At 36.4% G+C, this 288,358-nt stretch overlaps 10 protein-coding genes across 12 annotated transcripts; 5 read left to right on the top strand and 5 right to left on the bottom strand.

Annotated features, from left to right (window-relative positions):
- Positions 1-2,743: 2,743 nt before the first annotated feature.
- exoc5 (exocyst complex component 5) lies at positions 2,744-23,181 on the bottom strand. Its single transcript, XM_051132722.1, has 18 exons — positions 22,989-23,181; positions 22,528-22,622; positions 19,311-19,458; positions 18,991-19,185; positions 15,898-15,962; positions 13,108-13,136; positions 12,910-13,019; positions 12,739-12,783; positions 12,474-12,614; positions 11,939-12,021; positions 11,277-11,486; positions 11,001-11,148; positions 10,775-10,883; positions 8,952-9,072; positions 8,762-8,848; positions 8,534-8,642; positions 8,117-8,332; positions 2,744-4,358 (listed from the first exon to the last, which is right to left on the bottom strand). Exons 1-18 carry the CDS (start codon positions 23,013-23,015, stop codon positions 4,170-4,172), a joined length of 2,127 nt encoding a protein of 708 aa, XP_050988679.1. The 5' UTR covers positions 23,016-23,181; the 3' UTR covers positions 2,744-4,169.
- Positions 23,182-23,363: 182 nt separating this feature from the next.
- On the top strand, positions 23,364-30,620 carry ap5m1 (adaptor related protein complex 5 subunit mu 1). Its single transcript, XM_051132728.1, has 8 exons — positions 23,364-23,668; positions 25,050-25,713; positions 25,797-26,024; positions 26,531-26,670; positions 27,645-27,730; positions 27,826-27,938; positions 28,849-28,945; positions 29,893-30,620. Exons 1-8 carry the CDS (start codon positions 23,601-23,603, stop codon positions 29,973-29,975), a joined length of 1,479 nt encoding a protein of 492 aa, XP_050988685.1. The 5' UTR covers positions 23,364-23,600; the 3' UTR covers positions 29,976-30,620.
- Positions 30,621-33,356: 2,736 nt separating this feature from the next.
- On the top strand, positions 33,357-41,043 carry naa30 (N-alpha-acetyltransferase 30, NatC catalytic subunit). The gene is made up of 4 exons (XM_051132734.1): positions 33,357-34,375; positions 35,866-35,989; positions 36,247-36,302; positions 39,074-41,043. Exons 1-4 carry the CDS (start codon positions 33,584-33,586, stop codon positions 39,209-39,211), a joined length of 1,110 nt encoding a protein of 369 aa, XP_050988691.1. The 5' UTR covers positions 33,357-33,583; the 3' UTR covers positions 39,212-41,043.
- Positions 41,044-43,996: 2,953 nt separating this feature from the next.
- Positions 43,997-50,830, bottom strand: LOC127179373 (uncharacterized). Its single transcript, XM_051132740.1, has 6 exons — positions 50,065-50,830; positions 48,341-48,408; positions 48,178-48,264; positions 47,975-48,058; positions 44,379-44,505; positions 43,997-44,271 (listed from the first exon to the last, which is right to left on the bottom strand). Exons 1-6 carry the CDS (start codon positions 50,285-50,287, stop codon positions 44,138-44,140), a joined length of 723 nt encoding a protein of 240 aa, XP_050988697.1. The 5' UTR covers positions 50,288-50,830; the 3' UTR covers positions 43,997-44,137.
- A 5,559-nt stretch (positions 50,831-56,389) lies between these two features.
- Positions 56,390-98,534, bottom strand: slc35f4 (solute carrier family 35 member F4). 2 transcript variants are annotated; one of them, XM_051132730.1, is made up of 7 exons: positions 98,171-98,534; positions 70,320-70,620; positions 69,825-70,044; positions 65,367-65,492; positions 65,070-65,262; positions 62,088-62,177; positions 56,390-57,584 (listed from the first exon to the last, which is right to left on the bottom strand). In XM_051132730.1, the coding sequence occupies exons 1-7, from the start codon at positions 98,388-98,390 to the stop codon at positions 57,343-57,345; spliced, it is 1,392 nt and encodes a 463-aa protein (XP_050988687.1). In that variant the 5' UTR covers positions 98,391-98,534; the 3' UTR covers positions 56,390-57,342. The 2 variants fall into 2 exon arrangements, with proteins under 2 accessions (XP_050988687.1, XP_050988688.1); XM_051132731.1 differs by lacking the exon at positions 98,171-98,534 and adding an exon at positions 81,822-82,327.
- Positions 98,535-155,995: 57,461 nt separating this feature from the next.
- On the top strand, positions 155,996-185,227 carry pgfb (placental growth factor b). Its single transcript, XM_051132751.1, has 7 exons — positions 155,996-156,504; positions 178,077-178,113; positions 179,644-179,840; positions 180,069-180,148; positions 180,353-180,382; positions 180,464-180,526; positions 184,013-185,227. The coding sequence occupies exons 1-7, from the start codon at positions 156,388-156,390 to the stop codon at positions 184,032-184,034; spliced, it is 546 nt and encodes a 181-aa protein (XP_050988708.1). The 5' UTR covers positions 155,996-156,387; the 3' UTR covers positions 184,035-185,227.
- Positions 185,228-186,294: 1,067 nt separating this feature from the next.
- Positions 186,295-191,336, top strand: cipca (CLOCK-interacting pacemaker a). The gene is made up of 4 exons (XM_051132735.1): positions 186,295-186,436; positions 186,944-187,059; positions 187,337-187,506; positions 188,687-191,336. The coding sequence occupies exons 2-4, from the start codon at positions 187,014-187,016 to the stop codon at positions 189,539-189,541; spliced, it is 1,071 nt and encodes a 356-aa protein (XP_050988692.1). The 5' UTR covers positions 186,295-186,436; positions 186,944-187,013; the 3' UTR covers positions 189,542-191,336.
- A 3,966-nt stretch (positions 191,337-195,302) lies between these two features.
- zdhhc22 (zinc finger DHHC-type palmitoyltransferase 22) lies at positions 195,303-200,227 on the bottom strand. The gene is made up of 3 exons (XM_051132738.1): positions 200,085-200,227; positions 196,871-197,428; positions 195,303-196,792 (listed from the first exon to the last, which is right to left on the bottom strand). Exons 2-3 carry the CDS (start codon positions 197,424-197,426, stop codon positions 196,506-196,508), a joined length of 843 nt encoding a protein of 280 aa, XP_050988695.1. The 5' UTR covers positions 197,427-197,428; positions 200,085-200,227; the 3' UTR covers positions 195,303-196,505.
- A 374-nt stretch (positions 200,228-200,601) lies between these two features.
- On the top strand, positions 200,602-265,920 carry tmem63c (transmembrane protein 63C). 2 transcript variants are annotated; one of them, XM_051132721.1, is made up of 25 exons: positions 200,602-200,771; positions 225,824-225,983; positions 226,390-226,450; positions 226,618-226,898; positions 230,362-230,441; positions 235,604-235,691; positions 236,325-236,362; positions 238,851-238,993; positions 243,604-243,655; positions 243,772-243,880; positions 245,214-245,287; positions 245,415-245,495; positions 245,587-245,707; positions 245,909-246,042; positions 248,159-248,281; positions 251,524-251,677; positions 251,823-251,929; positions 254,645-254,731; positions 255,821-255,886; positions 255,993-256,155; positions 258,165-258,270; positions 258,971-259,138; positions 261,913-262,028; positions 263,202-263,276; positions 263,499-265,920. In XM_051132721.1, the coding sequence occupies exons 4-25, from the start codon at positions 226,665-226,667 to the stop codon at positions 263,721-263,723; spliced, it is 2,544 nt and encodes an 847-aa protein (XP_050988678.1). In that variant the 5' UTR covers positions 200,602-200,771; positions 225,824-225,983; positions 226,390-226,450; positions 226,618-226,664; the 3' UTR covers positions 263,724-265,920. The 2 variants fall into 2 exon arrangements, with proteins under 2 accessions (XP_050988678.1, XP_050988677.1); XM_051132720.1 differs by lacking the exons at positions 225,824-225,983; positions 226,390-226,450.
- A 13,288-nt stretch (positions 265,921-279,208) lies between these two features.
- ngb (neuroglobin) lies at positions 279,209-285,750 on the bottom strand. The gene is made up of 5 exons (XM_051132752.1): positions 285,529-285,750; positions 285,063-285,296; positions 284,226-284,334; positions 281,449-281,568; positions 279,209-281,291 (listed from the first exon to the last, which is right to left on the bottom strand). Exons 2-5 carry the CDS (start codon positions 285,158-285,160, stop codon positions 281,139-281,141), a joined length of 480 nt encoding a protein of 159 aa, XP_050988709.1. The 5' UTR covers positions 285,161-285,296; positions 285,529-285,750; the 3' UTR covers positions 279,209-281,138.
- Positions 285,751-288,358: the final 2,608 nt, after the last annotated feature.

The raw sequence follows: 288,358 nt of genomic DNA, 5'->3' as shown, positions 1-288,358 counted from the left end.
TCATATATATACTAAAAACTACAGTATGTACAAAATACATGCTATTTTTTTTCCAGTGAGTATTTCTCAGGGTAGTTTTACTTCTGAATGTCAATTTCTGTTAAAAATTCAGAGGGTAACATTCAACAATACCAAACCACTGCTTTTGGACATTTAAAAATAAAAACAACAAACAAATTGCACAACTAACATTTAAGCCATATGTGACAACTTGTCCCAAACTGACATTCAAGGATAATACTCCTGTCCTCTGAAAACAATACTTAGGTGACATTTGCCTTAATTCCTTGCCACTGTTTTTAAAACCCAATAAAACTGTAACGTAACAAGTGTACGAGGAAACCAAAATGCCGAAACATGTTGTTTGGGACTCTGGGGATTAAAACACTAAGTCTACTTTTAAAATCGCTTAACATGTAATGCTAATGCAGAACTGTCCTGCAAAGTTTGCTAATTGAACTACATTAAGGCAAATTGTGAAAAAAAGTAAAGTTGGGCTTTTTAACAACTTTTGGATGCTGATCCACAACTGGAGAAAGATCACTGTTCCACATGAGGATACGTCTGTGAACGTTTTCCTTTCCCCCGAACGAACCTTACCTCTTCAGATATGTGTGTGAGAGTGAAATGGTAAAATGATGAGCTCTAATGAGCAGACTGAGGAAAGGGTGAGCAGAGGCTTTATCCAGCGTTCAGTGTTGACAGCGCCGCTAATCCCCGCCACCTGCTCAAACACACAGGCCTCCATAAACAACAGCAGCGGTCCGCGTTCACTCTCACCCTGAGTCAGCCGTTCCCGCGGGAGCCGGTGCGTTCCCGCCTCTCAACGGTTATCGCTGCTCCGGCGCTTCCCGCGCTCGCTCGCTAGCAGCAAACGCTAATCGCCATGCAAAACAAATAGTTCTCAAATGTTTGGAAAAGGCCGCGATGTTTGCACCGGGGCCTAACAAAATAATTTTTACAAGCTATCCAGTTGTGATTAGGGCTGAGAGAATTGAATTTCCCTGGCAGTGTTCATATTCATATTAGCCTAATTAATAGTGCTGTTTAACTTTGCCTGTTTGCCATCGTAGAAGCGGCACACTGCGGTGAAAACACAAGCTCAGTTCAGCTCTGAAGCGTTTCTATCTCTCTCGGCCTTTCCTGGCCGTGACGACCGCACACATCTTAAACACTGCTGGGCGGTTAAGCTTAGCAGTTTTCTCCCATTTTGTCTTTTAAGTCGCGGGAATAATTTTCCTCCTTTGGGAAGACATTACCCTAAACCTTCATGGTTAAGAATACACGATGAGTCCTTGAGAAGAGTCTGTTTTTTCAAAGACTTATCAAGTCTGTTGCAAGAAGAACATATATTCTATATATTCTATATTCTGAAAAGTTTACACATATCTTGCAGAATCTGCAATTATTTTACCAAAATAAGAGGGATCGTACAAAATGCATGTTATTTTTTATTTAGTACCGACCTGAATAAATATTTCACATGAAATATGTTTACATATAGTCCACAAGAGAAAATAATAGTTACATTTATAAAAAAAATTACCCTGTTCAAAAGTTTACATACACTTGATTTTTTGGTTTAGTGATAGTTGTTCATGAGTCCCTTGTTTGTCCTGAACAGTTAAACTGCCTGCTGTTCTTCAGAAAAATCCTTTAGGTTCAACAAATCCTTTGGTTTTTCAGCATTTTTGTGTATTTTAACCCTTTCCAACAATGACTATACAATTTTGAAATCCATCTTTTTACACTGAGGACAACTGAGTGACTCATATGCAACTATTACAGAAGGTTCAAAGGCTCACTGATGCTTCATAAGGAAACACAATGTAGTAAGAGCTGAGGGGTTAAAACTTCTTGAATTTGAAGAACGGGTTAAATTTAATTTATTTTGTCTTCTGAGAAATATAAGTACCTTCTGTAGCTTCTGCAGGGAAGTACTAAATGTAAAAAATATGATATTCAGGCAAAATAAGAAAAATGTACACATCTTTATTCTGTTCAAAAGTTTTCATCCCCCAGCTCTTAATGCATTGTGTTTCCTTCTGGAGCATTAGTGAACATTTGAACCTTCTGTAATAGTTGCAACTGAGTCCCTCAGTTGTTCTCAGTGTGAAAAGATGGATCTCAAACTTATACAGTCATTGCTGGAAAGGGTTCAAATACACAAAGATGCTGGAAAACCAAAGAATTTGTGGCACCTGAAGGATTTTTCTGAAGAAAGAAAAATCATACAAATGCATGTTCCCTCTTATTTTGGTAAAACAATTAACATTTGGCAGATTCTGCAATGTGTATGTAAACTTTTGACCTCAACTGTAAACTTCATGTAGGTCTACTTTATTAATAATACTTAATGTGCATTTTTCACTAAACAATACAGGTGAATAGATTGGAAAATGAATAACATTCATATGAAATCTCTGGTTTAATATCAGGTTTAATCATGTTGTTATTAAAAGAGTTAAAGATTTATATAAAAATTTAACTGATTACCAATTAAAACAATATTACCAGAAAACATGCCAGGAATAAAAACTAAAACAAACTGCAAAATGGCAACATCTGCTTAAACCAAAGTAGTGAAATTATTTGAAATTCACCCATATGTTCGCTTGATTATTTATTTTAATAAAAGTTATTATATTTTGGATAATTTTTATCTAAGTTATTAAGACATGAAAATGTACTGAATAATAGCAATCACCCACTGGCTCTGGAACCACACTCAATAAAACATGTCTCATTGTTTCACACATTTTATTTTTGGAAATAATTGATTATAATGAGCAGCTTGTACACACGAATCAGCTCATACGTAGCATTGCTTTGACATAAATTCATGTTTGAAATCAGTACAGTATAACGGAATCAAAAATCAGCCCATCTAATCCGTCTAACACACCTAGGTAATTCCTAGAGGTCAAAGATCTTGACCCCTGCCTCTTCAGAGCTTAAGAGTTAGAGTTCAACTAGTCATGACATTACTGCATTCAACACAACCCTGTCAGATGAAAGTGTCTTGGATTTAATGATTTGTGACTGGGTAACTGGTAACACCCACATTTTTGATCACTGAGCTTTAGAATATCTATACAGATGTCAGAATTAAAAAAGCAATGTACTAATTAAGAGCATCAATCCTTAAGAAAAAAACAAAAACTAAAAGAAAACAAACAAAAAAAAAAAAACAGTATGTGACCTGAGCCCTTTGAAACCTCATACAACTCTCAAAGCTGCTCACCTCATAGTGAGTTAATTTTTGTTATTATGTGAATGCTTTATGAGTGTATGCACATTTTACTTCAGTTTTAGTAAGCAGCAGGATGTTAGCACAGATGCAATAATGATCATTTACATCTCAGAAATGTTATATATTTTAGCTTTGTAAAGGTCAGCGTTGCTGGTTACAGGGCAGCATGGAAATAAACCATTCTAATGTTTATTTTTTGACAGAATTCAGCATTAAACATCTCTAAATTAATGAGTTAATGCACTCGTGTTTCAAACCACTGAAGATGGTATTCTTGTGTACGAAATTAATTCAGGACAAAATTACTTTTCAAAGCATGGCAACATTTGTACAACACCTGCATTGTTCAGCTCAAAACAGTAATTGTCTTCTCTGTGAAGCCCTATGTGTGCACAAGAGCCTGAGTGAAATGAGCTGGACAAACTCATTGATCCAGAGCAGCGTGCAGAACCGCCCTTTCCTCCCAGTACAGCCACAGATGATGGATTTGGCACAATCAAAATAAAAGCAAATAAAAATGAGTCTCTTGACCACCCAAGTCCAGTGGCAGAATCATTCAAGTGGCCCACCTCAGTTCATCTATCTGAGGTGATCATCCTCTCTCCATTACACACAGGGAAAAATGTACAAAACAGCCCTCTACCCTCATTATATATCCTTTTAAAATTATATAATAAACAAAACACTACGCTCACATTAAAACCTGCATGTAGAACTTAAAACTGAGCAACCTGGGAAGTGTTGGGGTTTGAAACAGTTGCTCTTTTGTTTGTTAAACACAAAGTTTAATTTCCACACTGAATCATAGACAAAGACAGTTCAAAAGCCACTCAAGATCGGCCACTTGTGTTTCTCGCAGCTCTGAGTGGATGGCAGTTCTGTTGGCCGTGCGGTAATTGGGCAGCCCTGCCAATCATTAGCTGAAATGCCGTCCCAGTCGGGCTGAGCGATAGTCTACTCTCAGTTGGACGAAAGCGTGGAGGAGGTTCCTGTCAAGGTTGGTCAGCTGCTCTCCAGAGCACACCTGTTTGAGGTTGTCCGGAGCAACGACCAGGAGGTTACACAGAGCGTGAAGCGTGTCAAAGAGCTGGAGCACGAGAGGAACCTGTGGAGGATTTGGATGCAGCTGTTAGCCTAAAACTTTAGTGCATACCCAATATATTTGTAAAAGTAAAATGGTTGAATTTATCCATTTATCAATGAAAATAATTTGCAATGCAGTTCATTAACACCACACACACAAATAATGACTTCACTGCAGAGGATAACTATTTTCCTATTGAAGCATGAAGTTTCATTGCTGGTTGGTTGCGGGGGGAGAAACGGATTAAATTTCTCTCATTATTTGTAATTTAAAAAAAAAAATGATTTTCAGATTCTTTGAAGAATAGAAAGTTCAAAAGAACAGCATTTATTTGAAACAGAAATCTTTTCTAACATTATAAAACTGTCACTTTTAATCAATTTAACGCATCCTTGTTAAATAAAACTAATTTCTTTAAATAATTAATTAATTAACTTTTTTTTTTTTAAATCTAAAAGTATTGAATGATTGTGTAACACCATCTCACACAAAGATATGAAGATGCAAAAACAGTTTTTAGCAGTTTTAATTACTTGTATATATTTTTGGCAAATAGTCAGATAAACAGTTGACATTATAACCTCTTTAATTAATTAATTAAAATTAATGAAATGAATGAAAATTACCCTGTGATTTACTCACCCTCAAGCCATCCTAGGTGTATATAACTTTCTTTTTTTAGATGAACACAATCGGAGGTAAATAATTACATAAAAAATGTCCTGGCTCTTCGTAGCTTTATAATGGCAGTGAATGGTGGTCGAGATTTTGTAGAAAAATAAAGTGCATTCATCCATCGTAGAAAGTACTCCACACGGCTCCGGGGGGTTAAAGGAGTAGTTCACCCAAAAATTAAAATCTGATGTTTATCTGCTTACCCCCAGAGCATCCAAGACGTAAATGACTTTGTTTCTTCAGTAGAACACAAACAAAGATTTTTAACTCAAACCGTTGCAGTCTGTCAGTCATATAATGGCAGTCAATGGGACCCATGACTTACAGTCAAAAAAAACATACACAGACAAAACAAAATTAAACCCTGCGGCTCGTGATGATACATCAAGGTTTTAAAGGAGAAGCCCACTTCCAAAACAAAGATTAACATATAATGTACTCACCCCCTTGTCATCCAAGATGTTGACGTCTTTCTTTTTTTGAGGAAAACATTTCTGCATTTTTCTCCATATAATGGACTGATATGGTGCCCCAATTTTGAACTTCAAACGATCCCAAATTAGGTTGTAAACGATCCCAGCCAAGGAAGAATCTAGCGAAACTATCGGTTATTTTCATTTAAATTTAAATACTTTTTAATCTCAAACACTCGTCTTGCCTTTCTCTCCCTGAACTCTGTGTATTCTGACTCAAGACAGTTAGTGTATGTCGAAAAACTCCAATCGTATTTTCTCCCTCAACTTCAAAAATAATTTCAAAATCATCCTACATCACTGCAGAAGTACCGACCCAGTCTTTGCAAGGTGAACATGCAAAGAAGATCAAACACCCTTAAAGGAACACTCCACTTTTTTTGAAAATAGGCTCATTTTCCAACTCCCCTAGAGTTAAACAGTTGAGTTTTACCATTTTTGAATCCATTCAGCCGATCTCCGGGTCTGGCGGTAGCACTTTTAGCATAGCTTAGCATAGATCATCGAATCCGATTAGACCGTTAGCATCTCGCTCAAAAATGACCAAAGAGTTTCAATTTTTTTTCCTATTTAAACTTGATTCTTCTGTAGTTACATCATTTACCAAGACTGACGGAAAATGAAAAGTTGTGATTTTCTAGGTCGATATGGCTAGGAACTATACTCTCATTTTGGCGTAATAATGAAGGAACTTTGCTGCCATACCATGGGTGCAGGAGGCGCAATGATATTACGCAGCCGTCAACTCTGCCAGCTGCAACTCTGCATCTACCAAACTTAGTGCCGGTCACTTTCAGGCGCTGTGTAATATCATTGCGCCTGCAGCACCCATGGTACAGCAGGAAAGTACTTCCGCCAGACCCGGAAATTGGCTGAATGGATTCGAAAACGGTAAAACTCAAATGTTTAACTCTAGGGGAGTTGGACAAAGAGCCTATTTTCAAAAAAGCGGAGTGTTCCTTTAACAAAAAAGGTAAAACAGCAGTATAAGACGATTTTGAAATTGAGGGAGAACATGAGATGGGAATTTTGAGACATACACTAACTGTCATGAACCAGAACAAAAACAGTCCAGGCAGAGTAAGACAAGATGAGCATTTGACATTAAAAAGTATACAAATTGTATTATTTTTATTAAAATAACCGATCGGTATGCTAGATAAGACCCTTCTTTCGTGGCTGGGATCATTTACAACTGCGTTTGTGATCGTTTGAAGCCGCATTTAAACTGCATTTTGGAAGTTCAAAATCGGGGCACCATATCAGTCCATTATATGGAAAAAAATGCTGAAATGTCTTCCTTAAAAAACAATTTCTTTACGACTGAAAAAAGAAAGACATGAACATCTCGGATGACAAGGGTGTGAGTACATTATATGTCAATCTTTGTTTTGGAAGTGGACTTCTCCTTTAAGACACGATACAATTGGTCTGTGCAAGAAACTGAACAGTATTTATATAATTTTTGACCTCTGTCCTGAGTGCATTCACAACAGCCGGCATGTGACGTTGAGAGTCGGTGAAAAGTTAACACTCCCGGATGAGTTTGCACAAGCAAACGTAATCTTTTAGTTTTTAATTGGTTGCAACAATCAGGATAAACACAAGTTATTATTATTTTGAATAGCTGTCATACCCACAATCTCTGCACTGTGTAATGAGTAACGTGTACGTGCAACAGATCGCTTCTGTGTATGCGACTACTATGCCAGAGCACGTTGATGCGTTGCCTGTGTCCTACGTCATCTGCTCAAACACCACGCTCTCATGAACGCACGGAAGACAGCGGAAGCTAGAGTTTACGGTTTATAAACTTAAAATATGGATATGTTTCTAACACAAACACATTGCTTTGCTTCAGAAGGCCTTATTAGCCCCCCAGAGCTGTGTGGACGCACTTCATTTTGCTTCAAAATCTGCACCACTACGCACTGCCACTATAAAATTGGGAAGAGCCAGGACATTTTTTAATATAAATCCGACTGTATTCGTCTGTAAGACGAAAGTCATATACACCTGGCTTGAGGGTGAGTAAATCATAAGGTAATTTTAATTTTCATATGCATGCCTAATCAATAAAATGTAATATTCAGAGCCTTTTATCTCATTTAACTATATATACATTTATTTACATTTAGATTTTCTCTCATAATCTATGCAGAAGACATAAAAAATCTTCCCAGATCTTTCCAGGTTATAATACAAAACCAAAGGTGTTTGTTTGAGCTTCTGTTAGAACCAATAATGTTGGTGTCAAGCACTTGCAGTTGAGCTTTTACTTTTACACTTGCTAAGCTCTATGTATGTGCACTGATCAATGCATATCCGTGAATAAAAGCCTAAATTAAATCTTTTCATCATATTCAAATAATTATGTCTCTTACAAAGACCTTGATTAAACTGCACAATTCAAATGGATTACTTTTACAATGTCATTATGAAGCTTTTGAAGCATTAATTTTGGGGAAACTGACATTCAGCGGAGGGACAGAAAACTAGGTTTTGGCTTTATCTTCATTAGTACTTTGAGGATGCATGAAAATCTTGTGGGTTTGGAACAACATTAGGATGAGTAATTGATGACAGATTTTAAGTAAGGTGGCAAAAATAAGAACTTTGACCTCTTCTTACCCTGAAATCTTTGGCAGAGCGGCGGTATTCTGCCACATCACAGATGGCTAGCATGCCACCCATGGAGCTGTAGCTGAACTGCTGCAGGTGCTCATGAATCAGCCTGTGGAAGCGCACTCCCAGCTCAGTCAAAACAGTGTCCACATTCTTACCATCCATAGACCGCCTCACACGCTCCACCTGCTTGCTCACATAGGCACACACCTTTGAGCACGCCTTGAAGAAAGAGCACAGAAAGATGATATATTAAACACACAAAAAATAATCATGCAAAAAAAAAAATCATAGCTACTAACATTAAAAAATCATCTAGATGGTTAAGAGTGTGTCTTAAAATTTCTCAGGCTTTTACTCAGAGAATTATTTCACTGCACTGATATAAGTTTCACAAGACAATTATTATAGAGTACATCTTACTGTAGTGTACTGTATCATGACATTGTTCTCATCTTCTGGCTTGAAGTCTGTTTTCTTCTGTTCAGTCGCCAGGATGTGCTTCATCTGGCCTATCATGCAATTCAGTGTCCTAAAAACATGGAATTATTAGAAAAAGTCACAGAAATTGCATTTAATGGCAATGATGAAGTCTACGATATGCTAAGTATATAACTATTAAACAGAGTTTTCTGAGAATTTTGAACCAACCGATCAATCCCGGTGTCCAGCTTCACCTCCATCTGTTCGATCACCTCTTTCTTCTTGTGCAGGCACTCCGTCAACTTAGGAGAGGAGCTACAGGGGTTAGAGTTCAAACAAATGTCACGGGTAAGTCACCAGACAAAAAAAAAATAGCTAGTGAAACAAAGTCTAGTGAAACAAAGTCGGTCAAACTCACCTAATAAGAGGCATAAGATGATCGTTAAACTGCTTATCAAAGAGGTGAAAGATTGTGTTGGCCTGCTGAACCACATCCAAAAAGTAGAGGTTGGCGTTTTTGGCATCCGCAGATGGGATGGCTGTGCAAGTCAAAAGACAAATAAGACATTGTCATGTAAAGTTCGCTTCAGACTCATTTATTTGATATAAATGGACAACTGGGGAAAATATGCTTGGTAAAAAAATATTTGTAAATAACAGTTTCCAATCCACTAACAAATGTCTATGACTTCTTATGGGTTCTTGGAAGTCATTTAGTTAATATTTTTTGTGAACTAGTCTGATCAACAAAAAGAACTACCCCAACAAAAACAATCACCAATCACTGTGCCTTTCAAGCATATTTATCTCTATATAAGAGCAAAATCTGATTAAATATGTTTGAGCAGAGCATAACTACAAAATTCATATCACAATAGAAATTTCCATGACTCATTTGAATATTTTATTAATTCTCATGAAATGTCTGGCCTGTAAATTCCCAGATGTTTTGAGTTTTCTCTAGATGGACGTCTTTGTTGTTTTTTTGTTTTTTTTTAGAATTTCATGTTAGGAAATTCTCAGGTGTTACCATGTTTTTATTTCATTGGCCTGTTTTTTGTGTTCCATTTAGCGTCTTGCACTTGGCATTTCTCCAAAATATTAGTAATTTTTCCAGTTCTTCCAGTAACTTTTTCCAGTTACTTACTATTTACATTTTAGATAATGATCTGTATTTTTTTTTTTTTTATATTTTTATTTGGGCTGTCAGTGGATTAAATTTTTTATCTAATTAATCGCAAAATAAATTTGACTGTGAAAATACCCACAAAACATTATTTAAAGCTATTTTTGTTAAATGAGAAAGTATCAAGTAGACATTACAAATTATAGCCTTAGAAATAAATATTTTATTCGATTCAACATAGAATTTATTACACATAAACATTTAGGCTGCAATGGCCTAACGTAAACTATGGAACATGAAAGAAGATAATTTGAGAAACATCTCAGTATTCAACATCTCAGTACCTTCTTTTATGTTCCACAAAAGAAAGCTTTGAAACGACATGAGGGTGAGTAAATGATGACAGAATTTTTTTTTTTGGCGAACTATCCTTCTAATGTTTGTATTTTTATTATTATTTTTTTTTATTATTTTAGTTTTTTTATGAAATGATACCCTAAATAAGAAACTAAATCTGCCAGCAGGTGGAGGTAAATGTCTTTATGAGTCATTCATTCGATTCGTTCAAACGGCTGATTCACAGGAATGAAGTAAAGTCTGTCTTTATGAATGGACTTTTGAATCATTGGTTCACACGATTCGTTCAAAATGCGGACTCATTCAGAAACTAAACACCACTCTGTTGCTCAGAGATGCACAACAATTCTGCTATGGCTTTAAAGGTAATATGTTCTCTGCCAAATTGAGCAAAAACATAATATTGTGTTTAAAATATAACACAACATCAACAATATCAACAATATTTATTGAACTGTTGTATAAAATCACATTTAAGTTCTTGATTGATCAGCACTCGCTCTTGCTGCCCGTGTGATATCTTGAATTTTAGCGCATAAATGCATTTGTAGAGTTGCTGCCCTGCATCGTATTTGTCAACAGTCAACTATATGAAATATAAGATGATGCACAGGTCTGGGGGCGGGACCAGTGAGTTAACTGCGTTAAAATATTTGAATTGTCTTATTTTTTCATACTGACAGCCCTAATTTTTATTCATCTTTTTCAGTTTAGTTTAAAATATAACATTTCCATGTTGTAGATGGTGTTTGCCGTACCTGACAGCCCAATCTCAAGGGCGTAGTCTATATGGTCCACACACAGGTACTCCACCAAAAGCAGGAAAATGGAGAAGGCATTTTTTGGTAGATCTGCTGGGTCTGACAACTGCAAAAAAAGACAGAAAGAGGGTCTATCATGCTAATATTTACAGCCCACAACTTCCAACAGAAGCAAAAGACAAGAGGTGTTTTCGTACTAAAGCAGTATTTAAAATTTGTATACCTTGTTGCATCTCTCGAAGGCATGTCGGGTTTCCTGCAACAGGTTGACTACAACCTCTTGTGAGAGGAAAGTTTCTCCATGTGTGTCAATACTGTGTCCCAGAGGCAGGTTAGTGCGCTGTCTGATCCTTTCTTTTAGCTCCTGGATACTGTCAAAGTGAAGAGAAAATATGGCAGTAATGGTAAGAAATCTATCAAAGATCTGCATTTGTCAAAACAGCTCTAAGATTTCAGAGTAACTTTGGAAAAAGAAAATAACAAACCAACAGTTCCTCACCTTCCAGTGCCTACAGGACGTTTTTGGTGGTTCTTAGAGTCGTAATAGCGCTGAAGAATCATGCCACTGCGGTTTTGCAGATATTGTCGCTCCATGTCTATGTAGCTCTCCAGATAACAGGAGAATATATTCTTTATCAGCTTAGATAGAAACGTGTGCTTGTCTGAGCCCAAGTTAAAGTCTGAGAGTTTAGCAGCCAGTGCCGTTGTCCTAAAAATAAATGGGTTATTACAGTTTAAAAGTGTTCAGTAAAGCGCATGAATTTGACAAATATTTGTGACCCTGGACCACAAAACCATAAGAGTCATAAGAGTCAATTTTTTAAAATTGAGATTTATGCATCAAGCTTTCCATTGATGTATGATTTGTTTTGACTTGACACTATTTGGCCAAGATACAACTATTTAAAAAAAAAAAAAAAAAAAAAAAAAAATCTAAATATTGAGAAAATCGCCTTTAAAGTTGTCCAAATGAAGTTCTTAGCAATGCATATTACTAATCAAAAATTAGGTTTTGATATATTTATTTATTTAGCTACAAATATACCTGTGCAACTTATGACTCTTTTGTGGTCCAGGGTCACATCTGATACTTTAAACCATTTTAACCAAAAACAAAAACAGGGAAATTAATAATTAATAATGACGAAAACTGATTGATACCGTGTATAGAGGTCATAGAGGTTCTTGAGGTATTGCTCCACATCAGAGTTGCGGGTCTCGTCTAGTCTTTCTTTGACATGAGCCTAAAATCATAAGTCAATTCATGAGTCAGGATTGAAACTCAGGATGCCTGTAACACAACGGTGTTATATGTTGGCACACTTGCCCACTAGGCTATCGGTGCTGATAATGCAACTATATTTTTGCTGCAGATTTTAGATGTTCTGAAAAACAAAAAAAGAATTGTGTAGTACTTGCTAAACTGCAAAACTCACAGCCATAATGCTTAACTATTTGTAAAAGTATTACTACGTTGTTGCTACGGTGTTCTAGTTAGTTGTTTAATGTCCCACCACCCGTCTGTACTATAATCTTGTCCTAAGATATACCTTATGTCCCTCTTTAAAATCTACAGATCTGTTTTATTGTCCATCAGGTTAAAATTTCATTTGTTCATGTTTCTTACATAAAGCATGAGCAATAGCCTTATAAAGAACAATTAAATCATTTGGTATTGTGTACATATGTTACGTACCTGTATCTTATTCTCGAAGATGCTCTGAATGAGTTTAGCCATGACAGTCTCTGGACTGCAGAAAACCTCTCCAACCTGCTTATTAACCCGCTGACACAGAATTGCAATGTCTTCAAATACATCTTTCCGCACGTATGCTCCCTACAAACAGCAAAGACACTGGTGATATAAAAGTACAAACTTTGGGTCTATAATAAAGTTTGCTCTTGATTGGTAAACAAAGCAAAAACATTGAATAATGTCAGTCTTAAATTCAGTCTAGTACCTCTTGGCACTGCTTGATGTAGACATCCACACAGTGGGCATAACCCTGTAAAAATAATAATAATAATAATAAGATTAGAAATAATAATAATATCATATTATACACTGAACAAATGTACAAAATAAAAAGTATTATGATCCTAAGGGCTCTTCTATTTATCTTCCAACAAACCTTAAAATGTAGCAGGACCGCTGCCACCTCACGCATGCGTCCAATCTCTCCCCTTCGCTGAGCTGCTGTGAATTCCTGGATTAACTGACGCTCAAGGTCATGATATTTACCTTTCAAATAAACACAAGGTTTATGTTAACACTGCATATTTAGCAGGTATGTAAATAGCATTTTCTTGTTTAGTCTACAGGTGCTTACTTGCTATCTTTGCCTTGACATCAGAAAATCTGAATAGGGACGTTACAAGGAAAACAAGCATGGAAAAAAGAAAAGAACAGAGGTAATTAAAAACTTTCTTTTTTCAGTCCAAAACACTACAGATGATCAATGAGAGAGTATCACAACAAACATGTTTGAACTTTTGCTCAGATCTCAAACAGTCAAAACAAACTATGTGAATGAAAAAGTTTTTGCTTGTTATGTCATAGCCAGTGCATCACTGTATTTGCTTGCTTTGAATTTTGCCTGTTGCATTTTCTTAAAGCTAAAGTTCAAATATGACCAAAGGCAGATGTGAGAAGTGTTTGGAAACCTGTCTGAATGCAATATATTTACAATTCCAGTGGGTGAATATAGTGGTGCAGAACATGCATATTTCAGATTTAAGGCCAAAACATACTTCTGTTTTTACATGTATACTAGTGCATGTATACGAGTGTTCACAACAGTACCATAACACATGTGGAGCCGGTGTTCTGACGCAGAACCCGGATGTGCTGAGCCTTGTTTACAAGCAGAGGAAGTTGCACACTGTACATAAAACTGTCTTCATAAATATGAAAGAAGATTTCAACTGAGAGAATGACTTGAATTTTTTTTGCCAAGCCTTACTTATTTGAGCCAGAGCACAAAGATGATGAACTAAGCAAGATGGGTTTTTTAAGCAGGGTTGGGTATCGAAAATCGATTCCGATTCCAGAATTTCCTATCGATTCCTATATGTGACCCTGGACCACAAAACCAGTCTTAAGTTGCTGGGGTATATTTGTAGCTATAGCCAAAAATAAATTGTACAGGTCAAAATTATTGATTTTTCTTTTATGGCAAAAATCATTAGGAAATTAAGTAAAGATCATGTTTCATGAAGATATTTTGTAAAATTCCTACTGTAAATATATGAAAACTTAATTTTTGATTAGGTAAAATAAATTGTTAAAAACTTTATTTGGACAACTTTAAAGGTGATTTTCTCAATATTTAGATTTTTTGCACCCTCAGATAAGTAGTTGTACCCCCTTTCAAGTAGTATCTCGACCAAATATTGTCCTATCCTAACAAGCTTATTTATTCAGCTTTCAGATGATGTATAAATCTCAATTTTGAAAAATTGAGCCTTATGACTGGTTTTGTGATCCAGGGTTACGTATGCGGTTCTTTTTTTCATCTGTGAGGACCCGACCTAGTGATCTGCCAGGACCTTGCTTGCTAATCTAAGCGCATAGTGCTCCAAAGTATGGCTACACTTGAGATCAGAAGTCGAAAAAGCAAAGTAGCCTATAATATTTGGGATAAGCTAAACATGTTGCAATAGATGTGTCACCACCAATATGACAAAGCATTTTAATTGAACAGATCAGTGATTCTGTTCCTAAATTACAATCATTCATCTTACTGATTCTTTAAACTTTCTTCCGTGCAGCGTACGACCAGTGTGATTTGAACATTCAAATCTGCATTCGTGCTGCCGCTGACCTAAAGAGAGCCACTGTCATGTATATGAATGAAACAGTTTCACAGTCTTTTCAAACCACACAGTTAATTTTTTCTGTGTTACAAACATTCAAATAATCACAGATGTACTGGGATAAAAATTCATAGACCGGGAATGTTAAAGATTTATTGATTATGTTGTTATGCCAGTAGATGGCGAAAGGGGGCTGTTAATAATGTATTTGTCTTTGATCATTCATTCAAAAACACTGATTCATCCAGTAATGAACCAAGTAAATCTTGAGTGAATCACTGAATCATTAACTTATAAATTAGGCCTACGTGTGATTTTGTTTAGTTGTCTAATGTTTTTATTTCATCAGAATCGTAAGAACCACAACTTCCATTTAAAAAAAAACAACAACAACCCAGTTTATCCAGAATCACCTTAAGTGAATCTTGTTTTTATGTAGCCTGTTGATGTTTGTTCATGGTATTTAGCTGCAACTAAATGTTTAGCAAAAAAAAAAAAGAAGAATAAATATGCTTGATATCATCTTTTATTCACATTGGAATTGAAACTGGGAATCAAAAAGAATTGGAATGGATAAGCAGAATCGGAATCGGAATTGACAATATTGTAACGATTCCCAACCCTAGTTTTAAAGTTGCATGTGTTGTGGTACTCTTGAGAACAAGTGTCAAAGACTGACAAGGAGGAGAAGAAATTGTTGAACTAACCCTTTAAGACAGGAGTGCCCAGACTCAGTGACCTGCAGAGTTTAGCTCCAACCCCAAATAGCCACACCTGAACCAGCTAATCAAGCTCATACTAGGCAAACTTCCCAGCAGGTGCGTTGAGGCAAGTTAGAGCTAAACTCAGCAGGACTGACTATAACATGCCATACAGCCTATAAAATGCTCTCGCATGTTTATTATTTTAATATTTTGGAAGGAGTAAAATTTGCATATGTGGTTTCAACAACCAGATGCATTTACACTTGTCCAGTTTCTTCTGGAAGGCAGCCCTGACCACCTCCTGAAGTGGTTTGAGCAATCACATTTAAATGTGTCTCGAAAGCATTTCGGAGGGCATTTACGCCTGTTTTTTTTCATTGTCGGATAGTTATCCGATCAGAGAAAATGCATGAAGTGACCAGGTGTAAACAGGCCCTTAGAAAGGTTATGTGTTTGACTGTACTCATACACTAAGCATACACACCGAAGTATACTTTTGCATTTGATTTGTAATCAGTGTTGTTTATATCATCTCTTACATCTTGCACACCATTTCCCCAAACCTCCATTATGGCCTGCCTCCATCTGCAGTTTGCTTACCTATCAAACGGCAGCTCCTGAGCGATCAGGTGCAACTTCTGAATGATGTCTGCAGCTTCTTTTATCTGTTTGGGATGAGAACAGACCATGGTGAGAGAGGGAAAATGGTCACTACAGGACAGGCACCTCAATACACAAACCGAGGCCAGAGGCAGCACCCTTAAATCTGGGGATCGGCTTACGGTAAATCTGTCCCTCTTGCGTATGTCACTCACTCTTCTCGTCCACCACGAGGATGATAAGCGTTAGCTCAGCCCCACACACCTGAACCTCATCATCATCAGACCTTAACCCCCGTCCGTCAGCCGCTGCCCGGCCAACACTTTACGCTCGCTCATGACTATTAAGAATGGACTATGGCTAATCCCTCGGTAAATCACCTCCCATAATCTGTCCCCATAGGCAGGTAGGAGGTCTGGGCAAAAACAGGACCCTGACAAGAACCCCCCACCTCTCCCTTCAAGCCCGATGGACGAGGAGAAGAAAAAGGCGATCCGAAAGGCCCTGCCGTCCACATATCCTCTGTTCCCACTCTCCTTTTCCTGCCTGCCTCAGCTAACATCATTATTGTGCTCCCGTGAGGTGGATCCATCCCTTTTCCGCTCTCCTCGCCGAGGTTTTCTAAGTATCTGTCCCCCAGCTAAGATTAGCTAAATCCCATGTAAGTGATGTAGCCGTCTCCCAGCAGTAGGGGGTTTTACCGGCGCTTGTCTCCTCGCTGCCTGGGCCCGGCCCTCCCTTTCACAGGGATTAACCCAGCCTTCGTTCCTTCCATTTCCCTTCTCTCCTTCCCCCCCTCAGCTATTCACCGGCAGCTCCTCTCACTTCCCCTCTTTTCTCTTCTGGAGGCGTGTACGTCTTGAGAAATATTGAAAAGTCTGGCGGGTATATTCCCACATGGCTCTCTGGAAGCATGTTGGTGGCCTTATGCTAATAGCATCAGAAGATGTAAGACTTGCCACCCAGGGTTGGTCACATCATTACCGAATGACTTGAGAGATTAACTTATAAAGTGGCATTTCCAATTAAGTTGGCGTACATCAACATCTAAGCAGGCCACATATATTAGCCTCAGGCATCCATTATGGCGGTATGCATCACTTTTGCGTACAAACAAATTTTATCGGCTTTGGTTGCAACAGTTGTTTCAGTTACAACTTCAACACGGAACTCAGTCTAGAAAGTTTTCCCCAAAATCTGAAATTTATAGGCAACATTAATATGTACCCACAGTAACTCAACCGGATCTGGCCTGTCATGGGTAGAGTTGCACCAGCTGTTCATAAGTTCTTACTTAAAGGAGACATTGGGTGCAAAATTTACTTTTACATGGTGTTTGCACATGAATGTGTTTTAGCAGTGTGTGGACACAACCACCCTTCCCTGATAAAAATCTATTCATTCCTTTTTTTTATTCCTCCAAAAACGTAAATGGTCTCAATTATCAAGCTGTTCTTAATTGGGCGGGGCCTGAGAAGTATGACATCCTACTGCTCAGGCCCCACCCACAACTACTAATGGACTGTCCTGCCTTGTCCAAATACAATACACTTGCGGTCTTTGCACTTGACCACTTATATGACGTATTTCCTGTATTTGGCCCAAGTGTTCAAGTGAGGATGAAGACCACAAGTGTGTGTCGAATGTTTCATTACCTGATGGGACACACTTATAGTGTTGTAAAAATGTTTTTTTTTTTTTTTTCTTTTCAGAGATTTATTTTTATTTTCAACACTTCGTATTTTTAAATCAACGTCTAAGTGTCTGTTCAGATGACTCAACTTAATTTGTGGTGCTTCTAATTAAGTGATAAAAAGCAGTTGCAAATGTTGTACTAAATAAATATCACCACCACTCATCTTTGCACCAATAAAATGTGCAACACTTTGTGTTTCTAAGTATTATATTAATATTTAACTTATGTTGGAAAGGTTTCTGAGACCTCTCGTGAGATCTCAGCAAAAGGTCTCACAACTTATTTCCAGAACATGATGCAAGATGGGATACACTAAGCCTAGAATACTGCTCCTGAGTGGTATTCAAGATAGTGTGCATTAAGGGCACTGCACTTTGGCATGTTTAAGACCAGGGACAGTCTTACACACTTACTCCTGACGCGCTCACGCGCTTTCAAGTGGTCGCTGTAAACAGAGTTGTTTTTGACAAGGTAAAAAGGGTGCTGTTTTACACAACCACTGAGGAATTTTAACCAAAGTATGTTACAGACATTTCATAAAGACCCTAAAGAATCATACCAACTTGTGGAGAATGGGCATCCAATGTCCCCTACATTGGATGGCCATTCTCCACAAGTTGGTATGATTAAATTGGAACAAAGTCCACACTAGGGGCTTAGTAACTGCTAGCTAGTTTGCAACTAAATCTATACTTAATTTGGCTGCACCATTAGTTTTTAAGAAAGAATGTAGCTAGTAATAAACTCTATGTGAAGTAATGCATTTTGCTACACAATAGCATTGACCTTCAATAATCCAATAGCAGCCTTCAATGTAGGCTGGCATGAATGTCAGTTCATCCTGTTAAAGTGGATTTTCACTTCAATTTTTCCTCACATAACTAACAGTAAAAATAAGTTTCCATTGAAATGTGATATTTCATCAGGAAACAACACAAGTGTTTCATTTATAAGTAACTTTCAGAAACTGTATATGTAAGGTGCAATAAATAAATATTGATATAAAAAAGCAGTGACATTTATTTACTAAAACTGATATGTACAACGCACAAATCGGTTTTGCGTTTAGATCCATGTTGAAGAGCCAGTAACAAGTCAAATAATGTTTTATTAAAATGTAAACGAGTGTAAATGTCAACTATCAATTATTATTTATGTGCAAATGACTGAAATCTGTCACTATGTTTTATTATAACCCTGACATTTCCGTAAAATGTCTACTTTATGAGAGTAATTATACAAATATCTAATAGTGCATAAATTATAACTTAGCACCCCTATATGTTGCAACTAACTAAATAGCCTTTTGTTGTATCATTTGTTGTTTGAATGTAGTCCTCTTGGATTCTGAGGCTGAGTACTTAAGATGACTGCTAGGCAGTCTATCTAAATCTGACCTTGTCAGGATTGTTGAAGACATCACTACGCAGTTCTCCATCCAGGAACTCGTTGAAGTATGTCATGAGTCTCTGAGCCTCCACTGCCCTTTGTCTTGGAGTATTGACTCCTTCTAGCTGATCCCCCAGATGACACACCTTGGTGGCCACGTAACTGATGTGTTCATCCAACTCCTGGAAGTGCTGGAAGGCCACCTTTGAAACAAGTAGTACAATAAAGTGAAGGCACATGCAATGTAATTCATTGTGAAGTAATACATGGCTATCCAAATGGTTAAAAAATCTTAAAATAAAAAAGCAAGAAAGTAATGGCCACTTACTTGGTTGCTCCTCTGCAGGTCTTGGACCTTGTGGGCAAACTCCTTGGCCTCACGGTGACATTGCTGCTCCAACTTCTCCACCTTCCTTTGAATCCTTTCATCCAGCTGTTTTAGCTCCTCAATGTGGTTCACGAACTCTTCCAGCAACCTGGAACCAAAGACATGACATTAAAGAGCTACAGGCAGCAAAGCACAATTTCTGTCTTGACAAGCATTTTAAATACTTTAAACTCATTAAAGGGAATACATCACTACACGTTTGTAGCTTTTAATTTTTTTCCCCTCAAGTCCACTTATAATGTCATTCTTGGCGTCTTGCAGCAAAAACCTAATTTAGTTTCAAAATACCTCTGTATTCTAAAACTGTATTCTAAAATAGCCTACATACTGATGCAAAATTACCACTATTATTTATTATTACATACTTGCACCATAAGACTTGCAAGTAGGCTTAAACATAACATTTATATTTGTTTTGTAATGAATGATAATAGATGCTTTCTTGGCATAAACAGCATTTTTAAGTATGCATAGACAGGGGCAGTCATTTGTTAGTGCGTTGGCAGTTTTGACATAACTGTGACACATTCTGAATCACCTATTTTTGAAGGTATTTTCAAAAATAGAAGTTTGGCATCAGTAAGTTTTATTTTATTATTATTATTATTTTAAAGAAATTAACACTTGCATAATGCACTCACTTAGTCAAAAGTGCCAGACTTTTAATTTGACTTTAAATAAATACTGTACTTTTGAACAGTAGTGCATACTCCTACCCCTCAAGTAAGTTAAAAAGATTTGAAATTTTTAAACACAGAAAAACAGCTATTTTTAGCTATTATGTACTATTTCTAGGTCACTAACCAAACAAGCAAATTTGAGACAGAAATGCAAGAAGAAATGCAAAACAGAAGCATTTTCGAAGTGGTCACACACTTTTGGATTCCGCCGTATGTTGAAATATGTTCAGATGGCCTATGCGAATACTAGTCACTCGCCAAAAGAAGGAAAATCGCTGACAACCAGAACTCTGGAGTCATTTTCATACATGAAAAGTACACTAGAGCGGAGGCTTCGGAGAGCGTTCCAAAGAACACTCTTTGTGTCCACAGAACACTGAAAAAGGATCCATTTCACAGTTTGATTTGCGCGATGGAGGCTTACGTCCCAAATTAAGTTAGCTTGGCTAGCATGTAATCTGTGAGGAAATGTTATATAAAACCTGACCAATCATATGAAAACGCCTGAAGCTCTGTTCCCAGATCCTGAAGCCAGCTCAACGGCAGGGATCAGTATATGCTGGGCTGAGATTCATTTATCTTTCATGAATGCTTCTCCAAATAGACCCAGAAAAAATCTGAGAGCCTGATCTCAAAGTGTGAAGCTAAAAAGCATCCAGGGAGAGCATCTTATTTGTCAAGATCACATAAGCACTTACCTCGGCAGCAAATCAGCTAATGGCCTGTTACCATAAATTGTGGTACTTCATAAAAAGAGCCTCTCTGTGCGGTGCGTGTGTGCGCGTATATTTAGGAAACCTCACGCATACCAAAAGCTTCGTCAGCTGCATTTCAAAGAACTTGTAGGACAGCAAAGTCAAAAGCTCCAACTCAGCAAGTTTGGATTCTCTGGGTGGTAGCAAAACATTCTGAAGTGATGAGTATATAATCTCATATCACCGTAATTCCCTAAACGCTGCTGGCAGCTTAAGTTCTTTTTCCTCTCCATCTTTTCCCCTCAAATTTGTTCTCTTCCATCATTTGTAAGTCAATGGTTTGCCCAGCTCACAACAGCCTCTTCATGGTCGGTTATTTGAGAGCTCGGTGTAAAATTTGGGGCGATGTTTCTGCTCTGGCAGTCAAAAGCACTTTTGCTGTGTCTGTGTGTGTTAAAGTAAACTTCTTGTCTTTTTTATGCTTTTGTCTCCGACAGTGAAATAACTGTCAAACTAGTCCAACTTCAACAAAATTATATGTTGTGATTATGTCAACACTATTAATAATTTATTATAAAAGAAACTTTGAAAAGTTTTTGGACGCTTTTGAATTTCACTGCATTAGCAAAACTAAATATGATCAAATGACATCTGTTGCAAATCAAGTTTCTAGACTTTTTCTCTGAAGTAACTTTACTAACTCCACTTTTACTAGTTACGTTTAACCAACTGGTGTCAAGGTAATTTTAGTGGATGTATGAAGTCAATTAAGTTCACATAGGTGTCCTAACAAAGTATCAGAATGTTCCCAAACTATTTAGTCATTTTAAACAATATATCTATTTTATCTATTGAAACATAACTTATTTTGGCGAAATATCACAAGATTTGATATTTTTTTATATTTTAAGCTTCTAAATATTTTTTTGGCCCAATTATGAATAACTAGGCCCAGAAGGCACAGAATATGCCAGACCTTTGCTTTTTTAAGATTCTGCAACTAATTTTGAAAAAAATATGGTAGAATGATTTAATAAATAAAATAAGATAAATAAAATGTGTTTAACAGAGCTGGGAGTTTTAGGATCTTATCATTATGCAAAATCACACAGAATTTTTCCATAGCATTTTAATAAATTAACAGTGGATGACGTACGCACTGTTTGAATGATGGAAGGTCCAATCTTATAGAAATCGATGTATAATGTGTATAAGTTAAAAATTAAGATTTACATACTGTACACACAGCATGAACACACTTCACATATATAAACTACACATATAGTGTTTATATACTACTGCATATAGTCATATAGTGTGTATTACAAATGTCACTACCAGTCAAAAGCATATGCGTATTTACTCATTATTTATTTATACTTTTTTCCTTGCTTTAGAATAGTAGTAAAGTACAATTAAAAAATGAAATCCAATCACATTCACTCTCAGTCTACTACAATGTCTATCAAAACGTGTTTATAACATAAAATAAAAATGTTGATTCAATCTTATAGTTCAGCTTCGTTCGGCTTCTCATTACCTATTTCATTGCATCTTGAGATTCTTTCTGTATAGTATTGAAGTTCTGCCATCGACACTGACAGCTTGTTTTCAATTATGCCATACAATTCGACTATTTCAAGAAGAAAATCATACATAAGCATAAGTCTTCAGATCAAAAGGTATTTAATATCAATGATGATAAACATACATTTAAAGTTAAGAAAACTCACATGCCTTGTGATGTATGTTTATGACCATTATAAATATTTTATGACTCACTTTTTGGGGTCAAATGCCTCTGCACCTCCTTTGGAACCTCCTCCAGGTGTCCTCCATGCCAGTCTCTCAATATACTCATCAGCATCAAATGGTTCCTATAAAATAAAATAATAATAATAAAATCATATTGAATACTAACCCAAATGCAATTGCTAATGACATGGAGAAATACATAAGCTTTAATAAATAAGGATGATCTGTAAACTGCTTATACTGAGGAATTCAGAATTTCGCTCAACTGAAAAGCTCGTTTGACAACACCAAAACATTGTGTATTTATGTGACAGTGTGGTGTTTAGCTTCTCACCAGTGCTAATGTATAACGGTACTGTTTTGAATGCAGCATGTCAAAACTATGTAAATACGCGAAAAACGCACTTGTATGAGCTATGAAAACAGTTTGAGCTGTAACGCAGACCGTGACAGCTTTCGTGACATCTTTGGAAAAAAAACAGACCTACCTCGAATAACTGAGCTGTCGTAGCCATATTTCAGAGCGCCAGAAAGCAAAAGCCAAGTCCGCAAATACTCCTTATAAAGGCGTAGTTTCGAGACTATATTTTGCTCCTTGTTGTTAATATCTATTCTGAAAACAATCGCTTCCTGCATCCAGCTGCCATGACCGGGCCGGAAATAGAAAGAAAGGATACGGGGTGAGGATACGAGGGCTATGCGTTTGAGAGCAGGTCTGAGATCAGTTGTGATGCCCTACTCCAATGTCGTTGAAAACAGCGCAGTTTTTACGGCTGATTCTACGTCAGCTCATTCGCAACGACTCTTGTTTCGACCACGCCCCAAAATGTCACGTGATCGTTGGCAAACAGGAAGAACAAGCTGTCACATGGGAATAACATGACAGCGGCGAGTTCCTCTATTTTGCTTTCATTTTTTTGAACATATATGTTAATGTCTTACGTTTATATCGGTCACACAGTGTCGAACTGTGAAAAATAAAAATAAATGAATAAATAAAAATCGTTCGTATTACCGAGTGAGCTAATAATTGCATACTTCAGTGCATGTTTGGCATTTTAGACTAGTCCCACTCATCAATAAGGGACGTAAACAGCAGCATGAGTATACGAGCACTATGGGTTGTCTCACATGAGAAGGGTGAATCTGGAAAAGTGCGTTTTTCCAGGTAAGGGCATTTTCTGTGAGGGAATATTAGCATACTGTGTATTGCATACTGTGCAGTATGTACTGCATACTGTCTTTTACTTTAAAGTGGCTTTTTAGAATAGCATACTAACTGTGATTACTTAGTCTGTATCTGTACTGTATATACTATCTGTACCTTGCACAGCAGCAAACACATTTTCTGCATTGAATACTTGGATAATATACTACATTTGACAAATTGTGGAGTAGACATCTGCCAAATTGTATGATAGAAATAGTTAGAGTAGGATGCTATTCTGAATTCGGCCATAGTTTAAGTACTCCACTCTGAACATAGCCAATAAAACAGCATGTAGTATGCGGCAATAAACTTGGCAGTTGTATTGTATCCTGTAGTCATATTATGACCCTGGTCCTGTCCCAGTACTCATGCTTTGGTCTTTGCACTTGTTTACTTATGCAACATATTTCTAGTGTTTGGCCCAAGTTTTTGAACAGTAAAATTTTTAATGTTTTTAAAGAAGTCTCTTCTGCTCACCAAGCCTGCATTTATTTGATCCAAAGTACAGTAAAAACAGTAAAATTCTTAAATATATTTTTGCTATTTAAAATAACTGTTTTCTATGTGAATCTATTTTAAAATATAATTTATTCCTGTGATTTCAAAGCTGAATTTTAGCATCATTACTCCAGTCACATGATCCTTCAGAAATCATACTAATATTCTGGTTTGCTGCTCAAAAACTTTTTTTTTTTTTTTCAGATTTCTTTGATGAGTAGAAAGTTTAGAAGAACATCATTTATCTGAAATAGAAATCTTTTGTAACATTGTAACATCACTTTTGATCAGTTTAAAGCATACTTGCTAAATAAAAGTATTAATTTTTATCATTTCTTTCCCCTAAAAATTACACTTCCTCCAAACCTTTGAATGGTATAGTGTATAATGTTACAAAAGCTTTTTATTTCAGATAAATGCTGATCTTTGGATCTATCTATTCATCAAAAAATCCTGAAAAAACTGTTTTAAATATTGATAATAATAGTAGTGTTTCTTGAACAGCAAGTCAGCACATTAGGAGGATCATGTGACTCTGAAGACTGGAGTAATGATACTAAAAATTTAGCTTTGATCACAGGAATAAATTACTTATGTATATATAATCAAATAGAAAGCAGTTATTTTAAATATTATAAATATTTCACAATGTTACTGCTTTTGCTGTATTTTGGGTCAAATAGGTGAGCGAAAGAGAAATCTTTAAAAAAAACAAAACATAAAAAATCATACTGTTCAAAAACTTATTTATTATTAAAAAACTTATTTATTATTAACAGTAAGTGGAACACACTTAGTGCTATAAAAACAGCAGTAAACTTTTTTATGTTTTTTATTTCAGGCGATTCCCAACAGTTGAGTTCCGTGCCAAATCCTTGGCTGGAACTCAGTATGTGGCCATTCCAGAGGACCGTATCATACCCCAGCTTCTGCTCACAGAGTTAGGCCTGGTGGATGCTGACAAACCTTACGTAGAAGTAAGGGACGACTGCGCCCGTCAGCACCGCTCACCGGCTGTGGAACTCCGCATGGATGGCCCAGGTGGGAAAACCCTGTGGCCCGTGCTCACGGTCACTCAGGGAGCATTAATCCTAGCCTGCCTTCCTCTAGTGGAAGCACCTCCTGGGCCTCGGCCACCTCTCCCCAGCCTGGCCTCAGTCTCCCAGGGCTTAGCTCTTTTGTCAGGCCTGCAGGATTTCCTTTGTGGCCCTGGAGGTAAACCAGAGCCTGATGTGCTGGCCTCCCGTTTGGCTGCTCTACCCTCGGTGCTCCTGCAGGTTTGCCCTTTGGGGAGGCCACTGGACACCCCTCCTCCTGCTGGATCGGTGCCCGTTGCTGTGGCTCCAAGCCCAGGGGGTGCTCAAAAGCAGCCAGCCTGGAAGGCAGGGGTCCATCGAGGCAGGGCGGTAGTAAGTGTGGCCCTTACCGAGAAGGTGAGGTCCATGCAGTACGGCAAGAGCAGTCAACAAGATATCTGGGATGTGTACGGCATGGTCATGTGCAAAGTTAGTCCCCATTCTATATAATGAACATATAGTTTGATTTGTGTTGTATGCTTGGTTTACATTTATTATTTCGTGTTTTTCAGTGTGAGGTTGAAGGTGTTCTGCCCAATGTGACCGTCACCCTCACACTCCCACCCAATGGTTCGCCTCTGCAGGACATTCTTGTCCATCCCTGTGTGACGTCTCTAGATGCAAGCATTCTTACCGCCTGCAGTGTGGACGACAATGACAGTTCCGCCTTTTCAGGGCCATACAAGTTCCCTTTTTCACCACCTCTGGAGCTTTTCAGACTCTGTAGTTACACCTCACAGGTTTGTCTCAAAAATGTACCTTTCAGAAGTTTGGGTCGATAAGTTTTTGTTTAAACACAGCAAAAACAGGAATATTGTATTCCTGTTACAATAATTCAAAAAGCTGCTTTTTATTTTACTATAATTTAAAATGTAATTTATTCCTGTGATTGCAAAGCTTAATTTTCAGCATCATTACTCCAGTCTTCAGTGCACATGATCCATCAGAAATTATTCTGATATGCTGATTTGGCGCTTAAAAAACTTTTCTTTTTCAATTCTCTGATGAAAGGAAAGTTCAAAAGAGCAGCATTTATTTGAAGTAGAATTATTCCATTATAAAAGACTCGACTATCACTTTTGATCAATTTAATGCATCCTTGCTGACTAAAAGAACAAACTCTACAAAAGCTGATCCCAAACTTCTGAACAAATACAAATTTTATTTTTATTCTCTCTCATTATGGTATACAAACAGTAACAGCTGTAGTGTTTTTTAACTGACTTGATCTTGTAACTTTTCTCAGGTACCTGTGCCACCAATTCTTGGCTCCTACCAGCTGAAGGCAGAGGAGAATCACCTGAAGGTCAATGTCGTCTTGAAGCTCCATGAAAGTGTAAAAAACAGCTTTGAGTACTGTGAGGCACACATTCCATTTTTCAACCAGTAAGTTTTACAAATTTGTAGTAAAAAGTTTAAAAGATTAGTTCACTTCCAGAATAAAAATTTCCTGATAATTTACTCACCCCTACGTCATCCAAAATGTTGATTTCGAAAAAGAAATTAAGATTTTTGAGGAAAACATTCCAGGATTTTTCTCCATATAGTGGACTTCAATGGGAGCCAACAAGTTAAAGGTCCAAATTGCAGTTTCAGTGCAGCTTCAAAGGACTCTACACAATCCCAGCCAAGGAAGAAGGGTCTTATCTAGCAAAACGATCGGTCATTTTCTAAAAAAGAAAAAAAACGTTTATACTTTTTAACCACAAATGCTCATCTTGCACTTAACTCTGTTTTCACAGCTTCACCAGTCGTGCATGACATAGGCACAAGTACTGACTATGTCAGATGATTTTGAAGTTGGAGGAGAAAATTATATGCTTTGAGAGGTTTCGCCCTACTGTACCTTTTTAAAACGAAGTACACGGACAAAGAACTACCCATGTGTGACCTTTGCAACATGATTACATAATGAAGTCAGACGCGTATCACAGAGCTAGTGCAAGGTGAGCATTTGTGGTTAAAAAGTATATACATTTTTATTTTTTTTAGAAACATTTTTTATTCCTTGCCTGGGATCTTGAAGCTGCATTAAAACCTGTTGATCCTCATTGAAGTCCACTATATGGAGAAAAATCCTGGAATGTTTTCCTCAAAAACCTTAATTTTTTTTTAAGACTGAAAAAAGAAAGACATGAACATCTTGGATGACGTGGGGGTGAGTAAATTATCAATATTCTGGAAGTGAACTAATCCAATTCTCTACTGCAAAAGTCCTGGGTAGAGTGTAGGCATTTAGACTGCCAGATGTTTATAACAGCTCTTTATCTAGTTGTCTTTATCTAGTTTTTAGCTGGGGCTGTTATGCTTATAAATAGTGCACTGGCTGTTATAGTGTCCTTGTATGTGCCTCTTCACAGGAACCTAATGGGAAGTGTGGAGGTCAAAGTGAGCTCTGGACAGCTTGAGGTGTCTAAAGAGAAGAACCTACTGGTTTGGGTCCTTGGTATGTCTATTCTTAATATTCCATGATATTTCATTTTGATATTATTAGTATTATTTATGATTATATTACTGACATATGTCTTTTTACCCACTCAGGTCAGAAGTTTCCAAAGTCCCGTGAAACCACACTGGAGGGGACTGTTCATTTTTCAGGGACTGTTGCTGGACCAACAGACCCTCTGTGCACAGGACTCACTGCATATGTAAAAGTGAGAGTGAATTCAGGATCAACTGATTTATTATTTGTATAACAAGATATTAAAGGATTAGTTTACCCAAAAATGAAAATTCTGTCATTAATTACTCACTCTCATGTCCTTCCAAACCCATAAGACCTTTGTTCATCTTCTGAACACAAATGAAGATATTTTTGATGAAATCCAAGAGCTTTCTGACCCTGCATAGACAGCAACACAACTGACACAGTCAAGGCCCAGAAAGCTAGTAAGGACATTGTTAAACTAGTCCATGTGACATCAGTGGTTCAACTGTAATTTTATGAAGCTGTGAGAATACTTTTTGTGTGCAAAGAAAACAAACATAACGACTTTATTCAACAATTTCTTCTCTTCAGTTCAGGAGAGTCTGTGTGTGGTGCTGCGTCCATCTCTAAGTTCACCGTCTGTATATTCTGATTCAAAAAAGTAAGGCTAGGCAAAAAATTTCAAGTCATCCTCTCTGTTCGAAATCTTCAGACATATTTACGAAGACTGTTTTACGTACATCCTCATATTTTCGTGAACAACGTCAAAGACTGACACAGAAGAGAAGAAATTGTTGAATGAAGTCATTATTTTTGTTTTCTTGTGCACAAAAAGTATTTTTGTAGCTTCATAACATTACAGTTGAACCACTGATGTCACATGAACTATTTTATCAATGTCCTTACTACCTTTCTGGGCCTTGAACGTGTCAGTTACATTACTGTCTATGCAGGGTCAGAAAGCTCTCGGATTTCATCAAAAATATCTTCATTTGTGTGTCAAAGTGTTTGGAACGACGTGAGGGTGAGTAACTAATGACAGAATTTTCTTTTTTAAGTGAACTATCCCTTTAAGACTGCACAAGATGTCTGTATTAATGTATGTAATAGTTAATTTGTCACTGTATTCTTTCCAGCTGTATTTCCGTGTGCCAGATTTGACTTTGTCTGGTTGCTGTGTGGACCAACACTCAGTGCAGGTTTACTCATCTGCCAAACCTCGTATTGTCGCAAGTGAGTGTTTCAGTGACAGTTTTGTTATTGTTAACTAAAACTATTAAAATATTTTTTTGTTAATTTAAATAAAATAAAATATAAATATTAAATGAAAAACTTAAATAGAAAAATGTTGTTTAAACTTAAGTTTAAACTAAATGACTACAACTAAAAAAAAAAAAAGGAAATAGATTTTGAAAAAGCTAATTCAAAATATGAATACTGTAAAAAAAAAAAAAAAAAAAAAAATATATATATATATACACTACCGTTCAAAAGTTTGGGGTCAGTACATTTTTATTGTTTCTTTTTTTTTTTTTTTTTTTTTTTAAGAAATTAATACTTTTATTTACCAAGGATGTATTAAGTTAATAATTAAAAGTTTATTAAAAGTTCATAATAAATAATTTACATTGTTATAAAATATTTATATTTTGAATAAACACTGTACTTTTTAAACTTGTTATTCATGAAAGAATCCTGAAAAAAAAAAATCACAGGTTCCAAAAAATATTTGGCAGCACAACTGTTGATATTATCCAACATTGATCATTCTAATAATAAATCTGCATATTGGAATGATTTCTGAAGGATCATGTGACACTTAAGACTGGAGTAACAGCTGATAAAAATTCAGCTTTTCATCACAGGAATAAATTCTATTTTTAAAGTATGTTAAAATAAAAAAACATTATTTTATATTGTAAAAACATTTTGCAATATTACTGTTTTTTTTCTATATTTTTAATCAAATAAATGCAGCCTTGATGAGCATAAGAGACTTCTTTAAAGACTATTGCAAGTCTTACTGACCCCAAACTTTTGAACGGTAGTGTATATATATATATATATATATATAATACTGTTCAGTGATGATTGCATGTTGATAAGTTCATAGTGACATTTATTTAAAAAAAAATAAATAAATAAAATAAAATTAACTTATATTCCTTTTTTTCCTCTAGCACGAGAGCTGGTCTCCTCAGAATACTACATTTGGAACTCCACAGGTGACGCCCCGGTGTCCTCTGGACTCATGGTGCTGTGACAGCATCTCATTAATGCACAACGGCCTTAATAAATTACTGTAGACATTAAACAAGGATCAGGGATTAAATGATATGATGTATGGAAATGTTACTGCCATACAGTGTTAACTACAGTCAGACTTTAATATACAGTATGGTTTTTCTAATCTGTCAAAATATGAAATCCTCAGTGTCTCACAGAATGTGTCTTGTGTGTTTATGACTCTTAAAATGTGTTGATATATGTGACCCTGGACCACAAAACCAGTCTGAAGTAGCACAGGTATATTTGTAGCAATAGCCAAAAATACATTGTATGGATCAAAATTATCAATTTTTCTTTTATGCCAAAAATCATGTTTCATGAAGATATTTTGTAACTTTCCTACCTTAAACTTAAATTTTGATTAGTAATATGCTAAGATCTTCATTTGGACAACTTTAAAGCTTATTTATTCAGCTTTCAGATGATGTATAAATCTTAATTTAAAAAAAATTGACCCAGGGTTTTGTGGTCCAGGGTCACATATAATGAATGACTGGTCAGAGAACCTCGCAAACATTTATTATATTAATATAATATTATTGTGATTAGTGATTAACAGCAGCTTTTATATTTAAAGAAAACTTTTATCTGCACCATTTTTAGTCCAGCGCTCTTTCATCTTCACTAATAAGAAGTAATGAAGAATTAAAATTCAATTAACAGTTCTTTCATTTTGCTTCAGACTGGGCCCCGAGTGTTTACTGGTGTTCAGTCTTTGCTTTTCCCTATTAGCTGTTCAGCTGGTTTAAATAGAGGCTCCTTGAGCTCACTCACAAGAGGACTTTGGCCCTGTGTTTGTTTGATGAGGTTGAAAAGAGTGTATTTTGATGGGAGAGAAGGAGAGAAGGCAATTGTTGAGGAGAAATACCAGACTGGTATCCAAAGAGGTTCTTAATTAGTTTCCAAAGTGACCTATAGAGGTCCCACTTAAGCTTGTCTCGGTCTCTCTCCTCCCCAACAAAAACAGTTAATGGAGACTTAAAAATACCAGTCATCCGATTTGCAACTAAAGGACCCTTTACTGCTGGTCTTTAATTGTTACAATAGGAAATCAATTATGCAAGCCGTGATGTTGTAGGATGTATCTGTTTTGGCTAAATGTTAAAAACCTAAACCGATGCATAAATTGTGTGTCACCTTATATACATTGTGTGGCTCTGGGCAGAAAGCCATTTCTGCATAGGTATAAATAGCAACTGAGTTGCATTTGGCTGTCAATTACGGCGGAGAATTCCCATGGAGAAGACAGAAAGATGATGATGGTTCAGCTGGAGCCGCATAAGAGCTCTCCACTGAAGCAAACCATTGTCTGAGAGATTAATTGTCTGCCACGTCTACTGATTGCCTTGCTGTGTCTCTGTAAGAACAAGGCAGCGCTGCATTCTCACAAGGATTTCGTCCACAGAACACTGAGCGTGATCAATCTTATGGCTGAAGCAAGTCTCCAATAAGGTCCTCTTCATTTGCTTTATGCGTCTGTATTCAAAGAGCTTCTCAGAGAATTCCACACTTCCTCTTAGTCCGACTGGCTCCTGGAGTCAACTGGGTCATTCCCCATCATATGCTAATTCTAAAGGAATGTGTTCAGGATTCCTATAGGAATTTCGACAATAATTAGGAACCATAATAGAGAAAAAAGATGGTTGATTATTGGATATTATGTGGTGTTTATTGAAAAAAAAGTCTTCCAACACAGTTGAAGAGATAGCTATAATATTTTTAGAATATGTTTTCATTTTCATTTAGTCTAACTTAATAAAAGAAAAATAATAAAAGCAAACAACTAAATATCATTAAAACTAAAAGTGACTTAGTCAAAAACGTAACTGAAAAAAACATTAAAACATTTACATATGAAAATTCCCATTATTTTTTCCCATTAATGTTTTTAACCGAATAGAATCATTTTCTATTATAAAGTTCATTTTGTACCTTTATCTGCAGAATTAGTCTGCTGAACAGGCAATGCCATTTCAACCTTCTGTAGTCATTAAAGAGTATTATTTTACAAAGACAATTTTTCTGCACCATGGTAAACATTAAGTATTTTAAGGAGGGCACACTCAAAACACACACTCTGCAATGAACACCCACGAGGTGCCCTGGGGGAAAGTCTCACATAATTGGATGCATAGGTCCATCTAGTGGCTCTTTTTGGAAATTGATTTAGTACCGCCCAACTTGATTTATTTATGTAATGTAAATGTAGTACAATAGCAGTTTCATATTTGATAGCTTTTTAAAATGGCTTTTTAGAAGTTTTAGAATAAAGGTCTTTAGTATAGACTACAATTCCACGTTTTGTTTTATGACATTAATTATACATAGGCCTACAACATATTGATACCTCAGAATTTTGAAGCCGCTGCTTTAAACAAGTTACTACTGTACATTCCGCTCGGTCGGAATTAAAACTAAAAAAACTAATAATAATAATAATAATAATAATAATAATAATAATAATAATAATAATATATATATATATATATATATATATATATATATATATATATATATATATATATATATATATATATATAATCGTTTTCGTAAATTGAAATAAAGCTGCAATGAAACAATGGGGAATTTTATGTCAATTAGAAATGTTGTCTTGTCAACAAACAGAAATAAATAAGTTTCTATCTCAAGAAATAGCCAACAAAAATGACAAAAACTAGCTAGAAAGAATTTGAATAGATTTTTAAAGAATAGAAATATTTAAAAAAAAAATAACAATAAAATGACAAAAATGCTAAAACTTAAAATAAGATTAAAATGAAAACTGATAACATAACAGATAGTTTATTAATAATATTAATAAATACGGTCTGTACAGTATATAAATAATACTTAACACTGGTTTGGTGGTGATCTGCTCGAATATATATATATATATTATATTTTTTTAGCCTTTTCTTTTCTAACAGACTGATAGATTTTGTGTATTCATGTGATACGAGTGTACTTACATTTCTCCACGTGTTAATAATTTATTCATGCGCAAAAAGTATAACCGATACCAGTCGATACATGTGACCCTGGACCACAAAACCAGACATAAGCGTAATTTATTTATTTTTGAAAATGACGATAGGACCATTTTTGGCCGTGATACAACTATTTGAAAATACGGATTCTGGGGGTGCGTTGAGATATATTTACGGTAGGAAATTTACAAAATATCTTAATGAACATGATTTTTAGCATAAAAGAAAACTGATATTTTTATTTTGACCCATACAATGTATTGTTAGCCAGTGCTACAAATGTACCGATGCTACTTATGACAGGTTTTGTGGTCCAGGGTCACATATTAGAAACTCAATTTCCCAGCATCCTTTTTTTGCAACGCGCCGACCTAGTGTCGTAAATCATCCGCTCTGCTTTACGGCAGATAATAGGCCAGTGTGGAGTGAATTGAGTAATGGCAGGAACAGACACGAGATAGTCCACGAACTTTACGTTATTCCTACATTTATCAGGTACCAGCAGCCGGACGGACGTCTGTGTTTGTCGTCGTTCGCTGTGAGAGGCTGATTCCGACCCCGTTTTTCTGTCATCAGAGTAACTGTATGCAGTGGAATGGCTGAAGTGCCGCCTGGGCCTAACGCACTGCCTTCATCCCCGAGCGAGATCACACCACTGCCCGTGGACGGGTGCACCTTACTGGGCAACGATGAGGGACGGGACATCATCATCAGCCCCGGCCCGGGACACCAGCACCCCAGCGACCATAAAGCGATAGTCAAATCCAACCAGAACAACGTGCACCCCAATGCATCAGCCGCCCAGTTCCACACAGCCCAGCTGAACGGGGTCCAGTGCAACCACACTCACCTCCAGAACCACGTCCAACAACACCGGCCGTCCGACAATCAAAACGCCGCTTCTGATCACCACTTGGACGGGATCGCTGAAACACAGGGCGAGCACACGGAAAACAACAATTTCACGAGAAATAAACGATGTAGTGATATATCGCAGAGCCAATCGCCGCCGAACAACGGGATAAACTGCACTGATAGCATGGCGATAACGGAGAGCAGCTCTTGTCGACTTGAGAATGATGTAAGTAGCAGGACTGGTTCGGGGGATCGGGCTCCGGCGGCTGCGGCAGCGCTGATGGACGGGGCTGAGTCAGGCCCGGGCCCGCAGGGCGCTGGAGTAGAACAGGCGGCGGCTGACAGCGCTCCGGTGGCGGCGATGTCGAGACTAGCGCTGGAGGAGCACGACGAGTCCATCCGATACGTGAGATACGAGTCTGAGCTCCAGATGCCCGATATCATCCGACTCATAACTAAAGACTTATCTGAGCCCTACTCCATATACACCTATAGGTACTTTATTCACAACTGGCCTCAGCTCTGCTTTCTGGTATGTATCCTGTCATTCACTTACTCTTGAGGGTGTTCAATATATCAGTGTCAAAGGCTTCAATATCATCGCTCATATAGCAAAATGGATAACATTTATGTCAAATCACATTTAAAATATCACTGATCGATTAGCATTTTCGCATATATTGTGATTTAATAGATATTAAAATATGCATCAGAGAATAGTACGGTATTGACATGATCTTGGACACATGTTACTATGGTAAGAGTCCACAAAAATAAGTGCATAAATGTTTTTACCAAGCTGTGTCAAAAACATGACCTATACGTAAATATAACTATGTCCAAAAACATGTTTATTTTTATGTTGGGAACCTATTTTTTAACCTCATATTTAACCACATTTGGCACTTCTGAAAATCTACCATGGTTTTACTGCAGTAACACTAACTATCATCACTATAATCATGTTTCATACTAAATAAACTATTATGAGAAAGTATAATTTATTTACAAAAGAGTACCAAAAATCTATTAGAAATCCATGGTTTTCTATAGTTAAACCATGGTCTTTATTCACTAACCATAGTTTAACCATGGTATCTGTAGTAAAACTGTGGTTATACAAATGGTAATCAATATGCCATGCTTACTACACTTTTACTATAATAAAACCATGGTTAATTTTCATAAAAGGGATAAAATGTCTATGGTACAGTGATGTGATATACCAAAATGATAATCAGTCAGTAAAATTGTATATATCACATATTTAAATGTTAACAGTATAAACTAAATATACATTTTGTGGCATGACAATATAACCATGTTTAAGTAATACTATTTCTTTTTTTTCAGTATGTGTTTTTAAATGTTTGTCCATTCTTTGTTTTTAAATGTCATATTGTTTAAAGTAATGAATTTGGTCCATGTCACCATATCTTTAGACGCTTATGAAAATTTACCAGGGTTCTTTTGCAAGAATGATGTTTCATATTGGAGATGAGGAAGTGTGCTTTCATAAGAGATGTCTACTAAAAAGTGTCATGGTGGTACTGTGTTTTTTTTTTTTTTGAACAAAGTGAACCATGGTAATACCAATGCTATGTGCTGTAGGTTAATGTTCAGTACTTTCAGTGTACCGTAGTACTGCCACAGACCTTTTTTTGTAAGGTAATTTTTTATTACGTAGACAGAAGTGATTGTAGTTTAACAAAACCATAGTTTGTTTTGTAGGAACCATAGTTACGTGAATCTTACCATGCTAATGGGAAGCAGGCCATATTATGGTTTCACCTGTGGTTACTGTGGCCTTATTTAAAAAATACTACAGTAGGTGACTGTGCTATGGTACATTCAGAGGTGTCAAAGTGTATTTATCTTTATCAGTGCAACAAGGTCAAGGTGGTGTACTTATCACAAATCAAGCCTAATAATAGAGAGATCTGTCATTGTTTTGCTCATAGTTCACAGCCCACAAGAGTAATTGCGGTGTCTTGATGACTCTGTTTCTGTGATGTGTCACAGGCAATGGTTGAGAAGGACTGTGTTGGTGCCATTGTGTGTAAGCTAGACATGCATAAGAAGATGTTCCGTCGGGGATACATCGCCATGCTCGCTGTGGATTCCAAATTTCGCAGGAAAGGCATCGGTAAGAGCCGCGCTAGCATTGTAGCCCTCATCTCAGAATGGCAACAGAAACGGATCTTTTTATAGGACACACATCTGCTTCAGTGTCAGCTCATGGATACATTTAGTGTCTTTGAACTGCTATGAATCAACGGTTTGCCATTCTGTGTCAAAGGAGCCTGATCATTCCATGTGTTTTCTCCATTCATACTGTATTATTTACTATGTTCAACAGTAACATGTTATGAATGATTAAGAGCTGTATTTATTTTTTGTTAGGCACCAACCTTGTGAAAAAGGCCATTTATGCTATGGTGGAGGGGGATTGTGATGAGGTAAGAGATTTTACACTATGGGTATGTTCGGAATGAAATACTACTACATACTTTATATTACGCCATAGAGGAAGATTTAGAAGTATGGATTGTCTCAAGCGAGATTGAAGATGCTTTTCTTCAATTTTTGCTTCAATTCTTATGTTGATAGTATTAAAGGGTTAGTTCACCCAAAAATGAAAATTCTGTCATTAATTACTCACCCCAATGTTGTTCCAAAACCGTAAGACCTTCGTTCATCTTAAGAACACAAATTAAGATGTTTTTGATGAAATCCGGGAGCTTTCTGACCCTGCACAGTGTTGCCAGATTGGATGGCCGATTTCCAGCTCAAAAGCTCACAAAAACCTGCCCACTCCAACAAAGAAACGCCCAAAACTTTAACTGTCAAAATAATGTGATACAATGTTCTTACCAATCAAGGTTGATAAAGACCATTTTTCACAAAATAATATAAATATGGTCAAATTTCCCAGGTAAACGAGTCAAATCAGGGCAAATACTTAATAGAGAATTACCAAATATGATTGCAATAGCCAGCAGGTTGACACTGTCGGAACAGCAACCAAGAAATTAACCAATACCCTAGAAAAAACACATGCATCACTTTCAATGTCAACAGTCAGAATAAGCCAATTTAAATGGACAAAGTGCCCAATATAACTGATCGGGAAACGCACCATAATTAACAGGTATTTCGCACTCGTTCATGCACATGAGTGTCAAAACTGTGTCATTTATTGATACAGTACATACTGTATGATAATCCGACAATAAAAAAAAAATAACAATAATGCGCTTACCTTCGTGTCGCACACTAACTTTACACAGAGCTTGAGGAAGTATTTCATGAAGTACGTTGTAGAACATAAAACTTTGCACAGTCAAAACTAATCAAGTCCAGCAGCTTTCAAGGATATATGACTAATCTGGACAGTTTAAAAGATAAAAGCCACAACTAGTTTAGTAGTCGGTTTTGATTCATTCATTAAACTGTGCTCTGATTTCGGAGTTGCAGTGGTATTAGAGCCTTCATGTCATCTCGCTCCACAGGTGTAGTTCAGATTTTGAGAGTCGAGTCACTCTCTCACTCTTTATCGTGTAACTTACACATTGTGGCATTGTGATCACTTGAATATACAGTTATAGGGTACAATGGGGCTAAAGGCGCCTTTGATAATATTTTCCTCTATACTACTACAAACTACAAACGTGGCGTAGCACTTTCCAAAACATCCACTTTTCAACATACACATGCAAAACTGTCTGATCCTTGACACGTCGATTCTGTGCTTGATCTAATATTTGATGTTTTTAAAAATGTTGTAGATTTAAGTAGCAAACGAGAATCGCTAAAATTATTTAATGTATCTTGAGACAAAGGTCTTCTTAATGATTTTCAGTTTTGTTTAAGATAATTAAAACAGTAGTTTTTAAGTAACAAAAGAATATGTAAAAGTATGGTATTTGGGGTAAAAAGCGACCCTGCTGTTGGGGCTAAAAGGCACAATAAGTAACATGATAATTAATAGGCTGACTTTTCCATTTGTTGACATGACATGGTTAGATTCAGATGGTAAATATTATATATTATGTTGAGTGTCCAACTTAGAAATAATCACCATGTTTAGAATGAAATCATCATGTTTAAAAACATGCTATTAATCATATCATATAGTAAAATATCATTTGTTGTTACTACAGTAAATCTGTAATAAATTATTATGGGATCTCCTTCAATGCTTTCAGAATCTTTACATTTTAAAATTATTTTGTTTCTGTATTTTAAAATATGTTTTATGTTAACATTTTAATGACAGTATATTTATTGAACAAAAAAAAATTGTCAAAATAAGCAGAAAATAGTACAGACTTTGCTAAAGTGGTTGTTTTGAGCAAGCATTAACTTATACATTATTTAAAAACAACAACAACGAATCAAAAACATTGTTTTAGCTAAAGTATTTGTATCAGTACTGTGTGCCTTTTACCCCATGCTGGTGAGTCTTTTACCCCGTATGTGGGGTGTAAGGCCCACCTTGCCACCTCATACATTCATACGTTGTATGATTTATTTTCACACAAAATCTGTTGCTTCATAATTGTCCAATACATTTGCATTTAGCCCCATTGTACCCTATAATAATTCAGTTATACATTCAAAATCATGTCACTCATGAATCATCAGGTCTGTCTGTTGATCCTTAGTGATTTTCACCAGTCATCATCACCAGTCACCAGTCATTTCACCAGTCATCTTTGCTTAACGTTGTATTGACTGATTGGATGCAGTACATGCACACTTGGGTTTGTTTGTTAACCAGTTAGCCTGTACAATTTAGATGTTTGAAAACCACCAAACTGACCCCAAACCAGTCCAAATTTTGTCCACCCGCACAATCGAATTCAAAACCGCCCAGTTGCATAGACAGCAGTCATTATTTTTGCTGCCTTTGCGCACAAAATGTGTTCTCGTAGCTTTATAACATTACGGTTGAACCACTGATGTCACATGGACTGTTTTATCAATGTCCTTACTACCTTTCTGAGCCTTGAACATGGTAGTTGCGTTGCTGTCCATGCAGGGTCAGGAAGCTCTTGGATTTCATCAAAAATATCTTAATTTGTGTTTCGAAGATGAACGAAGGTCTTCTGGTTTCAGAACGACATATGGGTGATTAATTAATGACAGAATTTTCATTTTTGGGCGAACTGACTCTTATAGATCACCTTTGTTTAACTTAGTCTTTATGCTTTGTTCTCATCCTTAGGTGGTGCTAGAGACGGAAATCACCAACAAATCAGCCCTGAAACTCTATGAGAACCTGGGCTTTGTCAGGGACAAGCGGCTGTTTAGATATTATTTAAACGGAGTGGACGCACTTCGACTCAAACTCTGGCTTCGCTAAATCAAACTACGGGGTCCCTCAACTCTTTCTCCATCCCTTCGGCCTCCTCTTCCTCCGCCCCGGTCCTCCGGCTCAGATCACCTGACTTCCCATCAATAGAAAGACACTCGACCTCTGCTGAGCCACAAAGGGCAAACTCTGAGGGAAAATTCAACCAATCATAATAAAGTGTTTTAAGAACTTTTTGTGCGAAAGAAAGAGGTTATTGCAAAAAAGAAAACAAAGTCGGGTACTAATATGACACTGACACCGTGCTCAGGTGTCAATAGCCTGACTTTAAGACCTCCGTGTATTTGTGTCGGGCAATGGAGATGGGCTGGGCCGAACGTGTTGACGGCATCTGCGAAAAAAAAAAAAAGTATCATGCCGAAAGCAAACAATACACCACACCTCTGTTTTTTTTTTACAAAACAATCACAAACCGAAGAATGGAAATGTGTTTAAACCGACTCAACTACTCAATTTTTGGTTTTACCATTTGTTTTCTTTAAAAGAGGGTGCACGGGAGCATTGCAGGTTGCAGTTGTGTTGTAGCCTGCTGCTTTGCGTTGTTTCTTTTTTTTTTTTTTCTTTTTTTTGTGCGCCGGGGGTCTGTGGTTTATTTTATGTGTTTATTTTATGTTTTGGAAACACTGAGCAGAGTTTGTCTGCTTTAGAAGTTTGATCTATGACAAACTAACACACACACACAGATTCAGAAACACTTTAACCTGAATGCTGCAAAGCAGTGCAGACGACACTCTGCTCTTTTAAGTTGGTCTTATTAGCTCACATTACGCCATATTGGTTTATGTGGCTTGTGATTCTGATACAGATATCGTGATCTCACCAAACAAGTTGTCTCGATGCTTCTTTGTGAGTGTTTTGTACAACTACATTGAAAATGAATTACTAAATGGGCCTAAAAGGAGAGTATTCCCTGTTTTTTGAGTACATCATAGTTTCTCCCTTTCCATGTCTGATACAGTGTTTGGAAATTCAGATATGCTGACCTATAACCTCAAACGGACGCACTTCTCATTTTTGCACTGATTAGATGGGGTGTAATTCCCTTGTCCGCCACTGCGTTAGTGGACCAGTAGGGGGCAGAATACAGAACTCACCAGCTCAGTTGCTCCAATGGACTCATGCAAATAGTTGCTTTAAAGTGATGAAACAGATCGATTTATATGCAAGATGACATTGTTTAGAGGTGTTTTAAAATTTAACGGAGGAAGTTTCCGGAGGTTAGCGTTTTTATGGGTTTGTGTTTAACAGTAGTGTGCTGTGGCAGGTTGTACCATCACCCACGTTGTATGTAAGTGTTTCTGTGTCATTGCCAATAGACCCCCATTTTGCTTTGCTGCTGGCTCATGAGTTGTTCTTGGAAGAAAAACGTTTTGTTTTTCAGGTTTGGAGTGGGAAACAAGTTTTTTTTTTTTTTTTTTGATTTTGCTAAATGTACATACGAAAGTTTGATTTGTCGTTTTTGATTGTCATTGGAAAAGTTCCTCAAAGAGCTGCTGCTCTCAGATGTTGAGAAGATGGATGGGTTGCTTTATAAATCTGCGCTTAAATACACTGATATTGTTGATGGATTTATGGGAAGAGGAATTTATGCTTTTTTTTTGGGTTGTTTTGTTTAGTTGCATTTTTTTTTTTTTTTTTTTTTTTTTTTTTTTTTTTTTTTAAAGCCCGAATTGTAGTACATCTCCCACAAACGTAATGTCCCATCAATCCCCTTTGACGCATCAGACCGTGTGCTGTCTGTCAGTAAGGCTCAGGTGTTTGGTTTCTTTTCAATTCTCCTTTCACTTGTCAGGGGCTCCTTTCAAGGTCCCAGTGGTTATTAACAGCCAACTTGTCTTTGTAAGGACGTTATTCCTTTTGATTTGTGCACAGTCGCTGTTAAAATGGAAATTTGAGAGCCTTTGAGTAGTTTTCATCTTAAAAAGTCAGTCTTTAGATTGCAGATGTAAATTTAATCTGAAATCAATGGATAGTTTAGATCTACATCATTTACTCACCCTCATGTTATTCTAAACCTATGCATTTTTGTTTGTGCAAGGAAGAAATTCGTACAGGTTTGGAATGACATTAGGGTGAGTATGTGATGCCACTTTTCTTTTTTTGGTGAACTGTCCTTTTCATAAAATTTAAAACTTCTCACAAGGTGCCAACCTTGACAGACAATAACGCATTTCTGGCTGTCGATCGTCGTCATTCTATGCTGCCCATATTTTCGTATTGGATGAATACTTTAAAATTGTGGTTGGCACGATGATGTTTATTTTGCACTGCCAATGTCTGACTTTTGTGGATTATTACTGTAAGCTGTCCATCAGATGTTTTGGCCATTTAACAGCTTTAGAGCGAACAGCTGGCAGGTTCTAGCTGGGTAAGATCACATATTTAGATGAGGTGGACACTAATCTGACTGGCTTCTGTTTTGGGGAGTTATTCTTTGATGGGACTAATTTTGGATCTGCACTTGTGGCTAATTCTCATCCCTGTAAACGGTGGAGTTTATGTTGTAGTTAGTGTTACTCTTGTACTTTTCAGCTAATGATTTGGACAAGCGAGACCTGCTCCTCAAACATGGATCCATTTTGTTGGGGGAAGAGCGACCGTTTGCATGTTGATTAAAATTTTCTCCACCCTTCTTTCTCCCACTTTCACCCCGACAAAATGTCTTGCAAAAGTTTCTTTGTTTTCAAGTGGACAACAGACCTGGTTTAAAAATTATAAATAAATTATTTGATTTTTAAGCAAATGTAGTAGCTTGTTCTTTCTGAAAAGTTTTACCTGTAATGCAGTGATTTCCATTCAATTTTAATTATGTGGTTTATTTTATTCATCAAAGGTTAAGTGCCACTAGTGGAAACCAAGCAGAATCTGTTTGTGTGTCCAAACGTAGTGGTGTTTTTGGGGGCAGAACTACGTTTGGCCAAATAACTGTAGCAAGGGAATTGCTTGGAACTTGTTTGCAACGTCATTTTAAAAATTCTTTCTAGTAGTGCAGCAATTACAAACTTGACCTTTAGACCTTGCTTACTCCAGTGGAAAAGAAGGTCATCGCAGGCAAGGTAACAAAGTTCAACGTCAGCTGTTTTTTAAGATGTAGTAGTTTTAGTTATTTACAGCGGTACAGAGGTGCTTGGTTATTCATGGCTGTTAATTTGTATGTGTAAGTACTCTAATTTAAATCTGTTAAAATTCATTTTTGTTGTCGAGAGGAAGCAGCTGTACTCAAAACCACCACAATGTTTATTTTAACATGATAATTACAAAAAACGATTTGCATAAGGTTTTTTTTTTTTTTTCTTCCCCCTCTCTCTCAGACTACATACCGTCAAATTCCAAACGTAGCATAATGATGTACATGTTCTGACTAAGGACTTTGGGACACCGTTTGTTTTGCATAAATCATAATACCACGTCAGGTGTAACAATTGTTTTAAACCAGTTTAAAGTTTATTGATATCAAGTTTTCTTAAGTTCTTTGGTAAGCCACATCACCCTTTGTTTTTCCTGATGGGTTTATTTAAAAAGCGCAAATCATCTCGTTTTTATTCTGGTGGAAAAGGCATTGAGGAATGACTTTAACATATCTTTCTGGATAGTTCACCCAAAATTTAGTTTGCCTTTATTATGATACGACAGTTGAGAGCAGACAGGAAAGCATTGGGTGAAGCAATTTTCTATGCTTTATGACAGAAATTTTTTACATAAGCGTTACATGGCATTGGAACATATAGGATAAAATAACATTTTGTATGTATTAGATTGTGTTTTTATTAATGTCTACACCAGGGATGGGGAACACTGATCATTGAGGGCCGGTGTCCCTGCAGAGTTTAGCTCCAACCCTAATCAAACACACCTGAACAAGCTAATCAAGGTCTTCAGGATACAGGTTAGTATATATATTTTTTTCATGGTTGGAGCTAAACTCTGCAGGGACACCGGTCCTCCAGGATTAAAGTTCCCCACCCCTGGTCTACACCTACCCCAACCCTAAATGTAAAATAATAATTTGCAAAACAGTAATTATTGTTGAAGAGTGTGACAACAATTATGCTATGTTGATGTGCGCATGCCCAGTAGCCACATCCGTATACCATCTAGCCTTAATCGTTTTCTCCAGGTGTTCCAGTTTCCTCCATAATACAAAGACGTGCAGGACAGGCAAATTGGAAAAAATAAATTGTCATTTCTATGTGAGTGTGTGTTAGCCCTGCAATGGACTGCCCATGGTGTTTCCCTGCAGCCCAAGATGCTCAAATATGCTCTGGCATTACCACAGCCCTACACAGCACAAGCAAATTTGTAAAATTGGGATTGATGTTGCAACCTTTGCTTTAGCAGTTCAGGTTGTTAACCACTCTGACTTTTGTTAAAGAACTATTCCAGATTAAATTCCTCCAAATTACACCTGGCAAGAAATGTAGGGATCAAAGTGTATTTGTAAAGCACTGTTGACACCTGAATCCTGCAGACTCCACAGGAATTATAAACAAGTATGGCCTTGCTTACAAGAAGTTGTAGCTGTACTAGAAGTGTATCACCGTAATCATATTTCCCTATCATTTATGAACTGAAGGATGAGTCAATGTTGTCTGAGTAATTGATGACATACCACAGATGCAGTACAAATTAGATTTGAACATCCCTTCATGTACTCTTGTGCTTGCATCCTCTCAGGACTAACTGTACTTTCTGAGTCTGCCTGGAACAAAGGCCTCTTGTTAATTTTCCATTCTTCTTGTGGATAAATTGTCCTGGATAACCCAGAGTAATGCCCATACTTGTTTTTCAGTTCACCGAGGTAACTTCACGTTTGCATCACAAGACCTCTGCGCAGTTCCTGTCAGACTTTTGTCCAGATTTGTTCTGCACCTTTGGGAATTCGGGGAGTTCTTTTGGCAATATTCCTTCCCCAGACCTCTACCGTGGACTTGGCTGTAATAGCTCCCTTATGTCTAGAATCTGTCCTTCAGATTCGTCCCAGAAGATGTTTTGTTGCATTGGCCTGGACACAAGCCGAACCCTCTGCCTTCCTTCCCTCTCATCTCCTTCCGCTGTTACATAAGACAAGACTTCAATGAGGTTAAGTACAAAACTGAAAACTGAAAGGTCAATATGAGCAATTCAACAATTGATAAAATGATTGAACTGAGGGACTTACGACAAGAGGTGTACACTCTCTTCTGTTTCCTTCGACTTTCCCTAAAGCACCTCTGCTGAGCTTGCCGCTTCTTGGTTGCTTGGCGACTGAGCATCGTCTGTGCCAGCAGGAGACCTTTCATGTGTCCCTGCGAAGGTCAAGAATGCTTGAGTGATCCATCTAAGAATAGCCTCAATATGTTAATGTAATTCCAAGTGGCACTTGTAAGTAGTTGCTAAAATCTTGACACTTCAAATATTTACGAAAGCCTTAATAGAAAGTGTCCCACCTTTGGGTTAGATATTGAGAGACTGAGATAAGGCTTCAGTGATGCACATATACAATTAACAAACGTTGGTTGTGAATGTGCAAGTAAAGATCTCTTCCAATGTCTGGGATTTCTGGAGTGTGGAGAAGGGATCTACTCCTGTTCCCCTGTGTCCTGATGATGGATCCCAGAGTTTAAGATAACCAGCTCCACCCCAACTTACTTTCCACTCCAACAACACAGTAATCAGATCTAGTGGGACCACAGGGCAAGGCTCAGTGCTCACCAGCTGTCGGTCTTCTCCCTCTTTACCTACATCTTTTAGTCTTAAAACACAGTCACAAACTCTCAGTTCCTGAGTTGTCACAGACCCCTTTTTCAGAATATATCTGACTTCACCTCTATACTTTTCTTTACAAAATGCAAGATAATGATCAGTGTCTCAATTACTCCAGGCTTCAGTATTTTGAGAATGTTCTGCGTGGGGGTCCTAATTTATTTCGCGATATTAATCTGCTGGCTGTACATCAGAGGTTCTCAACTCTGGCCCTCAAATACCCCTTTTCCACCCAGGCAGTTTGAGTGCTGGTTCAGAGCCAGAGACTAGTTTCAAATCAGATCTTTCGACACGCAAAGCAACAACTTGGAGCCAGGAAAAGTGGTTCGTATATAGCACTGAAACATTGCTGGTCTAGAAGTAAGAACCACTTGCGTCAGGCGCTGGGGGGTGGGGTTACCATGATCAACAAGAGGAACAGAAACTTTTGACCGCCATTTTCAAATTAGCAGCTAAACACGAACAGGTTGGATTCGCTGTGTTTGGATGTCGACGTAAGGTCGCAAAGCCATTAATTACAATAGCAATGCAACATCCGCCATTTGTTGATATTAAGCTTGTTCGGGATGTGTCGGCGCTGATCGGTCAGTACCGCAAGAGCAATTCAAAAGCTTAAAGTCCCCATGAATTCAAAATGGAAGTTTTTTGGATTTTAGTATGAATATGTTAGCCTTAAGGTTATCTCCACTAGCTTGTGTGCTCCAAATCAATGATATAATTTGCATTTAGAAGATAAAAGCATTCAAAATTTACAGTATCTCACATTTTGATGACATAACCCTGCACTTCAGCTTTTTATCAGACTTTCTGTCCAATCAAATGCTCTTTAGAATCCAAAGCGTCCCGTCCCCTACCGTATAAATGGATGCTGAAGCTGTGGCTGAAAACGTTTTTTTTATTCACAAAATTTGTATTTTCTGTACAGTGAATGGCACGTAGTGTACTATATAGGGGCTAGGGAATGATTCAGGCAGTGTAAATATCCTTTCCTTTAGGATGAATGAAGTCTGGTTTCGCACTGGTTTCCAGAGACACCATAGCACGGAGCAGACCATAAAACGGACCCATTTGAATTCTACACAGAATGCTATATTTTATAGCGATATGGATGAGATTGTGGCTGTCATATGCTGTCAAATGCAGCTTTATTAAGCTCAACGGCTCTGGCCCAAGCTGTGATATAAGCTAAATGCTAATGGCTATTTTAAAAAGGGAGCGGGACTGCTTGATGTGGCCCACCCTATCTTCCTTTTTCAGTTGAAATTACGTCAATACAGAATAACGCTGTGCGTTTCAAAGCCCTTCAGTGGACCTTTAAAGAGTCGTCTGCTCTCCAATCGCTCTTGCTGTGCTTTGGTGTCGTGCGTCTGTCGGTCTGCATGGCGCTGATGCATCTCGAACAACCCTGGTGTGTTTGTGTTTGGGGCTGCTGTGCTAGCTTGGAAAGATGAGACTTATTCAGTGCCATAAGACTTGTCTCTGTGGTGGCTCTCTAGCCTGTGGAAAGGCAAATCGGTTCTTAGAAGGCTCACCAGTCGACCAACTCTAAACTGGCAATAGCACTGGCTCTGAACTAGCAACCGGTTCATGCTGGTGGAAAAAGAGTATTTGTCCAAACACACCTGAACAAGCTAATCAAGGTCTACAGTTACAGGCAGGTAAGTTTGATCAAGGTTGGAGCTAAACTCTGCATCTTGAGGGCCAGAGTTAAGAACCTCTGCTGTACATTACTGTCCCTTACTGTCCCTTGCGCTGTGTGCATACCAAATGCAAAGAGAATATACACGCGGGATGTTTTCCGTGTCATTCACGTGAATAAAATCATTGCATAATACTTTCCTCCATTTTCAGATACAACCCGACATGTCAAACTGGATGTGCCAGTAAGCTCTTCGCTGATTAGTTTTTGTGACAACGCGCCATGTGAATTTTCCGCTCAAGTTGAAATTATTTGCATCTTTGCATTGACTTTGTATGTAATCTACTCTAATTAAATTCACTTTTAGTGTGCACACACCAGTACATACAGTAGTGGGACACCCCCATCTAATGAACAGGTTTGACTACTTTAGTAATTTCCATGAGTGCAAATCTTAATGTTTAAGCATATATAATGATATTCTTGGGGACTGCGTGCTTCTAATTTTATAGCAGCAGTTTGGACAGGACCCTTTTCTATTATAACATGACAATGCATCTGTGTATAAGGCAAGGTTCAAAAAGAAATTGATTCAGTCAGTGTGGAAGAACTTGACTGGTCTGCGTAAAGCAAAGTCCTAATCTCTGCTGAACACCTCTGGTGTGACTTTAAATGCAGACCCTGAGCCAAAAACTCAACACCATACACCAATGACTTGTACATATGGGTACAGTCATTTTAGACACTGCCAAAACTGTTGCAACAGAGATGGAAATACAATTTTTAAATACATGAATTATGTTTCCATCTTTGTTGCTACACTTTTTCTGTTTTAAAGAAGGGGGTGTCCCAATACTTTTGTCCACATAGTGTATGTACAAGTCATTGGTGAATGGTGTTGAGTTTTTGGCTCAGGGTCTGCATTTAAAGTCACACCAAAGGTGTTCAGCTGGGGTTAGAGCTTTGCTTTACGCAGACCAGTCAAGTTCTTCCAAACTGACTGAATCAATAATTTCTTTTTGAACCTTGCCTTATACACATATGCATTGTCATGTTAGAATAGAAAAGGGTAATGTCCAAACTGTTGCTATAAAATTAGAAGCACACAACTCCCTAGAATTTCATTATATGCTTAAACATTAAGATTTGTACTCATGGAAATTACTAAAGTAGTCAAACCTGTTCATTTGAAGGGGGTGTCCCAATACTTTTGGCAATATAGTGTATCTTCAAACTATAATGCATCTACGATAATCTTGTCAATGAATTTAGCTGTTACTTTGTGAGGGTTCAAGCTAAAGGTTCACTTTGAATTTGTTTGGTTTCATGAATGTTTTGTTTTTAAACATTCACCCAAAAAAAGAGTTGTATACCTGTAGTGTTTTGCTTGTGCCACAGTGCCCTCCCAGGCTGGGAGTGGAATAGCAGTGGACAGGCCCATCTCTCCATTCCCTGTCCTGGCAAGAACAAATGATGTTCATTAAAAGGCACGACATTAGCTACTCTTGGATTTACCCTCTTTAAAAACAACTTTAAAATGATTAATTCTTAAAAATAGAAGAACTTAGTCAAAGACCTCAGACTCTGCCGTTTTGTATGTCTTGCATGTGTGTTTGACAGGTTTCACGTCAGCCCCTATAACATGGGTCATTGGTTGCCATCCCTGTGAGTTAAATGCTCATAATTAGAATCACAATAAAAATAAATTATTTGAAAGTAACTATACAGTATGTTCAGACCTTTGCTGGTTGTGGTGGATGAGACTTAATAATGCTGTGACCAGTTTTATCACAGACACTCTGAGATCCTGTGGGTGACATAACAAACTCACAACACAAGCATGAACACAAGTCCCATGATCATGCTTTGCTGTTAAAAAAAATAGTGTTAAAGGGGTCATCGGATGCAAAGTTCACTTTTACATGTTGTTTGAACATTGTGTGCTGGCAGTGTATGTACAAATCTACCCTATAATGATAATGCTGTGGTTTTTAATTAATCTGTAAAAATAATATCCCCTTTTTGCAAATCGAGCCATTCGGCGTCACAGCGACAGAGGCCACTCCCACGATAGTTGATTGACATGAGCATCTTACCTCAGATCAGCTTTAACAGTCCAACCTATTGTTTTGATGCCAGAGCAGGGATGTAAGTTAGACAAGAATATCTCCGATTGAGCGATTGAAGTGTTGTGTTGCTGAATGTAATAATGGACATAGTGGTCATCATTTACTCCCGATATCTGAGCCACTGAAGGTGCAGTGGATTACATCTGTTTGTGAAGGGAATGCACCTCCCGATCTACATAAATGCGCCTATGTTCACGCAAATCATTCGTGATCCAGCTTCACTTACAGCAGAAATGAGTATAAGGTTTTTTTTTTATGAACCTCTGCAATCACCTTTCCTAATTACGTGCTAGTTAGCAAGTTTAGCAACTAAAGTAAACAGGCTCGTCACTCCACGGAGAGAAGAGAGGGGCGGCGCAAGCAAAGCTCATTTGCATTTAAAGGAACAGTCCCTCAGAGTTGAATGATTTTTGCAGAGCTGATTTTGGCAAGGTAAAAAGGGTGTTGTTTTACACAACCATTGAGAATTTTTAACCAAAGTATATTATAAACTTTTCATTAAGACCCTAAAGAATCATATCAACTTGTGGAAAATGGGCATCCGATGACCCCTTTAAAGCTGACGTGTTTAATGTCTGCTCTACTATAGCACCAAAAGTAACGGCACTGTAGAACTATAACATTTTAAACTGGTATCCTAAAAGACTCTCCGGTCTGCCATTTGTTAAACAAAATGATAGTCCTACCTTAAAGTCATGTCATTGGCTGAGCCAGTTTTGCTATATCAGGCCTGTCAAAATGGCTTACCCAGGATAAATTCAGAATAGCATACTACCACATTAGTCTTACCTATAAGTTATAATAATATACTAGTATGCTATTCTGAATTCAGCCTTAAAGTCTCTGCATACTAGGCTGGGAAAATATGATAATAAGAAATTCACACATCAAACTAGTGTTGGGTCCAAGTCTACCTTGTTGAGTCCGAGTCAAGTCCTGGGTTTTAATCAGTTGCGTTTAAGTGAAAGATATTTATTAATATCTTTTTATCTTAATTTTATGTTGTTATACACATGATGGGGATTAATCTGTACTCTGAAAATTACTGCTTCCAAAATGTACCTGAACTCTACTTCAAACGGATAAGACTTTTTTTTTTTTTGCAAGGTGTAATACTTTTGTCTGAACAACCATTTAGCAATATCATAAGTAGACTTGATAGTCGGTGCTCTGTTTTGCTAAAATTCAAGTCAAAATGGGTTCAAAACAGATGTTCTTCTAGTTCCAAAAAGTGTAAACATGAACTGGGGTGCTGTGCAGCAAATTGCATAGTCATATAATAATATTGTTCATAATTAGCGCCAAATGTAAAGTCTAATAATCACAGTACTCACCTGGTTCTAAATGAACAGAATTAGGTATTGCGTGTCTTCCTGTCAAAGGAGGCAGACGGTTGGACGACTTCTGTCCCACAATCCCTTTCTCTTGCATCTCTGTGCCATTAACAGCAGTAATCATCCATGGTGAGGTTGGAAACAGGGAAGGCTTATCCTCCATTGGTGGACAATGAGATGGCGCAACCTGGCAAATCTTTGGCCTGGAGTTGCTGCTCCCCATGGTGCATTTACACTCCCAGCGAAATTTAGTTATATATCAAAATAAGTTCTTCAAGGATCTGCATTAGACTCCATTTCTTGACTTGCTTTCCAAGGTGCAATCCAGGCCTAATTCTTCCACTCCATCTGAATGGGGTCCACAGATATGCTTGAATATGTAATACTGAAGATGACAGTAGGTACTCTTCAAAAATGTCCACTTGGATTTAGTCCATTTAAATAGTTTGGAGTAAGTTTTGACTTAACCCAAACAAAGAGTATTCCCCCTTAGTTCTACTGAACTGTACAAAATGAAACTCTGGCAAAGTTGTGTGTGAAATGGCAGGTGCGTGCCCCCCTCTCTCGCTTTATATTTCTTGGTTTTGGCGTAATGAGGCAAGTTTCCATGGTGACTGTCCCCACAGGTTACTTTATAACTGTGTGTTAATGCTTGGACGGCAGTGAGAGGGCCCGTCTCTCCACTGATTGCTCAGGCATGCGACTGCTCAGGGAACCAAGCTTGATGATTGACAGAATTAGTGACAGTGTTCTGTTTGTCTGATTACAGCAGGTATAACTTGACATTAGAGACTACAAATGTAGCTGAGTTGCACTTGTTACACAGCAATGTAATTATGCTCATTCATAGTACATTTTTGTTTTCTTATAAATAAACAAAAACTGCTTGCTACGATCTTGGATTGGTCAACATCTCCATGACAATGACGAACAAGGATATGTAATGTAATGAAAACAAAACAGTTTTCTTGGAAAGCATTGTATATCCATGTTAGATTAATACATATTGAAAAGATTTTATACCAGCTTCACCATAAGATAAATTTTGACCAAAACTGTAAATTGTATCATCAAATGATAAATAATACGTGACCCTTGACCACAAAACCAGTCATAAGGGTCAATTTTTTGAAAATGAGATTTATCTATCACATGATCTATCAAAGTCTCCGAGAACCTCAGAAAAAGAGTTGCTGTTGCTCATCAGGCTGGAAAAGGTTACAAAACCATCTCCACAGAATTTAGACTCCACAAATCCACAGTCAGACTATGCACAAAGGGAGGAACTTCAAGGCCATTGCTACCCTCCCCAGGAGTGGTCGACCAACAAAGATCACTCTAAAAGTAAGACTTGTAATAGTCCACGAGGTTGCAAAGGACCTCAGGGTAACTTGCCTTTCTCACATTGGCATGTTCATGACTCCACCATCAGGAGAAAACTAAACAACCGTGGTGTGCATGGTAGAGTTGCCAGGAGAAAGCCACAGCTCTGCAAAAAGAACATAGCCCATCTGCAGTTTGCTGAAGATCATGTGCACAAGCCAGAGGGCTATTAGAGAAATGTTTTGTGGACGGATGAGACCAAAATAGAACTTTTTGGTTAAAATGAGAAATGTTATGTTTGGAGAAAATATCACACTGCATTCCAACATAAGAAACTTATCCCATCTATGAAACATGGTGGTGGTAGTATCATGGTTTGGGCTTGTTTTGCAGCATCTGGACCAAGACAACAACCCCACGTACACAAGTCATTTTTACCAAAGAATGGCTAAAGAAGAGCAAAGTTAATGTTTGGAATGGCAAGTCAAAATCTGGACCTTCATCCGATTTAAATGTTGTGGAAGGACCTGAAGCATGCAGTTCATAGAAGAAAAAAACACCAACATTACAGAGCTGGGTTCTCTTTTTCTACTTTTCAGGATCTGATGATAAGTCATATTTATGCAGAAATTTAAAAAATTCTAAAGGGTTCACTAACTTTCAAGCAACACTGTATATATACAGTTGAAGTCAAAAGTTTACATACAAATTGCAAAATGTTAAGTATTTTACCAAAATCAGAGGGATCATACAAAATGCATGTTATATTTTATTTAGTACTGACCTGAATAAGATATTTCACATAAAAGATGCGTGTATATATATATATATATATATATATATATATGTAGTCCACAAGAGAAAGCAATAGTTGAATTTATGACCCTGTTCAAAGTTTACATACACTTGATTCTTAATACTGTGTTGTTATCTGAATGATCCACAGCTGTTTTTTTGTTTGTTTGTTTGTTTGTTTTTTTTAATTTTTACATTTTTTAATTTTAGTTGTTCATGCATGGGGCCCTTAATTGTCCTGAACAGTTAAACTGCATGCTTTTGTGTATTTAAACCCTTTCCAACAATGACTTTATGGTTTTCAGGTCCATCTTTACACACTGAGAACAACTTAGGGACTCATATGCAACTATTAGAGAAGGTTCTATAAAAAAACAGCTGTGGATCATTCAGGTAACACAGTATTAAGAATGAAGTGTATGTAAACTTTTGGATGGGATCAATTTTATAAATTTTACTTATTTTCTCTTGTGGACTATATGTAAATGTCTTTTATGTGAAATATCTTAATCAGGTCAGTACTAAATAAAAAATAACATGCATTTTGTATGATCCCTCTTATTTTGGTAAAATATATGTACTTAAAAAACATCCAGTGATGCTTGAAAGTTTGTGAACCCTATAGAATTTTCTACATTTTTGCCTAAATATAACACAAAACATCATCGGATTTTCACACAAGTCCTGAAAGAGACGAAAAATATACTTTGTCATTTTTGTCATGAAAAACATGATCTAGTGTTAAATATTTGAAAGTTGCAAAATGTGAATCTTTGCTTTCAGTATCTGGTGTGACTTCTTTTGAAGCAATAACCGCAGGTAACATAATTTGTAACCGCTGATCAGTCCTGCACAACAGCTTGTAGGAAATTTAGCCTATTCAGTCCAGAAACTCTTGAACCCTGTGATATAGCAAACTGCAGACCGACAGCAGTGTTTTCTCCTTGCAGCTCTGCCATTCATACCATAGTTCAGTGTTCTCCTGATGATTGCCTCATGAACATTAATAATAACCAATGTGAGAAAGGCCTTTATTTGCTTAAAAGTTACCCTGAGGTCCTTTGCAACCTTGCAGACTATTACAAGTCTTGCTTTTGGAGTGATCTTTGTTGGTTGACCAATCCTAGGGAGGGTAATAGTGGTCTTGAATTTCCTCCATTTGTAAACAATCTGTCTGACTGTGGATTTGTAAAGTCCAAACTCTTTAGAGATGGTTTTGTACCCTTTCCTAGCTGGATGAACAACTACAACTCTTTTTCTGAGGTTCTCAGAGATCTACTTTGTTCATGCCATGATTCACTTCTACAAACATGATCAGACTTTGATAGGTTCCTGTTCTTTAGTTAAAACAGGGCGTACACTGGAACCTGATAGTCATCCTGTTGATTGATAACACTGAACAAATGGACTCTGAACAAATGGACTCTAATTTCACCACTAATCCTAGAGATTCACATACTTTTTAACACTGGACCACATTTCTCTCAGTAAATCAATGACAAACTATATACTTTCATCTCATTTGTTTGATTGGGTTCTCTTTGTCAACTTTCAGGAACTTGTGTGCAAATCTGGTCATAGATTAGAAATATAGAACAGTCTAAAGGGTTCACAAACTTTTTGGCAGCACTATATTTTAATCTGTAATAATATTTCACCACATTATTGTTTTTACAACATTTTTGACCACAATAATGCAGCATTTGGGATCACCAGAGGCTTCTTTAAAAATCTTACTGACCCCAAACTTTTGAACAGCAGTATAGGGTCATAAAAAATACTGTAAATCTTCCTGTTGAACTGCGTCAGCATATGGACTGTTATCGCCACCTCCCAGAGTGAACGACCTGGACCCCATAATGTGGATTTAAAGACTTTCTCTATGCTCTTTATACCTCCCCTCCTGTTACCCCTCACTTCCTTTTCTCTGCTTCATTTGCTTTAATGGGCTTCTCCAGCAGTCTGAAGATGTTCAGCCTGTCCACTCAGCTAATATCTCCTTACATTTCCAAGAAAGCAAGGTCGTTGTATGCATTCACGCAGAGCGGCTGTCACAGGACTGTGAAGGTGTCCTAGTGTGTTTATTGCAGGGAGAAATGAGGGAATGGTGGGTTTGCTTTTAGTGCTTGTGTGTCATTTTCATAGTGTGTATCATAGTCAGAGCTGTGGCACAATGGGCTGTGCACATTCTCACAAAACCTATAGAGCATTTATGCTCATGGGGTGCAGGTCTCTACAGGTACACTCCCCCTTGACTCTCGGGTCTTTTTCAATGTATACTATAAAAGGCAAAGGTGACAAAGAAAAAAAAATCTGCTGATACCACTCATATGCTAAACCAGTGGTTCTTAATCCTTAATGCACATTTAGTATGTCTCCCTTATCTGACACACTCAGTTCAGCTCACAGAGCTCCCTCATAACAAGCTGATGATCTGAATCAGGTGTGTTAAATAAGGTAGACATGCAAAACGTGCAGATCGGGGGGATTAATGCTGCATTCCAGACAACTCAAAATTAGTTTTTACCTCACCTCCTACATGGAAATAACATCTGGAACACAGCTTGAAGTTGGATATCTGACCTGTGAACTCGGGGCAGACTTATCTACCCTGACCTCAGCAGGTCGCATCATTTGACGTCACTGCTTCCAACAAGCATAGTGTGGAGCTACCTTATGTCACTACATCTTAAAAACATTAGACATTAGTTTATAAAATTCTACCTTAATTTTAGCTTTTCATCAGCTGTTTTCAAAATGAAAGGCAGCATTTTTTTTCTTCTGTTTTTGCCATAATTGACAAATAAGTTAATGTGATGTGTGATTGCCTGCAACTGAATTTGGAACTGGCAGATTTTTAACTCAGATGTTTCCTCTTTCGACCTAGTCTGGAATGCAGCATAAGATGCTTCAATATACAGCACTCATATTAGAAAACTAGATTTATGGTATAAAGGAACACTACTGACATATAGTCATTGTTTTAATGTCTAAAAACAATATACTACTGCTCCAAAAGTTTAGGGTCGTTCTGAACTGTTTTGAAAGAAGTCTCTTATGCTCAGCAAGGTTGCATTTAATTGATTACAACTCTTTTGCATACAATGGAAGCCTGTTTCCACCCCTGAATAATTCCCCCCCAAACACACAACCCCCTCACAATTTTGAGTTGGGTGCCATAAATCCAGATCTGTGAGATATAAACATGCAATTCTGAGAAATAAAGTCAGAATTGCGAGATATAAACTAGCAATTGTAAGAAAATAGTCTCTGTTTTGTCAGAATTTATAAATCGCATTGCGAGTTCTCACAATTAAAAAAAAAAAAAGAATCAACTGTTTATATCTTGCAATTTTTACTTTATTTTTTAAAATTGTAAACACTTTTTTTCTTTTTTCAGAATTGTGAGATAAAAAGTCACAATTACCAATTACTAATTATGATAATGGTAATTTAGTATACCAATTATGGTAATACCAATTATGGCAATAATAACATTATGGTAATAATATGGCAATATTATTATTATTATTATTACTAATTATTATTATTACTTTTAAATTCAGTGGCGGAAACAACTTCCATAGTTTTCTTATTAATATATTTAATATATTTATTTTGTGATGCAAAGTTGAATTTTCAGCGTCATTACTACAGTCTTCTATTTTACATGATCCTTCAGAAACCATTTTAATATGTTGATTTGTTGCTCAAAAATATTTCTTAATATTTTTGTGGAAACAGTAATACTTTCCCCCCCAGGAGTCTTTGATGAATAGAAAGTTAAAAAGAACAGTATTTATTTGAAATATAAATAGAAATTAGAATTTTTTTTGTAACAGTGTAAATGCCTTTACTGTAGCTTTTAATCAATTAAATCCATCCTTGCTGAATAAAAGGTTTGGTAACACCTTACAATAAGGTTCATTAGTTACCATTAGTTAACTACATTAGTTAACATGAACTAAAAATGATAAATACTTCTACAGAATTTATTTAGCTTTATTAATGGTAATTTCAGCATTTACTAATGCATTATTAAAATCACAAGTTGTGTTTATTAACATTAGTTAATGCACTGTGAACTAACATGAACAATGAATGGTATTTTAAATTTATTGAAAAATATTTAGACAATACACTACCAAAAGTTTTTGAACAGGAAGAATTTTAATGTTTTTTTAATAAATTATCTTTAGCTCGCCAAGCCTGCATTTATGTGATCCAAAATACAGCAAAATCAGTAATATTGTGAAATATTTTTACTATTTGAAATAACTGCTCTCTATTTGAATATGTTTTCAAATGTAATTTATTCCTGTGATCAAAGCTAAATTTTCAGCATCATTACTCCATTCTTCAGTGTCACATGATCCTTCAGAAATCATTCTAATATGCTGATTTGTTCTTCAAGAAACACTTTTATGAATAATGAAAAAATATATTTTGCTTCCTCTGGAATGTGACATATAGTTGCACTATATTCCATGTGTCAAACAATTAAATGAGAAGTGCTATTCAAAGCAGATCTTTATTTTTGTCTTTTATTATAAAAAGAAAAGAAAGGCTTACTCATTAAAGCATAGTATATTTCTCCTACATATATTACACTACTACGTACAATGCAAATAATCCTCATATTTCATATACATATATATCCGATCTCTGAATGCATTCATGTGTACAGTGAGCCAAACTGGCCCTGACAGAGTCTATATTCACAGAATACATTCCATGGGAAGGGGCTAGCGGAAGGGGTTCGGGGGTGCGGGGTTGGCGTGCAGCAGGAGACGAAAATCTGAAAGTCCATTTCTATGGAATGGATGCGTATCTCCCCATAGAAATGGCAGGGAAGAGAATGCTAGATCCCTTCTGTAAAATAAAAAAATACTGTCAGTAAATATCCCTGTTTTAATGGGACGCTCTTCTCAGAACACTCAAGCCTCCACTATTAAAGAGCAGGACGGCATGTTCTGTGACATCTCTTCTGACTGCTTGATGTTATGGTTATTATTAAAGAAAATAGTATCCTTACACTTCACTTAGCTTATGCTATTTCATCTTTCCAAAATGCAAATACAATCAAACTGCTCTTTTTTACAAAGGCTGCCATAGGGAGGATCAACATTGATCGCTGGCTAGTCATTCACAGGTTAAAGGTCATGCCAGGGGGATGGATACGGCTCCGTTGGCTCTACTCCGGCTGCGTGTGTGGACGCTGGATTCTGTGAGCTCCTCGCCGTGCTCCTCTGTCTTCTTATCGGCCAGAGTGGTGAGGAACCGCAGGGTGACTGTATCCCACTCCTCAGGGAGCAGCAGCAGCAGGAAGCCCAAACAGATGATGCAGGTGGCAGCCAGACGCACCACGCTGAAGATCACCTCATGCTTCAGCACATCAATAGCTGGGGAAAGAAATAGATCTTTTAAAAATGTACTTTAAAACACATGTGCAAAAGTTCTTACATGCAGTCCTAGTATTCATATCAGTTTCATATGGTTTGGAAAATCTTATTATAGCATTTTAATGCATTCATTGTAATGCACTAATCATTTGAATGCAACAATAATAGCATTTTTTGGAAATACCATCCAATAAAAAGTAGATTTTTATTATATTTGTCAATTATCTTCATATTTTTTATTTAATTTTTAAAATGTATTAATTTCAACCTAGTCTCATGAAAATATGTGCTTCTACAGTATATACATTTCTGTACCAATGTAATTACGTACCTTACTGCACGTTTCACGGCAGTTTCAACGTGAAATGTCCAGAGTGTGGTGCTAAAATATGTTCAAAATTTGACCGTGGCAAGTTTTTATTGCGTTGGTACAGGCACGTATTGCTCTGTTTTTATTACGCTGCTTGAGGTTCATATTGCGGCTGTTCAGAATTCAAATATCCGGGTAGTGTCGCTAAAGGTTAATGCTCTATCGTGTTGAAAATATCCCCTACATCAAACCCAACCCTAAACCTGCTTGATAGTGTTAACAAATGCAAAAATTATATATAAAAAATGCATTTGTTGATGCAGACGTGCTGTTTTAACTCCCTTATACGGATTTAAGCTGTTTTGTCAAACTGTAATTTCACGGGGTTCATACCAGAGCTCTTCATCACTCAAGTGCAACGCTGTTTCACGTGAGCTACCGAGCAAACCTCTATATGAAGCCGATATGTGACGACAATGTTTAAAAGTATAAATTTTCGAGCAGTATGTTAAAATTGTTTTAATGTGATAACAAGTCATGCAAGTAATTGTGTAAAAATTGGGCTTCATTAATCAAAAATCTGTACCTGTAAATCATACTTCGTGTGAAATGGAATAAAAGATGTCGGAGTTTTACTGCCTCTAGTGTTCATTTCAACTGGACACTGCAGTGATTTGTACATATAGGTACGTTTTTTCAGTTTTGCAGAAATGTATTTAGAGGCACGTATTTCCAATGAGCCTATGATGATTAATTCGTCAACATTGTGTTTTAGAGTTTCCATAGTGCATTAACAAATCTTTCTTCAATTGTTTTCAAATCATTTTCACCTTCATCAACTTTTTCACCTTGATGACCTCTCTATGATATCATTTCCTGTTTTATGTTTTTTTTTCCCTGCATGTTTCTGCATGCAGGTTGCGCCACATTTAAAAAAAAAAAATGTAATAGTCGGTATAGCCATTTTTTTTTTTTAAATTAAGAAATACTAATAAAATTAATAAGGTTTCAAATCAGGATTATTACAGTTAACTTTAAAAAAAAGTGTGTGATTTATATATACATTTTTAAAAATATACATATTTTATTTTAGCTAGTTTCTAAGGCAACGTTTCTCATTTTTATTTAGTAGAACTTGATGTACTAAAATAAAACTTAACTTGAAATAAAAATGATCAAAAAACAAAATGCAATAAAAATGACAAAAACATGCAACAAAATCACTACAATTTTTACTTAAAATTAAACAGAAAAAATCTAATTCAAAATATTAACAAAAAAAAAAAAAAATGAATTACACATTATTTCTGAAAAATGGAAATAATTTTAATTCAGAAATGAAAACATGCTTATCATATTAAGAGGAGTATTCCACTCGTTGCATGAGTGCATTATTGAATAAAATAACATAGACAGGTGAGTTTCATGTCATTGACACTTGTTTTCGCTGTAGTCTAAAACATTATTAAAGGGGTCATGAACTGAGAAATCAAAATTCCCTTGATCTTTTTACATGTAAGGGTTCAATGTAGTATAAAAACATCCTGTAGGTTTGAGAACTTAAAACTTTTTTGTTTGTCTAAAATCAGCTTATACTGAAGCCAATAAGCCAAAACGACACGTTGTGGAATGTGCCACTTTATGACATAATAGTCTGGCTAAACACTGATTAACGCCTCTACATCACTGCCTGTTTAGCCCCGCCCACCGATTTACACATATAGTGTAAATAATGAGAGGCGAACGCTGGTCTATGCAAAAAAAAAAAAAAAACAAAAAAAAAAAAAACATAAAGATGGCTCCAAAGACAACAAGATGCTGTGCAGTGCCAAGTTGTGGAAAAAATATTTGCATTGCTTTCCTTCTGATCCCAACGTTAAGAACTTTATTTTTAATGAAGATCCAGACTGCATCAGTAAGAACTTGGTCCTTTGTTCACTTCATTTAACTGCAGATTTGTTTACAACCAAGGCACAATTTGATGCAGGACTTACAGAAAGATTGAAACTACAATGCTGTTCCGAATATACTGGATCCGGCAGTAATGTCGCAAGTGTGAGTAACTATTTTTATTACGTGGTCACTATTGCTTTGTCCGTTATTACTGATCGTTTGATATGTACTGAGGATTTATGTGTCCATCTATAAAGGATGTAGGCTGTCAAACATACACAACTATTAGCCAATCTCTGCAGTGGACATTTACTTCAGAGTCTACAATCCACCACGCCTATTCAAACAGAACGTTCTGATGAGGGGGGTCAAAACAGGAGAGAAAATAGCCTATTACTTCTAAATGATGATATTTTTTAATATAATCTTGATGACATTATAAATCACCCCTTTAAAGGAGAAGTCCACTTCCAGAACAACAATTTACAAATAATTTACTCACCCCCTTGTCATCCAAGATGTTCATGTCTTTCTGTCTTCAGTCGTAAAGAAATTATGGTTTTTGAGGAAAACATTTCAGGATTTTTCTTCATATAATGAACTTCAGTTGTGCTCGCCAATTTGAACTTCCAAAATGTAGTTTAAATGCAGCTTCAAAGGTCTCTAAACAATCCCAGCTGAGGAAGAAGGGTCTTATCTAGCGAAACGATCTGTCATTTTTTTCGAAAAATAAAAATTTGTATACTTTTTAAGAACAAAAGCTCATGTAGCACAGGCTCTCGGATGCGCGTCCACGGGTCGTTCTTGAACGATTTGTTCATTTTGAACGAATCTTTAATGTGATTCGCGAAGAACGAGTTGTCTTGGGGAGTGATTCGTTCAGTTGTGCATGCTAAAATTAACCTTTCAACGTGATTCAATAGTATGTAGTGTCGTGAACGTGCATGCCAGAACCTGTGCTACACAAGTTTTTGTGCTTAAAAAGTATACACATTTTTATTTTCCGAAAAAAATTGTTTCGCTAGATAAGACCCTTCTTCCTCGGCTGGGATCGTTCAGAGCCCTTTGAAGCTGCATTTAAACTACATTTTGGAAGTTCAAATTGGGGGGCACAATTGTTGTTCTGAAAGTGGACTTTTCCTTTAAGTTGTTGGTATGTGATTGCTTTAATATGATTTCCTTTAGTATGTTGGTATGTGATTGCTAGGGTGTTTTGGGTGGTTACTAGAGAATTGCAGGGTGGTGCTTGCTGGTCTCTAGAGACACTATTTTTATGCACATTTAATCATCTTTTAGGCTGATTGCTTAGAAAAGTAACAGAAGTCAATGCAAACTATAATATTAATTAGGGTGAAAACCATGTGCAATAGTTTTACTCATTATTTAATGTAATTAACAGTTGCAGGTTTTCATCTTTTGACAGAACAGTGTTTTGTTAGCAACTCTTATTAATTACTTAACTATACACAAGAGTGAGTTTCTGTCATTTAAATATGACCTTATGCCCAGATTGTCCACGTCTCCAAGAGTGCGAGAGACTTACTGACTCTGGCAAAGTCCTCTCTGCCACACAACCAATTAACTCCAGTCAAATAAAATTCAATAACAAGCAAATGTTCAGCATTAGTTGCTGATATTTTAGGAGGAGAAGTCTTTAGATGAATAGTAATTGCAATCTTGTGGCTGTTTGTTGACTTCAGCTTTGATGCTCATAAAGACAAAATTCAAATTTAATAGCCTTGGCTCCTCATTACTGATCATGAAAATGTAAAATGGTTTATAATAATAACAATTAATTTATGATAACATAACTGTAAATTTACATTCACTAGTACTACAATAAAATGCAGCACACAGGCAAACAAACGTAGCATAAATCACAAATGAATCATACTGTTTGTTGCAAGTGAATCATAGGAGGTTTTCTAAAGAAAAGCCACACATAATTTAACAAACTGACCTTGAAGGACTGTTTTTAAAGACAAGCACCCTCTTAAGGCATTTACTGTCACCCTGGCAACCTCACCACCCCTTCGTCATCGTGCAGTTATTTGCTTTGAGTGAAGAAACTCACTTAGATGTTGTTTTCGGGCAGGCTGAGAAATTTGCTGTGTTGTACTTTTAGGGCGATTCTCACAAAGTCTATCATAATCATGTCAGGGTCTTATTTCACCCCTAAATCTCTGGAAAAATTGTTGATAAACCTATTTTGCATTAAAAAAATGACCCCTAAATTCTCAAATAATAAATCATCACATATTAGTTAAATGCCTATTGGTGTACTGCATGGATTCACATACCTGCATTGCCTGGAACACTGAGTAACGTCCCAATGGATATGAGAATAGGATATGTGAGTACCACTCCTACATTGACCAGGATGTTAAATACTATGAGAGAGAGACAGAGGGAGGGAGGGAGAAAAGTTAAAAACAGGAACTTTATGTTACAGTTTGGCCATATAGCATCTTTTGTCATTCAATCCTCTCTAAATGGCTAAATACACAGAGAACTTCACATGATTTGGACGAGTGACAAAAGTTAATGGATATCATATAATCCTTAAAACTCCCTGGAGATACAGAGCTCCTCTTCAGCTCAAATGTACAGTAAATATAAGTGGATCTGTTACTCCTATGCTCTGCATAGACTGATGCAGCACATATTGGATATCTTAGAAATGCTACTTCGAGGTGTAAACTGATGATTCTAACCTGATTTCTCTCACTTGCTAAGCACTTAAAGCACTCTAGGAAGTGTACTTCACTGTTTGATCCACTACAACACTAACTCACATCTCAACCAGCAGTGATCAAGTAGTAAACATCAGCAGGATTTAACACCAGCATTTGCCATTCAGTAGTGTAGATGGTGCAACATGACGGTATGAAAAGCATCTTTTGTTTTTTTAAACAAGTAACATATAGACTATTGTTTAAATAGTCTTTTTTAGAAGTTTCTAAAGACGTCTCTTGTGTTCATAAAAGTTGCAATTATTTGATCAAAGATATAGTAAAATAGTAATAATGGGATGTATTCTAACAGTTTAAAATTACGACAGCATTTTAGTTCCACGTTAAAAAATAAAAAAAATCGAAGATTATGAGATTAAAGTTGATTTCGAGAATCAGTCAAAATCACTAGAATAAAGGCAAAATACTACGAGAATAAAATAAAAATATTCAGAGAATAAAGTAAAAATATTTCAAGAATAAAGCTGAAATGTTTCAAAAATAAAGTCAAAATGTTTCGAGAATAAATCTGAAATATTTTGAGAATAAAGTCAAAATTACGAGAATTAATTTGTGGCAATTACAAGACTAAAGTTATAATATTTTGAGAGTATATTCTAGTCTATTGCACATGCAAATGGCCCGGATTGGGTCAATTCCAAAGTCTCAGCTTTTAAATTCTGTCTGTTTTATAGCAAAATACAAACAATATGTCCTACAATAACATGTTTTTCACACTGTTTAATGTGGTGTGACAGATCACTGTATTTGCTTCAGTTTAAGCAGAATGTCAATCATCTTTCTGAAGACATTTGTTTCATTAAATTAGGCTATACTGATTTTTTCATGCCTTCTGAAGTTCCTTCACTTTTATGTCTTGCTAAAAACTTGAACTAAAGAGGAAAAACACATTTATAATTTGTATTTTGTGATAAAATTGACAGAATTTAAAAGCTGAGCTGTGTTATATTACATACTGACGTGCTACAAATAATGAATAGAAGGTGTTAAATATTATATCCAATCATTAACTGTATTATACAGTATATACTGTATAGATTTTGAAAGCTGAGACTTTGGTTTATATTATTATTAAGTACCAAAAGCACAAAGCTTATTGCTATTGGGGGGCTGGTGCACTACAAATAACAAATGCAATCAAAGACATGAAATATTATTTCCAAGCGTACTGTCCCCATAAGTATGACACATGGTGTGATTTCTGCTAGTGTATTAAAAAGAGTTAAGTAAGAGAGCTACAGTGTCCCCCAAAGGAATATCGACTGGGTGTGTGAGCTGATGTTAAGATAAAAAGTTGTCCCTGTTTATTCTGTTAATAAATATCATATTCTTGATATTAAGCTGTTTTCGCAAGTTAAAATTGTCTCTTCCTCATCCCAGCAAGATGATGTGGCCACTTGGAAGCAACAATATTTAAATAAATTCCGGTGGCCTGGCAACTTCTCCCGGTGCTCTCAATCCGGGCCATTTGTACATGCAAAATTGACTATATTCTCAAAATATTGTCATTTTATTGTAATTTTAATTTAAATTCTCGAATCATTTTGACTTTATTCTCATAATTTTGACTTTATTCTCGAAATTTCGACTTCATTCTTGAAATATTTTGACTTTATTCTCATAGTATTTTGACTTTATTCTTGTAATATTTCGACTTTATTCTCATAATATTCTCAAATATTACGACTTTTATTGTGATTTTTTTAACAGGACACTAAAACGGCGTCGTATAAAATAACTATTGTATATTTTGACCAATTTTGACCAATTCAGTGCATCCTTACTGAATAAAAGTATTAAATTCTTAAGATTAAAAATCTTACTGACTCCAAACCTTTGAACAGTAGTGTACACTGCCCTCCGAAAGTTTGGAAACGCCATACAAAAGTGGGGTTTTGGACAATATTGGCATGAATCCTTTTTAATTTGTGCTAATTTTGCACTGATAAGAGACAACACAAACTACGAAAACTTATTTTATTACATAAACAGTTTATCCATAGAAAAAACTTTTTCGATTCATCAGAATATCCACCATTAGCAGCTATTACAGCTCTGCATAATCTGGGCCTGAATTCATTGTATTCTAAACTTAACTGGCAATCAATTGTTGAAGCTATTAAAAAATCTTTTAAAAACCTGGGCCAAGTTTAAACCAGTAACCAGGCATCACAGCTGGCAAAGGGGCATGTCTGACTTTGACATGTATATACTGCCATTATTATGTAATCAAACTGAAAATTATTATTGCTGCTCTTCAATGATAATGTCAAGTTACTTTAATGTATTTGCACCAAAAAATGATAAGGATTTATGCTGATATCGTCCAAAACCACACTTTGCCAGGGGTGTTTCCAAACTTTTGGAGGGCAGTGTATATCGCTAATATTTTAATGTTTACCATTGTCTAAAACATACAAACACAGAGTTTTCAGTAGATTATTATTGATGTTTAATATGTCAAATTTTATCGAAGTTTGGTCAGTAATGTTTTTGAAGTACGGCTGATGAATCATAATTTCACGTTACCTAGCCAAAGGCCAGCCACCCCACAGAGGTAACCCCAGGGCAAAGAGGACAGGGAACCCCAGTGCTCCACTCTGGTGAAGTACAGGATGAGGGGAACACAGGAGATGAAGATGAGATTGAAAAAGCCCATCGTGGAGAAGAAATGAGCGGCCTCGCCCAGATTGGCACTGCCGAGGAACATCTTAAACAGCACCTGAGTGGTACAAAGAGGCTTTGCAGGAAAAGCATATCAATACTAAAGGAGTCTTAATGGTCATCAAGGATCTTCGGGGAATTGTTATTTTCAGCTGCACTCACCTTGTAGAGAGCAGAAGTGGAGGCGGAGCCGACTGCTAAGGCCACACCCATAAAGGAATCCCCATGGAAACCATCAGCATATGCCATCATCACAATGCCTGTGATAGCCATAATGGCAGCCACAATCTAAGAGGAAAGATCACAAAGCCAGCATTAATCCTTTAAAACACATTTAAGTGCACGTCAGAGAAGGATTTAGATTTGCACTTTAGATTTGCCTGGTGTCATTTTTGAGGTGGATAGCTTTTCTGGGAGTAATAAGGAGATACTAAAGAAGTTACAGTGAGGGAAAATTTATTTGATCCCCTGCTGATTTTGTACATTTGCCCACTGACAAAGAAATGATCAGTCTATAATTTTAATGGTAGGTTTATTTGAACAGTGAGAGACTGAATAACAATAAAAAAATCCAGAATAATGCATTTCAAAAAAGTTATAAATCGATTTGCATTTTAAAGAGTGAAATATATATTTGATCCTTTTGCAAAACATGACTTAGTATTTGGTGGCAAAACCCTTGTCGGCAATCACAGAGGTCAAATGTTTCTTGTAGTTGGCCACCAGGTTTGCACACATCTCAAAGAGGGTTTTGTCCCACTCCTCTTTGCAGATCCTCTACAAGTCATTAAAGTTTCGAAGCTGACGTCTGGCAACTCAAACTTTCAGCTCCCTCCACAAATTTTCTATGGGACTAAGGTCTGGAGACAGGCTAGGCCACTCCAGGACCTTAATGTGCTTCTTCTCGATCCACTCCTTCATTGCCTTGGCCGTGTGTTTTGGGTCATTGTCATGCCCATCCACAAACCATTTTCAATCAGGGAAGGAGGTTCTCAGCCAAGATTTGACAATACATGGCCCTGTCCATTTTCCCGTTGATGCGGTGCAGTTGTCTTGTCCCCTTAGCAGAAAAAAAACACCCCCAAAGCATAATGTTTCCACCTCCATGTTTGACCATGGGGATGGTGTTCTTGGGGTCATAGGCAGCATTCCTCCTCCTCCAAACACGGCAAGTTGATGCCAAAAAGCTTGACTTTGGTCTCATCTGACCACAACACTTTCACCCAGTTGTCCTCTGAATCATTCAGATGTTCACTGGTGAACTTCAGACGGGCCTTTCTTGGGCAGGGGGACCTTGAGGGCACTGCAGGATTTCAGTCCTTCGTAGTGTGGTACCAGTTGTTTTCTTGCTGACTATGGTCCCAGCTGCCTTGAGATCATTATCAAGATCCTCCTGTGTAGTTTTGAGCTGATTTCTCACCGTTCTCATGATCACTGAAAATCCACAAGGTGAGATCTTACATGGAGCCTCAGATTGAGGGAGATTGACAGTTATTTTGTGTTTCTTCCATTTGCGAATAATCACACCAACTTTTGTCACCTTCTGACAAAGCTGCTTGCCGATGGTCTTGTAGCCCATTCCAGCCTTGTGTAGGTCTACAATCTTGTCCCTGACTTCCTTGGACAGCTCTTTGGTCTTGGCCATGGTGGAGAGTTTGAAATCTTATTGATGGATTGCATCAAATCTTAAATCTTACTGATTGATACGGGATCAAATACTTATTTCACTCATTAAAATTCAAATCAATTTATAACTCTTTTGAAATGCATTTTTCTGGATTTGTTTGTGTCGTTTTTCTGTCTCTCACAGTTAAAATAAACCTACCGTTAAAATTATAGACTGATCATTTCTTTGTCAGTGGGCAAACGTAAAAAATCAGCAGGGGATCAAATATTTTTTACCTCTCTGTATGAGTCCAGATCTGAGACAACAGGTGCAATGAACGTCAAGAATTCTGATGTAAGCATAATAACTGATTCTGTCAAAGCAAAGCTTTTTTTATACTTGAACAAGAACAAATTCTCAATGACTCTCCTTTTGTGTTATGTGTTAAAATTGAGTGCGGCATCACTTGTTCCTTCTCTATAGCCATCAAGCTGTTTAAATCCCAAATAATAATTTGATACATCAGGTAGTGCTTTTTATGTACTTCTTTCAGCACACTCACTGTAACTATTTCCATAGAGATTACGTTTTCTTAAATCTTGTAAGTAAATGTAAATACTAATGTAATGTCAGCAAGTTACTGTTCCAAAATAAGCCCTGACAAAATTATTAGGACCACAGTGCAAAGCGGAAAGGTTTTAAAAACCCAAAAGGGATTATTTTGTGATAAGGACTAGCTGACTATACATTATCCTGATCATTAAAAGGCTACTTACCAAACAAAGCACAACAGCAACAGCATTTCAAAGTATTGTTGTAGCTTCATAACTTTCTGGGTCTTAAACGTGTCAGTTGTATTGCTGTCTATGCAGGATCAGAAGACTACTGAATTTCATAAAAAATATCTGAATTTGTATTCTGATGAAGATGAAAAATGTCTTATGGGTTAAGGATGACAGGAGGGTGAGTAATTAATGACAGAATTGTTTATTTTGGGTGAACTATCCCTTTAATGTGCCATTTCAAAATACCAGCTTTGAGAATGTCCTTGTGGCCCAATAACATCAGAAGTTAATGAAATGTACTGTATGCTTCTATTGCTCTGCTGTGCCTTGTGTACAAAGATAATGCATGTGCATTCACAAAACACAATTATAACTTTAGCTTTGAGTGTCTCTAGATACACACCAAGTTTAATTAAAATTTGGACAAATGATCTAAACAAGTTCAAAAAAGCATTTAATAGAAAAATAATGAGAAAATGAAAACCATATGACTCTATTCAAGGCAAACTCAATGTTTAAAAGGCCATTAGAATTAATCCCATGAAGTTGGGAACTGTAGACATTACAGCACCCACAATGGTCAGTTCTCATACATTCTAGTACAGAATTTGACTTGCATACAAAATGTCACGATGCTTGGCCATTTCTAATTGAAAAAAGGCTCATCTTAATTGGCTGTTGGCAGCCATTTCTATTGATTTTGTATGAATCTTAAAAGCTAATTTTAGCATTTCAACCAAAGAAAATGCTTGTCAAATTTCAGCTTCAACCATAATCAGACAATTGCTGAGGTGAAATGGTTTTGATGCTTGAACACATAATAATTAAAAAATGGTGCTAAATAGCATTAAAATTGGTTCATTGCCTCGTAATCATAGGGAACCACTTTAAGCGCTATGTAGCTTCTATCTTTACAGGTGCTATGCAGCACCTTTGTCAAAAGGTGCTATGTGGAACCATAAGAGGAACTCCATTCTCCTCCTTAGATTTGAGATATGCTTCCCCACACTCATATGTTTGATACGAATGGGAATATACTATAATGCCAAAAGCTTTGAATCACTTTTATGCTTTCTGAGGTCAAAAAGTCTTGTGTGGGGACTGTGAAATATTTCCTTAAAAGGGATCTTCGGGGCAAAAAACATTGAGAACCACATTATGAGAGACTATGGGTGTGTTCACACTTGTAGTTCGGTTCGTTTGGTTAATTTGGCATTTTTGACAGCGAACCTAAAGATACTGAAGCTAAAGGCATAGTGATACATTCCTGATTGGTTGGGCAGCCGTGGCCTAATGGTTAGGGAGTCAGGCTTGTAACTGAAAGGTTGTGGGTTTGAGTCCCAGGTCCAGCAGGAATTGAAGGTGGGGGGAGTGAATAACCAGTGCTCTCTCCAAACTCAATGCCATGACTGGGGTGAGTCCCTTGAGCAAGGCACTGAACCCCCAACTGCTCCCCTGGTGCCGCAGCGATAGCAATATGGCTGCCCACTGCTCCAGGTGTGTGGATGGGTTAAATGCAGAGCACAAATTCTGAGCCTCACATCCTTTCCCTTTTTTTCCTGAATAACGCATATTTCATGACAGAACTCACCGAACACTCCAAACAAAAGGAAAATGTGCGTTTGACTTAAAGTGGCACTGCGGTTGCGTGTATATGATTTTATTTTCACCACCTGCGAACTCACAAAGAGCTCATAAAAGGCACTTTACCACCTCATTGCTCCACGTTTGCCCTTTGCTCCTTTTGTTTTGGATATAGCGCTTGTTCCCTTCGTGAAATCATGTTGCATAGTGTTGCATATTGTCATTACTTCCTGGTTTTGGTTCGTTTAGAAGTATTTGGTCCGTGTTGCGTTCATATATCATTCGAACTGCACCAGAGTTTGTTTGGAAGTGGACCGAGACTCTTTTTGGCAGTCTCGGTCTGCTTGTTTCAGTGCGCACCAGGGTTCGGATGGCAGCGTTCACACTTACTCAAACAAACCGCACCAACAGAGCAATCGCACCAGGCTTCGTTTAATCCAACCAAACATGACAAGTGTGAACACACCCTATGAGAGAGTCAGAGAACCTTTAAAGAACTACACAGGCACTTTATACAGAAGATATACAGGATCTTCGTATGGCAGTGGTGGTATTTAATACCTCAACCACCCCAAAAAACAGCTGAAGAACCTTTTTTTGTTTGTGTGTGTGATGGAGTAATATTCAGGCTTATATTCTACTTACCCGGACTCCCATGAAACGATCTTTGAGGACAATCCATGACAAGAGGAAGACAAAGGCCTTGTGGCAGCAGTAGAGCGCTGAGACATCTGTAGCAGTTAGTTTTCTCAGTGCTAACAGGTACAGGTAGTTAGTAAGCGTCCACAAGATGGAGAAAGGTGCTGTTCTCTTCAGAAACACCTTCAGAGACATTCCATCCTCCCCAAACAACCGACTACATTCCCTACACCGTGAAAAGAGACAGAAATAAAACTCTGAAAATGAAGCATTGTGGCCTGCCAGAAGCATAAAGGGATAGTTCAGGACTGGAGCTTCCCATGCCTGCTTTAGGGGAACTGTCTCTATAATAGTTGTATAGTACGTTGCATTGCATGAAAGTGACAGCTAAAGACAAATAGGTAAATGTTTAATTTTCACATGTTCACTGCAATCACACTTTCTACAAAAAGTTCTGCTGTTCCTATCATTATCCATCAGATCCATTCATTCTGACTTCACCTGAATTTCTGAATGGGCGTCTGTTTTTCTCTGGTGGTGGCCACATGCCCAGAATAGTAGAGGGGGAAGGAGAGAATGTTCCAGTTGGTGCTGAACCATGTGATGAAAAAGGGACAGGAAAAGGATTTGAACGTGAGCTGGACCACTTGCGTGGTGCCCACCCAGGACGAGGAGACACACAGCACCACCAGCAAACCCCCCAGCACCTTGAGCACTGTGTTGGCGCAGGTCTGATATGCAGTGCCATCTCCACTTGTTTCACTGACTGGAGTCTCTGCATGTGATTCTGAGCCCTCCTCTCCTGCAACACACAGATCAGTATTGCACCATTACAGCACACATTATACTTCCTTGCCTCATTACATTCCAGGTAATAAAATTGGATTACGAAATCCCTCGTGTTTATTTTTATTCTTCTTCTGCACACTGTTCTGCAGCTTAGCGTACATATTCTATTCATAGGATGATAAAAATGTCTTTGTATTCACATGTAAATGATAGCATGTTAACTAAATATATTATATATATATATATTTATATAATATATATATTATATATATTATATAAATATTTTTTGGGGTATTTGAACCTGTGTCCTGTAAACCTGTGTCCACACGCGTTGGGTTGGGTTTTCATGTTTTATGGGGTCATTCCTACAGTATAATGGTTTTTATATTGTACAAACAGTATTTTCTATCCTCTTACCATAACCTTACTCTAAGGTACACACACACACGTTCATGTTCAAGTCACGTGAATTCACCACACTGACCAACAGAGGGCTTATCCAAATATTTACACTAGCGGTCTTTGCACTTGACCACTTGGCTACTTACATGACGTATTTTCTGTTTTTGGCCCAAGTGTTCAAGTGGGCACAAATGTTCGTGTATAACATCTCATTACCTGATGAGACACACTTATAGTGTTATAAAAATGCAAGTATTTGCAAAGCTTTATTTTGATTTTTAATACTTTGCATTTAAAATAACCTTTTAAATGTCTGTTTAATAGTCTCTATAAGAGATTACACAGTTTTTTGTAAGAAAAGTAGAAACTTGTAGAAAGGTTTCTGCGTCATTTTGCAAGATTTTGGCAAAAAGTCTCACAATTTTTTCCAGAACATGATGCATGATGGGATACGCTTAGCCTTGAATATTGCTTCAAAGCGGATTTAGTGTGCGTTGAAGAAATAGTCCAAAAATGAAAATTACCCCTTAATTTACTCACCCTCAAGCCTTGGGCTTTTTTTATGAATCTTTGCGATCGCCTTTCTTATAACGTGGTAGTTAGGAAGTTTAGTGGCTAAACGTGGCTAAATGCGGCTAATGTAAACAAGACTGTCATTCTACAGAGAGAAGAGAGGGGCGGGGTGAGCAGAGCTTATTTGCATTTAAAGGAACAACCCCTTAGAATGAGATGATTTTTGCAGAGCTCATTTTGGCAAGGTAAAAAGTGTTGTTTTACAAAACCATTGAGAAATTTTAATTAAAGTATATTAGGGACTTTTCATTAAGACCCTAAAGAATCATATCAACTTGTGGAAAATGGGCATCCAATGACCCCTTTAAAAAATGTCCTGACTTTTCCAAGCTTTATAATGGCAGTGAATGGCCTTTGAGATTCAATAGTGCTATAGAAGTCCAATAAACTGCGTCCATCGATCATAAAAAGTACTCCACACGGCTCCCGAGTGTTAATAAAGACCTTCTGAAGTGAATCTATGCATTTATAAACTCTAATTTAGAGTAAGCTTAATCTAGCTTACTCTAACGTTCGTCCGTGCGTTCTCGAGAGAGTGGCATTACAGCAGATGCATTGGACGTAGGTGTAGCACAGAATACGGTAGTCTTGCTTGTTTTTTTTTAAAGCAAACATTTTTCTTTACAAATCCTTGTGCTGTATGTCTAATTTGTGACCAGTGTTTTGTTTTGCTCTCTCCTCTGCACTTTCGTGTTCGTTACGCTACACCTATGTCCTACGTCATCTGCTGAAACAGCACTCTCTGTTCAACTGACGCTAGTGTATGCGTACAAAAACAAAGTATACTTTGGGCTTTAGTTTAAGTCTGAAGTGACATTGTTACCTTATTTACTTTTAAAGTAGTCATTGGATGCCTATTTTCCACAAGTTGATATGATTCTTTAGGGTCTTAATTAAAAGTCTATAACATGCTTTGGCTAAAATTTCTCAACAGTAGTGTAAAAAACACCCTTTTTACCTTCTCAAAGTCAGCTCTGCAAAAATCATCCTGTTCTGGTCGAGGCTGCTTTAAATGTTAATGAGCTGAAGATGCAGTGGATTACGTTTGTTTGTGAAGGGAATGTGCCTCCCGATCTACATATATCCGTCTATGTTCGCGCGAATCATTCGTGATCCAGCTTCACTTACAGCAGAAGTGAATATAAGGGTTTTTAATGAATCTTTGCAATCGCCTTTCCTAATAATGTGCTAGTTAGCAAGTTTAGGGGCTAAATGCAGCTAAAGTAAACAGGCTCGTCACTCCACAGAGAGAAGAGAGGGGCGGGGCAATTAGAGCTCATTTGCATTTAAAGCAGCCTTGACCAGAATGGGATGATTTTTGCAGAGCTGATTTTGGCAAGGTAAAAAGGGTGTTGTTTTACACAACCATTGAGAATTTTTAACCAAAGTATATTATAGACTTTTCATTAAGACCCTAAAGAATCATATCAACTTGTGGAAAATGGACATCCGATGACCCCTTTAAGCAACTAATAGTCTGGGATTTTCGAACTTCAAAAAGGATCCTAAAAGACCATAAAAGTATCATAAAAGTGGTCCATATGATTTGTTACTATTTTCTATCACCTTTTTCCTGGGTAACTGATGAGGGCTGCCAAGATGGATTCTAACTCCTGTTTATATGCTGACCTGTTCTGGTCTTCTTGGGAAACCATTTTAAAACAGGGTAAAAGAGAGTGTATTATTTAAACAGAATCTTTTCGAATATTGCTGAAAATAAAAATGAGCACAGGGTTAAGTTGTGCTGTTGTTGGATGCCAAAACAAAAAGCAGCAAGCTGAAAGAATTCCTGGAAACATTTGAGCACCAGCACCATTTTATATGCAAAAGAAGTAGTAATGTAAGTCCTCACTTGAGTCTACATCATATTAAAAATGTCTTTAGGTGTAAAACATTAATAACAAGCCTCAGGGGCACATCTTTAAAGTCTTAAATTTCCCATCAGTCTAACAGAATATTCTGCCAGCCTCATCTACTGAATTGTGAATGGCCCTTTCTTTCTTACAGCTACCTCTCTCTCCATCTATGTTTGTGTTTACTTTGTTTCTAATTATATCAGTGTTTCCCCTGCCATTATATTAGGGTGGCGGCCCGCAATAAAAGTCATTTAAGGTTACCTTTCCTATAGAACAGGTCTATACCTTGTTCTTTTACTAAGTAAACTAAATGGTCTTATGTTATTTATCTTATTTACTCAACAACATGTCAATTTTGTCTCTACATGAATGCGCGTCTACAATTTCTCCGCGAAAATGAGGACAGGATCGTGGAGTCCATTCATAAAAACTAGCATCATATTATACTGTATAAACACAGAAACTTCACGGCTACCTGTCAAAATAAAAGTATGGATTAACGTGTAACAGAAATATATTACTCTTGTATTACTTTTGCGCAGTACATCTTTACGTGTTTATATTTCTGGCCAATTTAAATAAAACAAATGATAAAAATAAATATTACAACCAGATTAACCACTTAACTGTAGAAAAAAATCTACAATTATTATTAAAACTTTATATTAAAACAGAATATTCACACAATTTTCTTCCAAGTATTAATTGTAACAGTAAACCTCTGTTTGTTTGCCAGAAAATTAAAGGGTTTCATTTTCTTTTGATTAAAAAGAAATAAATGTTTAATGCCTTGATTTGATTATCAGAACAATTAAAACATTTCTAAAAAAAGAAAGAAAAAGATTGAAGGGCCATATTGTTCAAAATGTTGAAATTGAGAGGTTTGGACTCTTTTTTTTTCCACTGAAATAAATGTTTTTGTTATTATACAGAGAGTAAAGTACCGAAAAAAAAGTACCGCTGGGTGCCACTTTAACGGTACTTACTTTCTGTTCCTACCTGCGGTATAACAAAAACGTTCTGTTCCTGTCTTTTATTTGGTCAAATATTGGAACACAGTATTATAGACTATTTTTAGACAGGGTTAGGAAATGCTAATTATGTGCTTTGTTGACGTGTTTTATTCATGAGAAATTCACCAACACTTCCTCCTGCGGCTGTCCCTGATGTTTCTCTGTGGTACGTACGGATGTATCGATCAGTGGCTGTGAGTGTCAGTTACCTGCAGGTGAAGCACTAAATGCCGGACAGCGTTTGAAATCTGCCTACGTCGCACAGACAAGCCTCAATCAAAAATAGCTCCACAGGGTCATGGAGAAGCACAAAGACCATTCAGATATAGTGGGATATACACAGAAACTTAACACCACAGGGCGCCCACCAAAAAATCAGGCAATCAGAATATATCCTTGACCTTCTTCATAGAAGCTGTTTTGACAACAATATAGATAGATAGATAGATAGATAGACAGATAGATAGATAGATAGATAGATAGATAGCAGTGGTGGATGGGAGGTGATGGGAGACTGAACAAAGAGAAAGAGCGCTAGTATGACAAAGCCAAGATCCGTTGTGCTGTAGACTCAGAGTGATCAATTTACACCAGGCCAGGAATAAAAGATGACATGCGCTGGCCCATGGTCACTAGTATAGTGTGCTGGGTCAGCAAGCACGTCTACACACACACACTCACACTCGCTCACAATGGCATTTTGTTGTTATGATCCTGCTATCAAGCTATGGATCTCACCCTGACTGAAATAAAGGGGAAAACACAGGACTTTATGACGAAAATTATGTTTTGAAGTTGTAAATATAACAAAGATTACTGGAGTACACTATACAAGAATATGCCATTTCAGTCTTCCTACTGTACTTTAAAATTTCATGTTTATTTTAATGTGTTCCTTGCTGCTGTAATTATTTTTGAATGTTTTATGAATAATGTGTTTGGGCCAGTGGCATAATGTTTCAAAGATATTCCTCTCGTATGATAAGATGCCTTGATAATTTATTCACCCCCATGTAATCTAAGGTGTTCATGTCTTTCTTTCTTCATTTGAAAACAAATGAAGGTTTTTGAGGAAAACATTCCAGGATTTTTCTCCATATAGTGGATTTAAATGGGACTTAACAGGAATTACAGTTTCAATGCAGCTTCTACACGATCCCAGCCGAGGAATAAGGGTCTTATCTAGTGATACAAACTCATTTGCACCACACTCTTTCGTCACTTGATCTTTCATTTGGGTGCATTAATCCATTAAATCACTTGATATACAAAACCATGATCCGCACTCACATATTAAGGTCTTCTCTTTTTATTTTATTATACATATATCACCAATGGGACAATGATATAAACGTTTTGGCTCAAAGGCCTTCTTCAGTTATCTAGTTATCTTCTTCTTAGCTAGTGATACAAAAAGGTAGAGTAGGGCAAAAAACTCCATCTCATTTTCTCCTCCAACTTCAAAATCGCCCAACATTGTTGTTTTACCTTTTTTTTGTAAAGGCCGTTTGACTTAGGGCCAGTTTTACTAACAGCTTGCATCAGCACAAACCATCTTTTGGCATTAAAATTGTATTGTCAGGTCTTACTAAAGACGTGGAGTGATTAATTAGCACTGAAAAGGCGTGGACAGTTATTTTTGTGCCTGACCTTATTAAATATGCATTTGTAGGAGTTTCCCTTTCAGACACAAAATTTATGGGAGGGGAGTATTCAAATAAACCATGCAATGTGTTTTACTAACGTTTACGCTCGTCAAATTACTGGCATCTGCGCCATTATTTAACGCCCAAAAAAAGCATAAACTATTTTGCACATGAAATAGCTGCAGTTGTTGTTGCTACGAGGAGGCTTCGCAGAGAACTGAGAGCGCATGGTAGAAGGGAGAGGATTTTTTCCACATGTATTAATTTATTTGAAATGCCAGAGAAACACATTATTCGAACATATCGTTTGCCAAGCCATGTTATTTTAATTTGCTTCAGGAAATAAAAGACGACTTGGAACCCTCAACTAGGAGAGTGTTGGGCATGTTACTTTAAAAAAGTAATTAGTTATAGTTACTAGTTATTTCTCACATATAGTAACTGAATTAGTAACCGAGTTACATCATTATAAAAATAACTAATTACCAGGGAAAGTAACTAATGTGTTACTTTAAAAAAAAAAAATTCAAATATGTCAAATAACTTTGATTCCCCCAATATTAAATATGTTAAATTAATAAAATTTAAATTAAATGAATTAAATTTTTAGTTTACTCACCAGACTAATATTAAATATCTGATATACTTTTACAGTCAAGCATTATAATATGACATAATGATAATTTAGCATTAAACTTTAGAATAACCATGTATGAATGCATATTTGTAAGACTGGTGGTGGTGCTTAAGATATTGTTTGTAATTTAGTGTTTCTATTAAAAAGGGGAAAAAAATAATACTGATAAGATAAAACTACTACGAATTCTATTACTGATAACAATACAAAACGCATTAAAGATTAATGAGCTGCTGGGTTCATGAATATTAATGACGCTGTCTGCATTCCCTCAGATTTGCTGAAATCAAAACAGTTATGATAATAGGTGAGCACCAGCCAATGAGATTGCCCTTTTGCACATTAGTTCCACCTGCTACCGGAGAAACCAGTTCTTGAAAAGCTGAAGAATTCAGAAGAACTCCATTATTTTGAGAGGAAAATACAGCAAAGAATATTGTTTACCTGTGTCTGTCGCTCTGTATCTTTCTTTGCGTGTGTGTGAGACAAAGCGATGGCTAGTCGTGTGCCTTCACACTAGAGTTTACGGTTCGTCAAATACAGGTATGCTGCGCATTCATTCAGATGAACTGGAAAATAAAATTCTAATGATATTATAATAAATTATAGTAATGCCGCATTTTATTTTAAGTAATGGTAACGGCTTTGTAATGGAGGAAACAGTAATTTGATTACTTGTTACTGAAAAAGATAATGTTGTTAGTAACGCGCCATTATTCTACGCAATTATACACAATACCAGGCCTATCAAAACTTGTAGCAAACCTTCATTTTTTTGGCCTCCAGTTAATTTTAACGTACTGTGGCTTCTTTATTTCTTTATTTGGGACTATGCTAATTTGTGGTGCACTTGGTATATTGCATTGGTCAATATGTAAATAAGATATTGTGTCTGTGTTCTTTAATTTGCACATTTTTAGTAAATCATCCGGAGAACTTTCCCCTCCAGTCGGCACTGTTTTAGAATTACACTCGTGTGCAAATTTGCCCTGTTTAGTAAAAGTGGCCCTTAGTCTTTGAACATTCACTTTGTATACACTGGGTTGGTACCTCCGCCTACATCACGCATGACCTTTCCAACATGACTACATAATGTGTGAAGTCGAACTAGTGCAAGATGAGCATTTGTGGTTAAAAAGTATATAAATTTAAATTACTAATTGTTTCACTAGATAACACCCTTACGTTAGGATTGTGTTGAGCCCTTTGAAGCTGCAATTTGGACTTTCAACCCATTGGTCCACTATATGGAGAAAAATCCTGGAAGGTTTTCTTTTCAACCGGAGAAAGAAAGATATGAACATCTTGGATGGCATGGGGGTGAGTAAATTATTAGGAAATTTTAAGTGAACTACTGTAATCCTTTAAAATGAAGGTTTTGCATTTATTTATTAGAAAAAAATTGAACAAATCTTCTATTGATTTCTATTGTAGTATTGCCAAACATTTGTCCACCAAATCATGGTCATGTGGTGCAACATGCACAAGCATGCAAAAAAACAAACATAAAACAGGAAATGATATCATAGATAGGACCCTTGAAGGCATGATTGTGTGTCAAGCTCTGCAAGTCTTTTAAAAATTTAAAAATTTAAAATTTACACAAAACTGTTTTCAACTAAAAACTGAACAAATTTGGCTGTTTATTTATATCACAATAACATTTTGGGGCCTTAAAACCAAATTTTGAAGTTTAAAAACGATGAAACTGTGTAAACAACAACACATATTTCTAATGACATTATTATGTCATTGACTTTATATTCAACAGTGCATCAATGTCTGATTTGATTCTAACTTTATAAAGGCTAGACATATTTAAAATGACGGTATGGTGTTCTTGTAGTTTCCATGTGGTTGTCTTGTCGGCTTTTGACAATGTAAGCACTCTAATTCGACAGCATTAGGAAAAGGCCTGCACTAACTGAAGTCCTTGGATACTTCAGTGAACAGTACACAAGACACTGACCTCACTTCACATTATTGATTGTTGCTTCATATGCCTTTCACCTTTCAGACAAAAAGGTATGTAAATTCAATGATGTTTAAAGAGCCTAAATGAAATCCTGCAACAGCAATATTCCAGCCACAAAACTGCATTAATATCATAAATCTCATTTCACCTCAACACTTTATTAAATAACATTTAACCACAAAGCCTCCTGACATTATAATACTACAAGCCAGTGTTCACACTAAACAAACATAGTGTAAACGTGTCCACAGGGACCCTCAGTAGACTTTATCAGGAATAAAATACAGCTGGCAAACACTTAATTATTAAAACAAGGATGAATAAAATCTTTATACATCAGAAACATCTAGACTAAAGCTGTATGCATGTATATATAAGTGTATATTTAAGGAGTATAGGTTTATCCCTACTTTAATTTAACCCCTTAGTTATTATTACTATTATTTTTTAGTCCTATGGTGTGAGAATGAATATATTAAAAATACAAATATTCCATGTAGTCTCTCCAAAAAAATTAGATCATGTATAATAATTATATAACAATCAGTTTTATCATATAACATAAAGATACTGCAGTCTAACTCACAGTCCTTGTAACATCAAGAGTTATAAGGAAAATGTTATGAAATTGTGACTCAAAGACATATTTCATATACGAGCACCTTTGTCCTGTCTGATTTTGCACAATTCCAGATGTTTTTGACACAGTTTCAGCTAAACCACAACTCAGCTCACATGATGTCATTTTTAAGGAGAAAAAAACCTACCTGACAACTTTTTAGACATATTTTATACTGAAAAAAGGGCTCCCACTGTGTGCACCCACACTGACAGACTTTTTATATCCTGCGGATAGCTTGGCTGGATAGCTTAACAACCTGCAGAAACCAACAATACCAGGGAACCGCAGGTCCAAGATGTGGAGGCACAGAAATGTCACATCAATGGTAAATCCCTGGTTTACCGCCCCTACATATTTCCACAGCGCGGCACAAAATGTTATTGTTATTTTACTGCAGTGAGATTCATGGGCATAATTTCACAACAAGACATTTGAGGAAAGAAATGCTAATATACAATGACTTATGATGTGCAGTTGGTTGTTAACATGATATGTCAAGCTGTGATGCAAAAACTACTTTTTGTAAATAATTATTATTTTATCAGTTTATGGCCTTAATGGTTTAATGGTGTTTTTAAATCCATTTCATGCTTGAATAGCTTAGAAAAGAAGAGGCATGTTGGTTTAAAATGACTAAATGTCTGTAGCTGGGTTTCTATCCAAAGTTGCGAATTTACTTTGTGCGCAAAACTGGAATATCGCTTAAAATATTTGCGAATAAGCACTGTTTGCATCCAGCGATTTTGTTCAAAGAGAACAAAATCGTCACTTCCTGATAAACTGGCACTAAATATCACTGAGAAAAGTAGGAGAACTGAATATAATAATTTTCACATATAATTAATTACTTGCGATTCAGACAGAGCAGACAAAACAATGCATGCGGCCATTACTTTCTGAGCTGTTTGGGAACAGTCTTGAAATACAGTTCTTTGAGGGAATTATACAAAAATACTTTGACGGACTTTGAATGACCATAATAACATTTCAGATTGAGATCAGTCTGCTAGTTAGTCAAGTTATCCCGTCCCATAATGCAGTCACATGACTTTTATGGGTGCGTGTGGAGGAATTAATTCGCAAAATGCATTTCCATCTCCCGTTATTCGCATTAACCCTTCTTCGCACAATTCAAAAACCACCTCGAACGAGTGTCAAAACTTTTTTTTACGAATTAAGTAATTTTTGTCCATCACTCGTTTCTCATGCAGTACACTGTAAAAAACAATTTGTTGAGTCAACTTAAAATAATTTGTAACCTGGCTGCCTTAAAATTTTAAGTTCAGTCAACTCAAAAAAAGTTTATTCAACTTGAAATGTTAAATTATACTAAGTGACAACTTGAATCAACATTTACAATTGTTGATATTAGTTAACTATTAGTTAGTTAACGTCAAAGGTTTGCATCCCCCTTTCAGAATCATTAAAAATGTTAATTATTTTGCCACAATAAGTGAAGGAAGGAAACACGATGCATTAGGAATTAATTAGTAATTAAATTTATTAAATATTAACTTATTTTGTCTTTTGGGAAACTTGTGACTATCTTCTGTAGCCTCTGAAGGGCAGTACTAAATGAAACAATATGATGACAATAACAATATGATGAAAAAATGTACACATCTGTTCAAAAGTCTTTCAGGTAAGAACAGAGTATTAAGAATCAAGCGTCAAGCGTATGTAAACTTTTGAACAGGGTCATTTTTAAAAATGCAACTATTATTTTCTCTTGTAGACTATATGTAATCGTCTTCTATGTGAAATATCTTATTTAATAAACAATAACATGCGTTTTGGATGATCCGTCTTATTTTGGTAAAATAATTAACATTTTTAATGATTCTGGGGGGGGGGGGTGGATGCAAACTTTTGACCTTAACTGTATGTTTAACATTTACTAATACAATTTTAAAATGTAATTTTATTTGTTAACATTACTCAATGCACTGTGAGCTAGCATGCACAACTGTATTTTTCTTAACTAACGTTGACAAAGATTAGCGTTATAAAACAAATTGTAAAGTGCTCCCACGATAGCCTCAGAAAAACCCAACAGCACCATGCAACCGGCATCGTACTTAAATAAACAAACAATACATTGTTAAATAAAATGTAATTTGATATTGAATGAGTGATATAAACTGCTGAGGTGAGATTACGGCTCCTTTTCTGCTTGGTTGCAAACACAAACTTCTGGAAACGACCGCACACACATAAACACACTCAACACATTTCAGACTAACTTAATTGTACATAATACTATTTTTTCACTTTCTTACCTCATCTTTCTTACACCTCTGTTTAAACTCAAACTAGTTTAGCTATCGAAATTTCATAAATCATTTTCATAAAAAAGTTAATTACAACTACTACTAGACTAATTATAATACTACTCTTAAGGAAGTCCCTGAACATCTACAAAAGCATTTTTCTCTGTGGACAAATTTGCAATTTCTGCATCATCAAAACCACACAAACACTGCATTTTACCTTCAGAAATGGGGCAGGTGAGCACCTGGGCGCTATAGGAGCTGAGAGGGGCCACTCGGGCCGAGTGTTTCTTCATCCTCTCCTCCTTCCTTGGGAGTCCTGAGATTTTGGAAGTGTGTGTGTGTGCGCGTGCGTGTGTGTATGAGCGGCACGGCTCAACTCCTCCGGCAAACCCACTTCATCCCCACGCGCATCTCTCCTGTCACTCCCACAGTCTCTTTCTGGTTCCTCTTGATATCTTTTACTTTGCTGTTTCTCCTGCTGTTACTTCTCTTTCTGCTAAGTGACAAACTTACTGCTCTTTCTCTGTGGCTCACACACACTCTCAGCGTGGCACATATAATCGTGCGGTCGTGCTCTAGTGTAGATGTTGCACTGTCATGCTGCTATCCTGCGTCTCCTAGGGAGACTGAGCTTCAAGTGTGTGTGGAATGCAATCATCCCCTTCATATCTCTCTCCCTCCGTTTCTCTCTCTCTCTCTGTCCCCGCCTCTTCTCTTGCTCAGAGTATCCTTTGCTGTGTTTGGAAGGTAACCAAGCAGCTCGGGCTAATTATGCTGCATAGGCCCCTCTCCCCTTTTCCTCTTTCTCCTCATCGTTCTTTTTGTTTTTCCAATCTGCCATTTTTACAGTCAGTTCCATCTTTGACAGATGAGATTGATGAGGCAGTATGATAAAGATGAGTGATTTAGTAGAGTAAGAAAGTAGGTTTTTTTTCTTTTTCTTGCTCTCTCTCCTTGCCCAATCACGCTCTTTCCTTCTTTCATCAGCACTTGTGCTCCACTTGTAGGCCCTTCAGTCCTCACTTTAGCAGAGGTCTTGTCTTGCTGTCTGAGTCTCTGTAGCTTTATGCTAATAAAACCCAGTACAGAGCCTTGGGGGACTCCATAAAAAGTCTTGTCTCTGAAAATTCTGTGTATTCTTGGATGGAAAGATCCAATCTCTTCTGTTAATTGCTCAAAGTGTCAGGAAGTGGGAGTCTGGGAAGTGTGCTTTTGTTTAAGTGGGAATTGCTTTTAGGATAGTTTACCAACATTTTTTTTGATAAATTAAAATTCTGTTATCTTTTACTTGCCCTATTTCGTCTGTCTTCCTGTAGAACACAAAAAGAGACTTTTGAAGAATGTTAACGCTGTACTTTTTCATATTATGCAAGGACACAGTGTCCATAATCACTATGACTTTCTTTTTCACATAGAATACAAAAGGAGAAATTTTGCAGAATGTCAGAGCTGCTCTTTTCCATACAACAAAAACAGTGATCTGAGTTAATCAAAACTAAAACTAAAAGTGCATCCCAATTGGTGTACTTATGCACTAGGGTTGCGACAAAAAAATCAATCAGTGGATTGATTCCAAGATTTTCCGAATGCATCGCAATTCTCTCTGGAATTGATTCTGAGCTTAGTTTTTAACAGCAGCTTCTTATCTAGTTTTTAACTGCACACTCTGTTAAAAAGAATTGTGATGCATTCATAAAATCTCAGAAAATCGATGCAGAATCATTTTTCGATTCGGGACGTATCGATTTATCATCACAACCATATTTTGCACTTTTCTATGCTGTTTTGTTGTATAGTGTAAGTAAAAGTGCAACAAAAAGGATACCCGGATGATGCACTTATTTAACTAGGGTGACCATATGTCCTCTTTTCCATGGCCATGTCCTCTTTTTGGACCTAAAAAAATGTTTCTAAATCGTCCAAAATGTCCGGGATTCGGCTTTTGCTTTCTGCAGTCGCCATTCATTATGTGCGTTTTTGTATTAAAGCCCTACGCGGGACTGTTTTCTTGATCCTGCTCCCACTGAATTTTGAGCCATTACCACCTGCTCACGCAATCATTTTATTATTGAATATAATTTTTGCGCATCAGGGAGCCGCTGTCGTTTGCGGAGTATTTAAATCTCTTTTGAATGAGCGGCTATTCACTTTCACTTTCAATTTCATGATCACACACACTCTGCATTAAGGGAGCACATCTTACAAGATTAGATATGAGCACATTATCTGCTGAGCAGCAAATCCTCCAGCATGATTTGTTAGTCACCTCTCTTACTCTTGTCTTGACTTGACACATGATCAGTTAAATCTGATTCCTGCAGCTCGTGTTGGATTTAGGGTTGCCTTAAGATGTTAAGTTTTGTGATGGCTACTGGAAGGAAGCCTTTTAGCTGTATTTCTGATCAATCTGCACAAGGGTGACTGTAAAACATACATTTTAGGTATGGAAATTACTAGGTATTAAAAACTTTGGGGGCTTATTAACCCCCCAACCAACACATCCGGTCCCCAATGTCCTCTTTTTTGAAAAATAAAATATGACCCTAATACAAATGAAAATACAAAATATGTTGGACACTTCATGCAGTAGACTACGTAGTACATAATATTATAAGTGCGCAGTGTATAGTATGCCATTTGGAACACAACATAAACATTTTTGTTAACAAAAAATTAAAGCTGGCATAGTTTTATCTAGCATAGTAAGTTCCTGGCCTCATTGTTTTTACATAAGTATTAGTACGTAACGTTTAGAAGTTTTCATTGATGCTGAAACATACAATTTGGAGATATTTTAATGTTTAAAATGTAAAAATGGCTACGTATTTTTAGCTAAAAAGGTCATTAAGATATTTGTATCAGTGCACTTTTATTAATAAGTGATTTAGATTTTTTGACCCCCAAACCAAAGCTTTCCCATTTTATAGTGAATATAAAAAGATGTAAAATGTACTTGACCGAAATATGCAGGGAAATGACAATTTTAGTAATAGCATTCAAAGATATTTTTCTAGTTGCTAATCCCACTCCTACCTCTAAACCTAACCATAACTGTTTCTGTACAGTAATATCAAAATATTGTAAAAATATCAGTAAAAGCAGTACCAAAAGTAATCCAAACGACGATGCGTTACAGCCGCAGTCCTATCTAGTGGAATACAATACAGTAGTGTTGTGTTAGGTGCGTTTGCTTATCCAGAATTTCAGCCAATGAGTGAGAGCCAATGAGTGTTCGATTATCTTGCCGTAAAACCTGTCGTTAAGTTCTTTACAATTTTTGAATTTGTAACAAGCGCATCAGTGTGGGTTTTGATGCTTACGGTCACTGCTCAGAATGGAGATGAAGATCGCCAAATAGAGGCTTGCATTTGGTTCTGTTCCTCGCAGACGTATGGATTTTGAAGATTTGGATTACAGCACACAAATAAAATTTATTCCTTTCTTAATTATTAGGGCTGCATGATTAATCGAGCAATTTCCATGCGCATTTTGTAATCAGCAGTATATCTTCATCACCTGCTTTCAGATGGAGCAGCATTTACTACACAGAGCGGTAGTTCACTGACAGGTTCCGCCAAAAATTGCAGGCAATATTATTGCGTGATTATGATATCAAAAGAAATCGTTTGCTATAATGACAGCTGTTTGCGTAGCTTCTCACTAAACTACGGCTCTGTGGAGTACATCTGAAAGAATGTGAAAATACCACATTTAATAACATGTTTTTACTCCAAACTCACTTCATAACATCAGTCGAGTGTTTGAAATAAGTCCTCCTGTGAGATGATGTGGCTTCTTACACAGAATAAGGCTCACATTGCGATTGCAATTTCATTCCGATTTATCGTGCAGCCCTACTAATTATCTTGCATTTTATGGATCTACTGTCAGCCACAGCATTTTGGAGAAAATGCCTTTTATGTCCCATGGCAAACAAAGTAAACATTAAATGACAAGTAATGACTAAAAGACAGAAATGTTATTCATTTTAAGGGTTTAAAGCTTATTCTTGTTTAACATTATGTATTCTTCAAAACAAGTTGGCAGCAGAAATCACACAGAACAAATTGTTATCATTTCATTTGATGAAAATAAGTAAATGATTTAATAATGCAATTAAAAACATAATTCCATTGATATGACAACTGAATACAATAATAATAAAATTAATACCACAATTTCAATATTCATAAGGGTTCATTTGTAAGCCAGTAAAGTTGTTAATATGGTAATCATTAAGTTTTGGGGTCGTCAATACATCAGTATTATAAGCTGAAATGCTGAAAATACGCCAGTATTTTACATTTAGACGCTGTAAATATGCCTGTAAAAAGGTAAGTAAATATATGTTTTGTAGAACCACATTTTACGTAAAATACATATAAATTATCATGAGATCATACTGTAAGTTCACAGGCCCATTTAAACCAAGATAAATTTTCTGCCATTGTCTAACGTTTTTTACTTATTGGTCTGAACAAATAAATCACATGCAAAAATCAGACTCTTATACAAAACTTAATATTGAATATCAACATTTTATATGTCAAAATGCTGACTTTTAATGATTATGATTTATGAGAAAAAAGCTATGCAAAACATTTGTGTTGATGTACCATATATATGCTTCTGCTTTAGGGAAAAGAACAGCTTAAACATTCAACAAAGTATCTTCTTTTGTGTTCCTTAAAAACAGGCCTGAAATGTCATATAATGCTTGTGAGAATTTATTTTTATGTTTTGGTTAACTGTTCCATAAAAGTTGCTTTATTGTGTGAGCCGTGCCGGGATTTTATCGGACTAAGGGGAATCTTTAAATCACAGAACAAATTGGTGTATCGAGTACCCCTTTAGTAGGCCTGCCTGGTCAGAGCAGGGTCCATTACACCCTGTCTGCGGTTTTCATAGCCTTGCATTTAATAAGTCTCGATGCTTGTTCCAGTGGTCCCAGCTATGCATTCGATTAGCGCAACACCCACACACACCTACATCTGTTTCTTCCCATTTCACACAACCTTACATATATTCACGAAATAAAGCTTTCTGCCTCTCATTCATTCACCTTGGCTTGATTAAACACCACAAACATGCACTGCATTGTGGTTCACTGCATTCTCCTGAACTCAAATGAAGCTTGTTTGCTAAGCCAGCACTCATTATACTGGAAGTTTTTTAAGAAGAGTCAGATTATTATTATATATTAGTGCAATGACATTCAAGCATTTTTATTTCTAAAGGTTCAAATAGTTTTTAGAGCCAGTGTAATATCATTGAACATAAATGTTTTGTTGAACCATGAGATGTTTCTTTACACACAACACACAAAGTGCATCTACAACCCTTTTCCTTTAGTCAATTGAGTTTGCATTCAATCATGTATATCAATATCTTTCCTGTGTGAACATATATACAGCTCTTCACACCCAGACCATAAAATATAAACCCCAGCAGCGCACAGAAAGACAGCAATATTGAAAGACAGATTAATATTTCCGCAGTTGAAATATAAGCTTGTATTACATATTCACACACAACTGATGATGGATTGTGTCAAGACTCCATATATTTTATGATGCCAAGAAGAAAATTAAACCACAGCCTTTTTAATGACTTAATATTGCAGACACTAAGAATAATCTACTTCTCCTGTACGGAAGATTCAAAAAAGCACACATATGGACCTATAATGAGTGTACTGGTTTTATTTTCAACCTCTCTTTTTCAAATGGACACCTGCCGTTCGAGATGCGTGTTGTTTCATCCCAGTGCCCCCCTCCTCTTGCGTCCTGCCATAGCAACGCCTGGCCCTTGTGTTCCACCTTCGACACTGCCACCGCGGCCCCATTCAGCACCTTTGTCATTTAGATCAGTGCCATGTTCCTTCACCATTGTCCACAGACCTACTGCGTCCTTTATGCACGTCTATTAGCTGCGTTCTACAAGACGAGAGTGAGACGAGTGGGGAATAGTGCACCCACACACTGTGAGTGTTGCACACACTTCATAACCAACTCGTTAAAACCCCATAAAAGACTTAGGCCCACAAGAGTGGAGGAGCTGCATGATTTGCATAAATACGAACTTTCTTGTCTTTAAAATCATTACAGTTTTGAAAATAAATTCTAAAGGTCAGGCCACAGTGGCTTGGACACCAACTGGTCTTTCCTGTTACCACTACTGAAGCCTATTTCTGCCACATAAGAAAGAAAATCATGCTTTCGAATCTTTAAGGAGAAGTTCACTTCCAGAACAAAAATGTACAGATAATGTCTTCACCCCTTGTCATCCAAGATGTTCATGTCTTTCTTTCTTCAGATGTAAAGAAATTATGTTTTTTGAGGAAAACTTTTCAGGATTTTTCTCCATATATGGACTTAAATGGTGCCCCTGATATTGAACGTCCAAAATGCAGTTTAAATGCAACTTTATAAGGGTTCTAAACGATCCAAGCCAAGGAAGAAGGGTCTTATCTAGCGAAACGATTGGTTATTTTCTAAAAAAAATTACAATCTATATACTTTTTTACCTCAAACACTCTTTTTTTTCCGCTTCATGACAGTTAGGGTATGTCGAAAAACTCCCATCTCATTTTCTCATCCAACTTCAAAATCGTCCAACATCGCTGTTTTACCTTTTTTTTTGTGAAGGGCATTTGATCTTCTTTGCATGTTCACACTGTAAACACTGGGTCAGTACTTCTGCAGCGATGTAGGATTATTTTATAGTGTGGAGGAGAAAATTAGATGGGAGTTTTTTGACATACCCTAACTGTCATGAACCGGAATAAACAGAGTTCAGACAGATGAGACAAGACGAGGGTTCAAGGTTAAAAAGTACATACATTGTAATTTTTTTTTTAGAAAATAACTCATGGTTTTGCTAGATAAACTCTTTTTCCTGGGCTGGGATCGTTTAGAGCTCTTTGTTCAAAATCGGGAGCACCATTAAAGTCCACTATGGAGAAAAATCCTGAAATGTTTTCCTCAAAAAAATATAATTTCTTTACAACTGAAGAAAGAAAGACATGAACATCTTGGATGACACGGGGGTGAGTGAATTATCTGTACATTTTTGTTCTGGAAGTGAACTCCTTTGATTATAACATAAGTCGTAAGTCATAATTATAACATAAAATATCAAAATGAAATATAAGATACTAAGTCACAATTAGATCAAAAAGTCAAAATTATGACATCCTCCTAAATCATAATTATGAAATAAAATGTCAAAAATTATGTCAAAAGTCAAAATTATAGGATGTGAAGTCATACTTTTGAGATAAAAAGTCATAATTATGACAGAATTTTGACTTTATGTAATAATTTTGACTTTTATCTTTGCTTAGCAACTGCATTTCGACTTAGTATCTTATAATTTCGAGGTCTATCTCACAATTATTATTCAGTATCTCACCTTTTAACTCATAATTCTACTTTTTAATGATTTTTTCCCAAATTTTAATGTTTTTTTTTTTTTTAATGATTTTCCCCAAAGGATTTCTTATGTGGCAAAAATGGCCTTCTATAAACTCATTTTAACATCAACTAATTTACTGACTTCAACTTTGCAGATAATTACTTATCAAAACATCACCAGTGATTTGTATGTGGAGGTCAATGCTCTGCTGGTTAGTTTTAGCAATTAAGCCCCTCTGGCAAAATGTTTTTGCAAATAAGTGCCCATGGGCAAAACTGTCCATGTCCAAGCTGTTTCTTTTAGGGCTTCACAAATGGGAATGCTAAGGGTTTGTGTTCCTGTATATCCCGTAGACCTTTTAGAAGCACTGTAAAATGAGAAGAGTGACACCTTTTGGCCAAGCAAAAGGGTTGCAGCAATTCTCTGAACTCTGAATTCTTTTTGTTGCCAGATAGTCATTCTCATAATGCTAACCATAACTGAACCTTGGTAGCAGCAAATGTGCACACGATCAATATTTAGACTGAAAAATGTGTTTGTGTGTGTGATTCAGCAGTCTGAGTAAATGGGATTATGACTATATCGTCATGAATCAATGAAAGAGTGCAGAGATATTATGTCAAATGACCAGATGGGGGCAGCACAGGAGTGCACTTAAAGTATAAAAACATTGTATATTGTGGAAATGTTGTGCTGATGCAACATTTAAACACGTTTTCTGCGATTACAAACAAGTTAAAAATTCTGATCAGAGATTTACTAAGGCTAAAAGGTTTTGTGATATTATTATGATCACATCCACTGACAGAAAGAACTTTATACACCAATAAAACCTGTAGTAAATAGAAATGCCCCAGGAAATGTCTGGAAATGCCCCAGGCAAAGAGGGGTTTTTGGCGACATCAGCAGAAATCAATATTAGTTTGCAATGACTTTGCATTAATAACACAAATTATGCAAACTTGTTCTTAAGAAAAATTACTTCACAACATTGAAAATACTTGCTTATAAATCTTCTTTAAACTGCTTGGTCTGTTGTATTTTAATATTAAATGGCAATCAATCAGTAAAGTTATAAAGGTGTCATTGTGAGAAACCTTGGCCATGTTTAGTCCTCAAATCAGGCATCAAAGGGGCAACTGTGACTTGTATATATTGCCATTATTATGGCATGACAAAGGAAAATGATTATTGCTGCTCTTTCAGGACATTTTCAAGTTGTTTTAATGCTTTTATACCAAGAAATGATGAGGCTTTATGCTAATATTGTCCAAAACTCTACTTTGCCTAGGGCATTTACAAACTTGGAGGGCACTGCATATTAATGAAAAAGAAGTTTTTGGTTTTCACGTCACACAGCTGATAGTGCACACTGTATAATACCACTAACTTCAATTCAATCTCTCAACACCATTACATGACCTCTAAATGGGACGTATCTGTTAAGTGTTATTGGTTAAGGCTACATTAAAACTGATTTATAACTGAAATGAGACACAGATCTGTTTGTTAAGATTAAATTGGAAATAAACTGAATCTGTTTTCTGAAAGTTATTTACTTTCCCCAACACTGGTTATTTACTTTGAAACAGATCAATCATGCTATTTTTACTGTGTATTATTCACAGAGAGGCGCAAAAATATGTTTGTTATAAATATACAGTTGTTATGAAAGTATATTTGGAAAGTATCTTAAACACGGCTGAGGTGAAGTCGGCGACACTGACTCGTCATCTCTGCAATAGGCTAGTGGATGCGTCTGTATGCATGTTTCATACGGATTACATAATCAGAGAATATTTGTTTTCCATTTGAATTGTTTTTCATTTGAAAGTAGATATTTCGCTCTCTATAGATATATAAGGCAAATATACACAGAGTTTTGGTTAACTTTTTTTTCTTCATGCGCTCAAGTTCACAGGGACCAAGATGGCAGTAAGAGCATCCTGTTTGCTTTCATTATTTTACAAAAGCGCAATGTTTTGTACAAATAAAGCTAGAGTCTTTACAGGTTCGAAAGATGTAGTACTTTTATCTGTAACACCAAGAATGAGTATTTTAAGAGCAAGTCACCGCACTGGCGCTTACATTTGGCATGCAGTGAGCGTGCTACTATTCAGCTTCCACACTTTGTACAGACATTCAATAGCACACATTTTTCTACGTTAACATTAGATTGAGCGGCCATGTAAAGTTGCTACTACTTACATACAGTATTTCTGATGATACGCCATATTTGAGATCGATGAAAGATAGGCAAGCATTTGGATGTCCTGCCCAATGTACACTGCCGCTCGAAAGTTTGGGAATGGTAATGTTTTTTAAACAAGTCTCTTATGCTCATCAAGGCTGCTTTTATTTGATCAAAAATACAGAAAAAAACAGTAATATTGCAAAATGTTTTTACAATATAAAATAGTGTTTTTTATTTTAATATACTTTAAAATATAATTTATTCCTGTGATGCAATCTTAATTTTCATCGGCTGTTACTCCGATCCTTCAGAAATCATTCTAATTTATTATTAGAATTGGAAACAGTTGTGCTGCCAAATATTTTTTTGGAACGTGTGATTCTTTTTTTTCAGGATTCTTTGATGAATAACAAGTTAAAAAGAACAGCATTTATCCAAAATATAAATCTTTCTAACAATGTAAATCTATACTATCACTTTTTATTAATTTAACACATCCTTGGTGAATAAAAGTATTAATTTCTTCCAAAAAAAAAGAAAGAATAAAAATTTACCTACCCCAAACGTTTGAACAGTAGTGTATATTGACAGAAAACCTTTCTATTTTAAATAAATATATATATATATATATATATATATATATATTACCTTTTATTGATCAAAGAATCCTGAAAAAGAATCCCACAACTATTTTTAACATTGCTAATAAATCTGCATATTAGAATGATTTCTGAAGGATCATGTGACACTTAAGACTGGAGTAACAGCTGATGAAAATTCAGCTTTGCATCACAGGAATAAATTCTATTATAAAGTATATTAAAATAAAAAATATTATTTTATATTGTCACATTTTGCAATATTACTATTTTTTTCTGTATTTTTGATCAAATAAATGCAGCCTTGATTAACATAAGAAACATCTTACTGATCCCAAATTTTTAAGCGGCAGTGTAGTATTACCACACAGACCAGCCATTAACTAACTATCTGTCTGTCATGGACTACGTGACTTTGCCACTTCCTGTAGAGTTTTATTTATTTTTTTCCTGCAACTAAGTGACTAATAAAAATTTGGTCGACCAAGCCTCTTCTCATCGAACAGTAGTCAACTATTAGCGGGCAACCCTAGTATCAATGTTGCATTATTTAGTGGTAGGATTTGACTGATTATCGCCATAGCCCTTGTTATTCTTAATTTTGGCATTCATTTTCTTTTTTTTTCTTTTTTTGTTTTAAATTTTGTGTTTATTTTTTTGTACCTATCGATTCAAAATATCGGTTATCGGATAACGAGAAGAATAACAACGTGCAGTAAATGGTAAAACTCTTTGCACTACAAACCAGTGTGTTCATAATTAAGATAATACATTAAAATAATATGGTAAGACACACCAATCTGCAATATCAAGCAGCAGAACAAGCTGTTTTGTACAGCTAAAAATAGCTGGACGTGGATGAGACCGGAAGCCAAACCCATAAAATTTACAAATAGCCGCGTCCACTCTTATTTGAAGAAAAAGGTGGATAACTACAGCTTTTTAGCAGTGACACATTATCAGATCAGATCTGGCATTATGACTTTAAGCAGGGTTATTATAGTGAACTAAATCTCTCTCTCTCTCTCTCTCTCTAATAACTAAAATAAATTTTAAAATTTTAATAAAACTGTAATAGTATCTCAGTGACACTGAAATAACGCTGACTGGAAGTGTGAACATCGTTTTGATTTTTATTTGGATTAGGGATTCAGGAACAATTACTTACATCAGCTGTCTGTTCTGAAGTCTGTTAAGCTCCCAAGTGAGCCTACAGTTAACAGCGTCTTTCTAGCTAAGTAGATGAGAAGAGTCCCATTAGGCGTGTAGCTAAAAATAGCACTCTAGGCGAGGTGGTCTGGGCAGGGATGGAGGGGAGCATACGTGCGCTGCAGACAGAGCACCCACTGCAGACACATTCAGATGATTGGGTCACAATGACTCTGCCATCTCTGTGTATAAGAGGTCAAAAGACAGCAGATGACACCAGCAGATTGTTTCTGGCACAGGCTATGCTGGTTGATTCTGTCTTGGTCTTATTCAAGATGGGTTTGATTGGTTTTTTGACTAATTAGTTTCAAAAAGTTTTCAGAGCATAAGCTTTTTGGAGGATCTGTGCAAGAAGGCATAAGCATGCTATAAAGCTGCAGCAGATATTTCAGCCAGTCTGATCTGAGGCAGTTACATCCAGCTGGGAGTAAAGTGCCATCACAGGTCAGTTAGGAGCTACTGCGGTTCAGTACACTGTTCAAGCATTAGGTTATACATTTGGACATGAACCAAAGCCCCCTTACATTTTACTTTTATGATTATCATTATAAATAAAACATAAAAGAATCAAACTTTTGTTGGTTTTTGTTATTTTAAGCAATAAACCAAAAGCCAATAGAAAATCCTATTGTTTTTTTTTTTTGTTTTTTTGTTTTTTTTTTTTTGTTAAGGGAACAGTGGTGATGCCCACTTGCATTTATTTTGCAAATAATTAACAAAGTAACAATTTCCAACAGCGACACCTACAGATAGGTAGGAGGAGCACAGTGTTTTTTTTTTTTGTTTGATTTTTTGCACATTTGAGCTCCTTGCACTGAACTTTTTGCATCAGTTGTGCTCATAAATCCCCTAAGTTGTGGTATGAAAATCAAGTCACCATTATTTATATACTGCTTTATATAATACATTTTTTTTTTTCAAAGTAGCTTTAGGTCATGTGCCCACCAAAGCGTTTTTAGCCAGTTGAAAATGTCAGGCACTCTGCTGAAAATGCGTAGCTATGAGCGCTTCAGAGCATTTTTTTGCAGCACAGTGTTTTTATTTTTTCAGTTGGGATGCATTGGTTGCTATAATATGGAATATCTGTTGAAGTAAAATTGCAGACACATTGTGAATGAAATGTTTCTCCAAGTATTTTTATTTTTTTATAACAATATTGTGTTACTCTGGGAATTCCATCTGGTAAAGAAATGAATAATCTGAGACAAACAATATAACTTCAACATTGCTGTTCAGTTGCAGTCAGGGTTGCCAGGTTTTCACAAAAAAACCTGCCCAACTGCTATTCAAAACTAAGGAATTTCAGGGGGTATAATATGTGTTTTTGGCAGGGTTCCCCTGGTAGCATTCGCTTTCCAGGGGATTAATATCACATTATTGGGGTTGCTTAACCCCGCGGACATAAAAAACAATCGGCTGCAACAGTTTTAAAGTAGACTTGGCAACACTAGTCGTAGTCAGGGTTGCCAGGTTTTCACAACAAAAGAGCCCAACTGCTACTCAAAAATAGCCCAAAACTAGCCCAATCGTCTTTTGGTGGGCAGTCCCCCAGTAAAAATTATTTTTTAGTGGGATTCCCCTGTTAACATTTGGGGAAATGTCCGAGGGGGAAACTGCAGACTTGGCAACACTTGTCGTAGTCAGGGTTGCAAGTTTTTTTACAAGAAAACCCACCCAACTGCTTCTCAAAACTAGCCCAATCGTGTTTCCGTGGGGAGGATCCCCCGGTAAAAATGTAAGAATTTTTTTGCAGGGTCCCCCTAGGTAAAATTCACATTCCAGGGGTTAAATATCATGTTATTGGGGTTGCTTAAACCCGCATACATAACAAAAACAATCTGCGGCAGCAGTGTTAAAGTAGCCCAATTCCATGGGAAAACCGCAGACTTGGCGACACTGGTTGTAGTCAGGGTTGCCAGGTTTTCGCCACTAAACCCACCCAACTGCTACTCAAAACTAGCCCAATCGCATTTCAGTGGTGAGGATCCCCTGGTAAAATTTTCATTCCAGAGGATAAATATCATGTTATAACTCGCAGCAACAGTGTTAAAGTAGCCCAATTCTACAGGAAAACCACTGACTTGGTAGCACTGGTCTTAGTCAGGGTTGCCAGATTTTCACAAAACTGCCCAATTGCTACTCAAATCTAGTCCAAAACTAGCCCAGTTGCATTTCAATTGAGGGGTCCCCTGATAAAAATTGCATTCTGGGTGTTACAATGCTCATTTTTTGGCAGGGTTCCCCAGTAAGATTTGAATTCCAGAGGATAAATATCACGTTATCGGGGTCGCTTAAACCCGCGGACATGAAAAACAACCAGTTGCAACAGTGTTTAGCCCAATTCTGTAGGAAAACCACGGACTTGGCAACACCGGTCTTAGTCAAGGTTGCCAGGTTTTCACAACAAAACAGGTTTTAACAACAAAAACTGCCCAATTGCTACTCAAAACTAGCTCAATTGCATTTTGGTGGGGGATCCCCCTGGTAAAAATTGTGTCCTAGGGGTAAAATATGTGTTTTTTGGTGTGGTTTGTGGTGCTCCAATTGAAAACAATGGAAAAAATAGCCTCTGGAAGAATCACTTTGCTTTTATTCCACTACATTGACTGTGTTAGAGATCAGATAGTTTACACTAGATCGTTCACTGGTTTGGACACAAATATAGTTATCGTTGTATTTATAGTTATCATTCTTAGTGTGAACAAGCCTTTACAGTGGTAAAAAGGAAATGATTCAATGATGCAAAAAGAATACAAATTTGTGGTAAAGCAGCTTCAAAAAGGCAAACGTAAACAGTCATTATTCAGATCAACTCAGTGTTGATTCTGTTTGGTTCAATAATTGTGTAACGTTCATCAATTATGGAATGAGTTAAATTCATCAATAAAGCAGCTCTGCAGAAAACAGCAATGTTATCCAGCCTAGAAAAAAAGTGAGGAGAAAAAGTTAAATATAGATGAAAAATAACAGAGGCAGTGCCTCCATCGCATCGTAAGTGGCTGGTTACCCTTTCAGTGGGGTAATATATGTTATTTTTCTCTGTATTATTGGGTCACACACCTTTACAGCTTTACAGTTTGATTGCAAATTAAAGTTAGCACACAACAGGCCAAGAACACAGTTTAGACTAGAGATGATTTATCAATAGCTCTAGTATTTTTCCATGTTGTGAATTCATTGTTTATGTAATAAAATGTTTGCACATTTTGTGTTGTCCCCTATTAATGCAGAGTCATCACAAAATAATAAGGACTTGTGATGACGTTGTCTAAAACCCCTCTTTGCCTGGGGCGTTTCAAAACTTTTGGATGGCAGTGTGGATATGCACATATATTACACTATCACCCAGTTTCAGCCAGTCACACTTAGCATTTTATATTTTTAAACAAAAATTATACATTACTTATAATATATATGCAAAAACATTATAGAATACGTTGCTTCTTGAAATTGTGTAAACATTAAATGAAACTGGATTTTTTTCTCATTTAGTACCATGTAAACCTTTGCCACTGAAAAGGTCAAACAAAAACGCTCTTTGACTTTAACAAACTTAACGACTGGATTCATCAGTCAAGGAAAGGCTTGCCTTTTCCCATTTCCTCAGGATTAAATATGCAATGGATGTTATTGTGTGATTTATGTGCAACCAACACCTATAAATTATAAAGCATCAGTTTTGGGCTTTTACATCAATTACAGAGTTCTTTGGGATGGGTAATGATTACAACTAGTTCTGTTAAATAATAGCGCTTTCACATTGTTCTTCTTGCTAGTCCATGACTGACACTTTAATTCACTACATATACTGCTGAGTCAGGTCTTAAAACAGTGGTGAGGATGGCATAGTCTCAGAGGGAAACATATCAATGTGACACCTTCGCTTTAAAAAAAACCTTTTTGGACTTTTAAAGAGATTTTTGATTGAGCACAATAATCTTTGCTTTCAGCTAAGGACAAAAATCTTTTAGAAAATTGCCTTCTTCATTCAAAAAGCAATTTGAATATAATTGCCCCCATTGTTTTTGGCTTTAATTGGCATATTTGGCACAGCCTACCATGTGTGATGCACTTATGTAATACAACGAGTGGCAAAGATGAATGCAGTACAGAGTTAACGTTACCATCCACCATCCTCTGGGGCTTCGAGACATCACACACAAATGCATGCACACATGCAATACACACTGATATTCATTAGACATGATTCATGTACTTACATACTGCACCAGTGTAATAACGGCACGCTAGAGACATGGCTACACCACAGCTTATGCACTGGCCATTGTGTGATATGTGCACTTAACACTTGGCCACAATAACAATAATACAAAAACATTAAAATTCTGCATGCTAACCTCAAATCTGTCCTGTGCCAAGACTCTTCGATTGCATTAAAATAGACTGAGGTATTGAAATTCAGGAATGGCACACAGACTATAATTAGGATCCAATCATCACTCTACTCCACTCACACTGTCATTTTAATAAGTGTTCAACAAATAAGTGTCTATCTCTGAACATTTTGTCCAACCGCACATCTTGCATGCGATTTCTTGTTTACTTGTAATTGCACTTGTAATAACTTACTATCAATGAACTTATGAGTGTGCTGTGCAGTATGATTTAGATTCATAAACAAGTCTGTTTGATAAAACATGAGCCAATAAAAGATCATTAAAACCATGTGTATTTAGCCTACCAAAGTTGTCTGCAAGACATTTATATTTGTTGACACTAAATTACTTCACTAATAGATCTGAACTGTCTATAAAGATGCATTTTATTATTGTATCATCTATTGTTTTACTATTTATTACATTTGATTAATGATTCATTCTTTTTATATTTATTTTCTATTCTATTCTATCCTGTTATATTTTACATTATATTCTATACTCTATTAAAAACTTCGACAGAAAGTTCTGCTGACTGAATTCATGTGTTGTTTAGATTTATGTCGCATGCACATAACTTGTGAACAAAGCACCCTACCAACAAAATGAGAGTCTGCACAGCATGTGTTTCCTCCACATTCACATTATATAGATTCGTCGTTCAAGGCCAACACAACGTGCAGTCAGCGGTGACTTGATCTCGACACCATTAATACTAAATTTGTTATTGCGTGTGTTTTTAAACACTTACTTCTGTGGCTGGAGTATCCGGGGTTATAGCCGTAATAACCAGTGATTCGTAAAATTCGATCCTCAATGTCATGGACCCCGTTGGCCGTCACTTGAGGCGCATCCCAGCGGCTGTTCACCTGCGGAGACGCCTTGCCCGCTAGGTGCGGGCTCTTGCCCGGTAGGTGCTCCAGGCGAAAGCAAGGCTCCTCTCCCAAATTCTGGATCTCCGTGCTGCTCATTTTACCTCCGCACGGGCAAAACGGCAGCTTTTAGCTCACGAGCGATAACCATACGAAACCCGCTGTTGAGAGCATCACCCGAGTCAAATTCCAGCACACATTGCTTTGAGGAGTCGCTCAGGGTTGTGTGAAACTTGCCCAGCGCCTTTCATGCATCAGACAGCAGGGGGCGTCACGCTGCTCCGAACAGATGGCAGCAAGCACTGGGAGGTCCGGTTCATTTCGGCGAATCGGTTCCTTTGAACGGTTCATTTCAGTGAACCTCTTCATAAAACCAATTTATCAATTCGTTTATTTTTGTGATAAAATAATTTTATTAAATATTGTGTTTTTACTTTGGTGGTTTGACTGTGGTTTAACAGAATGCTGTTTTGTTTATGGTTCATATCGCCCACTTTTAAGCTTTACTCGTGATTTACAAAAGCGATTCGGTTTGAATGAATCACTAAAAAGAACCAGTTCAAAAAAAAAGATTCGATCGAGATTCAAATATCACGGCAGAGTGGACGCAGTGGAGTGCCGTCGTTATTACAAAAGAGGAGACATGAGTGCATCGTGGTGCCGTAATCGTGTTACTATTGGGCTCCTCCCTGAAATATTTTAGTATGCAATGTTGCAGGGTGACATTGCAGAGACAAGGCATATGATCTTATGCATTTCACACTATTGCGTGCCAACCAGTGGCATATGCAATCTTAACGACTTTGGTCTAAAGGAATCACTGAAATATTCAACACAGTAAAGGTGGACATGAATAAGTGGATATGACAGTGAACAGTGTCTTATATATTTTATGGAAAATACTTTTGACCAGGTTTATAGCCTTGTGTAAAACTGAGGACAGACACATAGATAGATGGTAGACATGCAGACAGACACAGACAGACAGACAGACAGATAGATAGATAGATAGACTGACATACGGATGGATGGATGGGCAGACAGACACAGATAGATAAAATAAACAAAAAGTGCCCATAAAGGGGGAAAATAAAGTGTCCAAATAAACAGGGGATCTGGTGTCCTCGTCGTGCTGGGGGTTCTGTGAAGGAGGGGCAGGGTTCGAAAGGGAAGGGTCCAGGTAAAGGGCGGAGACCGGCGGCCGCACGTGCTCCCCTCTTCAGTGGCTATGTCCTTCTTGGCTCACAGCACTTCCCAGGGGATTAAACGGCCCGGCATCCTCGCCCGTCAGCTTGTCACTTCGGTGGTGCACCTGGACCCACGAGGACACCAGCGTGCATGCACGGGGAAGAGACCGGTCTCCCGAGGAGAGGCGCGCTTGGCATTTCAACAGTGGCGGTGATGAGGCTTCATTTGCGTCAGGTGTGCCTCATCACACGTCGCCAGACCTGGCTGTTTTGGCGTCCCTCCTCTCTTGCACACCCACTCCCGTCGGGAGCCTGGTAAAGGGCGGCGATTACCGGACGGGGTGATGATGATAAGCGGGGGGAGGCAGCTGACTTGTCACATTTCCCCTTCAGGCGACATCCCCGTCATAAGGCCGCTGCCCTCACGGGAGTGCTACCTTCCTGAACCAGGCTCCAGCTGTCAGAGTGGACAGGGATTCCTCTCCAGGCAAGTCCCCCTCTCGCAGTGCACCGTCACTGTCATTTCTCCGTCCCGGTCCGGGTTTTCACCATCTTCTTTTGCGAGCGACAGGGGATGACGTCATAAGTTGTTGCCCGGCTGCGCTGTCTAAGCTCCGCCTTGCCCGCATTCTCCACCAGTGTGGTGGGAGGAGCAAATGACAGACACAGCGGGTGTGACGTCAGGCCTCGGAGAGGCTTTTATTAAACATAAAATAAACAAAAAGTGTCCAAAAAGGGGAAAAATAAAGTGTCCAGAATTAACAGGCGATCTGGTGTCTTGCGAAGGGCTGCGATTACTGGACAGGGTGATGATGATAAGCAAGGGGGAGGCAGCTGACTCGTCACAATAGATAGATAGATAGATAGACAGACAGACAAACAGACTGGCTGACAGATGGACGACAGACTGACAAATGTAAGGACAGACAGGTAAATGGACAGACAAACGGACAGACAGACAGACAGATAGACAGACGGACAGATGGATGGATGAAAGGAAGGACAAATGGACAGACAGACTGACAAATGTAAGGACAGACAGGTAAATGGACAAATGGACGAATAGACAGACAAACAGACACAGACAGACAGATGGATGGGCGGATGGATAGATGGATAGATAGATAGATGGATGGATGGATGGACAAACAGACAGGCTGACAGACACAGATGGATAGATAGATAGAGTGATAGAGCGATAGATAGAGTGACAGATGGATGGACAGATAGATGGCAGACTGACAAATGTAAGGGCAGACAGGTAGATGGACAGACAAACAGACTGATGGACAGACAGATAGATGGATGGATGGAAGGACAGATGGATGGACAGACTGACAAATGTAAGGACAAACAGGTAGATGGACAGATAGACGGACAGACAGATAGATGATGGATGGATGGACGGACGGATGGATGGAATGATGGAACAGATGGACAGACTGACAAATGCAAGGACAGAGAGATAGATGGACAGACGGACAGATAGATAGGTAGACAGATGGATGGAAGGATGGATGGATGGATGGACAGACAGGTAGATGGACAGACAGACAAACAGACACAGAGAGATAGAATTGCTTTCCCTATATATGTTCCTTACATATGTTACACTTTAATACTACAGTGGCCTGTGGCTGTGTCTCTATTTATTGTTTTTCGTCAAATATTTATGAGGCTTTGAGAGTGAGAGTGCAGTAGCTGGGAGATGGTGCCGCAAGGCCATTTAGCCTGACAAAATTAGATTCAGCCAGCTTCACGGAATCTGCATTCAGGGATAATTTCTCCACTCCTGATTGTTAATGTGAGTGATACAATAATGACTAATTCATGCTTTAGCTATAATCACAGAGGCACAGTTGTCGTAAAAGTGTTATTGCGTCCATTTAGCCACACAGCTTGGACCTCTCCCACGCCAGTAAGTAAGAGCACAACTTCACATCTAGAGCAAAGCACTATAAAATGCCTCTGAATGCAAGTTTTGAGTTGCTGCTCTCAGCTTAGAGCACCTCTGCTCAAAACCAATGCTCCTTGCACAGAACATCCGGTAAAAGTGCTGAGGTTCAAGCCAACCCCAGTCCAATATCACAAGCCAAGTCTATTTCAGTGACTCCTCTATGGTTCTGCGGCAAATCCTTAGCACTTTGTGTGAAATTGATCTCCGGCATAGGGAGGAGAATTTTCTCACGGTGCTCTCGGATTTTCTGTGAGAGAAGGACACATGCTGAGTTTCATATGTGGCCCAATTACAGCGCCAGACTCTATAAGCTTCGCTTCCCTCACTCTTGGCTAAACCTAAATCTGCTCTGCACATTGTTTTGCTTCCTTTTGTTCTCCTTCCAGCTTGCTATGCCATCTCTGTCTCCTATCATTCTTCACACTTTTTATGGTTGTTTGGTGGCCAGAACAGCAACTTATGGCACTGAAACCCTGAACTTTCCAACTTGGTTTTTGTAGAGTCAATGAAACACAAAGTCATTTTCAGTAACACTTTATTTTTATAGTGTCCTCATTTAATCATGTCACATGTACTTACTTTAGTAACAACAGTAAGTTGTTATGCAGAATTACAAGCAACTGACCCTAAACCCCCAGTCTTAAAGGATTAGTTCACTAAAATTTCCTGATAATTTACTTACCCACATGTCAAGATGTTCATGTCTTTCTTTCTTCCGTTGAAAAGAAATTAAGGTTTTTGAGAAAAACATTCCATATAATGGACTTCAATGGGAATCAGCGGGTTAAAGGTCCAAATTGCAGTTTGAATGCAGCTTCAAATGTCTCAAATGATCCCAGCTGAGGAATAAGGTTAATTTAATGTTTCTAAAAATGTCATGTGGTGTAACCTTCAGGTAAAAATAACATATTTTCCTTTTGGCTTAAAGCGTCATCTTACACATCCAAATCCTCATTTCCAAATATCATAAATATTAATACATAAATATCACCAGGATTTTAGAGAGTCGCACCACATGACATTTTACAGTCTGGATTTTCGTTTGTCATAACAAACGTAAAATATCTGATATTTTAGGTATGACCTTGACACACATTAAAGTGGGTCCGCAGGGTCCTCTCTATGATTTCATTTCTTGTTTATGTTATTTATGCATGTTGGTCAAAACACATGACTTTGATTAGACAAATGTTTTCAAATATTAATAATATTAAGTATTTCAAATATGAAAAAGTGAAGCAGTATTGTTATGTTGGGAAAACATTTTTGAAACACATTTGAAGCCCCTGGTAGAAATGGCAACATTTTTCAGCATTTTGGATTTGTCAGATGCATTCTGGGGTTTGACTATAAATGTTACTTAGTATTCACAGACTGTAAGCACGTTTAAAGCAACAGCAGTAATCAGAAATAGTGGCTGTCTGGTCACTGTCTGTTTTGTAAGAGTGCTGTCAGACAGATTGCCTCAGCGAGGAGCTCTTCAGCATGATAATAAGGGTTAGACGTAAATGACTTTCCTCTTCAGTCTCTATAGATTCTCTGCTCAGAGAAGAGACATAGTTCACTCAATAAATCACTAGGTGGCCAATGCCCTGTTAACGTATGGGTGTGAAGTATATTGTATTATTTGAAGGAGCTCTTTCTTCTCTTCTTTCTTTTTCTTGTTATGACTTTTTTTGGTTGTTTGCCCTTTGAGGGAAAGGACAAACAAAATTCATCATCAGAAACAGACCAGACAGACATTCAATGCGTGACTGGAGCCTGAGATGTCTATCCGGCTGCCGCAGGAAGGATATTCAGTCAGAGAAAGAGAGAGAGAGACTGTTGTAATGAGATACGGAAGTGACATTACATTGATTCCAACTAAATTAGTGAGAGCGAGACTAATTTTCAAAAGGCTGAGATTACGCTTGCATTTTCAATTTGATGTTGCTTCTGCATTCTTTTTCTTAGTCCATCAGACCGTGAGTAAATAGCCTTGCTAAGACAAGCATCTCCACCAGCTATTGTTGCTCACACTTAAGCTTAGGGACTTAAAAAAAGGGGGGTACAACCAGTGCACTGGTAGTAACACAAGTATTAAACCATGCATTTGTGCTACAGGCATGACTAATACCTCAAATTAAACATCTTACTGATGTTAGACATGCTTTTACTTAAAAAAAAGCTGATGAACGATAAAACTTTTACACCCAATCAGAATCAATCCCGTTATCACGAGCTCGCGAATTTAAGCTCGTCCTTAGAATAAACAGATGATATCGTCCACTGGTGTGGGCGTTAATATTATCTTTATAGTTATCTTTATTGGTGTGAACAGGCCTTTAGAAATTGTACACACGCTACAAACCAATCAGGGCACCTCAGCTGGACTGTAGAGGGTGCACTTTTTCATAGAGCAACAATATCTTTGGAAAGAAGTGCCTGTACCTACCTAAAACTACTGCCAGTAAAACAAAGAGCATTTGTTCCTTTTCACTAAATGTAAAAAGGGCAGAATATCAAAGTTCAATATTCAAACTAATACTAAAATGGTATGGTTGCTTCAGCTCATGCGCTTTTATCTCACATTTGCGTTTGTTATCACTATCGGTTAGGTTTAATGCAGGTGTTACATTATATTCAAATGTGATATTGCATTAAATTTTTAGTGCCATTCACTAGACATTTTATTTCTGAGATGCAGTGATACATACAACGTAGTAAAATTCTGCCAGATTCACATTTATCTAGCACCACTTACATTTTGGTTTGAAAATGTTGTAAAACATAAGAAACAATGTGCATGATTTGTAAACAAACACATTTTGATATTTGCATCACATAACCAGTTCCGTATGTTCACCCTTACATAGTAAACTTGCTTAGCTCACCTGGTATTGAATTGCACTTATGATGCAGAGCATTTTATTTGAGACCAATGAAACAAAGTCATGATAAAAGAGCTCAACGACTTGTATAGGTACTCCAAAAATGGTATGGTTGCTTCAGCTCGTGCATTTTTATCCCACATTTGCTTTTGTCATCACTATCGGTAAGGTTTAATGCAAGTGGTATGTTATTTTCAAATGTGGTATTGCATTAACCTTTCAGTGTCATTCACTGGACATTTTATTTCTGAACTGCAATAACACATGCAATCATCTTAATAAAAATTTTCCAGATTCACGTTTATCTATCACCACCTACATTTTACTTTGAAAGTGTTTTGAAACATGCAAGAAACAGTGTGTATGATTTGTAAACTAAAACATTTTGAAGTTTGCATCACATTGAATCATGATAAAAATGACATTGTTGCTTTAGCTCACAAATTTTTATGACTGTCCTTCTCCAAGAAATGACCAATCAAAATGCGTTTAGAGCCATTTGAAGCTTCTCCAAAAAAACAACCAAAGAGAACAAAAGTTAAGCACCCTCTAGCTGACATAAAAATAATGCATTTAAACTGCATTTTGGAAGTTCAAACTTTGGGGCACCATTGAAGTCCACTATATGGAGAACATTCCAGAAATGTTTTCTTTAAGAAACATAATTTCCTATTGACTGAAGAAAGACAGACATGAACACCTTGAATGACAAGGTGGTGAGTAAATCATCTGTAAAATTTTGTTTTGGAAGTGAACTACTCCTTTAATCTTACATAGCTAGACCTTCAGACTGATGGCAGAAGGTCTGGGGACCTTAGCCACTTTGAATGGCCAAGGACTGCCCAAGAGGCCATACAAGTGACAGGTAAAACAACCAAATACAATTTGTTTTGCGCCACACCTTGTATAGAGGTGTGGAAATGTCTTCACAAAAACTGACCGATGTGTAAAACTCTTGGACATATTTTAAAGAGTCCATACCGCAAACCTTACATATTTTATGTACTTTTGAAAATCCAGTTTTAAGTTGATCTTGATAAGCATTCATTGTCTTTCTTCTTCCATGAGGGGTTTGGCGTCACAGCATCTTTGTTTCCAAGTGGAATGTTAAAGAACGCAACACACGTCTTCCAGAAATCCTGTATAATTCAACAAATCTGTGACGACTGAGGCGTTTCCAATTTTGTGTGGCATATGCATGAGGCGTTCAGCCAACGGTCCGTGGGCGTGACGTCTGATAGCGGCTGAGACTATGTGTTACTTAGCTAACATGATATTCTAGTAAACACATTCAGTATATACTTTAGCATAATCTATGAATCATATCAGTCAGCATTCTGCAACCATATAGGCACCATTGACACTCAAATGAGCAACCATTGGCAGGAATATGTCGAATTTGAGTCCTAAAGTAGTTAAAAGGCACAGTGATTCTTTTTCAAATATTGCTGACCCTTCTGTTCTGTAAGTCACGGCATTAGATCACGACTCCGCTCAGATGATCAGCTCTAAATACGCCCTTCTTTTGCACTTGACTAAAACGCTAATGTGAGGAGATTAAAATTCAACTTTCATTGATTCCAGAAGCCAATAGCATGTTCCTCGGTCAGGGCTATCATGGTTAATGAGGCAGGTGGCTGTTAAGCCTCTATATTTAGACCTGTCAGGGCCATTGTATTTGGTATAAGTAATCGTTTTAGGCAAATGAACCAGGCAGAACTTTCTAATCAGTCAGACTTCACATGATTTATGTAGAAAATATACATAGTCAAATAATTCATGAATGCAGTGCTGTGCTCCTGATTATATTTAAATATTCCATACATATGCATGCATATGCCAGCAGAGCTCTCATGTGTATTGACTGTGAGGTTTTAATATCAGTCATACAGTATGGCTATCAGAGATTTCATGAACAGGGACACTTGAAGGAGAACTGTAACCTGAAGTCTCTTCTCTGTTTCTCAGACATGATGGGTCACCTTCACGATCAGTATCTTCACAGCAACCTCCCGCTGGAATAAATATCCCTTGTGCACTAAAGACAAAGCTTAGCTGTTATAGAGAGAGATTAGGAAGGGTTTTAGCCAGAGGTTTTACCTTTGTTAGAGGCATTTTCTAAGGCAAGCATCACTATACTAATTTTAACAAACCTCTTACCTAAAATCCTAGTTCTCTTCTTTTTTCCCTCAAGGCGTTCAGTTTAACGCCAAGCAACCAACAAAGGTCAGCTAGAGAATGAGCTGGTGAATATTTAATGTGTGGCTACTTGCACACACACATTGTTGCAATGTATGACTTTAATTAAATATAGCATGGTGTGATTGTAAAGAGCCATTGAGATAATGCCTCCAGGTGTGCCAGAAAACAGACAGTGGTATTTTGGGGTGTATTGATCCACTCAGACAAGAGTTATGCATGGCTGATAAAGGGCAGTGAAACAAGAGGAAGAAATGCCAAATCCCGATCAGCAGTTGGTGATAAGGCTCATTGCTTTTTAAAGTCAACACCGACCCTATTTATCTTGATGCTATTGTTGTCAGTGCTAGTGTTTAAAGGAGTCATAAATTACGATTTGGCTGTTTGAGCATCTGCAAAGTTACAACGCTCAAAGCTTGATGCAAAGGGAGAAACTGTCTTTTACAGAATTCGCTTTTTAAGGCCTACAACAAACAGCTGGTAGAGCTTCAGCGAGCTACTTCCTGGGTTTGTGACATCACAAATCCTAAAATTTAGATAATCCCTGTCCCCGGGAACATGCAACTACCCATAATGGTAAGAGCCGTGACGTTTCTGGACAATGTGCACTAGAGAGTTAGCACATCACAACACACTGGGCCAGTTAACCTATCTGATCCCATTGCGAATTTCTGAGGGAGGAGCCAGGAAGTCAGCAGACTGTTTTTAGAGGACAGAAAAGCAGTGTAGAATAAATAAATAAATCAAATGTAATCATATCCCCTGACTTACACATACATTCCATAAAAAGAAAATGTGACATGCATAGTACATAGACTAACAATGCAAATTAAAACCAAATTTTGACATCTACATTTACTTTTTGTAATGTCTATACAGAAAAGTAATGCACATTACGTAATCAGATTACTTTTTCAAGTAACTAATAAAGTAACACATTACACTCTGAAAAATAAAGGTTCCAAAATGATTTTTTTGCAGTGATGCCATATAGACGAACCATTTTTGGTTCCCCAAAGAACCTTTCAGTGAACAGTTCCTAAAAGAACCATTTTGAAGAACATTTTAAAAATCAAAAGAACCGTTTCCACCATAAAAAAAACTTTACTGCATTTGAAAGGTTCCATGGATGTTCAAGGTTCTTTAAAGAACCATTGATGTCAGTGAAGAACATTTATGAGTGTACTTTTAAATTTAAAAGACAATTTCCGAGTTCCTTTTTTTAAAAATAAGTAATGCAAGTTACTTTGTTTTCCCATTTATTCACTGACAGCTCTCCTGTCACCATGTTAAGAGAAATTGGGAGTGAGGTGCATTTCCTTCACCCTGAGGTTTATTAATTTCACTTGTGGTGTGAAACAGCTTTTACAGTTGCCAAAAATAAAACGTTTTTTTTTTGTTATTGCCCAGTCCACGTGACAAAATATAACGCAAAAGGCACTACTTTCCAAAAAAAGTAACTATGTAACACAGTTACTTTTTTATGGAGTAACACAGTATTGTAACTTTCTCTGACACTGCTATTCAGTGGTTCACTCATCTACTCATCTGAGGGGCTTTTCTCAATAAATATTGAACATATGTGGCTAATTGCGACTATATAATTTTAATATTAAATTGACTGACGGCCTTCTGTACTTAAAGGGATAGTTGATCCAAAAATGAAAATTCTTCAGAACACAAATTAAGATAGTTTTGATGAAATACGACAGCTGGGCCTTGAACGTGGTAGTTGCCTTGCTGTTTATACAGGGTCAGAAAGCTCTCAGATTTCATCAGAAATATCTGAAATTGTGCTCTGAAAATGAACGAACGGTTTGGAATGAGGGTGAGTATTTAATGACAGAATTATCTTTTTGAGTCAAGTATCCCTTTAATCAATGTCGATCCTGGATTTCAGGGGGTCCTTTTTTTTTTTTTTTTAGTCTCGACTTTCAACTCTTTTTTTTCAGTCTCGAGTGAGACACTGTACGACATTCGTGTTACATGATTTGACAGATTTTTACGTAGAAAGGGTGGCAGCGCACCACATTGAATAAAATGAACATTCATATTTTGATAATAACCGCTGGCCACTTCAAAAACTAAACTAAAAATCTTTGAGAGCAAGGGGGCCCCCTTTAATACACAATCCACTGCCACTAGACATTCAGTTCTGGCTCCATCCTGATACGGAAGAATCAGTTAGTTGAATCCTGGTGGATAAAATAATGTCTACAATTTGAATTTCCTGTTTCACTCAAAAATCCCATATTATATAAGTAAAACAAGATGGAAAAGTTGTTTCTGTCACAGTGTGGTTGCAGCAAAGGATAAAAAAGCCAGATCCAGGCACAGCAGTTTATATTAATAACAAAATCAAAATAACAAAATACTGAGGTACCGCAGAATGTTTCAGAAACACAAACTTAACCCATAAACAGATGATAACGGACCAGGAACAACTGAATTTGAGGGCTATAAATACACAGCAAAACAACAGGGGCTAAAACAAAATGAGGGCAAATCAAAAACCATGACAGCTAAAGAACAGGGACACAGGAAAGTGCAAAACCTACTCAGTCAAACTCAAAACAGAACTCAAACACAGATGTGAAGTTACACTTTCATTGTAACATTAACACTAACATTAATCATTCCATATGGATTCCTATAGCCAAACAAGCTCTCCTATAGGTTAAAATGAATTCAAGTCTATTAGTTTAGCATCAGCAGTGATAAGAACATCCAGTAAAAGCATAGACTGCTGCAAATCGATGGGGTTTCACTCATTCAGAATACACAATGATCATGGCATGAAACATGGAAACACACTGCTAAATGAGAACATCAATCATCTATAGTTCACACGGCAGTTCATTAATAGCAAATGGATTATTTGTTACTAAGCTGGTGGGGTATCTGACCTTTCATTACGCATACATCAGCATTCAGCAAACCGGAAGGAAAAGTAGCCTACTATCACTGGTTCAGTGCACATGCAGTTTTCTTAACAGCAAGCCAGTATTTAGCTTTTACAGTATCTCTAAAGAGTAACTGCGTAGATCATAGCCAGTACTGTTTTGCATAAATTGCATGAAACAATAGCAGCCTATTTGTTACTCTAGACTAAAAAGTCTCTAGGGTCTTCTAGAGATTTGCTCCTTTAGTGTTTATTGTGTTCAAATGTACTTGAATACTACAGTATTTCCTTTCAAGAACTGATAAAATAAGACAAAATGTAACTGTAACAACAGGCTTTTCAATCCTTGAATTAAAATAAAATATCACTTAAAGAAGTATACTTACATTTAAATTCTTCTAAATAGCTTTAAAACTCAATTAATTTCACTATAGACAGAACAGATGATGTATTTCCTTTATACTGTATGATATTAATAGCATTTTAAACTGCAACCTATAGAAATGTATATATGAATTTGTATATTTATATTCATTTATTGTATTTAAACGTTATAGCCCATATTTGAACACTTAATGCATCGGAGTTCCCTCTCATGCCCTTTGGTGTGCTTTCATGCAAGTTTGCACAACCTTTTAACTAGTGAGCAAGATTCTTTAAATTATGCACATAAAGACAAGTGCTCAGAGAGACAAGTGCTCTCCCTTCTCCTGTATGTATCTCTTCAGTGCAGATCCCCGACGCTGTCCTCCACTTAAATAACATTGCGGAAATGTCTCAGAATCATACATTATTCACAGGCTCAGCCAATCATCTTCATCCTTGACAGAAATCAAAATCTGAAGCTTTGCTTCATGGAGAGTGAAGGCCTGCATGAATGATCTGACAATTTTGCTTGACTTAGAAAATAAACCATACTATAAATCATCTCTCTGCTTTCTGGTTCTCTGCACGTTCTCACTCCTAACTCGTCACATATTGACGCAGGACCCTTTGGCGTCACTTTTTGACGCAAAGGGTACCCCTTTAGCGTCACTTTTTAATTTAATGGTTTGCAGGCATTTGTAAAAATATTAATAATTTTAATACAAATTTAAACTTTAATTGGAGCACCTAAACCCTCACTTACCCTAAACTTACCCACTTCTGAACAATATAAAACACTAAACAGGCGAATATAAGTACAGTCATTAGAATTATGACTTAAACCAGTTACAGATGTACCACGTGACCACCGTCAGGTTTGTTTTGGCGCTACTTAGGCATTACCTCCGAGTCCGACAACATGGAAAGCTATGAGTAAAATGTCACGTGTTGTCATCTCAGAATTACGGTAATTACGACATGGCGTGAAGGCAGAATAAAACATAAGGGCTGCGTCCGAAAGCCTAGACAGCTGACTTGCTGCCTCGCTGCCTCGCTGCCTTATCAGTCAGTGACTCTGCAGGCAGCATTTTTGCATGAAGGCACCTCACAAAACTGATTTCGGACAGGCTTCTGGGGCAGCGTAACAGTTTAATTATCTACATCAAAATAGAACGAGTTTTGATGATAACTAAACAAATATTTAGATACTAAATATATTGATTTCTCGCTAGAAATAACATCAGAAGTGCAAAAGTTAGTCAGAAATATACATTTACACACAAACTGACCAACAAACGCAACTTTCAGACACCATATTTATTTTTTTAGCTCAATGTCACGGAATGGAATGCATAGAATTGTGGGATATCTAAAGGTGCGTTCAGACCAGACGCGAATGAAGAGTTAAACGCAAGTGATTTACATGTTAAGTTAATGCAAAGATGCGAATAGACATCCTGTGGTCCGAATTGAGCGTTTGGGCGTTGAAAAATCTGAACTTTGGCAAGTATTCACACTGCGTTAACCAATCAGGAGCTTGCTCTAGTAGTGACGTGATTACGACGTAGCAAGCGGAGGCAGAAATCCGAAACAACAATGGAGGACAAAATCATCGTCGCTGTATGTGGATACCCGGAGCTGTACGATACAACTTCGTACTTTCATAGAAACAGACATAAAAAGGACCTTGCTTGGAAGAAAGTGAGTGAGGAGGTCGGACAATCTGGTAAGTTTTAAAAAACGCTTTTTAGTCAGTTTGAGCTGTATTGATGGACTGATCTGATGGACCATATAAAGCGCAACAAAAATCTTAACAAAATCCATGTCAGCCATTTCGCAACGAGACTGGAGCCGCCTGGCAGAAGCCCCTCTCATGATGCGAATTTGCGTCTGTTGTGAAGTGAATTTCATGCGCGAATTAAGCGAGTAAACTCAAAATGTTGAAGCGTCCAACTACGCGCGAATAGCGCAATTTATTCTCGCAAGTCGCGTCTGGTGTGAACGCACCGTAAGGCAGCGAAGGATACATCTATGCTGCCTTCAAAATTCGATCAGAAGAAGGTACCTCCGGAGACAGGAAGTGAAGCAGAATTTGGATTCGGACGTGCCTTGATGCCTTCCTGCCTTGGAATGCATTTTAGAGCTTTCGGACGCAGCCAAGGTTTTAAACGCTGAAAATGATCCTACTCCGTTAACGCGCTCACATCTTGTTTATGAGACACACAAGAGCCAATGGCATTTCACAACCAAAGCTGACATAATGCTTCCTCTGGCGGGCGGCCTTTTTTGAATTAATTTACACACAAACAGACTGAGCTTTACGGTGGACGGAGACAGATCGCGTCTATTCCTCTCACAAATCAATCATTTTGCCTCGGAAGACTTGGAATATTAATACTTTTTGAATAAATTATGACTGTAGCTGTATCTGCCGGTTATACCTTGTGTTTTACGGTAAGTAAATGGTAAGTTTAGGGACAGGGGTTGGGCTATGTGCTGATAAATGTGTAAATAATGAAATGTAAATAAAACTGTTTACATTGAAAATTCACACCCCAACATGTATGCAATCATGGCAATATTATTACCCAATGTATAATTTAATCATGACGATAAAATTCCCAGTGCCTTTTGTGTCAGCATTATGACGCCAAGGGTTTTTTATTTAAAGCAATAAAGGTCCCTGCACGTCGAAAAAATGACGCCCTCTGCGTCAAAAAGTGACATCAAAGGGTCCTGACCAAGCGTCAATATGTGACGAGTTGGGAGTGAGAACTTGTTGGCTGAATCAGCCTTGCTAACAAAGCTGGCTGACCATGGATGTCAGCTGGTTTAGCTTGTTAAAATACTTGGTGGGGACCCTCAACACACAAAACATAGCATGCTGTACAGATCTTTGAAAAACTGCAATGTCCATAAGCTCAATATGTCCTATCTAGGCAGAAAATTACCGGTATATTTTTACTTTTCTACTGTTTTTCTCCCCAGTGCAGTTTAGGCAATTGTTTAATATTAACCGATAACCTCTGTGGCCTAGATGATGTCATATGAAAAAAAAAAATAAAAAAATAAAAATGTTCAGAGGCGGAGCAAGTTATTGCATTTTGAAGAATTGCGTGCAATACAACCAATGATGTATATTTCAAAAGTGAACAGGGTCAATTTAAGTTTCATGTTGAAATTGTAATGACTATATGTCTCCAGCAACAACAATATTACGGTGTAAGTGATAAACCAGCAGATCAGCAGAAATCTGTGAACTTTAGATTAACATTAGAAGTGATCTTTAATCATAATTTGGCAAACTTCTTAAACAGCAGTCATGATGTTCAGATGGGCTGTCTTTTACTGCTGTGTACAGCTCAGCAATCTGGTGAACACAACAACAATAGAGAGAAAGATTGTTTGACGAAACAGCTGTGATTCTAAACCTTTTAAGAATTCCTTCGGGGATTTGAGTGAAAGCCCAGAATGGCTCTTTTCCTTCCTCAAAACTACAGCCACTTTAGCACAGGTTGATTCTTAGTGTCTGCAGCTCTTCCAAGAGCAATATAAATCTTGCAAATGTAGGAAATGGCTTGTACGAGCAACTTTATTTAGCCATTGTGTTGCATATGGGTCATCCCTCTCAAATGCTCAGTTTATGTCTGGAAAGACATTACAGAAATAGTTCACTCAAAAATTAATATTCTGTCATCAATTATTCACCCTCATGTCATTCCAAATACAATTACTCAGCCTCATCGGTTCACATTTAGGTGTGCCATGAACAATGTTTATAAGTGAATAAAAGCCTACATTAAATCTGTTCATCATATAAATTGACCATGTCTTATCAGAAAACTTGGATTAAGCTGCTTGATATATATGGATTAATTTTTGAACTTTTTATTTTGAATGATTACAGTAATAATATCTGTAAAAATTCTGGCATGTATCAATCAGTGTGTCATAATTTCTTCTCCAGTTTTGTATTTGAAGCCCATTTCCGGGAACATACGAAAAAAAAAAAATAATGCATTAAAAAAATTGAATTATGACACACTTAAGATAAAAAATGTAAATAAAGATGTACTAAATCGAAAGGATGACTTTAAAAGTCGTAATTATGAGATAAAAAGTTGAAATTATGACTTAAAAAGTCAAAATTATGACTTAAAATGTCAACATTTTGACATTATGACATCAAGAAATTATGACATGAAGTCAAAATTGACTTTAAAAGTCGAAATTATGACTTAAAAAGTCAAAATATTACGAGATAAAAAGTTTCAATTATTTTGACAAAATTTTGACATATCAGGTCAACATTATGACGTACTGAAATCATAATTACAAGAAAGTCAAAATTTTGACTTGTGAAGTCAAAATCTGGAGAAAAAGTCGAAATCATGACTTTTTATTATGAGATAAAAAGTAAAAATTATGACTTAAAAAGTCAAGTGTGAAGTCGAAATTATGAGATAAAAAGTCAAATTATGATTAATAAAGTAAAAATTATGAGTTAAAAAAGAAAAAAAAAAGTCAACATTATGACATACTTAAATCATAATTACAATAAAGTTTAAATATTTATTTGTAAAGTCAAAATTGACTTTTTATTATGAGATAAAAAGCTGACATTAAATTTTGAGAAATTGACTTTTTATTATGAGATAAAAAGCTGACATTAAATTTTGAGAAATTGACTTTTTATTATGAGATAAAAAGCCGAAATTATAACTTTTATAAGATAAAAAGTAAAAATTATAACTTAACTTGAACATTTTAACATATCAAGTCAACATTATGACATACTTAAATCATAATTACAAGAAAGTTGAAATTTTGAGAAAAAGTCAAAATAATAACTTTTTATTATGAGATAAAAAGCTGAAATTATGACTTTTGATAATGAAAAAAAAGTCAAAATTATGACTTAAAAAGTCCAAAATTGTAACATATCAAGTCAAAATTATGACATACTTAAAACATAATTATGAGAAAGTCAAAATTTTGATTTGTAAAGTAACATAAAACGTCAAAATGATGACTTATAAAGTCATATGAGATAAAAAATTACAATTACTGTGACTTAAAATGTCACATTTTTGACATAACAAGTCGCCATTATGACATAACTAAATCATAATTACAAGAAATTTGAAAGTATGACTTGTGAAGTCAAAATTATGAGATAAAAAGTTGAAATTATGACTTCAAAAGTCCAGATTTTGACATATGAAGTCAACATTATGCAGAGCTGATCCTCCCTATACGCAAAAATAAAATACACAAGCGGCATAGGGCCCCTGAAACACCAGGGGACCCCCTTGCTCTCAAAGATTATTTATTTTTAGTTTCGTTTTTGAAGTAAAAGGAAAGACAGTCATTTAAGTTTGTCATAATGTTGAATTCACAATTAAAGTTTTTTGGTTTACTAGCCCATTCTTTGGATTACACAGTTTCTCAACACCGCATACTACAACATACATTACAATCATGTTAAGACCACAAAATGAGCTTCACACATGTTGGCAGATGCATCTTTGGAAGGAAACAGGACACCATTGGATGGGAATTATGAAGTTCAATTCCAAGGCTCAGATGCGTACAAGGAGGGTTACGTGATGCTTGTTGTTGGCTGCTGCCTCCTCAGTGAATGGTTAAACGCACCTTTTGTTGGAGGGTATGAGGAGTTATAGCATAGGGTAACATATTTAGAAGTCTCCGGGGTCAATCCGAACACCCCCTGCCTCTCCCACTACTGGAGTGATGGATGAGGGGGCACTAGAAGAAAAGATAACGGAGGTGGAGAAAGACAATCCAGGAAAAGCCAGAATTAGTAACAGCAAATGGGCATCTTGAAAGGTAACAGGTCTAAAGAAAGGAGACGATGCCAATGTGTTGCCAAACTCAAATGAGTTTTACACTCTTAACTTAAATTTTTGTCTATAATGCTAAACTGTAACTGTAACCACTAAAATGTTGTTGTTCGTGGAATAGTGAGTTGTAGTGAACATGAAATGGCATTTGCAACCTATTTTACTTTCCTAATGTGAAAAGAAAAAAACGTGGTGACATTTCTATATAATTACTTTGCTTCTTGCATGTTTTGCAACACTTTCAAAGTGATATATCAAGTGAGCGATGCTGAAACAGATTGTACGTATTGCAGCAGTTTGAAAATGAAATGTCCAGTGAGTTAGCTTAATCGCATTTAAAAATACAATACCACCTACAATAAACTCGAATAAACATTTAGCCATTTTAGCTTGGGAATGGGCCTCTACATAAACCTTCTTATGAGTTTTCATAATAAGTTTTGTTCTACTCAGTCTAAGAAATCGAATTTGACTAAATTTCAAAAGCACATTCTTTTCCCAACTTTATTGACCTTGAGATCCTCCATCGTCCTGGAGGAAAATTTTTTTTAGTCATCTTTAAATGTTAAGAAATGGAAAAGTGTGTGCATATTTCAAGATAACTGCTTATGAGGCCATTAGACTGTCGTGCGCTTTGACAGCTGTGGTATTTTTATAGCTGTGGAACTTCGGTCCTTCTTAGAATGATTGTAAGGTAAGGCACATTCACAATTACTCCAACACTCCAATCCCCACCTCAACTGTTTGCCAGCTCTCCACCCATGTGTGCCTGTAGTCGTTCATCACAAAGGCAGCTAAAGTGCTGAATTGAATTATATATGTAGTAGATGACGCTTATTAAAGTAATAGCACAGCACTCCTCAAGCCGCATAATTTAATATTAAACACAGACAGATGCACATTGAAGGTATGAGCGAGAGCAATAAAATTAGTGATACTTGTATCAGGCATGGCATATGCTCTATATTATTTCTCAGATAATAAGTAATATTTAAACAAAACTGTTTCACTGCTTAGTAATAAAAGTTAAAGTCCGTACAACCAAAGTCATGTGGTGCGACCAACATTCAGAAGCATAAAGGAAAGAAAAAAAGAAAAACATAAAACATGAGGTTATGGGTCATTCCGCGAAATCGGTTCCTTTTGTGCCCTAAGAAATAATCAGACATAGATCTATTATAACAACAAATAAATGTGTAATTTAAAAACACAGTGTATGCTTTCATCAATATCACATAAAAAGTCAATTAAATATTATTTTAAATCATTATTTTATAAATTAATTTTTTTTTATTATTATTATTTTAATCTATCTATTAAAGGGGTCATCGGATGCCCATTTTCCACAAGTTGATTTCCACAAGATTCTTTAAGGTCTTAATGAAAAGTCTATGACATGCTTTGGTTAAAATTTCTCAATGGTAGTGTAAATAACACCTTTTTTACCTTGCCAAAATCAGCTCTGCAAAAATCATCCTGTTCTGGTCAAGGTTGCTTTAAATACAAATGAGCTCTGCTCACCCCGCCCCTCTGTTCTCTCTGTGGAGTGATGAGCCTGTTTACTTCTAGCCGCTAAACTTGCTAACTAGCACATTATTAGGAAAGGCGATCGCAAAGATTCATAAAAAAACCCTCATACTCACTTCTGCTGTAGGTGAAGCTGGATCACGAATGACACTGCATGGATTTTTATTATTATAGGGTAGATATGTACACACACTGCCAACACACATTAATGTTCAAACAACATGTAAAATTTAACTTTGCATCTGATGACCCCTTTAAAATATAAATTTAAATAGCATTTATGCTGGTAAGGGTAAGGTTTTTGGCCTGTACCTCACTAGGATTTTTCTTAGGACACTCAATTTGCAAAATGAAGGCAAAATAATATAAAAATCACATTTGCATATTGTTCTAAATACAGTCTCATTGTTAAACAATGTTTTTGGCATAAGTTCGCATTTTTCGATAAAATCTAAATAATTTTATTGGTGTCCCTTGATTTCATGTCTGCCCTGTTACCCACATCAAAAAACCCTTGTAAAATAATGTACATTCAAGTGACATCACTTCTAGGAGGTTACATCGTCTCTCAACCAGGATTCCAACACTTAAACACAAGCACATTTCTCTCAGTCCTCTATAATGTTCTATTTTTGATGATTTATGAGGCTTGACTGAGGGGGGCCATGATGCAGTGTCAATCCTGTTACCATTTTTAAAATGTAAATTTAAACAATTATTTCTTAATTTTAATATAATCAATATCTACAAGTAAAATGCTTTCAAAGTGTACAATATGTGCTTTTGTGAACTTGACTGTTAGCTAGCAATATACAAATTTGTTTGAAATCATCGAACCTGTTACTGTCGACCTGTTATTTTTATTTTTTTTTTTTAGAGTAACAAGTTTTGACCTGTGGGTAGCAGGGATGATATTGATTAGGTCTGACCCTGTTTTTAAAGATTGTCTGTGTAAAATTTAAACATTTTAAAGGTCACCCTCTGTATATTATTGAGCTAATGCCTATATCATTCAGTGGCATATGAGTTCTAATTAAAATATAGTATCTAGTAACGCTTGTGTCGGTAACAGGGTTGACAAAAATATCAAAACATGAGGTAGGAAAATAGTCATAAAGTAATAAATTTTTTGTAATTTTAAGGTGTCATCATTTCATGGATATTTAAAAAATATTGTTTAAACTTATTTTATGTATCAATTTTTCCAAGTGGAAAAGGCTCCAATTTCATGGATGACCCTTACGCCATAGATAGGACCTCTGATGAGCATATGTCATATGATTTAAAAAAAACCTTCCATATATTTTTGAAGATAAGAAATAATTTAAGAATAATAATAAAGAAAGACAAGAAAAATGCTATTTCAATCTTTCTGCTTTAAAATTTCATGTTTAATTCAATGTTACTTGCTGTTTCTTAGTAATTTTTTGAAAAATGTATGAGCAATTTCTGAGTGAAAATTGTTTCACTTCATTGCATTGTGTTTTGGGGTTAACAGCAATGTCTATAAAATTAATGGATAATGTCCTGTCAGAAAATGGCAGTTTTCATTCAGTCATTCATTGATAATTAAGACACACTTTCCTGCAAATAATTTAGTAATGAAAATTCTCAATATCATTCACATGGCTTTGTTTAGGGTTATCAGTTAAATCTTCTAGTGGTGGATCATGCAAAAATACTCTTAGAATGTGTCTGATTCACAGTTTGACCAACTGTACTGTTTGAACCTGACATGTACACTCACTGTAAATCTCACTATCACTGTAAAACCTCCTCAATTAGTCAATTAACTAATTGAACAGGCAAGACCATTGATTTAGACCACAGCACTCTTTCAAGTACACACTTCCTTCTGCATAGCCGGGAGGGACATTCGTCAGACAGTTCTCCTATTATCTCAGTGCCAAAAAGGCAGACAGACCCCAGGTGCTGGGAGCAGGGCAATTCATTCTGTTCTCCTTCCAATCATACTTTATGACAGCTCTTCTGGGAGATTTGCCATCTTATCAGCCTGTTGTTACTCTGGGCTCTGATGGTGAAGCAAATAATGTGAGTGAGAGTGCTTCTTTCAGTAATGTCCACCTCCAGCACTTAGAGGATTACATTATGAGAAATAATGAGTGCAACACATATCACACGCTTAAATGTCATCACATTTACATTAAATGCTCTTCTTCCAATAACACATAATGGGGCTGAGGTCATAAAGAGAGAGATTTTCAACATAACCAAAGCAACTGCAAAGAAAATGTGTTTTGCATATTTTCCCAAAGGCTCATAATTAGCAAATAGCAATAATATCTAGCTATATGGTTTACAAACACGACCAATCATTCATCCATTAATGATTATTTCATTGTAATTTCTTGCAATCACATGATAAAACATTTGTTTTTGGAAAGTGAATTGTCAGACTGTATCATGAGAATGATAGCCTACTTATTATTTAGATTTGTTGCTTTCTGAGTAAAATATAAATAATCATTATATATTATATATACATTATATCATCATTTTTTATAATTCAGGGTAAAGAAAAAACACGTTGAAAGATGGCAAGTGTCCTATTTACGGTATTTAACTTCAAATATCACAGTAAAACTACAGTTATTGTGGTAAAAGCGTGGTAAGCGTTTTGCTTTTTGTGCTTTAACTTCAAATATCACAGTAAAACCAGTTACTGTGGTAAAAGCATGGTAAAGTGTCTTGCTTACTGTGCTTTAACTTCAAATATCACAGTAAAACTACAGTTATTGTGGTAAAAGCATGGTAAGTGTTTGCTTTTTGTGCTTTAACTTCAAATATCACAGTAAAACTACAGTTTTTGTGGTAAAAACATGGTAAGTGTTTGTTTTTTGTGCTTTAACTTCAAATATCACAGTAAAACTACAGTTATTGTGGTAAAAACATGGTAAGTGTTTTGCTTTTTGTGCTTTAACTTTAAATATCACAGTAAAACTACAGTTATTGTGGTAAAAAACATGGTAAGTGTTTTGCTTTTTGTGCTTTAACTTCAAATATCAGTAAAACCAGTTACTGTGGTAAAAGAATGGTAAAGTGTCTTGCTTACTGTGCTTTAACTTCAAATATCACAGTAAAACCATGGGAAAAGCATGGTAAGTGTCCTGCTTATTATGCTTTAACTTCAAATATCACAGTAAAACTACAGTTACTGTGGTAAAAGCATGGTAAGTGTTTTGCTTACTGTGCTTCAACTTAAAATATCACAGTAAAATTACAGTTACTGTGGGAAAAGCATTGTAAATGGCGGGCGGGGTTTATGTAAATTTCAGAGTTTGTGATGTCAACAACCTGGGAAGTAGCTCATTGTAGGCCCTACGAGCCGTATTTGTAGGCATTAAACTGCCATAATTTTAAAAGACAATGGGCCTCATTCATGAAACATGAGCAGAACTTTTTGTGTGAATCATTCGCAAAGCTGTTCTGACATAAACTTTCGAATTCATGAATTTTCATATTTTCAAAATGTTGATATGTTAATAATGTATTGTTGATAACTGTAAAATGCAGCACTCATCACTGTCACTATTTACCCAGCCGTAAATAGAGGAGGGGCAGGACAAATACAACCAGCCATCCTACTTGTACAATGACTGCCTACAACAATGGAGAAGTCAGTATTACTGGTTACTGCTTTTATTTTATGTAGTAAATTTGTTCAAAATGAAATACTAGCAATACGTTGCCGTCATGGATTTTCCAAATCATAGCAACTAAAGTTTCTTAGCTGGAAAAATGCTGTGCCACCAAAGAAGAAAGAAAGACATGAAGAGTGCCTGGCATTTTTTCAGCTGGCTAAAAACTCTTTGGTGGACACACATTATTGAATATTTATTGTTAAGCATATGGCATAGTCTTTTTTTGGATTTATGTAATATATACTGGAGCCAAATATACTGGAGAAAGTAGACCAGAATATTCCACTGCGTTCCTAAACACGCAATTTGCATAGCTGTAATTCATAGCGTGAATGAGCATGCATCAGCGCCCAATTAAAAATGATTGGAATTCATTAACATACACGTTTAACTATCAAATCGGACGTTTATGAAGCGTTAATGAATCTGGAGGAGAGTTTTGGGTCTGTTTTACATGCGAATTACTCTGAATTTACTCATATGTTTACACTTTCATTCATCCATTTTCACTGAACTTTGCAGATATTGTTTATGCTCAAACAGCAACATTACACACAAACTAAAGTTAGAAATGTGAAATAACAATCAATCACCCCTTTAAATGTTGGTCATTTTATTTATGCATATTTTTGCATAATGCTCTCTGATGCAATAATAACTCAGGGTGTTTTATTCTGCATCAGTGGAGCATGCACAGCACCCTTGGTGGGCTCTCTTCATGCCCTTGGTCATATATGCCTGGACTTGAATGACCCCTTGAGACTGCTGTGCCTATTTTGATCAGCATCTCAGGATTCACTTCGCATTTGCCATTTGCTCAGCTCTGCTTTCGTTTCTCTTCCACCAAGCAGGAAGGAACGATTAAAAAGAGGGAGAAAGAAAGAGGCTGTTCTCACAAAGCCTGGTGTGAAAAGATGCAAGTGGAGTGTGATTTTTTTGGGGGCCGCTGTGTGAGGCTTCTAACCCTATAAATTCCGGTGTGTCATGTTTGATACATGAACTTCTAAGGTCATATAAGCCTTTACTATATGACCATAAAACCTGACAAATTTTCTCGTTATTACAGGGTTAATGAAACCTTCATGTGTCACATGGCTCATGCAATCAGTCTATGAATCTGTGAATAAAAACCCGTCTGAGTCAGCAACAAATACACTGTGTACTTCTTCCCTGGTCCATGTCACAGACAGCAGTGATCTGTTGTGATCTCCATCTGCTCACAAAATTATGCATGCTCATTGGGCAAAACTCATCAAATCAACTGTCAGTTTCCAGGCTGTCCATTTTTCCCAGCGTAATTGCAGAAGATGGACATTAACTGCCATTGCAAAGGAAATATGAACTAAATTGCTTGTATACGTTCTCAAAACAACCTAGTCAACCTTCAGTGGTGACATCTGTCTAATATTGTATAATACATCCAGCCAGCACTGACACTAATATCTAAAGGATAATGAAAAGCTTACATTGAGCCCATAGGATGCACAGAAGGTTTTGTATTCATTGCTTTTCCTGCATTTTATTTTCACCATATTGAGATTCCAGATGATCTATCCTTGCTGTTAATGTCTTCTGGGTTTATAAATTCCCTTGCTAATCAATGCGACTTCTTGGCTTGATGACGGACTGGTTAATCTAATATCGAACACTGTATTCTCCTGGCTTTATCCCTAACAATAATATCAATAGATTTTTATCCTCCTGTCTCATTTGCTTATCCCCCCATGTCACTAATTGTTTTCTCTGTATAGCTTTTCGCATTATTTCTTGTTTTAATCACATAAATACTGTTACATTTTTAATAGATTTTTCTGGAGCTCACGCTTTTGTATTAAAATTATACGCCACCATTCTTCAGCATGACTCGAATGGAGACCCTGCTCTCGGTATATTCACAACCCCATCTCGCTGCCTCCCTTATTGATCGCTTCTTCCCACAAGCAATGCATGTCTCAGCGCAACACACAGTGTCTCTCCAATTCACGATGGGGATAATTTAACTCGTTTGTCACTGGCCGGCCTCCTTCCCTCCCTGCTTGCCAAAGCAGGCATGCTGGGAATAGTGAGGAATGGATGTGTGCTGATTAATCCATCCCAAAAGCGTGGCCTGTTATGAAATTGCCACTTAGTGACCTTTACTCTTATCCTTAAGGGAAAGATCAAGCTGTAATTGATGATGATCGATGACATGTCAATTATTGATTTCTGGCATGTCTCACTGGAATTACGATGTAAGATTGATCACACCATCTGCCATTTCATACAGTACTTAACTTTAGCACATACTCACATCATGTTTTTCCTTTGAAAGCTTTCTCTCTCCTTGTGACTTTACGGTGCATTTAGAGGATTGATGTGTCCTTCATGTTATTGGACTTCAGTCGATTTCCAGGTCACAGACTGGTAGATGGAGGAGCCAAGAAAGCAAGAAGCGTCAATCAGAGTACACAGTCATTTTTTTTTGTGTTGCACTGTGCATTTTCACTGTGCAGTTATACATATTAAAGGAGAAGTTCACTTCCAAAACAAAAATTTACAGATAATGTACTCACCCCCATGTCTTTCAAGATGTTCATGTCTGTCTTCAATCGTAAAAAATAATGTTTCTTGAAAAAAAAAGAAATTTCAGGAATGTGCACTTCAGTGGTGCACATTAGTTTGAACTTCCAAAATGCAGTTTCAGTGCAGCTTCAAAGGGCTCTAAATGATCCCAGCTGAGGAAGAAGGGTCTTATCTAGCGAAGCAATCGGTTATTTTCTTAAAAAGAAAATGACAATTTATATACTTTTTAACCTCAAATGCTCATCTTGTCTAGCTCTGTGGGTCAATACAGTTAGGGTATGTCGAAAAACTCTCATCTCATTTTCTCCTCCAACTTCAAAATCGTCCTACATCGCTACAAAAGTACCAACCCAGAGTTTACAAAGTGAACATGCAAAGAATATCAAATGCCCTTTCCAAAAAAAAAAAAAAAATGTAGGACGATTTTAAAGTTGGAAAACAAAATGACATGGGAGTTTTTCGACCTACCCTAACTGTCTTGATCCGGAATACACAGAGTTCACGTAGAGCTAGAGCATATGAGGTTAAAAAGTATATAAATTTCTTTCTTTCTTTCTTTCTTTCTTTCTTTTTTTTACCAATCTTTTTGCTAGATAAGACCCTTTTTCCTCAGCTGGGATCATTTAGAGCTGCATTTAAACTATTTTGGAAGTTCAGACTCACAAGCACCATTGAAGTCCACTATATGGAGAACATACCTTAAAAGTTTTCCTCAAGAAACATATTTTTTTTTTTACAACTGAAGCGAGAAAGACATGAACATCTTGGATGACTAAGGAGTGAGTAAATTATCTGTAAATTTTTGTTCTGGAAGTGAACTTCTCCTTTAACCAGTTAACCAGTTTTTTTTGTCTTTTTTTTCTGACTTTAGAAGTATGTGATTTACAAAATGGCTTTAAACAAGTAGTAAAAACAATTTTCAAATACATTAATTTCATGCATTACTGCTTCTGACAGCACTGCAAGGATTAGCAGCGCCATCTATTGTCTGTATGTTTCACAGTGTAGCCAGGCACTGTGTTCATATACATGCAAGCAGCTCATGATCCATTGTTTTTAGCATTTTAGAGCAGCTCGGTCTGCAGTAAATGCTCCTCTACATGAAGTTTGCCTGGGCAAGTGCAGTGGGTTTGAGACCCTTATAACATTTATTTATAAGAAAAACGCTGTCTCAATTTGTAGGATCCTAGGAGGGTGACCTTCATTCATCATATTTTGAAGGATGCGTCAAGTGTATCTGTCGCATCCTCCCATCTTAAAATTACGGTTGAACCACTGATGTCACATGGACTATTTTAACGATGTCCCTACTACCTTTCTAGGCCTTGAACGTGGTAGTTGCGTTGCTGTCAGGGTCAGAAAGCTCTCAGATTTCATCTAAAATATCTTAATTTGTGATGAATGAAGCTCTTATGAGTTTGGAACGACATGAAGGTTTTCCCTCTTTAAACCATTTAAAATTTTATAGCAGTATCATCCCAACACTGGGTATAACTGTATTATCATATACCATGGTAAGCCTTGTAATTGCAGAGTAAAAGATAATAATATTCAGCTGGTCGTATGGTCATAACATGGGTGCTCCCATTAAAAGACCCACACCCACATGTGAAATTATACAGCTTTTTTAGTCTACTCATATGACTGGAGTGCATTTTTACTAATTTCTTTATGTATAACGTATTTCTAATGATAATCTTTTGTGTACTGTTAATTGGTAGTGTAATTTAGTCATGCATTTATGTTTCTGGGCTCTTAGTCATGAGAGGTTTGTGTGTGACTAGTCATCATATGCATACAGTGTAGGTCAGTTCATGAGATGCCTTGTTTTTTTATGCTTCATAATGAGAGTTCATGCATAATTATGTAATGGCTGTTCCTTAACATTCTGCTGAGCATGAACCAACATCTCCCCATGTGATGAAACCTGTTAAATATTGTTTGTTGTAGACTTTTTACTAGGAGTGATAAATCAACTGTACAAAAAAAGTGAAAATTTTAAGAAATACAAGATCAAATAATGTGAAATAAATACATTTTCTCTCAAATAATATTGTCTAACAGTGATACCAGCAGACAGCTTCAGAGGGATGAAGTGTCTCTTTTGCCTCTCGTCTAATTGTGCTCTCACTGTAGAAAGTCATCTAGAAACACATCTGGTGCAGAGCTTAGTATAATATGCCCAAGCAAAATGTGAGCAATCATTTTGTGCCATAAGCATTCCTTTGCTGCCCTCCAGTGGGTATCAACAGCATGAAGTAGTGGTGGTCCTGAAACACAAATTTCCCACTCCAAGTCTGGAGTGATATCTATCATATGACAGTACAAACTCACAGAAACAAATACATGTAAATTAAATTTCAGCCTGATGCTGATTAAAGATCATAAATGCAGCAACAAATGTTGAATTTCCTAATTAGTACTGCATAATTAGTGCTTGTCTTGTCTCTTTGGGATTGGTTTGCTTTTATAAAGCGCTTCAAAGCTTAACATTCTAAAGTACACAGCAGCTGCATTACAGATGCATAAGTATGTTCATATCCAATCCTGATTAACATTAATTCTTTGACATATTATTTATGCTAACTTTTAGAGATATTTTTCAAGAGCAACATCTTTCAGGCGATTTCACTTCCCTCAGTAGGTTGCGTCCCTGACATTTTAACCCAGATTGATTGTAGAGGCTACAAAACATTTATCTCTTTTAGCAGAGATTCAGCTAAAAGCTTTTTTGGAGAGGTTTAGAGTCATTGGTTGAGTTCAGCAAGAAATGTTTTATTGTCACTGAAAATGTAAATAACTTGTGCTACTGTACATAGTTGTAAACATTTGTCGAATTGTAAATTATTCTATTTACAATTAAGATATCAAATAGGGATTTTCTCAGAAGAGGACTTAATATACAACCTAGACCTATGATGAAAGTGACAGTTAATAATAAAAATAGCTAAACAGGAAGATAAAATAAGAGACCATCCATCCTGTGGCACAGTGTAATGTATTTTTCAGTATATCTAATTCTTTCTAGTGGTTGAGGCATAAAACTGACATTTCCTGCAAAATCCAACTCGATACCTCAAATTATAAACCATTATTATACATCAGAGTAAGTGAGTTTTATATTTGTATGCTGCTGCTGACAAACTGCTTTGCCTGTAGTATAATCAAGCCACTGCATTATAATATCAGTTTCATTGCATGTACTGTACTGTAGGCACAGATGTCTTTTTCGCCACTTTTTCAAGCCCACAGGACAGCTGAGTTATGTAACTTCATTACCCGTCTTCACGGCTCGTCCCCACCTGGTTGCCTGCTACAGTCATCAGCCAAAGCCTAAACCCTGGGGCTCCATAAAAAACAGCCGTTGGGTTGGGAAAGTCCTTCACCAGAGTTTCTCTTCAGCTGTTTGAGGAAACGGGAGCACCAGGGAGCTTACATCACTGAAGCTCACTGCCGTCATACTGTAAGAACAGATGGATACTGGAAAATGAGGTTGATTAAAGGAGAAGTCCACTTCCACAACAAAGATTTACAGATAATGTACTCACCTCCTTGTCATCGAAGATGTTCATGTCTTCCTTTCTTCAGTCGTAAAGAAATATGTTTTTTGAGGAAAACATTTCAGCATTTTTCTCCATATAGTGGACTTCTATGGTGCCCCTAGTTTGAACTTCCAAAATGCAGTTTAAATGCGGCTTCAAACGATCCCAAATGCAGTTGTAAATGGATGATTTTGAAATGATTTTTGAAGTTGAGGGAGAAAATACGATTGCAGTTTTTCCACCCTAACTGTCTTGAACCAGAATACACAGGGTTTAGGCAGAGCAAGACAAGACGAGCAAAACGATTGGTTATTTTCATTAAAGAAATACAATTTAAATAATTTTTAATCTCAAATGCTCGTCTTGTCTTGTTCTGTCTAACCTCTGTGTTCTGGCTCAAGACAATAAGGATATGTTGAAAAACTTGTATTCGTATTTTTGTAATTGTATTTTCTCCCTCAATTTCAAAAATCATTTCAGAATCATCCTACATCAGTGCAGAAGTACCGACCCAGTCTACGCAAACTGAACAAAACAAAAAAGGTAAAACAGCGATACAGGATGATTTTGAAGTTGAGGGAGAACATGAGATGGAAGTTTTTCGACATAACCTAACTGTCATGTACCGGATAAAAAAACAGTTCAGGGCAGGCAGAGCAAAACAAGACGAGCGTTTGAGATTAAAAATTATTTAAATTGTATTTCTTTAATGAAAATAACTGATCGTTACGCTAGATAAGCTGGGATCATTTACAGCCACATTTAAGATCGTTTGAAGCCGCATTTAAACTGTATTTTGGAAGTTCAAACTCGGGGCACCATATCAGTCCATTATATGGAGAAAAATGCTGAAATGTTTTCCTCAAAAAACATAATTTCTTTACGACTGAAGAAAGAAAGACATGAACATCTTGGATGACAAGGGGGTGAGTACATTATCTGTAAATTTTTGTTCTGGAAGTGGACTTCACCTTTAAAGTCTGTGTAAAGCAATATTAAATATGTGGTCTGACTTTATCACACCACAGAAAAGTTATTGACCACCCAGACAAATTTAAATGATATAAAAAAATCTTGAAAAAATAAGTATTTCTGCTCTTAAATGCTGGTGTCCGCTGTCGGTGCTGAAACCACGCCCACTCACGGAAAAGCTGTCGCCTCAACAGTCAAACTCAAATAAATTTAAATAAGGAAACCGAGCTGTTTTGTAAATTATCGCAACCAGGTACTATGCATTTACATGACCAAGGCAATCGCTACAGTAGCTAGCAAACTGTACCCAGATAGCACATGTACATCTGTTAAAGATCACTTGATGTGTACAAATGTCTGGCAGACATCTGTAAGATGTCAGTTTTACATACATTCTAAATCATAAACATCTTAAAGACATGTAATAGATGTCTATTTGACATCTGATAGGAAACGTTCAATAGACAGATGAGGAAACTACATCAAATAGACGTCTCCGAGATGTACGTGTGCTATCAGGGTAGTAACTTATGGTAATGAAAGTAACTGGCAATTGAGCTGGCAAACCGGTGCACTCTCTGCTACCTGCGATTTCACTTGCAATCTACATAAATCGTGATATTGCAAGAAATGCAAGTGATATTAAAAGGACCAACTCCATATAGGCAAGCAGACGTGCCCAGAGCGCAGTGCATTAAAATGCATTTTCCTCCCTGGTGAAAAAAAACAGCATATGCTGGTAGGTGTGTTTTGATGCTGGGATGCTGGTTAGTTATGTTTTAAGCTGGTCCTTAGCTGGTTTATGCTGGTCCTTAGCTGGTCATGTTGCTGGTCAAGGACCAGCATAAACCAGCAAAGGACCAGTTTAAACCAGCATCAAAACATACCTACCAGCATATGCTGTTTTTTTCACCAGGGCTCCCGTAGAAAATCAATAAAACACAATGAAATAAAAGGGCTGTAGAGATTATTCTATATATAAATATATGTGGTGTTGCATTTATTCTGGGCTCACCTGCTTGTCTGTAGTTTTTTTAATAATGAATAAGAGCATAGTCTAGGAGCTTAGTCTTTATCATCTTAATCCGTTATGCCACATTATGCCACGTTTTGTGGAGGGAAACACTATATAGCCTACATATAAAATATAGTAATAAACTGTATGTCGTATTTGATCTTTTAATAGCACTATCTTAATACATTAATATTAAGTGTTAATGGTTTTCTATGGGAGGAAAACACTTAACGAGAGACTTTGCGTATTGCGTTCATATTCTGCTGTTCTGTGGCCACGAATTTGTGGGTCTTGTCTTTATCTTCTACAGATGACATGCACAACCCCCTTGACCTGCAAGACATTTTGCTGCAGAGAACAAAAATTTGTGAAAACAATTCAACAAAGGCATCAGTACACTATTTGAAAAAAGTTTATTAATACACATTAGAATAATTCCGAGAACGTAAGTTGATGAATAATGAAAAAAATATCAAAATGTTCAAAATGATTCAACATAAGTCATAAGTAAAAATTTTTTGGAGAATGTTTTATTCTTTAAAACCACAAATATATGCTGCTTGGAAGTGCTTCTGTCACCTTTCTACTGCAGTCTTGGCCCATTCCTCGCCTGAAAAAGGTTTTTTACATTGCAACTGCTTTCTTCAAACTCAGCCAAATATTTTCAATGAGAATTATATCTGGAGACCAAACAGGCCCCTCGAGAACATTCTATGACTGATCCCTGAACCAAACACAAGTAGATTTGGATGTATACTTTGGGATGATTGCCCTGCAGGAACGTCCATTGATCATTAGCTTCAGTCTTTGCACCAAAGGCATCACAGTTGATGCCAAAATGGCCTGATACTTCAAAGAATCCATGATATCCTTCATATGGTCATGTTTTCCCACTTCCTGCTTGTAACCTCGTAACCCCATAACATGACTGGCCAGCCTCCAAGTTTGATGGAGATGGTGTTATTCTGCTTATAAGTTTTGCCTTTTTTTTTGCACCAGACATAGATCCATAGATCCAAAAAGTTCCGCACTGCAAAAAAATGCTTTTCTTACTTAGATTGTTTTGTCTTGTTTCCAGCCAAAATATCTAAAAATTCTAAAATCAAGAAGGATTTTCTAGACAAGCAAAAATTATTGTCTTGTTTTTAGAAAAAACAAGTCAAAATACCAGCAAAATAATCTGCCAATGGGGTAAACAAAATAGTCTTGTTTTCTGCTTGAAATAAGATTATTTTCCTTGTTCTATGCAAAAACTCACTTAAATTTGATGTCTTTCTTCTGAAAACAAGATAATAATTTTTGCTTGTCTAGAAAATCCTTCTTGATTTAAGAATTTTTAGATATTTTGGCTGGAAACAAGACTAAGTAAAAGTATTTTTTTGCAGTGCAGTTTTATGGTCTCTGCTATCAATAATTTAACGTACAAATTATGTGGTTGACAAATCATGTTTTTCCTTTCTGCAGTTGGACCCATATTTAATCTGGGTCTTATGTTCTTTGAGTAGGTTAGTTCATGGTTTTTAGTTCAGTGTGAGGCAGTTTAATCATCTTATCTACGCTGGCAACTGTCCATGACCCTATCTGAACAGAACAGAAATTTGTTTTTGGATCGCTACCCATCAGTTGCAAATTTTAGACCTAAACACACCTTAAATCTGATTCTACTATCATTAAAAGCCCATTCAAAATTAATTGTTGGAACTGATTTACACACCAAATTTTCCCATTAAATCAAAGCACAAGTGTTGGAAAGTTTTAGGTTCATCTGTAGTGTTGCGTGAATGTTCATTATTTTTCAACCAAAAAAAAAACTAAGGAAAGTTATTTATGAACAAATTTTTGCAATTGTATTTTACAAAGATGTGGAATGTTGACTAAAATATGTAGCTAAACTTACAGTTCCTTTGAGAGGAACACCAGGATTTTGTTTGATCTTAACAGATTGGATGCCTGCACCCCGTATGCATTTAAATCCAAGGATGCTCAGCAGGTTGCCAGAACGATGTTATGGGGAATGAGTTGATTTGTTTCTCATGACTTGGCAATTTGTCAGCTTTTTAAAGCCTGAGTTTTGATTATTATATATTTTTCCAGATCACGTTCAGAAACATACTACAGATGAACCTAAAACTCTCCAACAGTTGTGCCTTGATTTAATGGGAACATTCTGTGTGTAAATCAGTTTGCAAACTTTTACTACCATAATTTAAACTTGTGTGTGAGAAAAGTGTAAGGAATGCAGCTTGAAAAAGAAAAAGTCCATCCAATGTGCATCTGAAAAGACATCCACACTGCAAAAAGAAAAATCATTTTCTTGCTTTGTTTTCCAAAGTTTCCTTCTCACATAAATTTGCATTTTAATTGAATAGTCCACCCCAAAAACATTCACTGCCACTATACTTAGAGACTGGCTATGATGAATATATCATAAAAATGATCCTTATAACTTTTCAGTTTTTCTGAAGCCCTATATTTTTCAATTCATTTGTCATTTTGGAGCTTGAACGAACAAAAGACCAAATAATGTGTCCTTTTCATTAATATTGATTGGCTGTAGTGAGCTCTGGCCCATTTGTCACTATTATAGACAAATCCATCGCTTGCAGCAAGTACAAGATGGTCACATGGTTTGCGGGAAATGAAAGCTGCAATGTCTGGTAAACCTTTAAAATGAATGAACTGATAGTGATGTGTTACAAGGGCAGAGCATTCAGCAGGGCAGAGGGTCATTTCGTTTAAACAAAGACTGCAAATTTGACCACGGTTCTGAGTAGTCTAGCGCCTCAAGTTTAAGAGTGGGAATAATTCACCCGGTATTAGCCAATATAGTTCATTCTTCTCATCCCTTGTCTTGTTTATGATGAGCAAACATCTGGTTTGGATGAGTGTTTTGAAAAATGTGCCTTGTGAATAGCCGCATCTGCGCTGACGTTTCCAAGCACGTCTCTGTTTCCTCTTTTCCTGGTAATGAAAAGGTAAAGCTGTAAAATTGTATGGAGAAGCGCTGCCTTCTAAGACAAACATGACCACTCACATTGTGGTGGACTTGTTAGCAAGCTGTTTGAGTTCTGGTGGATGCCTCTGTAAGTGTGCTTTCACACTGGAGCTTTTGAGCCTGTTTGACGTCAGAGTTTGGTTTGTTTGGCTGATGTCTTAACTCATCCACTTGAGTCCACTTGAACATGATCTAAGGTACAGTTCTTCTGGACTCCAGTACAGTTCAAAATCTGACTAACCCTCATTAGTGAAACTCAAGTAAGACCCTAACTGAAATTCTTTGATGACTGCGATGTAAACATGGCTTTATGGTCCAAACAGATCTAAAGTATTCATACGAGTGAGAAGTGTCAACATCTTCTGGTCCTGAAGTTCTTGACCTCTATTAGATGAAAAGAGCTGTTTGAAGTTTGCATAAACTGATTTCTGCTGTGCTTTGCCAGAAACAAGTTTGCATGCAAACAAACCTCCAGCAGTCAAAACAAGTGAACATTTTTCTTTGAAGAATAGCTTCAGTTCACATGCTTATGTTTCAGACCTCACCTCAGTTACTAAGTTTTATTCTGATTAGATAACAGTTGAACCAAAGGACCTGCTGCTCTTTAGCAAGTAAAGTGGACCATAATTTTGCTAAATTGCTAAAGTGTTCAGCGTGTTACAACACTTTGGTATGTGTGTTTTTTATAAGTGATGCTCATGATATTTTATGTGGCTACTGGGTGGTAGCTTACTGCCTCAAATCAAAAGAACTCACCCTTGAGTCTCTAAAAATTGTTTATTTCGCTCCTTCAGTTTAAGACGGTAGAATATTTGACCTTTTTTCATCCATTCTTAAACTGCATTTTTAAAGTTCAGACTGGCAGGTACCATAGATGTCCACTATATGGAGAACAATCCTGAAATGTTTTCCTCAAAAAACATTAATTTTACGACTGAAGAAAGAAAGACATGAACATTTTGGATGACAAGGGGGTGAGTACACTATCTGTAAATTTTTTTCTGAAAGTGGACTTCTCCTTTAATTACAATCCTAAAAAAAGACAATAATAAAGCAAAGTAATAATAAAGATTACAACATTACTTTGACATCATATGCTGAAAAGATTATTTCTTTTTATGTCAACAGTACCAGAAGTACATAGTATCAGCTTTGACAGGAGGGCCTTTGAATGCTGTCTTGGAGTCATAAAGGTTAAATGCAGTTTCAAGTGGCTCTAAACAATCCCAGCTAGGAAGAAGGATCCTATCTAGCAAAACGATCAATTATTTTATTTTTATATATATACACACTTTTTAGCCTCAAATGCTCGTCTTGTCTTGCTCTGTGTGAACTCTGTGCATTCCGGGTTCAAGACAGTTAGGGTATGTCGAAAAAAAACTCATCTCATTTTCTCCTTTAACCTTAAAATCATCCTACACCGCTGCAGAAGTACCAACCCAGTGTTTACAAAGTGAACATCCAAAGAAGATCAAACACACGTTACAAAGGTAAAACAGCGATGTAGGGTGATTTTAAAAATGGAGAAGAAAATGAGATGGGAGTTTTTCGACATACCCTAACTGTCATGAACCGGAATATACAGAGTTCACACAGAGCTATATAAGAGGAGCTATTGAGGTTAAAAAGTATATAAATTGTAATTTTTTTTTTTTTTTTTTTTTTTTTTTTTACAAAATAACCAATCATTTTGTTAGATAAGACCCTTATTTCTCAGGTAGGATCGTTTAGAGCCCTTTGAAGCTGCAATGAAACTTCTCCTTTAAGAGCCCATTTCAGTTACTCACGGTGTTCCACAGGGGTCAGTGTTGGGTCCGCTTTTATTCATTATTTATATTTTTCGTCTTGGTCATATTTTTCACATTCATGGTAATAATTTTCATTTTTATGCTGGTGATACACAACTGTACATATCTACAAAGCCTACTATTTTTCATCCCCCTCTCAAACTTACTAAATGTTTGTATGACTTGTATGAATTTATTAAAATCAATACCAACAAAACTGAAGGGTTTTTTTTCAAGTCTAGGTCTACTTTATCTAAAAGTCTAAATCTTTTTCTTTGCTCATTGATAACTGTTCGGTTAATATTTGTAAAAAGTCTTGGTGTTATATCTGATGGTTTGCTTTCTTTTGGTTCACACATTATCAAAAAATATCAGAATATCAGAGTGTTTATTTAAACTAAGTGCAAATAGTCTGCCTTGTTGGCAGAAGCTATTTACACTAGCTGTGTAAATAGCTGACTTAGGCTAGTCAACAGTACATAAGAGACATCAGTCTAACAACAACTTTAGTGGCGTAGATGGTAAAACACGTGCTGTAGTCTTTTTGACGCTATCGACCCAAACTTCTTTTTGCCAAACTTTTTTTTCCTCCCTTTTCAACTGTCATGTCATATTGGAAAGCCATTTATTTTAATAAATAAATAAAGGAAATAATCAAAAAGTAGAAAATAACGTATCGGTTAGGTTTAGGGTAGGAGTAGGGAGGGCTTTATTGTCCCAATAAGGTGGCATCCATTTAATAATTCAAATTAAATTTATAATTCACACTCAATATGTTATTATTGCAAGAAAATACTGCTGTTTTACTTAGTATAAATAGCATCCATCACCATTTACACTTAGTGTAAATAGCATCTATCACTAAGAAAATATGGTGTTTTAACTTTGTGTAAATAACATCTATTGCTATTTGCACTTGCTGTAGTGTAAATAGCCTCTGTTGCTATTTACACTTAGTGCAAATAGCTGCTGACTAATAATATTTCATGTATTGCATTTTTTCATTGCTAGACTCATTACTTCATCACATTCATCACTTCTCAGCATAGCACTGAAGTTCTTATTCATGCCTTGGTAACATAATGGATTATTACCGTAACACTTATTTCACAGACTGGAGTTAAAGGGTTACTCCACCCCAAAATGAAAATTTTGTCATTAATCACTTACCCTCATGTCGTTACAAACCCATAAAAGCTTTGTTCGTCTTCGGAACACAATTTAAGATATTTTGGATGGGACGGTCACAAGCCTCCCGGTTTTCATCCAAAATATCTTAAATTGAGTTCAGAAGATGAACAAAGCTTTTATGGATTTGGAATGACATGGGGGTAAGTGATTAATGACAAAATTTTCATTTTGGGGTGGAGTAACCCTTTAATACAGAACTCGGCTGCAAGGATTATTACATACTCACATACTTCCCGACCGCATAACACCTATCCTTTTCCAGCTACATTGGCTTCGGTATCGTCTTCATTACAAAATGTTGTTGTTCACCTACAAAGCCCTTCATAATTTGGCTCCTCCTTATTTATCTGATCTCCTTCAACCATACATTCCTTCACGTTCTTTAAGATCATCTTTTGCAAACATATTGATTGTTCCAGAAAGTTTTTTTTAGTGCTATAGACTTTAGTTGTGCAGCCTCAAAATGATGGAATTCTTTACTATTGCACATCTGTCAGCTGGATTCCATTTCCTAATTTAAAACTCAGATTAAAACTTATTACTTTACAATAGCTTTCAGTGTTTGATATGTTTCACTTTGTTTTGAATTGATTGTATTGATCTTTTGTTGTAAGGTGTCCTTGAATGCTGTGAAAACTGCCTACAAATAAAAGATAGTGTTAGTATAACTACATACAAGTAATTGTAAAACGTACTTTTGCAAAACATTTTGCCGAGGACCCCTTGTGGGCCCTCTAGTTGAGAACCACTGCATTAGATGAAAATTATAAGTCTGATTGTCTTGTTTTTTACGGCGACTATGTCGCTGAATTTACGATCCTTGTATTTTTGCAAGATAACAACTTCTGTTAGTTGTTTTTATAGGGATTTTCATAACAAAACAAATGTTTCATGTAGTGCTCTGTCTAGCACTTATTAATGTCACATATGCAATGCTAAACTCCCTTGAGCAATGTTTTTGACATTTCTCATTGTATATAATTGAATTTCCCATGGCAACAGTTCAAGACACTTTCCAGCTGTTCACTGTACATCTGCTGATTTGTCTGTTCAACAGGCCAAACTGACCTCATATTTCTCATGTGTTTGCAGCTACTGTGCTCCTGCAACTACTTTATTCTTCTCATGCAGTCGATTTCCTGTATCAGCTGACGTCTCTGCCACACGGGCACAATTTAGCCTTAGACTGAGAGAATCAAGCTAATGATTGCAAGAATGTAATTGCCGCTTCTTATCACTCTAATCCTTTGCGAGGATAAAGCATGCGAGAACAAGAGAGAGAGTGAGAATTTATTGTGGAATCGAACTGTGTATAAAATGAGAGCGGTGGAAGAGTAATGGAGGTGAAGAGACAGAGGATAGCAAGAGCAGCTGGTTCAGTGGGGGAGAGAGTAAAAGGAGAGCGACAATGTACAAACATCGGTGTTCTTGTTAAGGAGGCATTTCCTTGAGTGCCTGCACACTCTCCGGCTCCCGACTGTTTATCCCACAAAGATAACAGCAAAGGAAGAGCAAAGTTCCACCAGCTTGCAGCCAGCACTTCAACGGCAGTCCCATTTGTCACTACTAACGTCTTAAGATGGCTTAGTTGGATTTGAAGGCCATGGAGGGGGATTGTGAGCCTGTTGGGACTTATTGGGTTATCTCTACACTGGAAATGCAGGCAGTCACGACACAGCCAGGTCCTAGCACCAGGCTGCATGTGTGGGAAGAACAGCCACGGTCGTAAATGTGCATGACAGAGAAAATGAGATGAGATATTAGGGGGGAAGGGGACGTGTTGTAAGGCTTCTCTCTCTGGGAACATTCATCTTTGTAGTTGTGGTGTTATGACCAGCTCATCTCCTCGGTACATACATCATCTTTTCACCCACATCAACAACATTTAATGCTTCCAGAGATGTAAAGCTCTGCTTCAGTTGAAGGCTTGATCACGCCAGGTGTGACGTGCTCTACTGAGCTGATCTATTACTCCAGAGTTAGTTTAAAACAGGTGAGTTTACAGATGAGGTGAACAATACCTTGAGTAATTAGGGTTGCAGGTGTGGAAGTAAAATAGAGGGTGATATGACTGCAAGGTCCATTATAAAGCAAAGTGGCAATGGAGGCTGTATATCTTTATCCCTGATAAATTATATTAAAGGGATAGTTCACCCAAAAATGAAAATTTTGTCATTAATTACTCACCCTCATGTCGTTACGAACATGTAAGTCCTTTGTTCATCTTCAGAACACAAATTAAGAGCTTTCAGATCCTGCATAGACAGTAATGCAACTGACATGTTCAAGGCCCAAAAAGGTAGTAAAGACATCATTAAAATAGTCCATGAGACATCAGTGGTTCAACCGCAATTGTATGTTGCAGGAATACTTTTTGTGCGACATAATGCAAAAAATAATCAACAAATAAACAAAAATAATGACTTCATTCAACAAATTCTTCTCTTCCGTATCAGTCTTCGATGTGCGTTCATGACAGTGCTGCTGCTGACACAGGAGCTGTTGTTCTGAAGTTATTTTTGTTTTGTTTTTCTTTTTTTTGTGTGTGTACAAAAAGTATTCTCGTAGCTTCATAAAATGAAGGTTGAACCACTGAAGTCACATGGGCTATTTTAACAATGTCCTTACTACCTTTCTGGCCGTCAACATGGTAGTTGCATTGCTCTCTATGCAGGTTCAGAAATCTCTCCTAATTTGTGCTCTGAAGATGAACAGAGGTCTTAGGGATTTGAAGCAACATGAGGGTGAGTAATTAATGACAAAAATTTTCATTTTTGGGTGAACTATCCTTTTAACTGAAATCATTGTGTTGAGTGGTACAGTACTTTAGTTGTAAACTAGGATAAGATGACAGAAGGTGACTAGTTAGCAAATTTTGTGGCGAAACGCAGCTAAATGCGGATAAAGTAAACAAGCTCGTCACTCCACAGAGAGAAGAGAGGGGTGGGGTGAGCAGAGCTAATTAACATTTAAAGCAACATCGACCAGAACAGGATGATTCTGGCAGAACTGATTTTGGCAAGCTAAAAAAGGTGTTTTTTTACACTACCACTGAGAAATTTTAACCAAAGCATGTTATAGACTTTTCATTAAGACCCTAAAGAATCATATCAACTTGTGGAAAATGGGCATCCAATGACCCCTTTAATATACCTTAAAATAAAATGTATTTCTTTGACGCAAAGCTGAATTTTCATCAACCGTTACTTCAGTCTTCAGTGTCACATATTCCTTCAGAAATCACTCTTATATGCTGATTTATTACCAATGCTGGAAACAATTGTGTTGCTTATTTATTTATTTATTTTTTTTATGAATAGAATAGAAAGTAAAAAAAGAAGCATTTATATATATACGCCATTTGTTTAAATTGTTAGACTAAACTGCTATTATTACTTTTAAAGCATAAATTAAATGTAAACAATATGTATACATAATACACATTGTATTACAGCATGACATAATATTTAAACCTATTACTATTAACATTTTACATAATTTATTTATGTAATCTCACAATTCTGACTTTTTCTCACAAGTTTATATCTTCTAGTTCAGACTTTTTATAATGATTTAACTCAACAATAGTGAGTGTAGTTTCTCAGGGAAAAAGCCAGAGCTGAGGGGAAAAGAGAGAATGACGAGTTGATTTTTCTTATCAGAATCATGAGATTTATTCTCAGAATTGTGAAATATAAACTCAAATGTACCTTTTTTTTATTTTTTGGCTCTATAGACTAATACTCGTAAACTGCAAGTTTTGGACAATTGCAATCTATAAACAGCACCCACTGCAGTATTTTTGAATCAAAAAGACATTCCAAAAGGCTTAACATGCCTTAAAATATTAGGAAAGTGATATTAAAAAATAACATTCAGCATAAACCTTACTAATGATGCATACTATTTACAGGCAAGTAGATGAGCTAAACGCTTATATGTTACTAATGGCGTTAAAGAAGTACATCACCCATGCTAATAGTGTACTACGCATGCATTTTCAGGGTTATTGCTTATATTACTTACTACCTATAGACCAACTCCGTGTTTGAAAACAGTGTTGACATTTTTTTGTGGGTGGGGCTTATCTGGTTACAGAAAATTACAGTTTGTTTACATATCTATGTTTTTGGAAAATTTAAAGGCTTGTGCTGTAATTTTTATTTATTCATTTTTACTCATTTTAATACCCCCAGCTGACAACTGTAGGATGACTTTGCAATATCTTTCATTCATGAGTTACATACAGTGCATACCCAAATTGGTACTTTGGCTAGAGGTTTATTATCAGTATCAATAGTGATGCAAGCCCTAGCAAGCAAGCCTGTCTAACTACTGTAGCTAATTACTCTAATCCAAAATATCACAATACAAATGTTGCCCTTGTTTGTTCTGTGCTATTGATAATTTTGAATGATAACATCTTAGCCGCTTGCCCAGAGATCACACATGCCCATGAGCACTCTTAACTGTTTTGTGTTTGACGTAAACGGTTATGATTTTCAGATTGGTATCACACACTGTTCATTATTTCTCTTCCTCACTTTACATTCACGTACACGTTTAGGTGCCAAATTGTGCATGTCTTGTTGCCTTAAAACATATGTAGCCTGCTTATCTGGAATTGTGAAATGATTAGCTGTTTTCAATATGTTACGGCTGGCTTAACCTCTGATGGTCAAGATATGTGGTGATTTTTGCAACACAAAGCTTTGTTGTTTTGCTACCAAAAAATTAAGCATATCTATTCTTTAGATCGGAAGTTACTCACTTTCTACACCATGAGATTCTGACATTTCTCAGAAAGCATTTATGATAAAAATAAACTTGTGTATTTTTCTTACAGAGCTGGGAATGACTGAAAATTGCAGGAGACTACAAAGTAGCAGTAACTTAATTTATAGTTTTGTTTGAATTATTGTGCAGGCAGCCACTGAAGTCCACTTTGTCTCAAAGAGCTTCCCTCATCCCTGGAAGTGCCCTGATCTGCTCTTTCCAGATCGGTCGCCTCTGATAGGCCACTCACTGTACGCAGCCTTCCTTCCCTTATCTGACAATCTTGCTATTAAGAGAGGAACTTTGCCATTTAGAGAGTACCAGTAATACTAGTTCAAAAGTGTAGCACTGAGTGTTTCCTTTGGCCAGCGTTTTAAGTGCCTACACCTAAAACAGGTAATGGGGGTTTAGGTTGGTGTGATGTCAGAACACTACACATTTACTCGTTATCTTTGCCAATGCATCCTGCTTCATTAGCGAAAACCATTATTAGAAACCTGGTGTTATTCCACATAAGATAACCACATCAGATATTGCTTTAAGGAAAGCTATGTGTTTGAGGGAGGAGTACCTGACCTTCTGAATGACCTCAAAACTTTAATTCCCAGCGAGCGGTGTTATCTAAAAGGTAGGTGAACCTGTTCTGACTGCACTTATACCATGGAACAGTTCCATGCTCTCTTGCTCTGTCTGACGCAGATGCGAGCCAGATGTTTTGTCAAGAAGTTTCCCAATGCATCCAAGTTCTCCTGGTTTAGGATCCCAGTCCCCCAGCTCACTGTAAGGGAGTGATGTGGTTTCAAGGTCCAACTGAAATATCCTCTGGTTTGCCCTGTATCATTAAATCTTTGCCACTGTGTGAACTCGTGGGATTGGAACACTAGCAAACAGAATCTTGGCAGTTTGTTTGTTCAAGTCACGCTAATGTACATCTCTATTATTAGCTGGAAGCTTTATAAATCTGGTTTATTTTCCCAAACACAAAGACATGCACGCAGAAACATATTTGGATTTACCAATTTGTGGTATGATATGAAACCAGCTACAAGCAAATGATACTGGACATGTTACTTTTCAAATTAGTGCTGAATCTCCATGGGTTTTCAGTTGTGTATTCCAAAATTGCTGCATTACATTTCCCCCCAATCATGAAAATGTGATTCTCTTATCAAGAAGCATTTTCCTTCTCAGCAAAAAGTACTACGTAAGTAGCACAAAACAGCCATATAATGCTTCCCAGTTGTGACTGATATCTCATCCCTTTATACACAAACATACACAAACAGAAAACTTCCCTCCATCTTTGTTATAGTACTCCACAGGGAGTTCCTGTTCCCTCTACCAGCCCCTTGTTTACAGACAGCTTGTCCAGCAGCCCTGTGACCGCTCAAAAAGAGCAAACCCACAGAAAAACAGACAAGTTTATACTGAGGCCATTGCCAAGAGTATTAGCCCAAAGACCTCAACAAAAGCAACCACAGAGCTACTGTCCATAAGAGTCTAAACGGTGTTTTGAACAGTAGGTGCTTGAAGAGGTGATGAAATTTGGAGCTCTGGAGGGTTCAAGAGGCCATTAGAAGGTACAGTCCACGCGCTACAGTACTTGCCATAAATTTTCAAAACCCCTCTTTTAGGAATGTCACAGTTCACCTCCAACAAAAACAATAGTTACAGAAAAATAACTGAGTAGGGTTAAACACAGAGATCTTTTTTTTTTTACCTAGAGTCTGCCAGAGAGTAGTCAACTGGGAATTGTCAAAAACAGACCATTTCACCGAATTGCCTTGTTTTTTGTTGCTCCATGAGAAAGTACAGGAGCCGTTGGATGCAGTCCATGAACTTCGCAGTTCCACCTTACCATCAGCGCTGCGTGCCTCCCACGGAAAGGCGGGCGCTCTGGTCATGTGATGAGGTTTCTGGGGACTTTGGGCCTTCCCATGGTGCTTGTGTTCTTTCGGTGTACCCCAGGGAATGAGGAGGCTGAGGGACTTGTTTCAGGAGGGGGCCTGAGAGACTGAGATAGACAGAGATAGCGGGAGAGGCAGTGAGATGCAGGGAATTGAAGGGAAATGTGTAGGGGTGAATGAAGGAAAAAGGGTAAAGGACAGCCAGAAACCAAGAGAGAGAGAGGGACATGCTTTGACGTCAACACGAGTTGACAATTGACAAAGTGAGGGAAGTTAACTGGGAGCAAGATAAAGGCAAGTATATGGGAGGGAGAGACAGAGACATCTGCTTCTCATCTAGTATGGGAAAATCCCCCAAATCCGTGAGGATTAGGCTGGGATCCCTCGAACGAGGTTGCCCAGACAGTTGGAGATTCTCAGATTGTTAATCAGGCCTGAAAGATGCTTCTAGTGTCCCTGCATTCAGTCTATATTCAAGAATAATAATAAACCAGGTATTCACATAATCTAAATAAATTGTCAGAGTTGTGCTTATACTACTCGCTTATAAAATGCCAGGGTGTTCTCGGTGATAGCCAAGGCATTGTTATGCATTTCCAAATGTGTTCTGGCTGGTTTTTAGGATTTTCTGCACCAATGCTTATGAGTCCAAGTCAACAGAGCTCATTCTTAGGGTGTGTTCACACTCGTAGTTCAGTTCGTTTGGTTCATTTGGTCCGGACCAAAAAGGAAAATGATACATTTGGTCTCGATCCGCTTAGCTGACAGAGAACCTAATGATACGAACCAAAAGGCATAGTGATATGTTCACAATCTGATTGGTCGGGTTGAATGACGTATATTTCACAATGAAACTCACCAAACACTCCAAACAAAAGGAAAAGGTTTGTTCGAATTAAATCATTGCACCTAATGCCGTCTGCTGGACTGTGATTTTTGTGTGTATATGATATTATTTTCACCACCTGCAAACTCACAAAGAGCTCATAAAAGGCACTTTACCTTCTCATTGCTCCATGTTTGCCCTTCTCCTTTTGTTTTGGATACACCGCTTGTTCCCTTCATGAAATCACATTGCATATCACGTCGCATCTTGTCATTACTTCCTGTTTTTGGTTCGTTTTGAAGTATTTCGTCCGTGTTGCATTCATATTTCATTCAAACCGCACCAGAGTTCATTTGGAAGCAGACCGAGACCCATCTTTTTAGCGATCTCAGCCCGCTTGTTTGGTGCACACCAGGGTCAGGCGGCAGCGTTCACACTTACTCAAATGAACTGCACTAACAGAGCAATCACACAAGGGTTCATTTTAATCGAACCAAACGTGACAAGTGTGAACACACCCTTAGATGCCTATGATATTTTATTTTTTGATACGGCCTGGATCCCTACTTCAGTGTAAGTGCATGGTAGTATTTAACACTTTTTATGGTCCACTAGGTTAAATGCTATAAACCGACCACTTAGAAAAGTAATAGCACACCTCTTCTCAACAAGATGTTTGATTCTAGTTACCATTCATGTCCATAACACACAGTGCAGGGGTTTCCAGTCCAGCCAAGGCCACTTTCCTGCAGATTTTAGTTCCAAACCACCTGTTTATTACAGCTGGAACCAAACTATGCTTCAAGGTGGCCCTTCAGGAGCTGGATTGGTCGTCCTTGCCTTAGTGAAAGGTAGGGTTATTCAGTTTGGTTCCCTGGAGTGCCACAACCCACAGTGTTCAGTTTCAATGCTGCGTTTACCTTGGAAGTCAAATGTCGGAGCTGGGAATGATCTCACACACAGGTGGACCGTGTTCCATATTGGATTCTGAAGTTGGGGTTGTTGTGATTCCTCCATAATTCTGAGTCAGAACTCCAACTTGGCAGGGCATTTCATATAAAAGTTCCTACTGGGAGCTCGGAATTTCCAACTTCCGAGTACAAATGGAATGCAGTATAACCCTGATCAAACACGCCTGTTTGTAATAATCAAATAATCCCAAAGTACTAATTAAACTCAAAAACATGTGAGCCTTATTCAGCTTGTTTAGTTTAGTAAAACTTACTACAGTACTGTGGTGATGTGCAATGACTTCACTTCCTGTTGTGTGATGTATTGATGTATTCTTATTCCCTATGCTGTAAAGTTCACTTCACAGGACACTTATGGTTTAATGGAACACACCTCTCGATTAGCTAATTCTGATAACTATTGTTGGAACTGAACTTTTCAGGTCATGGGCCTCCATGAACACAATTAAATAGCCCTGGTTTAAGGACTTCAAATCTACAAATCACATCAAGCACCTCTAAAATGTATCTAGTATCATATTTAAAATTCTTCATAGCAGGGGGGTGTTGTTTCTTCCTGGTATTATTCATTTATTTATGTTCTTCAGTAATGGAATAGGGTTGGTTTGAGGGAGCAGGATAAATATGTTTTACTAAAATAGCCCCCTATTCTTTGGAAGTAATTTAGCAAGATGAATGCCAGCCCTCCAATCCACTTCTCTCTTATGCCAGCCTGATAAATGTGTTGTGTTGTTGATTATCTCATAAACCCCCCAGAAGCGCAATCACAACCTTTCTAAAAATCTCTTAGAGGTGTACTTTGCCAAACAATATTAATTTTTTAATAAACGAGGACATAAAACTGCTTAAAGAAACCTTTCAGCCAAAAATCATTTCTAGTCTTTTATGCAGCCTTATAATATGTCACAAAAGACAGTGTGTTACAATATATATATGAAAGTTCTTAAAGGTTCTGAAGTATTACCAGTGGTATCGTATGAACAGTTACAGGCAACATTCGGAAAGAGGCTGGGGGTGTGTGTGGTTGTGTAATGATTTATGCCCTGGGGCATGTCCTGTTTCTCTGATAAGATGGCTGTCGTTCTTTATAATGAGTCTCGAACAGAGACGACTTTTGAGTCTCACTAGAGTGAGTGCAATACAGCTGGCTCAAAGCTTGATGGTCCAAAGCTACAGAATGTGGTGTTTGGTGTAGCGTTACTGCAGAATGACATAGAAAGACAGATACAAAGAGAACAAATAAAGACAATAAAAAGATTTAAGAAAGAGCAACATGAGCATGGTTTAAATATTTCTGCCATAGCATTTTATACACTTTTTTTACAATTTAATGATACGATTTAAAGGGATCTGCCTTTTTTATTAGTCCCGCCCATTTGTGACAATCTCTTCCCTATTAGCATAGACAGCCCTGAGTGAAAAGCAGCAGTCCGCAATTACTGTTTTCTTGCTTTAGCTGCTGGAGATATACAATGTCAGCACCAAAGATGCATTACAAGTGATGTGTTTTGGGATGCACCAACAAACATAGGAGTCTCCATAGAGTCCCTCCATCTGAGCCACTGAGGATACTGTGTTTAAACTTCATTTTTGAAGGAAATGTCCCGGAAAAAAAACGGTAAAGTTCCCTATGTTTAGGGATCAATACCAACGGTTTGTGTGTGAATTTCAGCTCCAGACAAAATAAGTATCACACGTTTGTTTCAAATTGCCTTTCTTAAAAAGGCTAATGTTGCTAAAGCTACCATTCTGTCTGCTTGTTTTCAGTGATTTGTGCTGCCTTCACGTATACAGGAATGTGATAGTTAAAAAATAGCATATGAAAGCAATATGAAGTCCACCGCTAGAATTTGTCAAGCTCATAATCAAAAAGTGGGGCTTATAAAGTTTGTGATCGCACACTGTGAAAACAGCTATGTCATTATTTTTATTGCAGCGTGCTCCCTGCGAGATTGTCTTGTTTTGTTTTTGCCAACTCTTGAAGCCTGCCCTCTTCTGAAGAGGGAGCCGGGAGCACCAGCTTATTTGCATTTAAAGGGACAAACACAAAAATGTCTCATTTTGTCTCATGCCCTAAAAGTGGCAATTTTAACAAGCTATAAAAAAAAGTCTGTCAGGTATTTTGAGCTAAAACTTCACGTACACACTCTGAGGACATCAGGGACTTATTTTACTTCTTGTAAAAAGGGGCATAACAGGTTACCTTTACTGTTCTACTGCCGAGACAGTGTTTAGCCACACTATTACATCATAAAGTAACACATTCCAAAACCTGTCATTCTGGCAGATTGGCTTCAATATAAGCTGTTACAAATGAGAAAGTTTTGAGTTCTGAAACTTGTTTTTATAGTACAATGACCTCTTGTTGTTAAAATATGTTTTAAAAGATCAAAGGGATTTATATTTCTCACTTCATGACCCCTATAAATTATCCTTTTTTTAAAGTAGAAGTTCACTTTCCACAAAAATTTACAGATAATGTACTCACCCCCTTGTCATCCAATATATTTGTGTCTTTCTTTCTTCAGTTGTAAAAAATTATGTTTCTTGAGGAAACATTCCAGAATTTTTCTCCATATAGTGGACTTCAATGGTGTCCCCGAGTTTGAACTTCCAAAAGGCAGTTTTAATGCAGCTTCAAAGGGCTCTAAACGATCCTAGCCGAGGAAGAAGGGTCTTATCTAGCAAAACCAGTGCTTGAACTTCTGACATGTTGCCGGTTCTGATATGTTGCTGAGTCAAAGCATCAGTGTCTGGGTGATTAGAAATGGCACTATATAAATCACACTACCATGAGGAGTCATCTCATCTCAATAATTCACACAGATGGATGCAAGCGGAGTTGTTCTACCTCAGGGGTTGTCACCCTGATCTCATGAAAGTGTGTGGTTGTTAATTGGGGCGAGGAGTACCGGCACTTCTTTTTTTCCACTTCAAGCACTGAGCGAAACAATTGATTATTTTCTAAAAAAATGTAAAATTTATATACTTTTTAACTTCCTAATTTCCCATCTTGTCTAGCTCTGCCATGCGCATGCGTACTCTGTGTAATCTGGGTCAATACAGTTAGGGTATGCTGAAAAACTCCCATCTCATTTTCTCCTCCAGCTTCAAAATCATCCGACATCGCTGCAGAGGTACCGACCCAGTGATTACAAAGTAAACATGCAAAGAAGATCAAACACCCTTTACAAAAAAGGTAAAACAGTGATGTAGGATGATTTTGAAGTTGGAGAAGAAAATGAGTTGGGAGTTTTTCAACATACCCTAACCTGACCTGGATTACACAGAGTATGCATGTGTATCGCAAGCATTTGAGATTAAAATGTATATAAATTGTACTTTTTTTTAGATACTAACCGATTGCTTTGCTAGATAAGACCCTTATTTCTCAGCTGGGATCATTTAGAGCCCTTTGAAGCTGCATTGAAACTGCATTTTACAAGTTCAAACTCGGGGGCACCATTAAAGTCCACTATATGGAGAAAATTCTGGAATGTTTTCCTTAAGAAACATAATTTATTTTTACGACTGGAAAAAGAAGACATGAACATCTTAGAAGACAATGGGGTGAGTAAATTATCTGTAATTGTTTGTTTTGGAAGTGAACTTCTCCTTTAAGATACATTTTTTTGCCTTTTAAACTCTATTTGGCTCAAAAACCGGAGGAGCACATTGCATGTCAGTTTTTCAGCGTGAGTCAGGAAAAGTGATACAAGTTGTGTGTTTCAGCAAACACAGAGAGACTGGGTTTGTACAACCAAACATGGTCTCTAAGAGACAGGTCAGGCCTCTCTATTCTCACAATCCTGCTCGCGCCATCCTGGAGCTTCTCTGTTTATTTGTTTGCACAATGTGAGGGAACCGGTTATGGAAAATCAAACATCACATTCATGGCAGTGTGACTGAGAAGAACAACTGACATACGTCAGAAGACAGGCACAATCTGTGGAGTTATGAGGGGAGAAACATCTTAACATTTCATGTAAGAGGCAGAAGTTGTGTAAAACGTCCAACTCTGACATTCCAGTTGTAGATTTCCAGCCAATTCCAGCTTGCTAATGAGGTACAAACACATGCTGGATTGATTTCTTGATATAACTAATAGGATCAAGTATTAGAATTAATCTGCGTACTTATGTCTCCATCAGCTCCAAAGCCAAGCCTCCCTCCATGCTCCATGCCAAAAACCATGTTCTGTTCTACAGAGGTGGTCTTTAACTGTGGTTCCCGGAGGGTGTACGTCCATCTGGGACCAGTCCTCTTTACCAGCCCTCTAGGACACATGGCACCAGACCAGTCCATTATGAGACAGGAGTAGAACAACAAACAGACAATATCAGAGGAAATCAAATCCAGTGTTTCAGCAAGTGCACAACGGCCCTGGAGCTCTCCTGTCTCTGTTAATAGCCAGATCAGCCATGGTGAGGAGTTGCGCCGCTGCCAAATTCTCATCGTCCGGTTGTGCTGTGTATTGTTTTAAGATATTAACTTTCCACAGTTCTAAACCCATCATCCTATACACCCCTCCTTTCCCTTCAGCGTTGCATTTTTCCCTTCGACCCACGACAGACCACCACCTCCCCCGTTCCTTCCCCTCGTTCTTGTTCTACAACTGGAGGCAGTGGTAATAACTATTTAGGTAGTTGTCTTTCCCCACACAAAAATAAACTCCAAGAAATAATTTTGCTTGGCAGCGGTTCATATAAACACGGCTCCAGCGGATGGATTTCACCTTGCATTCGCCTCTGGCATGTCCTACTTTAAACTCTTGTAACGGGATACACTGAGGCTCTCAGCCTGACAGCCCTCCCTTAACCTTACATTGTGTTCATAAAGATTAACCTAAGTGTTTGTGGAATAATTAGACCAACTTCCTGCGAGGAGAGACTGAATTTCTTTCGGTTTCGTCATACAGAAGCAAAATTATATCATGAGGTTTAAAGTGGACCGCAAGCCCTCGCAGGAAATAACAACATTGTAGTATGAGTAAAAAAGTAAAAATATGACAAAGGGGAAAAAACTGTTCATGTACGGTCAAGATTGCAAACCTTAAAGTTATAATTTGGGTTAAACGCAAAAATAATTTAGACTCATCACTCAGTTTACTTACAGCCAAAGTCAAAAATATGAGCTTCACATGTATGGTTTTAAACCCTCTACACATACAACTGTACATTTGGGTTTTGATGATAAGTTATATTCTACCCAGCATATGCGTGTGTGAATGTGTGTGGTTGTAAATTTATTTATAATACATAGAAACCTTTTAAAACGCTTGCATTTTACCCTGGGGAGGAATAAACTTATTAGTAGAGAAAAGAAATATTATTGTACTGCAATAATAAACAGTTGCTGCTCCAGCAGAGCAGGAGTTTTAAAGACCACAGTGTTTTTGTATGACTCTTGCATTTGCTAATGTCATTCCAAACAAATACAGTTAAGCAGTGCATCCTACCTCATATTAGCTGCAGTCCTGCGGCATCAGTGCGTGAGAATACTTAAGCTAGTCACTGAATAAAAGTTTCTTAATTGTACAAATATGTTGATCCACATATGCTATTTGAATATGAAAATGTGGGTATTAGGAAAAGTTTCATCATCATTTACTTGCCTTCATGATGTTCCTATAAATGTCTTTATTCTGTGAAAGAAGATATTTAGGAAAATTGGGGTTTGTTGTACATACAATAAAAATCATGGGGTCCAATGTTTAAACCCCAACATACTTATATACTGTGTGAATACAGTTTAAGTCAAAAGTTTACATACACCTTCATTAAAAATGTTAATTATTTAACCTAAATGAGAGAGATCATACAAAATGCATATTATTTTTTATTTAGTACTGATCTTAATAAACTATTCCACATAAAAGAAGTTTGCATATAGTCCACAAGAGAAAATAATAGTTGAATTTATAAAATGACCCCGTTCAAAAGTTTTAATACACTTAATTCTTAATAGTGTGTTGTTACCTGAATAAGCCACAGCTGTGTTTTTTGTTTAGTGATAGTTGTTCATGTTTGTCCTGAACAGTTAAACTGCCTGTTTTTCTTCAGAAAAATTCTTTAGGTCTCACAGATTCTTTGGTTTTTCAGCATTTTTGTGCATTTGAACCCTTTCCAGCAATGACTGTATGATTTTGAGATCCATTTTTTCACACTGAGGATAACTGAGGAGCTCATATGCAGCTATAACTGATTTTGTCTTTTGGGAAACACGGTTGTATCTTCTGTAGCTTTTGAAGGGCAGTACTAAATGAAAAAAAATATGATATTAGGCAAAATAAGAAAAATGTACACATCTTTATTCTGTTCAAATGTTCTCACCCCCCGGCTCTTAATGCATTGCGTTTCCTTCTGGAGCATCAGTGAGCAGAACCTTCTGTAATAGTTGCATATGAGTCCCTCAGTTGTCCTCAGTGTGAAAAGACGGAAGAACAGCAGGCAGTTTAACTGTTCAGGACAAATAAGGGACTCATGAACAACTATTGCTAAACAAAAAACAGCTGTGGATCATTCAGGTAACAACACAGTATTAAGAATCAAGTGTATGTAAACTTTTGAACAGGGTCATTTTTATGAACCCAGCTGTTATTTTCTCTTGTGGACTATGTGTAAATGTCTTTTATGTGAAATATCTTATTCAGGTCAATACTAAATCAAAAATAACATGCATTTTGTATAATTTCTCTTATTTTGGTAAAATGATTAACATTTTGCTGATTCTGCAAGGTGTATGTAAACTTTTGACCTCTATATGTTGTCTGTGTATAAAACACATACTGTATGCTGTATACCAGATATGTTTCATATATAAAGCACAGATGATTATGACAAAACCAGCTTTATTTTAAAACTAAAGATTTCAAGGAAATGACAAAAGGTGTCTGAAATAGTGGCAAATGACTTACAAGCACCTGAAAGATGTTCCAACAGCAGTTGTGTTTGTGTAAACAAATCTAATGCCATGTGACACATCATTGTCAGACAATAACAGCACGTCAGACCTTTGCACATGTTGAGGGGGGCTTCCTAAACAAACACAAAAATCACAAGGCCATACAATAGAGAGGAATGACTGAGGAAACTGCTCAACACCTGTCGGCCTTCAAGACGTGAGGAACACTGTCACCTCAGTCTTGTAAATAGGAAGTGATACACGGAAAAACACAAAACTATTGCTGTAACATCGAAACCATTTTCAGCAACAATGCAGAGGGGATTTTACTGGAGGCTGGGTCACTTCCAGAGGTGCCCGATCTCCTATTTGCATTACGTCGGAAAGAGCAGGTGGAGAGACGGGGTACATGACCGAGAGCGGTCAATTGCAGGAAGTTGATTCATGTAATATCCGGCGAGGTGCTGGCCAGATGGTCTACGGTAATGATTATCTCCAAAACACACTGCAGTAATGGAGATGTAATGGAGTAATGGAGCCGAATACCTTTAAGCTTCATGATATCCGGTAATTTCATTCCAATGTTTATCATGTCAACTCAAATTAGTGTTCCCATGTGTAAAATGAACCTTCCTCAGAGGAAATCAGGGCTTCTAAACAATGATGAATAGATAACTTTAAGATCTTGTAGTTCATGATGATCCAGGGGGAATATACAGTCAGCCCATCCATTACACTGAGATCACCCTCAAAACACTTCTGATAATAACAGAAATGTGAGAGCTGATGTTCATGAGTTCTTTACCTGATAGACTCTGCTTGCTTGTTGTCTCTCCCAGTGGAGATGATTCAAAAAATATATGTTGCATATAGGCAAATGCTTCTGGTTTTGCTTTAGGACCCAAAAAACAAATGCAAATTTGTTTTAAAGTCATACAAATATATACAAAAATTTAAAATGTCCTTAAAATCAAATAGGTCTCTGTGGTATCATGTTCAGACATTGACACATTTTGTGCTTTAAATACATTTTTTTTAAAAATTGATATTTGATGTTACTTTTGTTAGGTATAATAAAAAAAGGAAAGCTTTTAAGACAATTTCAAGTGATTGATTATTGATTATCAGTGCTTGTCTTTCTTTTAAGTACTGTAGACAAATACCTTAATTTCCCCTCAGGGACGTCTGTACTGAAACTTCAGTGCATCAATGTAATGTGGTTTTCTTGAGTTTGCGCTTGTCTCCAAGTCTTGTCTGCGGTTTTACACCACCCTAGACTGAAACACTGGTTATTTTATTGATTCATCAAATAGTTAAAAAAAAACTGCTGACGTTGAAAGCTGTGTTTTTCCAATCCAAACAGACACATTAAAATGTGAGTGAATATGGATGAGACAGCACATAGAAAAACACTGGCGTTAAAATGGTATGCACTATTTACATACTTGTTACTATGCATTGAGAGATCATCTCCAACAAAGATGTTTTTTTTTTCTATAGGTAGGCCTTTGTCAATCTTCACAATAAATGCTTATTTATGCTACTAATACATTTCAAATGCTAGTTTTATTATTGACATGTTCCAAAACCAGCATATTAGGATAGTAAATGATGAGCGCAGACAAGCACATTTCATCCAGAAGTCCTCAAAACCAACATCTTTTTTACAAATTACCTTTCAACGACTCTCAGCAGTGAGTCTGATGAAAAGCACAGATGTTGTGAAAAAGGAAACAGATCCCCAGTTCCGTCTTCATTGAAAGCATCTTATGCCAAAATTATTCAAATTAAAGTATTATTACTTATGCTTAAAGGAACAGTTTGCACAAAAATATTCTGTCATCATTTAATCACACTCATTTTAAACCCACAAGAGCCAAAAAGCTCATAAATATATTGTAAAAACAATTCCATATTCACCTTTATAAGCTTTTTGGATCTTTTAAAGGGATAGTTCACCCAAAATTGAAAATAACCACACACTTGTATTCACGAAAGAGTGGCGATCCAGCGGATGGCATAGGACGTAGGTGTAGCATAAGTGTCGGTGAAAAGTGATGAATGTGAATTAAAAGTACAAAATGAGGATTTGTAAAGAAAAATGTCAGAGAATTCTAAAGGCAGGAATTCTAAGGGATAAAGGCACACCCCTAAGAGAAAAATGTCCTTTTCACTGCGCCCAAAGTGTATGATTGCACAAAAAATATATACGTTTGTATTGAACATTTGTGGAGCAACAGATTTTGTGTGAAAATAAGTCATACAAGTTGTTTACTTTGTTTAAAAATCTTAAAAAACAAAATGTATGAGGTGGCAAGGGGAGCCTTTTACCCCACACACAGGCTTATATTATAAAACATATATTTTAAAATACAGAAACAAAATCATTTTAAAATGTAAATATTCTGAAAACATTGAAGGAGATTCCATAGTAATTTAATATAGATTTACAGTAGTAACAACAAATGGTATTTAATCGTATGATGTGATTAATATGATGTTTTAAATATGATGGTTTCATTCTAAACATGGTAATTATTTCTAAGTTGGACACCCAATGTAATATATGATTTTTACCATCTGACAATCTCATGTCAACTATGGAAAAGTCAGTCATCTACACTGTAAAAAGTTAAGTTACTTAAAAACTTAAGTTCAGCAGCAGCCTTAAACTTTTAAGTTAAATCAACTTAAAACCACAAGTAATTTTAAATATTACCCCTGGAGCCATGTGAAGTACTTTTTATGATTTTTATGATGGATGGACACACTTTATTTTGCTTCAAAGTATCAACAACCATTCACTACCATTATAAAGCTTGGAGGAGCTTTTAAAGTTTGGAATTTGTTCTCAATGGCATCAAATATGAATGGTACCTCAAATTGTGAAGTTGTATTATTACTTTCTTAAGTGATTAGACTGATTTTCACCTGGCGGACAATAAAACAGGCAAAAATAACAGAAATAGTCTCTTTTGATTCCAAACACAGTATACACTAAAAAAAAAAAACAATTTGTTGAGTCAACTTAAAATAATTTGTAACCTGGCTGCCTTCAAATTTTAAGTTTAGACAACTCAAAAAAAGTTTATTCAACTTGACATGTTAAATTATACTAAGTGACAACTTAGATATTTGAGTTCAGTCAACTTAAAATTTTAAGGCAGCTGGGTTACTTACCCATCTGTTAAGTTTAGCAAACACAAATATCTAAGTTGTTACTTAGTACAACTTAACATTTCAAGTTGACTAAACTTGTTTTATTTGACTGAACTTAAAGTTTTAAGGCAGCAGGGTAACAAATTATTTTAAGCTGACTCAACAAATTGTGTTTTTTATTTTTTACAGTGCACTCAGAACACCTTAGTAAGCACTTAGTAATGGCATGGCAACCTAAAACAGCTTATACATTACAACAGCAAGTTTTGAAATGTACAGGCACCACTCAAAAAGATAATGGTCATGTTGAGATATTTTAAATAGCATAATTTGTTTCAGAGCCTTTCCAGGCTGAAAGCTCTCTGACTTCTTCCATTTGGTTGGCGCCCAAGAACAAGTGCTGTGAGAATGGGGGGGTAATCTGAGGCAGCGGAACTCACACTGTTTGCTGACACCATCTACCAAAGCGTGCTCTTTACAATAGCACATAGAGGCCCTGTCAGTCAACATGGCGTGAAGAATGCAGTGAAACCGAAGAATCTTCAGCCTGTGCATTCCAGTGCTACTGCAAACACCACATACTTGTATATAAACGTTGTGTGAGCAAGGAAAGAATCCTTACAGCTCAACCCACAACACAGCCCTAAACCACACACTAATAAATAGGCATGCATACATGGTGACAGAACACAAAACAGTACATCTCCATGCATCATATGATTTATTGCTATGACACAGTCTTCCTGTGAGCGTGCTTCACTATTGGTAAGCGATTTTATAATAATACAGTGTACTCAGAGAAAGATTTTGTTTGTTTCTCAGGGTGTCTATTCTGAGCTTGTGCTTTTCTGGTCTGACTGTGGACCCCATACAGCTTTGCTCAGAATACTAGATGAATTTTGAGACTTTTGACCGCATAAACCATAGCTGAAAGGACCAACATCAACATGCATACTTTAAGTTTGTGTATTATTTTATGACATGATAACAAGTGTAGCATGAAAGTATCAGCATGAAGAGAGGAGACTGAACTGGGAAATGCAGTTATTATGTAACTGCCCCCTGTATGTCTTATTGTTTTTTTGTTTTTTTAAATGACAACATGAATTCAAGGTATTGATGAAAGTGTACCTTACAGCTTTAATGTACTGCAGTTAACATTAGTTAACATAAACGAACAATTTATTAATATTAGCCTGTGTTGATCTCAACATTTACTAAAACATTTTTAAAGATGTTCATATTTTCCTTTTTCAGTCACAAAGAAATTACGTATGGGTTTTTTTTTTTTTTTTTTTTTTTTTTTTTTAGTTTTTTGAGGAAAACATTCCAGGATTTTTCTTCATATAACCGACTTCAATGGGGATCAACGGGTTGAAGGTCCAAATAGCAATTTCATTGCAGCTTTAAAGGGCTCTACAGGATCCCAGTCGAGGAATAAGGATCTTATTTACTGAAGCGATCTGTCATTTTCTTAAAAATGTACAAATTTTAATACTTTTTAACCACAAATTCTCATCTGCAATGTGTGTCTTTATACACTGTGGAATCATGTTGGAAAGTCACACGCGGTTAGTTCTTCAACTATCTATGTCTCATTTTCTCCTCCAACTTCAAAGTTGCCCCTTTTTTAGTAAACTGTTTAACTTTTTTGCACTTTCGCTTTGTAAACGCTGGTTAGGTACTTCCGCCTATACAGTACATTACGTAATTGCATGAGGTCGAGTTAGTGCGAGACATGTATATACTTTTTAACCAACATTTGTGGTTAAAAAGTATATACATTTTTATTTTTCTTAGAAAATGTCTCATCGTTTCACTAAATAAGACTCTTATTCCTCAGCTGGGATCGTGTAGAGCCATTTAAAGCTGCAATGAAACTGCAATTTGGACCTTCAACCCATTGGCCACAATTTAAGTCAACTATATAAAAAAAAATCCTGAAATGTTTGCCTAAAAAACTTAATTTCTTTTCTACTGAAGAAAGAAAGAGCGAGTTAACTTTTTTTAGGAAATTTTCATCCTGGAAATGAACTTCCCCTTTGAGATCTATTAAGATTAGTTAATGCACTGTGAACTAACATTAACATTTTTTTCCAACTAAAATTAACAAATGTAAATAAGTGCTGTAAAATAAAATTGTTGCTTTTGTTAACAAATGAGATCTTATTGTAGATTGAAGATACTGAAAGCAATAACCTAGAGACTTTATAATAATTATAAAAGATTAAAACACTAAATGACTTAAAATCATTTGTAAATAAAATTTAGATTTTGATAACAATTCAAAACATAATTTAACATCACTGATATCCACCTAAAATATTAAGTTACACCAACAGAATCTAAATCTAAGGAAACAGGTCCTCAAGCTTCCCACTTTCTACAGTGCATGTTTCACAGTTTTTGTCTAATGTTGTGTGGCTCTACACATAATTATAGAGTTACTGAATCAGTGAGGAAAGTGAAATAAAAATGTGAGTACATGGAGGGGAGGGCAGTGGGAGGACAGTATGAATATGAGCACAGCTTCAGGAGGAGGAGATTTAAATGATCAACTTGTTGAAAGGTAGTCAGGGCGCTCATATGGAAGTGTGCCACTCTATTTGGGAAATGCGCGAGCAGGAATCTTGCACTAGGAAACAGACGCTGGATCTCCAGTGGCGTGTGGGGACGATTAAATCCTGCAGACTATAATTGCAAACACTGTTCACTCCACAAGGACCTGTTTCAAACATTTTACCGGTGGTATTCGCGATACGGATTGGATGCAATTAAGTGACGTGCCACCACCGATATCTTATGAAACCAGACAGATATAAATATCGTGAATATGTTTAGCGGATTTTCCGGATTTATTTAGTAGCTTTGAGAACGCAACGCACACTTTACTACCGACAAGGAAGGCGTTTTGTGGAATTTATGGTTGAATTTCCATATTGACATTACCATTTGGATGGACTACTGTTTGGAATTGTCTACGAGTAGACTTGACTTGGCATTCGAGATGGGATATTTGACGTCACTGTTACAAATATTTGCCGCGGTCCAGTTGAGCCTTTTACCTGCACAGGTGAGCATATGGGCAGTCCTTTTTTTTTTTTTTTTTTTTTTTTTTTTTTACAGTTAACTTGCATAAATTATAGCTACACCACATACACCGCAAGTGGTGTTACACGCTACAAAACCAGAACGCTATTTGAATCCACGGAGTGAGACGGTTTAATCGTAGCGTTCTAGTTTTTCTAGTTCACAGGTTTAGGTCTCGATTTACTTATGCATCTAATTGACGTAGTGCATCTTGATACTTTTTTTTAAACAACCTTGTCATGCTTAAAATTCAACTTTAAAGAAGTTTAAGGAAAAACGTGTTCACGTTCTGTTTTATTCCGTAGCTACTCTGTATTTAAACATAAGGACATGTCCAGTGTGAATGTCCCCTTATGACCCTTGTGTGAAAGTAAGCTTGTAGGTTTAAAACATTTTGTGAAAGTTTTGCTGTTAGCTTGCGTGTCCAGAACAGAGACATTCACTTAATAGTCTTTCTTTCATAAAAACGCGTTAATTAAAAGAGGATGAGGGGGATTTGAACGTGTCTACGTGCTGTTGACATTCAGAATTGGCTGAATGAATGGAGTCAGTTTACTTTTGACACCGCTTACAGTAAAGCCTCCAGACGGGTGTTTTTATAACACCCTCAATAACTTGATCCCTTTTTGAAGTGCTGCAGGAGAAAGCGTTGAGTCATGAAACGAAACGTGACGAACTGCATCAACCCACAAGCATGTGTGACACACTGACACGTTCTCCATGATGAATGAAAGCCAAAATCATCAAATTAGACAGTCAGATTATCTTTTTTATGTCTTCTGCTGTTGTCAAAGATAATGAGAGGACAATTAGGCAGTATTAGTATGCATACGTCAGTCTTAGACATAAATGAACTAGCGTGTGATTTTAACTACTTCAAGATATCCATTCAAATTCACTTTGAAATGAATAAGAAGAGCATTGTCCCACAGCTTAAGGTAAAATATCACACCTCACGTTATGTGAGATGGCAAAGGGAAACGTTGGCAAGAGAGTCCACCTCAGCATTCTTATCTATTCCTCCGTAACAAAAAAGCATGCTTTGAACAATGACATTTCATTGTGTTCACAAATGGACTTTTGTATTGCATTCTATGCACCTGTTAGTCATTGGTGTAGCCAAACATTGTTAGTTAAGACCATTACATTTGTGGAATAGTCTTGACTTTAAGCTTTAGTGTTTTATCACTCGCATTGTCTTTCACATCCATTTTTTTCTGTGCATAATCCAAGAAATAGTTGAAAAGATTGCTGCAGATTTACTGTTCTCTAGTTATCGAAGCTTAAAAAGAGCAGAGACGAGTATTAAAAGACTGAATTGTATGTTCTTTTGTCATTTAATATTAATCCTGCTACTGGCAGGTCAGAACAAGGTTTATCGGGCGTAGTAAAACCAACAACCACGCACTTCTTCCGGACCCTTCAAATGAGTTATGCCTCCATTCACTTTTCCCAAATACACATGCCGTCTCTCATATCACTGGCCGTGGACCAGGTGTGTGTGCGTCAGAGTGTGTCTGTCTCCTCTTGTCTCTCTTGTGCTTGTGGCAAATCTTAATTTTTTCAGGAGTTGCAGGAATTTGGCAAACACCTGCTGTTACTGATGCTGGTGATTATTTTAAAGAAAAGGTTCAATCAAGCACTTCCTCTGTAAATATGAATAGGAATCTTTCCATCTAAATGCTCAACAAAGTAACATTCATTTCTTATTATTAGAATTCATGTTGGTATTTTTTTTGTGGGAATAAAGTCAACAATTTCAAGGTACATATTTGTCCTGATATCATAATTAAAGTGCTCCTGTTATGCCATTTTAAAGGTTGCTAATATTGTTTTATGAGTCTCCAAAAATAGGTTTATATGTATGCAAGGTCAAAAAACACTTTAGTTTTCTCCAAAAATAGATTTAATTTGACCTCATTTATAAATGATACGTAAACGACTCTGCGAATCAGTCTCTCTAAACCCCTCCTTTCCCGTGAGCCCTCACTGCTGTGATTGGTCTGATGGCACAGTCCTTTATGATTGGTTTACCGCGTACAGCACGTGTTGGAAAACGAAACACCCATTGCCATAACTGAATGACAGCCCTGGATACTTGTCAATACATAGAAAAGATGGCATCGATTTTACCTTACCAATTCGAGGCGGAGTCTAACAATGAAATGGTTGAAGTGGCTGATCCACAAGTTAGCACGGACTACCGTGGAAAGTGTTCGCAATTACAAAAATGCTACGCTGGCCGCTGGGTTCAGTGCAGCCCTTCAGAGCACAGTGGCAAAAGTTCAACTAATTTAAACTTGGCGAGTTTGGTCAATGCAGAAACAAGCCGTCCTCGCACGGTGCAAGCAAACAAATTGACGGCGTAGGATACAGCATCTTTTTGACATGACGTAAACTACATGGAAATTTTACTGTGTTTGTGGGCGGGCAAGCTGTTTGCCATAGAACGTGGGCGGGCATTATGCAGATGTGTTATTTTGTGACGTATAGCCGCAACAGAATAAGATTCGAATTCCTGACGACTCTTTTTTTGATAGACAGTAACTTTATTTATCGTGCACTGTCGGCGTCACAACTTTGTGGATAGTTTATGTTCACATACAGCTACATGACACACTGCATGAAAGGTTTGAAACAGCATAATAGGAGCACTAGTAAGTAAGGTCAATAAGTTCTATAAAATGTCAAATAATTTGACCTTGGCAAGTTCGGTATAAATAAATAAATTACAACTTCTTAAAATAATAATTAACACATGCACACTCACATACAACTTTGAAGGCTGATATCTTGAAGGACAGACCACATAAAATTTTAAGAGCATGAATATAAACTTCTTGACAAAAGGTATAAAAGTTCCTTCCTTGAAGGCTTTGTGTGTGTGTTTTTTTTTTTTTTTTACATAAATGGACATTCACATTTTTTATACAATGTGTTCATCTCGTGTTCCTTCTTTGAATCTCTTGTTCTCTATTTCATGAGGGTCTGTATGAAGCCGTTTTGTAATCTTTACTTGTGTAAGGAAGGGAGATTTTGTATCATTTCCAAAGTTGGATAATCGACTCACAGATGGTTTCTTTAAACTTGAGTAAAATCTTTTAGGGAACTATAATTTGTTTGACAGAGGTCAAAATACTCCACACAGCATAAAACTCTTTAGTATGGGTATTACATGGGATTACACATAAGTATGTAAATGCAATAGTTGTAGTCACACAAGTTCATGCAGTGTTGCATTACATAATGTGTCATTCTGCAGTTAAAATATGTCATATTCTCAGGTTGCAACAAGTGGCGATGAGCAGTGAGACCTGTACAGTATGGTACGTTTTATTGTAAAGGCTAGATGGCATACAGATGCGACTAATGGGCTTGCGCGCATCAGTATAGCATAATCTTTATTTCACTGTATAACAATAATTACTGTTTTTGCATTATTGTAAGGGGTAGGTGTAGGCATTAAAAAACATAATGAAATAGGTAGAAAATTAAATGTATTGTTAGTTTCCGGCCGCAGCTGTATGGACCACTTTTTATGTGATGTTAGTTTTGTACGTGTACGACCAGCTGGCTCCACTAAATCACAACCTGTAAATATGATAAATAATAAAAGGTTTTTTTTATTTTATTTATTTTTTTTTATTATTGTGCGTTCAAAATGTGGAACTATGGCATTGGGTATATCATTTTTTTTATGATTTATTTTTGTCATTTTTATGCCTTTATTTGGATAATAGTGTAGTTAGACAGGAAGCAAAGTGGGAGAGAAAGAAGGGGGTGGGATCAGAAAAGGTCCACAAACTGGGATTTGAACTCGGGACACCCGCAGCGCAACAGCGCTATATGACAGCGTGCTAACAACGAGGCTATTGGTGCCTACGTGTGTATTATTTCTAACACAGACTGGACCATCTGACCAATCAGAGCAGAGTTGGCTCACGAAAAGGAGGGATTTAGAGAGCCTGTATCTTTAAACTGCTTCAAACGAAACGTTTGAGAATCACTGTGATATTAAATGCATATTTTGAGAAATCAAAAGGATTTTTCACCTTGCATGTATGTAAACCTTGTAGCAGACTCCCAAAACGATATTAGAAACCTTAAAAATGGCATAATGGGGTACTTAAATCAAACACACCTGATTCACCTCATAAGATTAGTAGTAAAGACTCCAAGCAAAGCTACTTTTTTTGGATAAATGTCAGTGGAGAAACCTCACTTTGTTGAATAAACTTTTGTGGGAAAACAGCATATCATTTGATGAATCAACACCCTATAGGCTATTATTCAACATGTTTTCTATCAACCATTCATTTTGGATTGATCCATTTTCAAAATGCTTAATAAGCCAAGGACAATTTTGCGACAAGTAGGATTTGGTGTACGACACTTGTTATTCATTTTGATGGTATCTGCAAACAGTGATTAACAGTCACACAACTCAGAAACAGAAACGGTTGAACGTTACACTTTCTCCAGTGAAAGAGATGTAGACCCTGGTATGAACCAATAATCAAACCATCTCTGCTCCAAGATGGCTGTATCAGACAAAGGAGACATGAAAAATATGCAGTTTTGGGGGTACTCCAGGAACATGGTTGGGAGCCACTGAGATAGATATTAATGGTGCTGGATTATTTACACTGGCTGCATCCAAAATTGCATACTCTCTGAATAGGTACTGCTTTTGAATAAGTAATTACTGAATCTAAAAAAGTATGTTCTATATAGTATGAATGTATGTAGTATGAATTTAAACTGAATGTACTACATTCACTATGTTGTCATTGTGGCCATTGCCATGTGACCACATTATCAGCATCAGTTGCATCACTTCACTGCCATTCCTCTCCCAGGGCCTCATGGGATAGTAAAGTGTCCATTGGATGTGCACGTTACAGACTCTATAGGAAGTAGCAGGTCGTCTGGTACTTTTCAACTGCTGTTTCATGAGCATTCGGACATATTACTCTTTCCAGATACAATTTTTACCTACTATATGAGTAGGGAAGCATGCGATTTTAGATGCAGTAGCATTAAAGGGATAGATCATCCAAAAATGAAAATTCTGTCATTAATTACTCACCCTCATGTTGTTCCAAACCCATAAGGCCTTTATTTATCTTCCAAACACAAATTAAGATATTTTTGAAGAAATCCAAGAGCTTTCTGACCCTGCGTAGTTGAATGTGCATCAAAGACTGACACAAATGAGAAGAAATAGTTGAATAAAGTCATTATGATGAACCACTGATGTCACATGGACTATTTTATCGATGCCCTTACTACCTTTCTGGGCCTTAAATGTGGTAGCTGCTGTCTATGCAGGGTCAGAAAGCTCTCAGATTTCATCAAAAATATCTTTTATTTGTGTCCCGAAGATGAACGAAGGTCTTACAGGTTTGCAACGACATGAGGATGAGTAATTAACGACAGAAAGTTCATTTCTAGGTGAACTATCTCTTTAATATTATATAAATATTTCATTATATATTACGACAGCCCTATTTTAAGGAGAATTTTGCTAAACTTAAAGACACTTGCACAATAACACACATGGCTTAGACACTGAGGTTTGTTTCAGAACACAACATTTTTGTGGTTAGTCAAACGAGTGCTATTGCACTTTTTTCCACTTTAAATTATTATTTGGAGGTGACCTAGTGCCAAAATGCACAGATGCTTTACATTATAGTCTTAAAAGTCTCCATGAAGAAAACTTGTCTTTAATGCATATTTTAAATTCAGTGTCTCAAGCATGAAATACCCTCAAAATGGTTTACTTATGTGCAAACTTAGTTGATCAAAGATCGTACGATGCACCTAAAAACACATGCTCTAATTCCAGTATTCCAGCTGCACCTTTCCAATGCAAAAATACAAAGCAGTAGTCTTCATTTTGTGAATTTTAATTAACCACTGTGCACACAAAGTGATGCTGTCCCATTTGGATAAGGCCAAGGGTTTATAAGATCATTTAGTGCCAGCTGAAGCTATTTTGGTGCTGATACTGAATCCACCCAGACTGGCCACCTAGTACTAACTGGTGCAGTGCAGTGCATTCAGACCACCTTTTGCCCCTGGGTGGATTGAAATGCAATTCCCAGTGGACTAGGACAGAGTCTAGGCTGAATAATGTGAGCTCCCTCCCATGCCTCTTTTTTTTTTTCTTCTCAAGGGAGAGATGTCTCCTTTGTGCTGTCTGTCTCGCCCGTCTCTTCTGTCTCATCTGCTCTGCCACTGTTAACCATTTCTGGAGAAAGGCAAACAGAATGAGAAAGTAAATATTGCCCATGTGGTTGTGAAGGCCATTTATAAATGTCTTGTCTTGTGTCGGGTGGAGCGTTCCAGAAATATGTTGAGTCAGGGCGAAGTTCTTCCATGTGTCATTGTTGTACAAGCCGTCCTCAGCATAAGCTTACGTGTCACCCGTGATGATGTGTCTTTAATGGCAGCTGAGGTTTAAAAGGCTACCTTACCATTTTTAACATCATTTATATTTGACATTAAAATGGCAACTTTTTATTTTGGTTTATGTGAGTGGTCTAGCTTAGTGGTGAAAAAGAAATATTCAGTAACCAAAAAGTCAACGTGTGGTTGACCTTTCATGTCAGTGGTATGGTTTAATGGTAAAATGTAGGCTGGTAACCCAACAGATTTCATATATGCTTACTCATGTTGTACTAGTGGAATTGTAAAAAGCGAAATAAAAAATAATTGATTGTTAGGTGTAGGACTGGGCGATGTGGCCTTCACGTTTTTGAATTCTTTAAACGTTTCCAGTAATTTCAACTTCCTACGTCATGGCGGGAGTGAAATCGTTTTTTTACATGCCTGCAGAAAAAGGCTTTTCAAAACAAAGTTACTGGGTTGTCTTTTTTCACGTTTACTGGGTTGGTAGATGCAATGGGAATCCAATTATAGCACTTAAACCTGGAAAAAGTCTGATTTTCATGACATGCCAACCTTAAAGTAATGTTTATGGAATGTTCTTATAACTTTATTAATATTTGTTATACATTCTCTTATCGTCAAGATAAACTTTTCTTAGAACAACATTCTTGACATTGTTATTTTTACTTGATCGAAATGTTTCGAAAATGTTCAAAAACGTTCTGAGATCAACATTCGAAATGTCCTTATGATGTTATTTATGCTTGATGAATGGTCCTATAATGCTGAGAGAAAATGTTCTAACATTAAACATTCAAATAACATATTTTGGGTGAGCTAGTAGAACATTGTAAGACACTTTTGTAAAAGCTTTAAATAACATTATAACCGCAACAAGACAACTAGACATTTCAACATTTTAGAAACATTTCAAAACAATGTTCCCACAAGTTTTTTATATCCTAAATTTGTTTCCTGGCTTTGTCTAAAATGTCTACTTTGCATACTCCTGATTTGATCCGAAGTGGTGCTGAAAAGTTTGAGAACCACTGAACAGAGTTCAGAAGTATTTCAGACACTTAAACGTCTTAAAAGACTCTTATGGTCCCCGAGTGTTTAGTGAATAAGATGTGATATTTCTCTTTTAGGCCTTGTAGTTAGTTTGACGAATGGGCTGAACAGCAGGGTCATGCTGTTAAATACATCCACACTCACCTCATGATAGATTCCGTGATTGCTTTACCGAATGTGCAACTTCATTCGTTCATTGCTAATTTTGCAACCATTCTATTTTCTTCATTTCCTGTCTTATTTTACCTTCCTGTCTCCGGTGTCATCTGCTGTGTGCGCTTCCACAGTCTTTCCTCTGAGCATTAATACATTTTCTTTTCGGGGGGTCATGCAACATGCCATCTTTCATTTCCTTCCTCATTACATTGTCTCTCTCCCATCATGTAACTTTATAGTTTGGTTCTGTTTGTGTTAGATCTTAGTCCCTCTGGACAGGACAGTGGGGCTGGAATATTTTTGAAGCTTTTGTGTTAATTCACAGATTCTAGCTTCCTGGTAGAGTGAACTTCCTATGTCTGTTTTTAAAAGTGAGGATCATGCCAGCTTTGTCGGATATTTCGGTCATCTGATCTGATGTCAGAAGATGTTGTTGGCAACGCTCCCTCTAAGCGCACTTGTGATGTTGCCGAGTTCCAAAAAGTTAAAAATTGCACATAGACGGCAGACATATAAATGGGAAAGAGATTCCTGAATCAGAACTAAATGAACATGCAGTGTGGATGGAAGTTTTAAACAATCTGTGTGAAATATACAGACTAATTTGTGAAATACAGGCAGTGCCATAGAACAAAGCAGAGAATTCATTAAAATGTGTACACTGTAAAAAATAAAAAACACAATTTGCTGAGTCAGCTTAAAATAATTAAAATTTTAAGTTCAGTTAACTAAAATAAGTTTAGTCAACTTGAAATGTTAAGTTGTACTAAGTAACAACTTGGATATTTGTGTTTGCTAAACTTAGCAGATGGGTAAGTAACCCAGCTGCCTTAAAATTTTAAGTTGATTCAACTCAAATATCTAAGTTGTCACTTAGTATAATTTAACATTTCAAGTTGAATAAACTTTTTTTGAGTTGACTGAGCTAAAAATTTTAAGGCAGCCAGGTAACAAATTATTTTAAGTTGACTCAACAAATTGTTTTTTACAGTGTAGATGAAAGTTTCCAAACCCAAGATCATGAATTTTTATTTTATTCTGCTGTTGTTGTTGTTGATCTCTACTTTATATCATCAATAGAAATCTTTAAGAAAAATTTCTTTTTTTAATATTGCATAATGTTACATAATATTAAAATGCAATACTGAATAAACTTTTTCCTATAAATAATAAAAAGTTTTTTAACTATAATGTGCACACACATGCACACACACATATTTGCTTATATTTGGATGCATTGAACTGATAAAAATGACAGCAAACACATTTATAATGTTACAGATGATTTTATTTAATTTCATAGAAGTGCAACTATTTATTGCACTTATGTAAATAATAATTGCAAGTATTATTTAAGTATTATTATTATTTTATTTTATTTTATTTTATTTTAATTAATTTAAAAAATAAATTCAGCCTTACCATCACAGGAATAAATTACATTTTAAAATATATTAAAATAGAAGACAATTATTTCAAATGTAAATAATGTGTATGTTTTTAATTATCTCTCTTAGGTCTGTCTGTGTAACATGGCACATTGGGCAGCAAGCAAATTGCACTGATAGGCTGCATGCGATTCAACTTCTTCCCATTTAACGCCAGCTCGCTTTAAGTCCTCTTTAAATGTACTTTGCCAGGTCTTCTTTGGCCTTCCTCGCCTTTGACGTCCATTAGGCGGCATCCATGTCATTGCAGTTTTTGCTAGGTGTTGTTCTGGTTGCCACAGAATGTGAGAAAAATGGAGAAAAGTCTATGGGTTTTAGCCCTGCTCAGTATCTCTTCATGGTCATGGTATGTGACACGAAGAATACGTCTGAGACGCGCTGATGGAATACGTCCAACTTATGACCAATGCACACTGTATTTTTCCAGGTCTCACATGCATAAATTGCCATTGGTAACACAATGGACATATAGAGATGGATTCTTGAGTGATGTGTTAATGCTGGGTGACATCCAGATGTTGCGCATCCTTTGAAACACATTGGCTGCTTTGTCAATGCGCTGGGTTACATCTGGCTCTGCATCGCCATACTGTGCGATAACACTGCCCAAGTATGTGAACCGGTCTATATCCATGAGACAAGCAAGAACAACATGGGTGACAAAATGCATCCCTGCCTTACACCTGTCACAACGTCGAAAGACTCAGATGTTCCTGTGTCGTTTCGCACACAACACCTTGAATTATGATAGATGTTCTTAAATATATTAACAAGCCATTGTGGAATGCCATATACTAGACAGATTTGCCAGAGTGAACCATGGTGAACACTGTCAAATGCTTTCTCAAAGTCAATGAAGTTGACTACATGAGGATGTTGAAATTCAACACACTGTTCCATGATGTTACGCAGAGGGAAGATTTTCTGTGTGCAGGACCGGCCATGTCGGAGCCCTGCTTGCTCTTCTCGCAGTCGTACATCAACTGCATCTCTGAGCCTTGCTAGCAGGACAGTGCAAAAGGCCATTCCTGGCACTGACAGTAATGTAATGCTACGCCAGTTACTACAGTAAGTGATGTTTCCTTTCTTCAGCAGCTTCACAATCATGCCTTGACACCAATCATCTGGTATTTGTTCTTCTTCCCAGCATTTATTCATCAGCTGTGTCAGTGCTTATATCATACTTGCTCCTCCATGTTTCAGAAGCTCTGCAGGAAGCTGGTCTTGACCTGCTGCTTTACCGCTCCTTAGTTTTTTCATTGCTTGCTCAACCTCACCAACAGTGATTTTATCTATTTTCACTTGCAGTTCTGGCAAAAAGTCACTGGGGTCGAAAGCAAACATACTCTTTGGTTCAGGCTGGTTCAAAGTCTCTTGAAAATGCTCAACCCAGCGCTGATCTTGCTCTTCTTTTGTCAGCAGTATATTTCCGTTGTTATCTCTGAGGGATGTATTGATGTTACTCCTTGTTCCAGTCAGTTCTTTAACAATCCTGTACAGTATGGGTGTAACGATACATGTATTCGTACCGAACCGCCACGGTACAGGCATCTCGGTTCGGTGCATGAGGCCTTACAACGAATACAGGTAATTCACCCTCAGTCCAGAAGGGGGCGTCCGCAGTAATGCAACTCTGTTTGATAACCGACCGCAGAAGAACAGTGAATGGCAGGAGTTGCGCACTTGAAAACAAAGCCCACTAAACAGTGATCATGTGCTGTTTCTAAACACGTCTCTCACTGACAAAGGAGTATAACGTTACTTTAAAGCCTCGCGCACTCAACTGTCTGCGAAATGGAGCTTTGTGCTCTTGTATCCTACCTCTCTCATTCGACACAAGTTCAAATATTCCATAATATGTCCATATTGTAACCAAATGCTAAACTATTATTTATTATGTAAATTATAGACACAATGAGGCGGACGCGCTGATGTTTGGTCAGTGTTGGGAAGGTTACTTTAGAAATGTAATACGTTACAGATTACAAGTTACTTAATTTAAAATGTAATAAGTAGTGTAACTTTTCAATTACTTTATTAAAGTAATGTAACATTACTTTTAATTACTTCTTGATTACTTTCCTAAATTTCTAATATTTTCAACTGTTAATCATTTTGAAACATTTAAACCAGTCAGAGTTAACCTTACAGTAGTGTTCAACACTGATTACTGTCAGACTTTCAAAATCCTTTATCACTTGAATTAAGATTATAATAAGTAAGGGATAATATACATCTTTATTTCGCGATAACAACTGGCTGAATGTACATTGTCTCACTTATTACACAGCTGCTTGATAGATTATTAGATGTTTCATGTCAAAATTATTAAACACGAAACATGATCTGAGTTGAAATATTTGAGCGCTTCCATGAAGAAATCAGTTGCTAGCAAATGGCAAGTTCAAACTAGACATTTTAGGGATACAGTGCAGTCATACCAGTTTTCTTACACAACATTTCACCACATAAATAAGTAGTAGTACTAGTTTGTTAGTTATCTTATAATCCACTGCAATGTACAAAAAAAAAATAAAAAATGGCAGCAGCTGTTTTTGTATGAAACAATAGAGCAAGTCCACGATACCAGGATGACAGAAATAAGAAATTGTACACATAATATTGAATTAAGCTTTAATATTTTATTAGCTAACCAAACACAAAGCTTCCACCAAGAAAAATTATCAAGTATATAGCACTGACTTAAGTTGCCCTGAATGAGTCTGAGCTGTGTAATAATTGAATTTAAAGCACAACCACCACAAATTCAGAATCTTTTTTTTTTTTTTTTTTAACTTATATTTTTGGGCTTTTTATGCCTTTTATTGTGATAGGACAATAGAGAGACGACAGGAAAGAGCTGGGAGGAGAGAGGGGAGCGGGTTCGACAAAGGACGTCGAGACAGGAATCGAACTTAGGTCACCGTGAGCGCAGGTGCGCTATATGTCATAACAAGATCATAACATAAATAACAAAGAAGTCAATTAAATCTGTAAGTGGAGGTGGGTGTGTGAAAAAATTCAGATGTAATCCCCTTTGTAATCACTGGCATTTTTCAAAAGTAACTGTAATTTAATTACATATTTTTTTCTCAGTATCTGTAACTAATTACAATTACATTTATTTTGTAATTAGATTACGTAATTCTGTTACATGTAACTAGTTACTCCCCAACACTGTGTTTGGTTCGCTGTGTTTTATTTTGATAAAGTAGCACCTGCGCTGTCAAGTTAGCAATGCTGGAAGCCTGGAACGGATATGTTTTGTGTGCACCAGCACGATTACTTCAACTTTCCTCATACCAGTAAAATCAACTTAAAAAACAAATAGGATGTCGCTTTCTGCCATTTGAGTTTCGTTTCTGTCCAAAACTGAACTGAAACTCAGCAACTCAGTTTTTTTTTCGTCCGTGCTGGTTCTTGCGCTGTCTGGCCTCTCTGTTCCAGTCTTTTGTCTCTTCGGCAGTGGCTCTTAACTCTTTTGTCCAGTATCTGATACCTCATTGCTTCTTCTTGTCTTTCTTCATCAGTCCTGGTTTGTTCCCTCATCTGTTTGGTGATGTTACGTTCATCGATCAGTCTCCAGGTGTCTTCCTGGATCCAGCGTTCACGTTCATGATCTGATCCAACATCAGCTAACGTAGATGTAGTCGATCTCACTGTTGATCAAACCATTTGGTGCACACCATGTCTTCTTATGAATCTGTTTGTGGGGGCGAAGAAAGTGTTGCCAATACATAGGCCATTCGTGTTGCAGAAGAGAAGCAAACGTTCACCATTGTTGGTAGTGTGACAACCGGATCCATACGGGCCAATCACATGTTCTAATCCTTGACGATTGGCACTAATTTGTGCATTGAAGTCACCGCAAAGCACAACAGTGACATCATGACGAGGCACTTCATTGATGACATCATGCAACTGATTGTAAAAAGCATGACCATTCTTCTACTTCCAGTCCATCTCATCTCACTGATGCAACTTATAATCGTTGAATTCCCGAGTGAGCTGTGGCAGTTTTCCAGCCTGATACAATGTTTGCACATTCCATGTTCTAATATTAGTCAGGTTTTTAGCACTTAAAATCTATTTCTTTATCGGTACCCGGACTTCCTTTCGGCTTTCCTCGGACTCAGAATTTTGGATGAACCTTCATCTTGCTGATTGGTTTGTTTGATTTGTTTGCTGTTTCTTTAGCAATAGTGGTTTTTACAGGGTAGGGTTTCTAGCCCTATGCCCAACCCTCCTTCTTTTTTAACCAGGCTTGGGACTGGCATGAGCGGAGTTGTTTTTAATTATATGATAATTTAATTTTATATGTACACTGACCAAAATTATAAACACAACGCTTTTGTTTTTGCCCCCATTTTTCATGAGCTGAAATCAAAGATCTAAGACTTTTCTATGTACACAAAAAGCCTATTTCTCTCAAATATTGTTCACAAATCTGTCTAAATCTGTGTTAGTGAGCACTTCTCCTTCGCTGAGATAATCCATCCACCTCACAGGTGTGGCATATCAAAATGCTGATTAGACAGCATGATTATTGCACAGGTGTGCCTTAGGCTGGCCACAATAAAAGGCCACTCTAAAATGTGCAGTTTTATCACACAGCACAATGTCACAGATGTTGCAAGTTTTGACGGAGCATGCAATTGGCATACTGACTGCAGGAATGTCCATCAGAGCTGTTGCCAGTGAATTGAATGTTCATTTTTCTACCATAAGCTGCTCTCTAACACAGATTTGTTAACAATATTTGAGAGAAATGGGCCTTTTGTATATTTAGAAAAAGTCTTAGATCTTTGAGTTCAGCTCATGAAAAATGGGTGCAAAAACAAAAGTGTTGCATTTATAATTTTAGTCACTGTATATATATATATATATATATATATATATAAATGAAACACTGTATGAGTCTGAGGTACATGAGGTCTGTCTAAAAGAAAAGAAAATACATAATGAATTATTTTATTAAATAATAGAACTTTAAACTAAAAATAAATAGATTTGATTATTTATATTTTAATCATTATAAAATAATAAAGTAAAAATAAAAATAAATTAATAAACTAAAATAAATTATTTTAAGAATAGTAAAAGCCCTCAAAACAAACAAAATAAATAACTTTTAATAATGTCAGTCATATTAATAATAATGCATTATAGTAATTCATTATTGTAAATAAATCGGGTAAATACCGGCACTTCTTGTTATATGCAAATTATTAGCTTGAAAATCAACTGATGAAAATCAACTAAAACACTGTTAATTTTCAAATTGTTCTCATTCCTATATTTCCATATATCTATTCATACATATTTTATACATAAATCATATAGTTTTTGCCTCTTTTTTTTTCCAAAAAATTTATATATATATATATATATATATATATATATAATTTTAATTTTTTTGGAACTTTCTATTCCTTAAAAAAAACCTGAAAAAAGTAATGTGGTATTAACTACAATTTTTTTTTTTTTTTTAGATGGCCTAAACCAGCATATTAGAATGATTTCTGACGGTCACAAAGAAACAAATGATATTTGAAAATATATTAAAATAGAAAACGGTTATTTTAATTTTAAGTTAAGTCTGTCTAAGTCTGTCTAAAAGAATAGAAAAGGGCGAGATCAAAAGTTTGAAAGGCAAGATCACTGAAAATCCTCCAGAGTTGTCTCAGACAATAAAAGAATCATGATGAAAAGAGAAGAGGAAAGAGGATGTGATTCAGACAGCACAGAGAAGTATACCGTAGAGACATACGGCAGAGAAAATAGCTGAAGAAATAAGGCGGGAAAAACCTGCCAAATAGAGGGATGAGAGGCGAGAGAGAGTGACAGGAGCGACAGCACACGGCGCAGTGCAGGTGCTTCCTCTCCGTCAACACTTACAGCAAAATAATACTTGAAGCTGACCATCTGTGTCTGCTCGGCCTTCCTCTGCCTCCATAAACGTGAAGTGGCAGCTCCATTCAAGCTCCATTGACGAACTTGCTGGCAAAGTAAACATCTGAGCTGACACTGTTAACTGATCCCACTAAGGCTTCCAGCGCTTTAGATTATGTGATGAGTACGAAGTGTTCCTTCTTTAAACTGTGGAAGAAAACCCTAACCACACCTCTTTGTGATCTGCCAGCCACAGAATAATATGACAGCACATTCAGTCCATATTGCATTTCTGCACTGTAATTTATCTGAACTGTGTGCAAGTATTGTTGTCCTTTCCAGCAGTCTCAAAAGGACTATCCACTTGTACTACAACAAACATGTCCGCTTATCTCCACAGGCATCACCTTTTTGTGTCAATAGAAAAGAAAAGAGAACATGAGTCAACATGCACAAGGCAACAACTCCCAAAAGTTTCCCGCCAAATCGAAGCAGTGTTTTGAATGTGAGTGTTTAACTACATACTTAAAGGGATAGTTCACCCAAAAATGAAAACTCTGCCTTTAGTCATTCTCATGTTGTTCCAAAACTGAATGAGTTTCTTTCTTCTGCTGAACACAAAAGATATTTTGAAAAACTGCATGTAACAGTTGATGGTCCCCACTGACTTTAAATTGTTACCAACATTATTTAAAATATCTTCTTCTGTGTTCAGAAAAAAGTTGACAACTTGAGCCTGATTAAATAATGACAGAATTTTCATTTTTGCGTGAACTGTCCCTTTAAGATGCCATTAGGTAAGAAAGAAAACAAAAATCACAGATATAATATTTGTATTTGAGCTTAACGTTATATCATTTCTTCCTTTTTCAACATTTTTAAAATGTATTTATTGTTTAATATAAGAAGTGACTATGAATTATATTGATGTTTTAACTTATTAATGAAGTTTGTTAATTTAGTATGTATACATTTACTATTCATACATTACAAAAAATGAAAAATGCATAATACTAAATTATTTTATTAAAAAACATTATTCATAATTTAATAATTTGTAGTTAAGAAGTAATACATTACATACATTAAATATATTAAAAATAAAAATATATTAAATAATATTAAATATATTAACATAATAAAGTAAAATTAATTATTTTAAGAACAGTAAAAGCCCCCAAAACAAACAAAATAAGTAATTATTAATAATATAAATCATACTGATATTAATGCATTATAGTAACATTATGCAATACCTTAAATCATGAAAATAGCGCTACTTCTTTTTGTTATATGCAAATTATTAGCTTATTATTAGCAAATTTTAGTTATTATGCAAATGATTAGTTATTAGATGTATTGTATCACCAATCTTTTAATTTTTAGATTGTTTTCATTCACATATTTCTCATTTCTTTCTTTCTTTCTTTCTTTCTTTCTTTCTTTCTTTCTTTTTTTCTTATGAAGAAATTAATGCTTTTATTCAAGGATGCATTCAATAGATTAGAAGTGACAGTAAAAACATTTATGATGTTACAGAAGATTTCAAATAATTTCACATAAATGCTCCTAATTATTGCATTTATGTAACTACTAAATGCAATAAATCAACTATTTCAAATGAATGAATAGTTAAGTGCTATGACCATGAGCTATATTGGTATTTTAATTTAATAATGAAGTTTGTTAATTTAGTATGTATGCCGTTTTTATATAATTTTTATGCATTTCATATATTTCTTTTTAGAACACTCACCATTGTGTTTTTTTTATCATAGCAAAAGATTTAATAGATTAATTAATACAATGCATTAGTTTAGCTCATGTAGAAAATATGAAAATATTTTATCTGTAAATATCAGGCTTATATAGGACAGTTTTATAAATGGAGCAAGTTCTACTGAACTATAGATAAACTATGAAACCCTCATGAAACATGTTGCAGCCCCTCCACCTCGCCATACTGTATAACTTCATCTGCACATGCATTAATTAACGCGCATACGCTTCCAGACGTCTCAGTCGGCGTGAGTTGTTGTGGTGACAGGACCTTGGCTCTTTCCTGTACAGGCCTGGTTATGGCCCAGGGGACGAGGCGCAATCACAATCAGGAAAAAATGGATCTGTCCTTCCTTCAGTGGCACTCAGGGGACTGTCATCCACTCTGTAGACTTTAATCTCTCATCTGGAGGCAATTTGCTCCCATTTACATAGCCACAACAGGGCTTACTGTAATAAGGAGCACAATTATCCATGGTTGGCCAATTTCAAGGGAGTTTATGTGGAGATGTTTTTGACCAAGGAAATATTGTATGTGTTTTCCTCCAAGATTTTACTCACTGGAATCTGAATAGTAGTCATCTAAAAATGTTCATTATAATGTACATTCTGTGTTAGTGTGCTGCGTTATGTTGGTTAGAAATTAGAAACAGTTGTTGATAATGAAGCATTCCTTGATTTTACCATGGGTAAGGAAATTATATGGTTATTGCTTTAATAATTTCACTAAACAATTACCATAATATTAATAGCAGTAATAACATATTAGCCAGGATATTAGAACAGATCTGTCTAAAAACAATACCCTATAATTTCCTCTGAATCTTGTTATTTAGTACATTTTGTATTATGTAACTCACAAGTGTGTTGCAAAAGCTGGATAGGAATTGAATGTGAAATGTTTCGGCTGGAGAAAAAATATTTGTTGGCTGTTTGCTGGAGTAAGGCTGTGGGCCAGTAAAGAAGCACTATTAGACATGCTGTGTTTTTGTTGGGTGGCCTAGTTATTTGTGAAAATAGCAGAAATTCTTCTGGAGATTTTTTTTTTATTATCGATTATTTATTTTGAATGTGCCTTTTATTGTGGTTCACGGAAGTATGAATTAATGTAACCTCAAGCAACAGCCTGCATGAAACCAGGATCACAGGATTCTGTTCTCATTATTAATATAAAGGAGCATGTGGTTATTACGCATCATTGAAATATTCCAGTGATCCACCCTGTCTCACTTAGATTTGCCAATGAAGGCGTGCAGTCTGGCACCAGTTTTATAGATTTTTTGCTCTAATTTGTGATGTTGAAGTAACAGTTCCCATAGACTTCATGTCTGCTTGAAGTCTCTTTTTCAGTTTACTCAGACTCTTCCTGTTGAAGCAGGCCAGCCCTCTCCCACACTGCTGGATCAATTGGAAAAGACAGGATGGAAGGATACTCTTTCTGCATGACTTCAGGTCACTGTGGATTATTATTTATGAGACAGGTCTTACTTGCATACGTGCTGACCTGAGCGTTATCTCTCTGGGAGTGAAAAAGATAGCATGAGTTATAAATCAAACAATTGCTTATATGTCTGCATTTTAACATTAAAACTTGTTTAACTTTTTTTGACCTGTTTACCCATTACGGAGTCAAATTTCCAAAAGAGGAAAAGAAAACACATTTATAGAAACTCATGAAACGGTTTGCAGTGTCATTACAAGAGCACATCACAACCACTAGTATTTCAATATAATCCTCCATCACTGAAGCCAGCACATTTTCCCAAACAGCCTCACATTTTCCTATTTGCATTTGTAATGCACTCAGTTTTTATCATAATCCACATTTTTAAGAGGAGACAGAAGTCTGCAGAAATGTTTGGTTACCATTTTGTTTGCTTTCCTATTTTTCTCGAAACTTCCTGCCTTGCATCCTCCGGACTGCACGACTGGAGGTTATTAAACCTGATGGTTCTGGTTGTAGGAGACCCTAAAGTTCAGTACACACTTAAAGTCCTGGATAGATAGATAGACGACGGAAAGACAGACAGACAACAGACATAACGAGATAAACAGATAAGGATAGACGGTCGATCGGACGGACAGACAGATAGACAGACAGATAGATAGATAGATAGATAGATAGATAGATAGATAGACAACGGAAAGTCAGACAGACAACAAACATAAAGAGATAAACAGATAAGGACAGAGGGTCGGACAGACAGACAGACAGACAGATAGATAGATAGATAGATAGATAGATAGATAGATAGAAAAGGATGGACGGACAGATAGACAGACAGATAAACAGACAAGGACGGACAGACAGACAGACAGACAGACAGACAGACAGACAGATAGATAGATAGATAGATAGACAATAGGAAGACAGACAGTAGACATAAAGGGATGAACAGATAAGGATAGACAGTAGGCACAGACAGACAGACAGACACATAGATAAATAGATAGATAGACAGATAGATAGATAAACAGAAAAGGAAGGACAGACAGAAAGATAGACAGACGGACAGGTAGATATAGATAAATAGACAACGGGAAGACAGACAGACAGACAGATAGACAGAGAGATAGATAGAAAAGGATGGATGGACGGATAGACAGATAAACAGACAAGGACGGACGGACAGACACATAGATAGATAGATAGATAGATAGATAGATAAATTTCTTAACTTTATGCTCCCACATCTCAGTGTTTTCAGGGCAGTGTGTCCTTTCGGCAATTTAAACAATGGCCTAAAGCACTGACATCATGGTCTCATCAAAATAATGTGAACAGACTGAGGAGCCATTAAAATATTAGACACAGGCAGATGTCAACACTTACCACAATAATGGTGACAAGATAAAATGAGCACTGAAAAATGACCACTTAATAAAAAACTGAGATGACAATAATTATAATACAATAGAACAGTAAATAGTAATCAGCATGCTGGGAACTCAAGTAGGCATTGCTTATTACAATTTGCACTGTTCATTAGATTTATGATTTACTTGTGATCTAACTACTAAAAGAAAAAATAAGATTAAAATTGATTTTAATTTTCGTTTTCGTTTGAGTGTCCCGACATAAAAACGGCAATAGCATTTGGTGTTGCTAATGCTGTCAAAATTACACACGGCACCTTCAAGCATTGATCTTGTTTACAGAAGTTCCTGGTGGTGACATTAGGGAGGTTCTCCCAACATTCCTATTCATTATTTATGACCCGTATAGAACCTTCAGGAGTACTTTACTTTCACACAGTCCATCTGGTTACACACACAAGGACAAAGAGGTGCTACGTGAGGTCCCTCACATAGCTGAGTTGATGTGCCAAGTTTTTGAGAACCTTGCTCTTCTGTTCAAGACCAAAGGAGCATGGAGATGCCAAGTGCCTGCCTTCTCATGTCTGAAAGGCCTGCAGTGTAGAAACCTCCTGTGAATAGGCCTACCTTTATCCTGGACTGTCACTGAACACTTGCTGCCTACCTAGGCAACATAAGCATAATCCAAAGTCGGCAGCAAAATTAGCGTATCTAAGGCTGTATGCAGCCTATGCAGACAACACTAATGCACTGTGACAAGCTCAGTGACAAGAATGAATGGTTTCATGTCCCATGTTTTTGTTTGCTATTTTTGTGCTTATTGGAGAAACATGTTGTTAGCTAATGTTAATGCCAAAATCTCTGTGAAGTGTTAAGTCACTCGTGTTGTTCTTGTTAGTGTGTTGTGTTTTATAGCTTGGAAGTACTTTCTCTTTACTGAAAGTATCTCAGTAAATTCCCTCATTTCAGAATAAATCTTGCTATGCAATGACCACAATGACCCAGCATTTCCCTTCCACTTTCATCAGTCGCTGTGGTGGCTGAAAGTTTTGAACTAGGCCTTTAAATTCTTAATGGTAAAAACAGGAACACTATTGTTTGTGTATACAGCATATATGGTGTATTTAGGAATAGCCAATAAGGCAATATTTCAATAATTCACCAAGTTTATTGTGTGAAATGAGCTATAAAGATGGAGAATAGAAATGGAGAAGAGCCCAGATTCTTTTTATTACCTAATCATGATCCTACTTTTTCTCATTTATGTAGGCTATAATTTATTGACTACAAAGAGCCTGTAGCATTATCTGTAGTACAGTGTAATGCAATATAACGTAATATATTGCAGAGCAAAGGTTCAGAGATTTATTTGATTCATTTAATTCACAAATATCATTTTATATTTCCTCAGGATGGGGAGGTTGGTGGATGTATCTCCTTCCCAAAAGTATTGAATGCAGTTTCCTTCAAGGCACTGACTTAAAACCACACTGATTCTTACATTTTTCTGGTTGATAGAAAAAAACACATGCTCAGCTCAGAAAATAACCACAGAGGGAGATGGACAATGGGAAAATATCTCAATCTTATACTACAGGAAGCAGATTTTGGACTTGAACAGACTCACAGAAATGGGGATATGATAGGGCTCAGCTTCTTGTCCTGGCACACATGAAATACTTTCACAGAGTATATGTTCCCAATAACACAGAAGAGGAAACATGCATTATTGTTTCTTGCCACCAGTGAGTGCTGTTGTTTAAAGGCCCTGTCATTTAAGTCAGTGATTCCCAATCAAGAGATACTTAGTTGCTGAAGTTGAAAACATAATACTTTTTGATGGGACTTTGATGGGGATTTTTTTTTTTTTACATTATTATTATTATTTATTAATAAATATACAATTTAATTTTAGTTTATACATTTGTTTATATTCTTATGGACTACTCATTATATTATAATCTGTTAATCGTTTTTTTTTTTTTTTCTTTTACAGAGTTCTTCCTTGGTAAATATAAACAGCACTGCTAAAGGTAAGAGAATCACCATATGACATATCAAACATAGTTTTACATACATCAGTGTATTTGCAAACTTTAGAGCAACTATGACTCTATGGGTTTGTTTCCATCTTTTTTCTCTGTTTTATATTTTGTCTTGGTTATGAGGATTAGACGCACATGAGAAATGGATATTTTACAGCAGGAACTGTACAAAAGAGACTAAATTATATTAAAACCTACACAGTCCTTTTACTTGCCATCTGTTATTTATTAAGTCCTTTTTTTTTTTTTTTAAACAAATATGCTGTCAGATAAATATTTATAGTCTCTTTATTTCAAATGTAAGCGAGAAACTTACACTAACCCAATAACGAGAGTAATATGGCAATAAAAAGTTGAAACGGGTAAATAAAGAACCATTTTCTGCAAGATCCCATAGGACATTGTCCTGATAAATTAAAAACAGGATATACACACACACACTGCAGAGATCTTTCTTGTTGCCTTTTCCCAGAGATTTTGTAAATCAAACTATGTATGTGAAGAAAATCTATGTTATATGTAAATTTCTGCATATGTAAATATGGGTGTATGTATATATACACATACACGCATTTGCCTTGAAAAATAAGGACAAAGCGCCATCTTGGAATTATAATGTTCTATCTGACATTTTTGTCAAAATTGTGTTATTCACATATTCTTATTCTGTGACAACTTATTTACATTATGTGATGTCTCTTTCGTAAGCTGTGTACATTTTGGACCTTCTTTTAGAAAACAAAAAGCGTTCTATCTACACAAGTCTGTGGAACGCAAAAACTTTGAAGCTCAATATCTCAAAAGTGCTCAGAATGCAGACAGAAGCTTATAATTCCAAGGCAGCGAAAGGTATTTTGAGATGAAACTATAGTTGGCTGAACCAGAGCATGAGGTTTGGACTTTTAGTAACTACAGTTGTGATTCTAATATAAACATTAATCTGAACATTAATATAAAGTTCAGCCATGAAACTCTAAATGGTGCAGGCCAAAAGGTTCTAATTTAATCTGATATAATCACATGATTATACATATGGTGCATCTTATTGGTTTCTTTCGCATCAGCAGCCAACAATCTTGCTACTCAACTTCAGAAACCCTCCACCTTCCCCAGCTCCACCTGTGTAGATCTGCTACGTTGTGTATTCATCTATGTTATATGTGCAGCAGCAGTATTTCTTACATGCTCATAGCATTATGTCTGTGAATGTATTGGTCATAGCGAGTCTCTGTACTTGCTCTGCCACAGTAGCAGCAGCAGTGTGGCAGATCTTTTCCACTAAGACCAAACACATTCACATTGCCATGTATATTACTATGCTAAATTACTGTTAATTGTGTTAGAATGTGGTTCATGTGGCAGATAGATGCAGTAATCTAATCTCAAATGAATGGCTAGCATTTTTATACATCTCACTATCGCTAATCAGTGATTGCTTCCAAATGCTCAGCAATATCTTTTTGCATATTCATGGTAACTTGTAAAGGTCATTGTCTTATTTCACTTGCTATGTTGCAGTGATGCTGTTTCAAGAGGTCTGGGGGAAAAGCTTCTGCCGCACTATAGAGAAGCTAGTGGAAGTGGTTCAGGAGTACCCTGGGGAGGTGGAGCACATTTTCAGCCCCGCCTGCGTGCCATTGGTCCGCTGCGCTGGTTGCTGTGGAGATGAGAATCTGGAGTGTCACCCTACGCTCACTTCTAACACCACCATGCAAGTAAGGATGTTCCTTTGACAAGGCCAACAATATTTACTGTTGCAAAATTAGCACAAACAGTTGTACCAAGTATTATGAATGCTAGCTCATACTTTTATGTGTATATACAGTATACTGGACCTTGTTTGGACTTTGACTTTGTATGGTTTTAATACCTAAGTAGGAGACTTTGGTTTGTCTGTGTCAGGCATACTGTTCCGATGGATATTAATATTATGACTTTTTCAGTTATTAAAGATCAAGCCAGCGGAGCAGGGCCAGGAATATGTGGAGATGACCTTTGTGGAGCACAAAGCCTGTGAATGTAGGTAAGGAAAAGATCAATTTTGTTTATGTAACCACATGTTTTGCATTGTGATAGAGCTTTGCATTGTTGCCATAGATATAAATATTGAACGTAAATGTTGAATTTGAAATTAGGGTGCTGAATTTATCAAGTATGAAAAAATGTTTTTAATAATCTCTCCGCTTTTCTCTCTGTCACTCCATAATTTCTCATTTGTGATGCCAAGACTAAGAAAACCTACAACAAAACAAGACAGGTAACAAGTGACTACACTTATGCAGTTACACTTTGGTATATAAACAAATTGGAATTACATTGTTTATTTGTTTTGTTGTAGATTGAAACCCAGAAACAGAGGGAGAAAAAGGAAAGAGAAAAAGAGAGTGAAAGATTGTGACAAGTAAGTTAAATATTGATATTTTTATGTTACCATGCAGCTAAGCTAAAAATGCAGTACTCTAATAAGCATAGATAAGCATAAAATACATTGAATATCAGTCAGTAAAAGCCATTTTTAAAGACTGAACTTATTTTAACTATTCTTTCCTATACTGAATGAAATCTAAAAATATTTGTTCTCTTTCGAATGGTCTCTCCTGTTGCATTGTACGCTTACGGGGAAACTCCTGTTAACTCTGAATACTGAAGCGTGATTTCATGTTCATGTAGCTGCATGAACAAATGGTGCATCAGCCCGCCAAAAGGGGTTGTTCCAACTGCAATATAAAGCGTCATTTCGTCAGAAATTTTTACTTCAGTGCAAAGACCATTTAGCGTCACCAGACTCTGAAGAAGAAAAAGCAAGAAGCTCAAAGCCTGCTACTTACCATAGAAGAGCCTCGGCAGTGGAAGAACGCTCACTGAAATTTCAGTGGCGTCATTCAGATTTGGGTCTTCTTGTCCCCTCAGAGTCTTCCAGGGGATGCTTGGCCCATCAGCCGTCTTCTCTGTAATTCCGTTGGGCCTGCTTCATATGCCTCCCCTCCAATTTTGGCTCAGAGCCCGGGTCTTTGCCTCAAGGTGAACCCCTGTTGCGTCAGACCTGTGACCCCTTGGAAGGCCCCTCGCCTATTTCAGACAGGAGTCCCATTGGGAATGACCTCCAAAAGGAAGGCGGTCACTCGGGTTGGGGAGCATCTGGTCCAGCCTGGAGAAATGCCTGCACATCAATAGCCTAGTAATGATAGCAATTTTTCTAGTCCTGTTAGGCTAAAGAGGGCACCTTGTCCTGGTCCATTTGGACAACATGACAGTGGTAGCCTTTATTAATAACCAAGGCAATGCCAGGTCACACTCCCTTGGCAAGACGCCTCCTCCGTTGGCCACAGTGCAACTTACTCTCACTATGGGCAGTTCACGTGCCAGGCAGACTGAACCAAAGGAGTGGACATGCTGTCCTAGAACAATGTAGCTCCAGGAGAATGGAGACTACATCCCCAAGTGGTTAAAATGATTTGATCTGTCTTCAGGAGGGCAGAGGTGAACCTCTTTGCCTCAGAGACAACTTTCACTGCCTAACATATTTCTAAAGGGAGCAAGATACTCTGGCCCACAAATGGCCCAGCACTTGCCTGTATGCCTCCGATTGCTCTGCTCCCTCAGGTCATCAGACGGATCAGGGAAGTTGGCTGTTTGGCCCTCCTGGTGGCCCCACTCTGGAGAAATCAAAGGTGGTTCCAATAGTTGATCCAGCTGCTATCGGCAGCCCCTTGGCCAATTCCACTGAGGAAGGACCTACTCTCTCAAGCAGAAGGCATGATCTGGTATCCCTTGGCCGAGCTGTGGGGCCTTCATGTTTGACCCCTTGACAGGAGTAGCCACAGCCATATCTCCCTGCAGCCCAAGACTGGTTGCCTGCTGAAGCTAAGCAGGGTTAAACCTGGTCAGGGTTTGAATGGGTTCCGCCTGGGTAAACTAGGTTGCTGTTGGAAGAGGTGTTAATGAGGCCAGCAGGGGGTGCTTACCCTGTGGTCTGTTTGGTTGTACTGCAATACACAATAATGTGCTATATGAATGCCTCATTCATTCATTCATTCCCTGCAAGAGTAACTAACATGGAGTGAGGACCCGTCCTCCTGTGACGTGTCATCCATGCTAACGTTTCTGCAGAAGCTGCTAGATAAGGGGCGCACACCTTCCACGCTTAAAGTATATATGGTAGCTACCGCGGCGAATCACGCTCTTGTGGAGGGTCGGTTAATCAGCAAAAATGACCTTGTTGTTAAGTTCCTGAGGGGAGCTCAGAGATTGACAGTGTGCATACTGTTTCAACATGGGCCTTATCGATAGTCCTTACAGCCCTACGAGGCCCTTCTTTTCAGCCGCTCCAGTCTGCCAACTTATGGCCCCTCATGCTTAAGACTGCCCTTCTTCTAGCCTTAGCGTCAGCAAGTGGGCAATTTACAAGCACTATCAGTCAGTGCTTCATGCCTTGAGTTCGGGCCTAACAAATGTAGAGTCGACACAGCTATGTGCCTGAAGTGCTCTCCACTTCATTTAGAGTACAAGTCATCACCCTTCTGGCTTTTCCCAACCCAGAGGACGAGCAGAGTCTGAATCCTGTCTGCCCAGTTCAGTCTCTTGTGTATGTAGTGTATGTAGAGCGCTCTAGCTACTTCCAGCATTCAGAGCAGCTCTTTGTTTGCTTCAGAGGCTGCTCTAAAGGGCTGCCAGTGACAAAGAAGAGATTATCCTGCTGAATATTTGATGCTATAGCCCTGGTTTATGCCTCAGTAGGCTTACAGTGTCCCATTGGCCCACTTCACCAGAGTAATGGCCTCCTCCTGGGCTTGGTCCAGTGGGATTTCTATTGATGATATCTGTCTGGCTGCCGGCTGGTCTTCACCAGGTTTTATCATTTGGACATCCCTGCCCTTCAGGTGTTGATTTTGTCCATTTAGTTTTCCTAATCTCCTGTATAAGTAGAGAATGTCTGGTGGCTTGGGTCTCATTATTGGCTCATGCTTTTTAGGAGCCCTCTTTTCGGGCGTGCAGAACAGCTTCATTCTGCACGCATTCCCCATAAGCGTACAACGCAATGGGGGAGATCATTCTCCATGTTCTGGTTGCTTACATAACCTTGGTTCCCTGAACAACCGTTGAGTCGATGACTGTCAATATCAGGTGAAATATTCTGACAAATGGCGCTCAGAGCCGACTTGTATATCAGTCAGACCCACCCCTTTTGGTGGGATGAATTTTTTTCAGTAAAAAAAGGAATTTCTGCTTGACCTGACCCTCAAAAATCACTTTCATTGGTGAAAGCCAGTGGTTCTCACCCTTCTTGACACAACAATATTCAAAGGCACTTTTCTGACTTTTCTAGTTCTTCACAAATTACTTGAGAATTTAGTATAAGTATTTCAAAAATCATATTTTTTACTCGCAACTTCCACTGAATGAAATATGTAGTGCACAATTACAAGATATATGTGTAAAATGTATAAGTGCTCAAGGAGTTATATGATTTTATTCCTTTTTCAGGGACTTTTCCAGGTGTACAAATCACAGTTTTATTTGAAACAAATCACATTTTTTAAAAAAAGAAAAAACTGCCGCAGAAACTAACTACTTTGTTTTAGCTTATTTTAATGTTTGTTTTGTCTTTATTTTAAACGAAATCATCTTGAGGCCCTGGTCCCCAATTAGGAACACTGTAAACTAATGTAGTTAAGTTGATTCAGTCATATTAAGTGTTGCACTTAAAACCAGTTATTTAAGATATTACCTCATGAAGAACCTCATTCCACTAGGTAAACAAAGCTCTAATGAAGTCTTCACATTTCAGTGACATTTTGATAAGAGCAGGTTTTTATGTACTTAAAGGACACAAGTACAAAGAGTGCATTGTTCTCTGAGCATAAGCAGCACACTTGCTCTCTTACAGGTGTCAGCCTCCCCGTAGGTAAGCGCTGCCTCGCCGTGATGCCAGCCAATTGCGCGCATCCGCCCCCTTCTGTGCGACCCTCACCGTCATCATCATTCACTTATGGATACTGCCACTGCTCTGCACCCCACCACCCCAGATGCAGAGCTGTTATGGTGATGGGGCTTCTGATAGCACACGGGGGGCCTTCCAGTCATCTATACAGGAAACTCCTGATGTGCAGCTCTCTACAGAAGAAAAACAACAGAAGACCAAACATAAATCTGAGACTGACTTAAACCCTAAGGATTTATATTATTATAATATAATAAGATGTTATTTTATTGTTTTATATTAGTAGTAGTGAAAGTAATAATAGTGGTAGTACTGGTTTAGCTGCCAGCTTTTCCAAGTCTTCCTTGTTTATTTATTAAAATCCACTGAAGTAAAACTGGCGCATTCTATTAATCAATACATTAACAAAGCCATTATGTATTTGTTCATAAACCCAGAAGGAGCCACAGAATATTAAAAAATGTCAAATGTCATCTCTTTTGGTTGTATATTACTGCTATGCTAAGACTATTTTACACATTAATTATGTGAAAACCATGTTAGACGATTTTTTCATACATAGTATTTTCTGTTTATGTTCTAAAGCTTCTCTGTGGGTTTAGCCATCGACTTGAGCATTGAATTGACATACTGACCTCTAGTGGTAATAATAAAAATAATCATGTTCACAAAGTGTTTTTCAAATAATACTGATCTGAAAGCCATCCCGTTATAATATATATATCACTGTAATATTTCAACTTTGAAAAAAAACAAAATAAAAGATTTGATGTGTGCACTGTGCAAGGACAAAGACTTTGCTCTGAAAGAGCCAGTCAACAAGAACCGAGACAGACGTTCATCATGATATGAGTGGATGTTGGTGCTTTGTATTATTGTTTCGTCAATGAAAATGACTGAATTTCCCACACTTTGGACTCAGGTCTATAAAGTGCTGGAATTAAACCAAAGAAGCATTATTATCTATGCTGCTGACTGAGTGTAGAGCCCTAATACAAATACAAGTTTTCACCAAAGGGCTATTTAATTCCCAATGTATAAAATGTTGTATGTTTTTCAAAATTTTGTTAATATGTATTAATATTATACAACCCTAAGAGTACCTTTCATAATAGAGTGACTATTGTTTGATATTTCTTATTATTATTAAAAATATTTTGTGAAACATTTGGCACGTGCATGTGTGTGCTTGTGTGATTTTCATCAAACAATGCAATGGGTTTTTATCTATGGTTTGTCGTTTAGAAATATACAAAGTATATATTAATTTACAAAAAAAAAATATTTTTTATTTAAATACACGATGATGTACAATTAACACAAATATGAAATATTACAGTTAACATAAATCTGATTTAAAATGTTTTAAAACTGAAGCATAGCAAGTGTTTATTTCAAGGGCAACTGGATCTAGTCTAGTGTCATATGTTCTTAATATAGTCAAGAAATTCAATAAAACAGTAAGTAAACTCAAAAGATTTTTAGAATTACGTTGTTTCTTAGGTTTTGATCTTTTCATGTGTCCAATATTCACCTTCCAGTTGATGTGTCTGAGTTCCATATTAATGCAAAACATATTTTGGCACTGAGTAATAGAATTAATGTTGTTTTTGTAGCATGATGTTTCCCAAAATTAGAGTTAAACGTTACTCAAGAGACTTTTCTGGGCCTGTTGTAAGTGAAATTCTGTGGTTGCTGCACCTGGCCAATATCTGTGTACTTGAGGGCATGACCATGTAGATATATATTTGTGTTAAATATTTTCAGTGACTTTAAAAGAAAGGGTCTTAAGGATCAGTTTTCAGGTTAAGCTATGTAATAATAATAATAATAATAATAATAACTTATATTATTCACATCACACTCTATTTATATATTTATTTATTTATTTATTGTCATACGTAAACTTTTTGCGTGTCGTTGACGTTTAAACTACGTGGAAAAATAACAACAGTTATGTTTGTTACGTGGCTTCCATTCTTTGCAATGCATTTTCATGCTTTGAAAATTATGGGATGGAGAGGATGACGCTGCAGCGCGTGCAAGATTCATCTTGACGCTGCAGTGCAGATTTCACACCACACTTCAGAGTCACGTTTACAGTCGCAAGGGTTCATCTCTGCACCAATCAGAAGGCGATATGCAAATGTAAGGCGGATCTTGCATCGTTAAGCAAGTGACGATTAGACGGTTCCCTTGGAAACAGCCATTTAAGCCAGTAGAGTAGGCGGGGCTGTTTGTAAACTCACGTTGCTCTCCGGGCAATCCACTTTCCAAAACAACAGAAATATAAGCCTAGTATTCACTCGCCAAGAGTCGTTTCATGCGCAAGCCTTAACAAGAGAAGGAGTTTGAGGAAAATTGTTCTCGGTAAGTACTGAAAAAACGTGCGTTTTGTGCTGTTGTGTATGTTTGTGGGATAGTCTCGTGTTTGGCATCGTGTGTCAGGTGCAGCAGGGTTCGCGACATTCAGGCTCCGTTCGTGCTGTACGTGCAAACGATTTAATACTGGATCTAAAACAAGGTGCTAATGTGGTTGTCAAGTTGTATTTAAACATGTTAAGATGTTTTTTATTCTGTATGGGGGTACGTTAAGGTCAGTGCTTAGATTCGTGGACTTGTTTACTAGTTTTCATGGCACTGTCTCAGTCTCTGCTTATGAGTCATTCACGGGCTGTTTATTTACTATGAGAAACTTTGTTTAGTTCATCATTTGCTTAAGTTGGTAAACTCTATATTTGGTATTTAAATGAGTTTAACTGTCAGGAGCTGCATTTCATTGGCTTGAGTCATACATGTGCTCATGTTACACTAGACTATCATCTTTTAGGGTTTCGACTTTTCTTTATTTAATCCATGACTCTGTCCTGCTCTCAGTCATTGCCTGGATCAGGGCCGTACAGATGGACTGAAATCAAACAAATCAGAACACCAGAGAAGATCCAACATGGGCAACAAACGGAAAGCCTCCAATGAGGTCGACAGAGACTCAGGTTTGTCTAAATAGAATTTTCTGGCCTTTGTGTTGTTTCGTATTGTTAATTACTCAGGCTACATGAAAGATTTCACAGGTCTTGTTTTTCTGTGTGAGCGTTATGGATTTTATGGTGTTGTATTTGTTTTTCTCAAATGCCTGGTATAATTATAACTAATCCCCCATTACTGATTATATTTGTACAATACTGTCCATAATTGCATCGTTATAGGTGTATAATTGCACATAATTACTGGGTTCTACCCTTACAACATTACAATGTTTTCCCACTATAGATGCCAGCTCAGGATATTTCAGTGCTTTGGACCAGACAGACTTTGAAGACGTGGGGCCAACCATTAATGCAGCGCAAAGCATGCCGACAGCTCCTCAGGTGCCTTTCATTCCTGGCTCGCATCCAGGCGTCTCTCCCATGATCGTTATGAACAACCTTGTCCTCAAACAGGTATGACACAATTATACAATTCTGCAAGTCTCCTTGTCTCCATAGTTGCTTTTCTGGAAAAGTTTTAGCTTGTGACTCATATCTGTTTGCTATGGTGTTGTTTTGGTCTCAAAGCTGTATTCACTAAATATATCAGTGGTTACAGCTCATTACAGCCATTTGCCTTGTGATTCTTGAATTGAATGCTTTCAAATGCTTGCTGCTCAGCATCGTCAGCTCACAAAATTGTCACCAGAAATAAGATGTTTGTAAATAATTTAAATATTGTACACTAAATTTATATCAAAACAGTAATTGATTGATATAAAAAGGCATTTGAATTACCCTTTAAAGACGGGTTTCCTACCATTGCAGAAATATTTTTGGCTGAGAATTTGATAGAAGGTGAGATATTTCACAGCATTGTTTCTGCACTGAACCTAACTAATTTATTAGTGTGGATAATAAAATGTTTCTAGGGTATGCAATAGGAGACAGGCTTTGCTTACGCACTTATTGCCTCTTGTGTGTACAGCTGTTTTCCATATACATGAGATGTGATAGTATTGCACTTGCGCATTTCATGCCCGTCACTGCATCTTATCAGTACTAGCAACATGCAGCATGTCTGAAAGGGTATCAGTAATGAAGAAAAAATCTAGTCATACAGTACAAGAAAGGAACTTTCATATGGTTTTGAATTTCAAGAACTATATATATGTATGTATATGTATGTATATATATACACACACACACACACACACACACACATATACATATATATATATATATATATATATATATATGTATGTATATGTATGTATATATATATATATATATACACACACACACACACACACACACACATATATATATATATATATATATATATATATATATATATATATATTTTTTTTTATTTTTTTTAGGTTATGCTAAACACCCTGACATTTTTTGACATTGTCTCCCCCTAAAATAATCAGTTTTAATCAACAAATTTTAATTTAGAAATCAAAAACATGCTACTCATACAAAAAAAGTCATAATGAGTTGCATTTAAATCTGTTTTAAATAAGACTTTAAAAAAAGATAATAATAAATAAATAAATCCAACACGACATTGACCCCTCCTGTTACTGAGATGAGAACTAAGCAGTATGTGTCTGTTTACAAAATTTTTCATTGATAATTTTTGTTTCAGCCTAACGCCATGGCCCCTGCATTAAAACCTTGGAGATTAAACACTTCCCTAGATGTGGTTCCTCAGTCCCAGGTGCTTTTCCTACAGCCAGTCATGGCAGCTGGTGACTGTACCGGCCAAAGCTCTGACAAGCAGAAGCATTCCAGAAAGCACGTTCCCATGCAGAACACCTTTCCGAAAATTTTCCCACATCTTACACAAGCATCTACAGTTGACGAGGCTCCCAGTGCTATCCATAAGAGGTCAAACCACAGTCATGGTGAAAGGCATCAACGACGGCGTTACGATGATAAACCTTTTCACAGATCCCCTTTAAAGCAGGATGTGTCCGAAACATTTAAAGATTACCCCAATATTGCTTCTTTGGGAGAAATTGGTCACTCTGTTGAAGACATGGAGGAAAACTCCAGGCTTTCTGACCTTCAGGAGCCCCATACCACCACTTCACCATTCTCTCTTTGCTCAGACTCCTTCCTTGATTCTTTCCCTCAAAAGAGTCCCAAAGCTTCAGTCACCCAGAGCAGTGATGTGGAGAACATCCCAGAGGCCCTCTCTCCAAGCTCCAGCAAGCGCAAACGCTTCTGCAATACTTATAATATTTTGAATCGGTCAGGCCTACTGGGCATCACACTGCGCACAAAGGAACTTATTCGACAAAATAAACGCTCCCAGGCCCAACTTAAGAGTCTGCAGGCTCAGACTGACCTCTTCTTGGAGGCCATATGTAGTGGAGATCCCAAAGTCTGGACGAGATTGCAGCTCATCCTCCAGAACTCTGGAAACAGTGAGGAGACACCAGTGGACTCTGCAAGGGGGGCAGAGCAGGATGTCACAGACGTGGGTTGTGTGGTGTAGTCACAAGTTTGGATTTTATTTCAGCTGTTATCTGTGGTTTTGTGGAATAGCCAACTTTGCTCAGACCTTATGAAGTTAGGCAGTTGCTTAGCAAATGTTTAACATTTTCTCATAATATTAAAGAAATATCAAAGATTTGAGTCTTAAATAGAGTCCGTAGATCTGTAGATCAGTGTTATCTTTCCAACATTAGTCGTCTTTATTTTTGTGGATTTGTCAAAAGTACACTGTAAAAAAAAAAAAAAAAAAACTAAAAAATACGGTAGCAATGTTTTAGGTTTTACGGTTTTAATTTTCCTTAACTTATGTAATATTAATCAATATATTGAAGTATTGAAATCTGTTTTGTACCTTTGTAATACACCGATAACCACCAAAAGCAGGTGGTAATGAGAAAGTCACATGATAAAACAAAGCCTATCACAAGCAGCTTTTAAACATTAACTTGTACTATATATAGAAGGTGCACAGTGTCATTCACGCGAACACTAAACATCATCATGGCAACACACATCAAACTGAAATAATGCAATAAACATTAATTTAACAACATTAGATGCAACATACAACTCTAATGTACAAAACTGATAAGAAAAAAAGAAGCAACATAGTTATTTTAACAAAAAAAACATAAAACGCAGGGAATTCTAAGAATGTAAATTTACGGTCATTCACTGTAAATTTTGTCTTTTTCCACTTCAAAACACGGTACTACCGGAAAATTACATGCAATGTCCAATACAGTTTTTCACCATATATATAGTAGGGGGATTTACCGTTAACCATTTAACAGGATTTTACTATAGCATTTTTACAGTCTTTTACCGTTAAACTCACATCATTTTTTTACAGTGTATATAAAGACAGCATTTAGGTTACAGTTTCATCTTTTTCTGAATAAAGCGGTACAGTGATTTATTAGCACACTTAATTTGAAAAAATGCTATTAACTGTTCTTCTATCTCAAACTAATTTGTTACTACCGGAGCTAGAACAGTGTATCTAATAAATGCCTTTGACAAATGACAAAGATTTGAATAACTATATTTAAGTGCACATTTTTTTTTTAAAATTCAGATCAAAATGTGAAATTCAGAATCACCCTTGTGAGTATTTGAAAATTTGTAAAAATGTGTTTGTAATAAACATTGTTTTTGTACATGTATAATGTGTTCTCAAATGCACCAAGTAATATTCTTGTTGTTATCTATGAGAAAGACCAATGGACATTAAGAGTAAGAGTACTAATAACTGTTTGTGCTGGTTGGAGTAGCACTTCAAACGTGGTTATTTATAATGCCTTGTGTCGTATTATTAAATGAGTTGTTTACATTCTTAACAGAGATTGTTGTTTGCTTTGGATGCGAGCGAGCAAATTGGCAAATGTACAGGTTGATTTTTTTTTTTTCTGTAGCAATCTGTTATACTGCATGCATGCAGACTGTTTATTGTGCTTGGGAAGGCAGGTACTAATAAGCCTTGATGACAGAGGTCAGGTTTTAATGGAGTAATGAATGCACTCTGTGACAGCATGTACACTGTGCAAGTGTACTTTGCGTACAAATGTTCTCTTTTTTATTCTGTTGTCATCTTCTGGAATGCATTTGTATTTGCTTTTCAAAAATATAAACACCTTGTTGATTTATCAGAACATGATACTAAATGACACATTTTTGCTTTAGAAACCTATGCAATAGTCTTGTTTAGTATTAGCATTGTAAGTGCAGTTTTGTTTCTGTAGGTGTCATTTGATTTTTTTTTATGTGCCTTCAAAAATAAAGGCATTTTAAATATATTTCAAGCTATGCCCTGGTTATTTAAAGTTTGAACAATAATTTGATCAGTCAATCATGGTTTAATGTCTAGAGATTGAAGCTGATCTCCAAGAAAAGCTCTTCAATTTGTGTTTTGGTTGAAGTCTTTATATAAAAAGATATTTGGTGGTAACCTAATTAGTTACAAATAAATCAATCACAGAGAAAATTCATCAACAGAATTGTTCATTATCATTGCATGCCGTATGTTCCATGCATCAAATACTAAATCACAACAGTGTAACAACTAAAAAGTTGGTAGAAATTAATTGTATGTAAATATCGTCTTAGCTGTGATCGTGTAATTGTCGATGGAAATAAACTCCAGCTTCTGAACAACTAAACCAAGCATATGACAACCGATCCAGTCAAGATGGACGTGAAGAGTTGGAATGTTTTGATAAGATATGATGCTCAGTTCAAGTGCATCCAAAGGATGTTGAGGGCCATGTTTCAAAACATCAAACAGATGAGAGCAGAGCAATTGTAAGCGTGCACTTACAATAATTGAAAGGCTGACATGAAACTTCATAGTGGATTGCTGTTTTATAAGAGGGTTTCAATAACAGAACAATGTGCCCCTCCATTATTACTAATTACTTGGACCATGTTGGACAGAGCGCACCGAAAAAATAAGCACATGTTTACTTGGTTTGGTTTGATCATGCTGCAAATCAGCATTTTTAAGCTATTCTGTCCTTCAGGGCAAATGTAAAAAGAATTTTAATATAGCACCAAACTCAAAATGCTTTTTGGAAGCCTTAAAGGAGACGTTCACTTCCAGTACAAAGATTTACAGATCACCCCCTTGTCACTGAAGATGTTCACGTCTTTCTTTCTTCGGTCTTAAAGAAATGATGTTTTTTAAGGAAAACATTTCAGGATTTCTCTCCATATAGTGGAGTTATGATGCCCCCGAGCTTGAACTCCCAAAATGCAGTTTAAATGCAGCTTCAAAAGGCTCTAAACGATCCCAGCTGAGGAAGAAGGGTCTTATCTAGCTATTTTCTGAAAAAAAAAGTTATATACTTTTTAACCTCAAATGCTCATCTTGTCTAGCTCTGCCATGCGCACATGTACTATGTGTAATTCTGTTGAAAAACTAAAAAACTCCCATCTCATTTTCTCCTCCAACCTCAAAGTCATCCTACATCCCTGCAGAAGTACCAACCCAGTGTTTACAAAGTGAATGTGCAAAGAAGATCAAACACCCTTTACAAAAAAAAGAGTTTTTTGACTTACCCTAACTGTCTTGAACCGGATTACACAGAGTTCACACAGAGCTAGACAATCGTTTCACTAGATAAGACCCTTCTTCCTTGGCTGGGAAAGTTTAAAGCCCTTTGAAGCTGCATTTAAACTACATTTTGGAAGTTCATACTCGGGGGCACCAATGAAGTCCACTAAATGGAGAGAAATCCTGAAATGTTTTCCTCAAAAACCATAATTTCTTTACGACTGAAGAAAGAAAGGCATGCAGGTATACAAGCAGGTTAGTACATTATCTGTAAATCTTTGTTCTGAAAGTGAACTTCTCCTTTAATGACAAAACCACAAGTTACCTGCCATTTAAGTAGCAGAAAATTATCTTGGAATCAAGTCTACTAAAATAATGTTTTATAATTGTTTTTAAAATTAATAAATAGTTACTAATTTATTAAATAACTAATTATAATTGATGAAAGTCAATGACTTTTTAAAGATGTGAAATATTGCACATTTTTAGAAAAATGACGATGGTAACAAATACATGTTTGCTATTCAGAAATTAATTGAAAATGAAATTCTGGTTCAGTAATGAATTTGTTTAACAGAAATAAAGTTTAATTGAGGTAGCAAACGGGATGAATTGAAATGCCAGAAACTTGAATCTTGAATGGAAGTGTTATTAAAAGAAATTAATTTAACTGTGTTTAAATAGAAATGTGAAGTATGTCAAGACATACTGTTCAGTCTCTTATGCTCAGCAAGGCTGCTTTTATATATTATTATTAATACTAATTTTAATATTAATATTATTACAATTTAAAATAGCTTTCATATTATTGGTGCTGAAAATAGTTGTGCAGCTTAAAGGAGAAGTTCACTTCCAGAACAAAAATTTACAGATTTTGTCATCTAAGATGTTCATGCCTTTCTTTCTTCAGCAGTAAAGAATTTATGTTTTTTAAGGAAAACATTTTAGGAATGATCTCCATATAGTGGACTTCAATGGTGTCCGCTAGTTTGAACGTCTAAAATGCTGTTTCAATGCAACTTCAAAGGACTTTAAATGATCCCAGCCAAGGAAGAAGGGTCTTATCTAGCGAAACGATCGTTTTCTTAAAAAAGAAGAAAAAAAAAAAAACTCTTTTTAACCTCATATGCTCATCTCATCTAGCTCTATGATGCACATTCATACTCTGTGTAATCGGGGTCAATACAGTTAGGGTATGTCAAAAAAAAACCTCCCCGTCTTATTTTCTCCTCCAACTTTAAAATCATCCTACATCACTGTTTTACCCTTTTTTGTAAAGGGCATATGACTTTCTTTGCATTTTCACTTTGTAAACACTGGGTCGGTACTTCTGCAGTGATGTAGCACGATTTTGATGTTGGAGGAGAAAATGGGATGGGAGTTTTTTGACATACCCTAACTGTACTGACCCGGATTACACAGAGTATGCATGCGCATGGCAGAGCTGCACAAAACGAGAAATTGAGGATAGAAAGTATATAAATGTTTATTTTTATTTTTAAATCACAGATGGTTTCACTAGATAAGACCCTTTTTCCTTGACTGGGATCATTTAGAGTCCTTTGAAACTTGCATTTAAATTGCATTTTGGACTTTCAAATTCACATGCACCATTTAAGTCCAGTATATGGAGAGAAGTCCTGAAATGTTTTCCTCAAAAAAAAAAAAAAAAAAAAAAATCTTTATGACTAAAGAAAGAAAGGCATGAGCATCTTGGGGTAAGTACACTATCTGTAAATTGTTGTTCTGTAAGTGAACTACTCCTTTAATATTTCTGTGTAAACTGTGATAATGATGAATATAAAGTTCAAAAGAACAGCAATTAAAGTAGTTTGTTGCATTCTAAATGTATTTACTTTCACTTTTGATCAATTTAATGTATTCTTGCTGAAAAAGGTAAATTGAAAGCCATTAAGTCTGAAGGATTTCTATGTTTTTTTGTTTGTTTTAAATTGCAATTCAGTAAATCCTACTTTAAATTACAATTTTACCTTCTGTGGGGTGTAGCCAATGAAAAATAAATAAATAAATAAATATATATATATATATATATATATATATATACAGTACTGTGCAAAAGTCTTAGGCCACTAGTATTTTCATCAGCTAAAAAATGGTTTAAAGTCCGTTAAAGTCGGTCTTTTGCTGTAGTGTGTCAGTAAAAAATATCAGTTTACATTTCCAAACATTCATTTTGCCATTAATTGTAATAATCTAGTGATTATTTCTAAAAGATAGAAATAACTGACTTTAAACCATTTTTTAGCTGGTGAAAATACTAGTGGCCTAAAACTTTTGCACAGTACTATATATATATATATATATATATATATATTGGAAGTAGAATTTGTTTGTGTAATTCTAAAGGTCTTTACTGTCACTTGTGATCAATTTAATACATTCTTACTTAATAAGGTAAGTTTTAAGCCAATAAGTCTGAAAGATTCATATACATTTACATACAGTACCCTTCACTAATATTGGCACCCTTGATAAATATGAGTAAAGGCAGCTGTATAAAATAAATAAAAAATTGCATTATTTATCGTTTTGATCTTTTAAAATTCTAAACTTTCATTAAATTAAAACAATTGAAAGTGGAGGGAAACTCCCGTTGTGAAATCAATGTTTTTCTCCAGTGCATGCTGGCCACAATTATTGGCACCTGTAGAAATTCTTATGAGTAAAATATTTCTAAACTATATTCCCATTTATATTTTTTTTTTTTTTTTTTTTTTTTTTTTTAGCACACCAGGGTAAATGAGCATTGTCCAGGCATGATTTCTATAAATATGAGGAACACACAGGCCAAATTTAACCTTAAACTTAAACATCTATCAAAAGAACATAGTTCTGATGTGCAGAACAAGATCATTGAGCTTTACAAAATAGAAAGTGGCTGTAAGAAAAGAACGAAAGCATTTAAAATCCCCATTTTCACCATCAGGGCAATAATTAAGATGTTCTCATCAACCAGAGCTGTTACAGATCTGCCTGGAAGAGGACGTGTGTCTATATCGTCCTAATGCACAGTGAGGAGGAACGTTTGAGTGGCCAAAAACTCCTCAAGGATCACAGCTGGAGAACTCAGAGATTAGTTGAGTTTTGTAGTTCAAAAAACAAAGTCAAACCCCTACATCACCACATGTTGTTCGGTAGGGTTTCTCTATCAGGATAATCAAACATCAAAACAACAACACAAAAATGTGTCACTGAGCACAAAATTAAGCTTCTGCCATGGACGCCCCAGTTCCCTGACCTGAACCTTATAGAAAATAAGTGGGCTGAACTGAAAAGAAGCACCAACAAGGATCTGGAGAGATTCTGGATGAAGGAATGGTCTCTGATCTCTTATCAGGTGTTCTCCAAACTTATCAGGCATTATAGGAGAAAACTCAGAGCTGTTATTTGGGAAAACAATGTTGCAGTAAATGGGTGCCAATAATTATGGCCAGCGTGAACTGAAATGTCATCTTAAATTATAATAACTTCTTGTGGCGTGTAGCCAGTTAATTTAAAATTTTAACCATCTAAATGTCACCCACATTTTAGCAGGCCACTTGTGTAATAGTGTGCTGATTACCTAGTGTGCGTTGTTTTGTAAATACCCATCCATCCTTTAATCCTGGCCTCCTTCTCTGATGTTACCGCTGCTAATCACTGCTGCCCTGAACTAGGGCTGAAATTGAGTTTCGGCACAGTGCTGATGGACATAGATATGAGTGTTACACCACATCTTTGTGACATAACGCTCTCCTAATTTGCGCAGCGATGACAGAAATCCACTAAAAAGGTAGATCAGTTGCATGGGCTTATACAACTCAAGTGAACCCGAAGCCCTTATCACATTTAATAACTGGTCGACACAGGTCAAATTATGATAAACACACTGATATGGCAAGTTCTTGGCTTTTCAGTCATGCTTGTGATCATGGTAGACCTGCCAGTTCCCAGGTACGGTCTCAACAGTCTGAACTGGCAGGAAAAAGCCCAAAGCCCAACGAGAACCGAAAACATCAGTCAGGTTGGTACGCCAGGTCCCACGACATTCTGACAACTGGCCTTTTTTCAGCTCACACCAGGTCTGCCCTCGGGCTACTAGTAAAAGCTGCTGACAGCAGAAACCGGCACTCACTAGTCCGATACCCAGCCAGACGTACAGCATTATGACCAGAAAGAACTGGAGACCTGAAATCAAACCTGAGGGGAGAAAGAAAGAATATTCTTATTAAGGATATTTAAAGAAGGAAAGCCTTAAGAAGACAAAATTAAACTTACCAAGGAAGAAGTAACCTGTCGACAGCGGTAGAAGTGTGAGGAACATCAGTGGGTTCTCAAAGGAAATGGAGTATTCCATTGTAAGATACGCCACCCCGATTACCAATGAATATAAACAACAGCAGGACGTATAGATGCTGAACATAATAAAGTAGCGCATGTTTCTATTCCCAATGCAGTTTCCTGTGAAAAAGCAGTGATGGTCCCGTTTTAGGATTACTTTCTTACACACTTTACAGAAGTGGCGTCCATTCAGGAGGTAGTGGGCGTCAATTCGGTCCGGGCAGTCAGGTGAACAGACTGGAATTACTGTCTCGTTGGCACTCTCAGATGGGTACCATATAGTCATTGTGTAATTACCCAGCGCGTTCCCCATCAGGAAGAGAAAGACGGCAATGTGGACCAGCATGATGGGATTTAGCGCCACATCTGGACTTTGGAAAACAGTGGGCGTGAAGAGGAGGAAGTGAAGGGCGAGTGTGACCACGGTTGCAGTGTAGAAGTATGCAGGCGCAATCGTGTTGAGTAGTCTGAGTTTTACCATCCTGAAGAACATGCCTGTGTTATATTAATAAAAGAATGTCTTAATAAGACATAAAATTAATTCAGCTGAAGATGCAAAAATCATAAAATTCATCAGAAAGTTATGTTATTGAAATACTGTAAACGTAATTTATATTTTATGATGCTGTGAAGAATTTTTTAATAAAAAATACATGGATACTTTTCACTGGCTTTTCACTATACTGTGCCAACAAGTACAGTTGAGGTCAAAAGTTTTCATCCTCTTTCCAGAATCATTAAAAATGTTATTTTACCAAAATAAGAGAGATCATACAAAATGCATGTTGTTTATTTAGTACTGACCTGAATAAGATATTTCACATAAAAGATGTTTACATGTAGCTCACAAGAGAAAATAATAGCTGAATATGTAAAAAAGGCCCGGTTCAAAAGTTTACATTGATTCTTAATACTGTGTTGTTACCTGAATGATCCACAGCTGTTTTTTGTTTAGTGATAGTTGTTCATGAGTCCCTTGTTTGTCCTGAACAGTTAAACTGCCTGCTGTTCTTCAGAAAAATACATCAGGTCCCACAAATTCTTTGGTTTTTCCGCATTTTTGTGTATTTGAACCCTTTCCAACAATGACTGTATGATTTTGAGATCCATCTTTTCACACTGGGGACATCTGAGGGACTCATATGCAGCTATTACAGAAGGTTCAAACACTCACTGATGCTCCAGAAGGAAAAACCATGCACTGAGAGCCAATGGGTGAGAACTTTTGAACAGAATGGAGATGTAGGCCTACATTTTTCTTATTTTGCCTGAGTGTTATATTTTTTCTCATTTAGTATTCCCCTTCAGAGGCTACAGAAGATACTTACATGTTTCCCAGAAGGCAAAATAAGTTACATTTACCCGTATCTTCAAATTCAAAAAGTTTTAATGAATCATGTTTCATTCTGGGGCATCAGTGAGCGTTTGAACCTTCTGTAATAGCTGCATATGAGTCCCTCAGTTGTCCTCGGTGTGAAAAGATGGATCTCAAAATCATACAGTCATTGTTGGAAAGGGTTCACAAAAATGCTGAAAACCAAAGAATTTGTGGGACCTTAAGGATTTTTCTGAAGAACAACAGGCAGTTTAACTGTTCAGGACAAACAAGGGACTCTTGAACAACTATCACCACTACCATTCAGGTAACAACACAGTATTAAGAATCAAGCGTATGTAAACTTTTGAACAGGGTCATTTTATATAAATTCAACTATTACTTTCTCTTGTGGACTATATGTGACCCTGGACCACAAAACCAGTCTTAAGTCGCTGGTGTACATTTATAGCGATAGCCAAAAATACATTGTATGGGTCAAAATTATTGATTTTTCTTTTATGGCAAAAATCATTAGGAAATTAAGTAAAGATCATGTTCCATGAAGACATTTTGTAAAATTCCTACTGTAAATATATGAAAACTTAATTTTTGATTAGTAATATACATTATTAAGAACTGTATTTGGACAACTTTAAAGGCAATTTTCTCAATATTTAGATTTTTTGCACCCTCAGATTCCAGATATTCCATATCTGGAATCTGAGATATGGAATACTCGACCAAATATTGTCCTATCCTAACAAACCATATATCATTGGAAAGCTTATTTATTCAGCTTTCAGATGATGTATAAATCTCAATTTTGAAAAATTGACCATTATGACTGGTTTTGTGATCCAGGGTCACATATGAAGAGTTCAGATGCAAAAGCCTCTAAATCAATCTGTTAAAATGAGCATAAAAGTATTTGATGGACGCATAATATGTATCAGGAGCATTCATCTTTTATGTGAACTATTTTATTCAGGTCAGTACTAAATAAACAATAACATGCATTTGTATTTGTTTTGGTAAAACAATTAACATTTTTAATAATTCTGAAAGGGGGGTGTAACCTTTTGACCTCAACTGTATAAATCAAGTTAAAATGAAATGAACTGGAAGAGATTTGAATATGGTTATTTTTTAAATTTCGCGGGTACATTTGTACGTGCAATTTGTGTTCCATTAGCTGACCCAAACTAAATTTCAGATATTATGTGTATTTCAAATACTCTTCCGTCTGCCACTGGTCCGCACAACAGGCAGCCCCGCCCCCAAACTCACGCTATTGGCTGAGCCCATGTTGCTAAGTAGGACTAAACAAAAAAAATAATCAATATTCAAAGCCTCAGTGTTTACACCTTTATATCCAGGAATAGATCAATGTCTCTAAAACATCTCCGCACATTAAACTGTGACTGGATAAAGTATTTTTTTTTTTTTTTTAAATATATAGGACATACATCATATCACAAAGAAACGGAGACCTACAACCCTCAATCTCTCAAATATCATAAATGTTTATACTTACCACCATTAGTTACACAGGACATAACTTAACCCTTCAGGATTTATATATATAGCATGTTTTATTAGTATCACTGATGCTGAAATGCACGTTCGCAGACAATGGAATGAGAAAAGATGTGATGAACCGTATGGATGCATTTAACTAAATGTATCCTAGAACAAAGATTATAATACAAACTAACAGATTACAGACAAGGTTCGTGATGAATAGATTAAGGAGCTGTAAGCCATGAAGCTCTGTCTGTTTGAAACAGAAGCTGAGGATACAGGATGAGGATGTTGCCCGGTTACTAACGTTACCTGACGCCGGTTAGACCAGAAGAGCCGCTGCTGTATCCGCAGAGGAGCGCATCCCTCACTCACGGCGCTAGGAGAAAAAGCACATATAATTCATTCAGAAAAAGCAAATCAGTGATAATTTCGTAATACTGAGCGCATCTGTTTGCGATGTGTCTCAGTAGTTTAGCACCGCCTGTCGGTGTGGATACAGCGTCCAGCATCGCTAAGAAAAAATAGACAAACCTATATAGCTGCGCTTGTTTGGATATGATTACGTGCTTACTCAATATTTTGTATATACTATGTGAGTTTATGTTTATATGTTATATGTATGCCGCAGGATAATACTGTCTTCCACACAATGTACACACTGACTCATTAATATAGAAGGACGACACGCGCTTACAACATCCACCAGCAGATGGCAGTGCAAAACAACGCTTGTTTGATAACATACGTCTGTTTAATACATATAAAATCACTTCTTGAGACAAACTTAGCATGTTAAAATGTGGGCCGTGCCAGCATTTCATCATATCTGTAATACGCAGAAACACAAAAGTCAAACTTTTAAGTTTACGTGTTTGTTGATGGATTGTCACTTTACACACGGTTCCTAAGCGGAAGGGCGCTCCCCGTGTGCGCTGGTGCTGATGCAGACAGACAGAAGCATCTAACCGGACATAAAACACAGGAGGTGTTTGAAAGGTAAGCCGCACTATTGTTACATTCACCTCGCTTCTGATGAACTACTATCAATTATATCATACAAGACATGATTCAGTAAAGGACTCAATGAATCATTCTGAACTTAAACGGCTTTTAAAAGTGGGCGTTTTGATGAACAGTTGTAGACATTGGGTTTAAAACGCTATTGCTGCAGAGACCTAGGCTACGCTTGTGTGCTGAACACAGAGGAGGGGTGATAGGTAAATTATTGAACTGCTCGAGGTGTCTGGACACACTATGAGCATATTGGTGGCGTAAGAACGGTTTGCTTTGGCTTGTTTGTTTACCGTCTCATGTACAACATCTCCAGGAGCCCCGCTGTTGTATTGTGCCAGGGGAGTGCGCGCGTTGTGCGTTCATTGTGAGGTCCTAATATTATCTTTTTAAACTTATGGTTGCTCTGCTGCTGCAGCTGATAATGGCTGTATTAGTTCTCACACGCTGACAGCTGGGAGTTTAATGTCTGGATAATATATTGAATGGGGAGCTAGTCAAAGCTGCGCGTTACAAATCGGAGGATGGGGGCGGATAGATTTCTCCACGCTGTTGCCAAGAAGCTGTGATGATGCTCATGCAGATAATCACAATAACTTTCACAATTAGAAATGCAGTCTCTAATCATCCCTTTGAGAATCAAACATTACTGTAACAGCTAGAGAGTGGAACTCACAAACCTGCAGCTCATTTCAACACGAAATCAAAAGAAAAAGAGATATATGTAATAAAAGATCATTTATTTTTAAGAATTTGTTTTTAAGCACATTCCCCCATTGAAATTATTATGCAAAATAATTAAAATAAAAAAAAATATTTATATGATTTTAATGTAATTTTATATAATAATTATTAGATATAATTATTATTTAAATATTAATATCTTGAAAAGTTATTTAGACGTCACAGCTTATAGCACTATAAATAAAAAAGTGATACAGTAAAACAACAACAACAAAACACTGCAGTATAGTCATGAAAATGTGATTAAACAACTGTGATTAAAAGGAAATAATTAAAAATAACTAAATAAGATAATATAAATAATAAAATAAACCATCCAAACAAGAATGAACATTTTGGGGAGGATGTGTGTTAATTGTACTAAACTTATGCACAACATCTTTTAATGTTTCTACAGCATTTTTAATTTATTTATTCACCTGCAACTGTGCAGCCATAAAGAATTCATGGATGGATAATAACATACACTACCAGTCAAAAGTTTTTGAACAGTAAGATTTTTAATGTTTTTTAAAGTCTCTTCTGCTCACCAAGCCTGCATTTATTTGATCCAAAGTACAGAAAAAACTTAAAATATATATATATATATATATATATATATATATATAAATATATAAATTGAAATATTTCGCTATTTAAAATAATTGTTTTCTAATTGAATATATTTTAAAATGTAATTTATTCCTGTGATTTCAACGCTGAATTTTGGGCATCATTACTCCAGTCACATGATCCTTCAGAAATCATTCTAATATTATGATTTGTGGCTCAAAAAACATTTATTATTATTATTATTATTTTGAAAACAGCTAAGTATTAAGTATTATTTTTTCAGGTTTCTTTGAAGAATAGAAAGTTTAGAAGAACAGCATTTATCTGAAATAGAAATCTTTTGAAAAATTATAAATGTTTTTATCGTCACTTTTGATTCATTTAAAGCATCCTTGATGAATGAAAGTATTCATTTCTATACTTTCCTCCCCCCAATTGTATAGTGTATAATGTTACAAAGAGCTTTTTATTTCAGAAAAAATGCTGATCTCTGGATGTTTCTATTCATCAAAAAATATTTGTAAATATTCTAAATATATATGATAATATTAATAATAATAACAATACGAAATGTTTCTTGAACAGCAAATTTAGCATATGTGACCCTGGACCACAAAACCAGTCTTAAGTCGCTGGGGTATATTTGTAGCAATAGCCAAAAAATACATTGTATGGGTCAAAATTATTGATTTTTCTTTTATGACAAAAATCATTAGGAAATTACGTAAAGATCATGTTCCATGAAGATATTTTGCAAAATTCCTACTGTAAATGTATGAGAACTTAATTTTTCATTAGTCATATACATTGTTAAGAACATTATTTGAAGAACTTTAAAGGCAATTTTCTCAATATTTAGATTTTTTTGCACCCTCAGTTTCCCGACATTTAAATAGTTGTTTAAATATTGTCCTATCCTAACAAACCAGCTTTCATATGATGTATAAATTTCAATTTTGAAAAAATGACCCTTATGACTGGTTTTGTGATCCTGAGTCACATATTAGAATGATTTCTGAAGAATCATGTGACACTGAAGACTGGAGTAATGATACTAAAAATTTAGCGTTGATCTCAGGAATAAATTACATTTTAAAATATATTCAAAGAGAAAGCAATTATTTTAAATAGTAAATGTATTTTAAAATTGTACTGTTTTTGCTGTACATTGGATCAAATAATTGCAGGTTTGGTAGGCAGAAGAGACTTCTTAAAAAAAAAAAAAACATTTAAAATTTTACTTTTGACTGGTGTATTGCAACATTGTCTTATCAAGAGGTTTTTCAGTACCCAGCATGCTTTGCATGAGCCCAAAGGGGATGAATAAAAGTAGACAGCTGAGTGTTATTTTATGTGTTTTTGAGCAATATGAGCAGGGGGGAAATGTGTGACTTCTTAATGTACTGTTATGCTGCCATTTAGAAAGAATTCTCTTTCAGGGTTTGCTACAGTGTGATGACTGAAGTTTGTGCTTTGCTCAGAGTGGGCTAATGTATGCTAACACTGTCTTTTCTTAGTAAATACAACAAGGTCTCCTTTGCTTTGTACCGCCCACCTGCATCTTTAGCTAGAATTTCTGCTAATCTAACAGGACAAACCATGCTGTTCACAGCAGCAAAACTAAGATGATAAAGCTATCTGACCAAGATGTCCTTTCTGCTAATGAAACAGCAGGTTCTTGCTGGTTAAGCCAGTCAGCTAATGAGGTTTTGTGGCTTTATTCCATGTGCTAACCAGCTGTGACACAGCAGTCTTCAGTGCAAATCAGATCGCTTATCAGATCAATTTTTGTGCCACGACAACAAGAAGACAACTGTCCCATTCCAGATTAAAAAAATGAAGCAATAAAAAGGCGAATAAGGTGGAAACAAACCTGCACACACTGGCGAACAACTATGATAGTATTGATTACCTCATCAACAATTATACTTTTTTCGTTCCGCGATGAGCTAAAATAAGATTTTAAGCCTCTGTGGCATTTGTGAGACTCGTTTCCCTTTCGGAAAGAAGTAGTCTGTAAATCAATGGTTCTCCCACAGAGTGATAAATGTCTGACATTTGCCGTCTTCATCAATGGTCTGAGTCCATCTGACTATTAAGGATAAGACACAGTTATGGCACCAGTCACTAGTCAGATTTTCCATCTGGTTTACATATAAATGGAGCATCTTTGAAGGATAGTCAGCGATGCGTGATTACCAAACTGACTGTATAAGGCAATTAACAGTAGTCGAAATGTCACTGCACTTGTGACAGAATGTTGGTTGAAGCTCATAATTGGATCATGAATAAATCATCAGAATGAACACCTGCTCTTGGCTGATGTCTCTTCGGCTCCTAGTCCTTGCTATTCTCATTAAAAGAGAAATTTTAGTGGCACCTTGCTGGAATTGGTTTTTGCATTGCCACTTGCATCAGAGGGGTGAAAACTTTTGGTTCTTAATACACATTAGCATGTGGTAAAACTGTGGTTTTCATGTTCCAGATACATGTTCCAGATACATTTGATGTTCGTTTGGTTTCTACTTCATCAACAAATACTATATTTTTTATGTTCGTATTAATATACAGTACTATTTAATTAAACCAAGTACATTAAAGTCTCATCAAGTTTTTTTTTTTTTATATATATTGCTTTAATAGAATGTAACAGGTATAATGTAGGAAGTATATTAAAAAAGCTTTTGTTCTTTGTAAACAGCACAGATAGCATGAAGGTTGCAAACACATAGATGCACTTTATTTTTATTTATTTAATCAAGTGCTCACTAAAACATCTCACTCATAGATCATCATTTCAGTTTCATTTCAATTTAGACATGACTTTATTGACTTTATTGATGTGTTGTCAAAGTAGATCAGTTCCTAAAGGGACTGCTCACCCCCAAATTCAAATTATGTCATTTTTGTTCACCGTCATGTCTTTCCAAACCCACATGACTCTTAAACTCTTATGAAATCTGTTTTATTTTTTCTCTAATTCCGTTTTATTTATTCCAAATGTTTTTTTCAGTTTTAATTTTTCTGGGGTCTGTTTTTTTTTTTTCACTCTAACACTCTAAAAAGCTATTAAAAATGTTTATTATTTAATTATTATTTATTAGCTTATTATTATTTCCATCTTATTTTAAGCAAGAAATATAGTCATTTTAACCAATAGTTGAGTTGTTAAATAGTTAAATAAAACCTCCCAGAACGTTGGGTTAAACATTTAACCCAATCGCTGGGTCAAAACAACCCAATTGCTAAGTTTGTCCATATTTCACCCAGCAGTGTTTTTTAGTGTACACAATTTACGGTTGTGATTTAATGGTTTCATAAAATGTTAATAATCAAATGCATCTCTAATTAATTGATTATATATAAAGTACTGTGCAAAAGTCTTAGGCCACTAGTATTTTCACCAGCTAAAAATGGTTTAGTGGTTTAATTTCTATCTTTTGCTGTAGTGTGTCAGTAGGAAACATCAGTTTACATTTCCAAACATTCTGTTTGCCATTAATTGTAATAATCTAGTGAGATTTCTGTTTGCACAAGGAGTCTGACAACAGCCAGTGCTCCATACAAAAATCTCACTGGATTATTATAATTAATGGCAAAATGAATGTTTAGAAATGTAAACTGATATTTCCTACTGACACTACAGCAAAAGACTGACTTTAAACCATTTTTAGCTGATGAAAATACTAGTGGCCTAAGACTTTTGCACAGTACTGTATGTATATATATATATATACTAGGGGTGGAGCCGAACCCGAATACGGTATTCGGAAAGGCACAAATAGCGTGTTTTTACAAATACTTATTTCGAACAAATACTTAAAAAAATATTTGTATTCGGGAACAAGAAAAACTTTATATCAAAAAGCTGCGTTTCCTCATGAGACCGCAGTGCATGCCCACATGAGCGAGTGAGTGGGTGACATTCAGGAGTCGGAGGGGTTGGGGGCAGGGCATATGCTCCCAAAATTTAATCTGCGCGACCTCAAAATATATTTGGAAGCATTTGTGCGAGTGCGAGAAATCGTTGCGGTGCGACTTGTTTTTATTTCTTTACAAAACTTTCGCTAGCCGAACTACTGCCCAGACTGCTGTGAGCTGATACAGTGACAGTTTCGCCGTTTTCTCCAACATTATATAACTAATGAAACTCGATCTGTACATTCTTAACAGATTTTAGATATTAGTCGTCAATCACTCCCTGTCACTGACACTGCTCCGCTGAAACTCGGAACCGGCCGTTTTTTTCTCTCTCTCTTAACCAACCTCTGTTCCGGATTTGCACAAACTACATTGCAATTAGGGGTGTGTGATATGACGATTTTTGATTGTGGACAATTAAAATGTCTCCACAATCTGCTTTTGAAGAAATATACTATATTTTGTGCTACAGCGCACATTCTGGCATACACTCACATCAAATGATAACTCCACTCACGCAGGGGCGTAATTTCCACTGGGGACACACTTTTCAAAATCCCGTTTGTGTCCCACCACTTTTGAATAGTTTTGTTAAATTAATGTCTTGTATTGTGGAATGCACGCTTAGCACCGCCGAGAGTTTCGCGCCAAAGTTAAAACGAAACCGAAAGTAAAACGCGCGCGCGCATTCAAAAGCAATTTTAATAGCCCACGTTTAGAGAGCGACTCCCCAGTTCACCTTAGCATAGCTTCCCGTCACCCATTAACTTAGTTGAAACTCCTCACATGGATTTGGGCAACCAAATAGAAAAGAGTGTGGCTGCTGCTGAGATCTCTTGGTCCTCCACCAGCCAAAAAAAGTGTGTAGAAGTGTAAAAAAAAAAAAAAAAAAAAAAAAAAAAAAAATGGATTTTTACGCCTATTTTGAATTTTACTCGAATGCAAATACAAATACAAATACTTTTCCCCCCTCAACAAATACAAATACAGATACAAATAAAGGCTGCTTTGCACACCCCTAATATATACACACACTATTATATTAGTAGTAGTGGTAGTAGTAGTAATGTAATTACATTAAGTAACATATTTCTGTCACAGTTTCCTCAAGTTAAACCAAACTTTTATTTTGATGGGTTGCTGTAAAGACCTTTAAGTTTTCGGCCTTTGGGTCTCATTATATGACGACATGAACACATGAACTTAATCTCCAGAACTGCTGTGAGAGTCACTTCATGTGAATTTTACCGATTCATTTGAGAAAATTAGCATCATATCATAGTGTATACACACTAACCGACAACCTGTCAAAATAAAGGTACGGTTTAACATGTAACAGAAATGTATTAGTCTTGTATTACTTTAGTACAGTATAATGTAGGTGTTTATATATTCCTATTTCTGGCAAATTTAAATAAAACTATTAAATGCTAAAAAAAATATATATATATTACAACAAGATTAACCACCTAATTGTAGAAAATATATTATTCAATTTTTTTAATTTTCTTTAATCACAATTTTTCTTCCATGTATTAATTTTAACAGAAAACCTGTTTGTTTGGCTACAAATAAAAGGGTTTAATTTTCATTTAATTAAAAATAAATAAATTTTAAAGGCCTTCATTTAATTATCAGAAAAATTAAAACACACAAGAATTTCTGAAAAAAAAAAAAAAAAAAAAAACGATTGTAGGGCCCTATTCAAAATGTTGAAATTGAGATTTTGGACTTATTTTTTCACAGAAATGATACATCAACTAACTATTAACATGCTAAAAGACAAAAATACCTCAGTAAAATCTGTAATGCATTATGAATTAGTAAATGCATTTACTACCATGATTAAGCATTTTAATAATGGTCTAAACACGCCACTACCATCTCCAGTTCTGGAATTCGTTCCACATCAGTGACAAATATGAATCATAAGCATATTTACCTCATTAATACAATGTGAGGGAGGAGGCACATGTGCGTAGACGTTCACAAATGAATACCTCACTGAAAACAGCTGTTGGGAATTGAGCCAAAATTCATTTATTCAGCCTGCAGGTGTGACTACATCATGAGAGGCTTTAAACAGCCTTATTTTAGTTCATACGGCGCTTTCACAGAGTTTGTAGACGTGCTGCTTAGTCATTTTCCGAGACTGCTGCTTTTTTTCCAGCGGTTTGGTGATCAAAAGCTTGTAATACATTCCTGAGAACACACAACAAATAATCCTCAGTAAAATGTGTATTTGGCATCTCTTTGCAGCACAGGCATGAATATTTGATGGTGCACTTGGCTGAGATTGAAAGTTGATACATCCCACTGCAGTACACCAAGAGCCACAGAAGCTGGAGCGTAAGCTATGGAAACTTCACATCGGTGGTGGTTAGATATGGCTAGATAGAGCTTTTTGTCTTCCATGATGTCCAACATCTGGCACGTAGACAGTTTCTGGCCTTGTTTGTCAGTACTTTGTCATCATCTGTGAGATTTGTTGTGTAAGGGCCACATACGGGTTTGTTTCTAATATTATCTTTGGTGCAATATTGTCTCGTTCATACACCCACACACATACACAAAAAGATTGAGGCTGGCACCTGAGGCCTTCACACAGTGCAACAGTGAGTGTGTGTGTGTGAGTAAGAAATAGTGGCGTCCTTGGTATCAGACAGGGGTTAGGATATCTGACTGAGATATATGAATGACCAGCATTTGGGCCAGTTAACATATCTCAAAGTTTGGTTATTAAACCTGCCGTTGTAAAAATACTGGCCATGAAACCATTGATGAAACCATTAAGCAGACCAATAAGTTCTGCTCCCTCCTTGTACCAAATGCTCTTTTGCCTGGATTTACAGGTGAAAACAAACGACAGGGGCTGATTTGTTTGTAGCCTATGGCAGTGGTGTCCAGTCCTGCTCCTGCAGGGCCATCGTCCTATAGATGGGCGGCACGATTAATCGAATGCGATTTCCATGCGCATTTTGTCAGTAAAGCCGGTTCTGTAATCAGCAGTAAATTTCCATTACCTGCTTTCAGATGGAGCAGCATTTAGTACACAGAGCCGTAGTTCACTGATAGGTTACTCCAAAAAAAAATCGGTTAATTAGCCACCTTGGATCAATGAAAACAGTTAAATCCTCTGTTTATGCAGCCGAAGCATTGTGATTTCCTGGATTTCTTTTACGTGGTGTATTTGGAGTTTCATTGCAAGAGTGCCCTCTGGCCTTCGGATGTAGATTTACTGCTGATCACAGAACCGTGCTTCACTGAAAGATATGCATGACAATAGCAGCTTCTGCCTAATTGCAATTTAATTTTGATTTATTGTGCAGACCTATCCTATTCACCTTATTTTTCCTATAAGAGTGGGTGCAGCCATTTGTAAAATTTTTGTGTCTGGCTTCCGGTCTCATCCACTTCCAGCTATTTTTAGCTGCACAAAAAGCTTGTTTTCCTGCTTGATATTCCAACTGGTTTGTCTTACCATATTATTTTAATGTATTATCTTAATTATGAATACACTGGTTTGTAGTGCAAACTGTTTTACCATTTAATGCACTTTGATATTCTTCTCGTTATTTTCCTATGGTGGATTATAAACCGGACGTCTAACACATTACCAGAAAACAGCTTACTTGTGCACTGAAAAATAAGGTGGATAGAGCAGGGGTTTTCAAACCTGTCCTGCCAGACCCCTGTCTTGCACATTTTGCATGTCTCCCTCATCTAACACACCTGATTTAAACCATTAGCTCATTAGTAGAGACTGCAAGACCTGATTTTGGTGTGTCTAATAAGGGAGATATACAAAATGTGCAGGGCAGGGGGCCTCCAGAACAGGTTTGAAAACCCCTGCTATAAAGTTTAGTCTTTAGATCAGAGGTCTCAAACTTAATTCCTGGAGGGCCGCAGCTCTGCAGAGTTTAGCTCCAACCAGCTCCAACTCGAGAAAACCTTGATTAGCTATATCAGGCATGTTTGATTAGGGTTAGAGTGAAAATGTGCAGAGTTGTGGCCCTCCAGGAATTGAGTTTGAGACTCTTACGCTGCTTTAGATATACAAAGACAGTGCAATCCTATTCCTTATGAATGGGAGAAAGTGCAACATGTAATATGGCGTAATAGTCTCACCTTCTACTTAAAAGAGCCAATCACCACTCGTATGTGTTGTAGAAGTCTGAACGTGTGGCAAAGACTGACAAAGAAGAGAAGAAATAAAAATTGTTATTTTTTTTTTGTATGGATGCTTGTTTTTACCACTAAATAGAAAATAAAAAAGGTAATTACAACTTTTTAATCACACAATTATGACTTTTTTCCTTCATAGGCTAATTGGAAATACGTGCATCTATACATTTCTGCAAAGCTGAAAAAACTTACCTATATGTACGAATCACTGCTGTTTCCAGTTGAAATGAACACTAGAGGAAGTAAAACTCTGAGAATTTTTATTCCTTTTCACACAAAGTATGATGTCGTCACATATACAGCTTCATATGCATTCGTTTTCGAAATTCAGTAGGTTTGCTCGGTAGCTCACGCGAAACACTGTTGCGTTTGAGTGATGAAGAGCTCCGGTGAAACTATGGTTTGACAAAACAGCTCAAATCTGTATAAGTAACTTAAAGGAGATGTCCACTTCCAGAACAAAAATGTACAGATAATGTACTCACCCCCTTGTCATTCTGTAAGTGGTGCAATTCCAAGTTTGCAAGAACAGTCTGGCTCTTCTGACTCACAGCCTGTAAGTACGTTTTCATATTTGCTACTGGCTATTCAAACACAAGTCATGAGCAGTGTAGAGTAGTGCACAAATGCAGACATGGTGCAGACATGTAACGCAATGCATCGTGTAAAAAGACAGTATGAGTCATTATAATCGGTAATTATGTATTCACTGAATGCAAGAAATGCCTCATTTATAATGGTTTTTATTGTTTTTGTTTCGTCTCGCCGGGACATGGCATCACAACATGGTAAGGGCGTAACATTTCCGTTACTCACTTGAGGTATTTGGCCAATCATAACGCACTGGATAGCTGGCTAATCAGAGCACACTGTGCTTTTCAGAACGATGAGCTTTGTAAAAATCAATGTGTTTCAGAAAGGCTGGGCAGAGAGGAGCAACAATAAATGTACAGTATGTGAAAAATAATGTATTTTTTGAACCTCAAACCACAAACACATTGTATGACACTAAATACACAAAATAATGTTCTTTTTAGCAATATCTTGTGACCCCTTTAAATTCTAAGAACTAAATTCAGAATAGTGAAATATAAACTCAGACAAAAAAAGTCTCAATTACTTTTTAGTATTTTTTATTCAATGGTGGAAATGGGTTTCCATAGGTTTAGCTCTAACCAGCGCGAACACACCTGCCTGGAAGTTTCTAGTACTTTTGAGGACTTTGATTAGCTGGTTCAGGTTTTGGAGCTAAACTCAGAACAGTGAACTTCAGGGGCAGGTTTGGACGCCCCTGGCCTATGGCATTATGGGGTGAAAACCAGCCCTTTAAGGAAAATGTACAGTCAGTTTAGATCAGGGGTCAACAGATAATCACTGGCACCTCAGCTGCATACCGATGTACAGTTTGAGGTATTCATTCCTCGTAGTCACACAGCCTGTTAGGAGCTATAAATACTATTAAAAGGTGAGAATTAATCTGCGCTAGTCTACAGATACACGTGGCTCTGCCATTTGTGAATCGCTGTGCTTACGAAGTGCTTCAGATCAATGCTGCGCTGTGCTTTCACATAGGTTAAGTTTTATTTACGGCACGTGATTGATTGCATAATAGATTACAGTTTATTCTGCATTTGTTGCTCGCAGTAATAAATTATAAATGCTGGTTACTTTTAAGTCGGTATGCAAAGTTTAAAAAACAGTTTATGAAAAAATGCTCCAGAAATAATTTAAGTTTCTGCACAATTTGTATGATAATTATTATTATTATTTTTTTTAATCTGAACATTTAAAAATGATTATGTACTGTATAAATACACGGGGGCTTAATGGCACAGTGGTTAATCAGAAAACTTAAAAATGGCACTTCATGCCCAAAAGGTTGCCAACCCCTGGTTTAGACCAATAAATCATAGAAGTACATGTAATGTATATTTATAGAGAAATCACACAGCTACTTCACAAATAAATAAACAGATATTGATCTAAATTACTGAAAATATTGATTTTGAAAAGAAAAAAAATATGTGAAAAGAAAGCACAGAGTAAAAGCCCCGTCAAGAAGGATAACTACATAACATCAATACCAATGCACAATGCAGTTATGTCATCTGTTTCTTCAGATGGACTGATTGTCTGTCAATGTTTTTATTGTTCATCAGTAAGAAAACAAATAATTCCCAAAGTGATTCTAACAAATAAGAAAAAAAAAACTGGTTTCCAGAACACTCCCTATATTTGTTATTGGTTGTCAAACAGATAGCCATGCCATTGGTTAAAAGATTCTCAAAGAAAAGTTTTGATTGAGCTACTGTTTGCACTTTTCAGGGTAATCAACCTGTGAATGGCTTACATACAGTTGTTCAAATTAAAGGGAACCCTGGGTATTAAAGGGGTCATTGGATGCCCATTTTCCACAAGTTGATATGATTCTTTAGGGTCTTAATGAAAAGTCTATAGTATACTTTGGTTAAAAATTCTCAATGGTAGTGTAAAACCACATCCTTTATACCTTGCCAAAAACAGCTCTGCAAAAATCATCCCTTTCTGGTTGAGGCGGCTTTAAATGCAAATGAGCTCTGCTCGCTTCGCCCCCTCTCTTCTCTCTGTGGAGTGACGAGCCTGTTTACTTTAGCAGCATTTAGCCGCTAAACTTGCTAACTAGCACATTATTAGGAAAGGTGATCGCAAAGATTCATAAAAAACCCTTATACTCACTTCTGCTGTAAGTGAAGCTGGATCATGAATGATTTGCGCGAACATAGACGGATATATGTAACGTTAGATTGGGAGGCGCATTCCCTTCACAAAATAACATAATCCACTGCATCTTCAGCAGCTCAGATGTCGGGAGTAAATGATGACCACTACATTCATTATTACATCCAGCAACACAACACCTCACCTCAATCGCTCAATTCTTGTCTAACTTACATCCCTGCTCCGGCATCAAAACATGGAGGTTGGAATGTTACAACTGATCTGAGGTAAGACACTCATGTCAATCAACTATCGTGGGAGCGGCCTCTGTAGGTGTGACACCACAACGACAGGCATCTAAGAATGGCTCGATTTGAAAAAGGGGACATTATTTTTACAGATTAATTAAAAGCCACTGCATGGATTTTTATCATTATAGGGTAGATTTGTACATACACTGCCAACACACATTAATGTTCAAACAACATGTAAAAGTGAACTTAGCATCCGATGACCCCTTTAAGACTTGTATGGCTTTATATAACATAAATGATGTCTCTTATTGAAATATGTAGTAGAAAACTAAAAAGATTTATGTTATGTAAAAATTCCACATCGTTTTATACATATTTTGGACTATGAGGAGCCATTATTTTGATGACATGAAACGACTGCACTCAGTAAGCTACTGCCGCTACCTGTTACTATTTTTACCACAACACAACTCGGAAAATAAAATGCTGTTACGATGCCACATTGTGCGGTTTTTCTTGTAATTTTCAGTTGAAGGGCAACAAGAGAAGTGATGTAAGTCTTCACTGCTTTCCTAGTGATAAGAAGAGGAGAAAAGTATGGGAAGATGCCTATGGACAAATAAAACTTCCAAAAGACCTGCATTTTTGTTCTAAGCCCTGATGTCTTTGAGGCTTTTAGTAGACCACAGCTACTGAAAGAGCTTACAAATGGCAGAGACAAGAAACGCTAGATGCCATCCCGGAAGGGCGTAAACATGCCGACGCTTGTCATGGATTTCACTTGATATCCGGGGCGTTTAGACTCCTTGTGGGGAAAAATCGATGGTACGGCATTTGGTTTAAGCCTACGCTTATATCCATTGCCACCTGTAAGCTCAGCACCTGTTGCCACAGTAGCTGTGGTCATCATATCAGTATTTTATTTTCCGAGTTGTGTTGCAGAAAAACAGCAACAGGTAGCGTCAGTAGCTCAAACGTTTCATGTCATCAAAATAATGGCGCCCCCATAGTCCAAAATATATATTGACGAGGTAGATTTTTTAAAATAACATAAATCTTTCATGGGTTTTCCACTAGTTATTTCAGTAAGAGACATCATTTACGTTATATTAAGCCATACAAGTCCCCTAAGCTGGATTCGAAAAAAGCATTGCATCATCATCAAAAAAAAAAAAAAAAAAAAGACATCCTTTACCTTTAAAATTGGCTTGGCTAATGCAGCTTGTGTGCATGTGTGTGTGTGTGTGTGTGTGTGTGTGTGTGTGTGTGTGAAAGAGAGTGAGTGATAAGCCAGATTGCTGCTTAGATGTCATATTACTGCATATATGACTCACATCCTTTCTGTCAAGAATAGATCTTACTAGAACATAAAGAACATACAGAACATACTGAAATAATCACCGCTGCACAGTTTATGGAATAATCTATAATCTATATAAATGTGCATCACTCAAGATAATAGCATGGGACCATGGGAAATCATAATTAGCATTGTTTGCTTAGGCAAGCATCAGTTACGCACAGACATTTTGGCACCCTAGATGAAATCCTTATATATCATTATTTTTCAAATGTGTCATTTATTTGTATTTCTGATCACCATCAATTGAAAAGCTTCTCAATTATTTACAGCTGAGAAACTCAGAGACAATATAATATAATTCTCCTATTTTATTAGTTTTCTCACATCATCTACATTGTTTTTTGTTATCATTACTTTATTGTTTACATATTCAAATACCAATTTGATGCAATATTAAAGCATATTTGACCAGCAAGCTGAATATATATTGTGTGGTATTTCCAATACATATTGGCTTTAAATGAATCATATCACTTATTTTCACATTACACATCACAACTAATATGACAGGCTTTGAAGTATTATATTATTGTACAGTGATTTACATATTAGACACCTCAAACCATCATCTGTGTTTGATGATGTAGCAGGGCATTCCAAGCGAACAAATATTATCAAGTGAAGTGAACTTCAACAGACACCCCATGCTGAGTTTGTAGGGAGCTGTGAAACTGCGTAGGGACCCTGTGAATTGTAATACGGCTTTAAACATTGATGCTCAGCAGCATTTGTGCTGTGGACACGGACACACAGTATACACATAGAAGCCACCAAAAAAAAAAAAAGCACCCTAGCAACCACTTAGCAACAAACGCTTAGAGACTCTAAGAAAACCTATCATTTCTATACTACTATAATTGATGTCTATGCTGCTATAATTATCTGCCATTCTTATTCCTCACTGCATAACAGCAGCTTTTATAGGGTTGTTCTTATCTAATTAGCATATTTAATTTCCAGCAAGGCCTTATCATGTGGCAGATTCATTATGTCACCGAGTCTACAGGACTGTGGGCTTTAACACCTCTGGATTACAGGCCGAGAGATGAGAAATGTGAATTGTGGATAGTGGGCTGTCTAGAGGAGGGCTTCTTTCATCTTGGCAGGATGCTCCCTGGATATTCTGTGGCTAATCTATCCGTTCAGTCACAGCAAATCAAGCCGAGGGATTCCCGTCTGAAGTATGAGAGGGAAAATGGAAAAGTAAAGCAGTATTTCCTGCCTAGCAGGGATTTTCAGTGATTAAATTATGCTTTTTTGTCAATTCAAAAATGCATTAAAAAGAAACTCATATACCTATGATTGTCATGTTTTAAATTTCAGAATTAAAAAAGTAATTTAGTTTTTTTCATAAATTAACATAAGCAATTAAGTTAAAATGCTAGTCTTGATATCAACAGCAGGATATGGTTGGTAACTTTGTCACCAAAGATTTTCCAGAGATTTTTAATCAAGTTTAGTTTAGAACTCTGGCCTGGCCATTTCATTATTTCAGTGTTCTCAGCTTCATCCGTTTTGCAGTGTGACGGTGGCATTGCAGACTGACTGGAAGAAGTATGCAGGGAAGGAACTGCATTTTGCTGAAGGAGGGTCTGATAAACATTTGCATTCACCCTGCCATTTGGCTGCATACGAGGCCTACAGAAAACATCTCCAAAACCATGACACTTCCTCCTGTATCTTTCACTGACTTCTTTACGCACTTGGGCTTCAGTCTTTCCTCAGTTTGATGCTGAACAAAATGTTTCCTATCAGACCCAAATAAATGAAACTTTCCCTCATCACTAAAGTGAACTTTAAACCAGTTCTCTCTTCAAACAACATGCTCCTCAGCAAAGGTGATCTTAACGTTTTGATTCTTTCTGCTGATGAGAGGTTTGGCCACTGCAGAGTGCACCTTAAGTCTGACTTCTCTTAAATATGTGAGACAGATCCTTACCCTGTTCAGCACTGAACTGGCAAGCACTTCCAGCTGCAGTGCTGAACCGATTCCCCATTGAGAGTCTCTGCATTATCCTGTCTTCTCAAGCATTTGTCTTACATGGACGACCAGACTTTTTTGGGGGACTTGAATGAATTAGTGTCATTGTAAACCTACAGTATTTGAGAAATCACAAATTTGGAATGACCAGCTTCTCTTGCAATGGCTGAAAAGGTCATCACTTTGGCCTTCGTCTGGACAACCTCCTGTCACAGGGTTTTAGAGCGGCCTACCGTCTTGCAGGCACAGTGAAAATTGGATGAATGCTGCCAGTTAAATAGGGTTTGTCATATAATTAAGGAAATCAGTTCCAGCTGCCGGATTAACACCAATGACTCACTAATTTTGATCAGAGTTCTTTTTCAAATATCTTATTAAAGTTTTTTATACTGTGCTTCGGAGTGCTGTTAATTTAAAAAATATGCTCAAAAACTGTCCTTCTACTCCTGTTAGGATAACTCCAAACAGGACTTAGCAATGACCTTGAAATTTAGGAAATTGCGGGTTGTTCTCTAAACAACATTAGCATGTCTACTGTGTGTGCCTGCACCTCTCTTATTTGGGAAGCAAGATTACTTCCAAAACACATTGAGTGAATGCAATAAGAATCTGATGCCGTGACTCATTTGTATTCAGGAGCCCTCAGGATTTGAGAGCTGATTTGGAAGAAACAGAAATGCAACCTAGATTCAGTGACTTTGCAGTAAAAGATGCAAACACAACACAAACAAGAAGTACTGTGAGGATAAAAGCATGTTGAATCATGACTCACTGATCTCCCGCTAGTGTGATCAGACTCTGATATTGTTTTATTAAAGGTAATCTTTTTATGGGGGCATAACACTTTTATCTTTATCCTTCTGATTTGACAAGTTTCATTAAACGAGTCGACTAGAGTTCACAGTAGTATTTATGTCTTGCCTTTTGCTGTCTCAGGTCTTTCTCCTTTTTTTATACATACTCCAAGATCATGTGCTTGCTCAAGCAGGTAATGGGACTTCAGCTGACAAATGGTCTTAGTGTGTGGACAAGCACTGTGCTTGATTCTTGTGGTTCACAAGTCAGGACAATCAAATATTGAATTTCATTCCCGAAGGCTTCATATATCACAAAAAAGATAATTTAATATCTTATAGTGAATCACATATCATGATGTCACTGGTGTACAAGGTTTTCTGTACCATCCTTTGGGGAAACTCTCAACAAAGTTCACTGAGAAAATATCAAGCGAATGATCCTGATATTTATGATTGTGATTTTTTTTTGTAACTATTTTCAAACTTCAGCATATGTGGAGTTACTCAGTGTGAAGAACACCGTGGTTTTCTTTTGCACTGCACTGAGCTTGAGCAGCACTGAAGGGTCTGTTTGTACTGGACGCTTGGCAGCAAGCTCTCGTTGGGTTTACACCCAGTGATTCTCTGTCACATGAGAGGCGTCTTTGTGCCATTTTTTTCAGTGTTTCATTAGGAGCTCAGGTGGCTTTAGCTCTTTGCATCTCCAGCTGCTCACCCCCACAGCCATGGGACTATAGACGCTAATGTGTTTCTTCTTTTGCTCATTGTCTTTTCGAGTAAACTACAAAACAAACACCTATCAAAGTGAGATTAAACTTCATTTTGAGAAATATACAATGTTTTATTTGGACCATCTTATTTGAAAATAAAGATATTTTTGATAAAATCCAAGAGCTTTCTGACCCTGCATAGACAGCAATGCAACTGACATGCTCAAGGCCCAGAAAGGTAGTAAGGACATTGTTAAAATAATCCATGTGACATCAGTCGTTCAATTTTTGTGGGCAAAGAAAGCAAAAAAAATGACTTTATTAAACAATTTCTCTTCTTTGTCAGCCTTCTTGTAGCTTCATAACATTAAGGTTGAACCACTGATGTCACATGGACTATTTTAAAGATGTCCTTACTACTTTTCTGGGCCTTGAGCATGTCAGTTGCATTGCTGTCTATGCAGGGTCAGAAAGCTCTTGGATTTCATCAAAAATATCCTAATTTGTGTTCTAAAGAGGAATGAAGGTCTTGCAGGTTTGGAACAACATGAGGGTGAGTAATTAATTACATCATTTTCATTTTTGGGTGAACTATCCCTTTAACCTGTGACAGAATGTGTGCTGTTAGGCTGTTAGTTTTTATTTCCTAACCTATGGCCAGAGGATGAGAGTCAGACTGTAAAGCAAAAGAGCCATTTATGCACCATCTGTCCGAATGGAGGAGCTCATCTTTGTCAGCGACAGTGCAGCGACCTTGGGTGCTGTTGGTTATTTGTTTGAGCCAACAGTAGTAAAATAGTGAATTATGTGGGATGTTGCATTATTTTCTGTCAACAAGATCTTTCATACTGGCTGCTTGTTTTAAACTATATTTAGATACCAAGTTTTATGTAAACTTGGTTTATGGTACATTTAAGTAATGCTTTTCCTGCATTTTAAGAGCTAAACTGTAACTTCAAGCTAAATGTAAAGATATTCCAATTTGTGTCTAATGTATCTAATCCCTGCTGAAAAATCCAGCATTGCTGGTCACCAGCATAAAGTATGTTTTGCATGCTGGTTGCAGGTTTGCTGGATCCCAGCATTGGATACTGGTTGCTGGTTTGCTGGCCCCCAGCACATTAAGCTGGTGTGCTGGTGGACCAGCATTAGGTATGTTTTGCATGCTAGGACCAGCTTGGGATGCTGGCGTGCTGGTGGTCCAGCATTTGTTGTCTTTTGGGTGCTGGTATAATCCCAGCAAGACCGCAACAAAACGTGTGTATGTGTTACATATCACATTTCTTTTGAAATTTGTTTGTGTTTGTAGTTCAAGACCAAGACAATTTTCCAAATTTATTTCAATAAATAATTTAATAAAGAAAAACACATGTTGCTGATACATTTGACCCCAAAACACTACTTGCATACAGACAACTGGCCTACTGACATTCAACCCTGCAAGACCATGCTGGTGAACCAGCATCACCAGCTTCATTTTGCTTAAGAATAGCATGGATATGCTGGTCCACCAGCTAGACCAGCACTATACCAGCATAAACTAGCACTATACCAGCATAAACTAGTCTGGACCAGCACTATACCAACATAAACCAGCCTGAACTAGTACTATACCAGCACTATACTAGCACTATACCATCATAAACCAGCCTAGAGCAGCACTATACCAACATAAACTGGCCTGAACCAGCACTATACCAACATAAACCAGCCTGGACCAGTACTATACCAGCACTATACCAATATAAACCAGCCTGGACCAGCACTATACCAATATAAACCAGCCTGGACCAGCACTATACCAACATAAACCAGCCTGGACCAGTACTATACCAGCATTATACTAGTACTATACCAACATAAACCAGCCTGGGCCAGCACTATACCAGCATAAACCAGCCTAGACCAGCACTATACCAGCATAAACTAGTCTGGACCAGCAATATACCAACATAAACCAGCCTAGACCAGTACTATACCAACACTATACTAGCACTATACCATCATAAACCAGCCTAGAGCAGCACTGTACCAACATAAACCAGCCTGGACCAGCACTATACCAACATAAACCAGCCTGGACCAGTACTATACCAGCACTATACTAGCACTATACCAATATAAACCAGCCTGGACCAGCACTATACCAGCATAAACTAGTCTGGACCAGCACTATACCAACATAAACCAGCCTGGACCAGTACTATACCAGCACAATACTAGCACTATACCAATATAAACCAGCCTGGACCAGTACTATACCAACATAAACCAGCCTGGACCAGTACTCTCCCAGCACTGTACTAGCACTATACCATCATAAACAAGCCTAGAGCAGCACTATACCAACATAAACCAGCCTGGACCAGCAGTATACCAACATAAACCAGCCTGGACCAGTACTATACCAGCACTATACTAGCACTATACCAATATAAACCAGCCTGGACCAGCACTATACTAGCATAAACTAGCACTATAACAACATAAACCAGCCTGGACCAGCACTATACCAACATAAACCAGCCTGGACCAGTACTATAACAGCACTATAGTAGCACTATACCAATATAAACCAGCCTGAACCAGCACTATACCAACATAAACCAGCCTGGACCAGTACTATACCAGCACTGTACTAGCACTATACCATCATAAACCAGCCTAGAGCAGCACTATACCAACATAAACCAGCCTGAACCAGCAGTATACCAACATAAACCAGCCTGGAGCAGCACTATACCAACACTATACTAGCACTATACCATCATAAACCAGCCTAGAGCAGCACTATACCAACATAAACCAGCCTGGACCAGCAGTATACCAACATAAACCAGCCTGGACCAGCAGTATACCAACATAAACCAGCCTGGAGCAGTACTATACCAACACTATACTAGCACTATACCATCATAAACCAGCCTAGAGCAGCACTATACCAACATAAACCAGCCTGGACCAGCAGTATACCAACATAAACCAGCCTGGACCAGCACTATACCAACATAAACCAGCCTGGACCAGCACTTTACCAGCATAAACCAGCATGGACAAGCACTTTACCAGCATAAATCATCATAAACCAGCTTGGTCTCAATACAGGCATATCAATGTGTATATATTTATATATATATATATATGTTCCCTAAAGGAAATGTTCCCTAAATTGTAGAATGCAATGCATGTATGACTCACGTATATTCTGCTAACTGGGAATTTGTTTAGAGAATGCAGAGCCAGAGTTGATACTGGGTGGTGTGTGTTGTAGTACAGTTAGTTATTGTTCGACTGTTTGACTGGGGGATGAAGGAGAAAGTTTGTGTACAGACAAGAAAATAACAATGGCTGCAAACAAGATACTGTGACATGATACAGACACAGGATGAGCTGAAATGGCCTCTGACTCTGTAAAACAAAGCACTGAGTGTCCCTCGTCTGCCGTGACCAGACTGACAAACTCAATTGCAAAATGGATTGCTGTGGACTGTAGGTCACACTGGGAAAAAAATGTCAGGAATTTACAGGATTGAAGAGTATTATTTTACAATAATTTTCAATAATTTATGTAATCAGAAATTTACTGTAAAATCATGGCATTCTGGGTCATTTTCTGACATATGACAGTGAATGAACAGCATAATGATGCTAACATCACAGTTATTTACTGTTATTGTTTTACTGTGACTTCACATTATAAAGTTAAAAGATAGAAGAGAAGTTCACTTCCAGAACAAAAATGTACAGATAATTTACTCACCCAAGATGTTCATGTCTTTCATGTCTTTGCAGTTTAAATGCAGATTCTCAACAATCCCAAACTATACTTCTGCAGCGATGTAGGGCGATTTTGAAGTCGGAGGAGAAAATGAAAGTTTTTTGACACACTCTAACTGTCTTGAATCGAAATGCATAGAGTTCACGCAGAGCTAGACAAGACGAGTATTTGAGGTTTAAAAGTATATAAATTGTCAATTTAAAAAATATATATATATATCCGATCGTTTCGCTAAATAAGAGCCTTCTTGAAGTTACCATAACGGTAGTGATTAGTATTTGTTTGGGATCTTGGACCTTGTGTATGCCTATTCAAATTTCTGTCAAAATGATGACAAGCTAGAATCTGAAATAAGCTAATTGCCTGAGTCTGACTTTAAGTTCGTCAAACTGTACTTAGCATGAAAATCACGACTTTATTTTAGCATTATTATTTAAGCATGAAGATTATTCAATAACTTATTTAATAGTACTGCAGAAACAGTATGATGCTGTTTGTTTACAAGAAATGTTTACAACCCCAAAAATTTTATCAGTGCAGTAATAAGCTTATGTTCAGTGATATGGAAATAAAATGAACACTACTAACTTCTGCTGCAAACTTTTGTAACGTCTATTCAAAGGTTTACTCATCTTCTACAATAAAGTAATATGTTTGATCTATCTTTATTTGGTGGCTTTTCCCTGCAATGGACAAGAGTCAATTATTCCTTACTTAAAACGCTCTGTGTTTAGGAATAATTTCTTACGCATCTCATCCCACATCTCCGTATAGAATTTTCAAAACATTTTAGACCTAACAGAGGCTTGAGCCATTGATAGCAGACTAATGCATTTATGAGAGAGAGACAATTCTCTAATATTAGCAAAGCTGTAAGTTAATTTTCTTCAAGAACAGCGCCAATGACCTTAAATGTCATGTTGCTTTTAAATTGCTAAGCTATTTTATAACTATATATTTTATAACTAGATAGACAGATGAAGATCTAAAGGTCTTGAACAGTGGATGTTGCTTAAATACTCAGTAAGAGTTGATTTTTGAAAGTTTTGACACCCTCGATGAAATTTAGTGGACTTTTTGTAGTTTACACTCTCAGAAAAAAAGGTACAAAAACTGTCACTGGGGTGGTACCTTTTCAAAATGTACACTTTTGTACCATTTAGGAGTCATCAGATGCTAAATTTACTTTTACATATTTTTTGAACATTAATGTGTGTTGGCAGTGTATGTACAAATCTACCCTATAATGATAAAAATCCATGCAGTGGTTTTTAATTAACCTGTTTAATGCCTAATAATGCCTGTCTGTGTGCCGTCACACCCACAGAGGCCGCTCCCACGATAGTTGATTGACATGATTGTTTTACCTCAGATCAGTTGTAACAGTCCAACCTGCTCCTTTTGATGCCGGAGCAGGGATGTAAGTTAGACAAGAATATCTCTGATTGAGCGATTGAGGTGTTGTGTTGCTGGATGTAAAAATGAACATAGTGGTCGTCATTTACTCTCGACATCTGAGCTGCTGAAGATGCAGTGGATTACGTTTGTTTGTGAAGGGAATGCACCTCCCGATCTACATATATGCATCTATGTTCGCGCAAATCATTCGTGATCCAGCTTCACCTACAGCAGAAGTGAGTATAAGGGGTTTCTTTTATGAATCTTTGCGATTGCCTTTCCTAATAATGTGCTAGTTAGCAAGTTTAGCGGCTAAACGTGGCTAAAGTAAACAGGAAACAGGCTCGTCACTCCACAGAGAGAAGAGAGGGGCGGGGCGAGCAGAGCTCATTTGCATTTAAAGCAGCCTCGACCAGAATGGGATGATTTTTGCAGAGCTGATTTTGTAAGGTAAAAAGGGTGTTGTTTTACACAATCATTGAGAATTTTTGACCAAAGTATGTTATAGACTTTTCATTAAGACCCTAAAGAATCATATCAACTTATGGAAAATGGGCATCCAATGACCCCTTTAAGGTACTTATATGGACACCTTAGGTACATAAGTACTATCCCAGTGAACATCTTTTGTACCTTTTTTCTGAGCGTTTAGATAATCTCAAGATAATATAATAAGGTTTTTGCTGTGTTCCTGATTCTGATTCATTGCATGTTTTGGCATTATTTAGATGTCCATCTGATTGACGTTACACACAACAAGAAATGACAGCATCATAACTAACATTACCTTCTGCTGTCTCTACCTCTATTTCTCTTAAAAATGTTGATGATAGGTAATAGGAACACACACTTGCTGTAGTGAAACTGCATGTTTAATCTGTGGATATTTCTAAGATTAGATCTGTTGGAGTCAGTGTGTTGCTGTAGATGTAGCATGATGATGTAGCATCTTAAAGTGATTTTATGGCGATCAACTGACCGATGTAAAGTGGCTCAGTCTAAGTGTGAGCTGGGAGATAGTTTGTTATTACCATGGCAACCAGCAGTTTAGGCCGCAGCGTTATCTGTAAAATCAACAAACACCAGTGAGCTGGTTTGTGTGTTCCTGTTAATGTGCTTGAGGGCAATATTCATAAAGGTAATCGAAACACATCTGTTAGACTGAATGAAAGCAGTGCTTCGAGCTGCCCTAATGTTTGTTCAAAGGTTTAGAAATGTTTGTTTAAATTTTACCATAGCCTGCACCAATTTGCACAATGCTCGAACCTGGCTACCTCAGAAAGATTACCTTGAATCATGTGTTTTTTTTGCAGTGGCGAATATGCAGACAGAAATGCAGAATCCAGTAAAAAATATTGAATTTACTTTTAACACAGAATGTCACAGCTTTTGACAAACTTTTGAATGAATAAATCAAAAGTAGGGTTGTACACTTAAAAGAGTCTGTGATTATAAAAGCACAAAAAGTCTGAAAAATATGAAGTCTGAAAGGTCTTCTCTACAAAAAAGAAATAACTTCACAAAAGTATGACAGAAATATATTGCTATTGTGCAGTAGAATATATTCTCAAAGTATCAGCAACAACAAGAACATAGTTTACATTGACATTAAACATTATTTTATTTTATAAGGAATATCACAATATTTTTCATCCATGTTTCAATTTAAACAGTAAAACTTTGTAGCAGTTTGCCAAATTTCATTTGATTAAGTTTTAAAAGATCAACTTTTTTATGCATTCATGTGATACCACTGTTTTTGATATTAAATTTGTATTAAATCATAAATCTCAGAAAAACATTACATAAGACACAGTTCACAGGGCACGATGGGGGTAAGGTTTTTTTTTTAAAGAAATCTCACATTTATTTAATTATAAATACAGTAAACAGTAATATTATAAAATACTATTATTATTTAAATATTAAAAATATCTCTTTTCTGTTTTAATATATCTTAAAATGTAATTACTAGTTGTGCTGCTTAATATTTTTTAGGAAATATTGATGCATTTTTAATCAATTCAATATAATGCAATTATTAATTATTAAAAAGTATGAATTTATTAAAAAGAAATACTGATCAAATGTGTAAACAGTAATGTACATAAAATTATTTCACATATGTGACCCTGGACCACAAAACCAGTCATAAGAGTCCATTTTTGGAAATTATATATATATATTATCTGAAAGCTGAATAAATAAACTTTCCATTGATTTATGTTATGTTAGGACAATATTTGGCCGAGATACAATTATTTTAAAATCTGGAATCTGAGGGTGCAAAAAAAAATCAATATACTGAGAAAATCGTCTTTAAAGTTATCCAATGAAGTTCTTAGCAAAGAATATTACTAATCAAAAATTAAGTTTTTATATATTTATTGTAGGAAATTTACAAAATATCTTCATGGAACATGATCTTTACTTAATATCCTAATGATTTTTGGCAAAAAAACAAAAATCAATCATTTTGACCCATACAATGTATTTGTGGCTATTGCTACAAATATACCTGTGCTACTTAAAACTGGTTTTGTGGTTCAGGGTCACATATTAGGCACTTTCTCACACTCAGAGCTCCTTTAAGCTAGAATCAGTTCCCTTCTCACTATTATTTATGTTTTAACTTAAGGATGGTTGTGTTTTCTTAGTGTTCGCAGTTATGGGCAACGTTTTTCCGGAACAGCAATCTGCATTCCCTATCGATATATTCATATAGCCTGTTACATGGCCAGGAGAAGGCTAAGATTTCCCCTGCTTTACACACACTTAACCGATGGGAGTAGCTGATGAAAAGAAATCTTCCTGAGGGTAAAAAAAATAATAATAATAAATCTTTTTTTCTTTTATCTCTACTGTTTCTCCTAGCCAGCATGAGATTAAATGGCAATCAAATGGAGTCTCTTCTGTTTCTGAGATATCCCTCCTGAGGAAAAAGACCACATCTCACAAGTTTCAGAAAAGATGTGAACAGTGTCTCAAATTGTGCCCTGATTTGCCAAAATACCAGTCTCAGTTATAAACACGTTATTTTATTCCTGTTTATATTTTATATACTATTTTATTCATACTTTGAATTAGATTTTTTTCACTTTTAATTTGTTTTAGTACATTTTTTTTTTCACTTTTACTAGTTTTTGTTGACATTTTGAACATTTCTGTTCAGCTTTAATGTATTTTTAATGTATTTTACTGTTCTTTCTGTTCGTTTCCACAGCACTTGTAATAATAACAACACTGATATGAATGCAAATATTTCTCCTTAACTGAGATGTTCAGTAAGTCTCTAAAGCTATTTATGTTTCCAAATTGACTAACTTTGTATTTTTTCCAAATGAATTAATAGTTGACATCATCATCTGACACTATAGCATATTCGATGTTACTGTCTTTTCAGATTTTCACCTGATTATTTTTTTTTTTGTTTCCTGTTGTCTCTCCTCAGTGATGCTTTGACGGTTTGAAGGGCTTCCTGAGACCCACGCCACTGCCATGGCGGTGCGCTCTGACCTGTGGGGTACGGCTCAGCCAGCGTTTGAGTCCTGGCCTGCAGGCAGTGGCAGTCCTGTGGAGGAGCTGGACGTTAGGAGTTTTCTGAGCTCACTGATGGAGGAGAACAGCACAGCAGAGAGATGTTATCGCTCTCACTCCCGCAGTAGCGTCCTGCAGGGCCTACCCTTTGGAGGAGTCCCCACCGTTCTCACCATCAACGTTGTTCTGTGGCTGGTATTGCACATTTTAAAATATTCTGCAGCATTGTTTAGCTGCAACTGCATGATGAGTGTTTACTTTCTTGATTTACTGATTAAGAGTTTGGTGCTTGTCATAGTCATATTTCTACCCAAAATCAAACACTGTGAAACCTAACAAATGTCTTTACTACGGCTTTTTGTTTGACTCTACATAAAGGAAAGTCACTTCTGAAATTTCCTGATGATTTACTCACCCCCATTTCATCCAAGATGTTCATGTCTTTTTTTTCTTTAGTCAAAAAGTAATTAAGGTTTTTGAGGAAAACATTCCAGGATTTTTCTCCATATAGTGGACTTCAATGTGGGTCAAAGGGGTTAAAGGTCCAAATTGCAGTTTCAATGCAGCAGTTTCAAAGGGCTCTACAGCATGCTTTGCTTCAGACTCCAGAAGTAAATGTTGAAATTAAGTTTTATTTTATGTGTTTTTGCACAAGATTAATATAGGTGGAGATCTTTTAGTGTTTAATGTTCTGTTATGTTTGGTTTCTGTTTTGGGTAGGTTACCATTGCGTTAAAGAGTTGAGCCTGTAGTTAGGTCAAAAATGGGCCTATAAACATTAAGTAGTACTATAGTAGTTTACTATAGACTGCTTTGTTTTTAAAGCATGAACTGCATTTGTTGATACAGTGATAGTCTCTCTGTTGGTTATGTTAAAGGAGAAGTTCATTTCCAAAACAAAGATTCACATATGATGTACTCACCCCCTTGTCATCCAAGATGTTCATGTCTTTCTTTCTTCAGTCATAAAAAGAAGTTTTTTTGAGGAAAACATTTCAGCATTTTTCTCCATATAATGGACTGATATGGTGCCCCGATTTTGAACTTCCAAAATGCAGTTTATATGCGGCTTCAAACGATCCCAGATGTGGTTGTAAATGATCCCAGCTGAGGAAGAAGGCTCCTTAACTTCAAAAATCATTTTAAAATCATCCTACATCGCTGCAGAAGTACTGACCCAGTCTTTGCAAAGTGAACATGCAAAGAAGATCAAGCACCCTTAACAAAAAAGGTAAAACAGCGATACATGGCGTTTTTGAAATTGAGGGAGAACATGAGATGGGGTTTTTTTGACATACCCTAACTGTCATGAACCGGAAAAAAACAGTCCAGGCAGAGTAAGACAAGACGAGCGTTTGACATTAAAAAGTATATAAATTGTATTATTTTTATGAAAATAACCGATTGTTACGCTAGATAAGAGCCTTCTTTCTCGGCTGGGATGGTTTACAACTGTATTTGGGATCGTTTGAAGCTGCATTTAAACTGCATTTTGGAAGTTCAAAATCGGGGCACCATATCAGTCCATTATATGGAGAAAAATACTGAAATGTTTTCCTCAAAAAACATAATTTCTTTACGACTGAAGAAAGAAAGACATGAACATCTTGGATGACAAGGGGGTGAGTACATTATATTTGAATCTTTGTTTTGGAGGTGGACTTCTCCTTTAACACATGCATGTGTGCTATTGCTAGTTGACAGTTAAAGCACTTAATTTACTGGAGTAACACTTACTTGGTCTTTTTAAGGCGATCAGTTTCCATGGTTTTAACAAGTAAACTAGATTGCAGAGAACTTGGAACTGAGATATGACAAGTTGCAGTAAATGTTACACAAGTTAGCTCAACTTAAATGAGTTATTTGGAATATACACCTAGTATATTTATCTTAAAATGGATTAGTTGTTAAAACTAAATAGTGTTTTTTACTTTAGGTTTTTTAAGGCAGTCAGTTTGCACTTTTTAAGTAAGGACTAATTATGTTACAGTAAATGAAAAAATTAAAATTGCATGAAATTAAGTTCAAAGTTCAATAGTTTGGGGTCTTCAAGATTTAAAAAAAAAAAAAATACATTTCTTGTGTTTACCAAGGCTGCATTTATTTTACAAAAAATACAGTACAAACTGTAAAATTGTGAAATATTATTACAATTTAAAATAACTATTTTTAATTAAGACCTTTTTAAAATAGAAATTTCAAATTTTCATCAGCCATTACGTCAGTCTTCAGTGTCACATGATCCTTCAGAAATTGTTCTGATTTGGTGCTCAAAAAACATTTCCAATGGAAGCCAGTTTCCACCACTGAATATAAAATTAATTTTTTTAAAAAAAAGGAAATTGTGACTTTTTTTCCCACAGTTCTGACTTTTTTTTTCTCACACTTTTGAGATTTAAACTCACAATTCTGGCCTTTTAAAAATGTTATTTTCAGTGGTGGAAATGTTTTTCGAGTTTATATCTTTATAATGCAATTGCAAGTTATTTAGTCAGAGTTGTGAGATATAAACTCACATTTGTGAAATTCTGACTTTATTTCTTGCATTTGCTAATTTATATTCCGCTATTCTGACTTAACTCACAATTGTGAGTTTAAATCTCACAATTCTGAGAAAAATGCCAGAATTGTTTGTATTATGCAGTTCTGTAAAAAAAAGTCACAATTGCAAGATAAAAAGTCACAATTACCTTTTTTTATTTTTTTTATTCAGTGGCAGAAACAGGCTTCCATACATTTCTTATTATTATCAGTAATGAAAACAGTTGCGGTGCTCAGTATTTTCATTGAAAAGTACAAAAAAGTAAACATTATAGGATCCTTTTTTGAACAACATTTAAAAGAGCAGTATTTATTTAAAATAGAATTTTTTTTGTAACAATGTAAAAGTCTTTACTGTCACTTTTGATAAGTTCAATACATTTTTGCTAAAGTAAAAGTATTAATTAACTTTTAACAGTAGTATATAAACATTTGAATTCAACTCAACAACCACATCAGTTTGTTTTGAGAATTAAAGATTTTCTATTTTTGTGAACCATATCAACCAATGTATTAAAACTGTTAGACTCAAAAAAAAAAAAAAAAAAAAAAAAGAATCGTTCATGATTAAATTCTAAACAGCAGGAGTGGATTTTTTTCCTCAGTCCTTTTTGGTGACATTTCTGCGGCAGAAAAGACACGCTTCACCTTTAAGAACAAGTTGCTAACCAGCAACTCAGGAAGCTCAACAGAGACCTGTAGCTTCCCAGCAGTCAGTGTTTCAAGTTGTCTTGTCATTGACTGTTCCTTCCGGAGTCATTATGAACACAAGTGTGCACGCAGACCTCACTGCCTGTTAGTTTCCAAGACAACCACTCACCTCGTCTCTCTCTGGCCAAAGAAATGGCTAATTATTACTGCTGGCCAGGGGTCTAGTAAGTGTAAGGGCTTGCTTACACAAATAGTTCTACTATATTTATACCAATAGCTTTGACACACATTTAAAGTGACGCAGTGGCTTCTGGGTATATTCTGGATTATTCGCATTCTCTATATGGGCATTAGATCAGCTTATCTTTCACTGTGCATGTCGTTTTCCTGTAAATGTTTCTATTTTTTAATTAATAAGTACATGTGTGTGCTGATATAACTGTGGTTTGGTGTATCTGTGTTTTAGTTCCTGCTTCTGATCTTCTCCTGTTTGAGAAAAGCAGCATGGGACTACGGCCGCCTGGCTCTGCTTATGGAAAATGACAGGTATCATCTCAGAAGTGTTGACTGTTAGAAGAATGCATTAAGATGTAAATAATTGAACAACTGTGTGTGGTGGTTGAGTGAACTGTGAACTGAATGCTTAGCAGGTCAGTGTGAGATCCTGGTGCCACCTGCTGGTTACACAGGACATAGTTAAATCATGATGTTATATTATTGGTTTGATTATTTGGTTTGATATATAAAATATACATCATATGTATTTATACTTAGGGGCTTTGTGTTGTGCCCACATTACCACCTTGGGTGTGCGTTATTTTCTAATAATTTAACGGCACATCATCAATTATTCCTTGCATATATAATTGATGTACACATATATACAATTTTGTCATTTGTTCTTTTTCAGAAATTAATTTTAAATGCCATTTCATTTGTATTTTTGCTCATACTTTCAATAAACCTGTTTTTTAAAAAAGTATTAAACATTTCAGCTCACACACACACTGTGTCCCTGTGGGAGCAGTGGGTGGAATTCGATCATAAGTCTTAAGACTTCAGTTGCAGCAGCGCTGCTTTAGTCTGCATCAGCATGTAGCATTAAAGTCTTTGTTTATGCGAACGTGTGTATATTTGCAAAGCATTGCATCAGACCACAGAGAAAGCTCCGGCTTTCACGGAAAGAACATTTTCACATTTGTATACACTAGAATTTCACCTGGTCTTTTTCATTTCCTATAATAGACCTGAGTGGAAATGCTTGCAGTTTTCTAATCTTGAGGGTGGTTTGGAATCTGGCATTGAGTAAAGACTTGGAAGAAAATGCTTTTAGGCCTATCATTGATGGAAGCCTAAGAGGGATATTTGAAATAGAAAAGTCATCATCCAGTGATGGGACTAACAAAATATTCTATTTTTAGAAAACTAGGGCTAGTTGTCACAAGGGTTATATCTCAGTACGGTTCAAATTAAAGGTTAATTTGCTTAAACGGTAGTTCTGTCAGGACCACTGTCGTCAAAATGCGAGACAGTTAGCATACAGTTTGGTTTGGCTGCATGGTTCTGTTCTGGGCAAAAAACTCCCTGCCCATCCATGCAGTGTGTTATGAATGAGCAGGGAGAGCAGCAATAATACCCCCCAGGGTAAACAGAACAGAATAAAAGCAGATATTATTAATGTGCTTAATGATATTTTAGTGTAAGACATTATTCAGATAAAAGGAGTCTGATTCGATGAGGAATATCAGAAGCCAAGTCCTGACTGTGGCAAAAGGAGGAGTTGGGGATGGAGGTTACGCTGCCGAATAGTACTGAATAGAGCTTATATAGGAATGCCATGATAGGTGTCGTATTCCTATAGGTAGATGCGATCAGCTGAGAGTCAGCTGATGCAAGCTTGACTCACGTGACCTGCCAGAACTAATGCTACATGCTTAATTTATCCTTGGTGTGTACAGGCCTTAAAGGGGTCATCGGATGCCCATTTTCCACAAGTTGATATGATTCTTTAGGGTCTTAATGAAAAGTCTATAATATACTTTGGTTAAAAACTCTCAATGGTTCTGTGAAACAACACCCTTTTTATCTTGCCAAAATCAGCTCTGCAAAAATCATCTCATTCTGGTCGAGGCTGCTTTAAATGTTATTTAGCTCTGCTCGCCCGCCCCTCTCTTCTCTCTGTGGAGTGATGAACCTGTTTACTTTAGCCGCAATTAGCCGTGTTTAGCCGCTAAACTTGCTAACTAGCACATTATTAAGAAAGGCGATCATAAAGATTTATAAAAAAAAACCTTTTACTCACTTCTGCTGTAAGTGAGTTCTGCTTTATAAGCACTAATAAACAGCCAGTTAGTGTTGTCACGATACCAAAATTTTGACTCTGATACGATACCTAACTAAAATATCTCAATACTACTACTGAACCGATACTACAACAAAAACACAGAATGAGAGGTAAAGTAAATGAATAATAGATGATCCAAATGGAGGTTATAGTTATTTTATCTATTTAAAAAAAGCATTTTATACAGTAACAAACTAAAGGACAAATACAATAAAACAAAGACACAAATGAAATAAATAGGACCCTATGACATTAGTTTTTTTTCCAAATTCATTTAAATTTTTCTGGATTCCGTTTTTCCCATTTTGAATTGGTTACATTAAAAAATATTAATCAAAAAGCATGTCTAATTAAATGAAATAATTAAACGGATACGATTTAACAGCAATTAAAAGTTTAACAGAAATTACATTTTAAGGCCATATAACATACGTTTTAGTATTGAGTTCTATTTTGATCAAATTCTGTAAATCTATTTTCTATTCATTTTCTATATTCCATTAGTTTATATTTTTATATATATTTTTTTCCATTATATTATATTTTTATAAATAATCAAAAGCATGTCTAATTAATTTATAAAGATTAATTAGATTTTATAAAGAATGTTTTTTTTTTTTTCAGAAATACTGTCTTGTGTATTTACAATATTCTTGTAAATAAAAAAATGTAAAATGTAAATTTTCTTTTAAATATTCCTTAAATATTGCTTTAATAATATTTTTATTTTTAGTAGTAGTACTATCATAACATTAAGCAATATTTCCATCCGAACTTTTATTTTAACGGGTTGCTGCCTTCACATTTCTGTTTGTGTATGATATGAGAATGGGTTTTCTCAAAATTAACGGTGAAATGCTCATGAATTGACTCTCACAGCAGTTCTAGAGACTGCGTTTATGTATTTATGTAATCATATATTGAGGCGTCAAAATGCTTTTTTAAAGTACCGGTACTTGTAAAATGCGAAATCGTACCATTTTTTAAAGTAGGGTATCGCGATACCTTTTTAGTACCAGTATATCGTGCAACACTACAACCAATATGCTAGTAATATGCATCCTAATACACATATTGTTAATAGTGAATAGTGTTCTCTAATCTAAAGTGCTACGCAAATTGTCAAGTGTAAAAGCATGAGATACATTCAAGCATTCATCAACTACTATATAATGAAGGTAGATTTGAACTGAAATGTTCAGTTGTGTTCACAGGATGAAGGCACTTGTAAGGTCATCGCAAGCTGTCACCAGGGTAAATTAGGATTACAGTTTTTTACAATTGCTAGGACACATTTCTCAATACTACAGTCACTTTATCAAAACTCCTCTCACAGTTTTCCTAACCATCTTTTGACACAGCAGTTCATTTCACATTCAAAATGCACCTAAACTTCCAAAACACGGTCACACTTTATTTTAAGGTCCAATTCTCCCCATTAACAAACCATTAACTATGACTTTTGCCTTAATAAACACCTAATTTGCTGCTTGTTAATAGTTAGTAAGGTAGTTGTGAAGTTTAGGTATAGGATATTATGGATGTAGGGATTGGAATTACGCATGTAGAATAAGGTCAAGCCTTATTCAAAAAAAAGGCATTATACTGCAGAAGGGTGGATTTCCAGGAACAGAAATATAATAAAACATGTGTTGTAATATATCCCAACTGGTAATAAAAAGAAATAAATAATTATATTTTTTATGTATTTATTTTTTTTGCATTCTAGTTTTGCATTGCATTTACACAAATAACTACTTCTGACTGGTCCATCTCTGATGATTGTGCTAATGTAGTTTACAATCAGTGATTTAAAAAAAACTTTAAATTACGTATAATATTGTTGTTTGATATTCCCTGCTGATAAAAAGCTGATAAAACTAGCCTAAGCTTGTTGACTGGTCTTAGATGGTTTAAGCTGGAAGTGGCTTGTTTTAGCTGGTCTCGTAGCCTGGCTAGGCTGGTCAAGCTGGTTTTAGTTGGTTGTTCCAGCTGGTCTCCCAGCCTGACCAGCTAAGGACGTGGCCAAAATCCCTCTAAAACTAACCTGCTGACCAGCGAAGACCAGGCTGGATGATGTTTTTTCAGCAGGGTTAACAGCTGTTTGGAGATTTGGGGATATGTTACATGTTAAAATGGTGTATTTTGTGGACCAGTTTTATTAAGTTTTTTATATTTTTGTTCCTGAAATCCCCCCTTCTGCTGGGATCAGGATAACCCAGTTTTTTTTTTGTTTTTTTATCGAAAGTATCCAATCTTACTAAAGCATTTTGAATAACACAAACTGAGGCTATAATCCAGATCAAAACCAAGATTGGATTTTATGATCTAATCCGAATTCAGAATCTTTTTTTTTTCTTTTGAACAACCCATTTTCAAGATTTGGTCCAATCCGACGGCTAAATCCGATCGGATTACTTTTGAACAACTGGTCCCAGAAATCAACCAATAATAAGTAGTTATTTGTGTAAATGCAATGCAATTAAATAAAAAAAGAATGCAAAAATTAACATTTTTTTCCATCTCATTTTTCCCCCATCATTATGCCCCCTTAGGGGCTCCACAGAGCACTAGTAATCCAAATTTGGTAATATGAAAAGTGTGTATCTGGATCATTGTGATGTAATCCAGTCTTGATTTGAAAAACCAGCAGAAAAGTAAGATAAAATTCTGGATACTGATCCTGGATAGCAAAACATGGAATTTTGTTTTGCCAAATTAAGCTTTTTGAACAACTAGCTAGGGCTTGAAATGTCATTGTTGTATATACTTGTCCAGTATTTAAATGGAAAATGTATGATTTTATGATTGAACATCGGCTAATGAATGATGACATCAGTATAACTAATGATTTAAAAAGTGGGTGGTGGTATTTGAGCCTTGAGCCAAAACATTTGTCTTTTCCTATTGGTGGTGAGTGTAAAATAAAATGTAAAAAGAAGACTGTTTTTCTAAAGTGTGGATCATGGTTTCATATGCTTTTGAATTTTAATGGAAATTTATATTAGAAACAATATGTTATTGTGTGTGTACAGTTAAATTAACTGTATCTTGTTCTTGGGCAGTTGTGGAAAATATTCAGTAGAAATATTTAATTTTTTTTTTAGCTAAGGGTTAGTAATTTATGAGAAACATTTAATATTATTAATATTTAATATTAGCATTTAAAGTATTAATATTTATAAGATACAAAATATACCCATATTAAAAAATAAAGTGTAGGAAAAACTGTGAAAACTAACTCAAGTCTATGTATAATCCTACATCTGAATAGTATTTCAGTTCATAACATTTTCTAACAGTATGTGAGGTATTTTTTTTGAAGTATTACCTGTTAGCTTTATTGTTTGTCTTTGTTCTGTAGCTTGACATCACTATTCTATGGAGAACAAAGTGAGAAAGAGAAAACCCCATCAGAATCCAGCCCGTCAGACTCCGAGACCAAGGACATGGTGAGAACCTTTTGTAAAAGAGAAAAAAGAGACAAACAAAGAAGCATCAAACACATTTTAAAATGTTTGATCATGCAGAAACAAGATCTTTGCTTGCATTTATCACATTTGGCAGTGCAAAAATCCACAGGGCCCTGTTGTTCAACAACACCTTTGCTTAGAAAGGAATAAAGGCATGAGTACAACTAATAGATTGTGTTTTTAATGTCACTACCGTCTTCACGGTGATGCGAATATACTACTGCTGAAACGTAAAGACATAGAGGCACAAATAAAGTTCAATCTGTCGACGTGGATTAGTCAGCCGTGTTACGGAGCGTCGCCCCAAAGCTGATGTCATATAAAATACCCTGTGCACTTAGACGCTATTTTCTTTTATGCACACTATCTGTCCGTTTATATTCTGACCTCACTCTGTCTCCTTGTGTTTTATGTGCAATGACAGTTCAAGACATCACAGCCACGTTAAAGATATTACATGCATTCGCAATGCTTTTTCCACTTGTTACGCTATCCGTGTTCACTTAAAGGACAAATGACTCTGACAGATGCTAAGCTAGCCAGACGCGCTCTTTTTTTTTAATATGCCAGACCTTTTTATGACACCGTTGTCTTCCCTCCCTCTCTTTATAGGGCTTCTGTTCCTGGCTCACATCTCTGTACCACATGAAGTAAGTGTGCAAGAAGTGCATGGTGATGTCATCAGCCAGCGTCCTGTTTGCTCATGTTATATCTCATTAAGAAGGGAAAACACAGAGTAAAGGTGGACTGGGCGCTATACCAGCACATCTAACGTCTGGGCACGCTCAAAAGCCTTTCAGAAGCGTAAACCAGCCGCTAGTCTGTCTCCACGGTTGCAGAGATGTTATTTGGACGACTCGGATGGCATGTTGGTGCCATATTTAGCTGGTGCCTTTAAAAGCTTCTTGAACTCCCAGGCGACCGAGAGGCCGTGCTGAGAGTTTCCTCGCTCTGTGTGAGGCGAGGCGAGGCCGGAGGGGTGTGTGTGTGTTTGTGTTTTTGTGTGTATGAGGGCTCTTTGTAATCATAATAGCCCCCAACGCCCTCGTGTGTTTGTGTGGTCTTTTAAAAAGGCCGCCACACATATATTGTTGACCGAAGCCAATAATTCGTTGGAAACACAGAAGTTTCTCACAGAGGCTGTGTTTGCTGTTTTAACTCATCTAGTGCAGATCTAGCTAAATTATAGTCAAAGGTTTGATTCTTAGAGAATGCACACGGGTCAATAACGTGCATGATTTTTAAAAAATGTAGAATCTTTTATAAGGAAGGAAAAACTCTAGTTTAAAACATGTGCCATATGTTTGTTCTCATGGTGGTTTCGTGTGGTTTTGAACATACACTACCATTCAAACGTTTGAGCTTTGTAAGACTTTTTATTGTTTTTGTCTCAAGCTCACCAAAAATACAGTATAAACTGTAATATTTTGAAATATTGTTATAATTTAAAACAACTGTTTTCTATTTTGGAATATTGTAAAATATGATTTATTCCTGTGATGGCAAAGCTTTATTTTCAGCTACATTACTCCAGTGTTCAATGTAACATGATCCTTCAGAAATTGTTCTAATATGGTGATTTTCTGCCTCAAGAAACATTTCTTATTAATATAATGTTGAAAACAGCTGTATAATGTTTTTGTGGAAATTATGATCATTTTTTTTCAGGATTCTTTTATGCATCAGAGTTAAAAAGAACAGCACACTGACCACAAACATTTGAATAGTAGTCCAATTTTCAAGAAAACCTTCAGTTTACTGACTCTAAAATGTCATGTGGCGTACACTAAACGTTAATATATTTTTTTTTTAACGTAAAAAGGATGTTTTACAAATATGCTGAATTATTAATTCACAAATATCTGTACTTTTTGGAGGTGCACCACATGACATTTTACAACCTGAACTTAACCTGTTTACAAACATTATCTGATTTATTTTTGTTTGCAGACCTTGCCATGCAGGAATTATGATATATTTTCTTTTTGTTTTGTTTTGTTACCTGTGGGTTTGGCTTGGGTTGGTTTTGCTTTGTCGTGCCATTGTTTTGTTATATTGAATAATTAATTCATAAATATCTGTACTTTTTTGAGTTGCACCACATGACATTTTACAACCTAAACTTACAAACTTTTTGTAAAACAGCCGAATCTTCTGATATTTTAAGAGATTCATTTTTGTATGCAGACCTTGCCATGAAAGTCTGCAGGAATTATGACATAATTTTGTTTTGTTTTGTTTTGTTTTGTTTTGCTTGGGTTGGGTTTTGCTTTGTTTGCCATTGTGTTGTTTTGTTATATTGAATAATTAATTCAAAAATATATGTACTTTTTAGAGTTGCACCACATGACATTTTACAACCTGAACTAAACCTTTTTACAAACTTTTTGTAAAACAGACAAAATCTTCTGATATTTTGAGAGATTTATTTTTGTATGCAGACCTTGTCATAAAAGTCTGCAGGAGTTATGATATAATTTCCTTTGGTTTTGTGTTTTGTTTGGGTTGGGTTTTGCTTTGTTTGCCATTGTTTTGTTTTGTTATATTGAATTATTAATTCATAAATATCTTTAAGTTTTATAGTTGCACCACATGACATTTTACTACCTGAACTAAACCTTTTTACAAACTTTTTGTAAAACAGACCAATCTTCTTACATTTTAAGAGATTTATTTTTTATTTAGATTTATTAAGTCTGCAGGAATTATGATATAATTTCCTTTTGTTTTGCTTTGTTTGGCTTGGTTTGTTTTTGTTTGGCATTGTTTTGGTTGGGGTTGGTGCAATTGTAAATATTTGTAAAGAGATTTTTGTTCTTATTCTGCACTTCGGGATTGAAAAAAGTGTCCTGTGTCCTGATATCATTTCCCTTTGTTTAGTTTTTTGTTTTGTTTTGATTGGTTTGGTTTGGTTTATTTTTTTCTTTCTTTCTTTCTTTCCTTGCATAAATTGTATGTTCTTTGTATTTTTATGTAAATGAATGGATAGGATTAAAGTTTTAAGTATTAAAGTGTTAAGTTGTTGGCCTGCGTACTGACCAAGGTAGTTTGGGTAAAAGTGTCTGCCAAATAAGAAAAAAATAATTGCAATTGTAAATGTTTTTAAAGAGACCTTTTTTGTCTTTATTCTTTCCGTAGGGATGAAGAGATCCGCAGTAAATGTGGCATTGATGCGATCACGTACCTGTCTTTCCAGCGTCACATCATCCTGCTCATGACGGTGGTGTGTTTGCTGTCGCTCACCATCATCTTGCCTGTCAACCTCTCTGGGAACCTCCTCGGTACCTCCACCAATTCCATAACTGCTTGGTTACTATTTACTCTAGTATTGCTCAGCCATAAAGGATTCATGACAACAGACACAACACGTTTGGTATCCAGGAAAAGGCAGTAAACTTTAAAACAACATTACATCAACAAAACATCTTAATTCATCAGTGTGCTTGCACCTAAAAAAGACTTTTTAGAATAATCTCATGAATTAGTTTTGACAGATTGTTAGTGTTAGGGTTTCTTTCTTTAGTCTGCATGATCTAAAATGACTGAAATGACCTAAATGCCTAAATGCATGATGGCCTACTCTGAAATTTATCTAAAGAACATTCTAAAAGGAAAATAAAATCTAAAAATGAACTACTTTTAATAATTGTTTGAGTAAGCCATTCATAGGTTATTTTCTTGAATGTCAGAAATGGATCTGTGGTGCTTTTAAAACACTGACTCACAGACTCAATGAAGTATTAGTAATGTAGTGCATAATGCACTATATATTCTGCAAGCTGTTCACTATTTTACTTTTTTCCACAAAATAGCACTTGAATCAGAAACTGTTTCTTTTTCAAACAGTATTATTTAACAAAAATAATATTATTAATAGCCACACATGGTTTTATTATGAGTAATCTGTAATTCCGCAAGAAATCTGTTATCAAACTACAAAAATGTTTTAACATTTGGCAATTTATTAAGAAATAAATTAAGACTGATATGGCTGAATTTTAGCTCATTCATCACACTGGAAATGTTTTAGAATGTTTACTTGTGTATTTTTTGGCAAACCAAGTCATACCGTGTATGGTTTATACTGTAGTAAGATTAGAATAGCAGGTACTATGCTGTTCAAAACATCTGTTTTGCTCTTTTTGTTTGAGGAGTTTTTGGCTCAGCAGTGGTGTAATTTGAGATGGAACTACCTGTTTGACAGAAAATTACAGACATGAAACCTAATTAATTTTGATTGGTGCTGGCTGCATAGAAATTAATCTTAATTAACACACTTATCACTTATTATGTCAGTGAGTGAGTGTTTTTTATCCCAAAAATCTTTTTTTGTCAGCTGTAAAGCCCGTTTCCACCACTGAATAAAAATGATAAAAAAGGTAGCTGCGACTTTTTATCTCACAATTCTGACTTTTCTTCTCACTATTGTGAGTTTACATCTCGGATATTCTGTTGTGCCAAAGTTTAAACCTTTACATAAACCATTTTGATCCTGGATTTAATTTATATTAAAGATCGATTCATTTTAATCCTGTTGCTTCATAACTCAGATTTGAATCTCAATTAGAAATGAACTTTAAACCTACAGCCGAGGAGGTTTAAATGGAATAAAGTGCACTTACAATTACAATATGTGTGTGATTAAACAAAGACAGACACGGTGTGTCGAGCGAAGGTTAGTCACTCCGTGAACCGTGACTGTTTTTCCTTATCTCGGTTTTGTCGTAAACTCTGCTGCCATATTACACCATTGATTGATAATACAAATATATTTCCAGGTTTATGAAATCCATGTAAGAGCTTCCATTGCCTGCTTTATCAGCCGTGTAATCTAACGGTTTCTCTGCGTAGCAGTTTATCAAGACGCCTGAGATTTTACAAGTTTATTTCTGTTATCGACAAGAGGTATGTCGAAAGCGAGTGTCTGGCTGTCATTTAAGAAGAATAAGAAACATTAACATTGCTGCTGTTTAATTAAAATGGCAAATCCATCATGGCCGAGAAAATTAATCGTAGATGGAATTTTTAATCGCAGATTAGAATTCTAATCCCCGATTTGTTAATCTATGTTTAAAATTAAGTGGCGCAACACAAGTGATTTAAAATAAAACCCTTGTTGGTGCAACCCACCCACAAACTCATAATTCTGACTTTTTGTCTCAGAAGTGAGATATATGGCCTTACCATACACTTGGCGCAATGCGGCGCCAGGCGCGACGCAGTTGATTTTTGCTAGTTTCAGCCTGACGCAGTTTTTATTTCCACGCTGTTTAAATAGCAAATGCATGTGCGCCCATTTGTGCGCCCGTGGGCGTGCAGGTCTGAAAACGACGTGTGTTCAGGCACATTGTTGGTGAGTTGCCATTTTGAGGCAACTGAAATAGACTCCGCCACTGACCAACTAAAACCTGGTCTAAAGTCAATGGCGCAATATTTTTCTTGTTATATAAAGAGCGTGTTAGTAAAATGTGCCTATAGACCAGTTATCTGTTTGTAAACATTTGGGATGTGCATGCAGCATGGCAGAAAACCCGGGAGAGATAGCCTTTACAGCTATAGAATTACAAGGATACGGTACAAAATACTTAGATTTAAAAAGAGTATAGATTATATTGATTATATTGACATTTTCAAAATGTTATTCGCATATTACAAGAGCTTGTCACCCAGCGTTAAGCGATTATTCAACAAAACTGATGTTAGATAGTGGGATAGTCTTACAGATCCAAAAATGGATGACATTTTTTTATGGGCGGTTCAAGTGGCAGTCTATGGAGCTGTGGAATAAAAGAATAAAAAAGGTAAAATTGATTTTATATTTCAAAATTCTGACTATTTTCGCAATTCAGAGATTAAATCCCACAACTCTAGAGGAAAAACAACTCGTCATTCTCTCTTTTCCACTCTGCTCAGAGTTTATATCCCACACTTCTGGCTTTTTTCCCCCTCAGAATTAGTAAACTCACTACTTTTGTTAAATCGAGTTATAAAGTCCGAATTAGGAGATATACTTGCATTTGTGATTAGCACTTGCAGAGGAATGGGAGATGAGGCTCTGATTCGTTTAATGCACGTTTACACTATAAACACACCCATGACTCATTAAGAGAATTGGGACAACCCTTTTAGACCATGTGCGCCGACCGTTTTTCCCGTCCTTAAAATAGCAAACTTTTTTTTTTTTCTCGCAAATGCGAGTTTGTATCTGACTTCACTTCTCAGAATTCCATGTTATGAAATCAGAAGTTCATATATTTCGGAGAAATAAAGTCTTATTTCTGAGAATTGCAAGTTTATGGCTCACAATTCTAACTTTATTTCTCAGAATTGCAGCTTGCAAGTTTAAATTTCGTAATTCTGAGCTTTTGTCTTGCAATTGCAAGTTTACATTATGCAATTCTGACTTTATAATTTGCAATTGCGAGTTTATATCTCACAATTCTGAGAAAAAAAAGTCAGAATTGCGAGTTGTATCGCACAATTCCAATGAAAAAAGAATTGTGAAATAAAAAGTTGCAATTACCTTTTTTTAATTCTTTATTTGGTGGTGGAAACAGGCTTCAACAGGATTAATGCATGTGCTCTAAATATTGAGCTACTGACAATATGCCAATAAATCATTTTCTCTATAATTTGTATAATAAAAGGCCAAATTTTGCTTTAAAAAGTATAAGTAACCTATTAGTAAGTCAGCTTGTGTAGTTTAATATCGGCTACCGTTCAAAAGTTTGAGGTCAGTAAGATTTCTGTTTCGAATAAATTCTTCGTATTTAAACTTTCTATTCCTCAAAGTAGTCCAGTGTCCAAAAAATATAACTGTTTTTAACTTAATAATCAGAAATGTGTCTTAAGCAGCAAATCAGCATACTAGAATGATTTCTGAAGGATCATGTGACAGTGAAGACTGGAGTAATGATGCTGACAGTTCAGATTTGCCATCAGAACAATAAATGAAATTTTTTAATTTATCAAAATAGAAAACTGTTATATTAAATTAATTTAATATTTCAATATATTACTGATTTTACTCTAAACATAAGAGACAAAAACATCAAATCTGACTGACCCCAAACTTTTGACTGCAGTGTACATTTTCTGTATTGACTTGGAGGGAATTGGAGAAATCTGTGGAATGTATCTGAACAAATGCATCAAATGTAGCTGAGAGTTCTACAATTTAAAAAGGCACAACGCTGGGAGAACGTGTCACATTTGTGTATGGTTTTGCGGATGCAGATTCCGTGTGGGCCCGTCGATGAATGACTGTAGGAAAAGCCTGGGAAAACTCTTGAAAATGTAGAAGGCCTCAGTCTTAACCCTCCATTAGTGGACGTGTGTAAAAGCATAATCCAGACCACCCTACAGTGTTTGAAGATGGTTGGGTGGCACGATAGAGGGTTGAAAGGGCCAAGTTAAATATGGGAATGGCCTTGACTATCCACGCCACAAGAAGAGCATTGTGAAAAGCCACCAGCTTTACCTCTTGTTATTTTTTAGACCTGCAATAAGCTTTTCATGTGACTTTCATACGACCTTGGTGGCAGAAGTTTACTGTGGTCCTCTAAAAGCGTTAAATGTGGATGTGTGGTAGACCAGTTTGTGGTGGAGCTTCGGGGCTGGCTGGTTAAAATAGGGTGAGGGTTTTGACGCTTACTGTCATCTCTGTGAAACAACTTGACACTGTATTTGTGAAATAAACCGGGAAATTCACAAATTTGTCATAGCAACCAAACCCAAAGCATAATGATTAGGGTGTAGGGAGTTTTTTATTCCACATTCAGTTTGCGCTGTACCGCACAGGCCTCAAATTACTTTCAGAGTTTTATTTTTTGACACTGGTATGTGAGAAGTGTATGAAATGTTACACGTTGTTTATTTCTATGCTTTTCAGGAGATAGCCCGCAGAATTTTGGCCGGACAACAGTGGTTAATGTACCCGCACAGTAAGTTGTTTTTTTATGATGGATGTAGACCTGAAAAGCGTAAGAGTTGTTGTGTATGTACATATTTATGAAGTTGTTGGCATGATCTTAATAATTCTTTCTTCTTCGTGCATTAGGAACACATTTTTGTGGCTGCACAGCATCTTTGCTCTGCTGTATTTTGTGATAACAGTACTGTGCATGGCCCATCATTCATCACGACTGGAATACAGAGAGGATGAGAAGGTTGGTGAACAGCTGTAATCGTGCGCATGTGTTATTACACCTCACTTCTAGTGCATAAGTGGTACTGCTTTCAACAGTGCTTGCAAGCCGAGCGAGTGCATCTCATGGAAAAATGTTCAGGGTTAAAATAGGATATATATATATATATATATATATATATTAAATAATGACCTAACAAACCATGGATCAATAGAAAGATTATCTGATATATAAATCTCAATTTGTAAAAAAATTTACCCTTATGACTGGTTTTGTGGTCCAGGGTCACATATATATATACGTGTGTGTGTGTGTGTGTAATTTATATAGGTAACACTTTACAATAAGGTTCATTAGTTAATTCATTTAGCGCATTAGTTAGTTAACTACATTAGTTAACATGAACTAAGAATGAACAATACTTCTACTAATCTTAGTTCATGTTAATTTCAGCATTTACCAATGCATTATTACAATCATAAGTTGTCATAAATTTTATTTTTTATTTTATTTTATTTATTTTATTTTTATTATTATTATTATTATTATTATTATTATTATTATTATTATTATTTTAATTCAGCCTGACTGGACAATGAGTATTTTATTTTATTTTATCTATTTTAATTCAGCCTGACTGGACAATGAGTATTTTATTTTATTGTATTATTATTATAATTTTTTTTTATTATTATTTTAGAATTTTAATTTTTATAATTTAATTTATATATTAAAAATATAGGTTCCAGAAGTGGGTTTTCACAGAGATCCCTCATAAAAAAAAAAGTGTGAAGCACTTTTTTTTTTAATCTTTTTCCACTATAAAAAAAAATAATTTTAAAGGTAAATACAGTAATGAAATTCAGCCTGTCTGGACAATGAGTATTTTATTTTATGTTATTATTATTATTAATTCAGCCTGACTGGACAATGAGTATTTTATTTTATTTTATTTTATTTATAATATTTCATTGACTTATACTGATGCACTCTTAAAAATATAGGTTCCAGAAGTGGGTTTTTACAGAGATCCCACATTTAAAAAAAGTACTTTTTAAAATCTTTTTCCACTTTAAAAAAAAACCTTTTGTGCAATCAAAAGGTTCCATGAATTTTAAAGGTTATTTATAGAAACATATATGCGAACAAAAGAATTTTTTTTTCTTTTTTTTTTTTTTTTTTAAGTGTAGTTTTTACCATTCACAGAAAAAAAAACATTGATGTTGTTGTAATTGAAGTTTCTACCAAAATCCCTCAACACTGTTTAATTTGCTGCCTTGCAAGCACTGGAAAAATCTTCAGAAAATGCACTTCTCGCTCTCATTTTTCTCATTCTGATTTATTATTACTGCAGGTGGCCAGAACCCTAATGATAACTTCAATTCCCAGAGAAATCTCTGATCCCGGCCTGATCACCAAACACCTGCAGTGAGTGAAGAGCACAGATCTGTTATCCACAGAATTACAGTTTGATCTCCATTCTTCAGCATATCCGATATTAAATGTCAACACAACTGAGGGCATCCATTTTTCACTTATTTCTGTCTCCAAACAGTGAAGCCTACCCCAGCTGCACTGTCACAGACATCCGCTTCTGCTTTGACGTACAAAAACTAATGAAGCTGGACTTAGAAAGGTCATTTGCGTTTACACATCTCCTGCATGTCATTGAACTAAGTCTCGCAAATATTGCATATTAAACCATATTAAAACTATATCCCGTACAGGAGAAAAGCTATGAAAGGAAGGCTGTACTTCACAACCAAATCTCAGAAGGATGGCAGGATCATGATAAAGACTCACCCTTGTGCACAGATCTTCTGCTGTGATATATGTGGCTTTGAACAGGTGAATGTCCCTCACACACTCATTATAGTTGTCAGAATGGATAGATTTGTGTATTACATATAGAATGGCCGTATGGCTGGTATTGCACCTCCTCATATTGGCCACTGGAGACCACCAGACACCAACCGTCAGTCATGAAGTGCTCTGTGAGGAGATGTGATACGCATCTTCTCATGTTTTATGTCATTGTCTTTTTGTCAGGTTGACGCAGAGCAGTATTACAGTGAACTGGAGGAGAAACTGACAGATGAGTTTAATGCAGAGAAGAACCGTATCTCCATGAAGAGACTGGGCATTGCCTTTGTTACCTTCAGAGATGAGAGAATGACTGCAGTGTAAGTCTCATGGATAAATAGCTGATTATTGAGATGGTTATTGAGAAACAGCATTATCGCTCAAGAGATACTGAAGGGTAGGAATGAATACCTACATTTAAGAATGCAAAAGTATTTTTATTTAAAAAGTATTTTATTAACTTGAAACACATTTGCTGGCATTGCTAGGTCCCTAAAGGTGGTCCAGAAGTCCATGTGGAATATACTGCACTTAAAACAAACAGAACTTAAATTAAGACTGTTAGACTGTTTAACATTCTTAATTTACCGTCAGACCGTTCTAACGGTAAGTTAGAATGTTAGAATGTAACATTCTAACTTAACTGATAATTACACATTATATAACGTATAAAAAAAAATCATAAATTTTATTTTATTTTATTTTATTTTATTTTATTTTATGCTTTATCAACTCATGAACACAACTCATTAAACACGTTAAAAAATAATAATATTACTAAATCTAAAATTACGAGCAGTACTACTGTATGATATTATAAGAAATTAGTTTGATTTCTATCAGCATGGTTTTTTTTTTCTGACTAAGGTTAAAAAATAGATAAAACCTTTTATCTTGAGCTAATTAGCAGGGAAAAATAAGGCGAAAGGTATCTTTAATGGGAAAATTCACCCAAAAATAAATTATATTTCATTTGGTCACCTTCATGGTGTTCCAAACCCATAATACATTTTCTCATCTTCAAAACATCGAAAAAAGATTTCTGTCCCTCCACTGAAAGTCCAGTCTACCAAAATATTCATACTTCATAAAGTTCATGAAGATATCATAAAAGTAATCCATATGAATTGAGCGGTTTTCCAAGTCTTCTGAACTGACATGATCTCTCACTCTATATAAACATTGATCATCAATGCACATACTGTACATAGACCAAATATGGTAAACAGAATCTTGATCTCTTCAATGAGATTTTGAGGTCAAAAGTTTACATACAGCTTGCAAAATCTTCAAAATGTTAATTATTTTACCAAAATAGGAGGGATCATACAAAATGCATGTTATTTTTTATTTAGTACTGGCATTTACTAAAAGACATTTACATATAGAAATTTTACGTGCACTTGATTCTTAATACTGTGTTGTTACCTGAAAGATCCACAGCTGTGTTTGTTTTGTTTAGTGATAGTTGTTTATGAGTCCCTTGTTGGTCCTGAACAGTTAAACTGCCTGCTGTTCTTCAGAAAAATCCTTCAGGTCCCACAAATTCTTTTTTGTTGTTGTTGTTGTTGTTTTTCGCATTTTTGTGTATTTGAACCCTTTCCAACAGTGACTGAATGATTTTGAGATCCATCTTTTCACACTGAGGACAACTGAGAGACTCATATATTATAGAAGGTTCAAACGCTCACTGCTGCTCCAGAAGGAAAAATGACGCATTAAGACCAGAGGGTGAAAACTTTTGAACAGAATTAAGATGTGTACATTTTTCTTATTTTGCGTGAATATCATTTTTTTTTTTGTTTGTTTGTTTAGTACTGCCCTTCAGAAGCTACAGCAGATACTAACATGTTTCCCAGAAGACAAAATAAGTTCAATTTACCCTGATCTTTAAATTCAAAAAGGTTTTCACCCACTGACTCTTAATGCATGGTTTCTCCTTATGGAGCATCTGTGAGCATTTGAATCTTCTGTAATAGTTGCATATGAGTCTCTCAGTTGTTCTCGGTGTGAAAAGATGGATCTCAAAATCATACAGTCATTGCTGGAAAGGGTTCAGATACACAAAATGCTGAAAAACCAAAGAATTTGTGGGACCTGAAGGATTTTTCTGAAGAACAGCAGGCAGTGTAACTTTTCAGTACAAACAAGGGACTCATGAACAACTATCACTAAGGTAACAACACAGTATTAAGAATCAAGTATGAAAACTTTTGAACGGGGTAATTTTTATAAATTCAACTATTATATTCTCTTGTGGACTATATGTGAACATCTTTTATGTGAAATATCTTATTCAGGTCAGTGCTAAATAAAAAATAGCATGCATTTTGTAAGATCCCTTTTATTTTGGTAAAATTATTACCATTTTGCACATTATGCCTTATTGCTGAAACACATGCACCTCTTTTAAAGTCTGTGCTTATGTTTCTGTAGTATTGTGAAAGACTACAGTCGAGCTCGTTGCCGCCACAGACCCCAGCAGTCCAGCATTACCACAGTGGTGCGGTCCCATCAGTGGGGTGTTTCTTATGCCCCGGCCCCTAATGACATCATCTGGTAAGTCGAAACGATAGCCACGTCTATATCTTAAAACAAAAAAAAATAGGAATAACCGCAGTGAGGTTATTCTCTTTATGAAATGATCCGGATTTACTGTTTTATATGATTTTTTATTTAACGTTTTTTAAGTATACAGTGATCTGTGAGCTGAAGTCATATATATTTTTCATGACATGCTTTGTTCCAGGCCATTACACTTGGATTCGAGAGATGAAATTGGATTAATTAAGTCTCAATCTGAGTGTGTGCCTAGACAGCCACTGTGAAAGCCATTATATCTCTTACATAATATGTGTTGAGAATCATATATTGAGTGAGTGTAAGTGTGTGTGGGTGTGGGGGGGGGCAGTGTCAGCCTGTCTTTCTGCTTGACTGGACAAGTGTGTGCGTGTGCTTGTGTGTATGTGTGTGTGTGTTTGTCTGAATTCAAGACTTTCTTTTTTATGGATATAAGCTCTAATGTTGTAGCATGTTTGCTTCTTATTAAAGCAATTTATTGAAGTGTGAATGTTTTCCAGTTCAGCGTAGCCCGTGAGTTCGATGTTTTGTACCACAGCATTTATGGAGTAAATGGTTTTGCAATTTTGGAAAATTATTCAGTGGAAACAATTACTTTTGAAAGGTATTTGTTTGTATTTTATTTAAACCTCATTCTCATTGTTGCACCTTTCATGTGCATTGCTATTCCTTAAAGTGACAGTTCAACAACAACAACAATTTTTTTTTTTTCTTTTGTGGTGCACAAAATAAGATACAAAAGAAGGTATTTTGTTTCTGTTCATATAAAGAAAGTCAAAGAGGTTTAAAAAACACTGGACCTCATTTACTTATATAAATAAACTGGACCTTGTTAATATATATAAATAGTTGGTGGTGAGTTGGAAACATCTTAAAAAAATATATTTTTCCACAAATTTTGTATGTATGTAAATTGTATAATATCCAAGGTATCATATTGTATTTTCAGAAATTTTTGTAATATTTGTCTTCTCCCCAAATTTGTCACTACCGTAACAGTAATATATAATTTAATAAGAAGGGTTACATTGACCTATTAAGATTTTGCTTACATCTAATTTGGAAATATATATTTTTGCTTTTTTATCAAAAAGCATTCAGAGATAAATCCATAACTAATTTTAACAATATTTCAAGTGTAATTTATGGGATTTGTTGGTTTTTGAATCCAATTTTTCTTTGTAAAAGGCAAAAAGTTGATCGTACTGATTTCAAAGTTAAGGATTCATTAGTTTGAATATGCATTGAACCAAAAACTATCATAACATCTTACTTGATAATTCAGTATACTGTATTTTTGACAAAACATCCCATGTTTTGGTCGTGACAGCACAATTTCAGTAGTGACAGTAATGTTTTTGGTAGCAACCACATCACATTACAGAATTTTAACCCACATACTAAACATACTATAATACTAAAAATTTGCATAACTGTATTAAAACTTTATTTCCCCCAAATAAAGGATTATGTACTGAAACAATGATGACATGTTTCACTCATGACTGTTACAGTAGTGACAATTTCAGTTACTTTGGGCCCACCTTCAGGTTGTAGTTTTGCTGTGAAACATTTAAGAATTTTATGAAGTAAACATAAGAATTACATTTTCCAAAAAACAAAAACTAAAAAAAAAATCGCATTGATTTATATTACATGTTTCAGAATTTCACATTGTTTTATGACCATATAAATATCAGCAATGGCATCAAATTGCATATTTTTGTTTCATTTGGCCCTCTGAATAAAATTTGAAGTGTTTTTTCCCACCTTGAGTTTCATATTTTACTATACTATATGTGCTATAAAAGCCTGATGTATAAAATATGATGCTCAACAAAACAATTTTCAGATCAAAAGTTTACACCCCCCCTTTCAGAATCATTAAAATGTTAATTATTTTACCAAAATAAGAGGGATCATACAAAATGCATGTTGTTGTTTATTTAGTACTGACCTGAATAAGATATTTCAGATAAAAGATGTTTACATATAGCTCACAAGAGAAAATAATAGTTGCATTTATAAAAAGTACAAGGGGGGGTTTGGTGATAATTGTTAATGAGTCCCTTGTTTGTCCTGAACAGTTAAACTAACTGCTGTTCTTAAAAAATCCTTCAGGTCCCACAAATTTATTGGTTTTCCAGCATTTTTGTGTATTTGAACTCTTTTCAACAATGACTGTATGATTTTGAGATCCATCTTTTCACACTGAGGACAACTGAGGGACTCATATGCAACTATTACAGAAGGTTCAAATGCTCACTGATGCTTCAGAGCACAATGCATTAAGCAGGGGAGTGAAAACTTTTGAACAGAATGAAGATGTGTACATTTTTCTTATTTTGCCTAAATATCAAGGTTCATACTAAATATACGGTTCAAATGCTCACTGATGCTTCAGAAGGAAACACGATGCATTAAGAGCCGGGGGATGAAAACTTTTTACATTTTAAGATCAGGGTAAATTTTACTTATTTTGTCTTCTGGGAAACATGTAACTATCTTATGTAGCCTCTGAAGGGCAGTACTGTTTGAAAAATATGATATTTATGCAAAATAAGAAAAATGTACTCAAATGTACTCATAAAAATCTTAAAATCAAATACACAAAAATGCTGTAAACAAGACCAACAAGGGTCTCATGAACAACTATCACTACAAAAAAGAAAAAGAAAAACACACACACACACACACAGCTGTGGATCATATGTAAACATCTTTTATGTGAAATATCTTATTCAGGTCAGTACTGAATAAACAATACCATGCATTTTGTTTGATTCCTCTGATTTTGGATCATTCTTAATGATTCTGAAAGGGGGATGTAAACTTTTGACCTCAACTGTATACTTTTTTCAGACTATTATTTCATATGTCAGGCTTTACAAGGCTAAGAGTAGAAACTTTTCTATAGTCACCAATTTCCCATAGTCACCAAATTAAGCTTGTTTCAGAGGGATTTCTGTCATTTTTGTTGGTTTTAGAAGGAATTTGGGGACTTTTGAGCTGGAAGTCCAGATGGCCGACTAGCTAAACCAGCTGAACACCAGTTTGGTCAGTTTTGGAGACCAGCTGACCAGTTTAGGCTGGGTTTTCCAGCATAAATCTTCCCGTTTATGTAATAGCAGCTGAGCATCCCACTTATTCTTGGAGAGCACACAGTTTGTCCTGTAACTGCAGTTAAGACGCTGTGTTGATTGGTGCTTGTGTTCGTCCAGGGAAAATCTGTCAGTGTGTGGTTCTCGCTGGTGGCTCCGCTGCGTCCTGCTCAACATTCTGCTCTTCCTCTTGCTCTTCTTTCTCACAACCCCTGCTATCATCGTAAACACTATGGACAAGTTCAACGTCACTCGGCCGGTTGAAAGCTTAAGGGTCAGTGAGCTTCAAAGCCGTTTTATAACTGTCCAGCTGTATGACGCCACATTAGAATGCGAAATAAAACTGAAAGTGCCTTTTTGTGTTGTTTTCGGAAGTTGAATGTTTTGAATTTGATCTTTTACTGTCTTCTACTGTCTAGAACCCAGTAATTACCCAGTTCTTCCCCACCCTGCTCCTGTGGGCCTTTTCCATTCTCCTGCCCTTCATTGTGTACTATTCATCTTTCTTTGAGTACCACTGGACCAGGTATGATGCTGTTTCCACCGTCTGACTTTAAACTCTTCTAGTCTGTGTATAAATGTGAGAATACAATGGCAGGGAGGTCTTTTTACTTAAATATACATTAAACTGAATGATTTGTACTGATTAAAATGTTTAAAATTGAAAATATATTTATTAAAATGATTAAAATGTAGTTATTAACACATGTTTTGTTTATATACTATTTAATTGTTCTATAATTATAACTGCAATTAGTTACTAATATAATCCTTGTTGGATGATAACATCATGATTTTGATTACCATAATGCATATAGATTATACACTGCTATTCAAAAATCTGTCTACTGTAGCTGTCTGTCTATTTATTTATGTATTTTTCTTTTTTCGGAAAAGAAGTCTCTTATGCTTACTAAAATAATACAGTAAAACAGAAACATTGTAAAATCGGATTAAAATACTATTATCAGTATATTTCAAAATGTAATTTATTCCTGTGATGGCAAAACTAAATTTTCAGCATCATTACTCCAGTCTTCAGTATCACATGATCTTTCAGAAACTGTATGATTAATGCTAATTTATTAACATTATGCTCAAATAACATTTCTTATTGTTATCTTCTTATTATCAGCAAACACTTGTGTTGCTTAATATTTTTGTGGTAACCATGATACTTTTTTTCAGGATTTTGTATTTTTTAGATTTGTAGGATTTTTAGTTTTTTTTTTTTTAAAGAGTTTTTTTTTAATGAATTTATTTAAAATGCTATTTTTTATATTTCATGTTTTCTATTTAGTATATATAGTAAGATAGTTTATCATAATATAATAGAATAGTTTAATCATCAAACACTTGTGTGGTTTTAAGGATTTATTTTAATTTTTTTTTGAGTTGTAGGGTTTTTTAGAAAGTTTAAAATTTTAAAATCTTATTTTTTATATGACATATTTTAAATTTAATATATACATAGTAACATAGTTTAATATAACATCATAAAATAGTTAATCAGTTTTTTTTTTTTTTTTTTTTGAGTTTTAGGATTTCTAGAAAGTTTAAATATTTATTTAAAATACTATTTTTATTTTTTTATATTACATATTTTCTGTGTAATATATACATAGTAATATAGTTTAATATTATAAAATAAAATAGTTTTAATAATAATAATAAATAGTTTAAACTGGTGTTTGTTTGTTTTTTAGTTTTAGGATTTTTTAGAAAGTTTTTATTTTTTTAAAGAGCTTTTTTTTAAATATTTAAAATACTATTTTTATATTACATTTTTCTAATATAATAATAATAAAATAAAATAGTTTTATTTTCAGCAAACACTTTTTTGAGGGGGTTGGTTAGTTTTACAATTTTTAGATTTTTTAAGAGCTTTTAAAAATATTTTTTTTAAATAAGTTTTTTACTTTTTTAGGATTTTTTGATTTAGGATTTGATTTTTGAAAGTACAAAGGAATTTTGTATTCTTTTGTATATTTTGTATACTCATTTTTCTATTTAATGTAGTAGTAATAGCCTATAGTTTAATATAGTACAACAAATGCTACATATGTAGCAATAAATGCATGATAAAAACCCCTTTAAGTCAACAAATATATTATTATTTACATTACAGTAGTGAGAATGAGATTTTCTTGCAAAATGGAGGAGGGGAGGGGGGTGTTGCTTGATTCATAACTATATGAATATTGTAAAAACATAATAGATAAATTAATGAAACAGCTTAGGCCTAAGTTCTTTTCCCCCCTTCCTAATACTGTCCCAACATTCCTCACACACATGGGATTGTTCATTAAAAATTTAAATTCTGTCATTATTTACTCACCCTGTTGTTGTTCCATCCTTTATGCATTTCCTTCTTCTGTGGAACACAAAAGAGTGTTTTGGTTTGCATTGACTTACACTGTATGGGAGAAAAACAAACCCAGACAGTTATCGAAATATGTTGTATAAGTTTGAAACTGCATGAGTGTAAACTATGACAGAATTGTAATTTTTTGGCTGAAAGATCCATTTAACCCAAACCACAATCATACACATACTGTATACAGACATAGTCAAGCAAAAATCTGTTGTCCCAATGATCAGTATAAGTAAGTTTGTGCTTTTGGTAGTTGTATTTGAAGTGCAGCTTAAATCTATTGCATAAACATGTTCATATCAGCGCACAAACATATTGCATAACTGCAGAACAACCCCCAACCCAGTCTCCCACCCACCCATGCACAACACGTTTACATGGTGTCCCTCTCTCCTGCTCTCTCTGCTTGCCTCTCCAGGCTTGTTGTCATAGTGATCACAACAAGGGAATAATCATATGCACACTGGCGGCGTCTTTCACAGAGTCACATTATAGTTCATGTGGATCAAACCCTCTGTATTGTGCAACTGCACAACCTGCAGCACTTTGAGTATCTCTTGTATTTACACTGAAAACAATGATGATTAACAGACACAAATCAACATAAAATCTAATTTTTAGTATGTACTTAACACTTCCCTTTTTTCTACGAAATACGCCACTTACAGGAAGAATTGTGTTGCCAACACAGTTTTATGTTGACTTTAACCACAAACAGTCTGTCTAGTAGAAGAAACGGTGTGAAAATGGAAAAGAACGGAATAGTAAAATTATGTAAAAATGTGAAAATGTATATATTTAATTTATTCTAGTAGTTTGGTTTAGTTGTATTCATGTGAATCTTCTTGTAATGTGTGTCTCTTTCAGATCCGGTGAGAATCAGGTCACCATGCACAAATGCTTTTTACTGCTTGTCTTCATGGTAATCATTCTGCCATCACTGGGTCTATCCAGGTAAACATCCTATAATCTGAAATATAGTAATTATAGACTATAATGACATATCAATAAAATCACTTCAACCTTTTTTGTATACATATACATTTTTGGCAATATACTGTTTTGCGAAACATGTCATTTTGTCTCCGAATAAAACTGTCCTTTATATACAGTACTATAATATGTATGTGGGTCAATGATAAACAAGGATGTCCTACTTACGCCAACATTTCAGTCTTTTAATGAGGCTATTTTCTTTTTTACAATCCCCAGACAGATACACCATCTAAACATGGTTAAATCTGATCCCCACAAAAAATATCAAAAAGAAAAAATACCTTATTTTTTAAATACGTTTAATTTATAGCAAGCATATTTTTTAACTCATACAATATGAAACAGTAGATAATGGCTATCAATACATATCCATACACTTGATTCTTAATATGGTGTTGTGACCTGAATGATCCACAGCTGTTTTTTTTGTTTAGTGATAGTTGTTCATGAGTCCCTTGTTTGACCTTAACAGTTAAACTGCCTGCTGTTCTTCAGAAAAATCCTTCAGGTCCCACAAATTCTTTGGTTTTTCAGCATTTTTGTGTATTTGAACCATTTCAAACAATGACTGTATGATTTTGTGATTCATCTTTTCACATTTTGTGATCCATCTTTTAAATTTAGCTTATTTCGCCTTCTATAGCTTCTGAAGGGCAGTACTAAATGAAAAAAAAATATGATATTTGGGCAAAATAAGAAAAATGTACACGTCTTCATTCTGTTCAAAAGTTTTCACCCCTTGGCTCTTAATGTGTCATGTCAGGAGCATCAGTGAGTGTTTGAACCTTCTGTAATAGTTGCATATGAGTCCCTCAGTTGTCCTCAGTGTGAAAAGATGGATCTCAAAATCATACAGTCATTGTTTAAAATGGTTCAAACACACAAAAATGCTGGAAAACCAATAAATTTGTGGGACCTGAAGGATTTTTCTGAAGAACAGCAGGCAGTTTAACTGTTTAGGACAAACAAGGGACTCATTAACAACTATCACTAAACAAAAAAAAAACACTCTGGATTGAAATATATATCTTCTTGTCTGCTCCCCAGCTTGGATTTGTTCTTCAGGTGGCTCTTTGACATCCACTTCCTGGATGAAACTGATGTAAAGTTTCAGTAAGTTCTTACTGTTGCCAAAATCTACAGCTGTTTGTTAATTTATTCAAAACTGCAAGATGCACAATTTGTTGAGACCTACATCCACTTTGTTTTATCCCCTCAGATGTGTGTTTTTGCCTGATAACGGAGCTTTTTTTGTGAATTATGTGGTCACGTCCAGTCTGATCGGAACGGCCATGGAGCTTCTGCGTATTCCTGCTCTACTGGTGTACTCTCTTCGCCTTTGCTTTGCCAAATCTAAAGCTGAGCGCATCCATGTTAAACGGGTGAGTGAGTCCATCCAAGTGAACTGTGTTTGAAATCTCTTACGGCTGAGGCTTCATTTATTTAATCGGAAATTCAGTAAAAACAGTAGTATACAAAAGTGAGAGAGAGAAAAGAAAAATTACTATTTAAAATAATTGTTTTCTATTTAAAAGGGGGCACCGGATGCAAAGTTCTCTTTTACATGTTGTTTGAACATTAATGTGTGTTGGCAGCATATGTACAAATCTACACTATAATGATACAAATCCATGCAGTGGTTTTTAATTAATCTGTAAAAATAATATTCCCTTTTTCAAATCGAGACATTCTCAGATGCCTGTCGGTGTGTCGTCACACCAACAGAGGCCGCTCCCACGATAGTTGATTGACATGAGCGTCTTACCTCAGATCAGCTGTAACAGTCCAACCTCCATTGTTTCGATGCTGGAGCAGGGATGTAAGTTAGACAAGAATATCTCAGATTGAGTGATTGAGGTGTTGTGTTGCTGGATGTAATAATGAACATAGTGGTCATTGATTGCCGACATCTGAGTCGCTGAAGATGCAGTAGATCACGTTTGTTTGTGAAGGGAATGCGCCTCCTGATCTACATATATGCGTCTATGTTCGCAAATCATTCGTGATCCAGCTTCACCTACAGCAGAAGTGAGTATAAGGGTTTTTTATGAATCTTTCCTAATAACGTGCTAGTTAGCAAGTTTAGCGGCTAAATGCGGCTAAAGTAAACAGGCTCGTCACTCCACAGAGACAGGAGAGGGGCGGGGCGAGCAGAGCTAAATAACATTTAAAGCAGCCTCGACCAGAACAGGATGATTTTTGCAGAGCTGATTTTGACAAGGTTAAAATGGGTGTTGTTTACACTACCATTGAGAATTTTAAACCAAAGTATATTATAGACTTTTCATTAAGACCCTAAAGAATCATATCAACTTGTGGAAAATGTGCATCCGATGACCCCTTTAAAGGAGAAGTTTACTTCCAGAACAAAAATGTACACATAATTCACTCACCCCCTTATCCAGCAAAACCATTGATTTTTTTCTAAAAAAAAATGTACAATTTATATACTTTTTAACCTCAAATGCTCATTTTGGTAGCTCTGCGATGTGCATGCGTATTCTGTATAATCGGGGTCAATACAGTTAGGGCAGGTCAAAAAACTCCCATCTCTTTTTCTTTTCCAACTTCAAAATCGCCCTACATCGCTGTTTTGTCTTTTTTTGTAAAAGACGTTTGATCTTCTTTGCATGTTCACTTTGTAAATACTGGGTTGGTACTTCCGCAGGGATGTAGGATGATTTTTTTAATTTTAGAAAATAACCAATCGTTTCAAAACCCTTATTCCTTGGTTGGCATTGTTTAGAGCACTTTATTCACATTCATGCAATTCCAAATGCATACACTGTTATTTTTTTTGTGGAATCTTTAAGAAGAATGTTTGAGGAATCTTCAAACAGCTCTTTTCCATACAACGACTGTTCATAGTCATTGTTAATCACCAAATATGACATTAAATGTAACCCTGGACCATAAAACCAGTCATAGGGGTCAGTTTTTTGAAATGGAGATTTATACATCATCTGAAAGCTGAATAAATAAGCTCCACTAATGTATGATTTGTTAGGGTGGCTGAGATACAACTATTTGAAAATCTGGAATCTGAGGGTGCAAAACAATATATATATATATATATATATATATATATATTGAGAAAATCACCTTTAAAGTTGTCCAAATGAAGTTCTTAGAAATGCATATTACTAATAAAAAATTAAGTTTTGTTGCATTTATAGTATAATATTTACAAAATATCCTCTTGGAACATGATCTTTGCTTAATATCCTAATGATTTTTGGCATAAAAGAAAAAGCGATCATTTTGACCCATACAGTGTATTTTTGGCTATTGCTACAAATATACCTGTGCTACTTAAGACTGGTTTTTGTGGTCCTGGGACACAAATAGCAATAAATACACTAACAACCTGTTTCTTCACTCTCATCCTCAGAGTCAGGCGTATGAGTTTCAGTTTGGTCTTGAGTATGCCTGGACCATGTGCATATTTTCAGTCAGTATGACCTACAGCATCACCTGCCCCATCATTGTACCTTTTGGTGAGTCTGTGTAATCTTAGGGTTTTATTTTACAACAAACAGTCTTTTCTTTGATTGCTTTCTGTTCCGCTCCTTCGTCTTTCCTCCCAATTTGCACTCAAATCCATTTGTCTGTCTCCAATGTACCATTTGTGTTGTATTTTTCTTTTCCTCTCATTTTCTCTGTTCCTTTTTACCCACAGCTCTCTTTTTTTTTCTTTCCGTCAGTCTTGATTTCTACCTCCGTGAGTGTTCTAATACCTCGTTCCCGTCCTCAGTCAGTGTGTGGGCGTCTGAGCCGTATCTCCAACAGCATCTCAGTATCACGGTGTGACATGGCCGCTAGGTGCGAACCCGCTGTAGTCTTCCAGACGCTCCGACCCGTCTAGCCGAGATCCAGACGCCCACTCCACGCCTGTTCTGTCACCAATACACACCATGACTGTTTATTTACTATAGGCTGACATCCATCATCATGATTTTTCACTTAGTTCTGAATTCATTTGGCAACTTGCACTCACATGTGGTCTGTGTACACAGGTAAATATATAAATATTATACCTGAGCAGTAGCGTACAAGGACAGGAACACTTAATTCGTACAAAATGACTTTACCCGCAAAGCATTGCTACTGACCCATTCGAAAAGCACTTACATTGTGATTTAGAAAGATCAAAGATTATTTGATAACTATATAACTCCAGCTCTGTTCATTTTGCAGGGTTGCTGTACCTTGTGCTGAAGCATTTGGTAGATCGCTATAATATCTACTATGCCTATTTACCCACAAAGCTCAGCCAGCGGATCCATTCGGCCGCCATCAGTCAAGTGGTGGTGGCGCCTATTCTCTGCATGTTCTGGCTGCTGTTCTTCTCTGTGCTCAGACTGGGTAAGTTCACACAGAAATGTCATGCCTAATATAGAGATATAATATATAGATTTAAAAAATATATTTTAACGACAATAAATAGCGCATAAATCAGGGGTGCCAAACTCAGTTCCTGCAGGGCTGAGTTTTGTCCCAACCTTGCTCCAGCACACATACTATGCAGTTTTCAATTAAGTCTGAAGGACTTGATTAGTTGGATCAGGTGTGTTTAATTGGGGTTGCATCTAAACTCTACAGGGCTGTGGCCCTCCAGGACCGGAGTTTGACACCCCTGGTATAAATATATAAATACACTTCTATCGATCATTATTGTCTGAAGCCCCTAATGGAATAGATTTCCCAAGAAATTGATCATTTTTTTAATTATTTATTCACATTCATGTCTTTCCAAATGCATACACAGTAGAAAAGGAGAATGTTTGAAAAAATATACTACACTAACAACCTATTTTGAGTTTCAGTTAGCTCATTCAGTTAAATCTGTTATTTTCTATAAAATTATAAAAGTGCCTTGCATTAAATGTTTTTCGTTGTTAAAAATATAACCAAACCACGCACACAAACAATCTGAAAAGAAAAAGTTACAAAAGAAAACTTCTTCTGAGAGTGTGCCAAATTAATCCAAGACTTTTCTTGAAAAAAAATGAATAAATAAATAGAGCAGCAAGCAGCTATTACCAGGGTTCAAGTGCTTTAAGACATTTAAGTTCTGTACATATGAAAAAAGATATTACATATTATTTAGCAAGCCTGTAACCACCTAAATCAATGATTAAAAAACATTTTTGGTAAATTTACCATATTTTTTAACGTTTAAGACTGTTATATCACCACCTGTGGTCCGATCTCCCTAAATACTTGCATGCTTGTTTAGAATCACCTGTCGCATTTGCTCACCATGTTTTGTGAAGTTTTGAGTTTTCATTTGGGCTTTATAGGCTTTTGTCTATATTTGGACAGACCTCTTTTGTAAACAACCCCGTTATAGCTTTCCAAAAGGAAAATTTTTAAAACATTTTATTGATAATTACCTTGAGAGTCCAGAGTATTGTACTGCAGTGTTTTTTTGTTTTTTGTTTTTTCAGATTGAGCGAAAAACCTAGGACTAATTCGCAAAAGTAGTTTTTTTTTTTACATCTTCTTAATCATTTCACAAACTGTTTGATTGACAGCAGTGGTTCTAGAGGCAAAGTTGTTGGGAATGAGAAAGTTTATCATATGATATGAATAGTGGCCTATATCTTTCAAATTTCTCACAGACCTTTAGAGCTGCGAGTCAAACCGACACACCAAGTTTTGTTCTGATTGACCTCCGTTAACCTTGTCTAATAGGCGCTCAAAGTTCATCGGCCTATGGCGGCCATGTTTTTTGAGATACACAAATGTCCTTATCGACACTTGTGGTACATCGCAGCAAGACTGTGCGTACCAATTTTCATGTCAATAGGAGAAACGGTGGCATAGTTATAGCCATTTGTATGTTTTTTTATTTCCCTCTTATAGGGCCACCAAGTGGCCAAGCTCTGCAACTTTTTTCATGTGACTTCAATTTCAGCTCTTGCATGCAAGTTTGGCGAAGATATCTCATTCTGTTCAAAAGTTATAACCGTTTTGGTTCAGCCCTGACCGTTTTGGCGTCTCTTTTTTTTTTTTTCCATAGTTATTGATATTCACTCTCCAGAGAATCTTTCTGCAATGGTGTAGTTCCAATCTGGCAAAAACCTAGTTTGCAAAAGTAGGTTTATAAAAAAATGCAAATACCCAAAATTTGTGCGTTTTGTCTGGCGTGAGCCAAGGATTCCAACGACGTAAGACACTTGAGCTTGCGACTGACGTTTAGGAGTTATGAACGATACTTTTGATGACTGTAGCAGCCCCATCAGGCCTATTGGAGTGAGCCTTGGTGATGTTGTAGACAGTGTGGGTACTATCATCCCTGCTAGTTTCAAGTCTCTATGACTTACGGTTTGGCCTGCCGGATCAGTTTTACATGGAGATTGCTAATCCTTGGCCATTCTAACAATTACATATGGGTTTCAATGCTACACGCTTGAACCCCTAATAAAATAACCAGTTAAGTTGGCACTGATAGCCTTGTGGGCAGCGTGCTGACATACAGTGCTGTTACGCTCCGGGCGTCCCGTGTTCAAATCCCAGCTCGAGGGCCTTTCCTGATCCCTCTCCCACTTAATTTCCTATCAGTTCAACACATTACTAGAATGACTGTGTAACTGTCGGATGAAAACCAAATGCATTCATGCTTCACTGTAGAATACATGTTCACTTGGAGTCAAGACTAGTCAGTCGAAGACACATTAAGACCCCATCTCTGACCACTCCAGGCCTAGATCCAGACCAATATCTAAAACCCAGTACTCAGATTCAGACTGTCCATTATAATGAACCAGAATGGAGAAAATGTGGAAAAGATTGCAGCATAAATTTCAAATGCTAAGCCACTTTGACAGTAGCTAATTAGAGCCATGAAAATCCTTACAAAATCTCTGTAATGGTGAAGATACTTTGCTGACCTTTGCCTGAGGTAATTTTAGTTTTTTTGGAAACTGCAGTTAAGACTGTGGTCGTGTCTAAGTACATATAAAAATTACATTTCCAGAACCTACCCAAACCAAGAGATTAGTAATGAGACCCAGACCCAGACCAAGGCCATGTTTATGTGGTCTTAAAAGATCTTATGACCAAGACCACAAAGATCAGGTCTCCAGCTCTGTCCCATATAAATGCAAAAACTCATGGTTTTATCTCTTGTGCAGGTCCAGTGCAGCCCATCACTCTGTTCACTTTCATAACTCTCCTGTGCTGTATTGCCTTCTCCTGCTTTGGCTTCTGTCTGAAAAAACTACGACCTGACAGATCAACAAGCTATCAGGTCAGTGATAAAACATTGATGGTGTAAGAACTCACTCAAGTTAATGAGTGAATATCTAGGATCAACCCCAAATCATCAAAAAAATAAGCAATTGTATATTTGCATTTATTGATTTTTATAACAGTTTAACACAATTTTATTTTTTTAGAAAATAACAAGGACCTAGGGCAAAAATGCCACCAAAATTAACACAAAATGCCCCCACAAATCAGGATATGCCACTGCATGAGTTCTTCTTTTTTATTTATATATAATAGTGCTGTCAAACAATTAATCAAAATAAATACAAAATAAGTGTGTACTATGCATAATTATTATGTATATATACATACAAACACATTCATGTATATATTCATTCATGTATTTATTATAATTTTTATATCATTTATTGTATAAATACATAAAAAATATTTTGTACATAAATAGCATTTCTCTTAAATATATACATTAATTTGTGTGTATTTATATATACATAATCACACACAGTACTTTCAACTCGAACTTTCATTCTGTATGCGATTAATCACAATTAATCGTTTAATAGCCCTAAATTATATAAATCATATTATCATATGATATAGTTAAGCAATATCACACAAGCACTTTTACCTTTTACCTATTTTATATTGATTTTTATTCAGTGATTAAACAAATATGATGTTAATGTTAAGTAATTTACATTTTAGACTCAATATTGAGTATATTGTCTGCTTTTACTTTATTTCGTTAATGAAAATTGTTCCAAACAAAGCCACAGCATAACCATTGTACTTCTCCAAACAGCACACAGTTGTGTTTTGTTACTAAATGAATTGGTTGAGTGAATGTTTCAGTGACACATTCATATACATGTAGATGTCACATCTTTCCTGATTTGTATAACCCAATATGATACAAGGGAGTGCATGATAAAAATATCTAAAAATATTAATTTTTATCCACAAATACTTCCAAATGTGTACATATATTGACATAGTTATGTTTGAATCATAAACAGTAAAGTTTATGATTGTTACCTTAATACCTAGATGCATTTGTCAGAAGTGCAGCCTTGCAAACACTGAGACGAAATTATTTTAGATGGGCTTTGAGAATAAGCTCTCGAAGATGATTTATTTAGGAAAACAATATCTTCAGGCAATAAAAACTGATTGCTGTTTTGTTTTGTTGCAGATGTCCGATCAGACGACAGAAGGAGGCTTCACTGATGCGGAAAGAAGCACCGTTTCCACCACGACCACAGCTAATGTACCTGCTCGTCCTGTCACAGCTCATTTCATTCATCACACTCTCATTTCAAGTCCCCCTTATGAAATTAATTTGTCTCTCTCCTCTCATCTCCTCTCATCTTCCACTCACAGTGTCAAAGGCACTTCACATATAGCGTGTTGCATGAACAAAAAAAGAAGCTCTTAAGATAATGACACTCTTGCTGTCCACCTACTCACCTCTCGTTCTTTCCCTCCTCAGCTTTTTATAGCCTCCGTCTTGCTGGAGCCAGAGCTGGGCCTGACTCCCATGCCCTCTCCGGCCCACCAGAGCTACGGCACCATGGGGAACAGCCAGAGTTCAGTGCGTGACGCCGAAGGTGTGGAAGAGAAGGATCTGGAGGAAACTTTGGAGACTGAACTCAAGGATGACCCGGATCCCAGCTGCCCAAGCCCTCTCATGGACAGTCCTGTGGGTTTCCAGTGACCAACCTTTCCCACTCCTAACGCTCAAGCCCCATGCCTCATCTTAGCTAGTGGCTGATAAAGAGGCACTATGCTGCAAAATTATTCCTCTACAGCCTCCATCTACGAGTAAAAGACAACAAATTGCGGCCATCCAAGCAAACTGCTTTAAAAAGCTTGTTGGGAATTCACTGACATGGCGGTTTTAGTTCTGAGGACTTTGATGAGCTTTCAAAGAAGTCTCTGAAGTGGATAAAAGCAAAGATCTGTCAGCGAATGAGACCAGCCACTTCTCTTGCTCGGACTACGCTTTCTACTTTCTTCTGTATTTTTCTTTTTTCTCTAATGACGTTAATGTGTGTCTGGCAGTTTGGTTGACTGAAGCTTGGAACACTGTATTTTGACAGATTTTTCAATGTACTTTTTTATGCATAGTCACATTGTATAGCTCCAAAGAGTTCAGACATCCAAATCTAATTTGCTTATTATTACTCCTTTTGCTGTTGTTGCTGTTTGTGCTTATTATTGTTATTTTTATTCAGTACTTGTATTTTAGCAATGGTACATAATTGTGCAACATTATGCTGAGAGGCTGTTGTTTTCATGTGTTTACTATTATTAGATTATTATTACTGTTATTAACACCCTCAACCTTTATTGCAGTGTGCGCCAGTCAATCGCTCCCGGTTATTGTTTGTTTTGCAGCGACAATAGCAGTTGTGTTGTGCAAACTGCTGTCAATTGGCACTACAGTAGATTTCAAAGTCAATGAGGCACTTGTTCCATAATTTGTTTGCTTTTTTCTTTCCTGTGAAGTTCAATCAGTTGTTTGGTCTGTGGAAGAGATGTGAGAGGACATTCAAAAGCGAAGCTTTTCACTAATATACATTCTAAGTTAGCAGACTCCACTTAATGAACTGAAAAAAATATGTGCAAAAACAATCAGTTTGTAGGGGAAAAAAAACAACAAACAAAAAGAACTGTTAAAGGAATGATTAAAAATACTTAAGCTCTATTGGCAGCATAAATTTGACTCCCTCAGTTTCTACAGTAACGCACTTACAATATAGACTGTTTAGCATTCCAGATGGTTTAAAGCTCTAAAAAATCATTTATATTAAAGCTCCAGGCAAAATAAACAGATGAGGGAGCACTCGCTCCTAAAATTAAACACTGTTTTTTAGTCTTTTTTGGCCAACAAATTATGTAATTGCTGTATGGTTGTTCAGAATCAGTCAAGTCACTGAGTTCATTCCTACTTCAGCATTAAATATCACTACTGTGAGGAAGGGATGTTTCAGTAGATTTCAGCGAGTGTAGTTATATAAACTATAATTTGTTTTATTAGTTGTATTTAGTACAAATATGTTTCAGTTGAACTCTGTTTGTACCAGAAATATTACTTTAAAAATGACTCACGGTTCAGCGAGAAAATTAGAGTTGGTATTGGAAATCAACTTAACAGCGGCTCCGAACAAGTTTAGGAGTCTGATTCAAATAGCTAATTCATGAGCGAACCCGAAGCTGTCACGTGAATCTTTTTGACTTAAAGAACCGATTCGAAAGAGTAATTTTGTTGCGAATCGGACATTGCGCTCGGTGTTGCGTGTTGCGTCACGTACATGAAATATTAGCGCGCATTCTGAGGTGATGATTTGACAAAACCGCATTTGAGCGCGAAGGCTTTCACAACTTGATTTTACATTGTTACGCATTTTAGTCACAATCTAAAGTCTAGTATATTAATATAAACGTGTGTTGTTTTAACTGTAAGTCATTTTAGGTGTACATGATCCAAAAGTTGAAACATTCAGATCTAAGTTTGATCAGACAAGGTAAGGGTTTTTTTCATAATAATTTCATGATAACATATGTTTACATTTTGTGGTTTTAGAATCGAAACATCTTGTATTTTAACAAATATTTCAGTCCAATACACCCATATTTTAAGTGTATTACTGTAAGCACAGTTTTTGTTTATTTTTACAAACTAAGGGATGAGTTGAAGCCTATAACTGCAGACAGAGCTTGTACTGAAATCAGAGCATTCCTTTAAGAATCATCAAATCCAAGAAATATGTCAAATGATTTACAGGATTGTTATGACAGAAACTGAACATGGCACATTGGTTAATCCTGCTACACAAGTCTTCAACTGCATGTTGTTTTAACTCTGCCACATGCTCAAACCAGCCTGCAGCTCTCTTTAGATCTGTCAAGTGTTGCTCTGGCTTCTGTAACACTTTAATTTTCTTAGTAAATTTTGTATTCTTGGTCTTTGCTGCTAGTGGTTCAAGGACTGGAAGGGAAGGGGTGGGTGGAGGGTTTTCTTGCCAAACTGAATGTAAATGAGATGTGATTTGTACCGTGCTCTCTTGCTGTGCCTTGAAGAAACAGATCTTAAGAAGTAAACAGAAAAAATGTTATGTCTGACAATCCAGCATGACCTGCAATATGCTGCATGGACTACAGAGCAAGATAAGACAAAGAAGCTAAATTCTTAATTCCAATGAATCAATCAGGTGAGAGATTCCTAACAAGTTTTGAACTGACTTAGCCTCGAAACATACTCTGTGCAAGTACATAAATGATTCAAGCTAAGTTGTTGATTTTCATTTCTGAAATGTGTCAGGTCACTGTTCATAATAATGCTAAAATCTGTTCCATTGCATGTTGTCTTCTACAGTCATTTTTACTCTTTCCACTGTCAGCAGTTTAAGCAAGTGAAAATTAGTTGTCATGTTAATTGTTAGCACGCTAAACATATTCAACAGGGCAAATGCGTTGACCAAATATTTGTATCTGCGTACTTGTGAAAAAGTATGTTTCTGGCCATACTGTTCAAAAGTCCCATCGCATCTAATTCACACTAATTATCATCGGTATTGCAGTGTCTATGAGATACACACAAACATATGCAAACACTCTTACGTCGATGTCTTCAATACCTACCTGATAAACTGCTCTTGTGAGATACTTTTTGATATTTACTTTGGTTCTGTTGGTATTCGCAAGCTGTTGGTGTATATAACTGTTTTCATTATTTCGTGTTGGTTTACGGAATGTGGCTTGAGGTGCCGTGTCATGTGACATGGCGCTTATGAAACAGTAAATTGCTGCACCTTGTTACATTGCAGCAGCACAGCTCTTAAGGGTATAAAACTAAATTGAAAAAAAACTTTACGCTGTCAAATAGTGTCTTTATTTCATTATATGTATTTGACCACATTCCTAACCTAGTTCAGCACTGTTTTTGCTACACTGAGAAACTTTTTGTGTAAAAAAAAAAAACAAACAAAAAAAAAACAGAGACTGCTAGTGAATTAAAGTGATTTACAAGAAACAACAAGTAACACTTTGAATGAAACTTGACATTTTTAAGTAGAAAGAATGAATTAGTGATAAGACCTACATTACAGTTTTTCTCAGTCGCTTTGGTGCATTTCTCACAACACTATTTACATTTGCACAACATTTACTTCAACCTCCACAACATTTAGTCATTTGTGCACATCATAGTAGCAGTTTCTCATTCCTTCCAACAAATTGCAAATGCTTTTGGACATGCATCAATTGCTTTCATACAACTCTCTGCTGTTTTATAACATTATCATTTGCTTATGTCATGTCAGTCAAAATTAACTAAACTTGTGAATGCTGAATAGTCATTCCATATAAAACTAATAGTCCTCATTTCATTGCTTGAGTCATTACATACAAAAATGTTGAACTAGTTGTCAAAATCTGTCAAGCAAATTTTATAAAAAATTTTAAATCTTTTTTTTCCTGAAAATGTCTTCTAAATTGAACAATTTCTGCAAATGTGCATGAATGATTTACATACCTATATGTTGTAGGTTCAGTTCCAATATGTACTGCAATATTGTTTACAATTGTGCACAGCTCTACCCAAAGGGAGTTTATGTTTGTTGTAAATAAGGGTGTATTTATTCGTTTGCACAATGCTTTGAATAAATTAGAATTGCAAAGAGCATATGAAGTAAAAATGTGAAACATACATATTCAGTGTCTTGTACTCAGATACCTCACTAAATACAGTAATGTCTAGCTTTACTGTAGTTTTCAAATGGCTGTGCAAATAGTATATAGTGCTGTCTTGAGCATTTTCAGGAAGTGTCACCAAAATCTGACTTTTTTGCATAGGAAAAAATTTACAGAGTAAACTGTCATAATGAAAACATGACAAAGCCATTTGACTATCTTGTTCATAAACAATGGTGTCAGGACTTTTCATCTTGATGACACTGACACTTTCATTGACATGAATACTTGCTTTTGAGGAATGAGCTATCCATTTTGAGCAAGTGACACGCTTTTGCAGGTTATCAACTAGGTTTTGCAGTTTGTACTAATTGTTTTGAGAAATGCATTAACTGTTGTGCAAATGTAAATAGTGTTGTGAGAAATGCACCAAAGCGACTGAGAAAAACTGTAAAGGAGGGACCAATCCTTATACAGAGACATGGGGATGGGATGTTTTGACTTTGGGCCAACTAGAAACCATCCAGAAGACCTTAGGAACCACTTAGGTATCCCTTGGTAGCAAATTTATCATGGACAAGCACAGAAATTTTTATTCAGAAAAAAAAAACAAAAAACACTGAGTTCCATGCAACAGTCTCAAAAACATTTTCTTCAGTCTCAGAAAATGAAACGTCGCCCCTTAATTAAATCTCCTGCTGTGCCAGAAGACAGCCAGTGGTCACTTGACTGGTCAACTCTTGAAAACTGGCAATTATGTTTTTCCTGCACACTAGATGTCATTACCATGTGTTATGTGTGTGTGTGTGTGTGTTATGAGACTGTACTGCAACACAACAACTGAAGCCGCACATGACAAATCTTTCCAAAAAGTAGGACATGCACACTCAATCATAATGGAGCTGAATAAAATGTGTACTCTGATGTTCTGCTTCATTGAGCCTCTACACACCCTTTTAAAATTCATGATTTCTTCCCTTGTAAATATCTGTTCTTTAGACTTGCTACAAAGACCACAACAGTATGTTACTAGAAAGGATTACAGTATATTCCAGGATCTCGGTTAAAGAAGTTTCCATTTCTATATGGAAAGTTCCTTAGATTGGGTAGTGCAGATAAATTGAATTCCATGTGTCTCACCATCAGATGCTTGTGGAATTATGAAATAAACCCATAAAAAATGAAAGATATTTTGATATTTAATTGAATTGCCCTTTAAATCGCTGTGAATGTCCATCCACGAGCAGTCTTTGGTTTATTTAGGCTATTCGGTGGTTTTTGTCTCAGCTATTATTTTCCTTTCTTTTGCAGAACTGGCAGGAATATCTGACATAAAGCCAAAATGTGGATACATCTAAATCTCAAAACATTTTTCCAGAAGTAACAACCGGGAGACAGAAACATTCTATGATTCTATACTGGGCTGCTTGTTTGTGCCACTGCTGGTCTGTATGCATGTGCGGAAATGTGCTTATGCAAGGACGCTGACCCAACCATGTGTCCATGCACACATTCAGATAAAAATGGCTTTCCAAATGGTTAGACAGAAATTAGACAGATAGATGGGAGACAGGCGGATAGATAGATAGATAGATAGATAGATAGATAGATAGATAGATAGATTGATTGATTGATGTGGATGGAAGACAGATGGGCAGACAGACAGATGGATGGGAGACAAGCGGATAGATGGATGGACGGACGGACAGACATAGATAGACAGATAGCTGATAGACAGACAGATAGATGGACGGACAGATAGATGTGGATGGAAGACAGACGGACAAATAGGTGGACGGACAGATGGACAGATAAATGGGAGACAGATGGATGGATGGATGGATGGATAGATAGATGTGGATGGAAGACAGACGGACGACAGATAGATGGGAGACAGGCAGATAGATAGATAGATGTGGATGGAAGACAAATGAGGAGACAGATGGGCTGATAGACAGATGGGAGACAGGCTGATAGATGGACGGACAGATAGATGTGGATGGATGTATGGATGGATGGATGGATGGATGGACGGACGGATAGATAGATGGGAGACAGGCGGATAGATAGAAAGATAGATAGATAGATAGATAGATAGATAGATAGATAGATAGATAGATGTGGATGGAAAACAAATGAGGAGACAGATAGATGGGCGGATAGACAGATAGATGGGAGACAGGCTGATAGATAGATGGACGGACAGATAGATGTGGATGGATGGATGGACAGATAGATAGATGTGGATGGAAGACAGACGGACAAAAGTTCAAATGTTGAGATTAAAATGATCCTCTGTGGACATAGTAGCACAACTTGCCTTAGCCAGGACTTTTCGGGATTAATTACACTGATGTTTACCTTTCAGCGGGGTGAGAATTCCCTGATGGTTGCGGTGATTAATATGTTGGAGGCATCAAATGTGGCTGAGTATATGCCACAGCTCACCTCTCTAATGACAGGCTGTGAAGAGCAGTGAGTCTGCATACTAATTACTGCAGTTTGGCCTGGCCCTGCATGCAGTCAACCTAATTACTTATGTGTGTGAGTGCGTATCGCTATACAGAGATGGGAAAATTGACAGTTTAAATGATAGTATGAGTCATGGTTTTGCATTATTGTTCAGAAGTCACATATAAATACTAAATATTATATTTTATGCTGCACATAAACAGCACCTGAAGTGGCAAAAGTGTACAGACTACTTATTGCAACTGAGGCTGCATTAATGTTTCACATGCTTGAATGTTTGTTGTTAATTTCTGCTTAACTTTGTTTTATTATTAGCTGTAGTCATTCATTTCCCATTGAAATGAAGGTCTTCCAGTTATTTTGTCCCTGCAAATACTTGCCAGTGTGAACGGCCATTAATTTCATGCAAATGAGTGAATACCAATGGACTTACAAATAGTGGAGGTCATGTGATCTGTAGTCAAGTGCCTAAACTTCTCAATGTATAGACAGTGTAAAAATGTCTAATTACAAAATGTCTTCTTTCTCACTATATGACGATAAAAAACATCCATGTTGTATAAATGAGAGCAAAATAAGACCAAGCGCAGGTATGTTTCATCAGTGATGAGAGTGGTGGAGAAAGCCATTTTTCATACACCTGCCACAGTTGCAAGTGTCAACACAGTAGGAAAAAAAAAAAAAGAAAAGAAATCTGCTTGACATTTTCCTTCTGTCTCCTAAGCAACCTTCCTGAGCAGGCAGTCTTCAGAAGGTGAATACCCCTGGGAACAGAAACACGCTGCTTTCTCCTCCTCTGTGCCATATGCTTGGAATAGAACTGCTGCTGTTTTCCCTATTTGACTGCTACCTGTGTTTGTCTCCCCTGCTGTGCATGTGCATCTGAACAGCTTGATTTGTTATAAACCAAGCTGTTATGTTAGAATGTTTGCATTTTATTAGCACATAAATCTTGATCAAGTTAATCTTTCCTTTTGCATTATTATGCTTGACCATTCCTACAGTCAATATTCGCTACCAAGTTTTTCAAAAACAGTTTTGCCATTGTATAGGCAAATGTATGTATGTATGAGCAAGAAAAACCTATGATTTGTCCCTTTTAATAACTTTAAAAGTAGTGTAATTCTTTATCTCGTCCCGGATATGAGAGAGCCGCACTGCTTTTAAATTTTGGCATAAATGCGTGGTGTGAACTGTTTCTGGGATTTACTGTTACAGTCTGCTGCAGTTTTCTTGGCAAACACACTATGACAACTTTAAATGTGCAGAGAGTATTTGATAACCATGTGACCGCTTACTGTGTACAGTCTTGTATTTCCTGTCATTAGTGGGATCCTGAGGGAAACTAGTGGAGATGTCGACGAGAGGTGTGAAGACTTTGGCAGAGGCTGTGTCACAGAAGGACTCTCATTAGAAGAGGGAACATCAACACCAGAGACTGACATGTACAGTAAGGTGCCACAAACTCCTTGTGGAAGGTGTTGAAAGCACGACACGGCTACTGATCCTACAGTAATCCACAACTGTTACAGTTAGCTTTTGAAAGTTGGAATGTTCGATTCAAACTTTGATCTTGGTTAGCACACAGTAATGAATGGCTAATTCACTCAAAGATTCATACAAAGACTCATCAAGCGATTTTTATGACTAACTGGTGATTAACAGAGGGGGAATAAGTGAGTTGTGTGTGAAAATTCAGTTTTGCTAGAGGGCATTTACATGTTCAGGTATTACTGGATATTACATTTTTCTAAAATGACGCACATACTGCAAACTAAAAACAATATGAGGACATTCTATGTCCAAATTCACATCACAGTACAACAAATAACTAACAATAATGACAAGACAACAACAAAAAAGTCTTGTGGACTTAATGGACACGCGCATGTGGTGGCTATTGTAAGAGTGTAAGACCGCAAGTGTACATGAGGGACAGGGCCAGTAACTGCATAATTTATTAATGCTGCAATGCATGCTGAGAACTCACAAAGCCTTAACATTTCAACAATATAAAATTCTTTGTTCAGACAACTGTGTTTGACTAGTTGGACAATATTGGAGGTAATTTTGTCAGTCTGACAAGGGTTTTTATGTAGTTTTGAGAAAATAGCATTTTTTACTGTTTGAGACTCAAAAGGTTTCGTAAACTGGAAAATATGCAGTTGCATTTTTTTGTTTTACATACAGTGGGTGAAGTGACAGATCACATGACAATGACAACATATTAAATGTAGTTTGTCCATATTACATTCATATTATATAACAAATATTTTTTAATGGTCACAAAGTAATTATTCAAAAGAAGCACCTACTCAGAGAGTGTGCAATTTTGGATACAGCCACTGGGTTGAATCAGGGGGGTTTACACAACACACTTCTCAACTATAAATGGAAAATGTTTTATGCGTTTTGGCCGTTTATTTACATGACAGTGGCATTTTGGGGGCTTGCAAACTTTTGAAAATAGGTCATAATGTCAAGTTTTTGAAAATGATATGTTGCCATCTCCATGTAAACTACAAAAATGCTAATTTGTGAAAACTGTAAAAACTGTCATTTGCATGCATATTACATGTTAAGTCCATCTGTATGTGCGCATAGTGTTTCTTTACAAAGTGACATTGCCAACTACTGGCCTGGCACACATAATACATCGCATTCCGGCATCCCTCCACTTTCCCATCTCCTCCTCTATTTCTGTTATTCTCCTTCTATGTAGTACCACAATGGGGGGGTTGAACTCCTCCATTCAGGACAGCAAGCCAAATTTGTTTACCATTAACCATCACGACTGGATTGGCAGTTGAACTCGTGAAACAAGCGTCATCGTTCAAATTTATCCATTTTGGAGAGCATTTTCAAAAAGCCCAGTTTTCCTTGACAAAAACACCGTCTCAGTGTGGACGGAAGTCCAAATTGGAGAGAAAAAGATGCATTTTCAAGCAAAAACATATTAGGCCCTGTCCACACGAACACAGGTACGGCTGTTTGTCCAAATGCAGTATCAGGTCACTGAAACCAAAACTTTTTGAAAACTCCCACCAGGGTGGAGATTTTCAGAAACTCTGGTTGCAGTGTTGTCATTGTCACGTATCGTGCAAGGAAGGGGCGAACAAGGTAACAAGGTAAACTAATGATGACTAAACGAGGACAGGAAACAGAAATGACCAAATATGGGCACAAGAGGGAGAAACCAAACTAAACAGTCCACAGGGGTGTGACAGTCATGTAGCTGGTGAAACTGGAGATTTTGCCCTTGTGACGTCGGAGTATGCGCTTTTTTCAAACTTCTGATTGGCCAACTTGACTTTGCGGTTAGCGTTATATTGCCACCTGTTGGTTTGGTTTGTGTCAGTGTGAACAAATGGCCAAAACAGAGAGAAAAAGTTTTAAAACGAAAACATATTAGTGTGAACATGGCCTTAAGGCCCATTCACACCAAGAACGATAACTATAAAGATAACAATATTAGCGTCCACACTAGTGGACGACATTGTCTGTGTATTCTAGGCGCACAATTGTCTTTAAATTCTTCAGCTTGTTATAGCAGAATTGATTCTGATTGGGTGGGGTTTTTCTTATCATTCATCAGCTGGAAAAAAAATAATTCTGAAAGTGACTCCAACAATATCGTTTTTCTGTGCTTTTATTGTTATAGCTGTGGTGTGGACTTTGCTATTTTTTAATATTGAGAACGATTTTTAGTACTATATCTTTATCGTTATCTTTATAGTTATCTTCCTTATCGTGAACAGGCCTTTAGTTATTTTTCCCAACCTGTGTGAACGGGGATTGTTTCGAAAACGTAGAAGCTTTCCAAAACCACAAAGAAAAAACATTTCTGTTTTTTAGTACCTCATTGTCATGTAAACATGCTCTCAGTCTGATGGATCTTTCTCATGAATCCTTCACTAAATGAACTGCACTGGATTCGTGACAGCAACCACTGAATCAACAAATGACTCACTGAATCGTAAGTTCCATGCCAATGTATAATTTATTTCAGATAGAAAAAGCAGCAATATATTGTGTGTCTATAAATTATGCCGTTAACTTAATCTGTACCCTATACTTAACATTAAAGAATTTTGTTTATTATAGTCATTATATTTAGCTTAACATGTCCTTATGATAATGCAAATTGAGTGCAGGCTTTACCCAGTGTAACATGACAAGGAAAACCAGAGAGAGAACAAAAAATGATTTTTTCCACTCCTCTCATATTTCAGTTCAAAGCGTTTTTGGTGGGTCTTGAGATTATACCTCTGTGGGTTCTAGCATGAGAAGTTTGTTCCATACAACTTGTGTGCTATTTACCAAATCTTCTGACACCACACGACAGCTCTGTGTGAGGAACAGACCAATCATTTTGTTTTTGCTCAAACTCTTTCCCTCTGCCAACTCTTACATCATATCATATATCAATCGCACTACTGCATAATTCTATTTTACTGACATTCTATTTTATCATAAATATACATTTAAATTAGACAAATATTATGACAATACTGTAGATTTGTCATTATCAAGCAAATAATGTTTTATATATTGACGGAACCAGAGCGCTGTGACAAATATATGTGAACTGAATGCAGTCAACACTTAAAAATATCCCAAAGTCACAGTCCAGCACACTCCCGTTCTAAACGACTCTTCTCTACTGTCTGAGTCTCAAAATACAAACACTCCACACACTCTCTCACTGTGCTTGTCATGGTTGTCATGGTAATTTCCAATGCCCTGCTTCCAACACATTGCAGACTTTCTAAAAATACTGATCTCTAGTCTGTATTGTTTTTATTGTTTTTATTATTATTGCGCCTTTTTATCTCTGTCTCTCTCCCACTCTCCCACTGTCTCTCAATTTTACACTTTATTTAGCTTTTAGGGCAGATATAGTACAAGTGTTTGTGGCTTCTATTCTTTGGTATTCTTAGAAATATTCATAATTATAAATCTGGAATCATATAAATTTCAAATAGGGGTCTCATAAATTAAAAATAAAATACTCAAATGGTGTTATATAGCAGTGGTGGATAGACGCTGATTTTTGTGGAGGCACATTTTTGCTTCTTATAAGCAAGGCAGAATGTGCCTAGGCTTGACAGTCAGCCTTCAAGACATTTACAATAATGCAGTGTAATTGAATCCACAAACCCAGTGAGCAGCTCTCGCTTCTGGAGTTTTGCTCCATCTCATCCACTCTGACAGTGTCACATCAGAGAGTGCAAAGGCGTGAACAGTATTTCTTCATAACCTTCTGATTATTGGAACTGGGACATTGTGAAGAATAACATAAGACAAATGCTATTTCTTTTTTTCTTCAAGCCAGTGTTATATAAGGATCATCTTCAAGAAACAGTGTCCTCATGGCTTACAGTTGATACAACTAATAGGATATAACTGAACTTTGTTTAGATTTAAAGGGTTCATCTTCAGAACACAAATTAAGATATTTCTAATGAAACCGGAGAGCTTTCTGGTCCTCCATAGACAGCAACACAACTGACACATTCAAGGCCCAGAAAGTAGTAAGGACATTGTTAAAATAGTCCATATGACATCTGTGGTTCAACCTTACTTTGTATGCTAAAGCTATGAGAATACATTTTGCCCGCAAAGAAAACAAAAACAACAACTTTATTCAGTAATTTCTTCTCTTTCGTGTCAGTCTCCGAAAAAAGAAGTAAAATATTAGAATTTGATCTGTATCATGTTTTAACTGTCTATGTAGTATACTGACTACTTTTTCTGAAAGATGCTTTTTGTTTAACATTGCTACGCTGTGAAATTTTCAATAACTGGTTGTAAAGGATCAAGTTTGTATTGGTTTTTCATAATGTTGACACAAGAATACGATTTCCAAACTTATTAACAAGTTTGATCTTTGTTCCTCTTTGGAACACAAATTAAGATATTTTTGATGAAATCCGAGAGCTTTCTGACCCTCCATGGACAGCAACACAGCTACCACATTCAAGACCCAGGAAGGTAGTAAGGACATCATTAAAATAGTCCATGTGACATCAGTGGTTCAACCATCATTTTCTGAAGCTATGAGAATGTCAGCTCTTGCATTGAATGTGCATCAAAGACTGACACGAAAGAGAAGAAATTGTTGAATAAAGCTATTTTTGTTTTCTTTGCACACAAAAAAATATTCTCGTGGCTTCATAACATTACAGGTGAACTGCTGATGGACTATTTTGTTAAAATAGTCCATAACATGTCCTTACTACACTCTAAAAAAATGCTGAGTTAAAAACAACCCAACTTGGGTTAATTAGCAATCCAGTGCTGGGTAAATATTGGACAGAACACATGCTGGGTTGTTTTGACGCAGCTAGTTGGGTTAAATGTTTTTACCCTGCTAGGGTAAAACATGCTGGGTTGTTTTATTTAGGTCAACTATTGTTTAAAAATTATTATATTGCTGGCTTAAAATTGCCAGCTTGGAAATTAAAAATCACACACAGAATTAAAGAGGCAATAGCAATAATCAAAAAACAAACATTTTTTATTAAGCAAGAACACCCAAGGACAAAAATATGAATTTATTTGGGTGAATACAGCATTAAACTCGTCTAACAATCATTTTAGAAATAAAAAATGTATCATTCAAAAGTAGCATTTTAATTTACATCTATTCAACTGTTCTCTGTAATCACTTTCTCTGTAATCACCAAAATAGTGCTAATTCTCGTGCTGGTGTGTCATCAAAATCTGCCGTTCGCCTCGCGTTTCACTTGTAGCTGAAAGATGCTGTGACTGATTCCATAACCTGCCCATTAACAAACAGTACTGAGAACAGAGAACATATTGTAACATAAAATGTAATTAAATTCAGTATTCTAACGAATAAAATCAGTTTATGTTATGCAAGGCAAAAGGTATTTCCATCATGCTAAACGAATGCTTTTTTTTTTTCTTCTCTCCCTGTCTGGTGTGTGTAATTTATATCTGATTATGATGATTAAAGGTGTGTTGCACAATAGGTAGGGTGCAATTTAGTTGTTCACTGTATACTGTGAGTGGGGCAGTGATGGGCCACTGCATCGTATGTATGTAGTATGTTACTTGTATGAAACAGCTGATATCAAATTGTATGTGTCCAAAACAAATTTTCTTCTGGACAATAAAAATCTATCTTATGACTGCTGCTGACGCAGTTGACTGACATCTCATTCTTATATGTTGCGTTGCATAAAATAATATAATTTACAGCACAGAAAAGACTTTATAAATGAAATAAAACAAACCTTTATTTCGCTGAAGAAGTGCGCAGTGGCTCTGAGAAATGCTGTCTCCTGTAGAGGATGCAAAAACCTCTGACTGTAATGTCTGAGACAGGCTCAAATCAACAGCTGGGCAGACAAAATAACCTGACCCAACAGCTTAATTACAGAAAAAATACCCAGCACTTGGGAAAAAAATATTAACAAATAACCCAATAAAATGACCCAACTGAATCCAGCATTGGGGTTACAAAAAATTAACCCAGCATTTTTTTAGAGTGCAGAAAAACTACCCAGCACCTGGGTAAAAATATAAAAAACAACCCAATAAAATTACCCAACAGGCTGAACCCAGCATTTTTTAGAGCATACCTTTCTGGGCCTTGAACGTGGTAGTTACGTTGCTGTCTATGCAGGGTTATAAAGCTTTCAGATTTCATGAAAAGTGTCTTAAAGTGTCTGTCACGCTCGACTGCGCTCAGGACAGTTGGATCAGAGGTAAAAAATGATATAAATACTGTTCAGTTTCTTGCACAGACCGATTGTTTCGTGTTAACACCTCAATGTATTGTCAAGGGCCACAGGGTTTAATTTGGTTTTGTCTGTGTATGTTTTTTTTTGACTCTCAACCCTTACGAAAAAGACGTTTATTCAGGTGCACTATTATATACTTTTTTTTAAACTTAAAATAGGAAAGTATACTTTCAGTATACTTTTTATTCTCAGATATGTGCTTTATATACTTCTCAAAAAAATACCTAAAATGCCAATTAAGTATACTTGATTTATACTTAGAAAAAGTATATTTGAGCTATATTTGTGCTCTGAGAATTCGTGTTTTCATTGTTATAAGCTAGGGGCGCTATTGCACATCTTCTGTACAGAACTTCCAAAACACAAGTGACACAAAACACAATCTCAGACATAAAACAGCATCAAAACCATAGATATGTAAAATTGTGTAACGTTATGGAAAAAAATGACGACCTATGAAGAGCTAATAATAATGACTGTCAAGTGACTGTATACTTCAAAGTGTACTAAAAGTGTTTAATTAGTAAACTATCAGTATACCTATAAATTTACTTTTAGTATACTTGCAGTACAAACTAAAAACAGTTGTAAACTAGTTGTGTACTCAAAGTTTATTTTTGTTATACATAAAAGTATACTTTTATATACTAGAAAGTGGGCCAATTTAGTCCCAAGGAGTATTAAAATGGTACATTTAAAAGTATACCACACTGTAAAAAACAATTTGTTGAGTCAACTTAAAATAATTTGTAACCTGGCTGCCTTAAAATTTTAAGTTCAGTCAACTCAAAAAAATTTGAGTTTATTCAATTGAAATGTTAAATTATACTTAAAATTTTAAGGCAGCTGGGTTACTTACCCATCTGTTAAGTTTAGCAAACACAAATATCAAAGTTGTTACTTAGTACAACTTAACATTTCAAGTTGAATAAACTTATTTTAGTTGACTGAACTTAAAATTTTAAGGCAGCAGGGTAACAAATTATTTTAAGCTGACTCAACAAATTGTGTTTTTTTATTTTTTACAGTGTACTAGTACACTGATATTTGTATACTTACTACATAAAGTATACTTAAAAATATACTTGAACTTTACTTAAATATACTTAATAAAATAAACTTGAAGTGTACTTCTTTTTGGTAAGGATAAGCCGTGGGTCCCACTGACCATTATATGACTGACATACTGAAACAATTTGAGTTAAAAATCTTTGTAGAGATACACAAAAGTCGATACACACATTTCAAGCAGAGACCCATATGAAAGATATTCTTTATTTCTGTCATTTATTACAAATAAGCTTCCAATACGTGTTTACATAGAGCCTTGACTGATCCTGATTCTAGTTGGATTGGTGACTGGCTGAGGAAATAGGATGTACAGTGTAATTGAAATATAACTTTTTGGTTACTGAGGAGCCAGGTCGTAACATCGCTGTTTAATATCAGCTGCTTCAGTGAGGTAGACATTGAGACAATTCAGTCACAGAATATCAAGAGGAAAAAGCACAGAAGCAAACACTACACACACAACACTTCAATAAACATAGCTTATCACAAAGGAACGCTTTCACTTGAAAATGTAACCGTTGCATCTTCGTAAAAGATTTTCAATACTAACAAGCTAATCATTCCATAAAGACAGACATCTTACAGGTTATTGGAAAGCCATTAGGTGGTACATACGTACTCAGAAAAAGAGAACAGTCTTTAAGAGAGAAAATAAAATATACATTTTACACAAAAAAGTATATAGTGCACCATTGAGCAATACATAAATTTAAATAATCAATCCACAAACAGCTAAATATACAGAAAAGGCTATATACCTAAAGTAGGCGTTGTCATATAAAGTAACATACCAGCAGTTTTAATATCTGTGACAGTTCTACACACTTTGAAATACTTGGCCTGAACCGTTTAAATGTAGAAATATCTCTTGTATAAAGAGGACAACATTTCTACAAAGCTATTGAATAGCAGCAAAAAGGTTATCATCGCTTTTAACGTTTACTATAGCTCATAATTATGGCAACAAATATTCTTATCTTAGATAAGAGTGTGTTTGTTCTTAACTTACAAGGTTGTAATAAGCCAACTAATGCAATTTGCTATTTTTAAAATATATTATTCACAAAAAGTGCTAACAAAAACTGTGAAATAAAAGATGAAATTATTTATAGCTAACGCCCACTGGAATGGGTCATTTAACATAAACGCTTTTTGACTATCTACAACTGTAGGTGAACAAATCATCTAGTCACTATGATATAACAGTCACTTTATGTGAAGTAACAGTCTACACAAGTCTTTCGTAAGTAAGCCTTGGAGTAGAGTGCTTCGAGTATAATCCCATACAATGGAAATGTAAACTTATGACATGGCACAGGTTCAGAAATTAACAGTCTAAAAATTCCAAAAGCTATTTCGGATGTAACAGTGCTCGTCATTTACTTTCATCGCCAGAAATACTGTTAATGATTGAAGAATGTGGCAAACAAAATTTCACATGAACATCTGGATGGCATTGAGAAAATGTATGGCTACTGATTGCTTATTGTCTTTGACACTATCATTTGGACTATATTGCCAAATACTACTAGGTTCATGCTCAGATAACTTACTGAACATCACTGAACTTACAGTAAACACAGCACAGGCAAGAGTATAGAATTATTTCTGTGTAATTTAGGGTTAAATTGGAGTGGCTTCAAAGGCCTTTATCTAAATTGATTCCAAGAGGCGTCAGAAAAAAACTTTCCAAGTTGACCAAGCGCACGTGTGCATAGTCAAACCTCTGTTTTACACTCACATGACACATCAATACATCAAGACAGTCATTAAAGATAGTTTGAGGAAATACATTTAGTCATTACTATATGTACTTAGTCATTACTGTATGTACAAAGCAAATTTTGCTTTCGAAGTTTCAACCATAAACTATCCATGCCCTGCATTCTTCACTCTTCAACCTCACAGGCTTCGTTATCTCTATCTACAATCTCAGTCTACTGTTAGACCAAGCTACCAAGTTAGGACTGTTCAGTGAGCCAAAATACAACTGAACTGATTTTCCCATTGGTCATCCCATATCCAATCCCCTCACTCTTTAACAAGACTTTTGAGAAGTTAGTTTGAGAATCTGGTGACCTCCAGGGTGTTCCAGTGTGAATCTCACATCAACCTCTTTCTCAGTTGGACTTATGTTCACCATTCTTGGCCCAGCCTCTAGTCATGGCTGATACCACAATGCTGTACATATTGAGCCAAGCCTGGCGCAGTGCTGTCGTGTAAGCCGGACCCAGGCTGGACTGAAGCATATAGAGCAGGGACTCTCCAACCACCTAGAGAACATGTGAAAGAACCCAATCAATCAACCGATGGTCTGAAAAATCACTGTGACTCAGCCTGAAGACCGCTGTCAATCTCATTGTCGTCTTTGACGTTTGAGTGTTACGGCTGCAATGTGTAATTTCTGTCATGCAGGGAAAGTATACTCACAGCAAAGGATTGAGTCTTCACCCCAACTGCCTGGTGCTTCCTGCCCAGGTTCAACAAGAAGTCCTCCAGTGTATGTAGGTCATCAAGATGGCTCACAGCTGCGTCGATCACTAACATCACCTGGACAGACATACAACCACTCATGAGCTGGGTTTACATGGCTGTAAACTCAAAAGTTGAGTCACACCTGCAACACCTGTTTGAATGTCTCGCTTGTCCAAGTGTTTATTTGGGGTTGAAGTTAAATTCTAGGAACAGGATTGGACACCCCAGTCCTAAATGAACCATGCGGCTCTATGGTGCAACAAACAACCAAACATATCAACGGAAGCTTTTAAGGAAATTTGGTGTATGTTGTGGATCATGTTTGAAAAGTCCATCTGGACATATCCTAGACTCTTTGTGAGGGATGAATCAACTTTTCGGTTACTGCCAACAACGCCACGCAAAGGCATTTTCTCAATTCGAAGGGTCCTTGCATACTGAGTCAAATGCGTATTAATTAAACCTTTTCGAAAAATTTCACAAAACAATACAAAATGGAGTCTTCAAGCAGCGAGGATGATTGTGTTGTCCTCTCTCTTCCTTAAAAAGAGTAAAAGAAAGAGGAAATATTGAGTCCATCCAATCCTGAGATTGCGTAAAGAGGAAGACGAGCTCCATCTCCTTATCAAGGAGCTGCGGGATTATCCCGAGCAATTCATAGTTTAGGTACTTCAGGATGTCTGGCTCAGTTTGATGCTTTGCCAGTGATATTGGAGCTACAAATTAAAAAGAAGACCACCAATTTCTGTGAACCACTTGTTTGTCATACAGTGCTTTGTGCTGCAAGACGAAGCGAATCAACTGGACACCATTCTGGATTTTGGCGTTCGCTTGCACAGTGGTTCTGAATTGTCAAAACTTCTCAAAATGCTTGCTATGGATGCGCAAAATGCAGAAAATTTAAACCTGATTTGAAGATTTTATGATGGACGAAAATTTCGAAAGCAGTGTGTAAACGTGATTGACACAACATGAAGTCGTATTTATTTTTTAACATGCAAAAATTTCAAGATTTTGGACTCAGTGTGCAAGCACCTTAAGAACTCATAAGGATGTTAGGACAAAAAATGCATCTTTGTGAAAACAGAGATGGGCTGTGATGTCGTTGCTCAGTTGACTGTCCCGGTGCATTTTAAATAGCGGGACAGCACAACCCTTGCTGTTGGTGAGGAACGAACCAACTTCTCGCCACACCAAGTCTGTTTCTCTATTCTAACAATGTGTGGAATGACCCAACTTTTTGGTTATTGCCAACATCTGCTTTGATCTTGTTGCTTAACTGACTGTCCTGGTGCATTTTAAATAGTGAGACAGCACAACCGTTGCTCTTGGTGAGGAATGAAACAACTCCTCGTCATGCCAAGACTGTTTCTCAGTTCTAATAATGCAAAGAACAGTTTTGCGATCTCATGAAGAACAGTATTGTCAGACTTCCTTGAAAAAACTTGGAAAGGGTGCGAGGACACAGAATGCATCTTTGTGAAAATTGAGATGTGCTGAGATTTCGTTACTCAACTGACCAGTCCAAGGGCATTTTAAATAGTGAGATGGCACCAGCCTTGTTCTTTTTGAGGAACTAACCAACTTTTCTGTTACTGCCAACAACACCACGCTAAAGCTTTTTAATTCTAAGAATGCAAAGAACAGTCTTGCATTCTTATGAAGACCAGTCTTGTCAGACCTCTTTGAAAGAACTTTAAAAGGAATGAGAATACAAAATGCATCACTGTGATCTCATTGCTCAACTGACTGTACCAGTGCATCTTAAATAGCGAGACAGCAGAATGCTTACTCTTTGTAAGAAAGTAACCTTTTTTTTTTTTTTTTTTTTTTGGTTACTGCCAAACGTCGTAACCTAATTCTAAGAATGCAAAGAAGACCTTGAAAGCAGTCGGAAAGGATGCAAGGACACGAAACGCATCTTTGTAAGAACTGAGAACTGCTCAACTGACCGTCCCGGTTCATTTTAAATAGTGAGAGAACACAACCCTTGCTGTCTGTGAGGAATGAGCCAACTTTTTGGTTACTGCCAGCCAGGCAACACCAAGGCTGTTTCTAAATTCTGAGAATGCAAAGAACAGTGTTGCGTTGTCATGAAGACCGATTTTGCCTGACTGCCTTGAAAAAACTTGGAAAGGAAGCGAGGACACAAAATGCGTGTTTGTGAAAAATGAGATGTGCTGTCATCTCGCTACTCACCTGACCATCCCAGTGCATTTTAAATAGCAGGACAGCACAACCTTTGCTCTTTGTGAGGAATGAACCAAATTTTCGGTTACTGCCAACAAAGTCACGCCAAGGCTGTTTCTCAATTCTAAAAATGTAAAGAACAGTCTTGCATTCTCATGAAGAACAGTCTTTCCAGAAAAGATCTGACCGAGTTCTTACCTTGAAAGAACTCAGAAAGAATGCGAGGACATAAAAACAGAGATCAACTGTGAGATCAACTGACCATCCCGGTGCATTTTAGCTAGTTGCACAATGTAAATATATTTTTACTTCACCGCAAGTGTGTGAGTAAACAGTCTATTAAATATTCCCTATGCTTTGGCAGTATTAAGAGTCTTTTAAATATTCCACTGAAATGCCAATAACCATTTTTTGAGTATTGGAATTGAACTTGATGATGTACAAGGAGAACACATAGATGCATGATTGCATAAGAACTCCTCAAAAGTAGGTTCCTGCACTTTTACTCTACCAATTGTTATACAGTTGACCTCTGGGCTCACCTTGGTGACATGCTCGAGGAACTCCGGGCTGGAGAGGCATTCAGGTGCAACCCCACAGTTTGTGCTGTAGCTGAAGAGAGTAAGCAGTGCTGGATCCAGCTCAAATAACCTAAAAAGAAATGTTACGTTTAATCAGCCAGCGCTACAAAGCAATTCATTGACATGGGTCTTTAACCACAATTGCTTATTGCACATTTCCCTAACAAAAATGATCATTAATTTGGACATTGAAAAAAAACGCATATCCTTTTTTCTTATAGCTTCAAGCCCCTTTTTTCAAAGAAAGTCACTTTTATCCTTTCGCAAAGGCGAGTTTGAAAAGGAATACTCAGGAAAGTGATACTTGGTAGCATCTTTCCTCTGAGAAGGTGATTCTGATGAAAATGATCTTGCTGCTCCCTGTCGCCAAGCAACAAGTCAAGCCTCTCACTGAGCTGCGGTTAGATGAACAGACAGTGGGAGACTGATGGGGAATTTTTGATGGATTTCAGGAGATTACGCTTTAGTTTGTTAAACTGCTATACCTTCATGATCAGTTCAATATTCAATTTATGGAGCTCAAGGATACTCAGTTTTGATTGGCACCTTCTACGTGTATTAAGTGTTTATTTGCATAAAAATCTAAACATTGCATTAATTATTAATCTAATTCTTTTTAATAAATGATTATTTCTGACAAATGCACCTGTCCCACAAAAACATCACACATGTACATGACATCCTGAGCAGCACAGCTCTATTTGCAACTTTCTAAATAAACATGCAGACTAATTCGCATAGCATTATCCCTGGCTGCGAAAGAGTTTTAGCCAGCATGCAGCGTGATTGATATATTACCTCGTGAACATAACAATTCCATGTGGCACCTTGTTTTTCCCCAGACTCTCCCAGCTGTCCCGGATCAGACCTTTATCTTTTTCAGAGATTTTCTCCATCGTGACCCTCAGTAATGCTGTGTTCCCCGGTCGTCTTTCAGTGGTGTGGCATCAAAATGTCTTCTTCAGTTTAAAACAGGACCTCCTGAATTCCCATTTCCAGACTTCCAGAGTTCAGTCTTCAGGTATGACCCCCCTGTGAAGTGCCAACATTGCATTTCATTTTCCAAGGACAAATCAGACTTATCAGAGCAGCGTGCACGAGGGTCTATAGGTTCAAATACATTTCATTTACAATCTACTTGCGATGCATTGAAATCAATTTAGCTGCAAGCGCTTTCCAACAGATGCTTCATGCACTCAACATCTAGAAGAGAAGAAACCCAACTTAGCCCTGACTTTATGGTCACAATAAACAGCTAACGTACCGTTCCTTCACTGCTCTAGAGGTGACCTTCTTCTCTCACTGGCTTCGTCTGTCTTTCTCTGGCATTAGGATTTCTGTTTGTTCACTGCGAATATGTATATGTCAAGCCTGCTATCCTTGTGTTTGCTCTCTCTCTCTTTTTCTCTCTCTTTCTTTGTCTCACTCTCTCTCTCTTTTCCTCTTTGCTCCCCCCGCTCTCTCACACACATGCAAACACTCACTCACTTTCTCTCTCTTTATCTCTCCCTCTATCTGCTCCCTCTCCCCTCTCTGCTGCATGTAACCTCATAGACGCTGCTTGATGTGCATTCAAACTAGGATGAGAAAAGCTTATTGACAAGCTCCTGCGTTTCAAAAAAGAAAAGAAACTTATTTCAGTGTGAGTCGTGTTTTTATTCAATCACACTCTTAACTGTCCTAAATGCTCTCACCCCTGTGCTCATGTGGACAGTAAATAAGGACAGAATGGAAATATCTCTAATCTTCGCTGCTCCTAGTAATAGCACATGTTACGAGCCATAGCTCCTCCTACAGGTGAGAGTCTGGCCTTCAACAAAATAACAACACCTTCAGACAAACTGTATGCATCTATAATCAAATCAATTTTTTACTGATGCTGTAAAATAACGGCAAGGCTTTATAAATAAATATTTTCAAACAGACAAATCCTGGATAAGGTTGGCTTTCATATTCACAAACAGTTCAATCGACTGCATCACTGCATTCTGCTTAAAAGCATCTCTTCATTCTTTAAATAAAGATTCTATTTAGAATCAGTGAGAATTATATAACTGTCCGAGAACATTTCAAGTTCCATGAAAAAGTTTTCTCCAGTTCTTTAGAAAACCTTATGTGTACAAGTATGCTATAGAGAACCAAAACCAACTGAAGAATTTATAAAATCCATAATCTATCTATATCTACACTTTTAAGAAAAATGGTTCTAAACAGTACCAGAAAAGGATTCTTCAGCTCGTAACAACAGCAGAACCTTTTTTTGGTGCTATATACACTTTTAAAAATAAAGGTTCTTTATTGGCATCAATGGTTCTCTGAAGAAACTTCAGAACATCCATGGAACCTTTGAAATGCAGAAAAGGTGCTTTATAGTCAAAAAACATTCTTTCTTTTAGGAACTGTTCACTGAATGGTTCTTCTATGGCATCACTGCAAAAACACCCTTTTGGAGCCTTTACTTTTAAGAGTGCACTCTTAAAAATAAAGGTGCCTCACGATGCCAAAGAAGAACCTTTTTTATCTATATGGTTCCATAAAGAACCTTTAACATCTGAAGAACCTTTCTGTTTGTAAAAGATTCTTTGTGGTGAAAGAAGGTTCTTCAGATTATAAAAAGTTAAGAAAGAGATAGTTCTTTAAAGAACCTTTGACAGAATGGTTCTTTGTGGAACCAAAAAGGGTTCTTCTGTGGCATTGCTGGGAGGAAAATTCTAAAACATGTTTGTCTGGAAAACACCTACAATTTAAAACTAAATTTGTATTAAACTTTAAGAATGAAATGTTTTACCTGTTGAGAATGTGTTGACAGTCAGTGTAGTTGGTCATGAACAGAAAATCAGTAATGAGGTGTTTTGACAGTTACAGATTTGAAAAACAGAAGGGAGGGAATAAAGAACCCTAATTTTTTTTTTAGAATTTCTTTATTCCCACCCTTTTGTTTTTCAAATCTGTAACTGTGTTTTGTGTTCCAGAACCATACTACATGTAAACAACCTTTAAAGAAGACCTTTTTTAGAGTGTATAGTGTAATATCATTAATTTTACACTTTAACAAAATGTTTCTTAAGCACCAAACATTCCTAGCATGATTTCTGAAGAATCATGTGATATTAAAGACTAGTAATGATGCTGAAAATTCAGCTTTCCATCACAGACATAAAGATTTTAAAATATGTTGAAATAGAAAACAGCTATTAAATTGTAATATTTCAAAATATTACTATTTTTTACTGTTTTTGATCAAACTGGTGGGAGATGTCTTTCGAAAATATTAATAATATTTTCAAACCCTCAAACGGTTGTGTAAAGTTACAGTATGATGTCAAATAATTATTAAAGAAAGGTAATTTTTAGCTGACAATTTGACATGCCTTGAACTTGAACATGTTATGAATGGAAGAAATGGACTGCATGTTGAAATGTATCCAGCCATATCAAAATATTGTAACCTGTGTATTTAAGATCAATTAAAATTAGTCAGCACTATCCAGATTAACAGGCTCAGTTCTTAAAAAATGACGTTTTAAACGCATATGACCTTCGTTTATCTTCAGAACACAAATGAAGATATTTTTGATGAAATCCGAGAGCTTAATGACCTTGACAGCAACACAACTACCACATTCAAGGCACCTAAAGGCAGTAAAGACATTGTTAAAATAGTCCATGTGACATCATTGATTTAAACGTAACGTTATGAAGCTACGAGACTTTTTTTGCGCAAAGAAAACAAAAATAACTTTTTTTCAAACTTCTGTGTCAGTCTTTGACGCACATTCACGACAGTACGATTTCATCAAAAATATCTTAATTTGTGTTTCGAAGATGAACGAAGGTCTTATGGGTTTAGGATGACATGAAGGTGAGAAATTAATGACGGAATTTCATTTTTGGGTGAACTATCCCTTTAAGAAATCTTAGTTCCGTTAATTTTATTATATTTTCTTTATGATGACATCTAGGTGAACAAATATATTTGCAGGGATTCCCTGAATAATTTGCAACTTCTACCCTACCTGATTCAGAGCTATATCTAGCATGTTATCAGTGTAAGGGACATTCGGTTGTGACAGCAAGACCCAAAGCACTTGAAG

Source organism: Labeo rohita, chromosome 17 (genome assembly GCF_022985175.1).
Source record: "Labeo rohita strain BAU-BD-2019 chromosome 17, IGBB_LRoh.1.0, whole genome shotgun sequence".
Lineage (NCBI taxonomy): Eukaryota > Metazoa > Chordata > Actinopteri > Cypriniformes > Cyprinidae > Labeo > Labeo rohita.
Note: the sequence above shows the minus strand (reverse complement) of the source record. Positions and strands in the feature narration are given on the sequence as shown.

Bases quoted from the DNA above. Each gene is read 5' to 3' on its own strand.
- zdhhc22 (XM_051132738.1), bottom strand. From the start codon at position 197,426: ATGTTCTTCAGGATGGTAAAACTCAGACTACTCAACACGATTGCGCCT. The intron at 196,793-196,870 runs GTAAGTTTAATT...TTCTCCCCTCAG, and splicing joins GACAGGTTACTTCTTCCTTG to GTTTGATTTCAGGTCTCCAG.
- exoc5 (XM_051132722.1), bottom strand. From the start codon at position 23,015: ATGGCTACGACAGCTCAGTTATTCGAG. The intron at 19,186-19,310 runs GTAAGTGGCCAT...CTTGTTTCAAAG, and splicing joins ACCTGCAGAGGAGCAACCAA to GTGGCCTTCCAGCACTTCCA. The intron at 8,643-8,761 runs GTTGGTTCAAAA...CCATGTTTTTAG, and splicing joins CTGGACACCGGGATTGATCG to GACACTGAATTGCATGATAG.
- ap5m1 (XM_051132728.1), top strand. From the start codon at position 23,601: ATGAGTATACGAGCACTATGGGTTGTCTCACATGAGAAGGGTGAATCT. The intron at 23,669-25,049 runs GTAAGGGCATTT...TTTTTATTTCAG, and splicing joins GGAAAAGTGCGTTTTTCCAG to GCGATTCCCAACAGTTGAGT. The intron at 26,671-27,644 runs GTAAGTTTTACA...GCCTCTTCACAG, and splicing joins CACATTCCATTTTTCAACCA to GAACCTAATGGGAAGTGTGG.
- pgfb (XM_051132751.1), top strand. From the start codon at position 156,388: ATGGACTACTGTTTGGAATTGTCTACGAGTAGACTTGACTTGGCATTC. The intron at 156,505-178,076 runs GTGAGCATATGG...TTTCTTTTACAG, and splicing joins TGAGCCTTTTACCTGCACAG to AGTTCTTCCTTGGTAAATAT. The intron at 180,383-180,463 runs GTAACAAGTGAC...GTTTTGTTGTAG, and splicing joins CCTACAACAAAACAAGACAG to ATTGAAACCCAGAAACAGAG.
- LOC127179373 (XM_051132740.1), bottom strand. From the start codon at position 50,287: ATGGGGAGCAGCAACTCCAGGCCAAAGATTTGCCAGGTTGCGCCATCT. The intron at 48,409-50,064 runs GTGAGTACTGTG...TGTCACCCACAG, and splicing joins TTCTGTTCATTTAGAACCAG to GATCTCAGAGTGTCTGTGAT. The intron at 44,272-44,378 runs GTAAGTCCCTCA...CTTATGTAACAG, and splicing joins GAGAGTGTACACCTCTTGTC to CGGAAGGAGATGAGAGGGAA.
- naa30 (XM_051132734.1), top strand. From the start codon at position 33,584: ATGGCTGAAGTGCCGCCTGGGCCTAACGCACTGCCTTCATCCCCGAGC. The intron at 35,990-36,246 runs GTAAGAGCCGCG...ATTTTTTGTTAG, and splicing joins ATTTCGCAGGAAAGGCATCG to GCACCAACCTTGTGAAAAAG. The intron at 36,303-39,073 runs GTAAGAGATTTT...TCTCATCCTTAG, and splicing joins TGGAGGGGGATTGTGATGAG to GTGGTGCTAGAGACGGAAAT.
- ngb (XM_051132752.1), bottom strand. From the start codon at position 285,160: ATGGAGAAAATCTCTGAAAAAGATAAAGGTCTGATCCGGGACAGCTGG. The intron at 284,335-285,062 runs GTAATATATCAA...ATTTCTTTTTAG, and splicing joins GGAATTGTTATGTTCACGAG to GTTATTTGAGCTGGATCCAG. The intron at 281,569-284,225 runs GTGAGCCCAGAG...ATGTCTGTCCAG, and splicing joins TCCTCGAGCATGTCACCAAG to GTGATGTTAGTGATCGACGC.
- slc35f4 (XM_051132730.1), bottom strand. From the start codon at position 98,390: ATGAGCAGCACGGAGATCCAGAATTTGGGAGAGGAGCCTTGCTTTCGC. The intron at 70,045-70,319 runs GTGAAGTCAGAA...TTCACGGTGTAG, and splicing joins ACGCCCATTCAGAAATTCAG to GGAATGTAGTCGGTTGTTTG. The intron at 65,493-69,824 runs GTAAGTAGAATA...CTTTCCTCTTAG, and splicing joins ATCGTTTCATGGGAGTCCGG to ATTGTGGCTGCCATTATGGC.
- cipca (XM_051132735.1), top strand. From the start codon at position 187,014: ATGGGCAACAAACGGAAAGCCTCCAATGAGGTCGACAGAGACTCAG. The intron at 187,060-187,336 runs GTTTGTCTAAAT...TTCCCACTATAG, and splicing joins TGAGGTCGACAGAGACTCAG to ATGCCAGCTCAGGATATTTC. The intron at 187,507-188,686 runs GTATGACACAAT...TTTTTGTTTCAG, and splicing joins ACAACCTTGTCCTCAAACAG to CCTAACGCCATGGCCCCTGC.
- tmem63c (XM_051132720.1), top strand. From the start codon at position 226,665: ATGGCGGTGCGCTCTGACCTGTGGGGTACGGCTCAGCCAGCGTTTGAG. The intron at 238,994-243,603 runs GTACCTCCACCA...TATGCTTTTCAG, and splicing joins CCTCTCTGGGAACCTCCTCG to GAGATAGCCCGCAGAATTTT. The intron at 245,288-245,414 runs GTGAGTGAAGAG...GTCTCCAAACAG, and splicing joins CTGATCACCAAACACCTGCA to TGAAGCCTACCCCAGCTGCA.